The sequence below is a fragment of the Bos indicus genome, chromosome 5, assembly GCF_029378745.1.
Source record: "Bos indicus isolate NIAB-ARS_2022 breed Sahiwal x Tharparkar chromosome 5, NIAB-ARS_B.indTharparkar_mat_pri_1.0, whole genome shotgun sequence".
In the NCBI taxonomy this organism is placed as follows: domain Eukaryota; kingdom Metazoa; phylum Chordata; class Mammalia; order Artiodactyla; family Bovidae; genus Bos; species Bos indicus.
This window is the reverse complement of record NC_091764.1, coordinates 109,916,102-110,192,411: the sequence shown is the minus strand read 5'-3', so window position 1 is coordinate 110,192,411 and position 276,310 is coordinate 109,916,102. Positions and strand designations below refer to the sequence as shown.

The window sequence follows — 276,310 nt, the reverse complement described above, 5'->3', positions numbered from 1 at the left end:
AAAATATTAAAAAGAGGTGGCAAAAATACACAGAAGAACTGTACAAAAAAGATCTTCGTGACCCAGATAACCACGATGGTGTGATCACCCACCTAGAGCAAGACATCCTGGAATGCAAAGTCAACTGGGCCTTAGGAAGGATCACTAGGAACAAAGCTAGTGGAGGTGATGGAATTTCAGTTGAGCTATTTCAAATCCTAAAAGATGATGCTGTGAAAGTGCTGAACTCAATATGCCAGGAAATTTGGAAAACTCAGCAGTGGCCACAGGACTGGAAAAGGTCAATCTTCATTCCAATCCCAAAGAAAGGCAATGCAGAAGAATGCTCAAACTACCGCACAATTGCACTCATCTCACACACTAGAAAAGTAATGATCAAAATTTTCCAAGCCAGGCTTCAACAGTATGTGAACCATGAAGATGTCCAAGCTGGATTTAGAAAAGGCAGAGAAACCAGATATCAGATTGCCAACATCCACTGGATCATCGAAAAAGCAAGAGAATTTTAGAAAAACATCTACTTATCCTTTATTGACTACGCCAAAGCCTTTGACTGCATGGATCGCAACAAACTGTGGAAAATTCTGAAAGAGATGGGACTACCAGACCACCTTACCTGTCTCCTGAGAAATCAGTATGCAGTCAAGAAGCAACAGTTAGAACTGGACATGGAACAACAGACTGGTTCCAAATAGGAAAAGGAGTACATCAAGGCTGTATATTGTCACCTTGCTTATTTAACTTATATGCAAAGTACATCATGTGAAATGCCAGGCTGGATGAAGCACAAGCTGGAATCAAGATTGCCAGGAGAAATATCAATAACCTCACATATGCAGATGACACCACCCTTATGGCAGAAAGTGAAGAGGAACTCAAAAGCCTCTTGATGAAAGTGAAAGAGGAGAGTGAAAAAGTTGGCTTAAAGCTAAACATTCAGAATACAAAGATCATGGCCTCTAGTCCCATCACTTCATGGCAAATAGATGGGGAAACAATGGAAACATTGACAGACTTTTATTTTTTTGAGCTCCAAAATCACTGCAGATGGTGACTGCAGCCATGAAATTAAAAGACACTTGGAAGAAAAGCTATGACCAGCCTAGACAGCATATTAAAAAGCAGAGACATTACTTTGCCAACAAAGGTCCGTCTAGTTAAAGCTATGGTTTTTCCAGTAGTCATGTGTGGATATGAGTGTTGGACTATAAAGAAAGCTGAGCCCAGAAGAATTGATGCTTTCAAACCCTGGTGTTGGAGAAGACTCTTGAAGGTCCCTTGGACTTCAAGGAGGTCAAACCAGTCCATCCTAAAGGAAATCAGTCCTGAAAATTCATTGGCAGGACTGACGCTGAAGCTCCAATATTTTGGCCACCTGATGCGAAAAACTGACTCACTGGAAAAAATCAGGATGCTGGCAAAGACTGATGACAGGAGAACGGGACGACGGAGGATGAGACAGTTGGATGGCATCACGGACTCGAGGGACATGAGTTTGAGCAAGCTCCTGGAGCTGGTGATGGACAAGGAGGCCTAGCGTGCTGCAGTCCATGGGGTCGCAGAGTCGGACACGACTGAGAGGCTGAACTGAACTGCTAAGCCACTTCAGTCGTGTCTGACTCTGTGCGACCCCATAGACAGCAGCCCACGAGGCTCCGCGGTCCCTGGGATTCTCCAGGCAAGAATAGTGGAGTGGGTTGCCATTTCCTTCTCCAATGCAGCAAAGTGAAAAGTGAAAGTGAAGTCGCTCAGTCGTGTCCGACTCTTAGCGACCCCACGGACTGCAGCCCACCAGGCTCCTCTATCCATGGAATTTTCCAGGCAAGGGTACTGGAGTGGGGTGCCATTGCCTTCTCCGTGAACTGAACTGAAAAGACACAAAGACGAACAAGACACAGTCCCTGCTTTTGAGCGACTCATGTGCCTGTGAGAAAAGGGAGAATAAATAGGCAATGACAATACCTCGTTACGGCTGCAATACGGAAGAGCAAAGCACAAGAGACTATGGGAATCAGCGCGGTTTGACGGAACTGAGCCCAAATCATAAGAAATCAGAGTTCAGTTACAGAAACACAGAACCCTTTATCTCCAGCCTCGGACCCCGGGCTTGAAAAGGAGAGAACGAGGGGACCGGACACACGAGGTGGGCGGCCGAGACCCGGCTGATCTGGAGTCCAGAGCTGTGAGTGGCAGTAGCATGAGTACGCGCACGCGGCGAGGCCGGCGGGGCCTCCCAGAGACGCGCAGACACCATTTCCTCTTGGGGGTCAGTATCCCAAAAGCCCTGCCCCTGTGGCGGAGACCGGCACACGTCAAGGACAAGTTACCTCAGACTCGTAATCATCAGCGGGGTACGACATGGCTGCGGCGGCCGCGAGCCCAGCCTGGAGAGAGCAGAAAACTCAGGCTTCTCCTCTGTCTGGGCGCCGGAAGTCCAACCTCCCTGGAGGCCGCCGGGAAACCGGAAGCTTTTCTGGGGCCGCCGGCAAGCTGAGGTAGCCATGTTGGGAAGGGCGCAAGTAAACACCATTATCTTCCTTCTTCAAATAGAGGCTCTACAAGGAAGGCGATTCTACAGTACTTGCAAAATTTTATAAATAATAACGTTAAGTATCTCAGGGTAATAAAGAATGGGCAAAGTAAGAGAAACCAGAAGTAATCCCTCTCAAAGGATGGTTGACCACTCCCTCGGCCGTCCTCTCGCGAGATGGGTCACTTGGCTATGGGGGCCTGAATATGGATTTAGGTGCTAGAGGTTTGCCTGAGGCGAAAAAAAGGTCTTCAAATGTTCTGCTCTCCAAAGTCTAAACTTACCGAGTGTAAAAATGGAGGTTTAGTCCAATTCGGTGCGAAGGTATTGAGAAAAGCCCCCCGCCCCCCAACTTTGGACATTAATGTTGGAGCAGGCCAAGATGAAGCCAGCTGTGGGGGGAGGAAGAAGTCCTAGGACCCACCCTCGCCTACAGCACTGCACGCTGGGAGGGGTGCTCACAACCGGGCGTTTGAATGAGTTCGAGTCCTGATCAAACCCTAGAGTTAGGGACAGGGTTATAAAACAGACCAACACAAACCGGTGTGTGGGTGAAGAGCCTTAGTTTAGCCATTAAAACAGTAGTGCCTCGCCCCATCTCCTTGTGCGTTCTTGCTTTGCGTCGTCGGTTACCAAAAGGTGATACCATCATGGAACTAAGCTTAAGCTTAAAGGGCCCGTCGAGTCCCCGGAACTCTTCGTTGGCTTAAGGAGGGTACCCAGCACCGTGCTCACATAGTCATATGGTTTTGAAAATTTTTTAAGAGTAATGTTTTTATTGCAGTCGGTTAGAACTTCTTTCTATTCCGATCTATCCTCCCATCACATTTCCCCTTGTGTCTAGTGGCGTTTGGATTCAGCTAGAGGAAATCTTTTTGGGAACGTTTGAGCTTAATAGGATATGTTTATGTGATACTCTTCTGTGAATAGTTAGTGTTGACCCTCCGTGTGTAACGTACACCTACCACCCGCTGTGATGACTGCGGGTCCTCAATGAAATAAGTATTTAAGGGTAATCTGGTCATAGCAGTGCTGTGGTCCACAGCGTGTGTCCCCTTAGTCGGGTTTGTGCTTTGTCTTCATGTCTCATTAAATGGTGTTTTTCCCCCATAGCAGTAAGTTTGAATTAGTGTATCACTATGCAGTTACAAGGCTATGGTTTTTCCTGTGGTCATGTATGGATGCGAGAGTTGGACTGTGAAGAAGGCTGAGCGCCGAAGAATTGATGCTTTTGAACTGTGGTGTTGGAGAAGACTCTCGAGAGTCCCTTGGACTGCAAGGAGATCCAACCAGTCCATTCTGAAGGAGATGAGCCCTGGGATTTCTTTGGAAGGAATGATGCTAAAGCTGAAACTCCAGTACTTTGGCCACCTCATGTGAAGAGTTGACTCATTGGAAAAGACTCTGATGCTGGGAGGGATTGGGGGCAGGAGGAGAAGGGGATGACAGAGGATGAGATGGCTGGATGGCATCACTGACTCGATGGACATGAGTCTGAGTGCACTCCGGGAGTTGGTGATAGACAGGGAGGCCTGGCGTGCTGCGATTCATGGGATCACAAAGAGTCGGACACGACTGGGCGACTGATCTGATCTGATCTGATGCAGTTACAGGAGAAGGCAGTGGCAACCCACTCCAGTACTCTTGCCTGGAAAATCCCGTGGACAGAGGAGTCTGGTAGGCTGCAGTCCATGGGGTCGCACAGAGTCGGACACGACTGAAGTGACTTAGCAGCAGCAGCAGGGCAACTAGAAAGCTTCAAATTTCCCAAAACCTTAGTTAGTATATGACAAAAATTTGATACAGGTTGCCCTCAACTTTGATAACTCTCAAAATGTTCATGACATTCAGTTCAGTTCAGGTCAGTCGCTCAGTCGTGTCCGACTCTTTGCGACCCCATGAATTGCGGCATGCCAGGCCTCCCTGTCCAACACCAACTCCCGGAGTTCACTCAAACTCATGTCCATCGAGTCGGTGTTGCCATCCAGCCACCTCATCCTCTGTTGTCCCCTTCTCCTCCTGCCTCCAATCCCTCCCAGAATCAGGGTCTTTTCCAGTGAGTCAACTCTTCGCATGAGGTGGCCAAAGTATTGGAGTTTCAGCTTCAGCATCAGTCCTTCCAATGAACACCCAGGACTGATCTCCTTTAGGATGGACTGGTTGGATCTCCTTGCAGTCCAAGGGACTCTCAAGAGTCTTCTCCAACACCACAGCTCAAAAGCATCAATTCTTTGGCGCTCAGCCTTCTTCACAGTCCAAGTCTCACATCCGTACATGACGACTGGAAAAACCATAGCCTTGACTAGATGGACCTTTGTTGGCAAGGTAATATCTCTGCCTTTCAATATGCTATCTAAGTTGGTCATAACTTTCCTTCCAAGGAGTAAGTGTCTTTTAATTGCATGGCTGCAGTCACCATCTGCAGTGATTTTGGAGCCCAGAAAAATAAAGTCTGACACTGTTTCTACTGTTTCCCCATCTATTTGCCATGAAGTGATGGGACCGGATGCCATAATCTTAGTTTTCTGAATGTTGAGCTTTAAGCCAACCTTTCACTCTCCTCTTTCACTTTCATCAAGAGGCTTTTTAGTTCCTCTTCACTTTCTGCCATAAGGGTGGTTTCATCTGCATATCTGAGGTTATTGATACTTCTCCCGGCAATCTTGATTCCAGCTTATGCTTCTTCCAGCCCAGCATTTCTCATGATGTACTCTGCATATAAGTTAAATAAGCAGGGTGATAATATACAGCCTTGATGTACTCCTTTTCCTTTTTGGAACCAGTCTGTTTTTCCATGTTCAGTTCTAACTGTTGCTTCCTGACCTGCATACAGGTTTCTCAAGAGGCAGGTCAGGTGGTGTGGTATTCCCATCTCTTTCAGAATTTTCCACAGTTTATTGTGATCCACAGTCAAAGGCTTTGACGTAGTCAATAAAGCAGAAATAGATGTTTTTCTGGAACTCTCTTGCTTTTTCCATGATCCAGCAGATGTTGGCAATTTGATCTCTCCTTTTCTAAAACCATCTTGAACACCTGGAAGTTCATGGTTCATGTACTGCTGAAGCCTGGCTTGGAGAATTTTGAGCATTACTTTACTAGTGTGTGAGATGAGTGCAATTGTGCGGTAGTTTGAGCATTCTTTGGCATTACCTTTCTTTGGGATTGGAATGAAAACTGACCTTTTCTAGGTCAGTTCATGACATTACTAAAAAAGAACTGCGAGGTCTGAAGGAACTTTTCTAAATTAAAAAATTTTGCTTTGATATGCTGGAGGAAAAACTAAATTGTCTTTCCATTAAAATTGTGGAAAATGATACAAAATTGTTATATAAAGAAGAGATCAAAGTCAAGCCTTTCAAAAGAAAAAATAAAGGTGTTTAAGAAAATTAGGGCTTCATTTCTGGATTTCATAATGTTTGTGTTGTTAGCTTTTTAAAATTACAAATTGTAATTGCAAGATTTCTCCCACAATTTTCGTTGTGATCCTTCGTTCTAAATAAATAAATCTCTTTCCTCTCTCGTTTTTGGTTTGTTATTTTCTGTTGTTTATTCCTTGTGTAATTTGAATCTGCCTTGTAATGCAGGGAACATGGGTTCCATCCCTGATGGGAACTAAGATCCCACATGCCACAACTTATGGAGCCCAGGTGCCCCCTAAACTAGAATCCACGCACCCAAATGATGATCCCACATGCCACAATTAAGATCCAAGGAAGACAATTTTTTTAGAAAAGAAAGAAACCCAACTTTGACCTGAGAGTAGCTGGGCCCCCATTGTAGACTATGTAATGTCTGATCACGGAGTGTTTGATTTTGCAAGGCTCCCTTGTTAATGGAAAACCAGTACTTCAAAGGGAAAGAAACTGGGGGCAGAAAAAAGCTCCTGGAATAATTTTACCTGAGAGAGTTACTGAGAGAATTTAGCAGTTGAAAAGCTAGCCTGTTTCTCTTGATCTTTTGCTTGGGATTTGAAGCAAGAAATTCTGATGCAGAAAAGCCATTAGTTATATTTAATAGTCATCCTGGGCTCTTCAGCTCTGTTCATGTCAAGCCCCACTTCCCAAGAATCTTGAGTTTGTTTGTAGTTGATGTATTATCTTGTTTGTTTCACTCTCCTGAAATGATCTCAGAAGCCTCTGCTCACTGCCCTTTGGGGCAGTAGTATGTAGGCCTTGAGAGACAAGTAGCTGAGTCTTCATAAATCAGAAGCAGAAGTATCTTTAGGGATCATCTGGTACAGGAGTTCACTAGATTGGAAAAAAAAAAAAAAAACAAGTAGGAGGCTGTTTCCGAATGTATGTTAAATTGTAGCCTTCTTTGATAGAGACTATTGAAGACTGTTTTTCTTGCCTGCAAATAAATATTTACCTACTTTTCTGAAAAGGGCCTGTCCTTCTTTCTACAATCTAAAATAGCAATTCTCAAATTGTTACAAATATAATTGTCGTGCTCATATATATATTTCTGTGTCATGCTACATATCTTGATTGAGGTGATAGTCACCTGAGTGTATACATTTATCAGAAATCAGTGGCCTTGTGTTAAAACGTGGAAATTTCTTGTATATACTTTAAACCTCAGTTCAGTTCAGTCGCTCAGTCGTGTCCGAATCTTTGTGACCCCATGAATTGCGGCACGCCAGGCATCCCTGTCCATCACCAACTCTCGGAGTTCACTCAGACTCACGTCCATCGAGTCAGTGATGCCATCCAGCCATCTCATCGTCTGTTGTCCCCTTCTCCTCCTGCCCTCAATCCCTCCCAGCATCAGAGTCTTTTCCAATGAGTCAACTCTTCACATGAGTAAATTTCACTTAAAAATTATAAGTAAAATTAACAACAAATGACTAATGAAAAATCTTTGGAACTTCTACAGTAGGTAAAAGATTAATACCACTAAGAGATTAAAAACATAATTCTCATACCAATAAAGAGTGAGCTTAGTTATTCATTAATGAAGGAAACAGCAGTATGACAGACATGGCCTGAAAAGAATTTGAGAATAGTTGATGGGCAAAGAAAGTGTCAGACACAACCGGGCACACATGCACTAGAATGGGCAAAGAAATGCTGAAATATGATTGCTAGGGACTTACTTGGTGGTCCAGTGGTTAACAATCCACCTTCCAAAGCAGAGGACATGGGTTCAATCCCTGGTCAGGGAACTAAGATCCCACATCTGCAACTGGAGAAACTTGCATGCCACAACGAAGATCCTGTGCAGCCAAAAAATAGAAAGAAAGAAATATGACTGCTAAATTAGATCCAAATCTGTGTCTTACCCTCCAGAGTAACAAAACCATAACTCTGGTGTTACGTTCTTTACTGGATATACAAAAATCACTGTACCTTATCAGTTTCCTACAAGCTAACCTCTAACTTTACAGAGTTATAAAAAACATCTCTGAGTCCTTGTCAATTGTTAGTCAAAGTTAAATTTCCCCAGAAAGTCAGATGTCCCTTATGTAGGTTTATTAGAAATTCTCTAGAATGGCATAAAGAAGTCACACTATCACTGTACATCATGCTTTTACATACTAAATAATTTTCCTCCACGCTAGTTTTTATTATTCCACATTTGATGGAGACAAGTGATATTTTAATTTCCTCTTAGCTCCATTAAAAAAAAAATCACAGGTATGAGGACAAACGGTAACTGCCTTTAGGCCTCAAATGGAGGTAACAGAGAGTGGTGGGGACTGTGGCAAACCAGAATACCATGCCCCATCTAAAGGGGAAAGTTGCTATGCAGCTCCAGCCAACCATTGCCATGTGGGAGAGTTGGTCGTGTATTGCTATACTGTCTTATTTTTTAAAGAATCTGGAAATAAAAAGTTTTATGGGAAAGATCTAAATTTTTTAATGTTGGAAACCAGTTCAAATTGTGTAGGCCAACAGGATGAAGGAATGAATGAAGGGAAAGCCAAGCCATCCTGAGCCAGTGTCAATATCTGACCTAGAACAATACTTTTGATGTGAAGACTGAAGCCCAAAGAAAGGAAACACTCGTCCCCAAATTATGAAGTGAGTCTTGGCAGAGTAGGTCTTAGAACACAAGCCCTTGGATTCCCAACCAGAAGCTTTTCCCACTTGACAACATTAGAGGTACTTTCTTTGTCTCCCATTAAGTGCTCCATGTTCTATTTGCTAACTGACCAAACATAATGACTTGCATATGAATGCTTGCAGCACCCTTAGATCAAGTTCATGCCAGTGTGATATGCCCACAATTGCATAGGATTTGCACTGGCATCACCAACTCGATGGACACGAGTTTGAGCAGGCTCTGGAAGTTGGTGATGGACAGGGAGTCAGACACAACTGAGCAGCTGAACTGAACTGACCTGCATCCTAAACTTCTTTATAAGAACAACTATCATACTTTGAGCAATAACCATCACACTCTGTACTGCTGCTACTGCTGCTGCTAAGTCGCTTCAGTCGTGTCCGACTCTGTGCAACCCCATAGACGGCAGCCCACCAGGCTCCCCCGTCCCTGGGATTCTCCAGGCAAGGACACTGGAGTGGGTTGCCATTTCCTTCTCCAATGCGTGAAAGGAAAAGTGAAAGTGAAGTTGCTCAGTCATGTCCGACTCTGTGTGACCCCATGGACTGCAGCCTACCAGGCCCCTCCATCCATGGGATTTTCCAGGCAAGAGTACTGGAGTGAGTTGCCATTGCCTTCTCCACTAGGTTCTTTTATCTTTGGCTTTGATCACTGGTTTGGGAAGATCATTGAAACAGGAAATGGCAACCCACTCCAGTACTCTTGCCTGGAAAATTTCATGGGCCTCTAGAGCAGCCTGGTGGGCTACAGCACATGGGGTCCCAAAGAGTTGGACATGACTGAGTGAGCATGCACTAACATGATATAGGGACTACTCTTACTTTTGTGGCTAAGGAAATTGATGATACGAAAAGGAAAGTCACTTGCTCAGAGCCATAAAACTACATATTTATGGTCCAATGTTGATGGTCTTAACCACTGGGACATGCTATCTTTACTCATGCATTCATTCATTCAACCAGTAAGTTAGTCAAATAGTTACAGTATACTGGCTCCAGTTGCTGAGCCAGGCATTATGAGGGAATACAATTTCATAGTCCCAAGTTCCGCTCTAAAACTCATCTGGGTTAGGCTAACTGGGTCCACATCCAACCCACATCCCATTCTTCCAATCCCAAATAACAAGTGGATCTTGCAACACACAAAGGGTTGGGCTATGCACTTCAACAAAGCTGACTTAAAATTTAGAAGTAACAGCAACCTCTAAAGTTTAGGGATCCTGTTTAAATTAAAAGATTTCTGACAACGCAAACATCTTAGGAGACCAGATGGCTTGAAGACCAGATCCACTAGTAGGACATGAAGAGAATTGTGCTTTAGACAACAAGTAAACCTTGATTCTTCAAAGAGAGACTGGAGGGATGAAGATTATTTTGGAGGTTATTACATGGAAAAAGTTGAGGAATGAGTAATAAAGTTAATTCAGGGTACACTCGGCAGAATTGAGGTATAAACACCCAGAAGTCACTTACATTCTCTGGACGCAGGTTTCCAGTGGGCTCTTTATTAAAGAGAGCAGTGTGATGGAAAGAGAGGATTTTCTATGTTCATATCCCAGTTCTCCAACTTTCTAGTCTCATACCCCTGGTTGATTCATATGACATTTCAAGACTACAGTTTCCTATTCTGCTAAGTCAGTATAATAATATCTACCTGCTAAGGCTCTTGTGAAGGAGAACTAAATGGCATCATATATATTAAGCACTTGGTAAATAGTACCCATTCAATGTTTCTTTCTAGATACAAATGAACTTGGCATATGCCCTTCTCCTGCATGGGGCAGAGGAGAAGAATAACAATAATAAATATTTTTCTCCATATGTTACAATGATAAACTTTATAGCGGTGTTCTGAGAACACTGCAAAATCTGAAAGTGCTTTTCAACTGTCAGAAAAAGATTACATTTTCACTGCGCTGAATAACAAGGAACAACTTTTGCCAGGACAGTCTTCCTCTCAAGAGAGCTGGGCATCCGTGAACAAGTCCGTTATCTCTCTGGTTTCAGCCCCTCGTCTATGAAGTAGCGGTGATCCTCTTTGCTCACTTTACAGAAGTGCATGTGGGATTCAGGGTTGTGAAAATTCTTACAAAGCAGGGTACCTGGGAGAGGTTGCTAAGCTCACCGTTAGCGGTTTGCGGAACACTTCCTTGTTTCCGGCTCTGACTTCTCCCATCCGACGTGAGCCTCTCGGAGCGTAGTCTGATTCTGTGTCCAGGACTTAGCACAGAGAATTTGCTGGCTCAGTGATTGGCTCTCAGACTCAAATGTTGATCACTCTCGTGTAATGATGTTGAGTTACAGTGTTAGTAGCTCAGTCGTGTCCGACTCTTCGTGACCCTATGGACTGGACTCCCCGCCAGACTCCTCTGTCCATGGGGTTTTCCAGGCAAGAATATTGGAGTGGGTTGCCATTTCCTTCTCCAGGGGAGCTTCCCGATCCAGGGATCGAACCCGGGTCTCCTACATAGCAGGCATATTCTTTAACGTCTGAGCCTCAGGAAAGTCCTTGAATTACAGAATTCATTTTTTTGTAAATTAGTGATCAACGCCAGGGTTACGGAGAGAACGAACGGAATTTATCGCCTTTAAAAGCTATTACTACACAGTTCGTGTTGCTAGCCCCACATTTTAACGTATTCTCATTTCCTACTTAACACTGTGTATTTTTAGGAAGTTTTTTTTTTTTTTTTACGTTCATTGATTTAAACATTTTCTTCCTCTCCTTTCCCCGCCCCCCCTGGATTCTTCACTTTCCTTTGTGATTGGCTGCACATCATCTTAACGTGATTGGCTAGGGCATCTGCCCGTTATCTTTCCCTTGTTCCGATAGGAGAAATAAGAAAAAAAAAGTGTCTTAAACTCAGCTATTTTATTGGCTCCGGTAGGGAAGTAAGGCGAGGGGATTGAGCAGCTCAAATTTGCGATTGGTCCTTATACCCATCAGTCATACTGCCGGAAACGAGGTCTATTGCAGTTGGAAGGGTTTTCATTGGTCCGAAACGGCCCCGCTCCCCTCCCCGAGACCGCCCCCCGACCCGGTTGCCGTGGTTGCAGGCCCGGCCCGCCAGCTCGTCCGCTGACAGCGAGCCATTAGGGCGGAGGGAAGCGGGTCCGTTGGTCCTTCAGGCACGAGGCTCCTCAGGCGGCCAGGCCCGCGCGGAGCCGTTGCCATGGCAGCCGCCGCCGGGGGCGCGGACGACGAGTCGCGCTCTGGCCGCTCAAGCTCCGACGGCGAGTGCGCGGTGGCGCCAGAGCCGCTGACGGGTCCCGAGGGCCTCTTCTCCTTCGCCGACTTTGGGTCTGCGCTGGGCGGCGGCGCGGGCCTCCCGGGCCGGGGCGTCCGGCGGGGCCCAGTCCCCGCTGCGCTACCTGCATGTCCTGTGGCAGCAGGACGCGGAGCCCCGCGATGAGCTGCGCTGTAAGATCCCCGCGGGCAGGCTGCGGCGCGCCGCCAGGCCCCACCGCCGGCTCGGGCCCACTGGCAAGGAGGTGCACGGTGAGGAGCGCGGCGGGAGGCGGGGCTGGCCTCGGCTGATCTCCCCAGCCCGCTCAGGATGAGTCCTCCGACGTCTGCGCTACGGACCTGGAGTGACCCCTGAGTCCCCTTCCAGTAGGAATAGTAGTCGTATGACTGCTAAGGACCATGAGTGTAAAAAAAAAAAAAAAAAAGTAGTCTTCCTGCTCAGAAACAGTCCCGGAGGCTTTTCACATTGGGTAGTTCCTGAGTAGAAACGGATTCCTAGCCCCAGGTGTAGATAATACATGGGGTAGTGGAGAATATTTTCGTATCAGAGCCAAGTCGTACCAGCTTCTTTAAATGCACAGACCTGGGTTGGACTTTTCTAGCTCATGGTGGCCTTAGGCAAACTACAGACCCTTTCAGTTGTAGTTTTCTTATCTGTAAAATGGGAATGGTATGCTTTACAGGAATGTTGACAAGAGTTAGGTAAAGTAGGGAATGTATAGTCAATATTTGGCCATCAACGTGTGCCAGACAATGTTGGGTGATAATGTGGTCATTTTCTTTTCTTTTTAAGATTTATTTATTTTTGGCTCTGCTGGGCCGTCTTTGCTGAGCGCAGGCTTTCTGTAGTTATGGTGAGTGGGGGCTATTCCTTATTGCGGTGCGCAGGCTTCTCCTGGCGGTGGCTTCTCCTGTTGCAGAGCATGGGCTCTAGGTACACACTTCAGTAGCTGCAGCTTCTGGGCTCTAGAATTCAGGTTCAGTAGTTGTGGCGCATGAGCTTAGTTGCTCAGAGGCCTGTGGGATCTTCCTGGACCAGGAATCAAACCCGTGTCCCCTGTATTGGCAGGCAGATTCTTAACCATTAGACCACCAGGGAAGCCCTGTGACGGTTTTTGATCCTCATAATAACTCATCAAGATCCAGATACTGTTCCCACTTTACTGAAGATAAAACTGAGGCTTGGAGAAATAACTGTCTTGCTCTAAGTCACATTCCATCTTTGGAAGGAGTGATGCTAAAGCTGAAACTCCAGAACTTTGGCCACCTCATGCAAAGAGTTGACTCATTGGAAAAGACCCTGATGCTGGGAGGGATTGGGGGCAGAGGAGAAGGGGACGACAGAGGATGAGATGGCTGGATGGCATCACCGACTCGATGGATGTGAGTCTGAGTGAACTCCGGGAGTTGGTGATGGACAGGGAGGCCTGGCATGCCTCGATTCATGGGGTCGCAAAGATTTGGACACAACTGAGCGACTGAACTGAACTGACTGAAGTCACATCAGTAAAAGTTGGTTGTGCTGGTGTTAGAACTCCTGCTCTGATACTTCTTCCATATTTCTTTTACATTTTATGGATGCCATGGAAACCAACACCCTGAAAAATTTAAGAATGGGGACTTTTAGATTCCCTCTAGGACCTACTCGTATCTTAGTGGTGTTATGAGGATTAATTGAGAATTTGAAAATGCTGTATGAATGTAAGGAATCATTATATATCTGAATTGTAATTTTTGTCCATTTCTCTGATGATAAAAGTATTGCTTTCTATTAGCCTTTAATATAGAGGTAGTGTCATTGTGGAGAAAAAAAGTTTCTCTGTGGGAATTATCAAATTTAAATATGCCATTTGGGAGTGGCCTGTTTTGAAGGAGAATATAAGATTATATGTGTAACCAGCTCACAAAGAGTTTTGTGTAAATCATCTCATTTGATTTTTGCAACAACTTAGGACTGTCAGGACAGAGCTCAACCTTGTTTGTACTTGATAGATCTGAAGCCCAGGGGCTTAACTAACTTGTTCAAGGTCACAAAGTGGCAGAGCCAAGATCTGGCTGCAAAGGCCTTGGAGGATTTGCTACAAAATGTGGCTTTTGCACGAGCTGTGTCACATTTCAGGTTTCTCCTGGTTATATCCTGGCACCTCTCTTTCCTTTTAGATTTTTTTTTTTTTTCCATTTGGCAGTGCTGTGTGCGACACACACATGGGTCCTTAACCACTGGACTGCCAGGAAGTTCCCAGGAAGCCATCACTTTCTGCTTCATCATGGCCATTGCTGGGTTTTTTTGTTTGTTTTTTTAACTGGCACTCTTATTCTCTTCACAGCTCTGAAAAGGCTGAGGGACTCAGCCAATGCCAACGATGTGGAAACAGGTGAGTGTGCAGAGTGAGTCTGGCTCCGTGGTCTGGTCAGGGGAGGAAAAGTCCACATCACCAGTACCTGGGAAGACAGTGCTTGAATTCTGCCAGCTCAGCCCTGGGACCACTGTATCTGTTGTATAACTGCTGTCGTCTTACAGATGACAAGTCTGGTGCAGATGCTTACTCTTCCCACGCTTGCCTGCCACCCTGTCCTTACTGGTGTCAGAGTGTTTATTACCCTGTGAGCCCCCTCATGGCAGGAGCTTTTGTATCCCTGGCACCCAGCCACAGAGTGGGAGTTTTTGGGACCTTGTGGCTAAAAGGAATGAAAATCAATCAACTTGAACCGCCAGGAGAGCCACCATCTGCATAGAGCCCTTCCGCTGCTTCCTGAGGCTTGGTGGTAGTGGGGTTCTCAAACTTAAGTTGACAGAACATCTGAAAGGCAGGGGTGGGCTCCTAGCAGGACACGGCTGTTTTTTTTGTTGTTGTTGTTGTTGCTCTTCATCCTTTACTAGCTGATAGGGCAGTAGCAGCATCAAAGGTACAAGACAAGTTATAGGGAAAAAAAAGATTTAATTTTATCCACTGACTTAATTCATTCTGTGAATCAGGGAAAAGTGGTATATTGGTTTTCTGTAACTGCTGTAACAAATAACCACAGATATAGTTGTGTAAAACAGCACCAGTTTGTCATCATACAACTATGAAGGTTGGAAGTCCAGCTTAGGTCTCATCAGGCTGAACTCAGAGTGTCAGTGGGGCTGTATTTCTTGCCGAAGGCTCCAGGAAGAATTTGTTTCCCTGCCTTTCCCAGCTCCTGAGGCTGCCCACGTTCCTTGGCTCGTAGTCCTCTCCCTTCATCTTCAGAGTCAGCGATAGGAGACTGAGTCCGCACACTGGTTCTACCAATGGGAAAAGGTTCTCTGATGTTACTCATGTGTTAGATTGGGCCTGCAAAATCCAGGATAATCTAGCTGCTGCTGCTACGAAGTCGCTTCAGTCGTGTCTGACTCTGTGCGACCCCATAGACGGCAGCCCACCAGGCTCCCCCGTCCCTGGGATTCTCCAGGCAAGAACACTGGAGTGGGTTGCCATTTCCTTCTCCGATGCGTGAAAGTGAAAAGTGAAAGTGAAAAGTGAAAAGTGAAAGTGAAGTCACTCAGTCGTGTCCGACTCTTCTTGACCCCATGGACTGCAGCTGACCAGGCTCCTCCGTCCATGGGATTTTCCAGGCAAGAGTACCGGAGTGGGGTGCCATTGCCTTCTCCAGTAATCTAGCTAGAGGTTGCTAACCTTAATCCTGTCTGTGAGGTCCCTTTTGCTATGTAAGGTAGCCTATCCATAAATTCTGGCTATTTAGCCATAGGCATCTTTGGGTGTTGTGATTCTGCCGTATCTCACGTGGCCATCATTCTATTGTGAGAGTGCGATGCTGTGGTCAACAGATAAAATATAAGTGTGGATAAAGGGCCATGGATAGGAGAGCAGGCATGAAGAGGAGGTTGTTCCCCTCAGGGAGCTGGGCCTTGAGTGGGTCCCTTATCCCTGGCAGAGCATAGTGAGCAGGCCTAGAAACTGGAGGGCTTTTCAGCGCTCTCCAATTTCATCTCTTCCATGAACTTTAATATTGTGGAATATTTGGGTGGTAACCTATATGGCTTTTCAAGGAAAAATGATATATTCTCTTTTTAATACCTCTAGTGTATGGCCAGAGAATATTCTAATTATACTTCCCTTCCACAGAAAGTCTAGTTTACCTTTTTAAATTTTTTTTAATTTTATTTTATTTTTAGTTTACCTTTTTTAAATAGGTTTACTTTCTCTCTCTTTTAAATCGAAGCATAGTTGAAGTACAATATTATATAAGTTACAAGTGTACAGTATAGTGATTCACAATTTTTACAGGTTATACTTCATTTATAGTTGTTACAAAATATTGGCTATATTCCCCCTGTTGTATAATATATCCCTGTAGCTTGTTTTATACCTAATAGTTTGCCCCTAATAGTTACTTCCCCACCGCTATATTGCCTCCCCTCTTCCCAGTGGTAACCACTGGTTTGTTCTCTATGCCTGTGAGTTTATGTCTAGCTTATCTTTTCTTTTTCACAACAGTAAAAGATGTTTATCAGCTTTCACAATCATTAGCCAGTGTCTAGCTTATCTTGAATCAGGTGTCCACATGGTAGTTTCATTATTTTGGTGGAAATGCTGTAATTTTCCATTCAGAGTCTGTGACACACCCATCAGACTCTTGCAGGACTCTGATAGCAAAACTGGCTGTACTTGAGCTTTTTCACTCCTTTTTACTGTATGGTTAGCATTCTGTTTTCTTGCTTCATGTTTGTTGGGTCTTTGGTATAGGTTAGCAATTATAGTGGGTGTAAAATTTCTGCCCTCCTATGGTTAAATTATACGTACCTTTCTGTGAATTCATAATCATTTGAAAGATTTTTTTTTTTTGGCTGCACCAGGTCTTAGTTGCAGCATGGGGGCCCTTTAGCTGCAGGATCTTGTAGCTATGGCATGTTAACTCTTGGCTGCAGCATATGAAATCTAGTTCCCTGACCAGGGAGCGAACCTGGGCACCCTATGTTGGGAGCTCAGAGTCTTAGCCACTAAACTGCCAGGAAAGTCCCATTGAAAAGATTTTAAATGTGAAAATGATATATGCATTTAAAATCTTTTAAAAATTAGAAAAATATACAAGAAAAACATTTTAAATGTCAGCAAAGGAGCTAATCTTTGTTAATATTTTGGTGAATATCCTTCCTGTCCTTTTTCCTGTACAGAGGAATTTTCTTGATGAGCTTGTAGACTGTGCTGTATACACAATTTTACAGCATTTACACAATTTTACACATTTAAAGCATTTACTGCTTAATGCTTTATGTATCATAAACCTTTCCCATAGTCTTCATAACCATTTGTTCTTTTTCAAAACAGAAGTGCCATCTTTCCTATTTATAGAATAAATACATAGCTGTACAATTTGTGTAAAGCTTGTAAAAAGCAGAAATTACCTTGTAATTCCATTCCCCAGCTGAAACCACAGCTGACCAGCTACCTGGTAGATGAACTCATCGATGATGTCCCAGAGCCACTGGTTGGGGAGTTCAAGGGGAGCAGGACCATCAGCATCTGTGCAGAAGACCACAGAAAAGTCAGACTGAAGTCAATGACTACACCCATTCAGAAAGGTTGCAGAACACAATTTTTAATTTCTCTCTTAAAAGGACTATGAATCTCAAGACCTCCCCTCTTCCCACCTGCATGTTAAAATCCTGTTAAAAAGAGATGAAGACAAATATTAGGTTTCATCATAACCTCAGACTCACTAAGAATGTAGTTGAAGAGATTGCAGTAGTTGTAATACGATTCAAACCTCTGCTCCAAGGAGGGTCCTCCCTGTAAAGAAAGCAGAAGACAGGAGGACACATTTAACCTAACGGACTCTATTCACGGCCTGCCACTGAGAGCTGAAGACAAATACAGCTGACCTTTGTAAACATGCAGGTCAGGGGTGCCAACCCTCCGGTCAAAAATCTATGTATAACACAGAGTCGGCCCTCCATACACTTGGTTTTTCCATTATCTGCAGAGTCAACTCTGTAGTATATTTACTGAAAATATCTGCATGTAAGTGGACCCACACAGTTCCAACTTATGTTGTTCAAGGGTCAAACATACATGAGAACTGATGTCTGCTCCCCGCTTCTTAGCATGTAAAGAGCACTCCAGTGATAGGGAAGACAGTAAGTGCTACAGCAGTTCAAAGCGATCCTGAGTATCTGACCCTAAGGGCCAACTTTTATGCCAAAAACCTTAACTGACCTTTAGACACCAGGTACGCACATCTGGCAAGCAGAGGAGCAAGGGGAACGTGCTTCAGGAAAAACAGGACTAACAGAGGCAAAGAGATGTGTATGGTGCTTGAAGGCTGGGGAGTAAGGCAGACAATGCTACAGTGGGCTTCAATGGGCCAGAAGTGCAGAGGTCTTTTAGGGCCAAACAAGAATTAAGCCAGGGGTTCAGCAAATGCACCATCACCTGTTTTGGTAAATAAAAAGCTCACCTGGAACACAGCTATGTGTACTCACTGTCCATGGCTACTACAGAGGTGAACAGAGTGTGAAAGAGGCCCAGAATACTTACTAACTACCTCTGTACATAGAAGGCTGCTGACCCCGGAGCTAGACTGCATGCTGCTGGTAAATGAGAACCACTGAAGATGTCTGAGCTGGGGAACAACATGATGAACGGTGTATTTTTGATAGACTAGAAAGAACACTGCCTTGGAGTCTTAGTCCCACAGCTTACTAACCATGGGGTCTGACAAGGTATTTAATCTGTCTGAAAAATGAGATTATGAAGGTAAAGTGCCTAATACAGTAAATGCTCTTCCAGTGAAACTACCACCTGCCCAAGCCCAGTCAAGGAGAACTATTCGAGGTGGAGAAATTAAACTAGCAATTGTGTTTCAGGGTCAAAAATGGCACAGAGTTTAAAAACTGCCAGCAACATTTAGATACTCACACTGACTTTGGCATATATGTGCCTGTAGTATAATTCTTTGTATAAAATCAGGAAGACAGCATCTGAAAGAGATGGCAGAGGGGTGCTTTAGGAATCCACTGAACAACTAGTCAGTTTTAGCTCTTGGTGGGAAGTAACAGGGTAAATGTGATTTCAGAGATTAAACAACATCAAACATCTAACACTCACACTCCAAGAATACATGCAACGAGAAAATTCATTTCCCATTTTACTCTTTCAAATTCATCTTAACCTCATTCAGGCCCATATCCCTTCACCGTTTAGTTATTGCTGCCATCCAGTTGCTTAACCAGGACATAATAATAGCTCCTAGGAAGATAACGTGACATTTAACTATTGAAATTGCACGTGCAAGGGGATCTTTGACTTAGACATCCTATTTTAAGGAATTTATCCTATTGATACGATGCAACCACAAAAAAGAGAGATGTGCGGAAGCTCTTCAGATACTGATGCTGTGCAGAGTTCACATACAGGTCTGAGACTATTATCCTTAGGCCTGCTAGTAAAGCTGCTCCTTGACCAGCATCTGGGAACCCAGGTTTCAGAAGGGTTCCCACTAACCTGATAGGGTTGGTGTCCTTAAACTGTTTGTGCAAACAACATGTTTTATACTGAATACCTGCTTTCCTTCTGAGAGTCTGGAATTTCAGTACATGTTGAGTTTGTAATGAGCTGCTATGGTAGACAACTATGGTCACACATGGTATCACAACTCCTTGCTCAAGGAATGAAGTACAATCCATGTGACTCCACTGGAGAGGAATGTTAGAATCTCAAACTGAGGTTCTCTCAAACTGATACTCAGATACAACACAATCTCTAACAAAATCCAAGCTGATCCCAAAACTGACAAGCTGATCCTAAAATTAATATGGAAATTCAAGGGACACAGAAGACCCAAAGCAATTTTGAAAAACAACAAAGTTGGAGGACTTATACTTCCCAATTTCAAAACTGTCCAAAGCCACAATCATTAAGACAGTGTGGCTGGTACAGTCATAAAAGATCAATGGAATCAAGATGAGAGTCCAAAAATAAACCTTACATGATCACTAATTTCCAAAAAGGTTGTCAGGGCAATTTAACGGAAAAAAAGTCTTCCCAAAAACTGGTACTGGAACAACTGGGTATCCACATGCAAAAGAATGAGGTTGGCTCTTCCTACTTTCAGTTCAGTTCAGTTCGGTCGCTCAGTCGTGTTCAACTCTGCGACCCCATGAATTGCAGCACGCCAGGCCTCCTTGTCCATCACCAACTCCCGGAGTTCATGCAAACTCATGTCCATCGAGTCGGTGATGCCATCCAGCCATCTCATCCTCTGTCGTCCTCTTTTCCTCTGGCCCCCAATCCCTCCTGGCATCAGGGTCTTTTCCAACGAGTCAACTCTTCGAATGAGGTGGCCAAAGTACTGGAGTTTCAGCTTTAGCATCGGTCCTTCCAATGAACACCCAGGACCAATCTCCTTTAGAATGGACTGGTTGGATCTCCTTGCAGTCCAAGGGACTCTCAAGAGTCTTCTCCAACACCACAGTTCAAAAGCATCAATTCTTTGGCGCTCAGCTTTCTTCACAGTCCAACTCTCACATCCATACATGACTACTAGAAAAACCATAGCCTTGACTAGACGGACCTTTGTTGGCAAAATAATGTCTCTGCTTTTGAATATGCTATCTAGGTTGGTCATAACTTTCCTTACAAGGAGTAAGCGTCTTTTAATTTCATGGCTGCAATCACCATCTGCAGTGATTTTGGAGCCCCAAAAAATAAAGTCTGACACTGTTTCCACTGTTTCCCCATCTATTTCCCACGAAGTGATGGGACCAGATGCCATGATCTTAATACTTTACACCATATATAAAAGACTCCATCAGAAAGTGAAATGTGAGGAGGTCAGAAAGCCCACTCTGGAGCAACTGTAATGACCCCAAAAATTACACAGGGAAAAAGAAATCAGTAAGACAAAAATCTCACTTTCAGCATTCACCACATATGAAAAATCTGTCCTCTTTTCATTTATTCAGCTTTCATTCAACAAGTCACATCTACTATGCACCAAACTCTGGGGAAATAAAATGAAGAACAAAACAGATACAGACCATTCTGAACTTTCTAATGACTTCCAATCATAGGATCCCATCCAGCACCTAGGACACCTACCGTTGCCAACCTGCGGAGCAATGGTTTCAGCCTCAGGCCAAGGTGTATTCTTGAAGAATCTTTCAGTCAACTTGGTCCAGCTGAAAACCAAACAGAAATACTCTGTAAGTCCAAAACAGGAAGGGTCTGAACAGAAAGGATCTGTTTTAGAGATCTGTCACATTTTATAGATAAGTACCCAAGCTCAGTAAAGGGAAGAAGTCACAGAACCAGAGCCAGGGCCACAGCCTCCAACTCTGTAACTTTCCTCAACCCAACTCTGTACCCCAACCTTTCTTAATACAGTGAAACATTTCTTTTACATCAATTAGGCAACCACCAAGCTCTTCAAGATCATCTCCTGCTCTTGTATCATGAACTCTGGAGCTGTATTTCGCTGCTCACTGTTCCCTGACTTGAGAACTACCTTTCAGACACCCCCACACACCTCCCTCAGCTTCCCCTCTTTCCACTTCCAAGAGTGCTCTTCTTCAAACATGGCAGCAACAGTATTTGCTGCAGTTTGATGCCGCAACAGCCCTAGAGCATCCAACCCAAACACTGATGCCCAAGATGCTTCACAACCCTATTTCCTCCTGAAGTCTTTGCGGACTATTCAGCTCTGACTGACCTGTCTCACTTCTAAAGCCCTTTACACAAGGGCAGTGCCCTCAAAACTAGGATGCAATCAGGAATTCCCTGGTGGTCCAGTGGTTATGACTCGACACTTTCACTGCCATGGCCTGGGTTTGATCCCTGGTCAGGGAACTAAGATCCCACAAGTCACACGGCATGAACAAAGTGGGGAGAAGGATGACTAAGACAAAAAAACTGAGAAGCAACCACTCAAGAGCTCTGTTCATCCTATTATGCATTGAGAAGTTGTACAGCACAATTTAGAAATTAGGCTCTGGTGACAGACTGTGCAGGTTCAAAACTCAGAACATCCACTATGTGACTTGATCCTTCTGTGCTTTGTTTACTCAACTATAAAATGAGGAAAACAATGGTACCTACTTCACAAGGTTGCTGTGAAGAGTACATGAGTAAATACAAGAAAAGCACTCATGACACTGTCTAATTTATACTGATCATATATGTAATTACTATTATAATTAATACTGATGGTATTATTTTAGGCCTTGTACAAGTTCTGGATATAGAGTCCAATAAAATAATGTCTGTAACCCCCAAAGAATCACAGAAAACCCTAGCGCACTCTCTTTACAGAATCATGATTAAATATCACCCCCTTCTACAGACTGCATTACTCAGCCAGTCTCACCCAGTAGGAGATTATTTCAGCCAATGGCCCATACCTGTTCTCATAGATGTCCTGAATCTCATACACCTTCTGGTCAATGACATCGCTGGAGACACGACTGGCCTGTAGCTCATACACCTTCTGGTCAATTAAGTCTGAGACAGTTTTGTGGAAGTACTGGATGAAGTTTTTGATCACTTCAGGGATCACTTGATAGGTTTGCTGTTCATACTGACGTTCATAAGCCAGATCCTGCTTTGGATCTCCTAGAGATTGGATATGATAAACACTTCAAATTCGTATGCATGACATAACAAGAGGGCAAGGTCACTCGTGAAACTAAACTCATGTCTATAAAACTAGGTGTAATGCCTTTTTAAACACTCTCCATGTCACTCCCAATCCCCACTGGTCTCTTTCTTCACATTTTCCACTAGTCATTTTCTTATTAAAGTAATTTATTTGCTTACTGATTCCCCCACCAGAATCTAAAGTCTATGACAGCAAGAACCTTATTTGTCTTGTACCCAGGTCTACCCTCAGAACTTGGGATGGTTATCGGGAAGGGGGTGGAACTGTGGTTAAGAGGAAGTAAGCAGTAGGCACTTAGTATTTTTTAAATAAATAACCAACTGCCATTCTCTATCAATATGACAGTGCAAGCAACTAAACTTTAATTTTTCACAAGATTTTCTTCTTCAGGTAATAGCCTAACAAGGAAAACCACAGCCAGGACAACCATCCTTCCTTTGTAAGACTCTGAGGTGGACCATGAAAAAAGCCTGGTTTAATAGGCTCTGTACCACCCTTTGGCTGAGAGCTAATAACTGACTCCAAACCTGGATCATCAACACCTAGTTTTAAACAGGTGCCCGTCAAGGCAGCTGTGAGACATTCAAAAAGGTGCCAATCCTCAGAAGCACCCAGCTAGCCAAACCCGTAGACTCACCTGTGTGCATATCATAGTCGCCGGGATAAGCATAGGGATCATAAGCAGCCTATTAACAAAAGAGACACAAATAAACAGTCACCAGTCTGTGAATCCAACATGCTCGTTCTAGGTTCCTAAAGACACAAAGGCAAGTAAGACAGAAGCAGAAAATATTAAAAAGAGGTGGCAAAAATACACAGAAGAACTGTACAAAAAAGATCTTCGTGACCCAGATAACCACGATGGTGTGATCACCCACCTAGAGCAAGACATCCTGGAATGCAAAGTCAACTGGGCCTTAGGAAGGATCACTAGGAACAAAGCTAGTGGAGGTGATGGAATTTCAGTTGAGCTATTTCAAATCCTAAAAGATGATGCTGTGAAAGTGCTGAACTCAATATGCCAGGAAATTTGGAAAACTCAGCAGTGGCCACAGGACTGGAAAAGGTCAATCTTCATTCCAATCCCAAAGAAAGGCAATGCAGAAGAATGCTCAAACTACCGCACAATTGCACTCATCTCACACACTAGAAAAGTAATGATCAAAATTTTCCAAGCCAGGCTTCAACAGTATGTGAACCATGAAGATGTCCAAGCTGGATTTAGAAAAGGCAGAGAAACCAGATATCAGATTGCCAACATCCACTGGATCATCGAAAAAGCAAGAGAATTTTAGAAAAACATCTACTTATCCTTTATTGACTACGCCAAAGCCTTTGACTGCATGGATCGCAACAAACTGTGGAAAATTCTGAAAGAGATGGGACTACCAGACCACCTTACCTGTCTCCTGAGAAATCAGTATGCAGTCAAGAAGCAACAGTTAGAACTGGACATGGAACAACAGACTGGTTCCAAATAGGAAAAGGAGTACATCAAGGCTGTATATTGTCACCTTGCTTATTTAACTTATATGCAAAGTACATCATGTGAAATGCCAGGCTGGATGAAGCACAAGCTGGAATCAAGATTGCCAGGAGAAATATCAATAACCTCACATATGCAGATGACACCACCCTTATGGCAGAAAGTGAAGAGGAACTCAAAAGCCTCTTGATGAAAGTGAAAGAGGAGAGTGAAAAAGTTGGCTTAAAGCTAAACATTCAGAATACAAAGATCATGGCCTCTAGTCCCATCACTTCATGGCAAATAGATGGGGAAACAATGGAAACATTGACAGACTTTTATTTTTTTGAGCTCCAAAATCACTGCAGATGGTGACTGCAGCCATGAAATTAAAAGACACTTGGAAGAAAAGCTATGACCAGCCTAGACAGCATATTAAAAAGCAGAGACATTACTTTGCCAACAAAGGTCCGTCTAGTTAAAGCTATGGTTTTTCCAGTAGTCATGTGTGGATATGAGTGTTGGACTATAAAGAAAGCTGAGCCCAGAAGAATTGATGCTTTCAAACCCTGGTGTTGGAGAAGACTCTTGAAGGTCCCTTGGACTTCAAGGAGGTCAAACCAGTCCATCCTAAAGGAAATCAGTCCTGAAAATTCATTGGCAGGACTGACGCTGAAGCTCCAATATTTTGGCCACCTGATGCGAAAAACTGACTCACTGGAAAAAAATCAGGATGCTGGCAAAGACTGATGACAGGAGAACGGGACGACGGAGGATGAGACAGTTGGATGGCATCACGGACTCGAGGGACATGAGTTTGAGCAAGCTCCTGGAGCTGGTGATGGACAAGGAGGCCTAGCGTGCTGCAGTCCATGGGGTCGCAGAGTCGGACACGACTGAGAGGCTGAACTGAACTGCTAAGCCACTTCAGTCGTGTCTGACTCTGTGCGACCCCATAGACAGCAGCCCACGAGGCTCCGCGGTCCCTGGGATTCTCCAGGCAAGAATAGTGGAGTGGGTTGCCATTTCCTTCTCCAATGCAGCAAAGTGAAAAGTGAAAGTGAAGTCGCTCAGTCGTGTCCGACTCTTAGCGACCCCACGGACTGCAGCCCACCAGGCTCCTCTATCCATGGAATTTTCCAGGCAAGGGTACTGGAGTGGGGTGCCATTGCCTTCTCCGTGAACTGAACTGAAAAGACACAAAGACGAACAAGACACAGTCCCTGCTTTTGAGCGACTCATGTGCCTGTGAGAAAAGGGAGAATAAATAGGCAATGACAATACCTCGTTACGGCTGCAATACGGAAGAGCAAAGCACAAGAGACTATGGGAATCAGCGCGGTTTGACGGAACTGAGCCCAAATCATAAGAAATCAGAGTTCAGTTACAGAAACACAGAACCCTTTATCTCCAGCCTCGGACCCCGGGCTTGAAAAGGAGAGAACGAGGGGACCGGACACACGAGGTGGGCGGCCGAGACCCGGCTGATCTGGAGTCCAGAGCTGTGAGTGGCAGTAGCATGAGTACGCGCACGCGGCGAGGCCGGCGGGGCCTCCCAGAGACGCGCAGACACCATTTCCTCTTGGGGGTCAGTATCCCAAAAGCCCTGCCCCTGTGGCGGAGACCGGCACACGTCAAGGACAAGTTACCTCAGACTCGTAATCATCAGCGGGGTACGACATGGCTGCGGCGGCCGCGAGCCCAGCCTGGAGAGAGCAGAAAACTCAGGCTTCTCCTCTGTCTGGGCGCCGGAAGTCCAACCTCCCTGGAGGCCGCCGGGAAACCGGAAGCTTTTCTGGGGCCGCCGGCAAGCTGAGGTAGCCATGTTGGGAAGGGCGCAAGTAAACACCATTATCTTCCTTCTTCAAATAGAGGCTCTACAAGGAAGGCGATTCTACAGTACTTGCAAAATTTTATAAATAATAACGTTAAGTATCTCAGGGTAATAAAGAATGGGCAAAGTAAGAGAAACCAGAAGTAATCCCTCTCAAAGGATGGTTGACCACTCCCTCGGCCGTCCTCTCGCGAGATGGGTCACTTGGCTATGGGGGCCTGAATATGGATTTAGGTGCTAGAGGTTTGCCTGAGGCGAAAAAAAGGTCTTCAAATGTTCTGCTCTCCAAAGTCTAAACTTACCGAGTGTAAAAATGGAGGTTTAGTCCAATTCGGTGCGAAGGTATTGAGAAAAGCCCCCCGCCCCCCAACTTTGGACATTAATGTTGGAGCAGGCCAAGATGAAGCCAGCTGTGGGGGGAGGAAGAAGTCCTAGGACCCACCCTCGCCTACAGCACTGCACGCTGGGAGGGGTGCTCACAACCGGGCGTTTGAATGAGTTCGAGTCCTGATCAAACCCTAGAGTTAGGGACAGGGTTATAAAACAGACCAACACAAACCGGTGTGTGGGTGAAGAGCCTTAGTTTAGCCATTAAAACAGTAGTGCCTCGCCCCATCTCCTTGTGCGTTCTTGCTTTGCGTCGTCGGTTACCAAAAGGTGATACCATCATGGAACTAAGCTTAAGCTTAAAGGGCCCGTCGAGTCCCCGGAACTCTTCGTTGGCTTAAGGAGGGTACCCAGCACCGTGCTCACATAGTCATATGGTTTTGAAAATTTTTTAAGAGTAATGTTTTTATTGCAGTCGGTTAGAACTTCTTTCTATTCCGATCTATCCTCCCATCACATTTCCCCTTGTGTCTAGTGGCGTTTGGGATTCAGCTAGAGGAAATCTTTTTGGGAACGTTTGAGCTTAATAGGATATGTTTATGTGATACTCTTCTGTGAATAGTTAGTGTTGACCCTCCGTGTGTAACGTACACCTACCACCCGCTGTGATGACTGCGGGTCCTCAATGAAATAAGTATTTAAGGGTAATCTGGTCATAGCAGTGCTGTGGTCCACAGCGTGTGTCCCCTTAGTCGGGTTTGTGCTTTGTCTTCATGTCTCATTAAATGGTGTTTTTCCCCCCATAGCAGTAAGTTTGAATTAGTGTATCACTATGCAGTTACAAGGCTATGGTTTTTCCTGTGGTCATGTATGGATGCGAGAGTTGGACTGTGAAGAAGGCTGAGCGCCGAAGAATTGATGCTTTTGAACTGTGGTGTTGGAGAAGACTCTCGAGAGTCCCTTGGACTGCAAGGAGATCCAACCAGTCCATTCTGAAGGAGATGAGCCCTGGGATTTCTTTGGAAGGAATGATGCTAAAGCTGAAACTCCAGTACTTTGGCCACCTCATGTGAAGAGTTGACTCATTGGAAAAGACTCTGATGCTGGGAGGGATTGGGGGCAGGAGGAGAAGGGGATGACAGAGGATGAGATGGCTGGATGGCATCACTGACTCGATGGACATGAGTCTGAGTGCACTCCGGGAGTTGGTGATAGACAGGGAGGCCTGGCGTGCTGCGATTCATGGGATCACAAAGAGTCGGACACGACTGGGCGACTGATCTGATCTGATCTGATGCAGTTACAGGAGAAGGCAGTGGCAACCCACTCCAGTACTCTTGCCTGGAAAATCCCGTGGACAGAGGAGTCTGGTAGGCTGCAGTCCATGGGGTCGCACAGAGTCGGACACGACTGAAGTGACTTAGCAGCAGCAGCAGGGCAACTAGAAAGCTTCAAATTTCCCAAAACCTTAGTTAGTATATGACAAAAATTTGATACAGGTTGCCCTCAACTTTGATAACTCTCAAAATGTTCATGACATTCAGTTCAGTTCAGGTCAGTCGCTCAGTCGTGTCCGACTCTTTGCGACCCCATGAATTGCGGCATGCCAGGCCTCCCTGTCCAACACCAACTCCCGGAGTTCACTCAAACTCATGTCCATCGAGTCGGTGTTGCCATCCAGCCACCTCATCCTCTGTTGTCCCCTTCTCCTCCTGCCTCCAATCCCTCCCAGAATCAGGGTCTTTTCCAGTGAGTCAACTCTTCGCATGAGGTGGCCAAAGTATTGGAGTTTCAGCTTCAGCATCAGTCCTTCCAATGAACACCCAGGACTGATCTCCTTTAGGATGGACTGGTTGGATCTCCTTGCAGTCCAAGGGACTCTCAAGAGTCTTCTCCAACACCACAGCTCAAAAGCATCAATTCTTTGGCGCTCAGCCTTCTTCACAGTCCAAGTCTCACATCCGTACATGACGACTGGAAAAACCATAGCCTTGACTAGATGGACCTTTGTTGGCAAGGTAATATCTCTGCCTTTCAATATGCTATCTAAGTTGGTCATAACTTTCCTTCCAAGGAGTAAGTGTCTTTTAATTGCATGGCTGCAGTCACCATCTGCAGTGATTTTGGAGCCCAGAAAAATAAAGTCTGACACTGTTTCTACTGTTTCCCCATCTATTTGCCATGAAGTGATGGGACCGGATGCCATAATCTTAGTTTTCTGAATGTTGAGCTTTAAGCCAACCTTTCACTCTCCTCTTTCACTTTCATCAAGAGGCTTTTTAGTTCCTCTTCACTTTCTGCCATAAGGGTGGTTTCATCTGCATATCTGAGGTTATTGATACTTCTCCCGGCAATCTTGATTCCAGCTTATGCTTCTTCCAGCCCAGCATTTTCTCATGATGTACTCTGCATATAAGTTAAATAAGCAGGGTGATAATATACAGCCTTGATGTACTCCTTTTCCTTTTTGGAACCAGTCTGTTTTTCCATGTTCAGTTCTAACTGTTGCTTCCTGACCTGCATACAGGTTTCTCAAGAGGCAGGTCAGGTGGTGTGGTATTCCCATCTCTTTCAGAATTTTCCACAGTTTATTGTGATCCACAGTCAAAGGCTTTGACGTAGTCAATAAAGCAGAAATAGATGTTTTTCTGGAACTCTCTTGCTTTTTCCATGATCCAGCAGATGTTGGCAATTTGATCTCTCCTTTTCTAAAACCATCTTGAACACCTGGAAGTTCATGGTTCATGTACTGCTGAAGCCTGGCTTGGAGAATTTTGAGCATTACTTTACTAGTGTGTGAGATGAGTGCAATTGTGCGGTAGTTTGAGCATTCTTTGGCATTACCTTTCTTTGGGATTGGAATGAAAACTGACCTTTTCTAGGTCAGTTCATGACATTACTAAAAAAGAACTGCGAGGTCTGAAGGAACTTTTCTAAATTAAAAAATTTTGCTTTGATATGCTGGAGGAAAAACTAAATTGTCTTTCCATTAAAATTGTGGAAAATGATACAAAATTGTTATATAAAGAAGAGATCAAAGTCAAGCCTTTCAAAAGAAAAAATAAAGGTGTTTAAGAAAATTAGGGCTTCATTTCTGGATTTCATAATGTTTGTGTTGTTAGCTTTTTAAAATTACAAATTGTAATTGCAAGATTTCTCCCACAATTTTCGTTGTGATCCTTCGTTCTAAATAAATAAATCTCTTTCCTCTCTCGTTTTTGGTTTGTTATTTTCTGTTGTTTATTCCTTGTGTAATTTGAATCTGCCTTGTAATGCAGGGAACATGGGTTCCATCCCTGATGGGAACTAAGATCCCACATGCCACAACTTATGGAGCCCAGGTGCCCCCTAAACTAGAATCCACGCACCCAAATGATGATCCCACATGCCACAATTAAGATCCAAGGAAGACAATTTTTTTAGAAAAGAAAGAAACCCAACTTTGACCTGAGAGTAGCTGGGCCCCCATTGTAGACTATGTAATGTCTGATCACGGAGTGTTTGATTTTGCAAGGCTCCCTTGTTAATGGAAAACCAGTACTTCAAAGGGAAAGAAACTGGGGGCAGAAAAAAGCTCCTGGAATAATTTTACCTGAGAGAGTTACTGAGAGAATTTAGCAGTTGAAAAGCTAGCCTGTTTCTCTTGATCTTTTGCTTGGGATTTGAAGCAAGAAATTCTGATGCAGAAAAGCCATTAGTTATATTTAATAGTCATCCTGGGCTCTTCAGCTCTGTTCATGTCAAGCCCCACTTCCCAAGAATCTTGAGTTTGTTTGTAGTTGATGTATTATCTTGTTTGTTTCACTCTCCTGAAATGATCTCAGAAGCCTCTGCTCACTGCCCTTTGGGGCAGTAGTATGTAGGCCTTGAGAGACAAGTAGCTGAGTCTTCATAAATCAGAAGCAGAAGTATCTTTAGGGATCATCTGGTACAGGAGTTCACTAGATTGGAAAAAAAAAAAAAAAAACAAGTAGGAGGCTGTTTCCGAATGTATGTTAAATTGTAGCCTTCTTTGATAGAGACTATTGAAGACTGTTTTTCTTGCCTGCAAATAAATATTTACCTACTTTTCTGAAAAGGGCCTGTCCTTCTTTTCTACAATCTAAAATAGCAATTCTCAAATTGTTACAAATATAATTGTCGTGCTCATATATATATTTCTGTGTCATGCTACATATCTTGATTGAGGTGATAGTCACCTGAGTGTATACATTTATCAGAAATCAGTGGCCTTGTGTTAAAACGTGGAAATTTCTTGTATATACTTTAAACCTCAGTTCAGTTCAGTCGCTCAGTCGTGTCCGAATCTTTGTGACCCCATGAATTGCGGCACGCCAGGCATCCCTGTCCATCACCAACTCTCGGAGTTCACTCAGACTCACGTCCATCGAGTCAGTGATGCCATCCAGCCATCTCATCGTCTGTTGTCCCCTTCTCCTCCTGCCCTCAATCCCTCCCAGCATCAGAGTCTTTTCCAATGAGTCAACTCTTCACATGAGTAAATTTCACTTAAAAATTATAAGTAAAATTAACAACAAATGACTAATGAAAAATCTTTGGAACTTCTACAGTAGGTAAAAGATTAATACCACTAAGAGATTAAAAACATAATTCTCATACCAATAAAGAGTGAGCTTAGTTATTCATTAATGAAGGAAACAGCAGTATGACAGACATGGCCTGAAAAGAATTTGAGAATAGTTGATGGGCAAAGAAAGTGTCAGACACAACCGGGCACACATGCACTAGAATGGGCAAAGAAATGCTGAAATATGATTGCTAGGGACTTACTTGGTGGTCCAGTGGTTAACAATCCACCTTCCAAAGCAGAGGACATGGGTTCAATCCCTGGTCAGGGAACTAAGATCCCACATCTGCAACTGGAGAAACTTGCATGCCACAACGAAGATCCTGTGCAGCCAAAAAATAGAAAGAAAGAAATATGACTGCTAAATTAGATCCAAATCTGTGTCTTACCCTCCAGAGTAACAAAACCATAACTCTGGTGTTACGTTCTTTACTGGATATACAAAAATCACTGTACCTTATCAGTTTCCTACAAGCTAACCTCTAACTTTACAGAGTTATAAAAAAACATCTCTGAGTCCTTGTCAATTGTTAGTCAAAGTTAAATTTCCCCAGAAAGTCAGATGTCCCTTATGTAGGTTTATTAGAAATTCTCTAGAATGGCATAAAGAAGTCACACTATCACTGTACATCATGCTTTACATACTAAATAATTTTCCTCCACGCTAGTTTTTATTATTCCACATTTGATGGAGACAAGTGATATTTAAATTTCCTCTTAGCTCCATTAAAAAAAAAATCACAGGTATGAGGACAAACGGTAACTGCCTTTAGGCCTCAAATGGAGGTAACAGAGAGTGGTGGGGACTGTGGCAAACAGAATACCATGCCCCATCTAAAGGGGAAAGTTGCTATGCAGCTCCAGCCAACCATTGCCATGTGGGAGAGTTGGTCGTGTATTGCTATACTGTCTTATTTTTTAAAGAATCTGGAAATAAAAAGTTTTATGGGAAAGATCTAAATTTTTTAATGTTGGAAACCAGTTCAAATTGTGTAGGCCAACAGGATGAAGGAATGAATGAAGGGAAAGCCAAGCCATCCTGAGCCAGTGTCAATATCTGACCTAGAACAATACTTTTGATGTGAAGACTGAAGCCCAAAGAAAGGAAACACTCGTCCCCAAATTATGAAGTGAGTCTTGGCAGAGTAGGTCTTAGAACACAAGCCCTTGGATTCCCAACCAGAAGCTTTTCCCACTTGACAACATTAGAGGTACTTTCTTTGTCTCCCATTAAGTGCTCCATGTTCTATTTGCTAACTGACCAAACATAATGACTTGCATATGAATGCTTGCAGCACCCTTAGATCAAGTTCATGCCAGTGTGATATGCCCACAATTGCATAGGATTTGCACTGGCATCACCAACTCGATGGACACGAGTTTGAGCAGGCTCTGGAAGTTGGTGATGGACAGGGAGTCAGACACAACTGAGCAGCTGAACTGAACTGACCTGCATCCTAAACTTCTTTATAAGAACAACTATCATACTTTGAGCAATAACCATCACACTCTGTACTGCTGCTACTGCTGCTGCTAAGTCGCTTCAGTCGTGTCCGACTCTGTGCAACCCCATAGACGGCAGCCCACCAGGCTCCCCCGTCCCTGGGATTCTCCAGGCAAGGACACTGGAGTGGGTTGCCATTTCCTTCTCCAATGCGTGAAAGGAAAAGTGAAAGTGAAGTTGCTCAGTCATGTCCGACTCTGTGTGACCCCATGGACTGCAGCCTACCAGGCCCCTCCATCCATGGGATTTTCCAGGCAAGAGTACTGGAGTGAGTTGCCATTGCCTTCTCCACTAGGTTCTTTTATCTTTGGCTTTGATCACTGGTTTGGGAAGATCATTGAAACAGGAAATGGCAACCCACTCCAGTACTCTTGCCTGGAAAATTTCATGGGCCTCTAGAGCAGCCTGGTGGGCTACAGCACATGGGGTCCCAAAGAGTTGGACATGACTGAGTGAGCATGCACTAACATGATATAGGGACTACTCTTACTTTTGTGGCTAAGGAAATTGATGATACGAAAAGGAAAGTCACTTGCTCAGAGCCATAAAACTACATATTTATGGTCCAATGTTGATGGTCTTAACCACTGGGACATGCTATCTTTACTCATGCATTCATTCATTCAACCAGTAAGTTAGTCAAATAGTTACAGTATACTGGCTCCAGTTGCTGAGCCAGGCATTATGAGGGAATACAATTTCATAGTCCCAAGTTCCGCTCTAAAACTCATCTGGGTTAGGCTAACTGGGTCCACATCCAACCCACATCCCATTCTTCCAATCCCAAATAACAAGTGGATCTTGCAACACACAAAGGGTTGGGCTATGCACTTCAACAAAGCTGACTTAAAATTTAGAAGTAACAGCAACCTCTAAAGTTTAGGGATCCTGTTTAAATTAAAAGATTTCTGACAACGCAAACATCTTAGGAGACCAGATGGCTTGAAGACCAGATCCACTAGTAGGACATGAAGAGAATTGTGCTTTAGACAACAAGTAAACCTTGATTCTTCAAAGAGAGACTGGAGGGATGAAGATTATTTTGGAGGTTATTACATGGAAAAAGTTGAGGAATGAGTAATAAAGTTAATTCAGGGTACACTCGGCAGAATTGAGGTATAAACACCCAGAAGTCACTTACATTCTCTGGACGCAGGTTTCCAGTGGGCTCTTTATTAAAGAGAGCAGTGTGATGGAAAGAGAGGATTTTCTATGTTCATATCCCAGTTCTCCAACTTTCTAGTCTCATACCCTGGTTGATTCATATGACATTTCAAGACTACAGTTTCCTATTCTGCTAAGTCAGTATAATAATATCTACCTGCTAAGGCTCTTGTGAAGGAGAACTAAATGGCATCATATATATTAAGCACTTGGTAAATAGTACCCATTCAATGTTTCTTTCTAGATACAAATGAACTTGGCATATGCCCTTCTCCTGCATGGGGCAGAGGAGAAGAATAACAATAATAAATATTTTTCTCCATATGTTACAATGATAAACTTTATAGCGGTGTTCTGAGAACACTGCAAAATCTGAAAGTGCTTTTCAACTGTCAGAAAAAGATTACATTTTCACTGCGCTGAATAACAAGGAACAACTTTTGCCAGGACAGTCTTCCTCTCAAGAGAGCTGGGCATCCGTGAACAAGTCCGTTATCTCTCTGGTTTCAGCCCCTCGTCTATGAAGTAGCGGTGATCCTCTTTGCTCACTTTACAGAAGTGCATGTGGGATTCAGGGTTGTGAAAATTCTTACAAAGCAGGGTACCTGGGAGAGGTTGCTAAGCTCACCGTTAGCGGTTTGCGGAACACTTCCTTGTTTCCGGCTCTGACTTCTCCATCCGACGTGAGCCTCTCGGAGCGTAGTCTGATTCTGTGTCCAGGACTTAGCACAGAGAATTTGCTGGCTCAGTGATTGGCTCTCAGACTCAAATGTTGATCACTCTCGTGTAATGATGTTGAGTTACAGTGTTAGTAGCTCAGTCGTGTCCGACTCTTCGTGACCCTATGGACTGGACTCCCCGCCAGACTCCTCTGTCCATGGGGTTTTCCAGGCAAGAATATTGGAGTGGGTTGCCATTTCCTTCTCCAGGGGAGCTTCCCGATCCAGGGATCGAACCCGGGTCTCCTACATAGCAGGCATATTCTTTAACGTCTGAGCCTCAGGAAAGTCCTTGAATTACAGAATTCATTTTTTTGTAAATTAGTGATCAACGCCAGGGTTACGGAGAGAACGAACGGAATTTATCGCCTTTAAAAGCTATTACTACACAGTTCGTGTTGCTAGCCCCACATTTTAACGTATTCTCATTTCCTACTTAACACTGTGTATTTTTAGGAAGTTTTTTTTTTTTTTTTTTACGTTCATTGATTTAAACATTTTCTTCCTCTCCTTTCCCCGCCCCCCCTGGATTCTTCACTTTCCTTTGTGATTGGCTGCACATCATCTTAACGTGATTGGCTAGGGCATCTGCCCGTTATCTTTCCCTTGTTCCGATAGGAGAAATAAGAAAAAAAAGTGTCTTAAACTCAGCTATTTTATTGGCTCCGGTAGGGAAGTAAGGCGAGGGGATTGAGCAGCTCAAATTTGCGATTGGTCCTTATACCCATCAGTCATACTGCCGGAAACGAGGTCTATTGCAGTTGGAAGGGTTTTCATTGGTCCGAAACGGCCCCGCTCCCCTCCCCGAGACCGCCCCCCGACCCGGTTGCCGTGGTTGCAGGCCCGGCCCGCCAGCTCGTCCGCTGACAGCGAGCCATTAGGGCGGAGGGAAGCGGGTCCGTTGGTCCTTCAGGCACGAGGCTCCTCAGGCGGCCAGGCCCGCGCGGAGCCGTTGCCATGGCAGCCGCCGCCGGGGGCGCGGACGACGAGTCGCGCTCTGGCCGCTCAAGCTCCGACGGCGAGTGCGCGGTGGCGCCAGAGCCGCTGACGGGTCCCGAGGGCCTCTTCTCCTTCGCCGACTTTGGGTCTGCGCTGGGCGGCGGCGCGGGCCTCCCGGGCCGGGCGTCCGGCGGGGCCCAGTCCCCGCTGCGCTACCTGCATGTCCTGTGGCAGCAGGACGCGGAGCCCCGCGATGAGCTGCGCTGTAAGATCCCCGCGGGCAGGCTGCGGCGCGCCGCCAGGCCCCACCGCCGGCTCGGGCCCACTGGCAAGGAGGTGCACGGTGAGGAGCGCGGCGGGAGGCGGGGCTGGCCTCGGCTGATCTCCCCAGCCCGCTCAGGATGAGTCCTCCGACGTCTGCGCTACGGACCTGGAGTGACCCCTGAGTCCCCTTCCAGTAGGAATAGTAGTCGTATGACTGCTAAGGACCATGAGTGTAAAAAAAAAAAAAAAAAAGTAGTCTTCCTGCTCAGAAACAGTCCCGGAGGCTTTTCACATTGGGTAGTTCCTGAGTAGAAACGGATTCCTAGCCCCAGGTGTAGATAATACATGGGGTAGTGGAGAATATTTTCGTATCAGAGCCAAGTCGTACCAGCTTCTTTAAATGCACAGACCTGGGTTGGACTTTTCTAGCTCATGGTGGCCTTAGGCAAACTACAGACCCTTTCAGTTGTAGTTTTCTTATCTGTAAAATGGGAATGGTATGCTTTACAGGAATGTTGACAAGAGTTAGGTAAAGTAGGGAATGTATAGTCAATATTTGGCCATCAACGTGTGCCAGACAATGTTGGGTGATAATGTGGTCATTTTCTTTTCTTTTTAAGATTTATTTATTTTTGGCTCTGCTGGGCCGTCTTTGCTGAGCGCAGGCTTTCTGTAGTTATGGTGAGTGGGGGCTATTCCTTATTGCGGTGCGCAGGCTTCTCCTGGCGGTGGCTTCTCCTGTTGCAGAGCATGGGCTCTAGGTACACACTTCAGTAGCTGCAGCTTCTGGGCTCTAGAATTCAGGTTCAGTAGTTGTGGCGCATGAGCTTAGTTGCTCAGAGGCCTGTGGGATCTTCCTGGACCAGGAATCAAACCCGTGTCCCCTGTATTGGCAGGCAGATTCTTAACCATTAGACCACCAGGGAAGCCCTGTGACGGTTTTTGATCCTCATAATAACTCATCAAGATCCAGATACTGTTCCCACTTTACTGAAGATAAAACTGAGGCTTGGAGAAATAACTGTCTTGCTCTAAGTCACATTCCATCTTTGGAAGGAGTGATGCTAAAGCTGAAACTCCAGAACTTTGGCCACCTCATGCAAAGAGTTGACTCATTGGAAAAGACCCTGATGCTGGGAGGGATTGGGGGCAGAGGAGAAGGGGACGACAGAGGATGAGATGGCTGGATGGCATCACCGACTCGATGGATGTGAGTCTGAGTGAACTCCGGGAGTTGGTGATGGACAGGGAGGCCTGGCATGCCTCGATTCATGGGGTCGCAAAGATTTGGACACAACTGAGCGACTGAACTGAACTGACTGAAGTCACATCAGTAAAAGTTGGTTGTGCTGGTGTTAGAACTCCTGCTCTGATACTTCTTCCATATTTCTTTTACATTTTATGGATGCCATGGAAACCAACACCCTGAAAAATTTAAGAATGGGGACTTTTAGATTCCCTCTAGGACCTACTCGTATCTTAGTGGTGTTATGAGGATTAATTGAGAATTTGAAAATGCTGTATGAATGTAAGGAATCATTATATATCTGAATTGTAATTTTTGTCCATTTCTCTGATGATAAAAGTATTGCTTTCTATTAGCCTTTAATATAGAGGTAGTGTCATTGTGGAGAAAAAAGTTTCTCTGTGGGAATTATCAAATTTAAATATGCCATTTGGGAGTGGCCTGTTTTGAAGGAGAATATAAGATTATATGTGTAACCAGCTCACAAAGAGTTTTGTGTAAATCATCTCATTTGATTTTTGCAACAACTTAGGACTGTCAGGACAGAGCTCAACCTTGTTTGTACTTGATAGATCTGAAGCCCAGGGGCTTAACTAACTTGTTCAAGGTCACAAAGTGGCAGAGCCAAGATCTGGCTGCAAAGGCCTTGGAGGATTTGCTACAAAATGTGGCTTTTGCACGAGCTGTGTCACATTTCAGGTTTCTCCTGGTTATATCCTGGCACCTCTCTTTCCTTTTAGATTTTTTTTTTTTTTTCCATTTGGCAGTGCTGTGTGCGACACACACATGGGTCCTTAACCACTGGACTGCCAGGAAGTTCCCAGGAAGCCATCACTTTCTGCTTCATCATGGCCATTGCTGGGTTTTTTTGTTTGTTTTTTTAACTGGCACTCTTATTCTCTTCACAGCTCTGAAAAGGCTGAGGGACTCAGCCAATGCCAACGATGTGGAAACAGGTGAGTGTGCAGAGTGAGTCTGGCTCCGTGGTCTGGTCAGGGAAGGAAAAGTCCACATCACCAGTACCTGGGAAGACAGTGCTTGAATTCTGCCAGCTCAGCCCTGGGACCACTGTATCTGTTGTATAACTGCTGTCGTCTTACAGATGACAAGTCTGGTGCAGATGCTTACTCTTCCCACGCTTGCCTGCCACCCTGTCCTTACTGGTGTCAGAGTGTTTATTACCCTGTGAGCCCCCTCATGGCGGGAGCTTTTGTATCCCTGGCACCCAGCCGCAGAGTGGGAGTTTTTGGGACCTTGTGGCTAAAAGGAATGAAAATCAATCAACTTGAACCGCCAGGAGAGCCACCATCTGCATAGAGCCCTTCCGCTGCTCCCTGAGGCTTGGTGGTAGTGGGGTTCTCAAACTTAAGTTGACAGAACATCTGAAAGGCAGGGGTGGGCTCCTAGCAGGACACGGCTGTTTTTTTTGTTGTTGTTGTTGTTGCTCTTCATCCTTTACTAGCTGATAGGGCAGTAGCAGCATCAAAGGTACAAGACAAGTTATAGGGAAAAAAAAGATTTAATTTTATCCACTGACTTAATTCATTCTGTGAATCAGGGAAAAGTGGTATATTGGTTTTCTGTAACTGCTGTAACAAATAACCACAGATATAGTTGTGTAAAACAGCACCAGTTTGTCATCATACAACTATGAAGGTTGGAAGTCCAGCTTAGGTCTCATCAGGCTGAACTCAGAGTGTCAGTGGGGCTGTATTTCTTGCCGAAGGCTCCAGGAAGAATTTGTTTCCCTGCCTTTCCCAGCTCCTGAGGCTGCCCACGTTCCTTGGCTCGTAGTCCTCTCCCTTCATCTTCAGAGTCAGCGATAGGAGACTGAGTCCGCACACTGGTTCTACCAATGGGAAAAGGTTCTCTGATGTTACTCATGTGTTAGATTGGGCCTGCAAAATCCAGGATAATCTAGCTGCTGCTGCTACGAAGTCGCTTCAGTCGTGTCTGACTCTGTGCGACCCCATAGACGGCAGCCCACCAGGCTCCCCCGTCCCTGGGATTCTCCAGGCAAGAACACTGGAGTGGGTTGCCATTTCCTTCTCCGATGCGTGAAAGTGAAAAGTGAAAGTGAAAAGTGAAAAGTGAAAGTGAAGTCACTCAGTCGTGTCCGACTCTTCTTGACCCCATGGACTGCAGCTGACCAGGCTCCTCCGTCCATGGGATTTTCCAGGCAAGAGTACCGGAGTGGGGTGCCATTGCCTTCTCCAGTAATCTAGCTAGAGGTTGCTAACCTTAATCCTGTCTGTGAGGTCCCTTTTGCTATGTAAGGTAGCCTATCCATAAATTCTGGCTATTTAGCCATAGGCATCTTTGGGTGTTGTGATTCTGCCGTATCTCACGTGGCCATCATTCTATTGTGAGAGTGCGATGCTGTGGTCAACAGATAAAATGTAAGTGTGGATAAAGGGCCATGGATAGGAGAGCAGGCATGGAGAGGAGGTTGTTCCCCTCAGGGAGCTGGGCCTTGAGTGGGTCCCTTATCCCTGGCAGAGCATAGTGAGCAGGCCTAGAAACTGGAGGGCTTTTCAGCGCTCTCCAATTTCATCTCTTCCATGAACTTTAATATTGTGGAATATTTGGGTGGTAACCTATATGGCTTTTCAAGGAAAAATGATATATTCTCTTTTTAATACCTCTAGTGTATGGCCAGAGAATATTCTAATTATACTTCCCTTCCACAGAAAGTCTAGTTTACCTTTTTAAATTTTTTTAAATTTTATTTTATTTTTAGTTTACCTTTTTTAATAGGTTTACTTTCTCTCTCTTTTAAATCGAAGCATAGTTGAAGTACAATATTATATAAGTTACAAGTGTACAGTATAGTGATTCACAATTTTTACAGGTTATACTTCATTTATAGTTGTTACAAAATATTGGCTATATTCCCCCTGTTGTATAATATATCCCTGTAGCTTGTTTTATACCTAATAGTTTGCCCCTAATAGTTACTTCCCCACCGCTATATTGCCTCCCCTCTTCCCAGTGGTAACCACTGGTTTGTTCTCTATGCCTGTGAGTTTATGTCTAGCTTATCTTTTCCTTTTCACAACAGTAAAAGATGTTTATCAGCTTTCACAATCATTAGCCAGTGTCTAGCTTATCTTGAATCAGGTGTCCACATGGTAGTTTCATTATTTTGGTGGAAATGCTGTAATTTTCCATTCAGAGTCTGTGACACACCCATCAGACTCTTGCAGGACTCTGATAGCAAAACTGGCTGTACTTTAGCTTTTTCACTCCTTTTTACTGTATGGTTAGCATTCTGTTTTCTTGCTTCATGTTTGTTGGGTCTTTGGTATAGGTTAGCAATTATAGTGGATGTACAATTTCTGCCCTCCTATGGTTAAATTATACGTACCTTTCTGTGAATTCATAATCATTTGAAAGATTTTTTTTTTTTGGCTGCACCAGGTCTTAGTTGCAGCATGGGGGCCCTTTAGCTGCAGGATCTTGTAGCTATGGCATGTTAACTCTTGGCTGCAGCATATGAAATCTAGTTCCCTGACCAGGGAGCGAACCTGGGCACCCTATGTTGGGAGCTCAGAGTCTTAGCCACTAAACTGCCAGGAAAGTCCCATTGAAAAGATTTTAAATGTGAAAATGATATATGCATTTAAAATCTTTTAAAAATTAGAAAAATATACAAGAAAAACATTTTAAATGTCAGCAAAGGAGCTAATCTTTGTTAATATTTTGGTGAATATCCTTCCTGTCCTTTTTCCTGTACAGAGGAATTTTCTTGATGAGCTTGTAGACTGTGCTGTATACACAATTTTACAGCATTTACACAATTTTACACATTTAAAGCATTTACTGCTTAATGCTTTATGTATCATAAACCTTTCCCATAGTCTTCATAACCATTTGTTCTTTTTCAAAACAGAAGTGCCATCTTTCCTATTTATAGAATAAATACATAGCTGTACAATTTGTGTAAAGCTTGTAAAAAGCAGAAATTACCTTGTAATTCCATTCCCCAGCTGAAACCACAGTTTGTAATGGATGCACATGATGCCTTCAAAGGGACAAAGCAAGAGTTATTCAGTTAGTCATATATTTGCACACTGGTTTTTCACTATTAAGATAATTTCCTAGGAATGGGGTTTCTACATCAAAGGATACGTGTGTCTTGATGGCTTCTGATAGGTGTTGCTAAAGTGTTTTCCGAAAAGACTGTTAGCTGTACAGATCACAAAAATAGAACCATTTACTTTATCTCAGGGATGCTGGCTCTCTTGGTGACTGCACTGATGAACACCAAGGTGACCTGAAGCTCTTCCTTCTTTTCCACTCTTATAAACCTTTCCCATTCATTCATTCCCAAACCATTCATTCATTTATGCAGTCAGTCAGCAACATTTGTGAAACAGGTCAAGTCATATCTCCATCCAGGATATTAAGAAACAAAATAAAAACCTACAGTATAGCTGGAGAAGAAGAGTATAAAGTGACACCATTTCTAAAAACAAACAAAAAACCCAAAGAAAGGAAAGTCATGTGTTTAGTCAGAGAGGTAAAAGTTCTTGAGCAGGAGAAACCTGGGTTCCTATCCCAGCCCTCCTGTTGGCTTGGGTTGGAGTCTGTCTCCTCGTCTGTAGCATGGACATGGTACCATGTTGAGTGGTTGAGGGTCTTGGCAGTCAGGCAGCTGATGCCTGGCTGGTGCTTGGTGTACAGGCAGTTACTCTGAAAGAGCTCAGCATGTTAATGTGAGAGCAGCAGGATGACCAGGGCACCACAGAGATGTGGGGGTCAGAGGGGCTCATTCACCTTAAGGAGACGGGAGAGATTCATGGAGCAGGAGATTATCTGGGCTTTGCCTGGAAGGACTCGGGTCCTTGAGAGGTTCGCTGGGGGATTGCTAGGGCATTCCACTGCTTGCTCTAAAATGATGTTTGGCAGCAATTTCTACATTTCAGTTTGGACATGGGCATGCAATACATAATGCCTCCCATTTTACAGTGGCTCCAGACTTTTCAGAAAAGGACTTTCATATCCATTATTCTCATCATGGCAGCTCTAGAGGTTGACTGGGCAGAAACTACTCCCATTTGCTGGTGAATGGGGGCCCAAATCTCGGCCTTCCTGCTCCCAGCCCAGCTTTGCCCACTGCCGCATGCTGTTGGCAATGAACTCCTTTCCTTTTTGCTCAGCTCGGTCTGGGACTTGGTCTGCATGGCAGAGCCCAGGCTCTGTCCACTCTAAAGAGCTGCCTCTTGGGAGCTTAAGTGAGCGTCAGCCCACAGATGTGTCCCAGTTGGATGGATGTGTAGCCAGACTCCTGCCCCTGTAGAGGGGCAGGACCAAAACCAATACTGGGGATTTCCATGACTCCAGAATTCCTGACCCTGAGGGCCGAGATCCTTCTGTGATGCTCTGTCCCAAGACACGTACTTGAGCACCCAGCACCCCTGGTGCTCAGTTGTGCCCTCAGGAGAACAAGTCCCTTGTCACGGCAGTCCTCCAGGGGCCGCATCCTGGAGGGACTAGCTCTCCCACACATTATGGATGCCTTGCTGGAAGGGGCCCTGAGGACCCTTGCCCACCCCCCGGGGCTGCAGCTTGGCTGACGCCGCCACTCTCCCTGCTTGTTCCCTCTGTCTTGGCGGTGCCAGTGCAGCAGCTCCTGGAGGAAGGCGCGGACCCCTGTGCAGCTGACGACAAGGGCCGGACTGCCTTGCACTTTGCCTCCTGCAATGGCAACGACCAGATTGGTGAGTCCTTGGGAGGTGGGGGAGGGGGGCTGGGTGAGTATTCTGCCTCCAGAGACACTGGGGAACAGCACACGGCCGGTGGGGGGCTGCTGGAGGCGAGGAAGGCTGGACCCTCCCACGCCTCTGGCCTGTGGAACTGGCACTGCCAGGCTAAGGTGGGCTCACCTGGGGAAAGAACGAGATCGACCCCAAGGTCAGACCGGACCTTCCAGACATTCAGGCAACATTTACTCAGTGCTAAGGGCAGCAGTGGGACAGCCCGCCCCCAAACCCAATTTTTTTTTTCCCAGAAGTCTTTTTAGGATGTGGTATAACTTGCAAACAGTAAAGTCTCTATGTACATACACTGCTGTGTCCACCTCCTGGATCAAAATATAGAATCTTTTCAGTGCCCGGCATCCTGTCTCATGCCCCTTAAGAACCTTCACTAGCAGCCACAGCTGTTGGGAGAACTTTCTTTAACCCTAAAATCTCAGTCCCGTATACCTGCACAGGCTCAGGGACCCTCCCAGAAGCCTTAGTTCATGGTGCTCAGTGTCCTGCACACAGGCCTCACGAGTGAGCAAGGGAGTGAAACCGCACTGGGCAGTGTACTGGCTTTCAGTGTTCCGTGTAGGGATGGAGGCTAGGATGCTGCCAGTAGACACCCCCAGCGGCTCCTCTGGGGCTTTCCTTTTTCCAGTACAGCTGCTTCTGGACCACGGAGCCGACCCCAACCAGCGAGATGGGCTGGGGAACACGCCACTGCACCTGGGTGAGCGCCTGGAAGCTGCCAAGACAGGCTCCTTTGATGGAGAGCCCAGGGTCCTGCAGGCCCCCAGCAGGCTCTCCTGTCCCCTGGGGAGAGCCTGAGTCCCCAGGGCCGTACTCCCCTTGGGCTGTGTACATGGCTGACCCCATCCACTATTGGTTGGCTGTGCCCCAAGTAGAGCTGATTTCACAACCTGAACTGGCTCAGCAGCAGCTCTGCCGGGGGAGGTTCCCGCCCTGTGGCCAACTCTCATCATGGCTTGTGGCGAGGCGGGTCCCGCCTCCCAGCCTCAGTTTCCCCAGCTGTGTAGGGAGGAAGTTGGGTTTGATCGCTGAATCCCCCCAGTTGCTGCCTCAGTGATGCCTCTCGGGGTGTGATCTAGCACCTGAACCCTGAGAGACACAGCCCTGCTCCCTCCTGCGGGCACCCAGGGCCACGCCCCCCGCGGTCCTGAGCTCTCAGTCCCTGTTCTCCTTCCTCAGCGGCCTGCACCAACCACGCCCCTGTCATCACCACGCTGCTGCGAGGAGGTGAGTGCTCCCCTCCCCGTCCTCTCTCCTCCTCCCCCTGCTCAGCATGCTCACCGCTGTCTGTCCCCCCAGGGGCCCGGGTAGACGCCCTGGACCGAGCGGGCCGCACACCCCTGCACCTGGCTAAGTCCAAGCTCAACATCCTGCAGGAAGGCCACTCCCAGTGCCTGGAAGCCGTGCGGCTGGAGGTGAAGCAGGTGAGCGCTGAGCCTGCAGCACTGAGTGGGTGACTTAAGGGTTCACGTGGACCCCAGCCGACACCTGGTCCAGCATGCCCCTGGGCAGCAGCCTCAGGCTGCTCTGTGCCTGTGGGCACACCCTCAGCCTGCCCTCTGGTTTCAGATCATCCAGATGCTGAGGGAGTACCTGGAGCGCCTAGGGCGGCATGAGCAGCGGGAGCGGCTAGATGACCTCTGCACCCGCCTCCAGAAGACGAGCACCCGCGAGCAGGTGAGCGCAGCTGCAGTCCAGACCAGGGCCTGGCAGGAGCCTCAGAGTGAGCCGGTCCCCGCTCTGAGGCTGGAGAGAGAGGCATGGCTGCTGGTTGCCGTCCTCTGTGGGCCTCAGAGCCTCTGTCCACCTCCTTGGAAGCGGCCTGGGTCCTTCTCTCTGGGTCAGCGAGGATTCACCCTTGGACAGCTGCTCCATAGTCCAGGGTGAAGCCCTCACAGGCCCTGGGAGGAGAGACCGTGCCTGCCTCTGCGCCTGTGGTGCTGTGGGGGAGACCTGGGACACCCCATCACAGAGCCTTGGTTTCCTCCACAGGTGGACGAAGTGACCGACCTGCTGGCCAGCTTCACCTCCCTCAGCTTGCAGATGCAGAACATGGAGAAGAGGTAGCAAGAGTGCCGCCCTGCCCGCTGCCTCCCCCGCCCTGCCTGCTGCCCTCTCGCTACAAAGAAAAGGCCTGGCGCCTGGGACCCCGTCTGCCGAGGCCTCATCCCAGCTGCTGGGAGGCAGAGGCGTTCTCTCACTGACCTCAGCACTGCTCCCAGCTGCAGTCTCTGTCATGTCCGTGGGCCGAGACCACAGCCCCCAGCTTCTTCCTTTGGCTCCCGCAGCAGCACAGCCACGCCTCAGCCCTGGCTGACTTGACACGCACTCTCCTCACAGGCCTTGCTCATCCCACAGCCTCCCTGGTGCCCTCGGCAGGCCCCAGACCCTCCTCTGAGTCCCCTCCCAGCCGTGGGCTTGTTGCAGCCAGCCGAGTGGGCTTAGGGCAGGCACCCTCTGGCCTAGGGGGCTTCTTGGCTGGCCCTGCACCTCTCACCAGCACTTAGATCAGGCTTGTCACTGGACTTGCAAGGAGACATGGCAGCTAGTTTCTTTGGTTTGGAAGGGGTCAGGGGGTTGGTGAAGCCTAGACCTTAGAAATACAAGGTTAGGGAGGACCTAGCTGAACCCAAAGCAGAAATCCCCAGCCCTTTTTTGCCCAATCACAGAAACACCAGGAAGGTGTAGCCTTTCTGCAGCCTAGTTGTAGCAGGCGAGGAGAGGCCCTCAAGATGGCCACATTCTAATCCCAGGAACCAGTGAACACCACCTTATATGATGAAAGGGACTTTGCAGATGTCATTAAGCTAAGGTCTTTAGACAGGGTGATTATCCTGGATTATCCAGGCAAGCCTGATGTAATCACATGGATCCTTATTAGAAGGAAGCAGGAGCTCAGAGAGGAAGTAGGGGACAAGGTGACCAATCAAGAAACGAGTAACGCGAGGCAGGGGTCACAAGGCAAGGAATGAGGCAGCCTCCAGTAGCTGGGAAAGGCAAGGAGGGCTTCCCTGGTGGGCCAGTGGAATCCACCTGCCAATGCAAGGGACACAGGTTTGATCCCTGGTCTGGGAAAATCCCACATGCCTCCAGGCAACTAAGCCTGTGTGCCGCAACTACTGAAGCCCAAGCACAGCAGTGAAGACCCAGTGCAGCCAAAAAATAAATTAAAAAATAATAATAATAAGGCAAGGAAATGGATTCTTCCTTCATAACTTCCAGAAGGAACCAACCTGCTGACACCTTGATTTTAGCTCAGAGATACCGGTTTCAAATTCTGACTGCCAGAACTGTAAGAGAATAAATTTGTGTTGTTTTAAGCTACTAGATTTGTGGTAATTTGTTGCAGTAGTGAAGGGAAACTAATACTCTAGTGAAGGCTCAAAAACACACAACCCGGCAACTTCTACCCTGGCAGAAGCCGACATTCCCCTTGGGGCTCAGAGATGCAAAAGGAAGCGCCCCCTCCTGGCAGGGATCTGCCATAGCGGGGAAGCCTGAAGGGAAGGCTTGCGAGACCCAGCTGTCTCCCAGAAAACATTTGACTACGGAGTCAAGATAGACTTTTCCCAAATTGTCAGTCCTGGTTCTGCTCTTGCTCTGCCCCGCTTTCCCTCTCGCCAGACTCGAGTCCTGGCTGCTTTTCAGGAGGAGGGGAGTTTGTCTCCCAAATCCCAGCTTGATCAGATCTGAATTGAACTCATGGAACCTAGCAGTTCCCCAGACCCTAAAGAAGAAAGGACCTCTGGGGAGGCAGAATGTGATATTCAGGCCTGGGGCTGCCTCCTGGGCCCTGGGAGAGGGGAAACTGCAAGCCCCATCAGGTTGCCAGGGTTGGGGAAAGACTGGGGAGAGAGGAGGGCAGAGGACGCAGTAGCGATCCTGCATGCCACAACCGAATGAATAAGTAAACATTTTAAAAAAGAGGAGCAAACACGCACGTGGGCCCTGAGCGGGCTGGGCTGGGCAGGGCGAGATGGAGAACCTGACAGGTTGCCCACATAGGAGTCAGCTCTCTCCCTGGCTGCTCCAGGAATAACCGAGTTTGTGAGGGAAGCAGTGGGGAGGGTGGTGGTGGCAGGAAGAAAAAATCCACATTTGTTGATTTCACCTTCTGGGTAGGGTCCTCTTCTCTACACCTCCCATTTCATTCACGTTGGAAATACCTCTCAGGCACTTGCTTTACACTCACCAGGGCTCCAGGTGGGAACACAGCAGGGGAAGAAAACACAAAATCCCTGCCACGCAGATGGTGGTGATGCTGGGAGAAGGGTATTCACGGGTTCTCACAGCCATCCTGTGAGATAGCTGGCCTTCCTGCTGCTTCGAATGGGTAAGAAAAGGCAGGTTTGCCAGAGTGACCCAACGGGGCAGCTGGGGTGGAACCTGGACTCACCCCCAAAGCTCATGCTTCCACCATGCCTGAAGTCCGAGTCTTCTCAGAAGCGGTTTCCTAAAACTGAGGGCCACAACATTTGTTGAGCTCCTGCTACGTGCCAGCAGGCCTGTTATACAAGCCCTTTGATTTAGTGTTTGCAGTCAAAGATTAGCCAGCACCCTTGCTCACTATTTTATAGATGCACAAGATTGAGGCTCAGAGAGAGAGTAACTTGCTTGAGGTCAGATAGCAGCATGTGACCCAGCCGAGCCCAGGAATATCTGCCAAGATTCCCAAAGTGCCGATCTCCCCAGTGTTCGTAAGACACAGTAGACACCGTGGACCTTACTGAGTAAATCTCTCTCCCCACGTGGGGAGGGGCGGGCCCTTTCCTCGCTGAGCACGTGGTGCAGTGTGCCTGGTGTGCGAGGCCTGCACCTGGTCACCAAGGGAAGAGAGGACAGGGCAGAGTCATGGGACTGAGCTGGGTCTGGAGTGGTCTTTGCCCATCTTTGGTGGCTGCCCACACTATTATAGGCCTTCTGAGGTGGTCAGAGAGCTGGGAGCAGCATGAGCCAGGCCTGGTAGACGGACGGACACTAGCTAGCTGTGGGACCAGGAGATGGCGTGGGAAATGTGGGGCCCAGGAGTGTGAGGGGCTGGCCAGAGAGGGAGATGAGACCAGGCTGCAGAGATCCTGAGGTCAGAAGATTTGCCCTGGCGACAGAAAGCAGGTGAGGCAGGCTCACCTCCACCCTCAAGGTCATATGCGTCCTTACCCAGAGCAATCACCATGAGCTCCGGGGAAAAGACCCCCTCCCACCAGATCCCCAACTGCTTCAGAGGCTGAGCCCAAGCCAGGGTCAGGAGGACAGGACGCTGGACTGATACATACCTGGATAATCCAACAAAGTCCCCAGCTCCCCCAAGCTATAGGGAATGAGAGCCCAAAGGCCCTGATGCTGACTCTCCAGCGAACATTGAGGCCTCGGTACACGCAGGGAGATATGATCAGTTCACTTGACAGTTGAGGAAAAAAACTCAGGGAAGCAAAGGAGTCTTGCCCAAAGCCCCAGACCAGGACCCAGAGTAGTCCCTTGTCTCTATGACTGGCCCATGCCAGCCTAGTGACGTTCTCCCACTTTGGAAGCTGGGGAGGATGGCACGTTTATTAAATGCCCTTGGCCATCAGCATGCCCAGAGAGGGCAGAGGCAGATGAATTGAGCCTCCTCCACAATCGAGTTGGATTGTGAGGGTTCTTGGGGTTTTTTTTTTTTTTGGCCACACCATGCAGCTTGTGGGATCCTAGTTCCCCAACCAGGGATTGAACCTCGGCCCCCGCAGTGGAAACTCGGAATCCTAACCTCTGGACCACCAGAGAAGTCTCAGATTGTGAGGGTTTTTAGGGTTCTGATGGAGGCAAGGATGTGCCCGGGAGAGCCCTGGAAACCTCTCATATAGGTGGCAGCAGCCAGAAAGCAGCCCGGGGCGGTGTGCCTACCTTGCAGCCTGGCTCAGGCAGCTCAGTTCACAGTACTAAGAGGTCAGCTGTAAAGTGCAAGAGCCAGGATTCAAACCTGGTGATGTGGCTCACAGTCCGTGCCTTGACCCCTGCACTGTGCCTCCTCTCTGAGTTGACCTGGCAGGCCCACCAGATGCCCAGTCCAGCATCCTCCCCAGAACCACAGCCATCCAGAGCACCCCCAGGAACTCCCAGCTGGCACCCCTTAGCCCCTCAACCCCTCCTTACAGCCCTTCCCCCTGCTTCAGTCTCACCCCTACGCAGAGCCCAAGCTGCTAAAGCAAGGTGGCACCAAGCAGATGCCTCAATAAATCAGTCTTGTCCTCTTAAGCCAGAAACAATTCCACCCCCACAGCCGGTCCTTCTGGCCTCATGCCATCTTGGATCCAGCCGGCAACTTGCAAATGAGCCCTGCATCCAGGCTGAGGACTAATGTTCATTCATAGGGGAACTCGGGGTGGTTAATTGGTATTTATGTCCCCAGGTACACACCTTGAAGTTGATAGATGGTGCTGTTCCTGTCAGCCGGAGGCAGGGAGAGAGACTGGTTAACACGGTTGTGCCAAGGTCCTCACCTCACCCACCCTCCCCGGGGCTGAGTTTCACCTTGGCTACATTTGCTACCTGGGGTGGGCTGGCGGTGGGGGTCACCATTGCACATTCAAATTCCTCCCTCCCCTTAAAAAAAAAACAAACTTCTATCTGCCTCTTCTCTTCCCTAAAGACCATGAAACTGAAATCAGACCAACTTGAATTAGACCCCAGCACTGTCTGGGACTACCTCTGTGATCTTGGGCCAGTGACTTAATCTCTCTGAGCCTGTTTCTCCAAATCCAAACTCTAAAGCAGATGAGACACACCTTCCAGGGCCAAGTACAAGGTCTGAAGTACAGCAGGCGCCCAGTTCACCACCGCCCACAGACACCCTCACCATGTCCCCAGGCCCCTTGTCTCAGTGGGTTCCCACCGAGCTCAACATCCCCCCACTGCCACTCCCTGTAGCCTAAGCCAGAAGACTGGGCGTTATCTAGGACATCGCTTTCCCCCGCCCCGTAACATTTAATCACTATTTAGCCCCAACAATTGTACCTTGTATGTGGTTGTCCCATCTGTCCATGTCTCTCTACCCATTGCCATGTCTTGGACACCTTCATCTCTCTGGGTTCTCACACCAGCCTCTTAACTAGTCTGCCTACCCTCAGCTTCATTCTGCTCTCCCTCCCCAGGTACAGTCTACCTTGCAGCCAGAAAGAATTCCCTCGAGAGTGTATCTGATCCGGTCACTCTTTTGTTCAAAATCTTTCCATGGCTCCCCCTGCCCTCGGGACAAAGTTCAGTCTTGGTTACAGACAGGATTTAGAGAATCCTTTGCAGCTGCCTCCCCCAACTTCTCCCACCTCACCTCCTGCTGGGGCTCCCTTGTACCTTGTCCCAGACCCTGGGCGTGTCGTGCTATGCCTGCGTCAGGTGGAGGACTCCAGGTGGCCTGTGCACATGTTCTCCCGTCTCCCCCTTCCACATGTGCACTGACTCGCACTTCAGGGCTTGGCTTGGGCATTAGCTCCTCCCGGAAATCTTCTCTGCCTCTCCAAGCTGGGTAGGACCCTCCTCTGGGCTCCCACAGTCCCCCATGCTTCTATCTTGCTTTCCTGCAGAACTCTGTATTGAGTAGGTATTCAGACTTGAAGGCTGCAGGGTCAATCCTAACAGGTTGGTACAAACAGGAGGCTGAGAGAGTTACATAATTCAAATCTCCTTCCAAATAAGAGGAGCTCCATCCTGACCCCCAGGCTGGCCTGAGACCTCATAGGAGGCTCAGGTCAGGTGGATTCTCCTGGGCCCTAGGGGCAGTGGCTGGGGCTCATTCAGCTTCTGGACAGCCCGATTGCCTGCCTGTGGTCCTCCAGGACTCAACTCTCTCCACCAAAGTATTACAATCATCTGCTCTTCCACACATTTCATTAGCCTCCTGAAGCAGACCTGGGAGCTTCAGGGGCTGAGCCTAAGCCCAGCATCAGGCCATCAGTCTTCCTGCCAAATCCACGGCAAAAATACTGTCCCAGCCCCAGGCCAAGCCCTTGGTGGTAGCTTTCCTGGCCCACGGCTCACAGAACAGCCTCTGGGTTAGATCCTTGCTGCCAGTCTGGCACCTCCAACCCAGCCTCTACACAGCAACAGTGGGCCCCTCCCTTCCTGAAAACCTTCAGGAAGGTTTTGCCTGCCTGAAAGGATGGAGTTCTTGTCCCCCGCCAGCTGACCTAGGAGGCACACGTGACCTCACTGCACCCACCCTCCCAGCCTCCCCAGACCCTACCCCACCCTATCCAACCCTGCTTCAGCTACACAAACCCACATACTGCTCCTACCTGTACCTGCCCTGGCCTTTGCTCTGCCTGGCAGGCCCGTCCCACCTTTTCCCAGGAAAAATGCCTATTAAATGTCATCTCCTCTGGGTATCCTGCTTGGACTGGTCAAGGAAGGCAGGCATTTCCTCCTCTGGGCCCTGTGTACTTTTCTGTTATGGCCCCATGACACAGTGCTATCCTTTCTTCTTTTGGTTTTTGGCTCTCCAGCTAGCCTAAGTGCTCCCGCAAGGCAGGGGTCAGGCCAAATTCACGTCATCTCCGACTTCCTCTCGAGGGCTAGATTAAGGCAGGCATTCAAATGTTTGAGGGATAAAGGAAGAAAGGGTCACGCCTTGCCTTCCCTGGCACCTCTGTCCTCATGTATCATGTCAGCCGCCTACTCTAGGCCAGGCTGTATGGCCCTCCGTTAGTCGGGGTGTCTGGGCTTCTTTATCTAGCTCCAATGGGTCAGGGAGACCCATTCAGAAGCAGCAGTCAGAAGCAGGAGGCCTCGGGGTCCAGCCAGGGTCTGGGCTGTACGAGTGTCCCTCTGCCAGGCCACTATGCAGGGCTTTCACTGACGGACCCCTCCCCCAGGCCTGGAGTTTCATTCAAGTTCAGGCTCTGGCTCTGTCACTCCCTGGCTGGGCGCTTGTCCATTTTGTTTGCAGTCTGTCACCTGTCCGTGCCCACAGAGGTGACTGTGGAGGAGCACCAGCCCACCTGGGTGGCTGGACTAACCATGGCATGGCCACCCTGCAAGATTTTATTCTGCACTTTGACTTTGCAGGCTCTCACCATTGTCGTGTGTAGCAACCCTGTCAGATGCTCTTAGATGTTTTTCCAATACTTCCCAGGCTGCCCCGAGAGCCATTCCTCTCGCCCAGTTAGGATCCTGGCTCTTCCTCAATTTTGCCACTTAGCTATGATCAAGTACCTCATCTCGAGCCTCAGTTTTCACTTCCACAAATGGAGGTCATATCCCTTGCCTGTTGGTGCGAGGCACGGATGAGGCAGGGGAGGTGTGAGTGATGGCTGTGGGAGACAGAGGCCACTCTGGGGGCTGCAGAAGTGGCAGCATCACAGCCCCTGCCCTCCAGGAAACTTTCCCGCTGCTGCAGCCTGAGTCAGTCAGGGACATCTTGGCAGAGACCGGGGAGAAACAGCCCGGGACCAGGTGTCAGCCCTGGTGCTGGGCCCTGGCAGCACTGGCTCCCCAGCTGGCTCTCAGCCTCCCCCTGAGAAGGCTGACTGCCACTCTGATCCCTGGGTCTGTGGCAGGTGGCAGGCAGTGAGGAGGTCTCAGCAGCTGCCCAGTGTCAAGGAGGGCCTTTCCAGGGTGCCCAGCAGCTGGGGTATGTGTGCTGGGGAGACAGAGAATTGGAAGGTCTCAGCCAGAAGCTAATAAACAATATTGGCTTACGGTGAAGGAGGAAGTGGGCAGCTCCACAACCATCGAGACTGATCTATTGCTTAATTAGGAGGTTTCCACAGCCACAGACTATGCCAGCTGTGTGTATGGCCAGGTAGGGAGGGTGCCACAGGGTAATCAGGGCTGCTGGAAGGCCAGCTGGGGTCTGAGTGCAGCTCAATGTCTCCTCTGAGCCAGGAGCCTTAAGTGGCTGAAGGAATAATGCGAGAGGTTGGGGTCAGGCAATGGACCTAGGACTTGATGCCTGGGGCATGCCCATCAGGACCCGCTGTCCTGAGTACTGAAACAGAATTCTGCTATAGCAGGGGGCTAGGGGCCCTCTGCGGTTTCAGGGCAGCCAGTTGAGTATGGGGAGCTATAGGTTTGGGGAAGAGAGCTGATGCAGAATCAGGAAGAACCAAGAAAAACACTGGAAACCATGGGATCTGAGAACAGAGGTCCCAGAGGTGGAGAAGTCGGTTCTTCTAAGTAGAAAAAGGTAAACAGCAGTAGGTTTGAATCCAGACTCTCCCAAACACTAGTTACGTGGCAAATCACTAAACCCCTCTGATTCCTGATGTCTACATTTTTAAAGAGGAACGAATGATATCTGACCTTGCAAAACTGTAATTAGATTGAAGAATGTAATACCACAGTAGCTGTTCCCTTCTCCAGGGAATCTTCTCAACCAAGGAAAGGAACCCAGGTCTCCCACATTGCAGGATTCTTTACCAGCTGAGCCATCAGGGAAGCCCCATGGGATACATATGAAGTGCTTAATAAATATTTGCTATATTTATTTTGTATCTGTTAGTATTAAGTTACTCTGACTTCCCTGATGGCTCAGATGGTAAAGAAATTGCCTGCAATGCAGGAGACCCAGCTTCGATCCCTGGGTTGGGAAGATCCCCTGGAGAAGGGAAGGGCAATCCACTCCAGTATTCTTGTCTGGGAAATCCCAAAGGCAGAGAGGCCTGACGGACTACAGTCCTTGGGGTCGCAAAGATCGGACACGACTGAGCAACCAAGACTACCACTACACTATTAAGTTACTCAGGACAGCGCTTCGAAGGGAGAAGGAGCTTGGTAGAGGAAGCAGGGCTTCCAAGATGCTAACAGAGTTGGCAGAATGGGCAGAGGGGCTACCCTCCTTCCTGCCAGACTTGCTATGGACACAGTCTGGGGCCTGGGGGCCTGCGCTTGGCTGCGTGGAATCATTTTCACCGTCCAAGGGTGTCCACTCCATGAATTGAGTATCCACTGCTCCTCAGAGGGCTCCTGGCTTTGGCCCTATCCCCTAGTACGGTCCGGCCCTGGGGGAAGAGGAAGGACAGATGGACACCTGGCAGAGCGGAGGCAGACAAGGTTTATTCTGGTACTCTGACAGGTAGGGCCCTGCACGCCTCTCCACCACCTGCGGGCTCCGGACCCCGCTCCCCGCCCCAGTCGCCGCCCGCCGGCAGCCTCCCGCGAGGCCGGGCGTTCCCGGAGCAGCCAGCGGCGTCCCCGGGCCCCGGGCGGACGCGACGGAGGGCGCGGCGGGCACCACCCGGGGGGCAGCGGGCGCGGGGGCGGTGGCGGCCGCAGGGCCACAGGCGGCGGAGGCGCGCGCGGAAGTGGCGGGAGGCGAGCGCGTAAACGAGCGGGTTGAGGCAGGAGTTGGCGTAGGCGAGGCAGTGCGAGGCCAGGCGGCAGGCGTAGGTGGCCGGGCTGAAGGCGAAGCGGCCGTACCAGAAGCAGAGGATGAGCGCGTGGTGCGGGCCCCAGCAGAGGGCGTAGAGCGCCGCCACCGCCAGCATGACGCGCCCCGCGCGGCCCGTGGCTCTGCGCCGGGCCTCGGCCGCCGCCGCGCCCGCGGGGCCCACGGCGGCCCAGAGGAAGCGCAGCGTGCGCCCGTAGGCCAGGCTCACCACGGCCACGGGCAGCAGGTAGCCGGCGGCGAAGGTGGCCACGTCGAGGGCGCGGCGGCGCGCGTCCTCCCAGGCGGGCACACAGAGCTCAAGCGCGCCGTAGCGCACCGTTCCGTAGTAGCTGAGGTAGGGCGCCGAGAAGAGCGCCGCCAGCAGCCAGACCAGGCCCACGGCGGCGCGGGCGTTGCGCGGCGTGCGCAGGGCCCGCGAACGCAGCGGGTGCCGCACGGCCAGGTACCTGCGGGCGGGCGCGGAGTCAGCGCGGTGGCGAGCGGGCGGCCTGGATACCGCCCGGTATCCAGTGAGCGCGCGCCGGGCCTCGCTCGCAGGGAGGTTGTGAGGATGAAGGGAGTTAGCGCGCAAAGCGCTTGGAGCAGCGCCCCCGGCACCTAGCGAGGCTGGGTCGGAGCTCAGCGAGAAGTGACCAACCGGCTCAAGGTCATCAACGAGTCAACTAGAGAGTGAGCCTGGGCTTGACCCCAAGTTTCAACCCCTGAAAGCCGGTCTGACCACAACTCGGGCCAGATGTGGGCGGTAATAAAATAGCTGATGAATTTCATTCGTGTGTTCCTTTGGCCATTCATTTCATGCTTACAGAGCACGGACTAAGTGCCAGGCCCTGAGCTGACACTTGGAACACAGAGATGTTCTCTGGATTCTCCCAGTGAAGATGCAGTGAGGACAGGATGACCCCCTCAAGTATGCCCTGCAGGTGCCCGGAGACTGGTTGGTGGGGGCCAGACAGCTCTTCTTTTTCTCCCTCCCCCTCCCTTTTTGGTCCCCCATTTCCTCTTTCCCCTCCCCCAGACCCGGCCGCGTTCCCAGCCCAGCGCACCTGTCCACTGAGACAGCCGCCAGGGTGAAGCTGCTGGCGTACATGGTGAGGTAGATGAGCAGGTGCACAGCCTTACAAACCAGGGCCCCGAAGAGCCAGTCGTCCAGCGTGTAGATGGCGGCCTGGAAAGGCACGCAGCACAGGATGAAGCACAGGTCAGCCGCTGCCAGGTTGAGGATGAATAGATCCGTCGTGCTGCCCGGCTCCTGCCAGGCACTCGGGCCAGGCTGCAGCAGCACTGCCAGCACCAGCCCGTTGCCCACCGTGCCCAGCAGGAAGATGAGGGCAAAGACCACGGGCACTGCCACAGCCCCCATACTCCCTGGGCTGTCTAGCGAAACATTCTGGATATCAGCCATCTTCCCAACAGATGGGCACCTGAGGAAGAAAAGCTGGAGTCCTCAGCTCTGGTCACTCAATTCAGGGGTCTAGTTCCCCCACCATAGGCCTGGCCAATTCTCCTGGGGTGGAAGCTTGTGGGGGATAGGGGTGTTGGGCAGACAAAGACAAAAGTTATCCCTGGGACCCACTGTGCAAGCTCCTGGCAGTCTCATTGGTGTCTAAGGTGGGTTTCTCAGTTTCCTAGGAAACATCCCAGGGCCTGAAGGACTGATTAGGTAGTTGATAGACACCCTCAACCAATGATGCAGGTAAAGACACATGCAAAGCGGGTGCGGGGAGGGGCAGTTCCAACCCCAGGATCTGGTGTATTTTCCTCACTTGTCAATGGGGATCTGAAATACAGGGAAGACTTTTGGATATTAGTCAAATTCAGCCAAACATGGGTGACACCCCTGAGTCACTGGATAGTCCAGCTTAGTGACAGCACCACCTGGCATAGCTGGGAGCACCATATAGGTCACTGCCCCCTTTTCACATGAGGAAACTGAGGCTCAGAGAGGGGACTTGGGAAGCTAGTGTCACACTCTGAGTGGTAGACCTGAGGTTGTTGCCGCCGTGGTACCGACTCCCAGGCTGGAGCACTCATCTGAGAGCTGTAATAGGCGGTGCCCCTGACAACCCACATGTGTGCATGTGCGTGTGTGTTACATCTATGTAAGCTGTGATCACCTGACCCCTGTCGCACCCCATGGCCCACATCGGCTGCTACCTGTGGGTCTCCCTGCATGCTTGGACCTCTGGGGTGGCTGGATGAATGAAGGGCAAGGGGGCCAAGCAGGGAGGAGGAAAGAAAGGTGGTATCTTTGAGACACCCCCATCCCAACATGCAGGAGCCCCCACCCCCACCCCAGCAAGCCCAGATGGGTGACACAGACCTCAACCCTGATGGGCTCCTGCTCTCCCTGGGTGAACTGACCAGGCTGAAGCTGCCTCCTGGCTCAGTGGCTGCCTCTTGGTGCCTACCTGCAGGTACAGCTCTGCCTCCCACTGCTCCCTCTTCTCCTTTAAGTCCTCTCCTCTCCCTCCGAAGTAGCCGCCTCCTCCTCAGCCCCTGATTTTCCCCAGGTGGCATGCTCTTCTGCCTGGCTCTCCTCTCCTCCGCCTCTCGGCGTTGCTTCTGCCTTTCTGCAGCGAGTAACCCATTGATCTCGCTCTCTGAGATTCTCGCTTTGTGGTTAACCCCTCTGTGCCCAAGGCCCAGTCCATTCCTGGCCCTCTCACCTCCTGTGGTCCTGCCTACTCACTCTACTCCACATCCTCTCTGCTCCAAGAAGGGCTCCAACCCAAGTTCAGATAGGACTCCTAGTCTTTTTTTTTTTTTTTGCCACACGGCCTGTGGGATCTTAGTTCCCCAACTAGGGATCGAACCAGAGCCGTCTGCCTTGGAAGTGCGGAGTCTTGACCACTGAACTGTCAAGGAAGTCCCAGGACTTCTAATCTTGAATGGAGTGTCCAACGCTAGGAAACCAGATAAAAGTCCCTTTTTCTGCAGACTAGGATTCCTCCTGGCCCTGAGAATTTCAAGACCCATCAGCTTCCCTGAGCTGATTCCAGGGCTTCAGTCTGCCTGAAGACTGGAGGGCCTATGTGCGTGTCTGGAGTCTAACTTTTAGTCTTAGGGCAGTGGGGAACTACAGGAGATTCTAGGGCAGGGATGTGACCTGCTCATTTATTTTGTAATTAGCTTATTATGGCCTGGGGTTAAAAGAATGGCTAGAGGGGGAGTGATTTAATGAGAGACCCATTAAGAGCCTCTCCTCCAGGCAAAGAGGTTACCAGGTCTTGGTGAATGACTGGTGCTTCAGTCATGGGGTTCTGGTCTGGACCTCCTCTTGGAAGGACCACATGGCCACATCTTCCAGAGGGTTAGAGGCCAGTGGGACAAGATGCATTGGATTTAACAACAAGGTTGTTGTTGGTACTAGACAAGTGTAGTGGGGGCAGAAGGGAGACTGCAGTGAATGGGGAGGAGAGGCGGTAGGGGTTGTGTGGTCTTTCTAGAAGCTGGGAGGGTGGGATGAATGTCAAGAAGTCTGTGCAAGGGGAAAGAAAACAGTCTGAGAGGATACTGACGAAGCCAGGACTTACCAAGGTCCGAGGAGCTAGGAAGAGACTCTTCAGGACTGGCTTCCCGAGGCCCTGGGATGTTCACCAGTGCTCAGGCTCCTCTAAAGCCTGAGCTTTAAAGCCTCTAAAGCTCCTCCTGCCACCCATCCCAGATGTGGAACATCCCTGAACTTTTAGAAGCAGAAACTCATTGAATTGAAGATATTAGGGATCATCTCCAAATTCTGCAAACCCGAATTCAGAGCTATCAAAACTGCATTAAGGAGTTAGAATTGTAGAATCTTGTGATCTCTGAAGAGCAGAACTGTAGGATCTAGACTTAAGAGTGGTAGGATTTGAGAACTTGGGGGTCCACAACCATCTTGTATGGAAGGAATGCACTGTGAGACGCCCAGAAGCCTGGACTCACAAATGTGGCAGGCCTGGCCCCTGAAAGCCCCTGACACACTGCCCTCCCTCCCCTTGGGAACCCCAAGCCAGATATGCCCCTCCTTGTCAGAGTTTGGGCTCTGGATGGGTTGGAGCAGTTCTAGGGCAAAGAGCTCCCAGGAGCAGCAGTGCTGAGCTGTGATATGACAGCAGAGGAGAGGAAGATGGTGGCAACCAGAGTGGGACTACCGATGAGGCAGGCAGGACGGGCGCCTCGCCATGACCTGAGCCCCAGCGGGCCCCGGGCACCCACACCTCCCCTTGTTCCAACTGCTGCTTCTGGCAGCTGTGGCCTTGAACCCTGCACCCAATGCAGAGTACAGATGGTGCAGCCTGAGAGCAGTCCCTGGAGATCTGGGCCCTGCAAGATGTGAAATTGCAACTTTGTGGCTGGCCCTCAGCCCTATAGCCTGTCTTGGCCTCTGGCAATGACCAGTATGTGCTGAGCCCAAGCATATGTGCCCAGAGGTGCCCCTGTGCCTGCTGGCACCTCCTGTGACCCCTTGGGACAGTTGCGAAAGACCTGCGCCATGGGGCACCTGGGCCAGTACAGGTCACATGCTGAGCCACGAGCTGGCTGAAAACTTGGCGCCCTACTGCGACGAGCTGGCCCACAGTGTCACAGTGCTGGGCTGTCCCCAGGCACACAGTGTCAGCAGCTGGTGGTGCCTGGAAACTGTAGGAGGAAGAAGCATGCACTCTGTACCACTGGTGGGTGGACCTCACCTACGGCTGTCTTGTCTTGGCATCACCGATTGTGACCCGTCATCCCGTGGCTGCTCATGGCCACTTGCCATGACCTGCCAGCCTGAGCAGACCACACACATCAAGCTGCTGGCCTGGCCAGGGGCTGGGCACCAAGTGGTAGGTACTTGCTGCTGAAGTGGGCCTGGTGCTAGATGCCCCACCCCGTGTTTGTGCCCCTGACGTGGCCACAGCAGCCCCCTTCCCGGGGCCTGTATCCCCCAGTACCCCAAACTCCTAGCTTCAAGCTGCCCAGGATCACAGGCTAGGATTCTCAGAATCCCAGCGTTAAGACTCTGCTGGCTGGAGCCAGAGCTCACCCAGGTAGCTCTCTAGACATCCAGGCTGAAGGGAGGGCTGGGGGTGTGGGGCACCAGAGCCGTGGTCCCCACCTTTCATGAAAAAGGGCTTTTTCATCCTCCCTGCCCCCTCGCCAGCAGACTGTCAGCTCCCAAGGCCACACCATGCTGAGGCTGGTGACTCAGACCCATCCTTTACCCTATCAGGTGCCCATAAGGCTGAGTGGGGAGGGCTATGGAGAGAGAAGGGCTGCGACTGTGGGAAGGGGACTGTCATCTACAGCAGGGGAGCAGTAAGCCATTGTCGGGGGGCAAGGGAGGATGGGGTCTTGTCTGTGGGGCTGCAAAAACAGCCTGTCCAAGGCCTGAAGTCTAGAGGGGGCTGGAAAATAGCAGCCAGAACCCGAGCTCACTGCGCCCCCTGGCGGTTCCTCTGACCAGACCAGTGAGCCCTGGGAATATGGAGATGGAAGGGCCCCAGATACCAATGTAACAGCCAGTCTTGGTACAGCAGGGAAGACCGAGGCACACACGGGGGAAGGGGCTGCCTAAGGCCACAAATGCAGGGACAAAGAGGGGCTAGAATACAGGGCTCCAGACTCTTGGGGCCTCTCCAATAGTGACAGACATTCTTTCCTCTGGGATGCAATCTTCTGCTTCTCTCAAACATGGGCTTGGGTGCCCAGCCCCTTCTTATCTGGGCAGCTGTAGGCCATCCTTGGGGTGGGGAGCAGAGGACGAGGGGTTCACCAAGGCTAGACTCTGGAGGCTGCGGAGTAGGGGGGCGGGTGGCACGGGAAGGGGCCTGTAGGGCTGGTGCTCAGCTTCTCTCTACGTAAGGAAAGCATCCAACTGAGCCAAACGGTGGCCCCGGCCTCTGTCATCCCACCTGCCTGGGTCCCACCTTAATTTGGGAGAGGTGGTCAACTCTGAGAGCTATCACAGCCCTCAAAGCCCCAGATCTTGCCTGATCCTTCGACCAGCTGCAGGACTGGGGCTGCTCCGAGAGAATAAAGCAGACTAACACGTCACAGCCGATTTTCACACTGTTGCTTTAACCTCACACCCACAAGCACAGGCCTCATCCCAGCCTGGCGCCAGGACTGACAGAGCTGAGAGCTTCTAGCCTGGGCTGATCAAAGGCCCCCCTTTTCACTGTGTTGGGAGGGGGACCTCGGCCCTGCTTGTCACTACCCAGAACTCAAGGCAGCGCGCCGTGCAGTCGCCCCACCTCCACGAAGGCCTCCACACAGCGGTCAATGTCCTCCTCACTGTGCACTGCTGAGATCTGGACTCGGATCCGGGCCTTGCCTTTGGGGACCACAGGGTAGCTGAACCCAATGACAAAGATGCCTGTGAGGGTAGAGAGGGTTCAAGCTGGGGCTCACCGGAGCCAGGTAGGTTCTGGGGGCATGACAGATAGCTCCTACTTTTCTAGGGGCTACAGAGGGCAAGGGAGCTGCCAAAGGTCTCTCAAACCTGGGACTGCCTCATGGCCTAGGGTTTTCAAGCTTGGACAGACATCTGATCTAAGAAAGGTAGTAGGGCTGGGGGAAGAGGGAATATTCACAGTCTAAGGGTTCCCTCCTTTTCTTTTAGGACCCACAGCCACATCTCAAGCCCCACCCTCCTTACCTCTCTTAAGCATGTCATCCGCTATGTTTAAGGCCAGCCGAGCGTCACCCAGCATCACAGGGCAGATGGGGTGATTGGCTCCTGAGATGGTGAAGCCAGCAGCCTCCATCTGACTGCGGAATCTGTGGGCATGAGCTGGGTGTCACTGGTAGTTGGGGGACTGTGGAGCAATCACACCCACTCCTGATGGACATGGATGTGACCCAAGGCTTGTGGCCAAGTCTGCAGGAGGGACCAAAAAAGACAGAGATGCTGACCCAGAGAGGCAGATGGGGAAAGAGGCAGAGGAGCAGGAAGACCAATTAGGAAGGCAAAAAGACAGGACTGTACAAGAAGGGGGAATGCAGGATCATTTGCAAAGAAATGCACCGGGGAGACTTCCCTGGGAGTCCAATGATTAATACTCCATACTTCCAATGCAGGGAGTGTGGGTTCGATCCTTGGTTGGGGAACTAAGATCCCACAGGCAGTAGGGCCAAAAAATAAAAAAATAAAAATACATGAAATGCGCCAAGAAATGGAAGGAAAAGACAGACAGAGAGAAGAGGGCGGGGCAAGCAGGTAGCCCCTGATTAAGAGAGACAAGTCCCAGTGCAACCCACTGGGGACGTGGAGGTGGGCAGAGGCAGGACGCAAAGGCAGGGAGTTACAGGCCTGTGCAGGCACACAGGGCAGGCCCCCACCAGCTCCCTTGGCCCTGCTGGCCCCACCCTGCCCAGGACCGCACCGCAGGGTCTTGGCCGCCATAGACTGGACGATGGCGTTGCTCTCCATGAGCAGGTCCAGGGCCTTGGAGGCACAGCCGACAGCAGCAGGGGGCAGGCTGTTGGAGAAGAGGTAGGGCCGGGCACGCTGCCGTAGCAGGGATACCAGGGCCCCAGGCCCAGTCGTGTAGCCCCCTGAGAACAAGGGTGAGAACAAGGAGCCAGAGCTTACCCCATGGTCCTCCTGAGAGGACCGTCCATGCTGTCTTCTTCCCTGCAGCCCCAGGCCTCCCCTTCCTACCTCCCCCAAGTCCCCTCCAGGGCCGTGCATGCAGATAAAGGGAGCCCAGGGGCCCAAGCCTGCAGGCACCTGATGCTCCGCCCAGGGCCTTCCCCAGTGTGGAGTTGATGATGGTGACTTGGTCCATCACGCCCAGCAGCTCATCTGTGCCCCTGCAAGGGAAGCTGCCACTACCACCACGGCCACCTGAGCACCTAGGCTCATGGGTTGGGCGTAGGGGCTGGCCTTGTGGTTTCCCACCCACCCTGACGAGTCCAACCCAAGGCTTCAGGGGCCATGTGCTCCCACCGTCCTGTGGCCCCCAGGAAGCCAGTGGCGTGGCTTTCGTCCACAAAGACTAAGGCACCATATTGAGAGGCAAGGCGGCAGATCTCCTGCAGGGGTGCGATGTCACCATCCATGGAAAAGGCCCCATCAGTGGCCACCAGGCGCAGCCGATGCTTCTGCAGGGAAGATACAGAAGGCAGTGGCTGGTATCACGAGTTGGGCCAAGTCACTCCCTTTCTGTGCTGCTTGGCGCTCTTAAGGTTCACTCTGCCCAGTGCCCATAACAGAGGGAGCACACATGTACCCTCGTGCTGAGGCTGGCACATGCTCTCCCTCCTCTGGGCCTCTCTGGGCCTTCCCTATCTCTTCCAGGGCAGTCTGGAGACATACTTAGCCACTGGGCAGTGAGAATGCTCCCAGTCTCCTCTCCAGAGGGCAGAGTGGGGTGGGGTTAGTTCTGTCCATAAGCTCATCCCACTCTGATGCTGGGCAGGGGCCTGCCACACATAAGGTGCTTCCTCAAACTCAAAACAGCTTTGTGCCATGGGATAAAGTTTTGGGTCTGAGATTGTTGATGTTATTTAGTTGCTAAGTCATGTTGGGTCTGAGGATCTGGGTTCAGATCTTGGCTGTTTCGAACTTTCAGGCTATTTGCCTGTGAGTGAGGAGACGGCTTCTGCAAGCCTCTTTTCCTTCACCGGGGTAGGGGGCAGTTTCGGGGGAGGCTGAGGATAAGACCAGTCCTTGGCCCTGGAAGTGCGAGGCCCTGCCGCACCTGGGCCTCCTGCAGCTTGGCCTCCAGATCAGCCATATCCAGGTGGCGGTAGCGGTACTTGTGGGCCTTGCACAGACGGATGCCATCGATGATGGAGGCATGGTTCAGCTCATCCGACAGGACTGCGTCCTCCGAAGTCAGCAGTGCCTGGTGGAAGGCAGTCACAAGTAGAGCCATCACCCAACCACCATGGGGTTCTCCCTCCCTCATGACTCCCCCTGAATCAATATTTCACTGCCAACCAGGCATTCTTCTGGGCAGGGAGGCAAGGAGCCCTCTGTCTCTATCTTGATCCCCAGGCATCCCAGGACTGGGCTGAATCAGGGGCCCTGCTCTAGCAAAAGCAGGTGAGAACATGTTTGATGAATGCCTGGCCCCTAACACCCTCAGCCTTCCAGCTGATGTAGGTTACCTCCCATGGAAGCTGGCCTCCTTGTAAGCCCCAGGATTCCTCCTGGACACCTGCTGGCCCAACCTTGACCTCCAAAGAAATGGGCACTGGAGCCTCTTGACATGGCCCTGGTATCCTGCCAAGTTCTCCCAAGCCCTGCACAGCCTGGTAGGCCTCACCAACTCCCACCCGTGGCGTCACACACCTCAAAGAGGCCGGTGTTGGCATCAAAACAGCTGGGATAGAGGATGGCATCCTCCCTTTGGTGGAAGCGGGCTATCTTTGCTTCTAGGTCTTTGTGGATGCTCTGAAGTAAAGGGGTGAAGCACACAGTAACGCCTTTGGGGCCACGTGGGACAAGCCCCGGGGACAGAGGCTCAGAGCCACAAACACACCCTCCCCCTGCTTTTTGCACCACAAGGGTTCACCCAGAGCCAACACAGGAATCTGAAGCATTAGGGGCCCACTAGGTGCCCCTCTTCCTGGTTGGGTTTTCCTTTTACAGTGAGGGTCTGATGGTAGAATTATGAAGCTAATGGCAAAGGAAGATATTTTCTCTTTCAAACTGAGTACTCTTTTTTTTTCTATTTTTTCTTTATTTTCTTTTAATTAATTTATTTTTTCGCCACACCACACAGCATGCAGGATCTTAGTTCCCTGACCAGGGATCAAAGATCAAATCTGCGCCCCCTGCAGTGGAAGCACAGAGTCTTAACCAATGGATCATGACAGAAGTCCCTAAGCGCCTTTTTCTGTTGTTTAATGCCAAAAAGGGGGATTACATAAGTAACTCTAGGTTCATTTGGGCCTCCAATTGTTAGATTTTGAAGCTGTCCAGAATTACCTGCCCTGGTTGGAAGTCAAAAGTTCCATTCATTTCACCTTCACCTTTCTGAGAGGACAAATAATAATAATCACAAGGACTCAGAAGCACTGACTCTTGAGCGAGGCCATATAGGTTCAAGTTCCATCACAACAGGCTGGGTGCTCTGGGCAAGAAAATTAACTTCTCGGGGCCTCAGTGTCCTCATCTCTAGAACAGGGGCAAGAATAGCTCTTAGAACTTGGGATTATTATCTGCATTAAGGAGTAATTTGCAATGTTCTTAAAATAGCACATGTTACACAGTAAGCACTGTAAGTTTCATGTATAGAGTTCATTTTGTAACATTTACAAAATAAAATAATTAAGCAACAATTTATTGAGCACTGCTATGTGCCAGGCCTTGTTCTAAGCATTTTTACATGTATTGGGTTGGCCAGAAAGTTCATTCAGGGTTTTCTGTAAGAAGTTATGGAAAAACTTGAATGAACTTTTTTGCCAACCCACTATTAACTCTTTAATTTGGGATAATCTTATTAAGTATTATTATTCCCACTTTACCAATGAAGGCATTGATGCTCAGACAAGTTAAGACACTTGCCCATGGTAACAGAACCAATATATGGTGGTACTAGAAACCAAACTCAGGCAGAATAGCTCCAAAAACCTCTATCTCAATCCCTGCCTTCTATTCTTCCTTTCTTGAAGAGGAACAGGTAAGAAGCTCTGTTCTGTGGGTGGGGAAATGGATGCTCTGAGAGGTTAAATTTCTTGCCCAAGGCTTCACAACAAAACAGAAGCTTGAACCCAGTTTTCCCAGTGAACAGCACTGGGGCTAAGCACGGGCCTAGAGTTCTGGGATGAGCTGAATTGCCTAACCAGCCCTGCTGACTGCAGAAGCAGACACCTGAGGTCAGTGGCCAACACTGGGGACCACCCCGTCCTCCCCCGCCCCAGCCTGGGCCACACCCTCAGTGTACCTGGGTGCCACAGATGAAGCGGACTGAGCTAAGGCCGGCTCCAAACTCCTTTAGGGTCCGCAGACCTGCCTGAATGACCTCAGGGTGGCTGCTCAGGCCCAGGTAGTTGTTGGCACAGAAGTTAATAATTCCTGAGACAGAGGACAGGGGATGGACACAGGAGCTCAGGACAATCAGGGCCTGTAAAGGTGCCAGGCCCTGGGGACTCAGGAGAGGAAATGAACCTGAAGTTGCCCTTGATGAGGCAACAACCACACAGCACCATCTGCTCTGGGGCAGAGGCCAGGTTGGGGAGTGGGGAGCCCCTAGCAGGCACCAAATTCAACAGCTGCAGGAGAGGGAGGGGCAGAAATGGACTCCCAGAGCAGCACCTTGGAGAATGAGAAGGTTTGGATCACATTCACCCCCAGCCCTTCCTCTCTGGCTTCTCCTATCTCTGAAGAAAACCAGTAACCCCTCATCTGGCCCTTGGCTCTTTCCTGGGTAAAAGAAGAGGGCATCACAGAGCCCTGTGATGGTCTCCAAACTCCACACAGTTGACTTTGCTGCCTGGTACAGAACAGTATGCTCAGCAGGGTGGCCTCTCTTGAGACCTTGACCCTTGCATTTTAAAGCCCAAAGTGGACACAGCTGATCCAGGGAGGAAATTAAGGCTCCAAGAGGGCAAGGTTTATTCAGTTTGGGAGAGGCAAAACAGGATGGGAACCTGGGTCTCCTAATTTCCCACTGTTTGATCTGCTCCAAGGTTCCCTGGAGGAGGATAGAGACCTCTGTTTTACAAATAAGCACAACAGCACCAAATATTCCAGGCCTATTTCCTGGGCAGAAGGCAGGTTTGGAGGCCTATTGGTAACCAGCACCCACCTGGGTCCTGGCACAAACAAGATGAGCAATGACCACAGATGACAGAAACCAGGGCGGCCTGGTGGGCCAGTTCACAATCTGACTTGTGGGGCAGCCCTCAAGCCCCTTGCTCAAACAGTGATTTGGCCAGAAAGTTGGTCTCTATGGACAGTTATGTGACCTTCCAGCTCCAATATACCAGAAGACCTACACTAAAAGCCCAGCTCTTCCTGCAGCTAGCTGGAGGTTTATAGGCAAGACACTTCAAATCTATGAGCATCAGCGTCTCTTCGTTTGTAAATGGGACCAGTCATGCCCATGTTTTGAGATTTGCAGGAGTGCAGGCGCAGCAATTAGCAGAAATCTGAACAAAGCAGCAGCTCTAGAAATGTGGGATTTCTTGCTACTGCCTCCCTTTCTTGAATCACCCTTTCTTGAATCCGTATGGTGGGAGCCAACTGGCTGTCTCTCTTTCTTCCTTATGTTCTCACAGGCTGGATCTCGGATTGAGCCCTGGCCTCTAAATAAAAAAGGTGCTCAAAGGGCAAATTACCTTCTTCTGGGGGAACGGATCTAATCAGGTTAAAATTAACCGTGGGAAAAGGCAAGTCGGCCTGACAGATGGGAAACGGTCCAGCAGCGGCTACGTGTGCCTGTGCTCCGGCCCGCTCACTGCTTCCAGGACCTCCACTCCAGCGAAACCCTCAGGACGGCCCCCCGAAACCCGGCCAGGTCTGGCGATTCCCAGGAGGGGGTAGTTACCTCCCGGGGCGCCGTCCACGTGGATGTGCGGCCCCTGACGGGACGTGATGACCCGCTCGCTCTTCCAGGTGCCAGCTCCGCGGATGCTTTCCAGCTCCTCCTCCAGGATGCCACGCAGCTGAGCCAGCGCTGACTGCGCCCGGCTCTCGCGGGGGGCCCGGGAGAGCGCAGCATGCAGGACGCGGCCAGCCCACATTTTGCCCACCTCGCCGGAGCTAGACTGCCCGCTCAGGTCCTTGCGCACCTAGGCCGCGGCGTGATCACGTGCGGGGGCTGGGCCCCGGCAGCCAATCGGAGCGAGAAGGGCCCTGCTCTAGGGCAGGGAAGCGGACCTAGGAAGAGGAGGGCGGGACCTGGCGGGATCGGAAGAGGACGAAAGTGGAGTGACTTGTAAGTTGAGACTGGAGCTGTCCGTGTTGGGGGAGAGGAGGCGACGGGGGTTGGAAGGCACATCAGGGCCAGACCCACCAGACCCCCACCCCATTCCCATGCCCTGCCTACACACACATCTCCCGGAAGGTAGGGACGCCCTCTGGACGCGGGAGGCGGGCGCCTAAAAGCAGGCTGAGGGACGTTCCATATGCTCCGGCCCTAAGGTTTCTTGGGTTCTGTCGAGCTCTTGGAACTCTCCCCAGTGCTTAGGTGCAAAAGCCCCCAGGTTTCGACCACCATATTGCTCTGCATTCTCCTTCAGTTTTAGAAGTATGGAAAAACACACCGCTCAGATTTCTTTTTTAAATTTTATTTTAAAGTTTGAAAATTACAAAGACAGCAAGTTCTTCCAGGCACAAATAACACTTATTTAAAAATAAAAAGGGGCGAGGGGGGTGGGGAGAGCGCAAGCGCGCCTATTTAAAAAAAAAAAAAAAAGGAAAGACTGTACAGGGTTTTTTCTCCCAGCTCCCGGGTGTGAAACGTTAAGTACTAGCCCTAGATATGTATATATACACACACACATACATACATACACATATATATACATACACACATACACACACACACACACACACACACACCAGACCTAGCTCTGTAAACTACTTAGCAATTCAAAGTCGACTGCAGTATGTCTTACTGTCCACTCCCCGCCCTCCCCCCACCCCGCCCCCGGTCTACCACTACATATAAAAAAAGTAAAGAGGTCTGGAGGTTTTTAAGTGGTGGGTGGTAGGGCTGAAGCCCCACTGGACTGCCAAGCAAAGCCACCTCTTATACAAGAGGAACCAAAAATCAGGGGGGAAAGGAAAAAGGTCTTCCTAGGAAACAATTGTGTGGAAAAACCCAAGTTTCAACAGGGGCACACTGAGGCACTTGGCTGACTCCTCCCTCTTCCCCTAAAGTTTCTACTCCCATTTAACAGGAGACTTTCTGAATCCACAGAAACCCCCACAGTGGCTAGTTTCTAGCTGACTGAAAGAAGCTACAGTTTCTAGGACCAGCTGTCACTTTAACCCTCCCTCCGGTTCTCTAGGACAATCGAGAGGCCACAGGGACAGACTAACAGAAGTGAGAAGGAAACTGGGTTTGGACGTCCCACTCTCACCACGGGAAGGTGGCAGACAGCCAAGAGAGGGCTTCCCCCCACCCCCATCTACCTCTTTTGCCGGCCAGCTGCTGCCATCCCTCTCTCCTCCCCACCAAGGTTCTGAAACTCTCACAAGGAGTGCTCAACTTAAAGCCTGATAGTCTCTGAGGAACTCCTACAAATCTTACAGTTCCTGGGCTCCCTGTCACCTAGCCCCAACAAACTACCTTGCCCATTCCTCCACCCAACCCCACCGACTTTTACCTTCAGAGTGAACCAACCACCCAACTAAAGAAAACACACAAACCCACCCAAATTCCCAAACCCACAGGCAGATTAGTAACAAATAAAACTAAAGTACATTCTCATCATTACAGAGATATTTGTTGTTGCTGTCCTTGCATGGTTGGTTAAGGAAAAATGTATTATTCCCTAATTTCTGAGGAATACAAATTCTCTTTACAAAGTGAGAAGGGAAAGGGGCAAAGGATGGCAGATGAGACCAAGAGAGGAGGATAAAGTATTTACAGAAAATAGACAGGCAGGAGTGTCCACAAGAAAAGCCTCATTGTCACTTCTTCTTGCCTGTCCTCTTGGCACTGGACTTGGCTTTGGGCTTCACTGGCTTGGTCTTCTTAGGCTTGGATGCCTTGACTGGCTTGGCTTTGACAGTCTTAGGTTTTTTGGTTTTCTTGGGCGTGGCAGCCGGCTTCTTCTTGGCCTTCTTGACTGGGGTGGCTTTGGGCTTCTTGCTTGGGGCTTTGGAGGCAGCCTTCTTGGGCTTGGCTGCCTTCTTTGGCGTGGCCACCTTCTTGACTTCCTTCTTCGTCTTCTTGAAGGCCACGGACCTTTTGGGCTCGTCGCTCTTGGCCAGGCGGAAAGACCCCGAGGCACCCACCCCTTTGGTCTGTTTGAGGACTCCAGTGGTGACCAAGCGCTTGATGGACAACTTGATCTGGGAGTCCGCGTTCTCACCCACCTTGTAGTGGCTCTTGATGTACTTCTGGATGGACTGGCGCGAGGAACCAGCGCGGTTCTTCTCTGCTTGGATGGCGGCCACGATCATGTCTGAATACTTGGGGTGGTCTGTGGACTTCTTGGAGGCCTTGGCCCGCTTGGGCTTGGCCGCAGGGGTGGACGTGGAGTTCTCGGTCATGGTGGCCTGCCTGGTCCTGCTGTTGAAGGCACCTTCCAAAGGGCCAGCCCTCGTCGGAAACCGAGGAAAGCCTGATTCGGGATCTGCTCTGGAGCCTCTGGCTCCCAGGCCAGTCCAGAGGCCGGCGCTCGGGGGCCCGGCTCGGGTCGCGGGGAGGGCTCACTGGGCCGTGTCTGCGTGGCCCAGCCCCGCCGGTCTGTCGGTCGGTCTCGGCGCCCGGCTCTGCCTCCGCCTCCTCCTCTTCTGCCTCCCTTTTCCCAGCTCCGCGTCTGGCGCTCGGGCGGCGCATCCGGGTATTTAGCGGCGGCGGGCGGACCGCGGTGAGGACAGGGCTGCTGGCTGCTTGCTCCCGGCCCAGAATGGCGCCGCGCCGCCGCCATCTGTGTTTCTTCCGCCGAGCAAATCCGACCTTTCCCCCCAGCCCGGGCCTTCCTGCTCCCCGCCGCCGCTCCGGGCCGCTGCCTGGCTCTCTGAGCTCCTCCGCCAGGCGTCCAGCTGCCTCGGCCGCCGCCCCCCGCGCCCGCCACGCGCCCCAAACAGCGCTGAGGACCGCTGGCGCGCCGGCACATTTCCCCTTTGCGGGGGGCTGGCTCTGCGGGGCCTGGGAGTTCCGCTGCTTGAAAACCCCCGTAGGAAAGCTCCCCCCTGGGGCTACCGGAGACCCCACTCCTGGCCAGCGGCGGGATCCCCCAGCCCAGCAGAGCGGCCCGAAAGCGGCCCCAACTAACACACGCGGCCCCGAGACGGGCGACTCCCAGCCGGGCCGAGCTGGGACAGGGGGGAGGGGTCGCTCCCCCGGGGTCCGGTCACCTCTCGGGGGTCATCCTGCCACTGGGCCCCCCGCACCTCTACCATCTCTCAGGCCATGGGACCCCTAAGTAAACTTTCCCTGGAAGAGTTGGAAGGACACTTTCAAACTTTGTCCCTTCCCCCTCCTCTGTGTTCGCTCCCCCAGCGCGCCCCCGATATCTACATCAAGGATCTTTACTGAGGTCGAACCCCGAATGCTGCATGGGTCCCTGAGGGAATGAAGAGGGGTCTCCCAGGTCTCCTCCTCTCCTCAAAGACCCCCCCCCCACATCCTCCATGTATCCTAACTGGTAATTCATTTATAGTCCTTCCTCGCCTAGGAGTTTTGGGGTGTCAGAGACAGAGCTTGCTGCCCCCACTCCTAGGACCCAGCCTGGGGGTCTAGTCCCCCTCCCAGGGCTCCTAGAAGACAATGAGCGGGGAGGTCAACAATGAAGGCGCTGCTCAGAAGGCTCTAATCAAAGATTGTCCTGGGGACCCCTGGGATGAGGAGAAGCCCTAAGAGCTTTGGGAGTTTGGGAAAACGGGGCTCTGGCGGGGAGGTCGAAGAGAGGGTCCTATTGCTTGAGTCCTGAGTGATCTTCAGAAAGTGAGTTGTTCAGGGAGCCCCGGCCGGGACCACCTCCATTTTGCTGGAAGATGCGATGTCTTTGTTAAAATGTATGTATCTTTCCCCTTGCTGCTTGGCAGGTACAGATAAGGAAAACAAGGGGCACCACCGTCTGTGGGGAGCCTCGGGGGCTCAGAGGGGCTTTAGTGGTCAGAGGCTCAGCTCAGCGTTCCTGGGACCCCTCGTCTGCCATAGACGTCCTATATTCATTCCTATGCAGGGTCCCTCTTGGCAGGGGTCCTAGGTTGAGATTCTGTAATGCTCCCTCTCTGAGTCGCCTCCCGCAACAACCCGCTTTTATTCTCCAAGCAAATAAGCCGACACTCTTAGCTTAAACAATACCCTGGTGGTGGTAGCTAGTCAAAATGATGAAGGCATCTGGGTAGTAAGGTCCAGGAGCTGTTTGAGACACCAGCTGTAGACGGGGAAGGGTTGGAGGGTTTAGATGGGGGAAGAGGGGGAAACTGGTGGCAATTGGGAGGTGTGTATGTGTGGGGAAAGGCTCCTACTGGACTTGGGAGTCTCTGAGGACAAGGAAATTAATGGGTTCTCCGCCCCCCCCCCCCCCCCGCCCCCTCACACACACACCAAGGGTTGGATTAATCCAAATGATTGGGAACGGGGAGGGGGAGTCTTGAGACTCTATCGGTATGGGATACCTTCTCCGGGGCTTATCTTGGTGCCACAGATGAGGAAGAGAAACCAGGAAGGGCCAGGTTAGTTCAAAAGCTCAACCTTCTTATTTGAATATTGTCAATTACCCCCGAAGTCTCCTGGCTTGAAACACAACATTCTGATGGGTTTGCTTTGGTTATTGTCAAAGACAGTTCTTCCGGTTCCCACTAAGATCTGGATGGGAAAATACTTATCCACGTGACAGCCACAGGTCCAAGATATTGTTTCACCCAGAGATCCTATAGATAGGTCATCCCCTCATCCCAGGTCCCCGAGTGTCTAAAACTAAGGCCTGAATGAATTCAATGGCACCATGATGAAATAATTTTATTTGCACAGCGCTCTCCAGCCGTTTCTTGATCCTTCGCGCCTCCTGCCTGGGGAAGCAGGGAACGCGATCACTCCCCCCGCCCCCACCCATCACTCCCATTTTACGGTGAAGGTCCCGGGACTAGGAAGGATGGACGTGGAGGCGCTTTGTGAGGCTCAGCTCCCCACGCCCCCAGGCCTTCACTTCATTTTATAGTTCTCACGTCTCGAATCCCCGCCCATCCCAGCAACCGGTAATTTCTCTCCCGGTCCTGAAGCCAGAAATGGAGGGAGGTGTCACCTCGGGGTCTCGGGGGCTTTACCGCCGGCGGACAGCCTTTCTCCCTTTCTCCCTCTGGGCAGGGGCCGAGATTCTCTGCCCCTCCCCTTGTAAGGGAGAACTGGATAGGAAGGTGCGGCGGGGGGTGGGGGTGGGGGGGCGGAGGTTGGCAGGGGTTTCCCCGGAGTTGGACATAGAGTCCGAGACCGAGGTGGGCACGAAGAGAACAGGGTGCCTCCAGATTGGCTTGAGCTCACCTCGCCTCGCAGACACTGCAGAGTCTGGGGGGTCTTATAGACCGCGACCCGGCCCCACCCGCCTACCCTGGCACGGTACCAAGCTTCGAGTCGTTTACTGGCCGGCAGAAGGCGGAACTCCCTCCGCCTCATTTAACGCGAGCCCTTTAAAAACTCGGGAGCCGCAGGGCTGCGGGCAATTCCTCCTGGGAAATGTAGTCCCCGAGTGGCAGCCCCGCACTGCGACCCGCCGGGGACCTCCCGAGCCTCGGAACTGCGGAGCCACCCCAAGCATGGGGAAGGGGTCAGACCTCATCTGTCCTTTCATTTAGGGAGGGGCTCAGACCTCCCGGCAGTTTTTCGGTTGTCAAAAACGGCCCTTGGTGTTTTCATTTATCAAAAAGGGGCTCTACCTACCTCTGGGGTTGGTGTGAAGGTGAAATGAAATCCTGTATGGAAAAGGGTAAATCGAGCTAGAATGCGGGGATCTTGTTTTTACTAACATGCCTGGGTGAATGTGCCCGTAAATTTACTGAGTACATTCAAGTCATACATAACATCTCCATTTTTCAGAGAGGAGGTCTGTGATGGCTAAATGATTTGTCCAAGGTGGGTGACCCAGGAGGGTGGCGGGTGACAGACTCTCAAGCCAATGACTTTCCCGGTCCAGATGTGAACTCATTCTGGTCTTTGGAAAACTTAAGGCATTCATTTGCTATGTGCCAGGCCCTGGGATAGGGCTATGAACAAGAGATCTCTGCTCTTGTGGAACTACTTTCGAGTGGAGAAGCTAGGTAAGAAAAGAAGTCCGTTGTATGGTATGTCGGGAAGCCTTGGTTGCAAAGACAAAAATTAGAGCAGGGGGACTCCCCAGGTGGTCCAGTGGTTAACAATTCACCTTCCAATCAGGGGGAAACAAGTTCAGTCTCTCCCTGGTTGGGGTACTAAGGTCCCACATGCTGTGGGGCAGCGAAGCCCAGGTGCAGCAACTACTGAGCCCAGGGCCAGTAGAGCAGGTGCTTCACAAGGAGAGAAGCCCTTGCACTACGTGAGAAGACCATGTGCCACCACAAAGACCCAGTGCGGTAATTAAAAAATATATAGAGAGAGCAGGGTATGGGGGAGCTAAGAGTACTGAGAGAAGAATGTTTGCAATTTTGAATACGGTGGTCAGAGAAGGACTCATTAAGAAGCGGACATGTGAGCAGATTCAAAGGAGATGAGAAAGGGAGCCATTTTTATTCTTGGAGGAAGAATCTTTCAAGCAGAGGGAATACCCAGTGCAAAGGCTCTGTGGCAGGAATGTACAGGGTGGCTGAATTAAGAAGGACACTAAGGGGAGATGAGGGTTTTTTTTTTTTTTTTAATGTCTGGGAAACAAAGGAGGCACAGGTCACATAGTTTGGGATACCATTGTAGGGACCTTGGCTTTTACTCTGAGGGAGATGGGAGCCACTGGACAGTTTTGAGCAGAGGAGGGACATGATGGGACCCAGGCAGTAGCCAACCAGTCACCTGTTGCAGCTGTGTGGAGAAGCTGCAGAGGGCAAGGACAGAAGCAGGGTAGGGAGTCTGTTGCAGTAATCTAGGTGAGAGATCATGGCAATCTGGTCCATAGGGCAGCAGTGGAGGGGACAGAAAGTGGTCAGGTCCCAGTAGGGCACTGTGGATTTTGGCTTGAACAAGCAAAGAAGGAGTTGTCATTAAGTGAGGCAGGCAAGACTGAGGGGTTTCAATGTTCTGGCTGGGTTAGGTTTGAAATGCCTCCCAGATGTGTGAGTAGAAATGCTGAGAAGGCAGATAAATAGAAGAACCTGAGTCTGGAGTTCAGGGAGAGAGATCTTCTACCTTCCTTTTCTCCTATTGAAAGACCCTCTACTTTGGCCAGGAGGGAACAAAACAAACTTGGTTTGGTCATACTAGGCTCAGAGGCCACTGGGGAGACGGCACTGATATCATTGCAAATTGTGATTGTGTCAAGCGCAGATAAGGCTGAGAACCAGGACCTGGGAAGGAGTCACAGGTGGGCTTTTGTAGATCAAGCACCAGGGGAGGCCATGTGGTTAGGTGGGGGCAGGATGGGGAGTGTGATGGGAGATGTCCTCAGGCTGAAGAGCCGGCAGGAGCACATGAGGCTTTAAGCCATGGCAACAGGTGTAGATTTTACTTTGAGTGCAGTTAGAAGCTGCTGGAGAATTTTAAGCTTAAAATTTTGTTTCTTAAAATAATTAACCCAGTTATTTTAAAATAAAAAATTTAAATCATGACATACATCACCCATGCAAGAGAGTATGCAACGTATATTCAGTTCTAAAACCAATATGGAGACAACTGTTTCTTTTGCTCAAGTTAACATAAGAAACATCATCAGTCCATTGGAAACCCTGTTTATTGCTCTCCCTAATCACGTCTCTGTGACCTTTATCCTGAAATTATGTAAGCAATTCTCTTCTGTTTCTTTCTTTATGGTTTCCCCATATGTGTACTTAACCCCGTACACTACTGTATAACTTAGTTTTGCCTGTTTTTGGACCATAGACAAATGGAATCATATCATGAGTATTTTTTTCTGTGACTTGTTTCTTTTATTCAGTGTATTTTTGAGAGTCATCCCATTGGTGCAGACAGCTGTAGCTCAGTGGTCAGAGCACATACTAGTTGTGTAGGACCTGACATTTATACAATTTTTAGAGTCCTTTAAAAAAATACAAACTTGTAATAGAATATTGGGTAACAAGTGAATTTATATTTAGAGTGAGAAAAGAACTCACAACAAATCCTAGATTTTTTTAAAAAACCTGGTAAATGTCACAAAGATCATAAGATCCAGAAATACATTTTTTCTGATGCACTGTTTGACCCACATTGCTAGGATCCCTCTCACGGTTGTACAAGGGGCTTGCGCAAGGGAGAGAACTTTCACTGAAGCAGCTTCACAGTGAATCCATCCCAGAAAGTGGTATGTTCCACTGTAGGAAGAAGCTGCAGTTGGGCTTCATGCAACGTGTGATAAATGGCTCCCAGACCTGTCCACATCCTTCCCTGGAAGCCGTGCTTGTGTTCTGTCACATGGCAAGTTTGCAGATGGAGTAGTTTGCCAACCTTGAGATGGAAGATTACCCTGGATTATCCAGGGGGACTCCAGTGTAATCACAAAGGTCCTTAAGTGGAGGAAGAGGGAGGCTGAAGAGAACAACCAGAGAGATGGCATCATGAAAGAACTGACCACTGTGGGCTTTTAAGATGGAAAGAGCCCACAAGCCAAGAGGCGGGCTGCCTCTTGAAGGTGGAAAAGGCAGAATCCAAATCTTCCCCTACAGCCTCCAGAAAGAACACACACCTGCGGACAGCTTGATTTTAGCTTAGTGAGACCCTATTTGGACTTCTGATCTCTAAAACTGTAAGGTAATAAATTTGTGTTGTTTCAAGCCACCAAATTTGAGACAATTTGATTCAGCAGCCTTAGGAAATTAATATACTACTGTTTGGGTTGATATTTAGGTTGTTCCAGTTTCTTACTTTCCAGATAACGTTGCTGTTTGTGTAGCCTCAGCTTTACCAGGTCGAGGCAACTGCTTCTCATAGGCTACAGTTTGGCTGATTTGGGGAATGGCAGGGTGAAGGTGGTGAGACCATTAGGGGCCATCTCAGCGAGCTAGAGGTGAGAAGTGACAGTGGAGGTGGGAAAAAGGGTCAAATGTGAGAAATATTAAGGAGGACTAGTCCACAGGACTCCCTGAAGGGTTCCCTGTTGGAGGTGAGGGAGCAACCAGAAAGAGTCCTGAGTTCTGGAGCAGAAGCAAGGATGGTGGTGGAACCAGAGATGCTGATGGCTGGAAGTCTGATACCAGGACCCTTCCTCAAGGGCATCCCCATTTCCACCCTCACTGGCAGCTCTCCTGGTCCCTTCTCATCCTTTACAACCTCATGCCTTGGAAGCTGACCTCTCACCCACTTCTCCCAAGTTGGAAAATAATCGAAATCCCATGTGAATTCAGAGCCAAATGATGGACAGAAAGATAAACACACACTCCCAGGACAAAGGAATGAAAATGCAGGTGATAGCTTCACCATTAAACTTTAACTAATCTAGCTGAACTAAACTTTAACTAGTTTCCTAAGATTTAAAGCAGAAAAGACATCAGCAAGGCCAAGACTGAGGGTTTTGATTCTTAGAAACAGTTTAATCTCCTGCACTGGCACCATCCTTTGGGAACCCATGTGACTCTTCCACAGGAGAGGAGGCTGTATGTGCAGACTTGGGAGGTGTCTGTAGTACACCAATTCAGAAAAGCAGACTGAGAAAAATTTGTGTGGGGATCTAATTTTTATAAACTAGGGCACTTCATCCAGGTATGTAGTAACAGTTCACATCTATAGAGCTATTACTGTGTGCCCAGCATTGTGCTGAGGGCTCTCTGCTCTGTTGATAGGTAGTAATGTGACAGAGGGTGAGATGGTTGGATGGCATCACTGACTCAATGGACATGCGTTTGAAGAAACTCTGGGAGATAGTGAAGGACAGGGAAGCCTGGGCGTGCTGCAGTCCATGGGGTCACAAAGGGTCAGACAGGACTTAGCGACTGAACAACAACAATGCATTTGGACCTTTTTCTGTTATTGTCACTTCCTCTGACAGATGGGGAAGGAACCTGTCCAAAGGGGTCTGACTCCATGCTGTAACCAACTCTCAAAGCTTCCCCTCCCTTGGACTTCCCTGGTGGTCCAGGATCTTAGGTCCCCTTAGTTCCCTGACCAGGGATTGACCAGCTAAGATTCTGTGCTCCCAATGCAGGGGGCCCCAGGTTTGATCCCTGGTTGAGGAACTAGATCCCGCTGCAATAAGAGTTCGGGTGTCACAAGTAGAAGATCCTGCACGCTGCAACTAAAAAGATCCTGCATGCCACTGCTAGGGCCTGACACAGCCAAAGAAATGAATACGGAAAAACAAATGCGTATTAAACAAACAAACAAATAAACTTCCCCTCTCTTAATCTGGGGACCAGGAGGGCAAATTTGTGGCTGTCCCTGGGAGCCCTGGAGGAAAGAGCCCTGAGCACCAAGCCCTCTCTTATATGGGTCATTGAGATTAGCTGCCATCTGACCCATTGAAACAGTCCTGACTAAGGTCATCTGGCAAAGAAGACACTTGTGCCCCTGAAGAGGGAAGTCACTCTGTGGGAAGGCAGACACCACATGTGGCTTGGGTGGGAAGCCATGCTCTCCCCAAACCGCGCCCCCACCTTCTGGCATCATTCCCATTTCAGGGATCAAGAACTGAGCTCCTGCTATGAACCTTGGGGCCAGCAACAGCCAGGCTGGGAGCTATGGAAGTGGGATTGGCTTTAGAATCCAGTGAGCTCTGGGAATCTCAGGCTATTCTGGAAGAGACCTCAAGAGGGAGACGCCGGGCCTCTTTACCAATAAATGCATGCGGGTGCATGACAGATGATTTTAAAAAAAGCAACCACAGGACTTCCCTAGCAGTCCAGTGATTAAGACTTCACCTTCCAATGCAAGGAGTGTGGGTTTGATCCCTGGTCGGGGGGCTAAGATCCTAAATGCCTTGTGGCCAAAATGAACATAAAATAGAAGCAGTATTGTAACAAATGTAATAAAAACTTGAAAAAAATAAAACATGCTGAGCTGTGACCAGTAGGTCATTCTCCAGGCTGGACAAGTGGGTTATGGATATGTGTGTGTACATCCATGTTATTATTGCCAGTTTTATCTGAAGAGTAGAATTAGGTCATGGCAGGCTTTATTTTTTACTTTTATACTTCCATTTTAATTTTTGAAATAATAAGCATGCATTACTTTTGTAATAAAGAACCTTCATAATGTCAGAAACATACATATGAAGAAAAGGCAAAAAAATAATATTAAAAAACTGCTTCAGAGTAAATATGATGAACATTAAATGTCCAAAGCATATAGAATAATGTTACAAGTCCTTAGAAGAACAATGGTCACACCACAGTGGGAAATAGTACATAAACAGATAAATTATAGACAAATAATACAGATATCTCATTTGATCTCATATACAAGCTAAGATGTGCAGCATTAAACAGTAGCAATGTCAGATTTTCCACCTTTCAGGATTTTTTTTTTTGGTTGCACAGCTTGCAGGATCTTAGGTCCCCTTAGTTCCCTGACCAGGGATTGAACCCAGGGCCTTGGGAGTGAAAACCATGAAGGAATTCCCTAAGATTTTTACAAATGGTAACAGGACTGGGAGTGAGTCAGGCACACCTTTCCCCTGCTCGAGGGAGAGGACATTAGATCAACATGTTTGGATAACAATTTGCTGCTAGTACTCAAGGACCTTGAATGGTTCAAGGATCTAATCATGAGAAGAGAACCAGACAAACGCAAACCAAAGGACATTTGTAAGATGACTGGCCTGGATCCTCCAAAAACATTGAAGTCATGCAAAACTACAAAGTCAGAGACATGTCCCAGATTACAGAAGACAAGAGAGACCCAACTAAATGCCATACGTGCTTCTGGATGGACCTTGGATCTAAAAGAGAATAACTTCTAACAGACATTATGGAAACAGTTGGGGAAGTTTGAATGTGGGCTCTATAATAGATAACATTACACCTGTGTTCCATTTCCTAAATACAATCATTGGATTGTGCTCTTGTGAGTGAGTGTCTTTTTACTTAAGAGATGGATGCTGAAGGGCTGAGAGAGTGTTGTGATGTCTGCAACTCAGATCACTGAGCAAAATATATATATTTAGATAGAGATATAGGCTTATAGATTTGAATATATATAGACAGAGATGTCAACAGAGAACACAAGAGAGAAAGCAAGGGTGGCAGAATCTCAACTGTTGGTGAGTCTGGGCAAAGGATACATGGGAATTTAATTGGAGTATTTTTTTGGTAAAATTTTATTTATTTATTTTAGGCTGCACAGCATGGCATACGAGGATCTTAGTTTTTGTTTGTTTACTTTTTGGCCATGCCCCACGGCGTGTGGGATCTTAGTGTCCTGACCAGGGATCGAATTCATGTTCTCTGCATTGGAAGCACGACCACTGGACCACCTAGGGAAGTCCCAGCAAGGATTTTAGCTTTCATGTGGGGATCTTAGTTCCCTCACCGGGGATCAAACCCACATCCCCTGCACTGGAAAGCGAAGTCTTAACCACTGGATACCCCAGGAAAGTCTCCCTATTGAACTTTTCTTGCAGCTCATCTGTAGGTTTGAAAATGCACAGAATAAGTTGGAGGAGAAGTGTTTAAAGTCAAGTGAGTCCAGTGGCACAGCCCATTCTCAACTCAGCTTCTGAGTGACAGGCAGGATGTGCAACCTGGTGGGGCTGACCCTGGCACTGGTCCCAGCACCCCCCAGCTTGCTGTTCTCCTCTGTCCTTCGGGTCCCAGACCTCAGCACTTCCGGGCTGGAGACCCTTTGCAGACCTGTCTGGGGGCACAGTGCTGCTTCTGCGCCCTGGTTTCACTCCAGACCCCGAGCCAGTCCTTTCTCCTCAACCCCTCATCCCACGGCCAGGAGGAGGCCAAACTGGGACCTTAATCTCAGCTCTTCCTCTGCCTGTGATCTTTGGCCCTCATCTACCCCTGCGTGCTGCCCTGGGACCACTTCCTCACTGGACTTGCCTGTCCGTCCTCCCTAACACTGGGGGCTTGTGTCTTTTCTGGCAAGTGCTGTGTGGGCAGCCACAGCCTGGAAGATCGTGGAAGCCCCCAGAGGTGGGGGTCTCCTGGGAGAAGCTGGGAGCACCCTATCCCAATCTGAGGCCCTGCTTCTGCCACCCCAGTGCAGGCCCTGTGGAAGCCCAGGGGATGTGGAGGGTCTGTTTGATTTTATTTTTTCAAAAACCAGCAATACCCAACGTCAGCAGCAGTTGTTCTCCTTAACCTCAGGGCACATGCTCTGCTATTGAAGTGGTCAGCTGAGCTTGACCTTGGGGCCCTTCCAGTGAGTAAGAGCCCGCCTGGATGAGGAAATAAAGTGGGGTCCCTGGCTAGGGGCAGGGGAACCAGGGCGTCTTGCAAACAACACACAACACAAACAAAACCAGGGTTTCTGGGAAAAGATGGCAGAGTACACAGGCCGTGGCCCTTTCCCTCTGAGAGACCGAAACCAGCTGCCCGTCAACTCTTTGATGTTTTCCAGGCAGCCACTCCCTGACTGCCCAAAGGAGGGACCGTTGGCCTTCCTTGGCCCTAGCTTTTGGGAGTGAAGGTCAAAGATTCTAGAATCAAAGAATTCAGAGAAATTATGGAAGCCAAGAATTCGGTCCTCATATTAGAATTCTCACTTACGTTAGAATTCTTAAATATTAGATTCAGAATCTCTTATAGCTGGACTTCCCTGGCGGTTCAGTGGTTAAGCCTCTACACTTGCATTACAAGGGTTCGATCCCTGGTCGGAGAACTAAGATCCCAAGTGCCACATGGCAAACAAAAAACAAAACCAACCGCAAAAAACACCAACCTCTTATGGCTGTTAAGTGATTAGACAGATGGGCAAATACAGCTTTTTTACTCCATGCACCACACTCTCAGATACCCTAACTGGTACTCTGACCAGCACCAGCGGCTAAAGGAACCTGGAAGCGAGGCTGGGATGCCCAGGATGGCGAGGAGGCCTACATACTGGGTCTAGCTGCTCTCTGGCGAGAGCCATGCCAACTGGAGCCCACACATAGCTGGCATCACTCCCTGCAAGTGTTCAAAACATGCTTTGGTGCTGGCTGGGGTGGAGAGCAAAATGCTCTCCCAGGAAGGGTGGGCAAAAACTCCAGGTCTCTGCGAGCGACATCTCTGCAAAGGCTCAGGGCCTTTCCCCATGGGCACTGGAGGTGTTTAAACACACCTGAGGAGGCAACGTGGGTGGGAGAAACACCCGAATCTGCTATGTGACCTAAAATAGCTTGCTAACCCTCTCTGGGCTCGTGTGCTCTCTCCTATAAAATCAGCATTGGGAAGGCCTCACTGACCCACGACAAGTCCACAAAGTCTAGCCTGGTGATAAGGTCCAAGCACCATAGATTCATGTTGTCTGGGTTCAGGTCCCAGCTTTACCACTTACAGGTATGAGGTCAGGACAAGCTGACACTTCTGTGTGTCGATTTCCTCCCCCTGTATACTGGGACAACAGTGGCACATCCCTGATAGAGTTTTCACAAAGACTAAATGTGTATATGTGTGTATAGATAAATACGTGTATGTGCACTTCCTAGGTGGCTCAATGGTAAAGAATTCACCTGCCAATGTAGAAGACTCCAGTTCCATCCCTTGGTCGGGAAGATACCCTGGAGAAAGAAATGGCAAGCCACTCCAGTGTTCTTACCTGGAGAATCCCATGGACAGAGAAGCCTAGCGGACTATAGTCCATGATGTTGCAAAGAGTCAGACAAGACAGCGACTGAGCACGCACGCATATGTGCATATGTAATATGTTTATAGTAAATTATATATCATTTACCTGACATCTATAATATTATTATAATATGATATGATTATATCTACATCACTTAGAAGAGTGCCTGACACATACTCAGCACACTTGAAGCATTAGCTGTTATCATCATTATTGGTATTTCATCACCTGGACGGAAATGAGATGTTTACCCACAATAAGTTGGGAGAGACTCACAGATGTGTTAAGTGTCTTTACTTTTGGCTGAGATGTGTGTCAGTTCAGTGTGGAAACAGTGGGTTTGCTCCTGCTGATCCAAACTTCTGACTGGCAGTTCCATACGGCTTTCCTTAATTTTTTTTTTTAAATGTAGAGATCTATTTTTGAATGTAGGTTGTTTGAGAGACCAGGATTTTTAAAACGTGAAAGAGGGCCACTTAAAGGGATCCAACCTAATGAAATGACCCTTAAATTCACACAAATATTTCTGCATGAGGATGTTCACTGTAGCATTATTTTTAACCCTAGAAAAATGGAAAGCACTCCTGTGTGAAACAGAATAATAGTGAAGTAAATCTTGGTCTTATCTCACGCCAGTAAGAATAATGGTGGGGCTCTCCAGTTGTCATGAAAAGATGCTGATGTGTCAAGAGGTTAAGATTTCAACAGAGCATTTTTAGCATTTTTCGGTTTTCGAGTAGCCTATGTATAGTGTGATTCCATGAAAAGCATATACATTTTACATTAAAAGAAGTTTATAAATGTGCATGGTCATGTGTATACAGAGGGTTACAAAACAGTCTGACAGGATATTCAACAACAACATCAAGTTTTGCTTCTAAGTGGTAGGTTTACTGCTGATTCTTCTTTTAGCTCCTCTGCTTTTGCACGCTTTCAAAAATTAACTTACTTCACTTGTATAGTAAATGTTTTACACTTATAGGGGACAAATTAAAAGTGACCAAAAAGCTGGTTCCTGCTGTACCTGAAGAACTCCAGGTCCCTTGGTGGCGGAGCCCCAGTCCCATCCCAATTCCCCTAGATCTTTGCCAGTCAGGTGATAGCATTCCTCTCCTCTCAGGGCTGGTTTTCTGAGGATCTCCTCAGGGCACTGTGCTGAGCATGTTGTGTTCATGATACCATTGTATCTTCAAGATCTTCCTTTGAGGCAGGAATGATTTTTCCCATTTTATAGAGGAGGAAGCTGAGAGTCTCAGAAGTTAAGGAACGGGACCATGGTCACACAGCTGAAAGGCACTGGAGCCCAAACCAAACATGCTGGACTCTAAAGTGCTTGCCTGTAACCATCGAGTGGTCCTCTCTCCCTCCTCTGAACTCTGGCTGGAAGTCACTGCCAGCCCTTCTCTGCGCAGGCAGTACAGGCTGGGGTACACCTAGAGTCCTTTTTTTTTAGAGTCTTTTTTTTTTTTTTTAACTACAGTTTATGTGCTCCCAGCCTGGCAAAGAATTCCCAACATACTTTCTGAATTTTAGGGAGTTGAGTTGGTAAATACTGATGATGGTAGAGTCAATATCCATGTCCCCCTTGGAGCACAGTGACATAGTCCCTAATGTTTGGCTTGGGCATGTGACCACCCAAAGTGGAGGCTGCCTTTTCCACCCTCTTTTACAATTAAAAATGGCCATGTGACCAAGTTCTGGCCAAAGGAATATAAATAGAAGTGTTGTGCTAGGGCTTCCTTAAGAGAAAGCTGGCATAGGCCTTTTGCCCCTTCCTTTTCACTTCACTTCTCCTACCTCCTGGCAGGGATGCAGATGTGTTGACTGGAACTAGAGCAGCCATATTGGACAATGAGGTGCATTTGTGAATGGACCCACTGTTTAAGATGGGGTGTAGGTCCTGTTGCTGCTGCTGCTGCTAAGTCGCTTCAGTCGTGTCCGACTCTGTGCGACCCCATAGATAGCAGCCCACCAGGCTTCCCTGTCCCTGGGATTCTCCAGGCAAGAACACTGGAGTGGGTTGCCATTTCCTTCTCCGATGCGTGAAAGTGAAAAATGAAAGTGAAGTCACTCAGTCATGTCTGACTCTTAGTGATCCCATGGACTGAAGCCCACCAGGCTCCTCCATCCATGGGATTTTCCAGGCAAGAGTACTGGAGTGGGGTGCCATTGCCTTCTCCGGGTGTAGGTCCTAGATATAAGTATATAAGGAAGCTGGATCCCAGACACTGTGACTCAGCTCAGCTTGGGATCCTTCCTTCAGACTTTTCCAGATAAGGCAAACAAATATCTTTCTTGTTTAAATTACTGTTTGGTCACCCACAGCTGAATATGTTCTAACTAATTCACTCACTGATGACTCTCTTTACCAGAATTTGGACTGGGTTTTGGGAATAAAGACAAATCAGACGTGAGCTTTATCTTCTCGACACTCACAGTTTGGGGGGGAGATGAAGATGAAATAGATAATCCCAGGATGACTCTAGTCTCAGTCTCGTACCATAGGCAGCCGTTTGTTCATATAGTCAGCCCTCGCCAGGAGATGGGCCTTCTGCTCAACACCAGGCTCTGTACTGGGTGCAAGAACACAGATGCGGCCAACCCTTACGGGGGCCCAGGCTGAGAACACGCACCACGACCCTGGAGCCTTCTTTGCATTCAGAGTAGTAGCCTCTGACTCAGTGCCTCTGGAATGTGGTTCCTGGCCTCCTATCAGTCTGGATCTGCTATTGGTGAGTCTGAGAAGGCGGCTGGGCCCTAGGGAACTGGCTTGGTTCAGGCCGGGGCAGCCTTTCAGACCACCTGCCTCACTGCCCTGTGTGCATATTTTCCTTGGGAAGAGAAGGCGGAGGTGAAGTGGGCACCTTTAAAGGATGCTTGTGTGCAGACACGTGTGTGTTTGAGGGTGTGTGTATATATACATATGCACATGTTTATAGGCGTACATGAGATGTGTGTGCTAACAGGCTTTTGTGTATGTATACATAAAATACTTATTTAACATACGCAGAGTACATCATGAGAAACGCTGGGCTGGAAGAAGCACAAGCTGGAATCAAGATTGCTGGGAGAAATATCAATAACCTCAGATATGCAGATGACACCACCCTTATGCCAGAAAGTGAAGAGGAACTAAAAAGCCTCTTGATGAAAGTGAAAGAGGAGAGTGAAAAAGTTGGCTTAAAGCTCAACATTCAGAAAACTAAGATCATGGCATCTGGTCCCATCACTTCATGGGAAATAGGTGGGGAAACAGTGGAAACAGTGTCAGATTTTATTTTTTGGGGCCCCAAAATCACTGCAGATAGTGACTGCAGCCATGAAATTAAAAGATGCTTACTCCTTGGAAAGAAAGTTATGACCAACCTAGACAGTATATTGAAAAGTAGAGACATTACTTTGCCAACAAAGGTCCGTCTAGTCAAGGCTATGGTTTTTCCAGTGGTCACGTATGGATGTGAAAGTTGGACTGTGAAGAAAGCTGAGCGCCGAAGAATTGATGCTTTTGAACTGTGGTGTTGGAGAAGACTCTTGAGAGTCCCTTGGACTGCAAGGAGATCCAATCAGTCCATTCTAAAGGAGATCAGTCCTAGGTGTTCTTTGGAAGGACTGATGCTAAAGCTGAAACTCCATTACTTTAGCCACCTCATGTGAAGAGTTGATTCATTGGAAAAGACTCTGATGCTTGGAGGGATTGGGGGCAGGAGGAGAAGGGGATGATAGAGGATGAGATGGCTGGATGGCATCACTGACTCGATGGACCAATGTGCTATCTAGTTTGGGTGAACTCCGGGAGTTGGTGATGAACAGGGAGGCCTGGAGTGCTGCAATTCATGGGGTCGCAAAGAGTCGGACACGACTGAGCGACTGAACTGAACTGAACATAAAATACATGTTAATATAAATCCTCTAGGCATGCATTTAGTAAAACATTAATCAGATCAGATCAGAAGCTCAGTCGTGTCCGACTCTTTGCGACCCCATGAATCGCAGCACGCGAGGCCTCCCTGTCCATCACCAACTCTCGGAGTTCACCCAGACTCACGTCCATCGAGTCAGTGATGCCATCCAGCCATCTCATCCTCTGTCGTCCCCTTCTCCTCTTGCCCCCAATCTCTCCCAGCATCAGAGTCTTTTCCAATGAGTCAACTCTTCACATGAGGTGGCCAAAGTACTGGAGTTTCAGCTTTAGCATCATTCCTTCCAAAGAAATCCCAGGGCTGATCTCCTTCTGAATGGACTGATTGGATCTCCTTGCAGTCCAAGGGACTCTCAAGAGTCTTTTCCAACGCCACAGTTCAAAAGCATCCATTCTTCGGCACTCAGCTTTCTTCACAGTCCAACTCTCACATCCATACATGACCACAGGAAAAACCATAGCCTTGACTAGATGGACCTTTGTTGGCAAAGTAATGTCTCTGCTTTTGAATATGCTGTCTAGGTTGGTCATAACTTTCCTTCCAAGGAGTAAGCGTCTTTTAATTTCATGGCTGCAGTCACCATCTGCAATGATTTTGGAGCCCAGAAAAATAAAGTCTGACACTGTTTCCACTGTTCCCCCATCTAGAGTCTGAAATATGAACACATAATGTAATGATATTAATGTATCACTGAGTGTGTTAGAATTCTTATTAACATGCCTATTCGAAATCACAACAGTGAATATCTGTTGAACAGTGTTCTCAGTACTCTACAGGAACTACCTCATTTAATCCTTACCACATTCCTACAAGGTCAGTTACTGTTATTATCCCCAGGTGAGAGGTGAGGAAACAGGCCCAGAGAGGTTAAGTGATTTGCCTGTGGTCACAAGCAAATCTGCCCCCAAGCTGCCCACCTGCAAGGCCCTGGAGCGTATGCAGACTCCTGTGCGGGCTGGGTGTCTGAGCGGGGCAGCATGTGAGTGCAGGGGATGGGGTGGCCGTGGGCACAGGTGTTCTCGACAGCATGCGTCCACAGCTCTGTTTACATGGTGTGGCTCCAGGTGTCCCCGCCCACTCCCTCAGCCTGGAGTGCCCTTCTCTGCCTTGGTCTCCTGATGACGCCCAAGTCCCCAGAGACTCAGCGTGGGTGTCACCTCTCCCTACAGGCGACTCTGACTCCTCTGGCTGGGGCAGTTGCAACATCCACCCTCCCTGGTGTTGTCTTCATTGGGGGTGAGGGTGTGTCCTTCACATCTGTGTCACCGAGGTCCTGGGACAGGCCTGACCAGACATTAACAGCAATGATGACAGCTGCCACTTGGTGGGCACGGGCCCTGTGGCCAAGCATGCTCGGGGGTGGTGCCCCCATGACCTCACTGAATCCTGTTCATCAATCCATTCCAGATGAGAAGGAAGTAAGTACTTGGCTGGACCAGAAATTGAACCCCAGACTTGGCTTTAGCTCTGTGGTTCCCGTAGTGTACTCCTTTGGGGCTCTTTTATTTATTTTTTTTAATATACACCAGGTCTTAGTTGCGACACGTGGGATCTTTAGTTGTGGCATGTGGGATCTAGTTCCCTGACCAGGGATTGAACCCAGGCCCCCTGCTTTGGGAGTGCAGAGTCTTAGCCACTGGACCACCATGGAAGTCCCCTATTTTATTACTTAAGCTTTTATTTATTTGGGAATAGCTATCACTGCACCTGGGAAAACTCAGGAAAGCCTACAACTTCAAAATAAGAGTCCCTTCCCCCTGTCACCCACCCTTCCAGACCCCTCCCAAGGCAACCACTGCTCCAGGCTTTTGCACAGCCAGGGCCATATTCCCCCTGGGTTTTCCCTCTCCAGGTGCATGCACATGAGTGTGTCTCCTTCCAGAGAGGTTCTAAGCATCTCTAAGTACATACACCAATCATACCTGTTGTATTTTCTTTCTTTTACATAAACAATGGCACACCCCACACCTGGGTTTGCCTGTTGATTTCCTTACTTCACATCTTGGAGATCTCTCCACATCATCATGTAAGAACTTCCTCACGGCTTTTAAAAAATTAATTAATTAATTTGGGGACTTGCCTGATGGTCCAGGGGTTAAGACTTCATGCTCTAAATGCCAGAGGCCCGAGTTCAATCCCTGGTGGGGGAACTAAGATCCCACATGCTGCACAGTGCCACCAAATTAATAACAATTTTTAAATTAATTAATTAATTTGGCCGCATTGGATCTTGGCTGCTGCCCGGGCTTTCTCTAGTTGCAGCAAGTGGGGGCCACTCTCTAGTTGTGGAGCTTGGGCTTCTCACTGAGGTGGCCGCTCTTTTTGCAGAGCACAGGTTCTAGGGCACCTGGGCTTCAGTGGTTTTGGCTCGAGGCTTCCAAGCACGGGCTCAGTAGTTGTGGCTCATGGGCTCAGGTGACCCACAGCGTGTGGAATCTTCCCAGACCAGGGATTGAACCTGTGTCCCCTGCATTTCCAGGCTGATTCTTTACCACTGGATCACCAAGGAAGTCCCCTCACTGCTTTTTATAACTGCTTGACGCATGTGGTGGGGAATTTATTAACCACTTCCTCTTCCCAGTGTGGCAATGAACGTCCTTGTACAGGCACAGACTTTGACTTAATAAATGGATCAGCGAAGAGGTGAGAGGATGCCTGAGGTTGGGGCCTGGATTATGGGGGGACCCTGAGTGTGGAGTCAGAGGTACCTCCAAGCCTGTCTTCCTACGGAAATGGGAGAACATGAGAATCTCCTGGAGTCCTGAGGGTCCCCACTGGCTGGGTCCCAGGTGAAGGTCTCCCAGCAGGATCCCCTCGGCTCCTCCTCAACAATGCAGCAACGTCTCACTGCCGGTGAGGTGTGTCCACCATGAATCACCTTTCACGCCCGCTTGGCCAGCTGCCCCCATCTCTTGAAGCTAGAAATGCCTCACTGAGGTGGCAGGACCCATGGGTGGCCGTACCACATGAGCATCTTTGGGAAGCAGGCTCCACGCCTTGCCCTGATGGCGGAGATGGGGACACAGAGACGGCCATTGATCTCGGTGAACCATGATCTCAAGGAGATGCAAGGGCGCTTGGAGAGAGAGGCCAGCTGGGTCCAGTGTGCCCAGAGCCAGGAAGGGTCTGGTGTGGGGGTTCAGAATGGGGTTGGAGGTCCAGGCAGGGAGCCACACTGCAAGAGCTCAGGAGCTTTGAGAAAAATCGTGTTTGGCAGCCCCCCAACCCAGATCTCTTCCCTGGTGGCTCAGACGGTAAAGAATCTGCCTGCAAGGCAGGAGACTCAGGTTCAATCCCTGGGTTGAGAAGATGCCCTGGAGAAGGGAATGGCTACCCACTCCAGTATTCTTGCCTGAAGAATCCCATGGACAGAGGAGCCTGGCGGGCTACAGTCCATGGGGTTGCAAAGAGTCGGACACGACTGAGCAGCTAACCCTTTCATTTTCACTGCCATGGGGTGATGCTGGAGCTGTGGGATGGTGAAGGGACAACAATGCGGGCCCCTTCCTGCCCTTTCCAGGGGCCCTAGCCTTCCTAGCCCACTTGTGAGGAAGCTCTCTTGATCTGCATAACTGGGGAAACTGAGGCAGGAGTGTGGAGGTAGCTCATCAAGTTAGCCCAACAGAGGTGAACCCCTATCTCCCTGCAAACCTATGTCCCAAGCAAGAGACCCAAGGCATGTGGTCTGTGGGTGGTTTCCAGTAAGAAGACCTGGGTCAGCCTGGGAAGCCCCCTGTGCTATGAAACCCACTGACCTGGACTCGAGCTCTCTGATTCCTGCGCTGCTGGGTCCCTGCCCCTCACCTATAAAATGGAGGTAACAACAAAATGAAAACAGAAAAAAATTGTTTTAAAGAAAAAAACAAAAAAACCCAAAACAAACAAAAAATAAAATGGAGGTGACTATGCACCTCCCTCACTGGCTGTTCTGGGGATTAAAAGAGACGATGAATGCAAATGCTTATTCTAGAACCTGGCACACGGTTAGTGCTCCACAAAAGGTAGATATTTTTCTCTTCGGCAGGTAGCCTGAGTCAGAAGATTTGGGCTCTAGAACCAGACACGCTGTGAGGTGACCCACTAAGTTATTGACCTTGGTGAGTCCTGTCCCCTCTCTGAGCCTCAGCTTCCTGCTCTGCAAATGGGACAACACATCAAAGAGGTGTTGTCTGAAAATCCACTCACAGCAGATGCTCCCTCAGTGTGAGCTCCTCCTTCCCTGGGCCTCAGAGCCCAAGGGGCCCTCATAAAAGCCAGAAGGGGACGCTGGGATGACTGGCTGACTCACGGTTACAACCTGGGCCCTTTCATGTAAAGGAAACTGCCATTAGCTGCCAGCGCCTCCAGCTGGTTGCTGAGCTTCCCAGCTGGTTTATGGGGAGACCTCACCCTTTGCCATTTGGCGTGGGAGTGAGGCTGAGGCTGTGTCTGTGCCCTGTCTGGAGGGTGCCTGACTGGGTAGTCATTCATTTCCAGTCAGTCAGTCAGGGAGTCAATCAACAAACAAGAATCCAGCTGAGACTCCAGTGTTCTGTGCTGGGCGCTGGGGAAACGGAAGTAAGTGAGAGCTGGCCCCTGGCTTCAGGGGGCTCCCAGACGGAGTGAGCCATGTGGAGAGAACATGTCAGGTGGAAGGGCTGTGGAAGCCAGAGCAGGCATCTAGCTCCCTGTGAGGGAATCTGGGCGGGCTTCTTGGAGGTGGCGAGTGGTGACTAATCTGTGTCCTGACTCTGCCAGGGGCCTACCAAGGGAGGGGCAGGAAGTGGCAGGTGCAGATGGAGATGAAGGGTGAGGACAGACAGGTGCCTGGGTGGGCACACTTGAGAATTGCAGGTGCCTTTGTGGAGTGGAAACCCAGAGCCCAGCAGTCCTGAAGGGGCAGGGAGAGGAGGCCGGGGTAGGGGCTCATGTGCCAAGGCTCGATCCTAAGGACAGCAGGGGCTCGGGGCAGGGTTTCACAAAGGGAGATCTCTGTTTTAGAAAACCCACGCTGGTGTGGGTTGGATGGGAAGGGAAAAACCAGAGGCTGGGGACCAGGGAAGAGGGTGACTCAGGTCCCAGTTGTTGGGACAGGGGAGGACACAGAACGAATCATGGGCTTGGAGACAAAGATAAGCAGAAGGAGCAGGCAGTTCCCCACAGCCAGGTGGGCTCCTCCCAGACTGCCAGGTGCCCCTACTTGTTGGGATCAAGAGGGCACAGGGACGAGATGGTGAGAGCTCACTGCTGCTGCTGCTAAGTCGCTTCAGTCGTGTCCGACTCTGTGCGACCCCATAGACGGCAGCCCACCAGGCTCCCCTGTCCCTGGGATTCTCCAGGCAAGAACACTGGAGTGGGTTGCCATTTCCTTCTCCAATGCGTGAAAGTGAAGTCGCTCAGTCGTGTCCGACTCTTAGCGACCCCATGGACTGCAGCCTACCAGGCTCATCTGTTCATGGGATTCTCCAGGTGAGAGTACTGGAACTCACTAGCAGGACTCTTTTCCAGAGGATTTATCACAGAGCCCCTGAAGGGCGTGGCTGACATGGCAACAGATCCCTGCCACCACCCCCACCCCCCCGAAAGAGAAGTCTCAGGATGCCCTGACAAGTGATAAGTGGGAACCTGCCAGATGGGCTAAAGAGGCCTGGATTCTCGAAGGCCATGGAATTGGGGTTTGGACCAAGTTCAACCAGATCTCCTGGAAATGGCAAAGGGCAGGGGCAGTCGGCTAACCTCTGACTACAAATAAAAGATAATAGTTCCTGTTTTTGAAATACTGAATTGTGGGCCCCATGCCATGCATTGTACTTCCATCATTTCATTTAATCCTTATAACCATCCCATAACAATAACAATCACGGCAATAACATTTTTATTGGATTTTACTAGATCCCAGGAACTTTTCTCACCATGTTACATCTTTTGGCTCATTTTTGAGCTTCACAACATTCCTGAGAGGGATGTACTACTATTCCCATTTTACATATGAGGAAACTGAGGCACAGAAAATTTATATAACTTGCCCAAGTTTGCCTAGGAGCTAGGATACGGTTGAAGGACTCTCTGGGCCCCTTACTCCCCTGCCCCCACCGCCGACCTGAGCTCTTCCTTGCTCCTCATCCTGCCTCCCACAGGCATCAGAGGAGGCGGAAGGGAAGGGCTGCATCACCAGTGCCTTCTGAGGCGACATTGCCCCGCTCTTCCCAGAGGAGCTGTGGGTCCCTGGAGCTGAGGGGCAGAATCAAGTCTGACAAGGTGTAAAGAGTGAAGGTAGTAAGGAAATGACAAAACTTTGTCCTCTCCCCATAGCCCCCGTCCCACACACACTCCCCACTCTCTGTGGCCTGAGGAAATCCAACAGGCCCTTAATGGGCCTTTTCTCCCAGCCCGTCAGCCAGTCGCTTCTCAAAGCATTCACTCCCTGGGGCTGTTGGGAACCTACCTACTGCTCTTCCTTGGGGTCCTGTTCTCCTCTCCAACCCCCACTACATGCCACCCCTAAGGCCAACTCAGAGCCTTCACCAACCCCGTGTGCTGAAGGGGTTGTGCACACTCCCATCTTTGCCCAGATCCTCATCCTGAACGAGGGCAGTGCCCACTTAAAACTCCCCAATGGCTCCCCACTGGGTTAAGAATGCAGCTAGAGCTTGGACCCATGGTACCCACCCTCCTTGCAGTTTGAATTCCAGGTCTGGCTTGTTCCTCCAGCCTCATTTTGGATCCCTCTATATATGCCAACCTCAATCCACATACAGCTGCTCTGTCCCTGAATGGACTTTTCTTTCCATCTAGTATCTTTTTTTTTTGACCACGCCATGCAGCACACGGGATCTTAGTTTCCCAACCAGGGACTGAACCCATGTTCCCTGCACGGGAAGGCAGACTCTCAACTACGGGACCACCAGGGAAGACCTATCAAGTGCCTTTAAATTTTTATTTATTTTTATTGAAGTATAATTGATTTACAATGTTGTGCCAATCTCTGTTGTATAGCAAAGTGACCCATATATATATATAGATCTTCTTCTCCCATCTAGTGCCTTTGAACATGGTATTCATTTGACCTGGAATACGTTCTAGCTAGTTCTGGCTTAGCTCCAGGGCCACCTCCTCCAGGAAGCCTCCCTTGACCTCCCAGGCTGGATTTGCTGCATCCTCTGTGCTGACCGCACGTTCTTGTAATTAACTGAAGAGGAGTAGGTTGGAGGGAAGACAGGACTTTGATAGCAGCCCTGAGATTGAGGCTGCCCAGGCCTGGAGTTTCTGAGAAAGGTCTGGACTGGAGACAGACAAAAGCTGAGGACTATGGCAACCCACTCCAGTACTCTCGCCTGGAAAATCCCATGGACGGAGGAGCCTGGTAGGCTGCAGTCCATGGGGTCGCTAAGAGTCGGACACGACTGAGTGACTTCACTTTCACTTTTCACTTTCATGCATTGGAGAAGGAAATGGCAACCCACTCCAGTGTTCTTGCCTGGAGAATTCCAGGGACGGGGGAGCCTGGTGGGCTGCCATCTATGGGGTCGCACAGAGTCGGACACAACTGAAGTGACTTAGCAGTAGCAGCTAGTAGCAGAGATCAAAGACAGAGAGCAAGCTTGTCACAGGAGAACGTGTAGAAGATAGGAGAGCTGAGGTCAGACACTGGGGAACCCCAGCATTAGAGGGCTGATAGCAGAAGAGAATTCCACAAAGGAGACTGAGAAAGAGGAGCTGGAGAGTTAGGTAGAGAAGCAGGAACACAGAGGAAAAAGCTGGCTCCCCGTGAACCACCCCCCAGCACTCATGCCCTGGTGTTGTCCCCCTCCCTTGATCTGGGTTGGCCCTATGACTTGTTTTTGACAAATGTGATGGAAGCAGTGTCACAGCACTTCCAAGCCTAAGTCCTAAGAGGCATGTAGATGCTTCCAGCATCATTTGAAACTCTCTAGGGAAGTAAACCACCATGTAAGAAGTCAGACTACAGACTGCCTGGAGACTGCCGTGTCGTGAGGAAGCCCAAGCTAGCCATATGAAGTGACCACATAGAGAAAGAAAGAGAGATGTCCAATGGCCTCTGCTATCACCACCATCCCAGCTGAAGCCCAGATATGAGTGAAGAAGCCATCTACGATGGCCAACCCCAGTGACCATTCAGGAAACTCCAGCCCTGCCACTACTGACAGCCACTGCAGATCAGACAGCAAGAGAACTGCCCAGCTGAGCCCAGTCTACCCACAGGACCAAGTGTGGTAATAATAAAACTTTCTAAACCATTAAGTTTATAGATCATTGAAACAGTTGGTAATTCAATACCTGAATAACTCTGTGGCAGGCACTATCATCTCCACTTAAGAGGGTGGGGAAATAGGGACTTCCCTGGTGGTCCAGTGGTTAGGACTCCTCGCTTCCACTCCTGGGGGCACAGGTTCCATCCCTGTTCAAGGAACTAAGATCCCACAAGCTGAGAGACTCTGCCTAAGTAAATAAATAAAGACACTGTGCTTGCATGCCTAGGGCAGGGGTCCTTAAGTTTTTTGATAACAGGGATCAGTTTTGTAGGAAGACAATTTTTCCAAGGATGTGGGAGTTGATTCAAGTGCATTCCACTGACTGAGTTTGTTGAGCAGGAGGAGCTCAGGTGGTAATGCAAGTGATGGTGAGTGGCTGTAAACACAGATGGAAGCTTCGCTGGCTTTCCTGCCGCTCACCTCCTGGTGTGCAGCCACGTTCCTAAAGGGTCCATGGTGTAGGAGGTGGGGACCCCTGTTCTAAGGGGAAAAAGAGAGATGGGGAAATAAACCCAGAGAGGGATGTGACTTTGTGAGGTTCATGTAGTCTGCTGGAGGCAGCAATTGGGGTTTGAACCCAGACAGGTGTGTCTGATACCCTGCCCTGTGCTCTTTCCACAGCACTTGCTTGGCTGCCTGAGGAGACCAGACCTAGCAGCCAAACCATGTGGCTTTGGCCAAATTCCTGGTGTGACAGGTAATTGCGGTTTTACTAGGAGCTTCACCTGGGCACCTGCTAGAAACTTGGATTTCTTAAAAAACTAGACACGATTCAGGTAGTCAAATGCACAAATCATTGTGTGCAACGAGGTAGGTTTTTACATGTGACCTCCCTGGTCCAGATACGGAACATTTTTGGCACCCCAGAAATCTCCCTTGTGCCTACCACTAGTCCATGTACCACACCAGGAACCCAGAGGAACCCACTGTTCTGAAGACTGTCTCCATAGTGACGTTTTGCCTGTTCTTGAACTTCTATAAGTGGACTTGTACAACATGGACCTTCTTTGAAAAAAGGTATTTGACTGCGTCAAGTCTTAGAGCAGCATGCAGGATCTTCTGTCTTCATTGCAGCATGTGGGATCTATTTTTTTTTTTTTTTAGTTGCAATATGTGGGATCTAGTTCCCTCATCAGGGGTCAAACCTGGGCCCCCTGCTTGGGAGCTTGAAGTCTTAGCCCCTGGACCACTAGGCAAGTTCCAACGTGGGCCTTTTTGTGGCTGTCTTCTTTCACTTAACATCATGTCTGGAAGACTCATTGTGCGGTTGCATGTGGCAGTAATTCTCTCCTATTTCCCTGTTGTATTCTAATGTATGAATATGCCACCATTTATTCAATCTACTGTTGACAGGCATGAGTACTGTCTTCAGATTTGGGCTACTATGAGTAAGGTGGACATGAATATTATTGTACTAGTCATTTTGTAGACCTCAGCACTCATTTCTCTTGGGTGTACATGCAGGAGTGGAAATGCGAGGTCACAGGTAGGTGTGCGTTTAACTTTATAAGAAACTGCCAACAGTTCCTCATAGTGCTGGTACCTAGAGTACTCCCACCAGCCCTGTGTGAGAATTCGTTTTTCAGATCCTCAAGACACTTGGTATTGTTAGTTCTGTTGATTTGAGCTATTCTAGTGGGGTGGGGTGGGGAGGGATATCTCATTGTTTTTCAACAGCTGAGGTGGGGCACCTGTTCATAGGTTGGCCTGATTTTTTAGTTTGTCTGGGAAGCCCTGCCTGCGGAGAGGGTGGGGTGGGAGGGAGCTGGTGGGGAGGGTGTTGCCACAGCCCAGGTGCCACATGGGCAGCCCGAGTTGGACTGAGAGAGTCACGGAGGCAGGGGATGGGCTAGAATGATGTCCAGGAGGGGCTGGTCTGGGGCAACAGGGCCTGGTGAGGATGGGCAGGGCCCTGGACTCAACTATCTGGTTACTGGGGCTGCCCACGGCATGCTTCTTATCCCATGAGACGGGAAGTCCTGAATCAAGGCAGCACCAAGCCTGGGTGATTTGATGGCTCAGGGATTCTGGTTCTTCTTTCTTTCTGTTCCACCATCTTTAGCATATTAATGAGCTAAAATGGTGGCAACATGGGGACTTCACCCAGCACTGTCCAAAGGTCAGGAGAGGCCTCCCTTCCTTGTGCCCCTAAGAGTAAGGAAGACCTCTGAGGATGATCTGCTCCATCCCTCCACCCCAGTCAAGACTTTCCTGGGCCATCTCATTGGCTGGAACTATATCCCATGCCCATTCCTAAGCCCATCACTACAAGGGAATGGGGCACATTTCCCCCACACCCCACAAGCTTGCTCCCCCATGGGTTCCCTGAACACACTAGGGAGGTTCACAGGGCATTTGCTCATGCTTTCCCCTTGGAATTGGAAAACCTTCCTGATTTTTTCATCTTGTTGTTTTTCAGTCCCTCAGTCGAGTCTGACTCTTGTGACTCCATGGACCCATTTTTCCATCTAGAAAAGTCATATTCCAAAACCACCCCCAAAATCCTCTTCCACCTGTGGGCTGGGGGCCTCCCCTGGGTTCCCACAGCCTTCTAGAACCCAACCCTATGTGACCTGTTTTTGTGGCCTCAGTCGGGGGCAGGGCCAGTTCTTGTTCAACTCTACACACCCAGTGCTCAGCACAGAGGTCCCCCAAGGGTTGATGGGAATAGCCGCAGGGGGTGAGGCTGCCTTGTCTTCATCACCTTCGCCACAGCCCTGCAAATTGGACAGCCAGGCTGGACTGATGGCATCTCAGAAAGGGGGCCTCTTCCCAGCCCCAGGTGGGGCCATCCACGATCAACACAACAGCCAACAGAGATGAGGCCCCCAGCGTGGTGGCCTGGGGTGACTGCTTCTACTTCCCCGCCCCTAAGCCTGCCAGGCTGGACAAAACCTCTGGGCACAGCGTCAACATGGGACTGGGATTGAAAAATACTCATTTGATGGAGAAGCAAATTAAGGCTCTTAGAGAGGGGCATGGCTTGACCAAGGTCAGTCATGGGCAAAGCCTCAGGTCCCAGTCCTTCCTCCAAGGCTGGCCCAGTGCCCACTCAGGGCTTCTCAAAATGAGATGCCCCTGATCCCTGGGCGGGGCGTGGGGCGCATGTTAAAGTGCAGATTCTGACTCAGGAGGTCAGGGCGGAGCCTGGACTTGGGGTTTCTCACAAGCTCCCAGGTACCACAGCTGCTCCTGCTGGCCTGCAAACCCCACGTGGAGCTGCAAAGCCTGGTGGAGAAACCAGATTCTCAACCCCACCCTCAGAAGCCCACATGCTACTCCTTTAGGAAGGGTGGAGTGCTGGAGGGTATGGGTGGTGAAGCCACTTTAAGAAACCCTGACCATAGAGACAGTCTTCTGTATGATGCAGGGAACCCAAAGCTGGTGCTCTGGGACAACCTAGAGGGGTGGGATGGGGAGGAAGGTGGGAGGGGGGTTCAAGAGGGAGGGGACATATGGGATGCCTTTCTCTCTCTCTCTCTCTCTATATACCTACGTGGGCTTCCAAGGTAGTGCTAGTAGTAAAGAACCTGCCTGCCAATGCAGGAGATGTAAGAGACAAGGGTTCAATACCTGGATCAAGAAGATCCCCCGGAGGAGGGCATGGCAACCCACTCCAGTATTCTTGCCTACAGAATCCCATGGATGGAGGAGTCTGGCGGACTACATATATAGGATAGATATACCTATATACCCCCATGTACCTATGGCTGATTCATGATGATATATGGCAGAAACCATCACAATATTGTAAAGTACTTATCCTCTAATTAAAAAAAAAAAGAACCCCCAACCTCTGCCACCCACCCTGTGTAGGCCATCCAGGACACCAGAGCTGCCAGAACATTTTATTAAGTTAAGAAGGCTCATGGAGCAGGAGAGAAATGCCTGCACGGGGCGGCTCCCACAGATCCATGCCCAGCACCCCCTCACAGGAGGGGGCAGGGCTGTGGGGACAGCTGCCGGCTCCCTCTGTCCATCTGTCCCTCTGTCCAGAGTCCCAGGGAGTGGGTCCCCCCCAGGGCAGGAAGTAGTTAGTGGGAGGTAGGGTAGGAAGAGGGTGGCCGGCTCCCTGCCTCTCCCACCGAGTCCACCCTGCCACAGCTACTGCCAGGCCTCCGCTAGACCCCAGATGGGGAGACAGGCCCAGAAGCCCAAGCAGGTGGCTGGGGACAGAGTGGGGGCTGGTGCTGGAGGCATGTGCCACCAGGAATTGCTTTTTAAAACGTATAAAGTGTTTTTGGGGGAAAAAAAGGAAAAAAAAAATCTATATAAAAATCTCTTCACATATAAAATCCTGAAGAAGGTGCAAGGTAAGACCCAGTGCTAGGGGCGCGCTCAGATACGCAGAAAGTGTACATGTGTATGTGTGTGTGTTGCTATGTGTGTGTATGTGTGTGTGTGCATGTGTGTGGTGGGTGTGAGTGCACGTGGGTGTGAGCCCACAGAGGGTGGGAAGAAAGCTTGGCTTCTGACGTCCGTCCAGCAGAGAAGGAAGGCGATTGGTCCCCTTGGACTGGGGGGTCTGCAGTGGGCTGGACCACGAGGACCTAGAAGACAAGATTGGGGGAGTCTGCTAATTAGAAAAAAAACATGTACCCCAAAGTTCTCAGCAGCACTATTTACAATAGCCAAGACATGGAGGCAACCTAAGTGTCCATCGACAGATGAATGGATAAAGTATACATATATTAATACAATGGAATATTACTCAGCCATAAAAAAGAATAAAATAATGCCATTTGCAGCAACATGGATGTGCCTAGAGTTTATCATACTAAGTGGAATAAGTCAGATAGAGAAAGACAAATACCATATGATATCACTTGTATGTGGAATTTACAAAACAGAGACAGACTCACAGACACAGAAAACAAACTTATGGTTACCAAAGTGGGAAGTAGGGGTGGGGGAGGAATAAATTAGGAGTTTGGGATTAGCAGATATAAACTACCATATATAAAATAGATAAATAATAAAGTCCTACTGTATAGCACAGGAAACTATATTCAATATCTTATAATAAAATATAACAAAAAAATTCTGAGAAAGAACATATCTGTATTTCTATTGGGTTGGCCAAAAAGTTTGTTCCATAACACCTTACAGAAAAATGCAAACTTTTTGGCCAACCCAGTATATATAACTGCATCACTCTGCTATACACCAGAAACTATAGTAACATTGCAAACTGTAACACTGTAAATCAACTACATTTCAATTCAATAAACAGAGCAAGGGGATCTGGCTAAGGCCAGGGAAATGTGACCAGCAGGCCCTTCTAAAGCCTCTCAACCCCAAAGGCTGGGCCAGACCTGCTCCTCTGGGCTTCTCCCCATGCCTGGCCCACAGGGTGGCCTCTCCCGAGTGCCTTAGGAAGTCCCCAAGGACGTGTTACAAAGAGGAAGCTCCAGGTAGACAGGGCAGGAGGAAAAGCATCATAAAAATAGCTCAGAGGGATTTCCCAGGTGGTCCAGTGGCTAAGAGTCTGTGCTCCCAATGGAGGGAGCCTGGGTTCAATCCCTGGTCAGGGAACTAGATCCAACATGCTATAACTAAGACCCAGTGCAACCAAAAAAAAAAAAGTCTCAGACCCTGCTAAGTCAGGGACGACTGTGAAACTGAGTGGGACAGAACATGGCCTCCAGTGATGTCTGGGGTGTGAAGCTCAGAGGAAGGAACCTGTGGGCGATTAGCAGACACACCAGCGAGCTGTGCTGCTGGGTCTGATGAGGAGGTAGGCACACCCACACCGGATCTGCCACCCAAGCCAGGCTGATCAGTTAGGGCACTGCCAGCCCTGAGGAGGGGCGTGGACGGTGCAGGGCTGCAGCTGTGGCTCTGTGTTAAGAAGCTTCCACTGTCACATGGCGGGGACAGGGCCGATAATCACAGACTTGAACTGGCTGGCCCACCTCTGAAGGAAACGCGCTCCAGCTCACAGAGCAGCCTCTGGGAGAGTCGGATGGATCCCCGGGATGGCCCCGAGTTGCCAGCGTCACTGTCCCCCCATCCAGATAGGGAAATGGAGGCTGGGAGGAGGAAGTGCCCTGGCTCAGGGGGCAGCGCAGGCTTTCAGGTGCAGACGAGCCTTGAGGTCACACCTCCAGCCTGGCGCCTGTGACGGCCTCCCCCTGCGCGCCCCGCAGTGCCCACCCCGTGGGGCCCACCTCTACTCGGCCAGGCTGTTGCGCACAGCCTCCTTCTCCTGCAGGGCAGCCATGGCGAGGCGCAGGTGCTCTTTCAGCTGCTCAATCTCCCGCTCCGACCGCGTCTTGATGTGGTTCAGCTCCACGTACACGTCCTGGTACTTTCCCGAGGTGAAGCGCTTGTCCTGAGGGCCGGGGAGGCATTGTGAGGGCAGGGAGCCCTCCCTCCTGGCCCTGCCCACCTGCCGGCACAAACAGCCAGGCCCCTCCAAGGCCCCCGGTTGGTTTTCTCCCTCTAGGTGGCCTCCCCAGAAGGTTCCCCTGCTCCACCCAGTGACACAGGTTTCAGCATCATTTTCATCCCATTTAAGATGAGAGCCGAGGCTCAGGGTGGTGAAGCTTCTGTCCGAGGCCACACACGCAAGTGAGTGGCTGGGAGGGCAGGTCAGCCCGGCCCAGGGTTTGGGCCCCTTCCAGGAGTCTCCCAGAACCACCAACACACAGAGAGTTGTCAAAGACACATGGACACGGCACCAAGGGTGGGTCAGATTGGGCCCCAAATCTCAGTCCCCCAGCTCCCAGAAACAGGTTTCTGGGAACGCATACTCCACACTGGAATGCATACTCCACAAGGACAGGGATTTTGGTCTGGTCCACAGCAAGTCACCCAGTACCCAGTATAGTGCTGAGCACATAGTAGGTATTCAATAAATATTTTCTGATTAAATACTGGGTTGGCCAAAAAGTTCATTCAGGTCCCTTCCATAAGATGTTATGGGAAAACCCAAAAGAACTTTTGGGCCAACCCAATAAAAACAACGGTGGCCTGGAGCAAATCACTTACCCTTTCTTAGCCTCAGTTTCTTTGTCTGTAAATGGGAATACTGACCCCTACATGGGGGAGGCACAGGGAGGGCCTGATGAGGCCAGGAGTGGCCGACACAGAACAGGTGATCACAGGATGAGGGCACAGCTGGATCCAGGGGCTCCCCACCCCTCTGGCACCTCAGCTGGCCAGGACTCACCTTCTGCATCATCTGGAGCTCATCTCGGAGGCACTGCACCTCCTTCTTTAGATACTGCAGCTCGTTCTCCTTCACTCGCAGCAGCACCTGAGGTCACAGGTTCCAGGCTGATCTGGGGCCAGAGTCCAGAGCTACCCTGGCCCACCACACCCCAAAGCCTGACTTCTCTCTGCTTTGGGCCCCTAGAAGGCAGGTCCTAACCTGCACCAGGGTCCCTGGGGGAAGACTCGTCCAGGAAGCCCTCTCTGATTTCTCCTTGCTCTCTCAGCCCATCTGTACCATGTGAGTGGATATCTTATGGTCACCCCTGCTGTGGTCACAACACAGCACCAGGCCCTCAACTTGAGGGCAAAGATCATGGAAAGAAGCCACAGTATGGCCCTACTGTGAGCTAGAGAGGGCTGGGCTTCCTCATTAACACCTCCCCAAACCTTGATGAGCAGGTACTGCTATTTTGACCTGACCGAGAAGGAGACAGGTTCAGCAGGGTGAGGGAGACTTAAAAGCTTAAGGCTTTGGAGCCAGGCTGCCTGGTTCAAATCCCAGCTCCCACACTGACAAGCCATGTGACCCTGGGCAAGGTACTTGACCTTCCTGTGTCTCAGTTTCCTCAACTGTAAAATGGGGAGAGCAACAACATCTTTTTCATAAAACTGCTAGAAGCTTCAATGATTTAGCAGATACAAGGGCTTATAGAAATGCCAGGCAGAGAGTAAAGCTGTGTACAAATTTTTGTTAAATACAACCAAAGACAAGGGTGATCCTGGGATCACATATACATTTTCTCATTCTGGCTTCTCTCAGTAAGGGAGGGGCTAGCTCCATTTTACAAATGAGCCACTAGGACTAAGAAAGGTGAGGTGACTTGCCACGGTCACACAGCAGGTAGGTGATAGGACTCAGGTGGAGAGCTTTCACCCAGCTGACCCAGGAGTGCTGGGTGCACAGCAGGCCTCCTTCCGAGCTGCCCTGTCCTCTCCCCAGGACAGACCCAGCCTGTCCGGGTACCCTCCCCAGGCCCAGGCCCCACGCCCCAGCTAGGAGGCCTGGCACAGGGTGGGGGGATGTGGGCACACCTCCAGCTCACAGGAGCTCCGCTCACTGCTGCGACCACAGCCGTTGCCCGTCCCCTGAGAGGCGATGAAACTGCGCAGCCGGTCAATCTCCTCGGACAGGCGGGTGTGCAGCTCCTGGGAGGGGTGGGGGATGGTCAGTGTGGGGGGGCCAGGATGCCCACGCCCCACCCCCACCCCCGGGGGCCAAGGCCCACCTGGTTGTGGCGCAGCAGCTCCTGGCCCTCCTGTTGGCAGCGCCGCAGCGTGTGCTCACGCTCCTCGGCCTGCCGCGTCAGGGCCCCAATCTCCAGGCACTTCTGCGAGTACTGCTCTGATAGCACCTGCAGCTCCCGCTTCAGCGCCTCCACGTCTGACCTGCCAGGGTAGAGTCAGGGAGGATGGCCCGGGTTCTCCGGCCCTTGGCCAAGCCGGGTCAGGTCATGCAGACTTGAAGCCACTCAGGACTTCTGATTCTTGCCCTAGTTTTGCCTTCAGCCCACTGTGGGGCTGTGAACTGGTGTGTCAGCCTCTCCGGGTTGTAGATGCCTCCTCTGTGAGGGGGGTGGGTTGGAGAAGCCCATCTCTTAACGCCTCTATAGCCCCAGCATTCCAGAGCTGTGCTCTGACAGGGAAGGACACCTACCGGCTTCTATTGTAGCCCCACTCTGTGTGTGTGCATTAGTCACTCAGTCGTGTGCGACTCCTGGCGACCCCATAGACTGTAGCCTGCAGGGCTCCTCTGTCCATGGGATTCTCCAGGCAAGAATACTGGAATGGGCTGCCATGCCCTCCCCCAGGGGATCTCCCTGACCCAAGAACTGAACACGGGTCTCCAGCATTGCAAGCAGATTCTTTACTATCTGAGCCACTAGGGAAGACCCTAAGCCAAGCTCTAGGGGACACTAAAGAGGGGAAGAGAGAGTGGAGACTGAGACTGGATAGACAAGAAGGGGCCTGAGAACAGTTGTGTGCACTGGTGTGGGGGGTCCTACCGCTTCTGTTCCCTACGCCACATGACTGGAACAGGAATTTCTGCTGGGGGCAAACTAACATGGTCCCCTGCCCAGGGGTCTCAGCACAGGTCCCTCACTCATAACCAGCAGAGTGGACAGCTGGGCCCCCTGGCTCAGAGGGAGGCCCTGCCCCCAGGCTGCAGGGCCCCATCACCCTCTTACTGGTGCTGCTTCCGGAGGCCATCTGGACCTTGCTGGAGAGTCCGTGTCTTATTCAGCTCCCGGCTCAGCTCCTCCTGGTAGGCTTTCTTCATGGCTTCAATGGCTGGAAGCAGGGCAGAGAGGTAGAAGGGAGATTGGGGAGGGGTCAGGAGCAACAAGTTCCACTTCCTCTAGGACTCCGCGTGGAGACAGGAGCAGAGAGTGATAAGCAAAGAGTGCTGGGCTGGGCTGTGTCATGGACTGAGTGGCTCTGGGTAAGCTGCTCAACCTCTCTGAGCCTGTCTACCACAGGAGGATGACAGAACCTGTCTGAAGGACTCTGCTGGGGAGACACTTCAGTGTCTGACCACCAGTACCTCTTGTTATTCATGATTTCTGGATAGGACTACACACAGTCCTCCCTGCAGAGCCTGGAAGGTTCTTTAACAAGGTCCATCTGCCTGGCCCAGCCAAATAGTCTAGAACACTGGCTCTGTGGCCGGTACAAATTTGTGTGATTTTGTGCAAGGGACCTAACCCCTCTGTGCCTTGAATCCTTATCTATAAAACAAGGTTAACAAAAAACGCCTTTCCTCATGGGTTACTGGGAGATGTGCGTAGAGCATGCAGAATAGAACAATGCCTGGCACAGAGGCAGTACTCAGACACTGGCCCCCACTGGTTTATTTTCAGTCTGCAAGCCCCCAAGGACTGAGTCTCTTTCCACACTCACACAGTGCTGTTGTGAGGATTAAACAAGTCCTCATTCATAGTCTTATCCATAATTCCAAAATCCAAAAGCTCTGAACACTGCAAGTGTTTCATAATTCTTTTGGTGCAATCCCCAACCTGAACAGATTCAAGGCTATTTCTGGTCATTATTATCCCACTTAAGAGCAACACAGAAATTTCACTGCAAAATCTTAGTGCTAGATTTCAAGGTGAAACCCAGACCCTGCTGGGGGAGGATATCCTGGGTTATCTTCCTAAAATGCAAAACACACTGACCCCAGGGTTTGGGACGAGGGGCCCTCAGTTTGAGTTCTTGAACACTGGCAGGTGGCAAGTTCCAAATCACATGACCTCTTTCATCATTTCTATTATTCTGCAAACCCCATGGAAGTGTCTAGGATGTGCCAGACACACACAGCAGGTCTGCAGGGGACAGAGAGGGAAAGCTGGCCAGAATCTTGGGTATACCTGTTCCTGACTTGGAAGAGCAGAGGGAAGGGTTTAGAGCATGGCTTTGTAGTCAGAGTGCTCTGTGCTCCAGCTCCATCTTCTGATACCTCCAAGCTATGTCATCTGGGATAAGTTGCTAACTTCTGAGCCCCAGCTTCCTCATGTGTGAAATGGGTTCACTCCCTGGGGCACTGCAAGGACTAAGGTTGCTCGTGTGTGTAACAGGGTTTGGTTAAATGCCGACGACACCTTGCCTTGCTCTCCCCTGGGTCCAGCCTACTGGCCCCAGCCCACTGGCCCAGTGAGACGGCGCTCATAGAAGAGCAGGGTCTGCGGCTGACCAGTCTCTCCCCAGCACATGGCACGGATTTTTGGCTGTGGAAAACAAACACACACTGCAGCTCAGTGTGTGTGTGTATGTGGCTTGACGTGGGCCTCCCAGTAGCCACAGGCCCCTGAGGAGAAGACTCTAACCCTAACCCATGGTCTGTGTGTAGGGAGAAATCAATTATTGCCTTGGTTTCCCCTTTGCAAGTAGGGTTAGAGGCCATATCTAGGGGCTCCTGACCCCTCACCCCAAGTTTGGCACCAGACCTTCATCTCTTATTTAAAGACCTCCAGTCAAGAGGAGCCACAGCCTGGAGGCTCATGGGGCCGGGCCCTGCTGTGCCGTTCCTGCCCAGGGTCCTCACCCGAGGCTGTGGCCGCTGTCTCCTCAGCCAGGAGCCATTCCTTCTCCTGCTGCAGCCGCTGCAGCTCCCGTTCGTGGTGCCGCTGTAGCTCCTGCATCACCTGCTGGTGCGAAGACTCCATCTCTGCCAGGCTGCGCTCGCATGCCTCCTGCAGGTGGGAGGCCAGGACATCACGGGGCTGCCCCCATGGCCCAGGTAGTGCCCCTTTCCCAGCCTGAGGCAAGAAGCCTCGGGGGCAGGCCTGCCCTGGTCCAGGCTTCACCACCTCTCCCTCAAGACCCTGGCATCATCAGCCTGTATCTGCCCCTGCTCCCCGCCACCCACAACCCCCAGCCTGTCATTCTGCTTCAAACCCTTCTGGGCTTCCCATCCTGCAGAGCAAATCCCTGCTCCAGTGTCTGCCAACCCTGATGGTCTCAACCTAAGTCCTCCCCAACCAAGGAACATCATAGTTACTTAAAAAAGAAAAAAAACAAAACAGCTCATGGCATGTTCACACCTCTGAGCTTTAGCTCATGTTATTCCCACTGCCTGGAACTTTCTTTTACAACTTTCTCTTCCCGGGTAATCCACTTGGCCTGCAGCCTGGCTTAAATATCCTCCGAGCTCTGACTCTGGTCAGCCTCTCCCCTGTTTTTAAAGGCTCTGCTTCTGCCAGATTATAAATCCCCACCCCCCACACCCACCAAACAAAGAAGATCTGATACAGTTCAGAGTCCCTGGGGTCTAGGCCAGGCCTGACTTGTGGCAGATGCTGAGTAAGCAAACTGAAATTGATGACTTAGCACAAAATGGGGCTGTGCAGACAAGACCGGCAAGTTTTTAAATGACTGATAATACCCACTGCTGGGAGAGTCAGCTGCAACCGGGTGTGTGAAGGGCAGTTTGGTGGTGTCATCAAATTTTAATGACCCTTTAACCTGGCAGGTCCACTCCTAGGAATGACCCCACAGAAAGTCACGCATGTACAAAGACTCTTAGACAAGGGTATCGCCTGCGGCCAGGTTGGTAACAGGTGAAAAATGGAAACAAGGTAAGTACCTAACAGGAAAGCCCTTAAATAAGTTATGGGATTGCACTTTACAAAGGATCTGGGCAGCTGTTAAAAGACAGAGCTGCCCACGCAGACTGCTGTGGAAAGGTGTCTCGAAAGTTAGGTCATGAAAGCTGGTTTCTGATGATACACGTGGTGTGACCCCATTCACGGACCAAAAACACTTAAGAGCTGTAGGTCTGAGTACCTGTGCATAAGGCCACAGAAAAAGGTATAGAAGGCTACCCTGGAAAGTAGAGTGGATGACCCTCCGAAGATGTCCACGCCCTACTCCGAGAACCAGCGAATGTGTTACCTTACACGGCCCAGGAGACTAGTGATTGCTAATCAGCTGACCTTAAAATAGGGAGATTATCCTAGATTATCCTCTGGGCCGAAAGTAATCACAGGGTCCTTGGATGTGGAAGAGGAGGCAGGAGAGCAGGGAGAGGGAGAGGGGACTAAGGCAGGAGCCCAGTGGGAAGAGAGAAGGACCGGACTCTCCTGCACAAGTTCTGAAGATGATGGAAGGGACCATGAGCCAAGGAATGCAGGCGACTGCTGGACACTAGAAAAGGTGAGGAGATGGAGCCTCCCCAGAGCCTATGGAAAGGAACGAGATCCCATGGATGCCTGGATTTTATTAATAGCCTGGGGAGACCCACGTTAGACTTCTACTCTACAGAACTGTGAGATGATTAATTGTGTTACTTATGTTTCTGGCAATTCATCACAGCTGCAACAGAAAACTATACAGATATGCTTAGAAGGTAACCAAGGTAACCCCTGGGGCTGGAAGCAGGTAGGGGGAGGAGAGTTCACACATTTGTTTTTAACATTTTGATTTGTTTGAAATTATTTTTGAAAATGTAAGCAAATTTCTTACATGATTAATATATGTTTAAGATCATTCAAAAGGGAAGGGGAAGAGCCAAGGGAGAAACAGGAGGCACAGATAAGAGACCCGATGCAGATAAGAGGCTGAGTCCTCCCCCAAGGCACAGGGCACCTCACGGCTGGGGACGGAGGATGACCCCCACCACACCAGCAGCCACATCTGGGGGGCTGCATGGGCCAGTCTGGGGAAGGACAAGGGCCAGGTCTCCAGGATCCAGGTGTTCCGAGCTGTGGGTAGGGGACACCTGTCTCACTGAGCCTCTGTGTGTCCCCTCAGGTGGGGCAATGGAACATGGCCCTGGGAGTTCCACAGACTGGGTCCTAGTCCTGGCTGTACCACGGAGTGAACCCGAACAAGCCTGTTCCCCTCTTTCAGCCTCAATCTCCTCATCTGTAATACAGACCCCATAAGACCAACTCTCAAGGCTCCCTGAGCTAAGTCAGCGTTCACTGTAGAGATCACCCACCTGTAGAGACAGGAGCCTAAAGGAGATGGGATTGCTGTTCTTAAAGAGCCCCATCAGGCCGGCAGACCTGGCAGTCAATACGGCGTCCAGAGGCTGCTGTCAGGAGGTGGGCACTAGCCCATGAGGAGGGGCTCCTAGAAGGCCAGGCGCTGCTCCCTCTGACCTGCCTTTCTGAGGGCCCAAGTGTGATGGCTGCCACCACTGATGTGGATCAAAGTAGGTAAAGTGCCCGTGGCCGCTACTGCAGTAGGCACTGAAGCCCCAGGCCCCCTGGCTGCTGTCCTGCAGTAGCAAACCCCACAAGCTGGAAGGGGGGCACCCCCTTGGCCTGAGATATCAGGCTTGGGAATCCCTGCCCTGCTGTCACCTCACTAGGGTCCACTGACTCTCCAGCTGCCTCCCCTGGGGCCTGAGGGGACACAGACGGTTCAGCTCCTCTTTTTGGGTACCCTCCCCTACCCCGTCTTGGGCTGTTTCCCCATTATGCCCTTCTCACCCCCCATTCCACCTGCTACCCCTGCCCATCCCAATCTAACAGGATGAAACACTGACAGCCTTGGGGAGCCCAGCGGGCGCCTGGGGACCAGGAAGCCAGGACTGCAGACACAAGTCTGCTGCCAGCTTGGAGGACTCGCCTCCTCTCTGGGTCTCCGTTTCCCCATCTGTACCCTGAGAAGTCAGAGCAGTGCTTTTCCAGCTTTGTTTTAGTGACAGAAACCTTCCTGCAAGGGAAATTAATGCAGGTTCTAATAGTCAAAGACAGTGCTGCTCCAGGGCCAACAACTGTGGATGGACCCACCCAAAAAAGGCAGCCTCTGGGGTGTCCAAGGGGTCCACCAAGCTCAGTCTGAAGCCCTCTGGGGTGGGTAGGGGGCATCTCTGAGGTGCCTGGAGGCCTCAGGTGGTGGTGCTGGCCCCTCTATCTAGAGATGCCCCACCTTCCTCTGGCCTCGAGGGAGCCCTAACAATAACTGGGCCCTCCCTTTCCCCTTCCCCACATCAGGTGATCCCCAGGCTCACCCTCCACAATACACCCCCAACTCCCCTCAGCCCTGGTCTCCCTTCAGCTGAATGTTCCAGAACCACTCAGCCCCAGATGGCCCCTGGCCTTGCACGGTGGCCCCAGCTTCTGGCCAGCTCCCCTCTGCCTTCCTCGAGGCAGTGGGCCAGCCTGAAGCTCCCCTCCCCACCCCCACCCTCTTCCCTCCCCCCTCCTTCAGCAGCGTCCTAGCTCCTAGTGCTAGGACTCCCTGCATACTAACCCCACCTTCCTGATGTCGCGTCCCAGACCCCAAACCTCCTGAGGTGTGTGGGTCGCGATCCCAGCTTCTCACCTCGGCAGTGGGCGTCTCCTTGATGAATACCCAGCGGCAACGCCCTCCTGCCTCAGCCCCCGCTCCCACCCCCAGCTCCAGGAACACTTCCTGAGAGCCCCACGCTCCCTCGGAATCTCTAGAAGGCCTCCCTGCCCAGAGCCTGGGACCCCAGCCGTCTTTTTTTTTTTTTTGCTTCAGACAAGGGTGTGCTATCTGGGGAACAGCAATTGTCAAATTTTTAGGAATTCTGTGGTGCAGCTATTTAGCATAGCTGTTATCGGAAATTATAATTAGTTGCATTAAAAGCAAGGCTGAGGGACTTCCCTGGCAGTCCAGGGAATCTGCCTTCCAATGCAGGGAACACGGGTTTGGTCCCTGGTAGGGGAACTAAGATCCTACATGCTGAGGGACAGCTAAGCTGTGCGTTCCAACAAGAGAGAAGCCGGCACACAGCAGTGAAGAGGCTGAAAGCAGCAACTAACACCCAGTGCAGACAAAACCAAGTAAGTGTTAAAAAACAAAGCTGATACTCAAGATTCATTACCTCCTAATTATGTCACTGCATTTTATTATTAGCTATGCTCTGAGGTTATTTACATGTCCTGTATCTGCAGGGTGGAAATGCCACATGATGCTCGGTGCAGTTTCCCAACTCTGTTCAGGGACATCAGCCATAGCAGAAATATTTACACCATGGAAACTGGTAAACATTACAAATCAGAGCTTGATTTACTGTTTTGTTGATTGTCCAGACTTAACCAAATGATGAGAAAAAGCTATTAACGCTCACAGTACAGATTAAACTTCAAAATGTGCACTAGCTCAGACTGCTACATTGTACACAGAACAAAATCCCAAGAAATGTCCTCAAAAGAATACTTTCAAATAGTCTCAACAGTAAAGTATCTTTCAGTTCAGCAAAGAAGTTGCTCATGACATTGACCAAGTAAAGTTTAGGCATATATCTGGCTGTCATACTCATTCACACACAAAAAAATGCCAACCAACATTCATGTTAGAACGACACTCATTTGTCAGTTTGCTGTGGATACGAGCATTTGGAGAAATCAACAACAGTACTCTGAGAAAAATCAATTTGCAATATGGAATTCACAATAGAAGCATGACGTATTTTTTATTTGTAAGTTGCACACTAAACATGCTCTGTATCAGTAAAATTTACAATAAACATATATAAGTGTGTCAGTGTGTACACGCACACGTATTTTTTTCTGGAGAACTAGTTGTCCCGGACATGACAATCAAAAGTGTCTCTGGACACGGCCAAAATGTCCCCAGGGGAACAAAATCAACCCTTGTTGAGTCGCTGTCCTAGGCAGGCTGTGCGTCCCCCGAGGGCCACTGGAGGCACTCATGTCCTGTAGACCACCTTGCTCAGGGCCTCCGCCCGGCAGGATTTTCCAGTGTTTAGGGAGCGACTCCCAGGGGCCTAGCCTTCCCTGGTGGCTCAGTTGGTAAAGAATCCGCCTGCAATGTGGAAGACCTGGGTTCGATCCCTGGGTTGGGAAGATCCCCTGGAGAAGGGAATGGCTACCCACTAAAGTATTCTGGCCTAGAGAATTCCATGGACTGGATAGTCCATAGGGTTGCAAAGAGTCAGACACAACTGAGTGACTTTAACTTTCCCAGGAGCCTGCCCCCTGGGGGTCCCATGCTCCATCAGGCCCCTCTTCCCCAGAGCAGTACAGAGGAAGGGAGTCTAAGTACAAAAGGTCACGTGGGGGCTCACGCATGGGCTCTGCAGTCAGCTGGACCCAAGTTCAAATCCCACCTCTGACATCTGCAGGCCAGTTGACCTCAGGCAAGTCACATACCCTCTTATAGCTCAGTGGCCTTGTCTGCAAAATGGGCACAGTCCTCACGTCCACCCTCTGGGGAGATTAAGTGAGATGGTGCACATCAAAGGCCTCACCCGGGTTCCACTCTGGTATAGGAAGGGCTCCCAGAATATCAGCTGTTTTCTCAAAACACGGCAACCAGAAACCCATCCCCAACCCCCAACACAACAGCTCCATGGCCTTACCTGTGAGATGTAGCCAGGGGGTATGTGGCCGTCCTCCTGGGACTTGGGTGCACCCTGAGGAGCCTCCCCTTGGAGACGCCATGCCTCCAGTTGGGCACGAAGGGACTGGACCTACGGGGATGGGGGGAGGCAAGGTCAGTGAGGGTCTTAAAAGGGGAATGGAGCTGGCGGGATGAAGTGGCCCTGGTGTGGACACACGGGCAAGGGGGACGTTCCAGGTGCTTCCTGGATGGCCAGGTCAGGGACCCAGGAGAGCGCTGGCCTAGAGAAGAAGGCTTAACAGGGTTGGGAGCAAGATACCACAGTCACAGATATTTACCTATTATACAGGTGGGAGGAAACTTCTTGGAGCCTCAGTTTCCCATCAGAGAAACAGTGAGGCGGTCTACCCTATGGGACCATGAAACGGCCATGTGACCAGGTGAGGACTGCATGAGCCAATGTAAGTAAGGAGGGCCTAGTACAAGGCTTGGCATGCAGAAGGTGCTCAATAAACGGTCGCTCCCTTCTCTTCCCCCTTCCCTTCTCTGGGATTGCTGAGGACAGAACAAAGATGGGGAAAAACAAACAAAAACAAAAGATCCCCAAGGTCCAGGAAAGAAGTCCAGTTTACAAGGCATCTGGTGTCATGGCTCAGGGGTGAACTCCCCAGTCACCGTAGGTATGCAAGAACTAACGCTACAGCATGAGTGCAGGGACGTTAAGGGCGCTGGTGGGGTGAGGAGGCTCCCAGAGGCCAGCCGTGCCCGCCTACCTCCTTCTCCAGCGCCTCGTGGCTGTCGCTCGGGGCCCCCCGGCGCTCCCCGCGGCCTTGGTTGAGCAGGGCAGTAAGAGGCACCCGCTTGTTCTCCCGAAGGGGCAGCTTCTCCAGCTCCTGCCACTTCTTCTCAATCTCCTCGCTGAGCCGGCTCTGCTGGTCCTCGGTCAGGGGGGCGCCCAGGACCCGGCGTGGACCCTCACCTGCCGGTGTCTCCGTGGCCCGGCTGTCCGTGGCCTCGAACCACTTGCGTCGCTCCTCGGAGCGTTGGGCCAGGTCCCGCTCCAGCTCCTCCTGCTTGGCTGGGCGGTCGAGGGTGCGGGCTGGGGTGCGGGCCCGCTGTGGGGAGCCCTGAGTCAGCGGGGAGAGCTCCACGTAGTCCAGCAACTGCCGCTGCCCGTCTGCCTTCCGGGGGCCACCCCGGCTGATGACCTCAGAGCCCACCCGCTGCTCCCCTGCCTTCAGGGAGCCCTTTGGGGTGCCGTAGCTGTGCAGCGTGTTCTCCTTGTTGCAGTCCGAGAGCCTAGGGGGCCAGCAGAGCCACGTCAGGTGGGACCTGGCCTGCTTGGTCCCAAAACAAGCACTTCTGGAGTGTGACCCGCGCGTCGGGGCCTGGGGACAGACCCCAGTGGAGGAAGCAGGTTAGAACTACCGCTCCCTCATTAACAGATCCTGGGAACCATCCCAGCTCGGCCACTTCCAGGGAACCTGGCCGCCCTCTCTAAGCCTCAGTCATCTCACCTGTAATATGGGACAACAATGCCTCTTACAGGAGGGACGTGAGGACTAGATGAGTGAATGTGTGCAACGCCTTTGTGAATGGTGATGGCAGCATCAGCGTTAAGGGTGTGGTGGGAGACAAGGCCCTGGGTTCAAGAGGCTCAGTGGAATAGGGGAGATGCCCAGGGGCACTGCAGGTGAGGTGAACAGTGGCCTCTGGCTACACAGGCACAAACTGTGGAGACACATAACAACTTCTTCCATAACAACACTTTTTCCATAGCAACACTGGGTACGTGGTCACCTGGCCAGAAACTAAAGTGTCCCTTGCCGCTACAAGTGTCCATGTGACCACTCTGCCCAGTGCAAGTGAGAGGCGGCACCCTTCAAAGGACCAGGTGTGCCCTGGCCTGGCTCCTGGCTTGGACCTGTGAGAATGTGAGCAGTGTTCTGGCCCAGAGTCAAGGCTGGGGGCTAGGGGCTGCACAGCCGCCCCACCAGGTCTGGGCTGGAGTGAGAAATAAACCTCTCCCTTGCATGAACCTGTGTTTGGGGTTTCTTTGCTATAGCAGTGAAGCCTATACAGCAAACCATAGTCCAGCTGCACAGTGGGCAAGAGTTTATAAAGCGCCTCTGTGCATATCCTCACACGACACCTGGCGTGACAGGTGAGGAATCTGAATCTCAGTCCAGACAGCAACTGGCCTAAGGTTGCCAGCCAGGGTGTGGCTGGGCAGGCAGACACACACTCCGTGCCCCCTCAATACCAAGCTTCAGTTTCTGCTGCCCAACAGCCAGAGTTTTGACCCTCAGAGACATCTGGGCTTTTTGTTTGTTTGTTTAAAAAGATGCTTACTTAAATTTATTTTTATTTACTTTTTGGGTGTGCTGCGTGGCATGGGAGACTTTTAGCTCCCTCACCAGGGATAGAACCCATGCCCCCCTGCAGTGGAAGCACAGAGTCCTAACCACTGGACTGCCAGGCAAGTCCCACATCTGGGGTTTATACTGTGTGGGGGCTCTACCACCAGGTCACTCAACCCTCCCGCCCCTCTCCCCACAGCGACCTCCACAGGGAGTGAGTCCCCCACCCAGACTAAGTAGCCATCCCCTCTCCCTGACACAGGCTCAGACACAGCCCCCTAGGCACACAGACAAGCAGCCACCTCACAGGCCCTTTGACTCAGCGGCACTTCTCCAAAGAGCCGAGGCCTCTCCCCACCCTTTCAGGGTGGGATGAGTCAACCTCCAAAGCTCAAGGTATTTCTGGATGAGTGCCACAGATACCCACTGCCCCCTCCCCCACCTCCCTATTTTGTTGGCAGAGAAACTGAGGCCCAGGGCCCTCAGGCGAGCACTGGACACCCATTCAGGATGCAGGGCTGGGGGGATGGTAAGCGCCTCCCCGAAGTCCCCAGTCCAGCCCAGCACATACTTGGTGACATCTGGGGCTGAGGTGGGACGCACAGTCTTCCTCAGAGCCTCGATCCAGTTCCTCCGGATGCCCGAGGTCATGGCCGACAAGGTATAGACAGCGTCTTTGGTCTGCAAGTCCACCCCACAGGTAGGTTGCCACCTGGCCAGCTTCCTTGCTCCTTCCCCACTCTGGGCCCCGGGGAGGTGCCCTTCCCTCCTCTTGAGCCTGGAGGTGAGCAGAGGATGCATACCCTCTCCTCCTAGCCTTGGAAGAGCCCCATCCCCTCCACAGTCTCTCCAACATTCGAATCGGCTTGCCAGTGATTCCTGGGATTGCCCCAGACAAGCTCGGTGTTGGCAGCAGAGCTTCTCGCTGGCTCTGAGGACAAGGTCTCTGGGGAAATGAGTGATGGGAGCCAGTCTGGTGAGCCACACTCCACCCCCACGCCTCCTCTGGGGGCCCTCCAGGGATACCGCCCGCAGCAGCCCGCAGGCTCACATGGATCTGGAAGCCATAGTTGCGCTGCACCGCGTACTCGGTGACGTCCGTGCAGGAGCGCAGGTCGATCTCGCCGTCCAGCTCATCCGCCTGCAGCAGGAGGGCTCATGATGGTCCATGGACTCCAGGGATCCCTCCCTGAACCCCCTGACCCCCTACCAGGGGGCCCCTGGAACCTGATGGGGGAAGGAGCCCTCCCACTTCATTGTCTCACCTCCTCAGCGGTGGAATCCCGGTAGTACTTGAGGCTTGAGTCGGTCAACACAAACCAGTGCTTCTTCCACTGCGAAGGAGAGATGGCCGTGAGTAAGGGTCGGGGGCATGGAATGAGTGTGTGTTTGTGCATCATTCCACAGGCATCTTGGGTGCTTCCAGGTCAACTGTTCGGCTTGCAGCAGGTGCCTGGCACCCTCACCAGCTGGGCTGAGGGGTGGGGGTCAGGGGACAGTGCAGAGTCACAAAATCCACATTTGTAGTTAGCTCCTCCATTCCCTCTCTGAGCCTCGGGAGCAGCATCTGTGAAATGGGTTGGCTTCTCTTCACTAACTACACCCTCCCTTTCTTTCTGAGAGCCCTTCCCTGATTTGTTGACAATTCCATAGGCCTCTTGATCCTTTCCGCCAAGATCATCAAGGTTCCTATACGCAAATCCTGCCCAGTGCAGTCCAGGAAGGGATTGTGACCTGGGTAAGGGCATTTGCCTAGCAAGCCAGGGGCCAGGACTTCAAGAGTTTTCTTCCATATGCTACTCCTGGATCGATCACCCCAACAGCCAAGGACAAGTCTCCCAGAGAGGACCAGAAGGGGGCCCAGGGATAAGTGTCTGAGAGCTGGTCATATTCTGTTTCTTGATCTAGGTGCTGGTTACGTATATGTGCAGCTATGAGAATGCATTATCTGTACATTTATGATGTGGGCACCTTTCTGCAATGCTTCTCTCTGCTGCAGATGGGGTTAGGTTGGCAGGACATGTAGGAGAGGGGTGGGGGCATCAGAACAGCCTGATATGAAAGTGCCAAGCTCAGCTCACGTCTGGGCTTCTGGCCACTCACTGGAATGCCAGTCAAGATCCACCCACTGCCAGGGTCAGCCCATGTCCTCCACAGCTCCCCCGCATCGCCAAGCTCTGGTTGTTAATACTTCAAGTACTTGGTTTTCTTTCCTCAAGAAGATGGTTAAGTTTTCAAGGATATGCCAGGATGATACTTTCTACTTCTTTCCACACTGGCCTCCCATGAGAAATAGGACTTCAGCATCCAAGAGACCTGGGTGACAGCTATTTCATCCCTTGCTAGCTGTGTGTCTTTAGTCAAGTGTCTCAACCTCTCTGAGCTTCAGTTTTCTGACTTGTAAAGTAGGGCTAAGTAGTCCCTAAGCCTCCTGGTGAGGTCAGAGATTCCTAACCCTCCCCGGAATGTCTCTCATGGCACCTGGCGTGTGGTCAGGCACTAGGGTGTCGAGGATTGTTCTGAGAGACTTGCTCTGTTAGAACCACGCTGTTCTTCTGAGTGACCCGAGCTGCTACACACAGGACAACTGTTCCTCTGTCAAGTGGGGCAGGGGTTCAGGCCCAAAGATCTCTTAGGCCCTTCCAGGCTTCGTCTACGACTGCCTGGGATGGCAACTGGCCGGAACTCTGGGCCTCAGGCACCCCAGGTTCTAGGCCTGGGTTTGCCCAAGGTGCTGCTGGGCCTGGAAGAGATCAAAGCCCTTGCGGGCCTGTCTCCTGTCTGTGTACCACGGGGTCGGGCTGGCTGAACTCCCAGGGCCCTTCCAGCTCGGACATTCCAAAACCCTGTGAAAGAGAATGAGTAATGGCCAGTTCTGGGTGGGGCTCATAGTCTCTGCCCTCCAGAGACCCTGGGTGGGGAGGCTGGGAAGGGTCACTGGCGGGATGCCCGGCCTTGTGTGAGCCTGGAGCCCAGCCACCAGGGGGCTGGCAAGCAGGCAGCGGGTTCAGAAGGTTGTGGGCTAGAGGGAATAAAGCATGTGGGTAGGGAATACAATGAGATTCCCTTTGGCTTCAAGCCCTCCGTGGCATGCGGGCTGCATGCAGACCCAAGCTGCGGGCGCATGCAGGACCCGGGCAGGGAGACGTCCCCTCCCAGGCTGGGTGGGCAGGAGGCCAGCTCCACCTCCAGCCTGGCAGCCAGAAGGGTAGAATGGTGAAAAGCTACTGTCCCTTCTGGCTCTAAGGATGCACACAGTAGAGAAAGGGAAGGGTGATTAGCTGAGGCCCAAGCGGGCACTGAGGGCTCTGTGGAACATTTTATGTGCTTGACCTCTGTGACTGTTATCCAGCCTGGAAAGAATTCTCACTACCCAGCATGCCCATTTCACAGATGAGGCCACTGAGGCTGGAAGAAGCTGTGACTCACTGGGGCCCCAGGTTGGTGAGACTTCAAGAAATGTACTCTGAGCCCCCACCCCAGGGCTGGGGGGAGCTGCTGCATGGCTGAGCCTTTGGGAATCTGTATACATCTCAGGCTGGATGATCTCTGTGAACCCTTCCACTCCAGACCCTCAGATACCCAGCCAGGGTCATCAAGAGGTGGAAGGGCCTAGGGGCTCTTGGTGAGGAGAGAGAATGGGGTGCAGGGCGTGAAGGGCCAGGAGGCCACCATCCTGGTGACCTTTACATACTGCAGGCTGCTTCATGAAACTGAGATGACTAGCAGCCTCTGGCCTCCCACCCCGCAGCCCAAGGCCTTCTTTCCAGCAGGACAAGAAACGTCCCCCTCAGGGTTCCCACTCTGGCCCTCACCCTCTAACCCCTCCATCCAGAAGCCAGGGTCTCTAGATGGCTGGACAGGCCAGGGAAGCTGCTCAGCCACCTGGGCAGCCCCCAGGACCCTACAGGGCCCTGCAGCAACCCCACTGCCCACCCCCTACCCTTCACCCCACCCCACCACAGCCCTCCTACCTCTCCAGGCTCATCCAAGATAGACATCCATCCCTTCTTGAAGTTTAGCAGATCGGGCTATGGGGAGAGGGGGTGGCAGGTGAGTCAGGCCCAGCGAGAACCAAAGGGGCTCATCCTACCTGCTCTAAGTCCTATAAGAGTCCTGGGAAGCCAGGAAGGAGGGTTGAGGACCCAGATAACCCCCCAAATCCAGGCAGGCTCCCAGCCACTGAAGCAGCCTTGGTCCCCTTCCTGAACATCTGGCAACCTCTGAGAGGTGGGCTGGGTGACTGGCCATCCACCACAGACCTCCAAGCTCCCGCCCTGGCCAGCCTGCTTCCTCACCTGAGTGTGGAGGAGAGGGAGAGAGAGAGGGGAGAGAACTCTGCCTGGAACAAGGAACCCTTACAGAGGTCAGAGGACAGGCCAGATCAGCAGGGCTGAGTGAACTGTCCAGTTCCTCTCACTGAGGCCCAGGCAGATAATGCCCTAATGATCTTACCCACCCCCAACCCAATAACCCTCCCGTGATCCAACCAGCCCTGCCCTTCCTCGTCTCCTGGAGACCCTGAAAGATGGAGCCAGGCCCAGGGTGTGGTCTGAGACCCCCTGGGCGCCCCCAGCTCTTGGAAGGGCCGGGGAGAGGGTACCTCAGTTCTGGCAAGTCCTACCTGCCGAGTGCTGCCCAGGGGGGCACGGCCCCGGGGTCTGGGGGCTCCCAGCTGTAGCATGTTCCATAGGGACCTGGAGCTAGGTCCCCCCGGCCTAGCCCCTAGAGGACAAAACTGCTCATCTGCGCATTTTCTCTGGCCAGGCCAATCCTCAGACCCTCCTGGCCTGCTGGGGAGACCTCTCTCTCTTGTCTAAGTCCCGATCCCCCTGCTGTCTCAGCTCCTGCTCGCTGGTGGGCCAAGCTGGCCGGCAGGGAGGAGGCTGCCACCTGTTGCCATGGCTCTGAGCCCACCTATCAGCACCTGCATCACAGCTCCACCGGGCCAAGGTGTCTGGTTGCGTGGAGGGAGCGGGTGGCATGGCTCAGCGGGGTGGATGGTGACAACGGTTGGAAACCTGGAAACTGGAGCCACCTGACCTGGCCACCTGCCCTGACCCGCTTTCCTCTGAGGAAGCCCCATTTTCCTCTTCCTCCGGTGGAGGAAGAGGCCTGAGAGGGGCTTGGGCCAGCAGCCTGGACCTCCTGAGCCATCCTCAGCCATGGCCTTGGGACCAAGGCCCCTGGATCTCGGCAGGCTGGCGGCCCAACCCCTGCATCATGCCCTTCCCTGCAGACCTGTCTGACGGAAGGGACACGGGCTCTGCTCAGACCTGGGAAACCCCAGGCTGTGTACGCCCTGTCTGCTTTATCTTCTTCCCCGCCCTGTTCCCCACGTGGGCCAGAAGCTGCCCAGGGCGGTTCTAAGCTCAGACTGAAGACCAATAGCCATGCTCAGGGCCACCAAGTCATCTGGATCCATGTGCAGACAGGGGCCTCCCGTGGCCTCAGGGCCTGGCATGCTGTGACCCCAGGGGAAACCTGCTGATTAAATATCCACCCTCCTCTACCTCCCTGATCTAAATTCCTGTGCTTTGGGGGCTGTTCCCACCCCACCTCCTGGCAGCTGAGGAGCCAGGCTTTTTAGGATGGACCACAGAGCTGGCATCACTGTGTAGACCTGGGGAGAGCTCCCCAGGAAGGACCAGCTGACCACCCAGCCAATAAGACAGCCAAGCTGGGGCTGGGAGAGTCATGGGCTTCCAGAGGCTGAGGAAGGGCAGGAATGACAGGTTGGGACCCCGAGGGCTGCCTGGGAAGCAGAGTGACCTTCCTAAGTCACATCCCCTCCCTGAGCCCAGATGTTTGATGTGGCAAATGATGGGGGGGGGGGTCCTGCCCTCCCCCAAGTTCCATGAGAGAAACTACACACAGAAACACTGGTACCCACACACTATCAGGAATGAGATGGGATGGTGACCTTGGGGAGAGAAGGCCACCAGTGTGAGTTTTTAAACCTTCTGGCGGGCGAGGTCCTGCAGTTACCTGGGAAGCCCCCAAGGGTCAAAAGGTCAGAGAACCTAACTCCCTGCCCCCTGTAACTTCACACATGGCTCCTCAGCCCCAGATACCTTCCCTCCACCTGCAGGAAGCTCCCTTTCCCCCTTTTTTCCCCTCCGGAGCACTGATAGCACCTCACAGCAGCCCTCCCTCCTTTGACCACAGGTCAACTGTGCCTCAAGCCAGCCTGGACCATGGACGCCGCCCCCTGTGTGCGCGCTCTGGCAGGGGACCTGCTCCCAAAGGCCTAGTGTCACAGGCCTGCCTCAAAGCCTCAGGGACGGCTTCAGAACAAGGTCCGGCTGCCTCAGGACAGCACGAAAGCCTCAGCCTGGCCTCACCCCTGCTTAGGGGGCCCCATGGTTTACGTCATCACACTTCCTCTCTGATCCCCCACACACCAGGACTGGGGCCCTCCACACACACCTATGTCCTCTGCTTGAAACACAAGGCCTCCTCCACCTCCTTCACCCAGGCAGACCCCTTCTCATGCCTTGAGACCTGGCTTCACTGCCACCTCCGAGGCACCTTTCCCAGTACACACCACACCAGATGACTTCCCAGGGCCTCTGTGGCATTTGTGATCATCCTGAAGCCACTCACTTATCCCTCAAGGCTAGACCAGAAGCAACTCCATCAGGGACACGCGCTGTTCACCCCCCCCCCGACAAGATCTTAGGACTCGGGACATTCATACAAATTTCTTTCTTCCCTTCTTTCTTTTCATCTCTCTCTTATTTTTTTGAACCAGGCCCTGTTCTACACCAGGAAATCAGCGGTGAACAAGAGATGCAGCCCCTGCCTGGTGGAACTCTGGAGAGAGACAATAAACAAGTGAGCAGGTGTATAATTTGATGCCAGGCAGCGGCTGAGGATGAGGCTCCAGGGGGAAGGCTGCACCCAGCTAAGGCAAAAGAAGGTGGAGCAGAGCCTGACTCCAGGCCCAGCTTCCTGAAGCCTCTAAGCATTGACACGTTCATAGCACCTTTGCCACTTGCTCGTTCAGATTTCTGAGGTTGAAGTCAGGGAGATGGGGCCAGGAGAGAGGAAGAGGATGTGAAGAAGCAATGGGCAGGATACTAGCCTGGAGTGGGCTCAGGTCTGAGAGCAGCCAAGATGAATCCGGTAAACACTGTCAAAGGTCATTACGAGCCTCCTCTCTGCTCCATAACCTTTCATAACTCTCCAGTGCCCCTGAACAAGCCCAAGCTGCTCTTCCTGGCCTCTGAGGCCCTCCTTCCCAAGTCCTTTTTCTATGTTTTCACCATTTCATTCCCCAAATACGGCCACCAGCCTTGGTCCACACTGTACACCCCCCCCCACAATCCCTCTCCATTTGACAAAGTCCTATAGTCCCAGGAAGTCATTTCCCTCGGGAAGCCTCTTCCCACCAGCAGGGATGGGCCCCCACATGCTGCTTCTGGCAGCCTTACCTGAGTTCAGCATGTGCTTCCCCAGGAAAGGCAACTATGTACATTTATCCGATCCTGAGACAAAACTAGGACAGACCAAGTTACAAATTCTGGCTCAGCCAGGGCCGGGCCATGTCACCCAGGGCACATAAGTTCACTACCTACAGTGTGAACTCATCAGTGTCCTCACGGGTTAGACCGGGAGTTACCATCAACCTGCAGGGATCCAAGCTGGTAATGTGACAGCACCCAGTTTCAGGGCCTGGCAGGCACCCCATAGGCAATGCAACCACTCTCCACTAGCCTAAGGCGGGGATGGGGGGGTGGGGTGGAAGACACTGACTCAGCTCCTCCCCCCACATCCCTCTCTACTCCCTGACAGGGGAGGGGAGGCTGCTGACAACAGGAAGGGCCAGCAGAGAGGTGGCAGGATGTGCAGAGGCTGAGGAAGTCCAGGCAGTGAGCAGGTCATCGCACTTAGGAGGCAGGGGCCCTGCGCACACCCACGCTGCTCAACTGCCCCCAACTCTCCTCACCAGGCTGTCAGAGCCTCCCTAAGGCGCCTGCCAGAAACCAAAAGCACTCCTGCCCCTCCCTTCCAGAACATCACAGTGAAGGGGCCAGAGTGACCTGGAAAAGGGCTACTCCTTCCCTTACACTCAGGGTAACCTCTGGCAACTCACCGACGCCCCTCTCCAAGCCTCAGTTTATTACACTGTGGAACGGGGCTATCGGTGAACTCAGCTATGAGACGCAATATGATAATTAAGGTACAAGTACTGATAGAGGTTGGGTATGACTTATCCCCAAGAGAAAGACAAATCCCTGCCACCGTGTTCCTCACTCCCAATGGCTGGCCTGCCCCACCCAAGGTCCCAGAGCCACTGCGAAGTGGCAAGTCCGGGAAAGCACGGTATCCTGCTACTTCAGAAGTCCCAGGATGGGCTCCAGAGGCCTCTTTTCACCCAGCCAACCTGCGCCCAGCGCCCACACGGCCGGACAGACTTCCCAGACCCGCACCAGCGAGACCCATTCCAACCAAGGGAGCGCCTCTCTCCAGCCCCTGGCGAGACCCAGACCCGGGCTAGGCCCATCTCCGCTCCTCCCGCGACCCAGAACCCTGGGAGACCCTTAAGAATCTGGCGCAACTTGGGGGAATCAGACCAGGTTTTCACTAAAGGGAGCTGGAGAAGAGAAGGGGAAAGGGCCACCCCGAATCTGTCCATGATTGGACCTGCAAAAGTTAGGGGGTGGTGCCTGAGAGCTAGAGTTCCCATCTTCTAGGGGTAGGGGTTGACCGGGCTCCTGGCTCGGAAAAGTGAGGCCGGGGGCAGGTGAGGCAGGACAGCCGGCCCGTGCGGCCGGAGGGGGTTGCCCAGAGGGGAGCGGCGCGGCTCTGGCTCCGGCTGTCGCTCTCCTCCCGGCCTGGGGGTGCAGAAGGGCTGCACCCCTGGCGGGGGGGGCACTCACCGTCATGTCGGCACCCAGGGGCGGCAAGAGCAGGAGGCAGGAAGGTGGAAAGGACTCTCGGGCTGGGCTCAGCGGAGCGGGAATCCCGCCGCCGCCGCCGCCCCTCTCGGCCGCCAGCCGCCGCTCCTCCCGGCCCTTCCCTTCCCCGGCGCTGCCCCGGCCCCTTCCATCCGCCCATAAAACTTTTTTTTTTTTTTTCAAACTTCCTGGGAGGATCCGGAATGGCCAATGGGCGGCGGGGTAGCCGGGACAAACAGCGGCGGGGGCCGCAGGCGGGCCAATGGGAGAGCGGGAAAGGCCCGGAGGCGGGGCCTCTTGCGACGGGACGGGCGAGCAGGGGCGGTCCCCGGCATGGCGGATGGGGGCGGAGGGGGCGGAGGGAGCGGAGGGGGCGGAGGCAGCGGAGGGCGGGCCGGGCTCTGGCCCCGGGGGCGTGCTGGGAGGAAGGAAGGGCCCAGCGTGCAGGTGACTCCGTCCGGCCGCTGCGCGGGAGTGCGGGGTGGGGGCAGCGGGGTGTGGCACCCTCGTCGCCCAGCAACGGTTCCCCCGACCCAGTCGCCAGGCGCCAGACGGGAGCGATGGGTCCATTAGGGCTCTGCCCCTCGATTGGGTGACGACGCGGGCAAAGCACCCAATACTACCAACTCAGCGTGTCCCACTCGCCCAGCCTGGCTCATTACCTATGTAATGGACTTTCGTCCTTAACCACAGACCCGACAAGGGGGTGTCCTTGCCTCCATTTTACTAATGAGAAAATGAAGACTCAGAGAGGTGAGCCAGCTTGCTCAAGATCACACAGGAAGAAGAGGCGGGGGTTCTTAACAAGTAAGAGTGGGCGCTAGTGGTAAAGAACCCGCTTGCCAATGCAGGAGACACTAGAGACTCGGATTCCATCCCTGGGTTGGGACGATCCCCTGGAGGAGGGCATGGCAACCCACTCCAGTATTCTTGCCTGGAGAATTCCGTAGAGGAGCCTGAAAGGTTACAGTCCATAGCGTCACAAAGAGCCAAGCAACTTAGCACAATCTAAGCGCAAAGTGAGTTCTGGAATCATAGGGCCTTCCCATTTAAATGCCCCCTCCTCACAGGGAGTCTTTCTCTGTTTAAGAACCTCATTTTGTGTTCTTGGGTGTGGACTGTTTCTCTTTCCCAAAGCACTTGGTGGTTTTTAAGAGGTTCTTTGCCTGCAGGAGCTCCTCTAAGCCTACAGCTGAGGAGGGACTGTGATGGAATTTGTTGCTAAGTGCATGGAATGGCTTATGGAGCATTGTGACTCAAGCCCTGTGTTACCTTAAGCAAAGTATTTAACCTCTCTGTGCCTCAGCTTCACCTTCTGTAAAATGAGATGATGCTATCATCTCACAGGCTGCTGTAAGGATTAAGTGTTTATTTAAATAAAGCACCTAGAACACTCCCTTTATCCCTAGTTAGTTCTCCTTAGGTAAGACATAGGGTGATTGGAATAATTACCATCTCAGTGATTCTGCCATCTCACTTTGGGGTTCAGAAATTATTTCTGTCATGATTATAATTACTATCCCCATTTCACAAATTAAAGAAGTGGAGGCCCAGGGAGCTGAAGTTCTCCCAGCATTTCCCACTGGAATTCTCTCCACCCTGAGAAATGAGACCACGGATAAGTCCTCCTAGACACTGGCCTTCTGGCATTGCTGAGCAGTGGTCTCATCCTACCCCTATACCTCACTCAGGCATTTATTTGGTCCTTGGGAGAGTGAGTGAACGGACAGAAGACCTCAGCTACCACCCTTGCCCAGTGGCATGGGCACTGGGCACCTGACAGCACCAGCCTCCTTGCTGGTTTCCAGGCCCCCGGGACTCTCTTCCAGTACCCTCAACACAGTGATTAGAACACTCCCCTGCCCAGAGTTCTTCAACACTTCTCCACTGCTGAGAGGTACATTCTTGTGCCAGCAGTCAGTGCTCATTATCATATGGCCCCTGCCTGCTGTCCTTCATCATTAGACACACACACATTTCACGTGCTAGGGCTGCACAAGCACCAGGATGTCCCAGAATAAGCCAGGTCCCCTGTGCCTCCCTAATGGCACATGTTGTTCTGTGCTGTGTCTGGAACACTTCCCTTCCTGTCCTCTTATGCCCCAACACACACACACTCACTCTCTCCCTCCCCTCCCTCCAAATGTTTGTTTGCCTGGAAAATTCCTCCTCACCCTTCAAGTCTCAGTCTAAAGGAAGCCAGAGTGCCCCCAGCACAGACTGAGAATCTCCGTGTCCAGAGCTCCCTGCATCTGTATACTCTACAACTCAAGTGATGACCACACTGTGTCCTGACCAGTTCTATGTCAGTGTCCTTACAAACTGTGAGCTCCCTGTGGGCAGGAAGAGTGGTTTTCGTCTATATCATGTAAAGCCCAGGGCCTCAGCCCATATCAGGTTTTTCACAAATGTTGGTCCAGTGAGTGAATGCACAAGTGAACCAATGACTGCCTTACTGCAACTTGCCCTGGTAAGAGGGATGGTACAGCTTTAGGGACCCAGGAGTGACTTCTTAAACAGAGCTTTGGGGTTATCCAGTTTCAGACCATTCTTCTATTGAGGATAACAATATGAGGCTCAGAGAAGGGAGACAATGGCCTAAAGCCACACCAGTTAGGAGCAGAGACAGAACTCAAGCCTTAGGTTTCCTGGCTCTTGACCTTGGACTAATTTCACTATCCAGCCTGAGAGATGTTTAATGCTGCTCTGAGTAACTGTCTGGGTGGTTCCACTAGCAGTTCTGTCTCTCAGCTCCTGATTTTCCTCACCCCTGGATGAGAGAAGAGCTGCCAGTTCGTTGAGCCTCAATTGCTGTATCTGTCCAATGGGGAAAATCTGCGGAGCCTCTAGGGGCTGCAAGGACTCTGCAAGGAGACACAGATGCATGGAGGTGGTAGGGACAGGGTGGGCTCTGAGGTTGGCTAGAGCAGGCTTCAAATCCTAGCTCTCCCCTATGTGTGACCTAGAACGAGTGAGTTTCATTCCTTCATCTATGAAATGGACAATGTGAACCATACCTGTTACACCCAAGGGCGAGGATTCAATGCAATCAGGTGTACCACTCACTGAACACAGAGCCGAGCACATAGTAGGTGCACAATAAATGCTGGTTATCATCACCAGCAGCAGCATCCCAGAGTCCATTTCCACATTTCTCTTCCCCTGCTCTCCCACCAAGGACTTACCTGCTCCCTCCTGCTGGACTACTCTGTGTTAGTGACCTTTAGTTGGGCTGATAAGGTAATTCCCGCCCCTTAAAGATACCACCCTGCCTAGATAACCATGTTTGCTTGGTTATCCTTGTGCCTTAACCCCCATAGAGAAGCAGAGAGGAAATGAAGAAGTGGATGGGGGACTTCCCCAGTGGTCCAGTAGTTATGACTCCACGCTTCCCCTGCAGGGAGCAGAGGTTTGATCCCTGGTTGGGGAAATAAGATCCCACATGCCATGTGGCCAAAAAATAAACAAAAATAAATAAACTGAGCCAAGCTATATCTTTTTTAAATACTAAAAAGAAAAGAAGAAGCAGATGGGAAAGCTAGTGTTTGGACACTGCCCCCCACCCCACCCCCTCACACCTCTGTACATCCTGATGTCTCTGAGCCAGTCCTCCCCACAGCCCTGATCATCGGCATATATATATTATTTTCCCATTAGACAGATGTGGCAACTGAGGCTTGGTGAGTTTGGCTGCAGCCATGCTCTCATCAAGAAATGAGGAAAATCAGCAAGCGGCTGGTTCCTCTAAACCCTAGCCATGCACCCTTGGGCAAGTCCACCTCACCTCCCTGAGTTTACACTGTGTCTAATTACAGCATCTAGTGTGCCCAGCTTCGGAGAAGGCAATGGCACCCCACTCCAGCACTCCTGCCTGGAAAATCCCATGGACGGAGGAGCCTGGTAGGCTGCAGTCCATGGGGTCGCTAAGTCGGACACGACTGAGCAACTTCACTTTCACTTTTCACTTTCATGCATTGGAGAAGGAAATGGCAACCCACTCCAGTGTTCTTGCCTGGAGAATCCCAGGGACGGGGGAGCCTGGTGGGCTGCCGTCTATGGGGTCGCACAGAGTCAGACATGACTGAAGCGACTTAGCAGCAGCAGCAGCAATGTGCCCAGCTTAGAGCTAGACCCCCAGCTTATCAGAGTACAAGAACCAGCCTGTCACTGAGAGAAGAGAGCCCACAAGCCAGCCTGTGGCCCCTGGAGGTGGCCAGGCCTGCTCCCTCCACCGTGATGCAGGGGCCAGAGAGAGCAAATCTCAGCTGCCTCCCCTCCCCTCTCCTCGCTCTTGAGGAAACCCCAAACCAGAGGCCTGAGTGTTTACAGCCCTCTCTGGGTAGAGGATGGGTTACGTAATGCCAGATGTTTGTGCAACTGGCTCAGGCCCAGGTCTGAGACACACTTTGCAATCCCAGAGCCCCTCGCAGGCCCTCTCTCCCTCTCCCCCTCCCCCACTCCCAGCCTGGCTGCCCTTGGCCTATATGCTGATTGGGAGCTTCAGCTGTGTGGATTATTCCATCACCCTTCACCCTGCAAGCTGAAAGCGGCCCCAGCCCAGTCCTGCAGGTGGGACAGGCCCCTCACCGCAGAGACCAAGGGAGCTCAGGGCTCTGCTTCCAGCTCTCCTTTCTCAAGTGCGGGTCCCACATCTCTCCCTCTCAGCCCCTACTGGTTTTCCTCTGCCTAACACCAGCCTCCTCCCTCCCCTCCCCCTCTCTCTCCCACCCTCACCCCTCCCACCGCACTGGAGCCAGCCTACCCTTTGCCACCTGAGGACCCCCAGAGACAGCAGGAACGGATTGAACAGCGTGGGACGGTCCCCGGGCATCCGCCATGAGGTCACCAGTCGGCCCTTGAGTGGGCTCCCAGCCTTGCCCTCTGCTGGCCTCTTGTCTGCCTGTCAAACAGGGTCCAGTGTTGGCCCCCAGGTCCCTTTGGTGGGATGGGGGAGTCCCTGATGACAGCCTCCCCTGCCCATGCTGCCACGCCCACCTCACAGGCCCAGAGTTGCCATCTTCCTCCATCCCAGAACTGCCGAGAAAAGAGCTTGTGAACTCGTTCACCCGTGAGGTATTGGTTGGCAGGGCTCTGGGGGCTCAGCACCCTTGGGAATGTGCACTTCTCCACCCTCAAATTGGACCCCAGGGAGCCAGCAGGAGAGGAATGCAGACCACAGATGTGTGTTCAGCCCGCATAGGGTTTTCAGATTATTTTGCATTAGGTTCCAGTGTTAATCAAGAGGTTAACACATAACTACATATTTCCAGCTTCTCTTGAAATATCTAAAGATGGAGAAACTCTGGGTCCCTCTTCCCCATGGCAACAGTCCTCTGGAGCCAAGGAGTCACCCAAGTGTCCCCTAACCCCGAGTCCCCCATCTGCCTACTCTCCTCACCTTTGTGAAAGGAACGAGTCCCAGACATCTACAGTCATACCCAGCAGAGCCCCCAAGTGCACCCGCTTTGGAGTCATCTTTGTTTGGGGATTCCCTAGTGGCTCAGCTGGTAAAGAATCCACCGGCAATGCAGGAGACCTGGGTTCAATCGCTGGGTTGGGAAGATCCCCTGGAGAAGGGAATGGCTACCCACTCCAATATTCTGGCCTGGAGAATTCAGTGGACTGTATAGTCCATGGGGGTCTCAAAGAGTTGGGCACGACTGAGCGACTTTCACCTTCACTTGTTGGGGAAACTGAGGCCCCTGTGAAGCAGAGGCATTTGCCCAAAGTCACAGAGGAGGTTACTGGCACAGGCAGGACAGAACCCAGGTGTCCCAAGTCCCCAGTATCCAGAGATTCTCTGGATGTGGGACATGAAGCATCAAAGCACATGTCCAGAGGACACTGTGGGGGAGGACAGCCCCGACCCTGCACCACATCCCCATCACAGCCCTGACCACTAGACCGTAGGCTCCATGATGGCACTCCAGTTCACCTCTGGCGCACACACAGGCATATAGAAGGTGCTCACTAAGTATGCAAGCGAATGAATGAATGAATGAGGCAGTTGTCATTCTGTCCAGTCTACGCTTCCTGGGGGTGGACTGAGAGGTTTTCTGGGTTGCTGGGGCAGGCCCATTTCATGGAGCCTAAAGGGAGACCACTATATTTCTATTTCCTCTTTGTTCACAAAACTCTGGTCCCAGGAAGTGTGAAGAAATAACACAGAAAGAGGAGGAGCAAAGCTGCCGGAGTCCCTGGGAGAACTGGAAGCACCTTTAGTGACCAGTCCCCATCACCTCCCATTTCACAGATGGCCCACTCAGCAGTGAGCATGCTGCTTCTACTCTGCGAGGCCACAAAGGCAATCAGGGCAGAGCTGGGAAGCGGTGTTGCGGGGGGAGCAGGGAGAGGCCTGGGTAGGGGGTTCTGAGTCCCAGGTCCTAATCTGAGCTCCGCCACCGGTGGGCTATATGATCCAGGATGACTGCCCTGCCCCTCGTTTCCTCCTCTGCCCAACAGTCAGGGGTCGGGCAGAATCCCCCCAGCTCAGACTAGGAGCAAGGCCAGACAGACACCCCCTCACCCCGTCACACCCGGCTTTTCAGGAGCCAGCATGAGAAACAGCAGAACAACAGGATTAGAGAAGCGCTGGCCCCAAGCAGCCTGGTCTTCCTCTCCCGCCTCCCGCTGCCCCAGGCCCTCGGCTCTGACCTCACCTCTCTGGAGGCTGAGGGTGATGAAAACAGTCTGTTTGGCAGGTCCTGGGGAGGGGCGGGGCAGAGCATGTGCTCCAGCTGCAGCCAGGCTTCCCAGCAGCCTTGGCGGGTCCCACCACTTGCATACATCTCTCCCGCCCGGGACCCTGGAGATCCTCCAGGCCCAGCTGACTTCTGTACCTCCCTAGCCCTCTTCAGTGCCTCTCTGGCTCCAGCTCCTGGAAACCTACCCTTTCTCCCAGGGTGGCCAGCCCTCCAGACCCAGGAGGACCTTGCCTTCCGAGACTATCAGAGTCAAACTGCCATTTGCCCAGGGAAGGGCAGTGACCTTTTCAGGGCATCCTAGCAAGTCGAAAGTGGAGCCCTGGGCTTCTGACCCCAGGACCATCCAACCACCCAGGTCTCCAAGCCAGAAGGTAGCCCTGCTGCCCAGCTCCTCTAGAGCCCCTCTTCTCAGTGACCCCATGACAGAGCCAGCCTTGGTCTGGATGACTCCAGAACTCATCTCAGGACCTCAGCCCACCTCCTACCTGATTTCCCTTCCCTTCCCCTCCCTATGACCCACACCCATGACCCAGTGACCCAACTACCGAATCGGCCTGCTTCTGATCAGTCAGTGAGTCTTGTCCTCTGCTTCGTTCTGATTCCTCAGGCTCCTTTGATTGGAACTGGAGATAAGAAGGAACATAGCTTCGATTAGGGTATTTCCCTTCCCAGGTTCTATCCATCTATCCAACTTCTTATCCATCCATTCATCATCCATCCATCTAACGTCCATCTAGAATCCAACATCAATTGGTCCATATATCCATCCACCATCTAAAATCTACCCTACATCATCTACCTACTCATCTATCCAACATCTATTATCCCAATATATCCATCCTCAATTAACTCATCATCTATTCATCCATCCTATATCCATGTATCCTTCCTTAATCCATCCAACATCCATCTACCCATCCTGCCAACATTCATTCACCATCCATCATGCATATTCTACAACATTTACCCATCCATGCTATATCTATCCAGCACCCATCATCTGTTCCATTTATCACCCATCCATCCATCCACCCACCCATCTGTCATCCATCTGACATCTCTTTCTCATTTGTCCAGCACATATCATTTATCCATTACCCTTTCACACATCTGTCATCTATCATTCATTCATCATCTACCCACTGACCTACCCACCCCCAATCTGTTTCTTGTAGGCCCTCAAGCATCCATATATTCATGGTCAACCAGCCACTGAGCTGAGCTCCTCCTTTGTGTCAGGCCCTGGGCTAGGGGCTGGGGGTATGGAGATAAAGTAGGTGCAGCTCCTGCCCCCAAGGAGCTCATGTTTTTTAAGGAAAAATGGCAACAACTGAGCATGACCCGATGAAGAGTAGCAGAACTACCAAGCCCAGAAAGGAAACATCACCAGCCCAGGGGTGGGGTGAGTATTCAGGAAAAGCATCTCGGACAGAGCACCTATCTGAGACTTGAACAAGGAACATACACGTACATACACACAATGGAATATTACTCGGCCATTAAAAAAGAATGAAATAACGCCACTTACAGCAACGTGGATAGAGCTAGTCATTATCATGCTAGGCAAAGTAGGTCAGAAAGAGAAAGACAGATAATACATGATATCGTTTATATGTGGAATCTAAAGTATGACACAAGTGAACATATCTGCAAAACAAACAGACTCACAGGCATGATTTGTGGTTGCCAAGGGGAGAGGGAGGTGGGGAGGGAAGGATTGGGAGTTTGGAATTAGCAGATGCAAGTTATTATATATAGAATAAACAACAAAGTCCTACTGTATAACACAAAAAAACTGTATTGAATATCTTTTCATAAGCCAGAATGGAAAAGAATATGAATATATATATATATAGGGAGGGCTTCCCTGGTGGCTCAATGGTAAAGAATCTGCTGCCAACACAGGAGACATGGATTCGATCCCTGATCTAGGAAGATCCCACATGCTGCAGACCAACTAAGCCCGTGCACCACAACTGCTGGGCTTGTGCTCTAGAGCCCAGGAGCCACAACTTCTGAGCCCACACGCTGAAACTACTGAAGCCCACACGTCCTGGAGCCCGTGTTCCACAAGAGACGCCACCGCGATGAGAAGCCTGCACCCTGCAACTAGGGACTAGCCCCCACTCGCTGCAACTAGAGGCAAGTCCGTGCAGCAGCGAAGCCTCAGCACAGCCAAAAAAAATGAAAGAAAAATGATTTTTTAAGTGAGTTGTTTTTTAAAAAGAGTATAACTATGTCACTTTGTTGTACAGTAGAAATTAACACAACACTGTAAAACAGCTATAAAAAACCAAACAAGCAACCTTGGGCTTTGGAGTCAATACTTTGGTCCCATTTCTCTCGCCTTATACATGAGCTTCCCTGGTGGTTCAGACAATGAAGAATCCACCTGCAGTGCGGGAGACCTGGGTTCAATCCCTGGGTCGGGAAGATCCCCTGGAGGAGGGCATGGCAACCCACTCCGGTATTCTTGCCTGGAGAATCCACATGGACAGGGGAGTCTGGCAGGCTACAGTCCATGGAGTCACAAAGAGTCGAACACAACTGAGCAACTAAGCACATATATGTGTGACCCACGGCAAATGCTGAATGCGTCTGGGCACTGTATCTATCTGAGGCACGCATGGCAAAGTGTGTAAAGCCCCCAGCCCAGGTCCTGACACACCGTGAACCCTCCCCTGTCGTCCATGGAGGAGGCAGCATGGGGCTGCACATCATGGAGATGAGGAGAGTTTGGATAAAGGAGCAGGAACCTCCACATTGCCCCAGTGGTGCCTGTCGGGGGAGCAGTTGGTCCCACACTACTGAAGACCAGGACCAAGAGAAGCTGGGTGTTAAAATATGCTGCATCCCTGGTGAGCTGAGGCCAGGTTGCAGGGTTCTGGTCTCTAGGACCCTTCCCATCTTCAAATAAACGCTCGGGGCAGCACTGACTCTGTGACCCTGCCCCTGGGCCAAAGAGATAAGGCAGGGACTTGGTGGGCATCTACTATGTGCCAGGCACTGGGCCTGCTTTCCATACAGGCCCCCATTGAAGCAGCTGTCTCAGCAGTGAGCTCAGACCAATAAGCATTTATACAACTCCTTCCCTGTGCCTGAGAGGCGCTGCAGGGGCCAGAGAGGGGTAAGTGAAGCCGTCCTGGATTTTAAGGAACTTGGAATACTGCCGTGGGGAGGGGACGTGACCACATTGGGTGCAGTCCCAGACAGGGCCAGGTAGAGGCCACCAGAAAGCAACACAAACCAAGTATCGTAGGGCCAGAAGGGGAGAAGGCCCTGGTCAGTGCATCTTGTGGGAGGCCTCAGGGTGATCTGCACAGAGCAGACCTGCGGTCCACCCCCACCCTAAGCCCTACTAGCTGTGTGATCTAAGCCACTCAGTGGCTTAACCTCTCTGTGTCTCAGACTCCCTATCTGTAAATATTGCCTTTCTCATCAGACTGCCGCGGAGAGTAAATGAGGAAAATACCATAAAACATTCAGATCAAGATTTAGCACCTAGTAAATGCTCAAAGAAAGGGCTGGGTATTATCACTGCAGTTTGGTGGTAGGGACAGGTTTTGGTCAGGAGGGAGACGGTGTGCAGGAGCTGAGGGGTGACCGTTCGGGAGACTTGTGTCAGGTGGGGCTGACTTTCAGGCTGTCCCTTGGAAATGAGACTGACTTACCTCCCGCTGTGGCAAGCTGGGGTCCTCTGCAGGGCTCCTGCTCCCCAACTGGCTCGTCTCCTCCAGACCAGTCGTAGCTGAGGACTCTGGTCCGCTTGTCACTTTGGTCTTTGGCCACTGGGTGGAGATGCTGGTGGGGCTGGACGGCTGAGCGGAGCTCTGGGGCCACTGCCCGGGGTCATATCCATTGACTAGGGCAGCCCCTGCTCCTCCTTCAGGCTGGCTGTGTTGGTCTTGCTCCAGCTCCTGGGTACCCTTAGTGCCTGGGGAAGCCTGGCCAGGGCCAACCCAGTGTCCCGCTGGGTCCTTGTGGAGCAACTGGGCCTGCAGGAGCTCCAGGAGGCCCTCCCAGTCCAGCCGTGGAAGATGGGAGGTGAGAGTCGGCTCCTCCGAGCGACTCCACGTCCCCTCCCTGGGTACCCCGAGAAGGCTCACCAGGTCCCTCCAGTCAAACTCAGGTCGCCTCTCGGAGCCGTGCAAGTGTGGGCAGGCTCCCTCGGTGCCCCTGCCCATGGCTGGTAATGTCTCAGGCCTCTGGGATTTCGAGAACTCCCCTGGGCCTGCCCTGGAGTTCTCCGGGGGGGTCACAGGCTGGTGAGGACTGGACAGCTCCTGTAGGCTGCCCCAGCCCCTGTCCAGGGGCTCCTCCCAGGTCTCTGACTGCCACCTGTGGCCAGAGAGGCCACCCAGCAGGCTCCAGCTCTCAGACTCCCTGGGAAGGCCCCTCCACATTGCCTCTGGGGCTCTGGCAGCCCCCCGGCTGGACTCCCCGAGTCCTTGCCAGCCTCCCAGGCCTGGGCCCTCCTCCTGGCTGCGCCAGCCTCTCTCCAGGCATCTGTGCGGGCCCTGGGATCCTGGTGGCTCCTCCTGACTCCGCCACCCTCCCAGGGGCTGTCTTGGGCCCACCCGGCCACGTTCCAGGGGTCTCTGTGTCCGCTGTTCCCTCTCAGGAGTTCTGGCTGACATCCTCAGGGGAGGCGAGGACCCCTGGAGCCACCGGTCCCCCTCAGGCCGCCTCTCGGGGCTCCTGGGATGAGGGGCTTCTGTGCGGCTACGTCGGGCTGGTTCTGCCTGCTTCGCAGGGGACTTGGTTACCTGAGGATGAGGTGAAGGGGTGGGTGAGGCTCCAGGCCCCTGGCTGGGTGGGGTCTGTCTAGGAGGACAGGCAGCTGGGGTCCCAGCCAGGCCTCAGGGGAGTTGCAAGCTCTCTCTTCACAGCAGGCTGGATTAAAGCAGGTCAGAGAGTACCTAGGGCCCCTGAAATCCCTTCCTGAGGGTGTCAGCCCTTCCCTCTCACCCACCTTCCTCACTTCCAAAAAGAAGAGCTGCTCACTTTCCAGTTTCCCCCACCACCCCTCCACACAAGATACTGATTCCAACCTGGGCTCTCCAGGGCCAGAATCTGCACCACCAACACCCCATCCCCTGGGTGGGCCTTGCCACCTAAGAGCTACTTTAAACACGCAAATCCCCACCCTGGAAGAGACAGCCTGTAGAGCTGGACTGACCCATGGGAAGTTTCCCTGAAAACTTCCCAACTTGGTAGATGCCTAATGAAGGAAGAGGGCAGAGGCCATCTTCAAGATGGATGAACTGGGGTCTGCCTCATTTTTGCTGACTCTTTGGGAGAGAGAGGAGCTGGACACCCATGATTGGGGCTTTGACCCTTTCATAAAGAACCTCCCTCCCAGGACCCCCGCCCAGCATCTGGGGGAGAGGAGAAGCAATGGCCCACCCCTTGGGGGTAGAGGGGCCTCCCAGCAGGCTGGCCGTGCTCACCTCCCTGCTGAGGCCAGGGCTGGACTGTCTTCGGAGAAGTTGGCTCTGACCTTGGCTGGGCCACTGCGACCGCCCCTCGTCCTGGGCCTGGAAGGCCCCCGGTGCCTCGGACTTCCTATGAGCAAACGCAGCCGCCCCTCTGAGGGCCCTTGGGGCTGTCCCACTCCCGGTACCCCAGCTCCTCTACTCCCGCCCCCAGTGGCAGATTCAGGGACCCACTGCAAGCTAGATGAAGGGCCTGGAGTGAGGAAGGAGCCTCTCAGGGCCTCAGTTTCCCCTTCTGCAAAATGGGGATAGTAGTCCACCTGCCTCACGGGGCTGTTGTGAAGATGAAGTGAGAAAAGGGGTGAGCAAAAGTAGGGGGCTCCACCTTGGCCTAGACCACCTCCTGTCTCACTCAGTGCTTCCTTTCTGGCCACTACCCCATGAGTGGCCCACAGCTCACCCACATAGTCTCAACTGGTCCTTGTGGGAATTAAGATTTATTCAGCACCTACTGTGCCAAGCACTGCGCACACATGATCTTAATGGCAAACATTTATGGAGCACTTCCTGGGTGCCAGGCACTTGTGCTATCTGACCTCATCTCCCGCAAGCCATGAGGTGGCGATCAGAGATGCATAATGTCATATGCCGCCATATCCTATTCTTTTTGCCTTCTTCCTGCCCATATGGTAAATTTTGGACTTCTGAGGCCCACCTGTTTTCCCCCTACCACTAACAGGTTTGCAGCCATCCTAGCTGTCAGTAAAAGTGCTCTTAGCAAAATCAGAAGAATGAAATATCCCCTCTGCTCCACAACTCCAGAAAGGCCAACATAAAACCATTCATGCAAATGTCATTTCTAAGACACCCAGACTCTAGGCACTGTCGCCACATCCAACAAAGATAACCCCTAAGTCCCTGGTTTCAGCTAGTTGTCGTGCTTAATAATTGGTAGCCATGGCTATTAACATTTAACGTGACGTCTCTGTTGGAGTGTAGGAACACTGAACAGAATCTGGGCGCATCTCTCCCCTCCCATATATAAGACCTAACCACTCCACTTGACATTTAGGATATTTATTGCAAGAGGGTTTGAGAGTCAGACTTCATTTAAATTGACAAATGAAACTGTCTCTGGTGGCTAAACCACACCAGGAAGAGCCTGGGAAAGATGACCAGGTGCTGACCTTGACCAAGCCAGCAAAACAGGAAGAGGAATCTCTGCTCAGGTCTGAGCAAGGACCTGTGCTCTGCAGTCTGCCTCTAGCTTGGAGACTAGGCTGAAACTAGAGGTTTGGAGAATAAAACAATTATGGGTTTGGGCTTTGTTCTTGTGTTATGGCTTTTGTCAATGTCATTAGAATCAGATCCATAAACTAATTTGCTGTTTTAGCACTTCTTGGCATGTGACTCACAGGGAACTGAAGTTCCCCACTCTGGAGTATTTCTGAGTTTGAAGGCTGCCTAATCAGGTTTGATTTTTAATCCAATTTGAAGCGAGAGAGTTTCCTTGCTCTGTGAGATCTGAACCTTAGAGTGAGTTTCTCTTAGAACCAGGAGCCTCTGTGGAGTAAAAACCCCAACGCTGAGTAGGTGGGGAGAATGGCAGCAAAGACCCTGTGCGGCTGGTGAGGAAAATGTGTGTTCTGTCCCGAGTGAGGGCATTTTCCATATAAACTTCAGTGTGTTAAATGAGTATTCCTTCTGAGATGTTCCCCCTATGCGGGATGGAGAGACCAAGAAGATTCTGAGCCTTCAACCGAGACCCAGCCTTTCTGATGCTGAAGCAACAGTGTCTCCTTGGGCTACCTGTTCCTGAGGGTTGGTGTGGCTGCACCCAAGGCGACAAAGGAAATACATTTCCTTTGAAAGCTTGGATGGGCTCTTCCACTTGCAGAGTGTATTAAAGGACAACAGCTGTCAAGTCTAGCAAATTCTGTGAAGGCTCTGTTTTGAATTTAAGAGACTAGGAAATGCTTATATGATTCTAAGACAAGAGATTCCACATTGGAAAGCAACTATACTTCAATTAAAAAAAAAAAAAAGATTCCAAAGGCATTAAGAGGGTAGAAAATGAAGATGTCAAGCCAAAATTCCTAATGCTTTAATGTCATAACCCTTTAAGGAAAAATTTCCAGGCTCAATGAGAATGATGCTTAGAGTAGATGCTGGATAAATATGTTGAATGAATAAATGGGAGAAAAGAAAAGTATCGCTTTATAGCCACCCATTCATGAATTTCAGCCTGCCATTTACGGATACTTAAATAGGTTTTCAAATTTTATCTTCAGAGGACAAATGGTTTCCTACTTGGAAAAAATACCATACAAGAGGGAAAATGTTAATTACTCAGTAGAGTTGTAAAACCTTGGTTAAAAGGTAAATAATCTACTTTACCAAAACATATATGTTAAATATACAACTTTTATATATCAATCACACCTCAATAAAGCTTTTAAAAAAGATAATCTACTTCAAAGGGAGCAAAATAAAATGAAGAATCTGTGTAAAAACAATTAAATGGTTAATCAAACTATAAACATATTCCAGACTTCTGCAACAAATCTTTTATCTCTCTAAAAGTTATCACAGTAGGAAAAAAAGAAAATTCAATTTTGGTTTAAAGACCCTGCTGAGTTACCAGATAAAGTCAAACGTATGCAAATTGACATTAGACCAAAAAGAATTACGGAACCTCCCTGGTGGTCCAGTGGTTAGGACTCTACCCTTCCAATGCAGGGGACTGGGTTTGATCCCTGGTGGGGGAACTAAGATCCCATATGCCATAAGGCATGGCCAAATGATTAAAAAAATAAATAATCTTTTTTAAAAGAGAGTCATAATAAAAGGTCAAAGACAGAGGGGGTTTGCAAGGCAGTGAGACTACTCTGTAATATTCTGATGGTAGACACATATCATTAAACATTTGTCTAAACTCAGAATGTGCATCATCAGAGTAAACCCTGCTGTGAACTATGGACTCTGGGTGATAATGCGTCAGTGTAAGCCTATGGCTCGTAACCAATGGACCACCCCGGTGGGGGATGTTGATAGTAGAGGCAGCTGTGCACCTGTGGGAACGGTGTCTACACAGGAGATCTCTGTACTTTCCACTCAATTTTGTTGTGACCCTTAAAACTTCTCTAGAAAAAAAAAAAACTAACTAAGAAAAAGTGTATTGTACACTGAGGCCGGAGCCCACAAAGGTTGTCACCTGGGTAGTAAATGGATAAAACTTTATGGGAAAGGAAATCTGAAGAAGAGATAAGATTTTTCATGCAGATTCAAATCTAAGAGAAAATGTTGTCTAAGGGACAACAAAGAGAGGAATTGTGGATGCAAAATATTACCGGCTCCTTACAGTGATAGAAATGTTCTATAATTAGGTTGTGCTGATGGTTGTACAACTTTGTCTCGGTAAATACGCTGTAATTTATTGACTTCTACACTGAAAGTTTCGAGACTTTCAGACCTATATGTTTTTGGTTCTCTTGACCCTAACTGGGGTTGGGTCCCTAACTAATTAATTCCAGACCCTGACCCTTAAAGACTATGAGGCTGGAACTGCTGATGAAAATCTCAGCCGGATCTGGAGGAAATGTTTCTCCTCCCTGAGGTTGTGGAAAAGCAGATGCTCTGCTGGGTCTTAAACGCCCGTGTAAATGAAGCCAATGACCAAGGAGATTCGTGTGATGCCTGGACTTCAGGTGCTGTCACCGTGTCCCAGAAAAGGAACATTGAACTTCCAAAAAGTCTGCCATCCTGTGGGTTCTCTTATTTAAGATATATGGCTCTGGCTATATTTTTTTAATAAATTTATTTTTATGTATTTATTTGGCTGTACCAAGTCGTGGCTGCGGCATGAGAACTCTTAGTTGCAGCATGTGGAATTGATTCCCTGACCAGGGATCAAACCCAGGCCCCCTGCATTGGGAGCACAGAGTCTTAGCCACTGGACCACCAGGGAAGTCTCCTGGCCATACTTTTAAATTGACATCTCTGTTTTCTGAAATGTATGGGACCCATGAGTTTTGTTTGTCAAGGCAGGAAAAAAAAAAAAAAAACATGGACTCTTTTCTTCCCCCCTCACACAAGGTGGGAAAAAAAATAAAATAAACCTGTGACTCTCCAACGAAGAGTTTGACCTCATTTAAATTAATGTATTAAAGTCCCAGTTTTACAGATGAGGAAACTGAGGCTCAAGTAGGTTAAATCACTTTGCTGCATCACATAGGTTGGGGAATGGCTGTGACCCAGGATTTGAACCCAGCCTGCCTGACCCTGGTCTTTGCTCTTAACTACTAGGCTATGCGTATTATCATTTAATTGTCAAAAACAACTCTAGCACGTGGAAACAGAGAGGTGGAGTGCCTTGCCCAAGGTCACACAGCCAGTAAGTGGCAGGCAGGGGATCTAAACCCTTTCCTCATCTGGAACCTAAGCCTGCGGACTTTCCACCTGGCCTGTTGCCAAGCCTCCTCCCCAGCCCACCTGGCCGCCCCCGCCCTGGGCTCACCTGCGCTCTTGCCCGAAGAGGCGCTCCACCTCTGCGCGGCCAGGGCTGCGGGTGCGGCCCCCGTTGCTGCCCTGGGGCCCCGGCTCCCTCTGCGCCAGCCTCCTGGCGGGGGGCAGATCAGCCAGCACGGTGTACTCCTCCCTCTCCAAGTTGTGCCTGATCTCCCCTGGGGGTGCCGAGCCCCAGGAGCCCCCCGAGCTGCCTGGAGGAGGTGAGGGTGCCAGGAATGCTAGGTCACTGGGCGGGTGGCGGGGTGGGGAGGAGGCGCGAGGGGCATCCCGGTGCCCGATGCACACCTGAGGGGGCAGCACTGGGGAGCCACGCAGAGAGTCGGTGGAAGGGGCCAGGCTCTCCATACTCGTCCCAGGAGGGTCCTGGAAGAAGAGGGAGGGCTCGGGGGGCTGGCGTGGTGGAGATGAGAAGGAGGGTGCGTCGCGGTGCCCAATGCATACCGGTGCAGGGATGGCAGGAGGCTCATGCAAAGAGTCCATGGAGGGGACCAGGCTCTCTGTGCTGGCTCTGGGGAGATCCGGGAACAAGAGGGAGGGCTCGGGGGCTTGGCGGGGCGGGGAGGAGGCCCGGGGTGCATCACGGTACCCGATACACACAGGTGGGGGGAACTGAGGAGGGTTGTGCTGCGGGGACTGGTTCTCAGCATCCGATGTGTCTGGGAGGAAGGGGAAGGGGTCAAACTGGGTGTGGCGGGGGGGTGAGGAAGCCCGGGGGGCATCCCGGTGTCCAATGCATACGGCTGGGGGCATATAGGGGGGATCATGGTGGGGTGATTCACTCTCAGATGCGTGGGGGTCTGGGAAGAAGGGGAAGGGGTCATGCTGTAAATAGCGAGGAGGTGAGGAGGCCCTAGGGGCGTCCCGGTGCCCAATGCACACAGCACACGGAGGCTGGGGGGGCTCGGAAGAGGTCTGGGGTGCACCACGGGGAGTGGGATGCAGAGGCGAGGAGGTCCTGGAGGCCCCATGGTGGCCTGGGTTATGGGAGGTGGCAGTGGCCCGGAATGGTGAGTTGTGCTGGGTGGGTCCAGAGGAAGACTGGGGTGAGTCCCGCTGAGCTGATCTAGCAGGAGATGAGGTCTGAGGCCGGTCGCTCTGCGTTGGCCGGAGGGCAATGGATGCCCAGGGAACCTCACTTTGCTTGGAGCGAGATGGGGAAGAGGATCGGGGGCCATCGCTCTGCGTTGGCCGGAGGGGAAAGGAGGCCCATGGGATGTCTTTGTTAGTACGGTGGGGAGAGGCGTTCCGGGGGTTGTTCCGCTGAGAGGAGCGATGGGGAGAAGATGCTCTGGGATGGTCTTGTTGGGTGCAGCCCTGACAGGAGGTGCTTCCGGGGTTTCCCCGCCGTGAGGAAGAGAATTTGGGATTGTCCTGTTGGGTACAAGAGGTTTTAGGGTTGTCCCTTTGGGCAGAAGAGCTTCTAGGTGTGTTCTGTGGAACACAAGAAGGTCTGGGGTTGCCCTGCTGGGGAGTACAAGTCGGAACAGGAGCTTGAGGGTTGTCTTGTTGGGTGTAAGAGGCTCTGGAGGTGTCTTGTTGGGTGGCTCTGGGGGGAGAGGAAACCCAAGGATTATTTCGTTGGGTGGATGAGGTTCTGGGGCTGTCTCGTGGGACAACTCTTGAAGGAGAGGTTGCTCTGGGGGTGTTCCGCTGTGTGGAAGAGGTCTTGGGGGTGTCCTGTTGGGTGGATGAGGTTCTGAGGTTGTCTCGTGGGACAACTCTTGAAGGAGAGGTTGCTCTGGGGGTGTTCCGCTGTGTGGAAGAGGTCTTGGGGGTGTCCTGTTGGGTGGATGAGGTTCTGAGGTTGTCTCGTGGGACAACTCTTGAAGGAGAGGTTGCTCTGGGGGTGTCCCGCTGTGTGGAAGAGGTCTTGGGGGCGTCCTGTTGGGTGGATGAGGTTCTGAGGTTGTCTCGTGGGGCAGCTCTTGAAGGAGAGGTTGCTCTGGGGGTGTCCCGCTGTGTGGAAGAGGTCTTGGGGGCATCCTGTTGGGCGGACAAAGTTCTGAGGTTGTCTCGTGGGGCAGCTCTTGAAGGAGAGGTTGCTCTGGGGGTGTCCCGCTGTGTGGAAGAGGTCTTGGGGGCATCCTGTTGGGCGGACAAAGTTCTGAGGTTGTCTCGTGGGGCAGCTCTTGAAGGAGAGGTTGCTCTGGGGGTGTCCCGCTGTGTGGAAGAGGTCTTGGGGGTGTCCTGTTGGGAAGACAAGGTTCTGGGGTTGTCTTGTGGGGCAACTCTTGAAGGAGAGATTGCTCTGGGGGTGTTCCGCTGTGTGGAAGAGGTCTTGGGGGCATCCTGTTGAGTAGATGAGGTTCCGGCATTGTCCCGTTGGATGATTCGGTGGGGAGAGGAGGCTCGGGAGGCCCCGTGTTGTGGGGAAGCAGCCTGGACAGCATTCCTTGGGGCAGAGCGATGGAGAGAGGAAGCCTGGGAGGTGGCACTTCGAGGACCACTCTGTGGCGTCGCGGGGGAGGCCGGGGTCGGCACCGACCGGGACCGCTCCAAGGAGAAGTACCCGCTTTCTCCCCGGAGCTTGGCCCAGTGCTGTCCGGCACTTCGGTTCCCACCTCCAGAGCCTAGAGAGAGGAGGCAGGTTCAAGGCAAGCGGAGAGGTCCAGGCGGCTCCCACAGCCTACTTTTCCTGGTCCCCTAAGATGGATGACTGGGGCAGACCCCACACCATCTTCTTGGAGGTCCTCACACACCTCTGCCCCTAGGAGCAAGCAGACTGCAGGAGGGCTTAGGTGCCCCTCTCAGGCTGAAGTCAGGAATTTGAAATTGAAAACCAGGCGGACTTGGTCAAAGTGGGGTGGGTGGTAGAGCCAAAGGTCACATAGTGACCTTCAGAAAAGAAGCAAACTCTTCAAGAGCAGTTTTGAAAACCGCCTCTGTGAGCCCAGAGAGGAAGAGCTGAATCTCATAGCAGCTACCAACAATTTTCCATTTCTGTTCTACTTCCTGCAATTGGATTCCCAGAACTCCCTCCCTCCCTTCCAGTGAGACTCCTGTGTGATAGCTCCAGAAATTTCCTTTTGTGAACAGGCAGCAATGGCCTCACCTGAGGGGCTTGCTAGAAATGCAGACTCTCAGCACCACTACCCGCACTGGGCACATTGCATCAGAATCCACATTTTAATAAGATTCCTAGGCTATCTGCACGCACGCCACAGTTGAAGAAGCTTTGATCTAAGGGATTCGTGTAACTTCCCTATTCAGGGAGGGACACCCTCACAACCCCCATCCCCATGAAGGGCAGCATGACAGTGGTGTCACCTCCACCCCCTCAGTCCCTTGGTCCCCAAGCATATGGTAGCCACCAGCCCTGTGCACGTACGTCCCTGGGTTGGTGCTTCAGAAGAGAAGTAAAGGCTATTGTGGCCTCATCTTGACGGGGCCACGACTGCCTTCATTAAAGGCCATGCTTCAGAGTCCCTCTTTTCTGGGAAGTTCCCTGGTGGCCCAGTGGCTGGAATTTACTGCCTTGGCCCAGGGTTCAGTCTCTGGTGGGGGAACTGAGATCCCACAAGCTGCATGGCTTGGCCAAAGAACAAAAAAGGAATCCCTCTTCTACTTTGAAACTTCTGCCTCCTCCAAGCTCTCTGAGCTGGTATCACTGAACCCTGAGTCTCTAGTACCCTTCAGGGGACTGGAACCACACACAGAATGACAAAGTTTTCATCGTTGGGAATTCCCTGGTGGCCCAGTGGTTGGGACTTGGCATTTTCACTGCCAGGGCCCGGGTTCCGCCCTTGGTCGCGGAACTAGGATCCTGGAAGCCGGCATAGCACTGCCCCCGAGGAGAAAATTTTTTTGCCTATTGTTGCCTGATGGACTGATGTCCCGTGACATTCCAAATCTGCCAGCTTCTCTCATCTACCTCTTCCCACCTCCCCGCTCTCAGCCTCCCTCGTTTTTCACAATAGCCCTCTAACACGTACACTCTGGGCACAAGGTCATCATCTACCCAGGGAGATCCTTTCGAAAAGCAAACCTAGCTAGACCACCCCGGCTTACAAGGAGACTGAGAGCTATCTCAGAGGGGAGAAAGTTCACAAGACATGATGATTAAATGCAACGTGGGATTCTGGATCGGGTCCTGCAACAGAAAAGAGACATTTGTGGAGGAAAACGTGAATCCAAAGAAAGTCTGTAGTGGGAATTCCCTGCCGGTCCAGTGGCTAAGACTCCACACTCCCAATTCAGAGGGCCCAGGTTCAATCCCTGGTCAGGGAACTAGATCCCACGTGCTGTAGCTAAGAGTTCACACGCCTCAACTAAAAGACTCCATGTGCGGCAACTAAGACCCGGCACAACCAAATAAACACATAAACATTAAAAACAACAAAAACAGTGTAGTTTAGTTAACAGTATTGTTATCGGTGTTAATTTCTTAATTTTGATAATCGGGCTATAATTATGTAAGATGTCAACACCGGAGGAACCCGAGTGAAGACTGTAATCGAAATTCTCTGTACCATTTTTGCAACTATTCTAAAAGATTTAAAAACAAGCACACAAACCACTTTCGGGGCTCCCAACTGCACTTGGAATAAAACCCAGGCATTTCCCATGGCCAGCAAGGCTCTGCCCACCTCCGCTGGCCTCCGAGGTCCCTGTGGGCAGGGGCCTCACCTTCTCACTTACAGCTGTGTCTCCTGTGCCTAGCACACCATAAGTGAGCAGTAATGTTGCCCCACCACCTTCCAGCTCTGAGCTCTGCCTCGTCCTGGAGTCTTCCCTCCCGGTGAGCCTGGGTGCTGGCTGAGATGGAATTTCCCGCCCCTCCCAGAGGCTCACAGCTGGGTCAGCACCCCAGGCCCAGTTCCTTCCCTTTCCCCTCACCAGTGCATCCTTTGAGCCTGGCCCAACCAGGATCTGACTTCATTCCTGCAGCCCCTTTATTGAGCACACGGGGCAGACTAGGCAGATGTTCAGGGCATCTGTGTTTTGTCCCTCAGCCAGCCAGGGCTCGGCACACCCTGCTCCATCCAGTGTGTCTGCAAACTGGGAGGAGCCCTAGAGGGATGTCAAAGTGTTCCCAGCATCTCGCACCTGGCTGATTCCTCCCAGGCCGTGGCCTCCTGCTGCAATTTGGGAGCTTGCCACCAGGTAGACAGCGGTGACTGCCTTTGATCAAGCAGGTCACATAGTGAGGGTTCCCCCCCCCACCCCCCTACCCTGTGTTTAAGAGCAAGAAAGCAGATGTCTAGTACAAAATCCCACCAGGATCAGGCCATTCACACTGGGGAGGCACTTCTTTCCACACGCCCTCTCCCCAGGGCCTGAGAGGGCAGGGCAGTGGGGGTGAGGTGCTGACAAGATCTGATGAATGTTTTTAAAGATGGCTCAGCTGCTGGAGGGAGAATGGACTGAAGTGGCCTGGCAAAGCCGGAGACTGAAGGAGGCTCCAGCAATAACCCCTAGTTTGATCAGGGAGCAGTGGCAGAGACGGCAAAAAGGAGACATATTTTGGAATGTGTTTTGGAGGTGCTGACCAGAACTGCTGCTGATTGCACATAAAGCGTAAGGAGGGACTTCTGTGCTGGTCCAGTGGCTAAGACTCTGAGCTCCCAATGCAGGGGGCCCGGGTTCAATCCCTGGTCAGGGAACTAGATCCCACATGCCACAACTGAAGGATCCTGCGTGCTGCAGTGAAGACTGAAGATCCTCTGTGCTGCAAGACCCACGTAGCCAAATAAATAAATAAGTTTTTAAAAAAGACCTCATGACAATTCACCTCTAAGCCATCCATGAAAAGTGTTAGTCACTCAGTCACATCCAATTCTTTGCGACCCCATGGACTTTAGCCCACCAGGCTCCTCTGTCCACGGAATTCTCCAGGCAAGAAGACTAGAGTGGGTAGCCATTCCCTTCTCCAGGGGATCTTCCCGACCCAGGGATCAAACCTGGGTCTCCTGCACTGCAAGCAGATTCTTTACTGTCTGAGCCACCAAAGAGCCCCTCCATGTGCACCTCCTGAGTGAGGACGGTCTGCTTCTGTCCTCACGCTCAGGAAGCACAGCATGGATGCAATACATACAGTCCACATTCAAACTTCCCCATATCTCAGTCATGTCTTTCATAGCTCTTTATTTTCCTATCCCGGACCCAAGCCCGGATACACATGGCGTTTCACTTCCCTGACTCTTTTATTCAAGAATAGCTCCTCAGTCCTTTTTGGTCTTTCATGAAGAATCCTGTCAGTTAGTTTGCAGAATATCCCTGTTTGGGTTTGTCTGATGTTCTGTTGGGATTAGAGGCAGGAGATAGATTCTTTTTTTTTTAGCAGCCAAACTGGGAAAAGATGCTGTGCCCTCCCCTGTGCGTCACGCAGGGGCACCCAGCCAATTTGCCCCATGCTAGGATGCCAAGCGACCACTTGGTTAAGCTGGTGTCTGCCAGATCTCCCATCCTAAGGATGCCTATTCCCTTCATAACCAATGTGTAATCTGAGGGGTGATACTTTGAGGCCATGTGAATATCCTGTTCCCCAACAACCCTTCATGCAGGAATTTAGCATCTGCTGGTGATTTGTGCCTGAACCAGTTATGACTACAGTGGCTGCGATACTCTCTTTAACTGGTTTCTCATCCTGCAGCCTCACCCTGAATCCTTTGCATCCTTGCCCTAGTGAAACTCTTTTAAGGCTCAGGACATCACTCCCCTTCTCAAAAACCTTCCATGGCTCCCTACTACTTAAAGGAGAAAGTCCAGGGACTTTTCTGGTGATCCAATGGTTAAGAATCTGCCTTTCAATGCAGGGGATGGGGGATCAATCCCTGCTCAGGCAACTGATATCCCACATGCCTTGGAGTAACTAAGCTTGCATGCCGCAACTCCTGAAGCTGCTTGCCACAACTAGAGTCCATGTGCCACAATGAAAGATCCTGCATGACAATGCAATGAAGAACCCACGTACTGCAACTAAGACCCGACACCGTCAGATAAATAAAAAAGAAAGAAAAAATAAAGAAGGACATAGAGACACTTTAAAAAAAGAGAGAAGAAGAAAGTCCAAACCCCTTGGCTGGATTCGAGGCCTGCATGGTTTGGCCCAACTATACACCCCGCTGTTTGCTGAAGCTGTGCATACCAGGATACTCCCGCGTCACACTCCTAGACTGTACTCAGCAGTTTCCTCAACTAGAGCGCCACGTCCAGAAGGCGTTCCTCTGAGTCCTTCCCCGGCTGGAATGAAGCTCTTTCTGCTCTGCCTCTGTTTCTGCAGCTGTTTCTGCTCTTCCTGTGTCCAGGGCTTCTGATCTCCTGTCTGTTTGCTTTACTGAATGATGAGCTTTCTGGGACAGAGACCATGCCTATCTCCCCCTGAACACCCAAGGTGTCTAGCATAAGGTCTTACACACAGTTAGTGCTCATGTGTTTGATGTCTGAATGCTACAGGGGCCGTGGGAAGCCCAGACTGCCCCGTGGGGTTAGGACATGGGTGCCCCATCTCACATTTCCAAATCCTCGTGATGCTGAAGACACAGGCCCGGAAGCAACACAGTGCAGTAGTGATGGAGGGCCCAGCATCCTGGGCTGACCAGTGTCACAGGCATCAGTGGGCTTGGCCTGACCAGCGTCTTTTGTTTTTCTCTGGAAACATCACCTTAATTTCCTCCAGGCCATCTCCTCTCCCTGACTCTCAGACCATGAGGTTTGCACAGGGGGCCGATCCCATCCCTGGTCACCAGTTTGGGCACAAGAACCATGCTGGGTCCAGGGAGAACCCTTCCTGGGACCACAGCTACATCAGTAGGGAAGACTGTACCCTTTTACTGTGGGAGTTGGAAATTAGGTAGGATATAGCCTGCCACTGCTGCAGCTCAGCTTGTCATCATCAGGGGAGGATCTGGCTGAGAATGAAGCCCACACAGAAGTAAGCAGAGCAGAGACCAGATTTCTGATGCTGTCTGAACACCTGGATCCAGCCAAACCTGAAGTCATTCCCCTAGACGTTCACTCAGTCAGTTTCTGTCACTTACAACCTGAAGACCCTGACCCACCAGTTGTGAGATGATGTATTTAAAGCAAGTTGCATGGCACATTATGTCTGCTCCATAATTATATGGGAACTGTTACTGTTATTGATCTAAGCTGTCAAAATAAGATGTACCCAGGGGCCCATGTGACCAGAAACCTGGCTATCTGGCTCCAAGTTCCCGGGCCATCACCACACCTGTGGTCCTAAGGACCAACCTGGCCTGGCAAAAGGTACTTACCCTCCTTTTTCTGGCCTGCAGTGTCTCCTCCTCCCACAGGGGACTGGGTGAGGAGAGGAGGAGCCTTGCGGGCACCGTCAGCCCTTGGCACCTCCTGAAACTTCCGTGGGATCATCACGGTGAAGTTGTCCCCACTGGGGGCCTCCTCCCGTCTCTCAACAGTGTCCCAGTCCTGCCAGAGAAGGGGAGGAGAAAGTCTGTTTGGAATGCAAAAAGAGAGAGCCCAGGGCCTGCACTCCCCGCGTGAGATGGGTAGAAGGAAGGGAGAGGAACTGACATTGAAAGAGCACCTGCTGTATACTCAAGACTGTGCTGGGATCTTCAATTGACCCTGTGCAGTAGGTACGTTCACTGGCGCTAAGACTTTGCCCAAAGTCACTCAGCTGAGAAATGGTTTATATGGGAGGAGACTCGTACCCAGGGCAGTCAGACTCCATGTAACAGCAGGGCCTTGGTATAGGGGCCCCACCCCAGAGACATTCCAGAGTGCCCATAGAAGTAGGTGTTCAAAATCTAGCCCCACTGCTTCCCAGATGCATGGCCTCAAGTAATACGATTCTCTTCTCTGAGACTCAGATTTCCTGCCCCAAGTCAGGGCCATAAAAGTCTCTACCTCAGAGAGGGGTGGTAAGACTTTCCAAGACATTGCCCACAGGCTGGGATGTTTTATTCTGAATCTTCTCACTTTCCCTTATGTTCTCATGGATAGTTTGCCTCTTCTGGCCCAGGACAGACCTTTGAGGGTTGAATGTCCCAGGAAGTTCCCCTGAGTCTCCTCTTTTCCCGGCTAAATGGCCGCCCCCCCTGCCCCGCCCTCGCTGCCCTTGCCAGGCCCCCCAGCCTGCTCTCTTTCCTCTGATCCTTGGAGATTTATGCCAGGGCTGGTTATGGGGCTGAGCAGTGTGACCAGGGCAGGGCCCAGGGCCAGTCTCACTCTTGCTCTGGGCACCACACCCAACATCCCAGCCTCTGTGAACTGAGAGATTTTGGCAGCCGGAGCCCGTTGGTGATTCACCGGGAGCTGAAATGCCTGCTTCCATCTTGTCATAGCCAGATCTTCAGCCCCCCTGGGCCGGCCCTGCAGAGTCCCCGCCCCTCCATGGGCAGCCCAATATGCTGGCTAAGTCTGCAGAGGACCTGGGCTCCCTTCCCTGGTGTGAGAGGCTCAGCCCTGTCTGGAGGCTTGGGTGGGATCCCAGGGCTGGCCCAGGGCTGACACCTGCTCTTGCCCTAGCCTCCCACCCCCATCTCACCACCAATGATGAGTCGCTGGTATCATCAGGGGCTTCACTGGTGCCAGAGTCAGGGCTCTCGTTGAAGCTGCCACACGGGGAGGAGGCCAGGCCCTCCAGGTAGGGAGCTGCCTCAGGTTCCCGGCTCCTGGAGGCAGCTGTGAAGCCCTCTGCCAGGAGCCCTGCTGGCGGGCCCCTGGGAGAGGAGACAGACTCATGACTTTATCCCTCAAAGTAATAGGAGTTAAGGAGTAACACCCCACCACCGCTCAGGTACACACACAGCCCATGTTTGGGCGGAGGAGAAAGCTAACACCAAGGGCTGTCTGTGCTCTGCCCTTCACAGGGCCTATCTCGTTTAGCTCCAAAAGCCTCTCTTTTAAGTGAGTGTAATGATTCCCATTTTACAGATGAAGAAACTGAGGCTCACAGAAGTCAAGGGACTGGCCAAGGTCACAGAGCTAGGAAAAGGCAGAAAAGCATTGTGACTCAGGGCTGTGGCCCCAGCCCTAACCATGTCCCTGGAGCAGAAGAGAGAATCCCAAGCTCGGTAAGACTAAGAAGACAGAATAGTGCTGGGCTAATGGGGGGCTTTGAGAGGTAGCAGGGCTCCAGGGGAAGTGACAGGGCCACCAGTCTGGATATCAGGGAGGGGGCTGTAAAGAAAGCCCTGCTTTAAAGAAGCCAGTAGGTTAGAGCTAGCTTTATCCCCAAAGAGTGACCCACAGATCAGCCTGTGAGATAGAAAAGGGTGATGACCCTTAAAAGAGGCCTGTGATCAAAGAAGTTTGAAATATATTACATACTTCTTCCTTCCCCACCCAAAAGCACAATGCATGCTAGCAAACTAAAACCTCTGACAAGTCCTGCAAAAAAAGATATTCAAATTTGTTTATCCCAGACTTTCTGAAACATTTGAATTCAGCACTGTTTTGTTTTTAAATAGGAACACACAGTCCCAAAACAATGCTGATGTGATTCAATAACTCTTTAAAAAACAAAACAAAACAGGGAAACTGAGGTATAAAAAGAGGCCAAAACTTGCTTTTAAGTTCCCACAGCCCATCGGGGAGGGAGCTGAAGCTAGAACTCAGGTTTCAAGGCTCTCGGCCGTGCCCTCCAAGGCACCATGGCCCCAAAGAGGGACTTCAGTCCAACGGAGGCCCCGGAATGGAGACAGCCTGGAGCGGTGTATGGTCAGGTAGGTGCGTGATAAAAAGTGCCCCTGGGTGTGAGACTGTCTAATCTTTTAAAGCAAAAGGAACCAGGAAATGTGAGCAGGCTCTGGGCCATGCCCACGCAGGGTGGGTACACGGCTGCTCCATCCCTGAAAGGAACATGCCCACTGCTCCTATGCCCAGGCCAAGTGGATGCACCATGTGACCCACGCCAGCAGCCATCACAGGCTGCCATCATGAAGGGGTGTGGGGAGGGATGGGTGAGGGCATCCTACCCCGGGAACCCCTCCTCAGGCCCCAGGGTCCTACCCACCTCTCAGGCTCTGGCCCACGGCCTGGACCCACCACAGACTGGCAGCTGGAGGTCGGGGTGCCAAGCGAGTCCTCAGGGGCAGGCCGGCGGCGGGGCAGGTCGCAGTAGGGCACCTCAGCACTCTCAGGCCTCCCAGGCTCCTAAGACAGAGTTGGAGAGGAGGCAGCTCACGGCCCACGTGGGGGCTCCCCTCCCCCTGCGCCGCCCCTCCCCCCACCAGCTGGTGTGGAAGTCTCCAGACAGCTCCTCCTCGGGGATCTCTGCTTCTCAAAGAGAGCTGTCTGTCAGACTCGAAGCGCCCCTGGGGACCCAAGCTGGGGACTGGCAGAGGTACAGGGTGTGTGCATGTGCACACGTATGTAGGTATGTGTTCGTGTAAATTCCTGCAGTGTGTGCAAGGATTTGCGTGTGCACGTACGTGTGCATGGCCAGTGGGTACGTTGGTGCGTCTGTTTGCAGAGTGCATAAACGTTTGTTTATATAAACACATGCATCAACATACCCACTTGATTTGTGTACACAAGCAAGCCTGTGTGTGTTGGCACACATGTGTGAGTGTGTGCCTGAGGATGTGAAGCGCACAAAAGGATCCCAAAGGGTCTTCTGTCACCAAGAGACATGGATGAGGACCGAGGGGGAGGATCAAGTTGACCGGAGAATGTAGGAAAATGTCTAAGGGAGGAAGAGATGGGAAAGGAGACCTTGGAGAAAAGGAGAGATACACCCTCCAAAAGGAGAGTCTGGGGCTCCAGGGCTGGAAGGTCAGGGTCCCAGGAGTGGGGACGGGGCCCCTGAGCCGACTGCCGGCTCCTCGCTGCCTGCAGCCTTGAGCAGGGCCACACCTGCGAAGGCAGGTGCTGGGTTCATCCGGGGGGAACGGCTGCTCACCTCTGGGACGGCCCCCCCATTTTTCCCCATCTCCTGGGGTGGCAGGGCCCTCCCTCAGTAGGGGGGACAGCGGCCGTGGCACTCTGCACCCCGCCTCCTCTCGGGTTACCTGGGCGGCGGGCTCCGGCGGTGGTGGCTGTCGGCTGTCAGCACCTTTGTCCCCGGGGGGCTCCGGCTCAGGCCCCCGCGCTGCCGCCCTCCCAGGCCCTGACTCTGGGCCGTGGCGGCGGCGGCAGAGGCAGCGGAAACCTTAGAGGGCCCAGCTGCGGGAGCAGGGGCCCCTCATTACTGTTTCATAAGCAGGGGCCCAGCCAAGAACAATGCAGGACATGAAACCGCAGGAACCCGATCCTCACGGCTCACCTGAGAGCAGGGGCAGGCGGGGGGGCCTGGGCACGGGCTCCCTGGGGACCCTGGAGCCCAGAACCAGGGCGGAGGCCACAGCCCCAGGGTGGGCACAGAGTCTCCAGCTTCCAGGGAGGCCACCCCTCGGGGACCTGGGCAGTGCCAAGGAGTGGGCTGGAGTGTCTGCTGAGCCAAGCTGAGCCAGAGAACGCCCGGCTGGGTTCAGTTTCACCCCCTGCCCCGGAGCCAGATTCTGATCAGCGCCCGGTGGCGGGAGGTGTCAGAACTGCAGCCCAGCCTGGCGCCTTGGCTGCCCTGGGGACCTTGCCACGTGAATGAAGAGGGAGCGGCTCTCGGGGAATCGTCAAGGGGTCCCAGCCCAGCTGGGGCCACCAGGACCCCCAGTTTGTCATGGTACCTGCTCCCTGCTTTTACCTCCAGCCCCATCACTACCCCTCACCCACACGAGTAGGCCCAGCAGCTAGTCCCCAGCTCTGATTTCCTGTCTGGCGGGTCGGCACGGGCTCTGGCCTCAGACCGACATCAGGCCCAATCCTGGCGCCTCCACTTCCCAGCTGAGTGACCTCGGCCTAGTGACTTCCCTCTCTGAGCCTGGTTTGCTCATCTATAAAGTGGAGGTAATTAATGGACCCTCCTAGGGGTGTTACAAGAATTACATCAGTTAATATGAGTAAAAGGCTTATAACACTGCCTGGTCTGTACATATTAAATATCATAAACAATGTAAAAACATTCAGTGGAATTTTATTAGCGTTGAATCAAGGATATGTTAAATACACTTAAGAAGAGATGCATTGAAAAGGAATGTGTGGAGTCTGACGTACAGCAAGACCCTCCCACTCAGCCCCTCACCCCTCCATCCAGAACCTGGCCATGACCTGGTCAAGACTGTGTGATTCCCAGGGATAAGCCCTCCTGCACCTCCCACCCAGGGAGACTCAGCTGAGAGCAGAGCAGAGATGCATCCAGAGCCTAGGAGCCTAGGGGAGCTGAAGTAAGCTTCTGGGAAAGGGTTGCTCTGGGGCCTGGGGCCATTTCTGCATTTCCTTTAAAAAAAAAAAAAAAACTCAATTTTTTTTTAATGTATCTATTTTTGGCCATGCCCCATGGCATATGGGATCTTTAGTTCCCCACCAGGGATCAGACCCCATGCCTCCTGCCTTGGAAGCTTGGTGTCTTAACGACTGGACTTTCAGGGGAGTCCCTGCATTTTCTAACATAGGTGAAGACATCAGAACTGGCTCTAACCCCAAGTGATACATGTATCAGGCCCCTCAGGAATGAGTTTGCTCCGCAGTGTAATTAAGGATCCCGCTGGGAAATGCACAGCTCCATCCATGCCGGGGGTGCTTTTTTAACCACAGATTTCGTGACTCCACATGTTTGAACCTGTTCATCTGTGAGCAGGGCTTTCATCAGTGCTAGATCCTGATGACTCGAAAGCCTCTATCTTCCTCTGAGTCTGGTTCCTGAGCTCGTTATAGTAAGTAAACCCCCCTCATCCTCACTGTGTCCCCCAGGCACCTCTCACTCACCACCCCAAACAACTCCAAACAAACCTCTTATCCCAGGAACCCTGCCCCAGGAAAAAAACTTAGCAGTCAGCCATGCTCTGGCCCCTCACGTTACTCAGTGACCAAATCCTTTACATGCTCCTATTCAGTTAGTTTTGAAATGTGTCCATTTGTCTCCATCCTCAAATCTCTGTCATCTCTGATACGAGTAATCGCACTTTTCCTCTTTGGTCACCTGGGTCACTCACACTCTCTGCTGTCCTGCAGTCATAGTGACTTTTGAAAATGCAAATCTGATCACATCGCTCCCGTGTTTAAAATCTTTAGTGGTTCCCCATGCCTCTCAGGGAAAAGTCTAACGTCCCCACAAGGCTGGTGAGACCAGCTCCGCACTCCATTCTCCATCCTTGGCTTCTCTCCCTTCTCAAGTGTGCCTCCTACTTTTTGCCTCAGGGCCTTTGCACACACTGTTTCCCTCCTCTTCCCCCAACTTTGCTGGCCATGCCCTCATAGTCCTCAGCAGGCGGCTAAAATATGATTCACTTGGAGTAACACTCCCCAGTACCCCACCATTTATCCTCATGCCACTTGCTCTTCCTTTACAACATTTATCTCAACCATAATGAACTATTTGCCTGATTACTTTGTCTCCATTTCTCTTGCTTGACTACAAACCTCATGAACCAGAAACTCTGTCTGTTCTATTTAGCACTGTTTCCCCAAATCTAGCATAATGCCTGACACATTTTCAGCACCTCTGCAGGACTTCCCTGGCAGTACAGTGGTTAAGACTCCATGCTTTCACTGCAGGAGGCAAGGGTTTGATTCCTGGTCAGGGAACTAAGATCCCACATACCATGTGGTACATCCATAAAATTAAAAAAGAAAAAGAAGGAAAAAAGCACCTCTTCAATACATGTGAACACACAAGGTGGCCCATGGTTTCATCTGGGAAGGAGTGGGACTGAGACTAGCGCTTGACATGTCTGAACCCAGGTTCCTTCTGTTCCAAGTTTGCCATCCCCCCACCCACTGGGAGAAGGTCATCTGCAGGGGAGATGGACTCAGAGGGCTTTCAAGCATCTGCTTCCTGAACTTGGGGCTGAGGGCTGGGGAGCTATTTTTGGCAGTATCAGGACAGGTAGAAAAGAATCTCCCAGGTTTATTTTTCTGGTTGGGAAGATGGAAGAAAGGAAGCTAGTGTGTACTGAATTAGCCACACGTGACTCGGGCTACGAGGGCTGGATGCCCTGAGGGAAAGCATTTGTTGCCCCACCTTACCCATCAGGAGAGTGAAACCAGAGAGGTCAGTGACTCATGGTGACACAAATGGCAAACCAGGACTGGGACTCTGGTCTGCCTGGCTCCAAAGCTGAACAGCAATTCCCTTATAATGACCACTTCTCAGAGCCTAACGCTTGCATGGAGACGGCCACCAGGCTCAAGAGGGGCACTGGGAATGGCAGAGTCATTAGGAGGTCAGCGTCAAGCACTCTTGAAGAGTCACGGTCCCATGCTTCTTTTAGCCCCAGGTTTACACAGACCAGGGCTGAACCTAAAACTTCATCCATCACAAAGTGAGAAAATGCCTCCCCTTTCACTCCTCCAGTACCTTCAAGGAGAAAGCCCTCAGTGGGTATGGGATATCTATAATGCCTAACACCTACCAGTCTCCCTTTTAATAGACAGACAGCAGGACCCAGGCTCAGAACTCCTTTTTTAAAAAAAATTTTGGTCACCCTACTTGGCATGTGGGATCTTAGTTCCCCGACCAGAGATCAAACCAGCACCCTCTGCAGTGGAAGCACAGAGTCTTAACCACAAGACTGCTGGGGAAGTCCCAAGCTCAGAGCCTTTAGCCTATAACAATACTTCCTGGTAAGAATTTAATGACATTTCTGACTTTCTTTTTCCTTTTCTTTTCTTTCCTTTTAACCTTCTATATGAAGGACATGATCCTAGTTTTCTATTTGTGGTGGTGATGTAAACTTTTGTTTTAGTATAAGTTTAAAAAAGGGCATGGATTTAAAGAATAATACAGCAAGTAATGGGCTTCCCGGGTAGCGTTAGTGGTAAAGAACACGCCTGCCAACGCAGGAGACATAAAAGACGCAGACTTGATTCCTGGGTCAGGAAGATCCCCTACAGGAGAGCATGGCAACCCACTCCAGTATTCTTGCCTGGAAAATCCCCATGCACAGAAGAGCCTGGCGAACTATAGTCCACAGTTGCAAAGAGTCAGACACAACTGAAGCGACAACACAGCAAGAAATAGGTTATATGAGGCTTGGCAAAAAATGGTAAGAGCAGAAGGAGAATTACTGGCATTTGGGAAACATGAACGTGGTTCTACTGCCTCATTGTACAGACTGGGGAAACTGAGGTTCTGACCACAAGGAAGGTCAGTGTCTGGGCTCAGCTGCAAGTTAGTGGCCCGGCCAAGCACCCACATCATAGACTCCCTTGTCCCAAACCACCCCAACCACTCCAGGAAGCCTACCCACCTGGTGCCTTGCTCTGTGGGCCTCCTCAGGGTGGCAGCAGTCCTGACAGCAGCTCTGGGCCAGCACATCAGCTTCAAAGTGTTCACAGGGGGCATTTCCAGCCACCCCCTCCATATCAGTTGAGTCAGGCCAAGGCAGCTCCTTCAGTTCGATGGTGGGGCCTGGGAAGAATGGCAGGGGGAGGCAAAGACCAGCTGACCTGAACTCCAGCCCCGGTTTAATCCCAGACAGCCAAGGACCAAGGAAATGAGGTTATCCATCAATTCTTTCATCTGTTCTTTTATTCATTCAACAAACACTCATTAAGCACCTCCTAAGCACCAGGCACTCTGCCAAGCATTTGACATGTGATTTCTACTCATTACTGCAGTGTTGCTTGAAGTGTATTTTGAGGACCCTGCGTTAGACTCAGCTGAGCTGCTTATAAAATGCATATTCCCAGTTCCTTCCATCTCTGGAGATAAGACACTTACACAAGGCATTTATACAATGCATTTTATACAAGTCTCCTAGGTGATTCCAATGCACTCCAAAGTTTCAGTGCCCTTGACTTACAGTTAACATGCATTGTAGATAAAATGAATGCCAATTTCAGATGAGGCAGCTAAGTCTCACAGAGATTCCATAACTCACTTAAAGTCCCAGTGGCTGAACTGGATTCAAACCCAGGCTGTGTGTCTTCCTGCACTCTCAGAGGTGGGCATGAGGGACACTGGATCACACTGTCCACTCACACAGATCCCCTGGGAAACCCTGGGAAGAGAGGCAAGTGGCCAGCCAGGTATTTTCAGAGTTGAGGACAAAATCATGGATGAAAGTAGACAACAAAAGGTCACACAGCAAGTCTGGCAGAGCTCAGCCAAACAGAAACCCTGGAGTTGTGAGGAGCACCGGGCTTTCCCCGTTGGGCTCCACTGAGGGCTCCAACCCCATGCCGTGGGGGTGGGGGGGGGGGTGGGCAGGGGAGCCCCACTAGAAGAGTGTGACTTGAAGATGCTCTTCTCACCCCCATCAAGGCGAGTGGAGTGAGAGTAATCCATATCCCCAAGCACACATGCACTTTACCTGCCCCTGGTCAGCAGCTCATACCTGTCAAGTTTCCTCCAAAGTGTCCCAGGGGATCTGGCCTTAGTTGCCAATCTCAGCGGAGACCTGGAGGATTTCACATCCTCCCCTGGGGCAACCAGGGAGAAGATTCCTGGCTCCTTGACCATCAGACCTGGGGAAGTAGATGGGTACTGAGGGGGCTAGGGAGCACCCACTGGCCCTTCGGTAGCCCTGGGGTCTCTAATCCACCCAGGGCCGTTATCTCTCCTTGTCCTTCCCTGCTCCCAGTGGTGGGGGGTGGGGGGAACGCATCGGTCTTGCCCAGTCTGGGCGGTTCCTTCCTGATCCCGCCACATAAAGGAGCCTCAGACGAGAACGCTGCTTATTTCCCTGCGGGCGAGTGTGGGGTGCTCAACTACACGTGCCCTTCACCGATCCTGCTTCCTCCTCCCACCCCCAACCAATTAAGAACCCTTCTCTAAAATGCACTTTAGGTGTGGATACAATGAGAAACCTTCAGCGGACATGCATGCCCCACCCGGAGAATGGATCCCTGGACCTCTCTCCATCCAGCTAGTCAGACAGTCCCTCCCCGTGTCCCTCACTCCTCTACCTTTCCTCACTAGCCTCCCCTCCCTTCTCACCTTTCCGCTCGCGGTACTGACCTCGGCTCGGGTTTCCACACACAGTGGGTGCTGGGGTGGGGTGCCAAGGGTCACAGCCTCTCTATTTTAACAATGAATCAGAACGTTGCCCGGGAGGTGGGCGAAGACCACGCCTCTGCCGCTCTCGCATAGGTTCTCCCTAGGTGCTTCATTTACATGAAGAGTGTGGGATTGGACAACCCGAGGGCAAGGGGCGGGGAGAAGGCGGGGCGGAGGCGGGCGGCGCCCAGAAGTCTCCGAGTGCGGGACCCGCCGCACGTTTAGCCTGAACATCCGCGTCAAGGTTCCCAGGAGGCTCTAGGGGCGGCTGGCACTGGCAGGTCTGGATCTTTCTAATCTCTTTCCCTTCGGTTCATTCCCGCCGCAGTTCCCTAGTCTGGCTTTAGCCCATACCTTGGGCTAGAGACTTAATCTCTCTGTGCCTCAATTTTCTAATCTATAAAATGGAAATAGTAACTGTTGAGGACAAAATGAAAAGCCCAGGAATTTTCAACTATTTGCACATTCATTTGCACACTTCCATTGATGTGGCGCTCACTCATAAAATGCCCAGCTCCTCCTTTTTAAAAAATATGCCTTCTTTTTCAAGCTGACACCCTGAACTGTGTGCCAGCTCCTGTTCCAAAATCTTTACATCTGTGAGGATGTAGTAACCTGAAGGATTCAGTGCCAAGGTCCTCATTTCACAGCAACTAGGATCAGAGAAATTAACTATCTCATCAGCGTCACCCAGCTAGTAAGTGGCAGAGCCAAGACTAAAATCCTGGTGTGTCTGGACTCTGCTGGTCACTACAGAGCACCTTCAGTCATTAATTCTTTCAGACACTTACAGGTACCTGGTACATGCCAGGCCTGTGCTGGGCACCAGGGAAATGGTAATGTGAACAAAGGGTGGCTCCTTCTGAAAGGGCACACCCACTGTCTATTGGGAGAGACGGACCTCTGAACAGGTCATCCTGGCTCAGGATGGAGTAAGTGGAAAGCACATCTCATAACAAGGATAATGATCTTTCTCCTCAGCCCCAATTACTGTAAGCAAAACAGGGAGTAGTCGGCCTTTAGCACTTCTTGGCTGTGTGACCTTGAGACAGTTACTTGATCTCTCTGAGCTGGGGGTGAGGTGGGTGCTTGGTTTGAGTTTGAAGCTCAGGTATGGCCCTCTACCCACCATCAAGCAGTAAAATCAGGAGCCAACTCAGGGTGGCACTACTGACACTTCAATTCGTTCAATACTTACGGAGCCCCTGCGTTGTCAGTTGTATATGCTGAGGACTCATCAGTGCACAAAAGAGCAAATCTCCTGTTTTCAGGGCACTTACATTCTAGTGGAGACAAACAGATCTCAAACAAGATAAATAAGCAATACATGGAGTGTATTGGCTGGTGGTAGTGCTAAGGAGAAAAATGAAGCTGGGTGGGGGTGGGGGTGGAAGTGGCTGGTGTGGGGAGGGAGTCACTTCTTTTTTGGGGGAAGGACTTTTATTTTTATCCTTTTTTTTTTTTTAACTGGAGGATAATTGCTTTATAGTGTTGTATTGGTTTCTGCCATACATCAGGAATCAGCCATAGATATACACATCTCCTCCCTCTTGAACTTCCCTCCCACCCAGGGCATCACTTCTTAGATAAGGTGGTCGTGGAAGGCCGCTCTGAGATGGTGACCTTTTAGCTAAGACCTGGAGAAGACAAGGCAGAGTGAGCCTGCAGGTCCCAGGGAAGAGTATTTCAGGCTGCGGGGACAGAAGCAGCAAGGCTGGAGTGGAAAGAATAAGGGGGTGAGGGGGAGAATCAGGGGGCAGGGCTGGTGGGCTGTTCTGAGGGGCTCTCTGCATCTCTGGAGCCTGCCTGGTTGTACTTCTCCAAGGCAGGGGAAACCGTGGGGGGTCGGGCAGCAGTCAGGGTCCTGAAGGAGGCAGGAGGAGGGGCTGGGGAGCCAAGGGTGTGTCGGGAGGAGTGAAGGGGGCTGTTTGAGGAAGCCCCCTCCTGAAGGGGACAGTGGTAGTTTCAGCCCTGATATGGGAAGGCCAGCTACAGCCCCATTATATAGACGGGAAACTCCGACTCAGCTCCTCGATGACAGTGCCTGGTCTAAAAACACTCTGAGTTCTGTGGGGTGGCTCAGGGCATGATGGTGTCTCAGCCAGACAGCATCACCTCTTGTCACCATTTCGTCCCAGTCTCCCATTCCTCTTTCAGATCCCTAAAGTGTCTGTGCCTGCTCGCCTCCACCCCTCTGTTCACACCATTCCCCTGGGCCAAGATAACCTCTTCAGAGATCTGGGGAAGTAGAACAGTAAGTGGCAGTTCTAATCCCTTCTATCCCTCTGAGCCTCAGTTTCCTCACTATTCAAGCAGGAATGGTCATCCCAGGCCTCCTGGCTCATCAGCCTGTTGGAGAATCACGTGGTCTCAGCAGGCAAGATAGAGATGAAGGGGGCTGTGACCCAACTGAGCATGGGCAGGAAGGCATGAATCTCTGAAGGGGTCATCAGGGCAGGCTCCAGCCTAAGGCTACCCTGTGAAGTAAGTGGTGATTCAAAGCCACCAGGCTTGTTTTTACTGGAGAAGCTGAAAATCTGAACACTTAGATGAAACCTCAAATTTTTAAAATATGGCTAAGTCAAATTGCTTTTAAACACTGTGTGAGTAACCAAATGAATCCTCAGGACTTCTCTTTCATGCAGTGTCTCTGGAATGGTAAATCACAGATTGTCATCCATGGACAGAGCAGCCTAGTAGGCTGCAGACCATGGGGTCGTGAAGAGTCAGACACGACTGAGCGACTTCACTTTCACTTTTCACTTTCATGCATTGGAGAAGGAAATGGCAACCCACTCCAGTGTTCTTGCCTAGAGAATCCCAGGGACGGCGAAGCCTGGTGGGCTGCCGTCTATGGGGTCGCACAGAGTCAGACACGACTGAAGTGACTTAGCAGCAGCAGCAGCAATGACTCAGGACTTCCCTGACGTCTCAGCAGTAAAGATCCCCTGAACAGGTGATCCTGGCTCAGGATGGAGTGGGCAATGCAGGAGACATGGGTTCAATTCCTGGGTTGGGAAGATCCCCTGGAGAAAGAAATGGCAACCCACTCCAATTTTCTTGCCTGGGAAATCTCATGGACAGAGGAGCCTGGTGGGTTACAGTCCATGGGGTCTCAAACGAGTCGGACACGACCTAACGACTAAACAACAACAAGAAGTGATGATTTAAATGCCACCCCCTGCAGGACGCCCTCCCTGGTCATCCTATACTTGAGGGAGGGCTCCCTCTGTCAGGATCTTGGGCATGACTCCCGTTGTTCCTAGGATGTCTTTCACATTGTCGACCTCGTGAGTGGCGCCCCCTGGAGGTAAGATCCTGGATCTCCACTTTCCATTTCTCAGGCCTTCTTCAGCCAGTCTGGCAGTGTTAGTGTATGTAAGTAGAGTATCACCTATGTGAGGAATGACCCACGACTTGGGCATACTTATGTTCTGGGTCTTTCCCTGGAGATGTACATGTGCCCAGCCAGAGACCACCTACAGCTTAAATCCCAGCTCAGACAGAGAGACAGTGAATAGTTAGAATTCAGCTAAAGGCATGTCCTGGCACACATCAGGGTGGGGTGAGGGTCACCTAAATCTGCCTCACCTGCAAAATGGGCTCAGTGGAATTGCCTACCCTGTGGGGTTACCATGAGAACTCAGTGAGTTAAACCAGGTAAAGAGGGACTGGTAAACAGTGAGTACCTCAATAAATGTTATTATCTCTCTTCAAGTCTCCTCGTCTCCATCCCCATAGATACAGTTCAGGGAATGTAAGTCCCTGGAGGGCAGGGACCACCCTGTTTTGCTCAGTGCTAAGCATGTAAGAAATGCTGGGCTGGAAGAAGCACAAGCTGGAATCAAGATTGCTGGGAGAAATATCAATAACCTCAGATTATGCAGATGACACCACCCTTATGGCAGAAAGTGAAGAGGAACTAAAGAGCCTCTTGATGAGAGTAAAAAGTTGGCTTAAAGCTCAACATTCAGAAAACTAAGATTATGGCATCTGGTCCCATCACTTCATGGGAAATAGATGGGGAAACAGTGGAAACAATGTCAGACTTTATTTTTGGGGGCTCCAAAATCACTGCAGATGGTGACTGCAGCCATGAAATTAAAAGATGCTTACTCCTTGGAAGAAAAGTTATGACCAACCTAGATAGCATATTCAAAAGCAGAGACATTACTTTGCCAACAAAGGTCCATCTAGTCAAGGCTATGGTTTTTCCAGTGGTCGTGTATGGATGTGAGAGTTGGACTGTGAAGAAAGCTGAGCACCGAAGAATTGATGCTTTTGAACTATGGTGTTGGAGAAGACTCTTGAGAGTCCCTTGGACTGCAAAGGAGATCCAACCACTCCATTCTGAAGGAGATCAGCCCTGGGATTTCTTTGGAAGGAATGATGCTAAAGCTGAAACTCCAGTACTTTGGCCACCTCATGTGAAGAGTTGACTCATTGGAAAAGACTCTGATGCTGGGAGGGATTGGGGGCAGGAGGAGAAGGGGACAACAGAGGATGAGATGGCTGGATGGCATCACTGACTCGATAGACGTGAGTCTGAGTGAACTCCGGGAGATGGTGATGGACAGGGAGGCCTGGCGTGCTGCAATTCCTGGGGTCGCAGAGTTGGACGCGACTGAGCGAGTGAACTGAACTGAAGCATGTAATACTTTACTAAGCACTTCCTTAATGGTGCTCAGTAAATACTTGGTTCCAGTCTTTCTCACACCCTCAGTGTTCCCTGACCATGCCATCAGGGAGATTGCTCTCAAATGAATCCCTGACTTTGACTCTCCTCAGGCTAAACCCCTGCCCCCCCAACTCAGGGACTCCTGCTGGCCACCGGATAAGGGTCCAGATCCTTAGCTCAACACCTGAGACCCTTAAGGTTCTGGTCCCTTCAGGCCTCTGCGATTTCTCCTCTCCTCTGACCACCCCTCCCCAACCTCTGCTTCCCAAGGGCTCTCTGCCTGCCTGCCCATCCCCTCTCCCACCCACCTGGCCAAACCATCTTTCAAGACTCATGTCAACGTCACCTCTTCACTGTTCTGTGCCCCACCCCCAGGCCTATACATCAAACCCTGACCTCCAGGGTGAACTCCATGTGTCTGTCTCTCCCATGAGATGTGAGGGTCATGTCTTATTAGTTCTAACAGTAACTTTTGATGTACTTAATCTGAGACTCAGTCTTCTCATCTGTCAAATGGAGCTAGTACCCACGACACAATACTGTTGTGAGTTGATAATGTCACTAGCACATTGGAGGCGCTTGATAAATTTGTTTCCTATCCTCCTTCAGCTGATTATTTGCCAGTCATGGTGACTAAGAGGGAAGGGAGAGAGCAAAGTTCACTGGACAGGGAAGGTTTCAGCAAAGGCCTGAGGGAGATGATTGTGGTGAGGTGCAAAAACTAGATTTAGAAACTTGCAGACAGGCAAACATGGCACTAGGGCCAAGAGCATTTTCAGAAAGATTATTTCAAGGATTATATGAGAACACTGGTGGGGAGGGGGACTGACTTCAGTGTAATCTAGCCAGAACTGGCTGAAAACCTAGGGGCTCCAGTCCTGTGTGGGGGTAGACACACAGAAATGACCGACACAAACTTCCCACTCTGCTCAGGGCCTGGCCGGGGGAGAGAGGGAACCCAGTGAGAACATGATCAGTGTTTAAAAGGAAGAAACACAAAGTGTACCTGGAGCCCAGATGAAGAAATGACTGATTCCCAGGGGTCGGGAAGGCTTCCCAGAGGAGGCAACTGAGAGCCAAGGAGAGCAGGGCAGGCTGAGGGCAGCCTGTGAGCACCTAAAGGGAGGGCTTCTATAGCGTCTGAAGGAGGCAAATGCTTGTTCAGAACAGGACTTTGCTAAGATGGACCTGCTCACGAGCGCAGGGAGTGAGCTCCCCACACTAGGATGAATTGGGAACCTCTCCCCAGAACCATCCACATAGCCAAAGGGAGGGCAACAGCTCAAGTCTAGGGAACATCAAGGTCAAGGGGATTTTTTTTTTCATATTTATTTAGTTGGCTGCACGGGGTTTTGGTTGCAGCATGCAGAATCTCGTTCCCTGACCAGGGATTGAAACTGGGCCCCTTGAATTCGGGTCACAGAGCCTTAGCCACTGGACCTCCAGAGAAGTCCCAGGATCCAGAGGATTTTGGAACAGGAAGCTAAGGCTTGCCTGACATCCAGTCCCTCTCCTCCTCAGTTCCAGACCCACAGGGCGGCTCCACCTGGCCTCCTCACCCTAAGCTCCCAGGGAGAATCAGGCTACCCCAAAACCAGAGCCTACTACTGAGCTGAGGCCTGGCTCCCAGTAACTATGGCCATGGCTTTGTTTTACTAGCACAGGCCTGACCCATCAGGAAACTTGTGTAGTAACAGCAACGGATAAGCCTCTGCTATGGCTTTAGTTCCACAGTTGGATCCCCTCCAGACAGCCCTTTAACATTTCTGGCTCCTGTGGGACAATCTGCTGCTTGCACCCCAATACCAATTCCCTCGTCAGCAACACACTCCCCAATTCCTAGATGGGTACATGGTTCTCCAGAACAAGCCACGCTCCTCAGCCTTCCTGACAGGTAGAAGTTCCTTCTTCCTCCTGCCCTAAAGCCTTTGCTGCCTGCGTAATAGCACCAGCATCATGTGTTTCTAAAAGGAGGGACCTGACTTTCATCCCTTCTTCCTTTCTGTAACTGAGAGGCAGATATGATGGCTGAGGCTCAGGCAGCCATCTTGGACCACGAGGTAGAACCTGTGTTTAAAACGACACAAAACCAAAAGCTAAAAGCCTGCCCTCTCAGCTTCAGGCTCGCTGCCTTCCATTTCTGTTAACCTGAAAACTCTAGCTTTATATAAGCCAGTTATTTTAAAATCTTGTTTCACATTATATGTAGCTAAATCTAATCTTTCCTGATTAAGCTCCTAAAGGCCCCAAACCGCAGGGCCTGACGGATGGACAGTGACAGGAAGAATTCAGGTAGAACATGGAAAGTTCTCCAGAGGGTTCTCACTCCAGCACTTTTGATCTTAGGATTGACAAAGATTACCATGATTCAACTTTCTTGGTCTGCTGGATGAAAAAAGGGCACAGGTGGGAGAGAGACAGATGAGAATTTAATACAGATCAACATTACAAATATAGATTGTAAGTTGTGAAAAGACCCTATGGCACTGGGGACAGAGAGCAGGGTCAGGCGTGTGAGAAGCAGCTGCGCACACAGAAGGTGCACCCAAAACGTCAGGAGCCGTGGGAAGTGGTTCATGCACGTGGCCTCACTTCAGCCTCCGGGCAGGCCTGCGAGGTAGGTGTCTTATGACACTTTACATGTGGGGTAACAGTTCCAGGAGGTCAGCAGCAGTGGGCTCACACAGTGGGCCAGCAGTAGAACTACGACTCAAATCCCAGCCCGGCCACGTGTGCAGACCCCGGGCTCATCTCTGCTCCTGCTCATGAGGGCGTCAGGAGACTCACTGCCCTGGGTCAAGTACCAGAACCATCTAGATGGCCCAGTAACAGACCCTGCCATCTGCCATGGATGGAGGCAGCCAAGTGAGGCGAGTGGCCCCACCCTAAGCCACATGGGGAGGACAACAGGAAGGCAGCAGGGAGATCAGGTGGAAGGAGCCAGAGAAGCCAGGTCATAGGGCCTCCCAGCCATAAACCCTGAGCTTCACATTCCCACGGCCAGGTGTGGCCTTCAGATATGCACAGCCAGCACCAGATGGGGTGGGTTTTTTTGGCTCTACCGGGTCTTCACTGCTGTGCAGGCTTTTTAGTTGCAGCACGCAGGCTCTAGAGCAGGGGCTCAGCAGTTGTGGCACACAGGCCTAGTTGCTCTGTGGCATGTGTGATCTTCCCAGACCAGGAATCGAACTTATGTCCCCAGCACTGGCAGGTGGATTCTTTACCCCTGAGCCACCAGGGAAGCCCCAGATGGTGGGTTTTGATGGTGATGGGAGAGCGCCTGCCCAATGCAGGGCCAGGACTGTGTCCAGCAGGCCCTCCATGGTGAATGAAGGGGAAGGCCTGCCCTGCAGACCCCAGATCCCTGCCCCCTTGGCTCCAGGAGCCCCTGAGTGCAGGGGCGGAACCTGCATTCCCTTCACACACACTCAATAGCCCACCAGCTTCACAGGGGCTGAGAGCTCACCCTTCACCCCTCTGCAGTCCTGGTGTCAGGACTGGGCACGGCTCCCCGAATCAGGGCAGCACCCGAAATTCCTGGGCCCTGGTCCACAGCCACAGGAACCAGTCAGCGCAAGCAGGGTCTGAATCTCCAGAACAGGTGCTCCGGCTGCCCACCCTCGCACCACATCCACCTGCGGCAGGCGGACCTACACCCTGCCACCAGCCCAGCTCCGTCATTAGAGCGGGGAGTGTGAGTGACACAGGTCATTCACCTGCTGCAACAAGGCTGGTTTCCATCGGCTCTGAAGCCGCACCTGGAAGAAGTGTAAAGAATCGGCAGCCCTCACCAAGCACCCGCCAGCCACGCTTTCAGTGAGGAGAGAGAGATTTTCTTTACAAACGACTAATCACTCTTTTTTTGTTGGGCTGTCTGGGAGCTGCTGGAAGCCTACAGAAGCTGCCCACGTTTGGGGGTGAGAATACTCCCGGACCCCCCATCTCCACTCCTTCGATGTCAGCTGAGGAGACCAGCACGGCCAAGGGGAGGCACAAGCCCAACTCCCAGCTGGGAAAAGGCAGAGGCTATCCCTGCTCACCCACGGGCCGGCGTCCCAGGGCTGCAGGCAGACTCTGTGTCTGCCAGGGGTGGCGCCGGGCTTCAGCCCATCAGGGGGCCCAGGCCTAGCACCACTTTTACATACCCAGAGGGAGAACTGCTGGACAGCGAGGGTGACCCACGTCCCCAGACGCCTGCCCTTGGTGTGCGGCATCAGGGTCAGGGACAAACCAACCACACGTGTGCTTAGTTTCACAAATCTGATGAAGGTCCAGGGAGGTTCACATTTGGCCAGACGCCCCACACTTGGCCCCCGGAGGCTCCTCCTGGGGGAGGCCAGCTCTCAGCTGCCCGCACCTTCTGGAGTCCAAACCCCAGGCTGGAGGGGTGCTGGCCTCCCAAGCTTGGGCTGTAGTCATTGCCTGGGTGCAGGCTGGGTTATGAGACAGCCCAGCTGAGACGGGACAGGTCCTTGCTGACAAGGCTGGTGCTTGGCCGGGGTCTCCGAGCTCACTCCCCGCTGTGCCGGGCTTTGCCTGTCAGCCGGCGGCGCCGTGTTTTGCTGGTACGAGTGGCGCTCGGGGGCTTCTTGGTGGTGTCCTGGGCCCGGCGAAGACGTTTCTTCTTGACCTTCTTGCGACTGTGTGCATGCAGTGAGGCCGTGAGAGAGGATATCCTATGGGAGGAATGCTGGTGAGGCCTGGGCCTCAGTTTACCCTGGGGAATAAGGTATGGGTGGAAGGGTGGGTAGGGGGGTGCCTGACAGCCCAGCTCATGGAGGGGAAGTCAGGACAGGCCCCAAATGCCATTCTACAGGCAGCATGCTCTGTCCCAGAGGGCCTGCCAGCTCCTCAGCTCACAGCGACAAAGGTCCTTTACCCCAGGCACTCTGCCCTACACCACCCACCATGGGCCAGCGGGAGGTGACTGTCACAACACCAGCCACAGGAACAGGCTCACAGGGGAGGACAGGCCAGGGCTCACCGCTGGGACAGCAGAGGGTCCCTGGACTTCCTGGGTAAGGCTCTGGTCGGCTTCTCCATGGATGACACCTCCTCCTCAGGCCCAGACCCGGCCCCTTGCTAAAGAAGCACAGAACAGGAGTGGCGGATCAACAGGCCTGAGCCTCCTGAACAGTCACCACTCTGCTGCCTCCCACGCCTGCTCGGGGCTCAGAAGGCGGCTCTAGGTGGCGAAAGGCCACATGTGCCCTGAAGCAGGAATGACATGGGGCAGAGCTGGGTTCTGAAGTCCTCCACCGCCACGGCCCACAGTGGGCACACTCCAACACTCGCAAATGGAAGAATTCTAAAATGGAGACAAGACTGGTCTTTGCATCAGACCAGACAGAAGAAAGGGCTTCCCGGTGGCTCAGATGGTAAAGAATCTGCCTGCAATGCGGGAGACCTGGGTTCAATTCCTGGGTTGGGAAGATCCCCTGGAGAAGGGAATGGCTACCCACTCCAGTATTCTTGCCTAGAGAATCTCATGGACAGAGGAGCCTGGCAGGCTATAGTCCATGGGGTCTCAAAGAGTCAGACACGACTGAGCAACTTTCACAACAGAAGAATAAGCATCAAACACAAAGCGAGTGTGAGCTCAGAAAGGATATAATAAAGCAGTGGCTCTAGAACTTAAAGACACTATAACCCACTCGAGGGGATGTGGTTTACCTGGTAACTAACTATACACGTGTGTGTGTTAGTCACTCAGTCATGTTCGACTCTCTGCGACTCCATGGGGTGTAGCCCGCCAGGCTCCTCCATCCATGTGATTTTCCAGGCAAGAATACTGGAGTGGGTTGCCATTTCCTTCTCCAAACTATACACATACATGTGCGTAAATCCCTACACAACCCAGACACAAGCTTAACTGAAACATAGGTTTCATAAGACAACACCTGCTGGGATGCTTTCTGATACTTTTGATATTGTTTCTTTTTTTTTTTTTTTTTAATGCTGGTTGGAACTTGCTATGACTCACACCTCACAGGTCAGAGCAGAGAGACATGTCTTGCAGGGGTAGCAAGCACAACCAGCCGCTCTCGAGGGCTTCTAGTGGACAGACCACCCTTATCCTCACAGCGACCCAGCAAGGCAGCTGCTATCATCAGTGACCCCCAGTGTACTGGTGAAAGGAAGAAGCAGGCGAGGCAGAGAAACCTGCCCAAGCTCCCACAGCTGCTCATGGTAGAGCTGACCTCTGAAGCCCCAGGGTTCAGGGCTTTGGTCCAGGCCCTGGAGGGTTACCCAGAGCAAAGAGCCCCTTGTACTGGAATCCTTGACATGGACCAGCGCTTACTGACCCGCTTGATAAGCCAGGCTGACCCTGTGTCCCTTCTTCCCCCAGGCTGGGAGGGAGCCCCACCTCAGGCGTGGGCAGGCCGAGCAGCCGTGCCCCTGAGAGGTCCAGGTCGCTGATGGTGGTCACGGTGACTGTGTGGTTGGGGTGGTCGTACTGCACCGACTCTGTCTTTGCTGTCACCAGCCGGTCTAGCTCGTCAGCCTCCTCTGTGCAGGGTGGGTACAGGACCAGGCCTCAGCCCAGGACACAAGCAAGCAGGCTCCAGCACACACCCCACCCCTGACTCCAGCCCTGGAATGTAATGGCCCCCTCTACTCTATAGAGTGGCACCCAGGAAGTCACTGGCTCCAGAGCCTGGCCTGCAGACAAATGCTGGAAATGACCCAACTCCTCCCTTCATGCTCCAGGGACACCCCAGACCACCTGGTCCCCACCAGGATCCCAGGAGCTGCTGCCACCCCCAGTCCCTCCAGGCCTCAGAAACTGGGCTTTCTGCTCAGGATCCATTTGCCAAGAGGTCTGGGTCTCCTCCTGGTCTCTGATCCACTGACATTTAGAGGTACCTGAGGACACCCCTGGCTCCTAGGGCACCACCAAGATCCCTAAAGCTAGGGATGTCAGCTTCTCTGCAGTCCTTGTACCCCTTCCCTTCCACCCACCAAGGGATAAACAAACTCAACCGACTGGCTATTCTCCAGGTCAGGTCAAGGACTGGACTTACCCAGAGCCTCCTCTCTCTCTGCCAGCATCTTCAAGTATTCCTGGTGGCGCTGAAACCGAAGGGAAGGCAACATGGTGAGTATGGCCTCTCAGCCCAGACACTGCTCCCCTCCAGGATGAGTAAGACCATGGCTTGGAGGGAAAGATCAAGAGATCTTACCCTGAACCTTCCCCACACCTGGACCACGGCATCTCTATCTGCATAAACTGCACGCCAGGCCTGCCTGCCCCCTCCCCTCAGCCCTGCAGGTGCCCCTATTCGGGCCAGGGAGGCTGCAGAGTCCCTGGGAGTCAGAGACACTCTGCTGCCCTCTCCCTCTGCACCTCTTCCCGGAGCTTCTTCTGCTCCTCCTTCAGCCGCTGCTTGATCTCCTCAATGGCTGCCTTCTTCCGCTCTACCTTCCTCTTGTGGAAGCCTGTCAGGTACTCCCTACAGCAAAGAGGCAAGAGAAACAAGACACAAGGGAAGAAGGGCTCACTCCAGGAAAAGGTGGGGAAAAAAGCTAATACTGCACTCACCATGTGCTAAGCACCATTCCAAAAATGTAAACATATTAACTCATGTAATCTTAACAGCATGCATATTGGGTAGTTATTGTTGTTCAGTTGCTCAGTCACGCCTGACTCTTTGTGACCCCATGGACTGCAGCATGACCTGTCCTTCACTATCTCCTGGACTTTGCTCAAACTCAGATCCATTGAGTCAATGATGTCATCTAACCGTCTCATCCTCTGTCACCCCCTTTTCCCCTGTCCTCAATCAGGTACCCATTCCCAATTTACAGATGGGAGACACTGAGGCAGAGAAAGGTAAGATGACTTGCCCAAGGGGGTCAGAGAGTGTAAGGTTAGGGAAAGAGAGGGAGATGCTGCCTCTTTCCCCACTCACTACCCTCCTGGGCTCTTAGTTGCCAGCAACAGGGCCAGGTGGTGGACATAGGCTGAGAGCCTTTGAACCTAGAGCCGGTGAGGGTCCCTTCTTCACTGGCAAACTCTATTCCTCAGTGAATTAGGCCGCTTCAAGAGGGGTTTTCAAGGCCACCCTCACCCAGACCTCCACAAACTGTCCATTGGACCAACACCCATTTCCCCAGGACTCTGCCCCTCGACTCGTCTGTAGGTCTTGTTGATGCCTCCCTGAGTTTGCTGACGATGCCCCAGCACTTCCTTCCCCACGCTCCATCTTATCTCAGTCCCTCTCATCTTCCTAGATCTGGCCGCACCATTGCTATCTGTTCTGGAGCCCAACACCAGGCTTTTCGCTGACCCACTACCATAGGTCCCGGTGGCACTCTGAGTGGTGCTAGACCACTAATTCATTCACTAATGATTTTCACTAATGATTCATTCACTAATCATTTTCATCCAAAACAGCTGAGTCTACTGTGAGTCCATGGGATCGCAGAGAGTCCGACAGGACTGATAGTCTGAACAACACAACTGCGAGTGAGACCGCCAGGCTGGGGAGGGTGAAGCCCGCTCTCGGGCCGCCCACACAGCATCACAAGGCGGCTTGGGGAGCAAAGAAGCGACGCGAGGGCGGGGCGGGCGATTCCATCCCTCCGGGCTGGGGGGGCCCAGAGCCGCGGCTTCCACCAGCCAGGGCTCCGCACCACGCCGAGAAGGCGGGACCGGAAGGGCCCTCCGCGTGAGCGTGTGCGGACATACCCGGCCTCGGCCTTGCCCGGCGGCCCGAACGAGATCCGCTCAGCCTTGGCACTCACCGCCGCTTCTCCTCGTCGAAGCTCAGGATGAGCCGCTGCCGCCGGTCGTCACCATCTCGCTTCTTCTTCTTGTTGCGGCCCATAGCACGAACTCTCCGGCGGCGCGTATTCCGCGCACCAAAGACACTTCCGGCTGTAGAACCGACAGCCTCCCGGAAGTGCTCCGCAGCGACGCTCTGCCGTTCCGCTCGCCGGACCCCGCCTTTTAAAGGGGCCGCCCTGCGTTCCTCCCGTCCCTCTCTATTTCGTGTATAACAGGCGGGATCTCTGCCCCCGCCCCTACGCTCCCCACTCCCCGCAGCTGAACAAGGTGATGAACAACTGTCTCTCTGGCCCTGCACCGCCACTAGTGGCCAAGCCGCTTGCCATCCTTGGCACCCGACTGGGTAGAAGCATTGCCTTGGCTGCAGTGTTCCGCCCCGCCTTACCCCCAGCAAGATGCCCGGCGAGCGGCCTTCCGTGGAGGCTCAGGGGAAGTAACTTAAAGTCAGCTCGTTCTTAAGTGGTGTGCAGCGTCACCCCCGATTGCTGCCCTGTGTGTGGAGTGGTTCTGCCCTCCTGGAACGTACGGTCAGGTGCAGAGTAAGAAGACAGCTGCTCTGTGGGGAATCTCTGTGCAGTCGGCCCTCGCAGCCCACCCAGTTGGAGCTGCCAGCCCCCGAGGGGCTCAAAGAGGCCACATCTGCGAAAGTTCCCAGCGCAGAGTGAATCACGCCACCCCGGGCAGGTGCCGTTGTTCCAAACTCTTCCCTGGGAGTTCCAGGTCCCCTTTACTCCAGGGAAATAGATGTGGGACTGGCAACCCCACCCAGACTCCAAAAGCTTGAGAGCCCTTTGCTGCAGTTAGCTCACAGTCTTAACACACTTCCCTTTAGGATCACTTTCTCCTTGAAATTATTTTTATGTTCATTGAGCATATTTTTATGTTCAGGCACAGCAAGAGATGGCACATTTTCTTAATAGAAATGATGATGAAGGTAATAAGCCAAAGAATTAACAGCAGCTGCCATTTAGTTCTTTGCACGATTATCTTTTTTTTTTTTTTGGCTGTGCCATGTAGCATGTGGGATCTTTAGTCCTCCAACCCAAGATGTCCCCTAGAGTGAAAGTGTGGACCACTGGATCGCCATGGTCCCTAAATGATTATCTTTTTTGAGATATGAGTCCCATTTTAATGAGGCTGAGAGAGGTGTGGTCACTTACCCAAGGTCACACAGACAAGAAGAGCAGGTGCTGAGGGCAGAGCCCTGTCATCTAAAGACAGAACTCTACTTATTGTTTCTCTGGACCCAGTTTCATAGGCTCTTGGGACACACGGGGTCTGAAAAGAGGTGAAGGGAACCAATGTTTACAGAGCCCCTACTATGTGCTAGGCACAATGCAGTTTTCCACATTATCTCAGCTAATCCTTGCAACAGTCACACAAGGTGGATTCTAGTATTAATGCAATTTGATAGGTGAGGAAACGGGTTCAGAGGAGTTATGTAACTGGTCCACGGGCACACAGTTATGGAACTGGGGTTTGAACACAGGTCTATCTGACTCCAAGCCGAGTTTCTTTCCTCCACAGTCAGTGATCTCTCTCCTAATCTGCCCCAGGAGCTTTCCTCTGCCTGGTTGTAGTCCCAGTCCTGGTATATTGTGTGTTCAGCCAGTGTAGGGAGAGTAAGTAGGGCGAGAAAAAGGCAGTCAAGAAGACACTTTCTCCAATGTCCAGCAGAGGGCGCCCCACCCACAGCCAGACTTCCAAAGCTGTCTCTCTCTGGGTGGCCACTTGGGTGCCCCAAGAGAGCCTGGAGATTGGGTGTGGCTCAAGGCAGCTCCCAGCCTGTGTTCTCCATCCTCCGAGGCCCACATAGAGATGTATCCTGCAGCGGACCCACTGAGATGGGAGTGATCCACCCAAAGGGGCCAGTTGAAAATAACAGCCCGCATTTTACAGGTGAGAAAACTAAGGCTGGGGGAAAGAGACCTATCCAGTGTTTCACAGCTGATGCTAGCTGTTCTGGAGACTGAAATTAGCCAAGCTCCCACCCCACACACACCTCAGGAGGCTTCCCTGGGGTTTGGGGGTTGCCTGCTGAGGTTCTGATTCTAAGCCTTTTGGGAACACTGGCTCAGTTCCCAGGGGCTGTTTCCCAGGGAGGTAGGAGCCCTACAGGAGGGAGCAGAAAGGAAAGGGGGCAGAGGCGTGGTCAGTGTGCAGGGTTGCCCAGCAGTCAGCTCATGTCCCATCTCTTGTGACAAATGAGCATGATGGAGCTGGGTGAAGCCTTGCCCTCCAGAGTAACACAGCCTGGCTGGCCTTGGAAAGCACATCCTCTGGAAACCAGCAGAGGGGCTCGTGGAGAGCTGTGTGAGTCCCCTGCAATCCTCTGCTCTGCAGGGAAGAAGAGGCTGTGTGCAGCAGGAGGCCCACCTGCCTCTATTTCTAGGCTCTCTGCAGGGGCTAGCATCCCCTCTCCCCCATTCCTCCTATCAGAAATGGGCCAGCAGGTGGTGCCAGGGCCATCGCCCAAGCCCATCTTCCCATTGTTGGGTTAAGGGTCCTGAGTTTCCAGACTGGCACCCTGGTTGCCCTTACACTCCAGCATTCAGGGGTGTGGCCAGGCACCACAAAGCTGGGGTGATTGGGGAGCCCCAGAAGGCTCAGCTGGGCCTGGTACAGACCAGGGAGTCACCACCCAGAGCCTGTTTCCTCCCCTTCAGATTCAGGGGATAAGATCTCACGCGATAGTAGGGCAGGGACGGATATTCTACCCACTGCGTGGTTGTCATGTGCCAGCCCTATGCTTGTCCTCCTTCACATACCTCACCTCACCTCATCCTCACAGCAATCCCATGAGAGGCTCCGTGCTATCCTCCCCGTTATATGCATGAATTAAACAGGCTCAGTGAGGTCAATTAAGGCCCAGAAGGGCACACAGCTTTTCCCTGTCTGAAATCGGACGGCTTCCTAGCTCATGAAAACAAATGAGGGGCCCCAGGTATTCTTCCCTCTACCTCCCTCTGTGCTGCTCCAGATACCATGGCATGAATCAGCCTGTTCTTGACTCTCCCTGTTTTCATTTATTCAATACCTTTTGAGCATCTACTGCGTGCTGGGGTCCACTGAGTTGGCAACTGTTTGAGGGTAGTGACTGGGGCTTATTTAGTATTGAGCTCCCTACTGGGTACCGAGCTTTCTGTTCAGCCCAGGGGACCCAGGGGAAGAAGATGTCAGTGGCACGTAAGAGGTATGCCTGCACTTCAGTTGTGTTTGACTCTTTGCGACCCTATGGACTGTAGTCTGCCAGGTTCCTGTCCACGGGATTTTCCAGGCAAGAATAATGGAGTGGGTTGGAAGCCCACTTAAGAGGTATAACATCAAGGGAGTTCCCTGTCGGGTCCAATGGTTAGATGCTTTCACTGCCATGGGCCTGGGTTCCATCCCTGGTCAGGGAACTCAGATTCCACGAGCCACATAGCGCAGCCCCACCCCCCAAAAAGGTATGCATCAAGGTAGTGAATGAAAGTGAAGGAAAGGGCAGAGACAGGGCTTGGGGCAGTTGGTGGAACCCTCCTCTTCCACACCCACACACACAGGAGGCTAGATTGGGGGAGCACAGGCAGCTGCCTTTATTGGGGGCCATGGGCTGGCTGGCCCATATGTCACTCAAAGGCCACACACTTGATCTTGAAGTCACCACCTGCAGACAGGTAGTTGATGGCCTCCAGGTTGAGGCGGTTGGGGAACTTGAATTCGTATCCATCAGGCAGCTTGATGGTTAGGTCCGTCTGGTTGAAGGAGATGCATACCTAGGGGTGCAGAAAGGCAGTGAGCATGTGGACCCCACAGAGACCCTTGACTCCACGGCCACAGCTGCAGCATGCAGGTCCTAGGCCCTCGCAGAGCCCTTTCCTCACTCGGCCCTGACAACAGCCCTGCTTCATGGGTGAGGCCCTGAGGTTGGGAGAAGGGAATATTGCTCACCGAGGATCACACAACTGGTGAGGGAAGGGCAGAGAGATGGGAAGGTAGAGGAAGGGGGAGCGAGGTTGGAGGGTTGGGCCCTAGATTTCTAGCCACTCAACCCAGCTCTGCCGCAGCCCACCCAGTGCCCTGATCCCTCGCCGCCCCCAGACCCCAGCCCACCTCCACGACACTTCCAGGCTGGAAGGGGAAGGCAGATTCCCTTTGCTCAGCCCCCCAGGCCCCAGCATCCTTGCTGTTACACACGATGGTGTTGACGTCCCCATGCGCGTTGAAACGAGGGTTGAAGTGGAGGCACAGGTTGTTGTCGTCTTTGCCCAGGTTCAGCAAGAAGCTAGAGGGTAACAGGTGGGCTTGAGGCCACCCCCACCGGCCACAGCCCCCTCAGGCCCTCTAGTCTGTGCCACCCAGTCCGTGTGAATGCACCTCGCTGGGGGAACTCACTGCAAGAAGCAGGAAACCTGGATTCCAGCTGTGTCCCTGCCTCCTCCTTGCTGTGCGCCCCTGAGCAAGTCCCTGCCCCTCTCTGGATCTCAGTATCCATATCTACACAGCGGAGGCTGCACCAAGAGGATCTCTTAAGGGTCTTGCTGTGCTGACAGCCAGGACTCTTGCAGACATGAATTTGTGTCCCAGCCCCTTTGATCAAGGTCAGAGACTCCCTCCAGATGGCGTCCTCTGGGAAGGCAACTGTCCTGGCCGTCTTGTCTATCTGTAGCCCTGGTGCCCAGCACGATGCGTGACACACAGCAGGTAGGTGCTCAATAACTGCGGGGCTCATGAACGAATAACAATAATACATTTGCTGAGTGGAGCTAACAGCAACGCCTATCTCTGAGGGTTTGGAAAGAATGGCACAAGTGGTACGCGTGAAACCTGCGGCTCTTTTAATACGGTCAGCTGGTCATCATCGTCACCGAGAGATCCAGCATTGCACTTTCACACAGCAACTTCCCCCTCCACGAACTGATTAACAAATAAGGCTCAAGGCGGGGGGTTGACTGACCCAAGGTCACAAGACTCCGGAGAAACTAGGCCAGCTGGCCGAATGAATGATGAGTTCAGGAAGGAGTGAAAGAAAAAAAAAAACGGATCTCGAAGGCGGGCAGCAAGGCTGACGCCCTTTCATCCCTTCTCTCCGCCCCCTCAGGCCCCGCCCACAGCAAGGGGCGAGAGGAAGGCCAGCCGAGGTAGATGACGAGGCCGCAGCTGGTTCAGTTTAAGGGTGCGACAATGGTAGGGGCGTCCAGACCCCGCGGAAGAAGTGACTCATCCAGAAGACACTGCCTCAGCGGCCGCGGACCTGAAACCTGCCCCCGCGGGAGGGAGGGGCCGGGCCCAGCCAGCCACGCCCCTGGCCGGGCCCGGCTCCTCCCTCAAGCTGAGCCCCCGCCCCTGCCGCCCGCCTCCCCTGCCGCCAGCCACCCCTGCCGCCCGCCGCCCAAGCCCTCATCCCCCTCACCTCTTGGCGTCTGCGGCCACCTCGCCCCGCACTCTGAGGCACTCCCCAGGTTTGAGATTCAGGTTGCTGGCGACCAGACCCTGCCAGACGAGACCCCGCCCAGAAGGGTTAGAGGACGCAATGGCGGGGTCGGGATGGGGCGTCTAGAGGTGTGGGTGGGGATGAAGGGGTGGGGTCGTCCCCTTTTTAGGGTGCTCTGACCAGGCCGACCTGAAGCCTGAGGAACCCGGCTGCAAGTTCTAGGCTCTCCTTCTTTGTGTGGTTCTGGGCAAGTCCCTACTCCCAGCTGAGTCAATTTCTTGTCTGTAACATGACTGAGATTCTAAGAAGACAGGATCTAGAAGTTTCTGCCATTTAGCCTGGGGATTTTAGATGCAATGTCTAGCCTGGGAGGTGGAGTGCTGTCTGCTCCATTGCCTGCCTCGCTGAATAGATGGAGAGAGCCCGCCTCCACATGGGTCTCTGCGAGTTGGGGGGCAAAGGAGGGTAAGTGAGGCTGTCTGTACATCTGCTGGAGAGGAAGAGGCCTGGAGCTGGGCGGTGTCCACCATCCCCTTCAAGCCCCTCTGTGCAGAGAGGGACAGGGGCTGGAGGGGAGTCCCCTAAGGAGCACAGTTAGACCCCTCTAAGAAGGGAGAATGGGCCCCGGGGTAGGAGCCTGCATTCTGGCTGGTTCAGGGTTAACAATTCAAGTGCAAAGCTTAACTGGTGTGAGTGGTTCCTCCTGCCAGAAACTTGAATCCTGTCCCTCGGGGCCTGCAGAATATTCTAGCTTGCTCCTTGATATCCCTTATCACACATACACACCCCTCCTAGCCTGGAGGAAAGGGTTGTAGAGCACTCTCCCCCAACCTTCATCTGACCACCTTGGACAGAATCACTCACTGCAGCGGGCTAACCTATGCAGGCTACCCCCAGGCAGCGTGGCTCAGATCCTGGCGACTTTTCAGAGCTCTCTGGAGCACAGGGTGACTCTGCCCTGGCCCAGGGACTGCGGACAGCTGCAGGGGGGGAAGGGAGAGGAGTTTCTATGAGGTGGAGGAGGGGGAAGGGACAGTGTCCTGGGCACTAAGAAAATGCTCCTCCCGCCCCCATGTCCAGTCGACCACACCCTTTCCACTCCCACTTCTCAAGAGAGCTGCAGAAAAGTCAGACCTTGGCGGAAATAATTGTGCTATCAGACTCTGGGGGAATCCAGAAATTTCTTAAGCCAGAGAAGGCCTTGGGGGACTGTGGCCCTACCCTCATTTTACAGACACGGCCACTGAGGCCCAGAAAAGACACTTGTTCAAGGCCGCACCACGGGAATTAGAACCCAGATCCTGATCTACCCTCGCTCTCCCCAGCTGAGCCCCCAGACCATCTCTGGGCCTTAGGGTTGGCGGGGGGGGGTCCCCATACTCACACAAGCCATGATTGAAGAGAGGAGGATGTTCCTGAAACTTCGGCACCAGCTGTCTGAAGACTCTGCAGGAGAAATGAGCTTTGGGCCGCTCCCACCCTTTTAAGTGGACCAGACCCCGGTGAGTCCCGCCCCCTGGATGCTGAGCCAATTGTAACTCAGGAAGGGGATGGGGGCCACAGGAGGCGGAGTGAATGGAATTTTGAAGCCCGTTGTGGAGCAGAGATGACCAATCGGAGTGGAGATGCCCCCCCCCATTCCTTCTTAGCCACTCCCACAAGGTCCAGGCTCCACCTCCCAATTCTCCTACCCCTTCCCAAAATTGTGCTGTGGCAAGGATTGGGGGAAGCCAGTGGAAAATAGTTTGAGGATGAATTAGGTCCAAGAGTTAGCTGGAAGAGGGCCAGGGCTAGCTGGCTGAGCTGGGGGGATACCCAGAGAAGGCAGCTGAAGGGGTGCAGGGTCCCTCGAGAATAAGATCTGAGATTCGAGAGGCTCTGTTCCTTGGCAGGGGCCAGGGCGTGGCCCGCTCTGGGCGCCTCTGCAGAGGGCGCAGGACCCATTAACCACAAAGCCCTGCCTCCCTCGGAAACAGGGATTGCGGCTGCTGCTCTGCTCTTCACTAGCGCTAAAGAAAGGCTGGGCTGGTGTCAGGGTTGAGGCTGCCGCCCAGGCTCGGGACTCAGGCCGCAGGCTTTGGCCCTCCCGAGGGCCCTGCTGCAGATCCTCCAGGAGCCCCTGCCTAACAGCTTCTAGCCTGTCTAAGAGGGTCAGGCCTGGAAGGAGGCCCAGGGTGAGCCAGGCCATAGAAGGCTGGGGTCCCCGGTCTGTGCACCCGCCTCCATTCTTTCTCCCTCTGACGCCAGGCACAACTTCTTTTCCGCATCCGTTTAGCAGGTATTTTACTGAGCACCTATTATGTGCCTGGCCCTGAGCTGGCCTCAGAGGATTCAGAGATGAAGCCCTCAGTACCTGCTCTCAAGTAGCTCTCTGTTGGGGGCAGAATTTGACTGTGAACCTAATTAAGAAGTAGCACGATGCTGGCTCTGAGAGAAGTCATGAGCAAGCACTGTGGTGGGGTGGTCCAGAATGGGAAGAATGTGGGTCTTTTCTTTTTTTGGCCACCCCACATGGCATGCGGGATCTTAGTTCCCTGACCAAGGATTGAACGTGTGCCAACTGCAGTGGAAGGGCAGAGTCTTAACCACTGGACTGCCTGGAAAGTCCTAGAAGGTCGATCTTCAAGGATGGGTGAAGAAACAGGGACTGGCATTCCAGCATGGGCACAGAAATGAGACAGCACACGTCTGGGGAACCGTGAGCATCTGGGCAACTGTGAGCATCTGGGCGTGGCTGGAGTTTAGGGGGGTGCTGGGGAAAGATGGGGTTATGAGGCTGGGAGGCCAATGGTACTGGATCATGAAGGGCCTCACGGAGGGGTGTGGGCATTGTTTGATCTGAGGGTGCTGGGGAGGCCACAGAAAGTTACATGAAGATTGAGTAGTGAGGCCAGATTTAGACTGCAGGAAAAATCACTGTAGCAACAGACTTGAGGGTGGGTTCAAGGGGTGCTCACCTCACATTCAGAAACCAAGTGGGGAGAGGAGCATGGGGAGCCCTGGGTGGGTGGGGTTGGGGGCTTGCTAAGAGAGGTATCAACAGGACCTCCTTCACATCAGTGTCCCCCTTCTGAAATCACCAGCACTGAAGAGCTAAGAAGATGTGGACCACGGGTGACTCACATCTAGAGGCCCTGCCCCGAGCTCGCTGCCTCCCCATCCCCCATCTTCCTCCAGAGACTGAGGCCCACATTGGCACAGGAGGAGGGGTGAGGGCACGGGGCTGAAAGGCAGGCCCAGAGAGGTTGGGTGGCACCCCCTGTGAGCCCCTCACCCCTCCTCCTAGACCAAGCCAGCTGCCTCAGAAACCAACCAGCAAAAGTGCTTCCCTTTTTCCTCCAGGGCCTCCCTCCAAACCTCCGCATTAGGGAGGGGTGGGTGGTGCCCAGTTCCACTGCCTCTCCTCTGCGCTTGCCCTCTGAGGCCCACAGACATCCTCTCTGCCTGGACAAGGAATGAGGCTATTTCAGGAGGAGCCCTGGACCAAAGCCAGAGATGCTTCAGATGCAGTCCCTGCTGTGACGGCCATCAGGTGGGCCTGGCTGGCTACTCCCCAGTGGTGGGGCTCTTAGAGCCTCAGGAGCTGCTCCTTCATTTCCCCCACATCCTGGAAGATGGAGTTTGGCACCAGGAAGTGTATGTTGTTGGATGAGGGCTGCTTTACTCCTCTGTGGCATTTGGCCTGCCTGATTGCCTCGGTTGGCCTGTCTGTGAATTGGGCATGAGCAGGCCTGCTCTCTTGCACAAGCTTAGCGCAAGGTAGAGTTCAGGTCTGTTGTATATCCTTAATAGATGATTCTTTTGTTCATAGAGTCTCAGAAGGTTTTTGCTGTCTTCTTTTATCTTCTTCCAGACTGAGTGCACCTTCCTGGGTCAACACTTCTGGGAGGCCACCCTCTCACCCCCACGTCATCCCTAGGTAGTCCCCCCATCCCCAGGCTCTGGTGGGGAGTCTCTACAGAGTCCAGTGTCCCCTATAAATAAGAAGGACCGTGTTTTTCTGGAGGTGGAGGGCAAGGACAAGCTGCATTAAACCCCCCCCACACACAGTCTCAGGGCCTTCTGCTGGTGGCGGCACTTACCTGTCAGGCCCTGTGCCCAGCGCCTCGCTTTCATCCATTATCTCATTTCATCTTCACCTCCCTCCTGAAGCAGCCACCTGGGTCGAACTTCTGCACAGGGAAGCTGCTCTGGGGCCCTGAAGCCAAGCTGACATCAGAATCGGAGAGGAGGGGCAAGTCCTGATTTGGGGGCTACCGGGCTGTAACTCCAGCCAAGATCCTTGTCCTCCCTGAACCTGTATCCAGGCCTGGAAAGTGGGGATGTTACCCATCTGCCTGGAGGGTTATAGGAGTGAGGTGAGAGGGGCTGAAAGTCAGCTTTCTCTCCTGCACTCCTCAAAGCCAAGCCCCTCCCCACCCAGAGACTCTCCTGTGCCTCACTGCAGTGGAGGCAGCCAGCTGTCTGGAATTCCTCCATCCTGCAGGCTGGCCCTACGGGCTGGACCTTGGCTGCTGCTGTGAGAAATGAGTTGAGCTTGTCCAGACATGAGATCCAGGCCAGCATGGCTCTTCCCAGGCTGCCGGCTCCCACCCAGCCCCCAGGAAGGCTGTGGTTCCTCCAGCTGGCCGTGGTGGGGAGGGCTACCAGACCCCCTGAGGTACCCTCTGCACCCCCAGAAGGTGGGCGTGGCCAGAGCCAGCTCCAGAGCTCCTTCATTTAATAATGTGGAGACCACCCAGGGAGGGTGGCCATTTGGCCAGGGTCACACGGGGAGCTTGGGCTGCAGTGCTTTCATCTGCTGAGCCAAGGGAAGAACAGTGTGATGCTGGGATTCTTGGACCTCAGAAGTGATCTTTTCCCCCTGTTCCATGAAGGGTCGGAAAGGACTAGTGGGAGGATGCCCCCAACTTCAGATACTTTCCCAAGCAGATTGTGCTGGAGCCCACCTCCTCATTTACCTGCTCATCCTTTCTCACCTCCCTGCCTTTGCTTGCGCTGCTGCATGTGCTCAGCCAGCCGTCTCCCCAAACACAGGGGCCTCTGTCACTTTGCCTTCCCACCTAGTGTTTGTCCCTCTCTGAACACAGGCCCCAGCTTGCCTTTGGAGAATCACCACTCCTCTCATGAGGTCTAGGTGAGGTCCAGACCCTGTCCTTCATTATCCTCCAGGGCTCAGGCATGAGTCTTTATTTTTTTTTAATGGTTCTCTGGTATGTGTGTGTACGTGGGGAGGGGGGTGACATAATTATAGACTCAGAGGAAGCTAAGAGCTTTTTAAGAGCTTAGAAAATATTTGAGACTTGAAGGAAAAAAAATGTGTTGGCCCCCAAATACTAAGACTGCAGAACTGAAGTTAATAAATGTTTACTTTGGTCAAACCTAACCCTTGCTAGTCATAAAAACTATTGCCTTTGAAAGCAATTTTGTGGGTGGAATTTTCTTCTTCAAAAGCATGTCCAAGCCTTCCTAGAGATTGGTCACTCTTACATTAGATCCCCATAGCTAAATAATGTCTAAAATGAAAGTATAAAAATCCTTGGAGATATGTATAGTACCCCCCCATAAATATATTTAATGGGGGCTGTGGATGCATTTTAATGTTTTCTATAATGTGCTTGGGACCTGTGTATCAGGAGAGTTTGGGGCTGCAAGTAACAGAAAACTCAAGAAAAACTGCTTTAAAATTAAGAAAAATTCACATACCAAGCAGTCTGGAGCTAGGAGGTTTCCATAGCAGATTGATTCAGTGGCTCAATGAAATCATAAAAGATCTGGGTTCCTGTATGATCATGGATTATGGCCAGATAGACAGTCCTCACTCTTCTGCACAACCACAATCCACGGTTAGCCCCTGCTTTTAGGACAGACAGTGTAAACGATTTGAGATGAACTGTCTTCATACCTGGAGAAGGCAATGGCACCCCACTCCAGTATTCTTGCCTGGAAAATCCCATGGACAGAGGAGCCTGGTAGGCTGCAGTCCATGGGGTCGCTAAGAGTCGGACACGACTGAGCGACTTCACTTTCACTTTTCACTTTCATGCATTGGAGAAGGAAATGGCAACCCACGCCAATGTTCTTGCCTGGAGAATCTCAGGGACGGGGGAGCCTGGTGGGCTGCCATCTATGGGGTCACACAGAGTCGGACACGACTGAAGCGACTTAGCAGCAGCAGCAGCAGCAGTCTTCATACCTGTAACATACTCTCAAACAAGCCAGTTTAAAAATGTCAGTATACATACAGAGCAACTAAGCAAATTGGACAAATAGAAAACAACTGGGAATGTAGATGAAGGGCATGAGTGTTCATTGTGCCATTCTTACACCTTTTCTAGGAGAAGCAATGGCACCCCACTCCAGTACTCTCGCCTGGAAAATCCCATGGACGGAGGAGCCTGGTAGGCTGCAGTCCATGGGGTCTCGAAGAGCCGGACACGACTGAGTGACTTCACTTTCACTTACACCTTTTCTGTTGGTTTGAAACTTTTATAAATTAGGGACTTTCCTGGTGGTCCAGTGGCTAAGACTCTGCACTCCCAATGCCGGGAGCCTGGGTTCTATCCCTGGTCAGGGAACTAGATCCCACGTGCCACAACTAAGAGTTCACATGCTGAACTTAAGATCCTGCATGCCGCAAGTAAGAGCTGGTGCAGTCAAAACATAAAAAATAAATAACTGAGGGAGTGTGACATAGTAAGAAATGTGTATCTGGTTTATGACCCTGGTTCCTGACATAGAGCTTCTAAATCCTGTGGAATTTCCTGAGTGATAGGAGCATTTTTTGTTCTGATGAGGTAACTCTTGGTGGGCACTTGGATGGCTTCAAGGTGGGGGCTGGTCACCAGAAAGATCAAGCAGTGATCAGAAGCTTGGAACTTTCGGCTCTGCCACCCATCTTCCAAGAAGGGGAGAGGAGCTAGAGACTAATGATCTATCATGCCAACGTGATAAACCCCCTCCACTGGAATCCCCAAGCTACACAGTTTGGAGATCACCCAGGTTGGTGAACACGCCCACATGTTGGCAGGGTGGCACAGCCTAAGCCCACTGGGACAGCAACTCTTCTCTTAGTACCCTCCAGGGCCTCGCCCTGTGTATGTCTTCATCTTGCTGTTCACCGGTATGCTTTGTCGTATCCTTTGTTGTAGAATAAACCCATAATCATAGTTTCCCTGAGTTTTGTGAACCGTTGTAACAAATGATCAAACCTGAGAAGGGGGTTGTGGGAACCTCTGATTTATAGCCAGTGGATCAGAGTACAGGTAACGACCTGGCATTTGGGCCTGGCACTGAAGTAGGGGAAAGTCTAGGGGGGCTGAGCCCTTAACCTGTGGGGTCTGCACTGACTCCAGGTAGTGTCAAAATTGAATTAGGTTGTAGGACACCCAGGTGGTATTCGCAGAAAACTGGAGAATTGCTTGATGTAGAAACCTCGCACATTTTGGTGTCAGAAGTACTGTATCCTGTGGGTAAACAGTTTCCCCTTTCAGTGTGTGTCAGAGAAGTGGGATTTGCTACAAAGGCCCTGGCTCATAGAAATGTGTGGGTTGAAAAGAGAAAGTATGAAAGGGCAGGGGTGAGGAACCTTTGAGTCCTAGGTGGTCACGTGGTCACCCATGGTCGAGCAGCAGTGCTGCATTGCCTCTAAAGGTAGACCTAGGAGAATTCTCTGGTGCTGCAGTGGTTAGGACGCACAATTTCATGGCCCAGGGCCTGGGTTCAGTCCCTGACTGAGTAACTAAGGTCCTGCCAGCCACGCAGCTTGGCAAAAAGCAAAAAAATTATGTGCATTCTGAAAAAAAATTTAATTAAATAAAGGTAAATGTTACCAGTGGAATTTAGACATGGCTCCAAGTCCTGGGGAGTTGGCTAAATGGATGCATAAGGAATTGCGAAAAAAGTAAAATTTACAGACCTGTAGTTATGATTATCTGTAATAGATAAAATGAAATCAAAAGGGAGTGCTCTGTGGGACTCTGATGCTAGACTAAGCTCAGATTTATTTCAGCAAGTCTAAGCTTTGGCCCCTAACTCAAAGCCACTCCCAGAGGGAAAAATTATGGCAGGAACAACAGAAAGTACCTCTCAGGTTTCTGTTCACCAAGAAAGTAGTCAACAGGCAGGGGTGGGGGTGGGGTGAGGCAAAACTAGGAACCTATTGAAATCAGGAGGTATAATGTGAAGGAGTTGTTTCGTCAATTGGTGTCATCGGTTGCCTGAAATATTAGCTAGAAATCTAGTGAAGACCATATGGTATTCATTGTGCTGTTCTTAGACTTTTTCTGATGGTTTGCAACTTTTAGAGGTCTAGGGAAAATACCCCCAAGTGCTTCCCATTTTTCTGAAGCAGAGTCACAGAGCAGAGAAATATACCAGGCCATGCCTTGTGATCACATAATGGCTGCAACCACTTCCACATCCAAAGCCCATAAGAGTGACAGGATGAGAGAGATGCACCTGGAGGGTGTTGGACCACTTCATGGGGCAGCCAATAAACTCCTTTATGCCTTAACCAAAAGTCACCAGAAAAGCACATTTGCTCCTACCTCCTGATGCAGCCAGACTCAGTCAAGCACTCCATCTTCCCAAGAACCACACTGAAGAGAATTTTCCAGACCTTGGAGTCCCATCCCTCACTTTACAGATGAGGAAACAGGCTGAGCAGGCAGGGGCTTGTGCAAGCTCAAGTGACAAGTGCATCAGTGAGTCAGGCCTGCCCATCAACCAGCTTCCAGCTGGGCACCTGCTCTGCAGGAGGCCCTGGGGAAGCTCGAGGCCAGCAGGGCAGTCACAGCAGCAGCCCAGGTGTGAAGGATGCCTGAAATCCAGTGGAGGGGTGGGCACTGTATCTCTCCTGAGCTCCTAGAGGAGGGCGAGGACCTGTCTCCCCCTTCAGTCTCTACAAAGCGGGGCTGCAGCCTCCCAGAGTCAACACAAGTTTCGGCCCCACTCAGGGGGTCACACTTTCTAGGTGTGTGCCCTTGTGTAAGCTAACATCACCTTTTTGATCCTCGTTCCGCAAGGAGTAAAGGGGAATGAGTAATGCAAGCTTGCTGGATTTCCTGAAGGACTGAAACATATTATTATATAAAGACTCAGTGAGGAGGACCCTCCCTGGTGGTCCAGTGGTTAAGACTCTGCACTTCCAGTGCAGGGGGCGGAAGTTCAACCCCTGGTTGGGGAACTAGATTCCACATGCTATGTGGCATGGCCAAAAATGTTTTTAAAAAAAGACTCGGTGAGGCATAAAGTGCTATTAAGCTAAGGTACCACTCTACACAGAGAACACGCTGGAACTGGGGTGGATCATTTCACAGAGGGAATGGGCCAGTTTTGGGGAGAACAGGCTCAGGCAGGGGCTCTTGCCCCCACCCCACCCTGGACACAGACTTGAACCCACACAGACACTCCTACTCGCACTTTATTAAGTACGGGAGGACCAGTTACAACAGGGGTGGAGGTGGCGGGGGAAGGCTCAGCCCCCACCCCCACCATCAGTGGCACACGATAATAAATAACTGGGGTGGGCACGGGAGAGGTGGCACAGCAAACACTGATAGCAAGGCGGGGGCACAAAAGCCCCACTCCCAAGCTGTGGCCACCATCAGCACTGGTCTGATACCATGATCAGGGAGGGGTGGGGCCCTCACTACAGAAGCCTCCAGAGTCACTAAGGGCCCCCTTTGTGGAGGAGCGGTGTCTTCAGCACTTGGACCCTTATTTATGAACAGAAATCTGGACCCCTGGCTGGTCCAGTCAGACCCAGATAGTCGAGAGGCCACTGTCTCCCAGACTTCTAGATTGTTCTATTTAGGATCCAAGAGACTAATGGCTCATTACTAGCTGGGGTCCTGATTGGTCTACCCAGGACCTAGGAACTGAGAAGGTCACTGTCACTTAGGCTCCCAACTGGTCCACTCAGGACCCAACAGCAATGCATCACTATCACTTAGCCTTCTGATTGGTCCATTCAGGGCTCAGGGCAATAATGATTCCTGGTTACCTAGACCTCTGATTGGTCAACAGGCACCCCACGCCAGGACCCAGGAAAAGCTCTAGCGGCCCCAGGGTGGAAGTGCTCAGGGTTGGGGAGATCACAAGGCAGCAGGGCCCAGACTGAAACAAGGGGAGGTCACAGGGCAGGATATAAGGCTACCTGGCTGGGTCAGGCCGGGGTGAACCAGTAAGAGGGGAGGGGGCAGCTTCTGGGATAGCAAAGAGTGCCCAGCCACTGCTAGGAGTGGGTGTGGGGACCTTGACTCCTTCCCTGGGTTCCAGTCCCACCCGGGTAGAAACTGGGGTGCGGGAGCCAGTAGCCCTTAATGCAGCTCTTGGCCCATCACCTCCACCTACGGGAACAGGCTAAGGGAGGGTTGTGGCTGCGCTTGCATCAGTGGGTCAGTCCTCCAACCCCTCCATCAAGTCTGCGATGCTCTCCACGTAGTAATGGGGCACGAGGTCGTGCTGGCCGGCCGCCAGGTAGGCCTGGGCCTCCTCCAGGCGGGAGACGCCCGTGAGCGTGAGCACGGTGGTCATACCACAGCGGTGGCCGAAGAGGATGTCAGTCTCCAGGCGGTCGCCCACCATCAGCGTGCGGCCGGGGTCCACGCTGAAGTGCTCTGTGATGCACTCGAACATGTAGGGGCTGGGCTTGCCCACCACCAGGGCCTGGCGGCCCGAGGCTGTCTCCACAGCAGCAGCCAAGCTCCCGGTGCCTGCAGGGACATGGACACTTGGTCAGTGCGGGAGGCAGCGGGGAAGGCATCCATCCAGGCCTGGGAACTGGAATCCTCAGAGGCAGCTTGGCACGGGGGTTAAATCAGGCTGAAGTGAGTGAAAAGGCCGCCTGCTTCCCAGTCTTAGTGTGGGCCTTAAGGGCATAGATTCTGCAACCAGCTGCCTGCATTCACATTCCGTCTCCACTTTTCTTGGGCAAGCTATTAACCTCCCTGTGCCTCGGTTTTCCCATCTCGAATATGGAGCCACTGCACATGACCAGGCCTGGCTCAGTCAGTCCTGCCTGTGGTTCACCATTTCACCCTGGCAGCCGTACATCTCTGGGCAAGCCAATCTCTCTGAGTTTCCTTGGACTCACTGGAAAGGGGGGTCCAAGTGATGCCTGCCTTCAAAGAGGCGCTGTGGGCACCACAGGGGCAAGTGCTTTGGAAATGGAAAAGCACTTAACCAACAGCAGTTGTGGTTATTGCGACAAGAATGTGTTCTGTCGGAAACTGGCACCAGCTCTTTTGGAACACAGCAGGGCACAGAAATGTTTGCACCTCTGACCCAGTCTGCCTCCGCTGGGAGTGATCACAAGGCGAGAATTCAAACTGGAGACAAAAGCTACATGCTTGAAGATGTCCGTGGCTGCAGTAACTATAATAAGCAGAATTGTGGAATGCACCCAAGTATTGAACAATAGGAGGGCTGTTGAGAAAAGGACGGTTCTGATTCTCAGCCCAGTACCATCCTGCCCCATACAATGAGTCCACTGTGCCCGTCCCATCGGTATGTCTTTGTGCCAGAATGTTCTACCTTCACACTAATGTCCTTGAACAGATGATGATGATAATCACAATTTACTAAGCACATTCTAAAGTGCCAGGGGTTGTGCGGGAGCTCGTGAATACCCATTTTACAGACGATGTTCAGTGTTGTTAAGTAACTTGTCCAGGGTTGCACAGCTTAGGAAGTGGCAGATAAAGGATATGCATTCAAGTAAGTCTGACTCAGACACACGAGGGCCGGTCTGTACTGGCTCCAGAGTGCTGAATGTTTCCTTTTCAGGAATTCTGTGAGCTGGTAGTTAAACAAAGCCACTGTTTAAAGTCAACTCATATGAACTTAAATAAAATGTTTAAAACAAAGGTAATAAATTCTCAAAACTCATCGCTGCCTAATTATTTTACCATTATCTATGCTCTTGAGGTTATTTATATCTGCAATGATGGAAATATTACAGAATGGTGTGTACTTACTTTCCTTCCCAAGCCCACGATGGGAAGTGACCTCATGTTGGTAGGCTGAAATCGGCCACCAGGGAGAGTACTACCACCACAGAAACTGGCAAAAGTGTAAATCAAGGCTCTTCCGGTTCTTAAAGATGTATCAGTATACCACTGGTCTGACTCCAAACACTCCGGGCCTCCTGTCTCCCTTCTCACAATGAATGACATTCAACATGATTAAGCCAAAGGCACAGAAGGTGCACAAACAGCAAGTGTCTTCAGCCTTGCAGCCCCGAGATGAGGAGGAGGAACTTCCCTGGGATCAAGGCAGAGCCGGCCCAGAGTGACCCAGTGGGGCAGGTCTCCCTGACTTCTGACCTAGAACTTGCCCACTCGGTTTCCTAAGAACTGAGTCAGAAGGAAAAGCCATTTACCCTTTGTTTAGGAATTCCTTCCAGAATGGAAAGGGCTCAACTGAGTCATCCCAAAGGGATTGTCTCGGCTCTAGGACCATCGCTCTGTCAGCGTCTTCCTTTCCTACCAGGTCTGAGCCTATCACTCTTGGCCCCTCGTGTCCCACCTCACTCAGCCAGTATTACTGAGGCCCAACTATGTGCCAGGCACCAGGGATAGAGCAGTGAAGGAAACTGAGATCGTATTCTGGGGGAGCAAACATCCCAGCAGGGGAGTCTGAACGCAACTCTGCCCTCAGACCTTCATATCCCAGTTTTCTCCACATCCTGTAATCCAAGAGTCCTGAATATTCTGCTGGTGACGTATTCCTAAGACAGCAGGCCTTTCTATTTGCCGACTCAAGTGACTGCCACGTGGTAACAAGATAAACACACAATTAAGCAGACCCATAGGGATGGGAGGGGAACTGGGGTGAAATTCACATTATTTCAGATTTTATGCATACTGGGGTCTTTACTTAAAATGTTATTCCTCTTACAAAGCTGCACGATTCAAACAGGACAGCAGTGGTGTATTTGCTGAGCTCTGTCTCCCCCTCTTGGCTGTGGGAATGACCAGCAGAGCTGGTGGGCAAAGCCAAGTGGGTGCTGAGATTCAAGGGGCACACCTGGGCAGGGCCTGGTCTCTCCCCAGCAGCTCCACTCCATCTCTCCTGAGCCCTTGGGCGAGCTTCGGAACCCACAGCCTTCACCTGAGCTGTGAGGCTTCTGGAGAAACTCACTTTTCACAGCACGGCCTCAGGCAGGCAGGAGCCACTGGCAGCTGGGAGCCCTGAGCAGCGCTTTCCCCTTGGATTTATGGGGACACTGAAGTGGTCATGCAGCAAGTAGGTCTGCGGCAAAGCCAAGATAGGCCTAGAACTATTAAGATTCCCAGCTTGGAACTGATTCTCCCATGGCCCAAGCCCTGTTCCATTCCTGAGAGCCCTGTCCTGCAAGATGCCTCCTCCAGGAAGCCTTCCCAGGTCTCCTCAGCTCTAGGCCCTCCCTGTCACCCATCATAATACTCTGTCTACTCCATCAGTTTCACCCTGCCCTCCTAGGATCTGGAATCAATACAGTCAGTGGCCAGCAGGGAGAAAGTGATGGAGATCTGTCCCTCCCTCAGCCGACTGACGGGTTGTCCCTGCTGTCGGTTAGCCTTTGCTACCCTCTGCTCTTGTCTAATGCGAACCCTCCAAGATATAGGAGCCTCCTTTGCTCCTGCCTCCTCTGCAGATGTGAAATTCCTAAATGACAGCAGCAAAGAGTGCCCTGGATGGCAGGGGTGGGGTTTAGAGGCTGGGGATAAGGTGGTCTCAAGTGCCAAGTTCAGGTCTTCTTGCTTTTGGGTAGCTCATGTCCCTTCTCTTAGCCTCAGTTGCTTTAACTTGGAAATGGAACAATAACTTCCATCTCCAGAATAATTCTGAAACTAAATAACACACCAAGGTGCTTCATAAAGCTCTGTAACAGGAGAGGGCTCAGATACAATTTACATCATCTGAGCACCTATTACAGAGCAAGCACTTGCCCTGATCACTCTCTCCTCAGCGAAACTTAAACTGACATGGTTAGTATTCCCATTTTACCCCCAGGGAGGAGATGCTCCACGGTTATGTAATTTAACAAGATTACAGAGCCCTGCAGCTGGAACTCAGGTCAAACTCCATCCACCGCCCGTTCTCTCCGCACACCTGCCTTCAATCTGCCGCCAGAAACGCCTGTTCCAACCCTCGGGGCAGGGGAGCAGGCTTTGTCCCCAACTCTCCCACCTCACTCCGATGGCGGGTGGGGAAAATGACAGGAGTCATGCAGGCTGGTTCAGGAAGGCTAGGGTTGGGAGTCAGGGCCCTGGATTGCACCTGTGACTCCCCGAGCCACAGTGTCCTCATCTGTCCAACCGGACCCTACTTCTGCCCCTCACAGGGTGGCAGCTGCAAGAAAGCTGCAAGAAATACCAGATGTCGCCATGAAGACATGCTGGGCTGTTGCTGGGTGGGAACCGCCCGTACATCCCTCCAGTACCCCTCCTATCGCCTGGAGACGCCCCTTCCCCAGCCTTCACCCCCAGGCATGGAGCTGAAAGCGCAGGCCGCCCCCCCCCCTCCCGCCAGCTGTTTCCCCGCGCTCACCGGGGGTCCGGCTGCCGTCGCTGAGAGGGTGCCACGGGTCGCGGTCGGTGGCTACCAGCAGGCAGTCGGGGTCGCGCAAGTGCGCGCAGGCCTCGCTCAGCTTGGCGAAGGAGAAGTGCTCGTCGTAGCCCACAAGCACGGCGCGCACGCGCGGGGCCGCGCCCGGGTCCTCGCTGGGGTCCCCCGCCAGGCGCAGCCCGGCGGCGCGCAGCTCGGCCCGCAGCCCTTCACCGCCCAGCACGAACACCGCGCCCTGAGTGTCCGGAGGTCCGAGCAGGCGCTGGCGCAGCAAGCGCGCGGCGCACAGCGCGGAGCTGAAGAGCTGCTCGGAGCGCAGCCCCCCGAAGCCAAGACGCGCGAAGCGGAGGGCCAGCTCGGGCCGCGCGCGCCGGCTGTTGTTGCTCACGAAGAGCGTCGCCTTGCCAGCCTGAGCCAGTCTCTCCAGGAGCTCGGGGGCGCCCGGCACTGCGCGCTCGCCGTTCCACAGCACCCCGTCGCAGTCGAACAGGACCCCCTGCGCCCGGCCCACCACGTCGCGCAGGGCCGCGCCGCGCAGCCGCTCGCAGCGCGCCATGCAGCCGGCTGGCTGCCCGCACACCGGAGCCGCGCCGCTCTCTTCCCGCGGGCACAGCGCGCTCGCCCGCAGAAGGCCTGTCGCGGGCAGCGACCAATCGGCGCGCCTGAAGGGCTAGGGGGCGGGGCCACGGCCTGACCTGCAGCCAATGGGAGGGAGAGTCTCGGAGAGGAGCGGCGGCGGGGCTGGGAGCTACAGGAGCCTGGCGAAAAGGGTAGAATCTCGAGCTCCACCAAGGGAAGGGGGACCAATGAAGACCTAGCCTGGTCCTTTGTCCCGCCTCTCAGCTCCTCTGGACCAGTAGCCGCAGAGCTTCAGCGGCCTGCCGGGAGAGGGACTGACCTTTTTGACCAATAAGGAGTTACGAATGGAACAACAAGGCCCGTTCCTCGTTCCCCAGCCAATCACAAGCTTAAGACAGATGGTTGCTAGGAGGAAAACAAATATTAAAGGAGATGTTATCTTTGGGTCAAATCTCACTGCCTTCCTAACCCTAGACACTCCAGTTTCGAGCGGAGTCCTGGGAAGAAGTTCTGGGATGCAGTGTGGTTGTGACTGGGGAGAGAGGCACAGGGTGTCCCCTGAGACGCTGGAGCCCTTGGCCTGGACCAGTGGTTTTCCACCCTGTCTGCGCAGTAGAGTTCCCAAGGAGACAGATTTTTAAAATTATATAATTTATATACAGTAAGATGTGTGGATCTTAAGTGTATACTTCGATAAACGTTTTTTAAAACGTGTGATAGGACCCCAGAAATTCTGATTTTAATTCCTTTGGGTGAGTCCTGACTTTTTTGATTTGTTTTTTAATCACCCAGGGATTCTACTGTGAGGCCAGAATGTAGAGACACTGGGCTAGAGGCAGCTTGGTGCCTACTTGGTGAGGCATGTGTCCCAAATCTAAGGTTGTCTGCCAACCTCTGAGAAGACTCTGAAGACTGGTCTGACCCCCAGGAGCAACTGGAGCTTCAGAGACCTGAGAAAAGGCACACCCTCGGCCTCTGGGGCTTATATTTTCTGCTTCTCATTGCCCTGGGCTTTTGCTCCTGACCTTTTTTTTTCCCCCCGTCACACAGCTTGCAGGATCTTAGTTCCCCGACCAGGGATTGAACCTGCACCCTTGGCAGTGAAATAGGAGTCCTAACCACTGGACCAGGAAACTCCCATGATACATGATTCTGTCAGTTCTCCTGCCCTTCCCCAGGAGCTCCCTGGGCCTAGGGCTGAGTGGGGACCTCGCTCAGAGTCTGGTACAGAGTATGGTCAGAGAATGTTTGAAGACAGTTCATCCTTGCTCCCCGGGGAGCCTTCCCTGGGAACAGAGACCACAGGTGGGGGAACACAGCAACAGCAGCCATCACTCACACTGCCCTTGCACACTTACTTCTGTGTGCAAGGGCAGTGCTTTGGTCTTTACAAGTGTCTCATTTCATCCTCACAACAACATTTCCGTGGTGAAAGCTGTTAAAGTGATTTCACATTTGAAGAAAAGGAAACTCCAATTGCTCAGGATGTGAGGGACAGACTCTGGAATCAAGCAGATGTGGGCCAGGTCCATGTCTCACTCGCCATGTGACCTTGGTCACTTTCTGAGTTTCAGTCTCCTCACCTGTAAGAGGTAATGGGATTTACTTCCCTGAAAGAGGATTAAATGGAACTCATGCATAGAAAAGTACAACGTGTAGCAAAGAGTAAGCGCTAAAAATGTTGGCTGTTACTATTTCAGATAAGACAAAAAAAAAAAAAGGCAAAGAATAAGTAATTTTTTCCCCTTTTATCAAAGTGGCTTCTTTATTTCAAGGATAGAAAAGAAAACTATCATTTGGGTAGCTGCTCCAGTTTTGTCCAAAATAATTTATTTGCTAGCCTTACAAAAAAAAAAAAATGTTGGCAAGAGAAAAAAAAAAAAGTCCTGTGGGAGCAGGCAAGCCTCTGCTTCCTTCTGGCAGCTCCCCTGGGATCCTGCCAGAGAGCAGAGAGGTGGCTGAGGGGCCCCTGAGGCCCAGGGTGATCCAAGAGGAAAAGGTCTGGAAGTGGAGGACTGTCCTGAGTCCTTCTTGCCGTGGGGGCCGACCCAGCGGGCACCAAGGCACTTTAGGCAAAGGCTGGAGGCTCCCGCCCCCTTGGGAGGGGTGAGGGCTGTGTCCTGGGAGGACGAGGCGGGAGGGAAGGGGTGCTGAGGGGTGTCGGGGAGGAGCTATGGGCTCAGTTGGTCTCTGAGGCGAGGCTCCTGGGCCGGGCCTGAGGGGGGATGACTGGGGCAGTGGGGGCCCTGCCTGCAGCCTCAGGGCCCTCTCCCTCCTCAGTGGCCGCCCCCAGGTCCACATGTGTAGGTGAGCTCAGAGTGACTGGGCTGAGAGAGGCCAGACCTGGGGAGGCCGGGCTGGGGGAAGCTGGTGAGTGGCGGCTCTGACGCCGGGCAGGCTGGGGGGCAGTGGGAGGCAACGGGGGTGGCACCGTGGGGGCCCGGAGGCTGCTGCCAACCAGACGGCGGGGCAGAGCCCGAGGGGTCACAGGGCTGCCAGAGCCAGGGGGCGGCAGTGGTGCTGGAGGGGAGCTGCGGGTGCCGGAGACCTGGGGGGGCGGCATGGTGGGCCTGGCGGGTGCTGGGCGCTTGGCTGTGGAGGAAGGAAAGGGGTGGTTAGGTGTCTGTACTGCCTGGGGCAAACCCCCAAGCTTGATGCCACCGCAAGAACTTTTATCTGCTGTCCCTTCTGCCGGGAACAGGGTCCACACGGGCTGCTCACCATTTAGGCCTCTGTCCACATTTGTCCTCAGCTCGAGGGCCCCTCCCTGACCCGGCCCCAGTTACTGTCATATCTTCCAGTCATATTTTCTTCATGGGGGACTTCATGTTCTCTGAAGTGATCTTGTCAGTTTCAATTTTGCTCCCTTACTTCTTGTCTCCCTGACTAGAACGCAAACTAAGTGAGGCCATTTTCCGTCCAGCTGGCTGGCATAGCACATGGGTGGCACAGAGTAGGCACTCAATACATATTTCTTGAATAAAGAAATGCCACCTGTCCCACCGGCCAGCTGGGTCCTTCTCACCCCCCGCTCAGAAGCCCACTAGGGCTGCTCCACCTCGGAGTCGTCTGCACAGTCCAGCCTCACAAGGCAGCCGAGGGCCTGGGTGGGGCCAGGACAGCTGGGCTCTGCTCCAAGCTCTGCCTCCACCCACTGGGGGACTTGGCCCCTGGAGCCTCAGTTGCTTCATCGCTGAGATGGGGCGACAGCTTTGACTTCCCAGGGCTGCCGTGAGGATGAGCCCAGGTGACAGTCCTTTATCTTGTCCTCTGGTGAGCTAACATCCCATCTGTCCCCACCCCTTCCAGGAGAAGTAGCTAGACGCCCCCTCCTGTAAGAAGGTCCCTGTGCGACCTGCCAGCTCTGGCCGGTCCAGAGCTTCCTGCTCCATCCACTGCCATCCAGGTGGAAAACTCTAGCGCCTCCTGGGCTGGGCCTTTCAAGTGTCCTAGTCATCCTGGCAGATTCTCCACTTGAACCCTTGACCTTCTCACCTGCCTGACTTTAGGCCACTTCAACGTGTAATTGTACCAAAGAGGCACAGAAGGAGACCACCTAACCACCACCACTGCCACCCCTTCATTCACTGTGCTTTGAAGACCCCACCTCCCTCTCTACTTCGTGATTCCGGGGCTTCCTGAGGGACTGGACTCCACTGCCCTCAACACTCACAGTCACTGACTTTTATGGAGCATTTACTGGGTGCTGAGTATGGGCCAGGCAGCCCTATTTAATTATCTAAATAGCTTCATGGTGGGTGCGGTTATTGTCCCATTACACAGAGGAAGAAGCTGAGGCACAGACAGGGGAAGTCGCCTGTCCAAGGTCACAGAGCTGGAATCTGATCCCAGAGTGTCAGGCAGCAAACCCAGGCCCTTAGCCCCCTGGATTCCATGCCTCCCCTGGGTGTCTGAAAACATGGGGCAGTATGGGATTATTGATCCCTCTCCCTGCCCACCCTCTGCCCCTTCTCCTCCCACAGCCAACTCACTCCTCCGAGCCGTCTCCTCTGCTGGGGCGGCTGCCTCCGGGGGGCTCCGACTGACCCTGGGGGAGGTTGGTCTGTGGGGTGCCTCGGACTCTGCCCTGCAAGGGAAGGAGAGGGTCAGGGTCAGCCATGGCATCTCCCAGAGGTCTCCAGGCATCTGGGGAGACTCGCAGCCAACAGGCTGAGTCTGGGTCCTCCTGGAGCTGTTCCCCACCACCTTGTGGCCGGGCCTGGGGTCTGACAAGACCCTCTAGCATTGGCCAGAGTTTGCATCCACTGAGCCCTGGCTGCTGTGTGCTACTGTGAGTGTCCATGGTCCCCCACGTGGCCAGGATGGGGGCAGAAAGTCTCAGCTCTCAGCCTCCATGCGACCTGCTTTTAAAGTAATTAATTTGGCTGGGTCGGATCTTAGTTGTGGCACTCGGGGTCTTTCGTGGTGGTGCACAGACTCTCGAGTTGTGGCTCACAGGCTCAGTCTGTGGCATGTGGGATCTTAGTTCCCTGACCAGGGATTGAACCCATGTCCCATGCATTTCAAGGTGGATTCTTAACCACTGGACTACTAGGGAAGTCCCAGCCTCCATGTGATCTTTATGGGATGTTTCGACCACTAGAAGCCACAGAGCGGATGAGAAGCAGAGGAGGAAGCCATGGCTCATTCCTGGCTCTGCTTTATTGGCTACTCCTTGGGTAGGCCCTTCCTGACCCCCACTTTCTTGATCCCTGTTCCCTACTCGACCACCCAGCCCTGTTCTGTTCTTCATAGCACACATAACTGGCTGACATTATACTGGTGTTCCGGTTGATTCTGTCTCCCACCCTGTGGAATGTAAGCCCTAAGGGCAGCATGTGTCTGTCTTCTTCATCTAAGGAAATTCATGTTCTGGGCCCCAGCAGTCTATGATAACTGAACAACACCCACTAGCTAAGGAGACGGTATGGTACCACGCAGCCCTTCTTTCAGTTTAAAGGATCAAAGAGAAGGCTGGAAAGTACAGTATTTACAAATTCCAAAATGCTCAGTTCCCTAAATCTCCAGGGCCTGAATCAGTGCCTGGCACAGAGTAGGTGCTCAGTAAAGAGCTATAGAACACAGCAGGGAACATATCAAAAGCTGAGAAGAATATGCCTGAGTCCCACCCACTCCCAACTGGGAAATCTGGTATTTGGAGGAAAATATAATAAATTTCCTAAAATGCTCTTGGATGCCCTGAGAGATAGTGCCTCTGGCTGGGCATCTTGGGGCCAGGGAGGGGCCCTTCATACCTATCAGTCCTTACCTTTCCTTGGTAGCCACTGAGGCCGGGGCAGGGGCCAGACCGAGAGCCGGGACAGTGGCCGGGGTAGGTGTGGGAATCGATGGAAGCTCCTCAGAAGCCGGCCTGTCGCTGACCTTGTCCTGGGGGGCAGGTGCTGAGAACAGGCCCGACACGTTGAAGTTGATATCTGCAGACAGAGGGCGCAGGTATGAACTTTCAGAGCTTCCACCGGCCTCCCCGCCTCACCAGGCGTCAGGACCACTTTCCCTTTCTCCTGACGTTATCTAGGCTGTGTTTCACCTTCCCACTCCCAGGTGGGCCTCACGGCAATCCCACAAAGCAGGCACAATCATCCCCGTTTAACAGATGAGAAACTGAGGCTAGCGGGGAGAAGCCATTTCCTCCAGGCCTCCTGGTGAGTTTGCGGGGCTACCAGGGACTGAAACTGAGTCTGGAGGGCACCAAGTTGGGTGGATCGTTCATAAAGACAGGAGTTTTACCTCCAGGAAAGAGGGTGTCAGTGTTCTGTATCAGAGCCTCGACCACGCCTACCACCTGGATGGATGAGACCGAGGCTGCGTCCAGCTGGGCCAGGTCCCTGGGACAAAAAGAGCCAAAGTGAGTCATCATTTAGCAAAGTCTAGTGACCCCAGCTCCCTGGGCCTCTGCTGGGTGCTGGGGACACAAGGATCAATCCTTCTGTCATCCGTGGCCAGGTGAATTACAACCCCTCACATATCATCTCATTTTACAGTTTATAACACATTTCTCTATTTATTAGCTCATCAAATGCCCAAAGCAAAATTCTCAATGTCTGTCTAGTTTCTCTCCAACTTACAAATAAAGAAATGAAGGTCCAGAGTGACTTTATAAGGTTCATCCCTGGAAGGTTGGAGGGGTGAGGCTGGAACCAGATTTCTGGCTCCTGCAACAGGCCACCAAGCATCCCATTAAAGCCGTTACCCAGAATGTCTATCTTTGAAGCCCTGTGGGGTCCATGATCCCATGATCCTCATAGCAGCCTCGACAATAGAAGCTGCTCAACCCATTCCAAGGATGGAGAAACTGGGGCCCAGGGGGAAAATAAGCAGATGTTGAAATGGGGGGCAAGACTGCCACCTTCCCCTAACCCACAGACCCTCACCCGTCTTTCTCAGGGGGCCACAGCAGGTTGGGACCCAGGACAATGGCAATGTTGCTGGGTGTCATCTTGTTCACCTCCTGCTCCTCGGCCAGCTGCGCTAGGAACTTCATCAGATACCTGGGGGGTGGGAAGGAGGTTTGGACCAGCGGCCGGATATCTTAGGCCATGAATACCCATGGATGCCCCCAAGACCTGAGACCTTCCCAGCCCAGGGTTTCCAAAGAGCACCAAAAACACCACATGGGACATTTAAACATTTTTTTCACTAGTTACATTAGCTGACCTACTGAACGCCACCTCCATGGCGGGCACTAAGTTGCGAACCCCCCAGCTGCCCTACAGGACTGGGACTGTTATGTTCCATGTCTTCCACGTGAGGGCGCCAAGGCACAGAGAGTTAAATTGCTAGCTGGGGACCACAGAGTGGCAGAGGAGCGATCTAAAGCCACTGGGTGGAATGGCTTCAGGGTTCAAGCTATATATTCAATTTAACGTCTAGTATTAGAAACACATGGCTAATACATCAAAGAGGTATTTTCAGAAATACTGCCTAGTACAAGGTGGGAGGACTCCAGCCCAGGGCCCTGAAGGGCCAGCTGGGCTTTGGCTGGGGAGGCCAGGGCAGAGGGGGTGGTGGGGGTGGTGGGGTGGGGGGTGGGCTGGGTGCTTACCTGAGGTTGCTGAGGTTCTCGTGGGGCAGACGGCTGCACACCTCCTGGAGGGCCTCCAGTCGGGCTCCCGGCTCCTTCAGGCTGGGGAGGAGGAAAGACCGGGTGAGCTGTCCTGGGCGGCCTATCTGCAGCCTAGTCCTCCCCAGCACAGGCCCCTCATCCTCACCTGGCTGCCCTCATCCAATCGTCATAGAGGTCAAAGGTCATCAGGGGCTCTGGCAGCTCCCGCAGGTAGGACTTAAGGGCACCTGGAATGTTGGCAGGGAATTAGACTCAGCCACCAGGGCCGCCACCTTTACCCCCAGTGCCTGGCTCTCTCCATGTTACGAACCTGTAGCTCTTGTTCATATTAACATGTCTAGGTGTCCAATACTTTGGCCACCTGATGCAGAGAACTGACTCATTTGAAAAGACCCTGATGCTGGGAAAGACTGAAGGCAGGAGAAGGGGACAACAGAGGATGAGATGGTTGGATGGCATCACCGACTCAATGGACATGAGTTTGAGTAAACTCCGGGAGTTGGCAATGGATAGGGAGGCCTGGCGTGCTGCAGTCTATGGGGTCACAGGAATCGGACATGACTGAGCGACTGAACTGAACTGAACTGAATCGTTTCTTTGGGTCACAAGCTGTTGAGAAAACGATGAAGACTAGTGATCTTGTCCCCAGAAAAACGTACATGTTTGGGGGGGCTGACAATGGACCCCATGTTCAGGACCCCTATGCCTCCTCAAGTGTCTTCTTGGCAGAGTATCAGGCCTTAAGCTAAACTACTGTGGGACCATTTCAGGCAGCTTCAGGCTAGGGCCCTGGGGGAAGGCCCTCCACCCAGGGCTCCTCGGTGCAGGTACCTGCCACAGCGTGGGGGTCAGAGCAGAACTCCTGCAGGCTGCGGGGGTCTGAGGCCATGGTCTGCTTGAGGCGCTTCAGCACTGACGCTCCGGCGGCCAAACGGAAGAGGCCCTGAGGGGCAAGAGGGGGCGAGTGGGGGTCACGGAGGGGTCAGGGTGGGGGCCATGGAGGGGTCGGGGTGGGGGAAGGACCCCCTGCCTGGGAGGCCCTGGCCCACTCATGAGCCCAGGGGAAGGGAGGCTTCGGGGCTGGTGGGCAGAGTGAATACCACCGTGTCCATGGCTCCTCTCGACTCTCAAGGTCTAGGATTCTGAGCAAAACGAGAAGCCTGGGAGGAGCTGGGAAAAGTCATGAGGAGACTGGAGTCTGGACAGGAGTGGAGGAGAGACAAGAGGCCCCGCAGGACTGTCCCGAAGCCTAGGTCTGTCTTTGAAGTGTGATCCACCTCCTAAAGGCCTGTCCTCAGGAAAGCAGCCGATGTGCTAGCAGGACCGAGGTGCACAGGATGGATGAGGGCAGCGTGGGCCGTGCCTCACGTGGCTTCCACAGCTTCTCCACCAACCTTCTCACCTGCCACTGGGCACACCTACCCACTGGCCTCTGTCTACCTCTTGCAAAATGGAGCCGATTTTGCAAGAGGTGAGGCTTGCAAAAATGGAGGGCTCCCTGCAAGGTTTCCTGGGGTAATGCAACGGAGCAAGGAGTACAAAGGGTTGATAGCACAGGGCCTGGTCCACGTGAGCATCACTAAGGGGGAGGTGGCATCAGTTCAACCGCAGGAGGCCACGCCTTCTCTTGGCACCTGGGCACTAATGGTGGGATTACACCCCAGCACAGGCATGGGTGGGAGGGGTGGGACCGGATGAGAGGCCCGTGCTCCTGCCCCACCTGCCCCAGCGAGCCCCACCTCTTCCTTCATGCCCTCAGAGAGCAGCATCATGACGCACGCCTCGATGGGCAGGGCGATGTCCCGGCCCAGCTCTCGCAGGTGGATTCCCAGAGGCACCCCATACACCCTGGAGAAGGGGGCGGCCGTCATCGAGGGGGAGGGGTCTGCAGGGATGAGACAGATCAGCGGCCCGGGGTCCTCCCACCTCTGAGCAGCCAGGTCAGGGGGCTTCCACCTCCCTCCTGACCACCCACAGGACACATCCTGAAACCATCCCACACATGTCTCCAATCCGCCCACCTCCACTGCCTCCACCCCAGCCCGGGCCTCCGTCACTTCCCTTCTGCCTCCTAACAGGTCTCTATCCTGCCCCTTAATTCTATCCTGCCTGCAGCTGCCAGAGCACTCTCTCCATCACAAATCTCATTGAGCCCTCCCCTGGACAGAACTCGTCCCGGGCTCCCCAGTGCCTTTCGGGATGGAGTGCAAGCTTCTTAACAGGCCCTGAGCAGGGTGGGGGACAGGGGTGGGGGTCAGGTCCCCACCTGTTTGGCTGTGGTTCTCCCTTAGCTCAGCCAGGGCTGTGTCCAGCGAGCTCAGAGACTTGCGATGGTAATCGGCCTGAATCTCCATGAGCTGTGGGGACAAGGGAGCACCCCCCGGGGGGCGGAAAGTGAGGGCAGTTGAGTCTCCCCCAGGGCCACACGCAGACCCTTCCCTCCCACCACCTTGCAGGGGACCTCAGTGGCCCCCGAGCTCCGGGTGGCGGAGCCCGCTCCTGGACTCACGTGGATGAAGTAGTTGGCATAGGTGTCCTCCTTAGTGGCAAAGTGGTACAGGTCGGCCAAGTACTCGTCCTTGGGGACAAACAGAGCAGGGCTTGCACCAGGGAGGCTGCGGCCTGCTGGGAGGCTTGGAGCGGGGAGAGGTCTGCCCAAGTGGTATGGGAGGGCCGGAGTCCACTCTGCTCTCACTCTGCCAGGGTTTGCTCCTGGGCCAGCCCACGGGAACCCCTCCAAGCTCTTGAGGGGCTCTTCTGTTCCTCTCCTCTGTGTCCACATATCCTCAACCCAGTGCTCTGTATCACTCACCACTCTTTCATTCACTCACCCTTCATTCATTCACTCAGCCGACACACCAAGATTCTCCCCTCCCGCCCTCCTCCCGGTCCCCTCCTGCCCAGGTGTTACGGGTATGATACAGACAGAAGCAGCTACCAGGTAACGGCTGAGTACACAGACCCCGGAGCCTGGCAGCCCGGATTCAAATCCTGGCTCGGCTGCTTCCTAGCCACGTGGCCTGTGCAGTGGGGACGGCGCCCACCCCCGCCACCCCTGCCCCCAGGAAGCCGCCAGTGCCCCTCACCTTGCACTGCTCCACCTTCCTCTTCAGCTCCTCCTCCTCCTCCTTCAGCGTCTCCACCTTGTTGGCTGTGGCGGTGTGGCTGCCCGGGCCGCCGCCCAGGCCCTGACCGCTGCCGGAGTTCTTAGCTGCCTGACTGAGCCTGAGGATCGTCCCAAGGTGGGGTGGTCACTGTCCCCATGGCGTGTCCAGAGCCAACTGCCCCTCCATCGGCCTGACCCCATAGGATTCTGGGGGTTGATAGACATAAATCCCAGGGCAGCACAGGTCTGGGGTCTCGGCTTGGCGGGGGCAGTGCTTTGGGGCGCCCCCCTGGTGGCGGGCTCGGTGATCCTAGCCATCCACCTCCAGAGTGGAGGGTGGGGGCCCTCCAGGGTTCTTGGAGGGTTGTTGATGGCTCTCCCAGGTTTTGGGGTTACCTCCAGCTGGCACAAGCATGTGCACAGAGGCCCCGTCGTATGCACCATTACCATAGGTCTTCCTAAGCCCCAGGTGTGTGCACAAGCACACACACTATACCCCTAAGAACCCTGCAGCATCCTCCTAGTGGGGCAGGGGTCTCGAAGCTCTGTGGCCACATCCATGGGCTGACCTAGGTGTGAACCACCCCCCTAGAGGCTGTGGCTCCCACCTGCTCTTGAGCGTGTTCCAGTCAGACACCAGCTTCTGCAGGCTTTTCTTGTGCTTGAGGATGGCTGGCAGCTCCTCCTGGGGGTAGGCGTGGGTAGGAGGTGGGGGTGGGGGTCAGCGGGCTGCAGAGGTGGGGGCTGGGGGAGCTGGGGGCAGAAGGTGGGGGGGGGTCACCTCGCTCAGCCGGTTGAGCGGTTGCAGTACATCCCTCTCCAGAGTCATCTCAAACTCGGCCAGGATGCGGGCCAGCTGGTTCTGAATGGCACAGCTCATCTCCAGGGCCTTCCTGTGGACACAGCACCCAGTGGGCCCGGGCTCCCACAGCCCCTCACCCCCTCTCTGGAGAGACTGAGGGCCTCCTCCCTCCCTATCACCTCCTGTCTCTTCTTTTTTCCAAAGTTCTTTTGACTATGTGCATGACAGGATCTTAGTTCTCAGACCAGGGATCGAACCCGCATCTCCTGCATGGGCAGTATGGAGTCTTAACTACTGGACTATCAGGGAAGTCCCGACCTCCTGTCTGTTCTGTCTCTCCTTCATCTTCACCGAGCCCAATGCCCTCCCAGGCCTGGCTGCCCTCACTGACCTCTGGACACTGTTCCCAGCCCAGGCCTTCTTCCCAGCCTGGTCATCCTTCCACAGTGGGTGCCCTCTCTGATCGGGACCCTCTCCCAGCCCAGATCCCTCCTCGGCATCTCCAGGTGAGGGCTGAGGGCCCTGTCCATGCTCACCCCATGCTGGAATCGGGGTCCAACTCCTTAAAACTCTCGGCCATCGTGGTGGACAGAGCCATGAGGGGAAGCTTCTTCTGCAGGGAGGGGCAGGGGTGGCCATGAGCATGGGTGTGCACATCTGCCTGCTGGGTTTCCCTCAACCCTTCCCCACCCCACTGGTCTGAGCACATGGCCAGTCTCTTGGTGGCAGAACCCCAACAAGGCCTTGGGCTTGGACACGAGTGGCAGGAACCCAGGAGGGCCACGGTCACAGGTGAGAGTAGAAGCGAGATAAGACAAGGCACAGTGGAGGTGACATCTCGGCGTGACCATGCACAGAGCCCCGACCCATCCGAGGCTCCCTTGCCCTCTCCCAGAAGCCACTTGAATGGGCAGAAAGGAAAGACCATCACTGAATGGAACACTAAAAACAGGGTGCATGGAGCTTGCCTGAGGTCCGTGCACAGTTAGAGGGAGAGTGGGGAGCCAGGAAGACAGCCTTGGAGTAGACCCTTACCCCTGCCGCAGGGCCTCTGTAGCTGACCTAGCTTCTGAAGAATTCAAAACCCCCTGTGGCTCCCTATTGCTCTGGCCGTCCTGAACGGTTGTCTGATTATAAAACATGCCTCCCACGTCCCTAGCTAGTGCTGTGGAGAGCACCAGTTTAGGTCAGGGAGACCAGAATTCAAATTTCGGTTTTGCCACATACTAGCTGTGTGACCTTGAACGAGTCACTCTACCTCTCCATCTCCATTTCCTGCTGCAGACAGTGCTAATAAAGGCAGCCTCCTCCCACGGCTGTTGTCAGCATTCACTGAGGCAAGGCATAGACATATCTTAGCAACAGACTAGCCGTAATCAGTCCATAAATACTGGCTGCAGATTAATACTAGTGAGTAACACAAAATCCAGTTCAAATGCCGCTTCCTTCAGGAAGCCCTCACAGGCTGCCGAGTTGAAAGCACCTGCTCTGGGTGCTGACTGGACAGAGATGTTCAGGTGGTCAGGGGCCTGGCTTTGGTGCAGAGGATTGGTGCTGAGGGGGCGGGGTCAAGAAGGGGAGGGGAAGAAATAGGACCTCATGAATGAGGGTCCGGAAGGGCCTTGGGACGGAGCAACCTCCACCCCCTTGGTGCCAGAGACTCAGACTAGCAGGGAGACCCCAGCCCCGACCTCACTGTCCCACTGGACCGAGATGTCCTGCCCAGGCCCCTCCTCCCTGGGATCCCCACTTACCACCCGTTTGTCCATGTCTGCCCCGCTCTGGCCCTGCAGACAGGCCTGCAGCCGTTTGTGGACATTGTGGGCTGCTCGCTTAGCTGGCTCCAGCCGCTGCTCCACCTGGGAGGGGGTCCAGGGGTTATAACCTATAACCTATCTATAGATCTATAATCTGTAGATCATGGGGGGTTGTCATCCCCCATGCCCCACTGCCCTCTTCTCCCCCAGAGCAGAAACTATCTTTCTCTCGCTACTCCTGGGGACCCCATGGCCAACAGCGTGGGAATGACTCAACTCAGGGCCCCCACTGGCATCCCCGCCCGGGCCTCCACGGACAGCCTGTACGGACCTGCCCTGCCACCCGCTGCCGGCCCAGGCACGTACCTGCTGCAGGTCCTCACCCAGGAACTCTGCAGTCTCCGGGGTGCTGTGGGGGGGAGAGAGCTTCTGCTGAGCAGGACCAAGTTAGGAAACCCCCTGCCTCCTCCTGCTGCCCCTCCCCAATCAGGGCACCTGAACCCCAGTTCCTCCCAATGCCCCTCCCAGTCAGGCCGCCCTGGGTGGCCCGCCTGCTCAATCCCAGTCGGAACACATTCCGTGGGGGCGGGAATGGGATACTGGGCCTTTTCCTCCTCCACCCAGGGCTGTGTCCTGAGACAGGGCGGACGAAACTGAAGTGGTGACTTCAGGAGTCTCTGTCTTCTGCTGACCCAGGGAAAGGAGGGTTGGGCTGGCCCCAAGAACGGGAAGTGTGCAAGCTCAGACTCCCAAGCTGCTGGTCACACAGGATTCTGGACTGTGGTGGCCGGCAGGGGCCCAGGACATGGGTGGACACTGAGGCTCAGAGAAAGGTGGTCTAGCTGCCCACGCTTGCATAGGTGGGGGTCTGTGGACACCTAGACCCCTTCCCTGGGCCCAGCGCAGGGGTAAGAGGAGAGAAGGCAGGCTCCGGGAGCTCCCTATATTTCCGGCCTCCACCCCACCAGCCCAGAGGTTTGTGGACTTGGGGATGTTTCCACCTGAGGCTACGAAAAGCAGAAGCAAGACAGAGAAGCAGGAGGCCTTGGGGCTGGCGGTGGCAGGAAGAGGTGAGGGGCACGACAAGGGCAAGCCCCTCCTTCCATCGCTGCCTGGACCCCGTGTCTTCTGCTCCCCCGAGGTCTGGGTCCCTAAGCGACCATCACCTCCCCCAGGCAACCAGGGATGGTTAACACCCCCATTGTACAGAGGGGACAAGTGAGGTGGGGGAGGACCATCCACTCGGGGGCTCCTAGAGACAGAGAAGGCCCAATATCCTTGATCCTCCACCCACCCTCCAATGAGAGCTGGGGGTTCCCCTGCCCCAAAGGCCAGGGCCTGCTCCTCCTGCTTTGGAGGTGGGGGTGGCTTTCCGGGGAAGGAGGAGAGGTGGCCAGTCTTAAGGTGGCTGTCCAGCTGTCCTTGGCCTCCCCAGGGTCCTGCCAGGGTGAGGATGGGGCTGGGAGGAAGGAGTTGACACTCACCGTCCCAGGCTGCCCGTGTGGGCCAGCTGCCGCATGCGATGCAGCTGCCTCTTCATCATCTTGGGGGCAGGCTGGAGGCCGCGGGGTCACGGTGGGGGTCGAGGGCCGGGCAGCCCCCGGCCCAGCCTGCCTCGGCCCGCGGCGCCTCTCTCGCCCCGGATGGGTGGGCGGCGCTCCTCGCTTCCTGGGCCAGCCGCGCTCTCGCTGCGGCTCGCTCTCTCCTCCCCCGCTGGCGACTCCGCCCCCGGCCCCCAGGTCACTCCTCTCTCCCAAGTTTGTTTTCTCGCTCTTTTCGCGTCTTCCGGGCCCCTGCAGCCCCCGCCTCGCCCTGCGCCGGTGCCGGCGAGTGTGGGTCCGCCGGCCGTCCGGCGATTCACAGGTTGTGTGCGCGGCCCCTCCTCCCCGCTCCGCCCCGCCCAGCCCCGGTGGCGGGAAGCAGGTAAGCCCGTTCCAGCCACAGCGCCTGCCCGGCTTGGCTTCCTGGGTTCCTGCCCCACCCACTGGCCTGCGGGCCAAGGTATAAATAACCTCAGCACCCTCTTAAAGGAGACACAGGCTTCCATACTTAGGAGTCAGAGGCCAAGAACAGGTCCATCCGGGCTTCCCAGAAGGATGCTGTCCTGCCCCTCATTTCCCAAAGGACCCCCTGGCCACCTGGAGCCAAAGGTCAGCCTCCTCGGCCCTGCTGGAAGATGATTGGCTGGCTGCTTTGGCGTCCTGGGCCACCTGGCTGCCAGTGTGCCTTGGGACAAGTCCCTGGAACTCTGGCCTCACTGCCTCTAAAGGCCTGTGGGTCAGCTGTCCCGACCCTGCCCACCTGGAAGAGTGGACGAGATACCCCTGCCTGCTCCTGTAGCACTTGTTTCTGCTCGCATCACCCCTTTCATGGGGGTACTCACCTTCCTTCAGCCATGGCAGACCTTCCCAGAGCAGCTCCCTACCACCCTGCTCTCTTCCGGCCTCACATGGAGTTTTCTCCATCTATGAAGTCCCTTCACTGGGAGGACTTCCTCAGTCCCTGCCCTAACTTCTTGTGAGGCAGTGATGTGGCTGATGCTCTGACCTCCCCAAACTCAGTAGTAGTTATTTCTTTGAGCCTCCACCCAAAACAGACTTGGACATATAGTAGATGCTCCATGCGTGCGTGCTCAGTCACTTTTCAGTCGTGTCCAACTGTTTGCGACCCAATGGACTGTAGCCCACCAGGCTCCTCTGTCCATGAGATTCTCCAGGCAAGAATACTGGAGTGGGTTGCCGTGTCCTTCTCCAGCGAGATGCTCCATAACTGCTAGTAAACTCAAGATGAGAGTCTTTGGGAAACAGTAGGCTCTCCTTCGGAGAAGGCAATGGCAACCCACTCCAGTACTCTTGCCTGGAAAATCCCATGAACAGAGGAGCCTGGTAGGCTACAGTCCATGGGGTCGCTAAGAGTCGGACATGACTGAGCGACTTCACTTTCACTTTTCACTTTCATGCATTGGAGGAGGAAATGGCAACCCACTCCAATGTTCTTGCCTGGATAATCCCAGGGACGGGGGAGCCTGATGGGCTGCTGTCTATGGGGTCGCACAGGGTCAGACACGACTGAAGCGACTTAGCAGCAGTAGCAGCAGGCTCTCCTTACTCTGAACCTCTGCACCCCTTGGGCATCAGGAGCTCCGAGGGTGGGGGGCGGGGGGGCCTGAGATAGAGTCCTGGTTCACTCACTGCTCTTTGCCTCGTTAGAGCTCCAGTTCACTTCGAGGGTTACTCGAGCACCCACTGCTGTGTATGAGTCGGCAGACAGGGGACTTCTAGAGTAGAGCCTCCGATTTGGACATCTTAACACATTCCCAGTGCCCAGCATGGGCCCTGGCACACAGTGGGCGTGCGCTGGACACTGGCTGCCCCTCCACTCTTCGAAGGGAGAGCAGGCAGGCCCTAGCGGGGTGTGGAGGGGCTGCAAAGGGAAGCTGAATGTGGAATCCTGGCCAGAAGTTGGGAGGTTGTTGGATCAAAGGCTCAGGCCAGGATGACGGGATCAATCCCAGGCTAGGTTTCCTTGCCCACTTCCCTTCTCCCAGCTGGAAGGCCCCCAGGAGGGGATTCTTGAGGAAGGCGGGGCTTGATGAATGCCTTGATGGAAAGAGACATCAGGGTCCAATGTAGACTTGGCTTCTTAAGATGTGGGGCTGCTTTTTGCAATGTCTGGGTTCTAGTTCTAGCCTCTCCACCTTCGCCACTGGACTTCATGGTGACTCAGTTTCCCCTGTCTCTGCAGTTGTCGCAACCAGCTGTGTGCAGAATTAGGAAACAGAAGACTCCTGAGGCAGCACCGTGACACCAGGTGCCACTGTCCTGGCATCTGGGAAATTTCCAGGCTACGTGGGGTCCCCACCCTGCTCCAGCCTTGCCTTTGGCCCAGACCATACTGGCCTGGACTTGATCACTTCCCCAGCTGTTCTGAAGGGCCTTGAGGGCAAGTCCTGGCTTGTACCTCTGTCCTTCCTAGTTTTGCCTGAGCCTGAGCCCCCAGCTCCAGCTTAAGGAGGGTTCAGTCCATGTGGACTGTAGCAGCAGCTGCTGTGGAGACAACTGAGCCACATAATCAGGCCACCTGAACTCTGGGCCGCCCCTCTGGGCTTCAGACTTCCCTCCAACCAAACCCAAGAGCCTTTGCAGGAAGGGCACCTGGGTCCTCTGTGTCCAGCCTGGGTGGCACTGCCATACCTTTTAGCTGGGTAAGGGGTATATTTTAGGATATAATTAAGCCTGAGCACACTCAGATCATCAACACTCATATAAAGGTTTGAAGCCCTTGTAGTTGGAGCATAAGCTGTTCCTTTGAAGGATGTTGTCATCAGAGACTTTCAGACACAGAGATCTCAATCAGTGAATGTTGAGATCATAGTTTTAGAACTGCATATGTGGGACCAAAGAGGTCACCAGCCAATGACTTGCTGAGTGTCCTCCCGATGGGGGCCTGCGTCTTGTCTGGGTCACGCTGAATTCAGGGGCTGAACAATGTGCCACAGTCACAGGAGCTCAACAAACAGTTAACGTGAATGGCAAGTGAAGACATTGCATCAATGGACATTTATTTCCAGCCCGAAGAGACAGCAGGAACAGAGCTTACTGGTGTAGACAGAGCTGGCTAGCTGGGCTCAGCCTCTCACTAGCAGGGTGACCTGAGCTGAGGCAGTTCACTTGCTCACTTGAGGATAACAATAGCATCTACCTGATAGGGTGTTGTGTTAAATAAATTGATATGTAAAATGCTTAAGACAGTGCCTGACCCTGTTTATTATTCAGCCTGCAAAGTCAGGAACGGAAAGATCCTTTAACCCCCATTCCTGCCTCAGCTGCCCCTTGCCCTCTGTGTCCTGCTACATGGGGACAATGGCACTTATTGTCAGATACTCTAGCACCTTCTCCAGTGAGGTTGGGATCGTGGGGTTTTATAGGTGAGTAGACCCAGGCTCCTGGCCCACGTCTCTGGCCGGCTAAATGGTAGAAGCCAAGTTAGGAAGCAAATCTGACAGGCTCCAAAACAGCCACGTGCTCTCCTGCTGCGCCAGATGGCACTGCCTGGACTCCAGAAATGCTGGGCCCTGCCCGCCCCCGCCTCCCGCCTTAATCCCCGTGGCTGCTTCAGGAGGCCCAGCAGCTTCAGTGCAGATTGTCTGCAAAAACCTGCAACGGCCTGGGAAGCGCCCACTGCTGAAGCTCCAGCAGGATGTGGGCAGGGAGGCCAGCGGCTGGCGTCGAGGTGGTGGTAGCAGGGGTCAGTGGTGGGGCCGCAGAACCGAGCAAAAACATCCCCTTTTAGACACTTGACAAAGTGTTTGTGGCCGGATTGGTGCTGCCCTTCATGTGGAGGCTTCTGCCCGAAGCAGCTAGGCGGGTGGCAGTCTTTCTGTGGCTCCAAAAACGCCCTCAAGCCAAAAGGACTTACCAGGAAATCCTGGGTGGAGCTGGGGCAGGGACACACCACAGTCCTGACAGCCCTGGAGAGCGTGTGCCCTCAACCCTGGCCCTGGGGGACAGCACCTGCCGGGGGGTGAGGAGGGTGGTAATGTGCAGTCAGGGTGGTCACTTCCCAGGACTGCTGGTCACACTTGGGCCCTAACATGTGCCCTCAGGCACTGGATAAGCTCCCCGAGCCTCAAGTTTCTTATTTTCACGGTGCTGGAGGGAGGGACTGCTTGCTCCAGGCCTCAGGCAGCACCAGGTTAGGCCAGCTCCCCTCTTATCTACCTTGCTGGCCTGGAACCCTGCCAGGAGGCCTGTGGAGGATGGGGGCAGGGGCATCAGGAACAGCAGAAACACGCTCTCTGGGCGAGTGGCGGCCTCTGTCTCTCTTGGCTGCTATGAAGGGATGAGCAGTGTCCTGTGCTTGCTCTTAGGAAAGCAGCTGCCTCCAGCGGCACAAACAGAAATGGAAGTGTGGCTTCGAGGCCTGGGAAGTCCCACTGCTCCTGGGGTGGAGGTGGGGGTCATCCTTGAGGAGACAAAGAACACTTTCTTGTGTCCCTCTCTCCCAGCCCGAAGGCTCCAGAGGCTCTGGATCTGTCTAGATTGACACCCTGTATTTGAGGATGATGCAACAGGTGGTGGAGGCAAAGGGTCCTCTCCTCTGATTAGAGCACCCCTGCTGGCCCCTCAGACAGATGCAAGCTCGTGGAGCACCTCCCATCCACCTCCAGCTTCTGGTGGCCATGCTCCTGGCTCAGGGGTCTGAGGACAGGGCTGTTCAGGAGGCACTTGGCGGGATGGACAGACGGACAGCTGGATGGGTAGACTGGATCAGGGAAGGGTGGTCTAAAAGACTGAACAGATCTTGTCCCTGTGGTCACTGCAAGTCGACAGCCGGGGGGCCCTTTGGCCCAAGGATTCTTCAGAGGGGACTTACAGCTCACTGGGTCCCTCCCACCTTTTCAAACAAGGAACCTAAAGGCCAGAGAGGGAAGCACCTTCTTCAAAGTCACACAGCCAGCCAGAGCTCCCAGGCTCCCAGCTGGCAGTCACGCTGGCGCCCAGGCCCACAACAACCCTTCCACGGCCTGGGGAACACATGCTCCTAGAGTGAGTTTCTGGGACCCTAGGGGCATGCTACAGGGAGCAGGGTTTTGTCTCATGTAAAAGAATAACATTCTTCTTATAAGAACATTCCAAGGAGAGATTATCTTTCCGAGGCATCATTTAAGTGTTTAGGCAGACTCCTGCCCAGAGTGTAGGGAGGCGAACGGGAAGGAAGCCAGGAGCCTGAGATCAGGGTGTCTGCAGGCCCAGAGGTGGGATGGTGGTCACATCGAGCAGATCTGACAGGAGGCTCCTGATTGTGAGGAGCTGGAGATGCGGACTCAGAGGCCTTGCTCCCTCTCCTGTGCCGACAGCACGCCCTCCCCGTGGAGAAACCCTTGCCCTGCGCGATTAGTGTTGGCTGGCGCAGAGAAGAGCCCTCATTCGCTGGATGGAAAAGAGCACACAGGCTGGACTGGCCTCCAGCCCTTCCCAGCAGTATCCACAGGACGGTGTTCAGCGCCCAAATTCAGACTTGGGAAACACTGGGTTACACAAAAGTGAAAACTCGAGTCTTCAAAGCAGAACTCCTACCATCTTCTAGGAAAGAGAAGTGGCGAGCAGGCTGCCCCAGATGTCTGCGAGCAGAGCGCGGAGGGCTCCCTACCACGGGGTGCCTTGCAATGGCTCCGCTGCACGTTGGTTGGCTCCCTCAGCTGCCAGTCTCTAAGCCACGCCCCAGGCCGGGACCCCAGCTTCCCAGTGAAGAGAAACACCCCGAAAACACAGGGGGAGTGTGCTATCCCGGGCAATGGCAGGAGGCCCCTGCAGGGAAGAGGCTGCGGTTGGTGGCGCCTGCGCCCTGGGAGCAGCCTCTGGCGAGAGGGAGAAGCTGAGGCAGGGGCCTCGGGTGGTGCTGCACTGCAGCTGTGCTTTCAGGGCTGAACGCACCAAGAGGAAGTCGTGAGTGGCCAGGGGCCTCCCCTTCAGTGTCTGCAGCAGCTGGGGCTCCTAGCAGGCCCAGGCAGCCACTCGCTTCCAGCTGGGATGGCTCTGGGCCCCCCACAGCCCCCCGGGTTCTCTCTGGTGACTCAGCAGTGGCCACAGGCCCCCGAGCAGGGCCTCTTCCGGTGCCGGGATCCGGAGCGGAGAGGAGGGGAACCGTGGCCTTATTTCCCAGGAGAGGCAGAGGAGTCTGCGGGGCAGCCCCCGGGGACCTTGCATGCCTGGATCCTTCCTGACTCCCTCTCTCTCAGAAGGGCCAGAAGAGCAGCTGGTCCAGGAAAATGGACGTTTTATTTCCATAAATACTCCTGCTCTCACTCACGCACCGACCCCACTTCTGCCCATGGATAGGTGGGTGAACAAAGCCCAGTGAATGAAAGAGACACGCAAGAACTCCAGTGTAGGACCTCCCTTGGCCAGGAGCCCGGGAGCCCCCAGCTGTGGGCACCGCCTGGGGCATTACCTTTGGGCCAGCCGTCACATGACCCCCATAGTCCCCCCACCCAGAGGCCTGACAGCAAAGGGGCCAGGCGGGTAGAGTGAGATCCCCAGGAGTGGGGGACAGGTGGGGGGCTCCCCGCACTGGGCCCCCTGAGATGGTGACCACAGGGCCACTCAGAGAGAAAAGCTAAGAGAATCAAACCACAAACCCGAGAGTGCAAAGGGCTGGGGGTGCAGGCGTCACCCCCACAGTCACCCGGTTCCTATGGAGGAGGCCTGAGCTGGTCCCGGCTCCAGCCCGGCCCCAAGTTATGGCTGGGCCTTCCCATAAGGCATAAGAGACAGGCAGGGAGGACCCCTCCCCAGGCTGGGGTCCGGGCTAGGCCTGAGGCCCTGGCCCTTGCCCGACAGCCATGCTTCTCCCCCACGACCCCAAGTCCTTCTGGGGCCGTGTAGGCCCTCCCTGCTCCAGGCTCCCACCTGTGATGACAGTCCCCACCAGTGCAAACCCAGGCCCAGCCTCCTGCTGGGTTTGGCTCCGTAGGGGAGGGGGCAAGGATGGTGGGGGCTGCAGGGGTGAGGGGAGAAGCACCAGACCCAGGGGAATATAGCCGTGGGAACACACCCAGGCGGCCACGGCCTCCACCTAGGCTCGGCAGCAGCCAGTCCAGTGGCCCCTCCTCTCCCCAGCCTTCTCGGTTCTAGAGGCTCCCCCAGGTCTCTGGTGGGGGGAACTGGTCCACGTCCCCCATCTCGTTGTAGGTCTGGTCGCCCATGGTGAAGAGGAGCTTGTAGCGGAGGCGAACCTTCTCCTGAAGCAGAGATGGCGAAGGCAGAGGGTCAGAGCGGGAGAAGAGGCTGCCCCCACCCCATGGCCACACCCTGTCACAGCCGGGCCCCTCATCACCTTCTGGGGGTTGGCAAGGAGCAGGACCTGCGTGATGGCTGAGGGGTGAACGATAGGGTTAAACGCTGGCAGCTCCGTGCCTGAGGGTGGCTGAAGCTTCACCTTCATGACCTGTGGAGGGTCGGAGGGCAGATTGGGGACAGCCAGCCCTGGCTTCTTGTCCCCAGTCCCTCAGGAACAAAGCCAACCTCCTGTGAGCTCCACCCTGAGGGCCCCAGGGCCCTGCCCTTGGGTTCCCTTCTACCCCCTGCTCTGGAGAGCTGACTCCACATCCAACCCCACATCACCCTGCTTTGAGGATAGGCACATCCATGTCACCTTGGGGACAGCTGACTGGAAAACGATGTTGCGGATGGGCTGGGGGGCGGTGCTCAGCATGGAAACCACCACCACCAGCACGTCGGAGCGCCCAGGCAGCGGGTCTCGTGCAAAGTGGAAGAGGACCCGGAAGCCATGCTGGTCATACACGGTCACTGGCAAGATGCTGCCTGGCAGGGGAGACGGGGAGAGATTGATGGGGGCAGGGGGCGGAGGCGGGGTGCCAAGCCTGAGCCCAAGCACATCCGATCAGCCCCTCACACCCAGCTGACCTCAGGTGCTCACTGCTCTGCTGGAAATGAATGAAAAGACCCAGACCCAGCGTGCTGCCTTGACCCTGGGCAGCAGTGCAGTCAGGGGTATAGTCTGGGGCCAAGATGGGCAGGTGGACTTCTAGCACGATGGTGGAGGCAGGACGCCCACCCTGGAACTGAGTCCTAGTCGGGCTCACGCAGTGCCGCGTGGCTGCTCCTGGCATGCTGGAGTAGAAGGGCTATGCAGGAGCTGAGGGCACGTTCTCGCTGTGTAGCCCAGGCACAGTCACTCTGTGTCTCTGAGTTCAGGGTCCTCCAGGCTGCTAAGACGCTGGCACCACTAACCAGCTCCCAAGGCCTGCCCTTGTCATCGTGAGCTTACAAGATGGACAGCGCTGAGAAGCCTGGCCGGTCTTCCTGTCTGGTCATAGTCTGGTGCTGTAAGTGGCCCCTCTTTTGCTCGTGGGCAGAAGCACAGGCTTGGACCTGAGTCTTTATCCCTATGGTCTTGGGGAAACCCCCCCCAGACCTCGCTGTGTCCTGGCCCTGCCCTTCCTGGGAAGCGATGCAGGGGCCACCCATGAGAAGTCCCCTGGAGTTTATTTATTCTTTTGGCCATACTGCATGGCTGGTGGGATCTTAGATCAAACCTGGGCCCTTGGCAGTCAAAGTCCAGTAACCACTGGACTGCCAAGGAATTCCCCATCCTGGAGTTTGGAATGCAGTTCTGTGACACTCCAGGACTGATGAGGAAACTGAGTCCTAGGAAGGCGAAGCGTCTTACCCAGAGCCCCCCACCGAGTTGGGCAGGGCTGGGAGGGGAGCCCATCTTCCCACCTGCTGCCCCCGATCTATCTTCCAACAGCACAAGGTGGGGGGAGGAGTGGGGCGCAGGCAGGAAGCCACGCCACTGCCCTACTCACTGGGTTTGATGGACTCCAGAGGCACAGTGATGTTGGCCAGCGAGACCTCGGTGGGCGTGGGCTGCTGCGGAGGCCCGGGGGGCTCAGGGGACACGGTGTGGAGCAGGCCGGTGGCACTGGAGCTGGGCAAGCTGCAGCTGCTTTTATTCTGCAGGTCCCGGAGTGTGAGCCGGGGGGCTGGCTGCTGCTTCTCCCTTATTGGGGGGATGGTACATTGAGAGGTGAATCTTCAGGGCCCAGAAGATGAGGGGCACAGGAACGGCTGGGGTCCTCGTGGTCCCTGACGGCTGGCTCAGATACCCTGTCTCTCTGGCCTTGGTCTCCTTGCCTTGGAGAAGGCAACTCAAGCTCCCCCACCCACCTGGGTTCAGAGCCCTCCTTCCTGGCAGCCCTCTGGGTCTTTCTCAGGGGCCGGCAGGCCTGGGGGAGGGTGTGTGAATGGGGCATGGACCCCGCTCTCATATGTTCCACGCCTGCCCTGGTCACTTCTGTGTCCCCGAGCCCCGGGCAGCACTTGGCGTGCGGTGGTGCTCTGGCCATGCCGTTCACTGACCAAACCGGCACTGGGCCTCTTTTTGCTGGGCCCGGGGTAGGGGAGGGTCTGGGTAGGGCGGACCCTCACCACCGCACTTGCTGGGACTCCGGGGGCAGTGACTGCTGCAGGAGGGTCTTCCCCAGGAGGTCGAGGTCATCCAGGCCACTGCTCGCGGGCGGGGGTGTCTGCGCTGGGGGCCGAATGTCCACACTGGGGGCCGGAGTCGGGGCTGGGGCTTCCGTGCTATCGGACGACTGTTGGGTGTACAAAGGATGCAGGGCGGTGAGGCTGCGCTGAAAAGGTGTCGGGTCACCTGGCGCTGCCCTGAGGCCCCCTTCCCTCCTGGCAGGTGACATCTGGGGAAGCAGCAGCAGAGGAACAGACAACATCCCCACAGGCCTGAGCCCCTGACTCCAGGGCCACTGGTGGCCAAGTCTGATCTGGGGTTCTACTCAAGAAAACATCCCATTTCAAGGACCTCAGAGTCACAAGAAAGGAACGGGAAGCCTCTAGCTCAACCCAAGGGAACCCAAGGCTGAGACCTCAGGGAAAAGCGATGAAAGTTGAGGAGGGGCCCACCCACCTCCCTCCATCCGGAGATGGCTGCCCCCTACCCCCACCGCCCCTGCCCTGGGCCCTCCTGCCCACCTCTCCCGTCCCTGCCCCCTCAGGATGCCTGTCCCAGCTGCCCTGCCCAACCCCTCCTACCTGGAAGCTGTTCCACCCAGCACCATCCAAGCCAGAGAGGGGTGTGGGGTCGCTGAGGCCTACAAAGAAGTGAGAGAGAGGTAAAGGAGCTGGATTTGTGAGCAGAGGCAAGAGGGCTGGGGGGACTCTGTGTCAGGTCAGGGTTTCCTGGCTTCCACCTTCCCCCTGCGCCCTCTCTTCCAAGAGGTTCAGCTCAAAGGGGACAACCCCCTCCCTGTCTCAGCAGAGAGAAGCAGAAACTGAAGATCCCAAGGGCCCATTCTCTGGCCCAAACACACTTCCTCTCTTGCTGCTCAGAGGCCGACTCAACCGCTAAGGTCAGGGTTGAGGTTGCCTTTGTTTGACAGTGGGCAGGTGGGAGCTGGCGTGGGGGGTGGGAGACACTATGTGAGGTCCGTTTTCTCACAGATCCAGGTGGCAGGAGTCAGCATCCTGTGCCCGTCCAATGACTGACTTGATGGATAGATACCCTCTGAGCATCAGAAGGGCGCTGGGCCCAAGCCTGACCGACTCTGAGCAACCCTGGGCTGGGCCGCAGGGGCCCTGGGCACAGCATGCAGATGATGGCCAGGGCAGACATAAAAGGCCTTGTCTGCCCTGGCATGTGCCAAAAGGTTGGCTGATGGGGGCAAAGAAGGCAGTGGTCCCTCTGGAAAGGCCTGCTCATTGCCTGCTGGTCAGTAGAGGGGAGTAGGTCACCAGGCAGTCTGACCTCTGTCTTGTTTGTAGCAAAGCGTGAATAAGACAGTGAGGCTTGGTGTGCTGCAGTCCAAGGGCAGTCACAGAGTTGGACATGACTCAAGTGATGGAACAACGGGCTGATGCGCTACCTGATGGGCAGAAGTAAGGGAGGCCGCAACTGCTGGGCCTCCTCGTCTGGACACGCCTGAGACCAAGGCCAACAGTGGAGACTATCAGCTCCCACACCCTTGAGGCAGGCACTGCAGACATGGGCCTCAATCCTCAGGCGACCTTAAAAGGTGGGTGTAGGCTTCTCACGCCTCCCTTAGGGATGAGGAAGCAGGTGCTCAGAGGGGTTAAGCAACCTGCCCACGGTCACACCACTGGAAAGCCCAGAGTGTGGATGTGACCAGAGCAAGGCCTGAAGACTGGCGTTCAGACAGAGCTCTGCCACTCAGCTGTGACCCCGGGCTGGTGACAACCTTCCTGCGCCTCAGGAGACAACAGCAGCATCTGCCTCTGAGGACTGCTGTCGCTAACGAATCGGACAATTCAGATGCAAAGGAGCTGGGACACCCTCCCTGGCAGACGGGAAGCCTGTGCTGCCTGCCCCACCCCCACCCCGCACCCTTCCTGCCACAGAAAACCGTTCAGGACGAGCCCCCTTTGTGGTCCCAGGCTTCCTCCACTGCCCCGAGCAGGGGGGAGCTGGGCGGCTGCTGCCCTGCCACGTCGGGTTCTGGTTCCCACATTTTCTTCACTTTGAGCAGCAAGCAGAGGAAGCTGGAGGCTCAGGGCTCTGCCGTGACAGCGGGGACAGGAAGTGCCGAGCACACACACAGCCTCTCACCCGGAGGTGGCTTCCCCAAAGCCGCTGGCTAGGGGTGGGGTGGGGGCTGGGCTCACACACCCACCACCAGGTCAGGTAGCTGCCGCCCAGTGCTGCTCAGTTCTCTCAGAGTCTCCCCCAGCTCCGAAGGCAAAGGGGGCGGGTGGTGGGATTCTGATGCAGGCCTCAGGACGCCCTGTGGTCAGAGCCTCCCAGGGAAGGGGTGCTGGCTGACCGGCCCGCAGAGGAGACTTCGACCTGGTCTGCTGTCCCCCTCCGCACTCTAAGTCCTCGCTTCCCTGTCCTGGCTGATGGCCGAGCCAGAGCAGCAGAGAGGCTCCCGGGGAGGCTTCAGAATCGGAGGGTCTCACCCAAAGCCCGTGGCCCTTTGGACAAGAGGCTCAGCTTTGGGAGCCTGGCTCTGGCATCTGTAAACCAGGGGTGCTGGCCTCACTGTGTCCTGGGCTGAGGGGAGCGGGGCTAAGACAGCAGCGTGGTGTGTCAGGGGTGCCCCCACTGGGACCCCGGCCCTCCATCGCTTCTTGGAGTCCGTCAGGTGTGGGTTTTACCTCAGAACCAATTCAGGAGAACTCAGTCTGACTCGGCTTCCAAGTCACTTTCCTAACATATCCTCTGAGACCCCTGTGACAGGGTAAGGTCTCCTGTGACAGAGCCCGACCACCTACCTCTATTTTGTCACAACATCAGGGCCACTGTGAGGAGATGGCTACTAGGCTCTCGTGCTTCAGTGCTCTCAGATGGGGCGGCTGCCCCTGAAAGTTGGGAACTTGAAAACTGTGTGCCCGGCTGGGTGCCCCTGCTCTGCCCCAGGGTTGAGCCCGTTTCCCCGCCAGGCTCAGGAGCCCCAACCCCTCCTGTAGTGACTGCAGGCCTGGTCTGGGACCAGTGGGGGTCACAGAGCTCAGCTTTCCTGGAGCTTCTAGTGCTCAGAGCCTAGAGCTCCCCTCCTCTTCCTCTCAGGGGTGAAGAGATTGCTGATTTTTGCCTGGGTAGCTCCCAATTCTAGGCTCTAACCTGCTGTAGGGAAGTCCCTTTGTTTTCCCTTAGGCTGCCAGAGCCTAGGTGTGGCTGGCTTATCAGAGGTGGGGCCAGCCTCACCCCAGACAGTAGGACCTGGCGGGATCTCCTTCCTTTCTCTGAGCCTCAGCCTCCTCAGCTGTGAAATGGGCCTGATGCCCCTCCCCCATTCTCCAGAGGACTCAGGAGGAGGAGGAACAGGCTGACCTGACCACACTCTGAAAGCTGCCTTATGTGCCGGGGTATCACCCCCGACCTGCAGCTGAGCCTGCCCTACTCCGGGCCCGGCCCCAGCCCCTTCCTCACCCAGAGACATGAGCTCATCATCAAGCAGGGACACTGAGGTGCTGGGCTGCTCCGGGCTGGCCTGGTCGCCAGGGCGGGTGGGCACAGCTGGGTAGGTGGCGCCTGTCGGAGGGAGATCCAGGCCTGAGAGGTCCAGAAGGGCCGAGGTGCTCCCTGGGGTGGGGAAGGAGAGTCAGGCCAGCCCCGGGTGGAGGACATGCAGAGTCCCTGGGGTCGGGGAGCAGCAAGCTCCCCTCCTGGCCACATTACCCTTGCCTGGGATCTGCTTGCCAGGCCCCTTCTTTGGCACGTGGTGTCCCTTCTGCACAGAACGTACTTCCTGCTTCCCTCATAGTTGGCGGATTGCCTCTCGTCCTTTAAAGCCCTTCTTAGACTCCACTGTTTCTGGGCAGTGCCCCCCAGCCTCTCCCAGCAGGGCCCGTTCTAGCCTCCCCTGGCTGTCGCTTTACCCGGAGTGGAGCTGAGCTGCAATGCTTATGTGTCAAGCCCTCCCTGTGCACTTCTGATAATCAAACTAAGCCTTGGGATGTCATCCAGGCCCATACAAGAGGCGTCAGATTTGTCAAATGAAAGGGAGGCCCTCTTTCCCCAGCCTGTCCTTGCCAGACCCTCAGCCCCCTCCCCTCTGCCCCGCATCCAGACTTCCTCCCCTGCAGCTGCAGGCTTGGCACAGACTCCTCCCCCAGCTCTCCCAGTGGGGGCCTCCCTCATCTTAAGGGGCCACTGAGCTCTGGGACCAGTGCCCCACCCTGGATTCTGGCCGGTGGGCCCTCCCAGCTCTCCCGCCACCTCCTCACCGGGGATAGAGGCAGCGGTGGCTTCGCCGTTGACCTCCTCGCCCCGCACCAGCTGCTTGTACAGGTTGATGACCTGGGTAAGGTTGTCGTTGGCTTGCAGGATCTCCGCTGGAACAGGCAGAAGGGGAGGGGCTGGGCTGAAGGACTGTGGGGGCCTCTGGGGGAGGTGGGGAGGATGCCCCACATGCATCCCAAGCCTAGTGGGAGGGGCGTGGGGCTTGGGGACAGCCCATCCTGACTCCTCTGCCTCAGGCACCCCGTGACTCTCATCCAGCCTCCGGGCTGCCCCCTGCCAGCCCCTCAACACAGACGCAGGCCCTGGTCTCCAGGCCCCCACACTGGCCCTGCTGTCTGGAAACCCCTGGATCTCCACACGGCTTCACCCTTTCCTGCTTTCCAGTCTTTACCCACGTCACCTCAGGGAGGCCCTCCCTCACCCCCGGCCCCACACCCCAGTTCCTTCCCTGCTCTTCTCCATGCCCCTTACCACCGCCCAACAAACTGCCGGGCTCACACCCTCAGGCTCCTGTGTCATGGGATAAGAGCTCCTGGGGGATTTGGCTGTTTACTTGGGTCACTGCCATAGCCCCGGGCCTAGAACCGCGTCTGCCGCAAGCCGGGTCCTCCGGGGCAGGGCTGAGGGGGGCTGAGGGCCGAGCCTCCTGGCTGCACCAGGGACTTGGCATGCGGGGGGCGCTCAGGGGAGGCTATGAATGGGGCTGAGATGGTAGCAGACCACTGCCGGGAGGCACGGCTCGTGTGGGGGCACAGAACAAGGATGAGACCCTTACATGTGGCCACGGGGCCCAGCCATGGAGGCGCTCAGGGAAGGCCATGAATGGGGCTGAGATGGTAGCAGACCACTGCCGGGAGGCACGGCTCGTGTGGGGGCACAGAACAAGGATGAGACCCTTACGTGTGGCCGCGGGGCCCAGCTGTGGAGGTGCTCAGGCCTGAGGGACTTGCTCTTGGTTTCAAGCTCACCCTTACCAGGAGGCAGCGTCTGGAGGGAGAGCCTCCAGTCCTCCCTGGCTCTGCCACCACTCTGATGATCTGGACAGGCCACTTCCCTCCCTGAACCCCAGCTGTGAAAAAGGAACAATTCCCCCTCCTGTGCAGCTTACAGGCAGTAAACGAGATGTCTGCCAAGGGGGGGCTTGGCCCATAGTTTCTCAGGGTCAGCCCCTCAGCTTCGCTTCCTTCTTCCTCAAAGTGGAGAAACCCAAGATCACTGCTGGAGAAGGGAGGGGGGGCCCCCTAGTGGTAGCTCCTTCTAACTGCAGCTCACCTAAGGCCTCGTCGTTGTCCTCCGTGTCACTGGCCAGTCGGAAAAGGGTGGGCCGCATGCGCTCACAGCGCTGGTACAATTCCTGGGGGCAGCAGGGCGAGCAGGTCAGGCCGGCGGGGGCACTGGGGCGGGGGGGGGGGGCGGGGGGGGGGGCGGCGCACCTTCATGAGGTCCTCGCTGCTCCGGGCCGCCGCGCCACCCTGGCTGTGGTTCATCACCATCTCGGTCAGCAGCTTCACGTTGTTGTTCACCTCCTCGATGGCGCTCGCCCGCTTCGAGATCTTCTCCATTCGCTTCTGGTCCTGGGGAGGCATTGGCAAACAGCCCCGGAGAGCCCGGGTCAGGCCCGGACCTGAGCCAGGATGCTGCCCCCCACCACCCTGGAGGCGCCCGATGGGTGTGGGATCAGCCCCTGCAAAGAGCCCCTTGGGCCCTGGACAGGGCACTCTGGTCCAAGAAGCCCTTGGCCCACCCTGTGTTCACTTTTCCTCTCCTCTCGCCAAGGCTCTAGACGCACAAGCTCATCAGAATCTCCAGGGGTGGCCCAGGGATCTTTGAGTCCAACACATTTGCCAGGTGATGCTGGAGGCCTGGGGTCTAGATCCACACCTGTGGTTCTACAAGACCCTCCCGCTCCGTCTGTCCCTTGAAAGGAGGTGCCTGTACTTGAGAGGGAAAGGGAACCTGAGTGGTCACCAACAGAGAAACTAGTGCCAGGACCCCGTGAGGTGTCTGTCGGTGTGTGGCAAGTGGGGGGAGCTCATGGCCTTGAAAGGCTGCTGCAGAAGGGACCCTGCTATCCTGCACCCACTCTGCTCACCCCACACGCTTCTTCCTTGTGGAATGAAAGGTGGGCTTGTGCTGTGCTGTCTGATACGGTCGCCCTCCTTGAAAGGGGCTGCCCTGACTTTCTCTGGGTTGTCAGAGCACATAGCTTACCCTAAGATAGCCCAGAATGTCTGCCTCTGTGTGTCTGGACTGCATTCTTTTGATGACTTACTCTTATCAATAAAAAAGATTTCAGCATGCACCCCCAACACAGGTACACGTCCTTATGAAATACATGTATATTCTTCCTTCTCTGTTTACATACTCTATCTTAAGTACAGTAAGAGCTAATTTCCTTCTAACTTTTATAGAAGAGGTAGTCAGTCTCACAGAAGCCAGCGCAGGTCAGCTCGGCTGCTGGGAAATGCTTTCTTCTGCACTTACTGACCCTGGCTCTGCCCACAGGGTCCCCTGACTCAGTCAGCCCTTTCTGTGCTGTCACGGCCCTTTAGCTGGGTCACTGCAGAGTTCCACACATATACACAGCTCCCCTCGGTGGCCCAGCTCAACATCCCCTCCCGCCACCTCCTTGAGCCCTGGGCTCGGCTATTACCTCCTGCACCATCTCCTTGATGAGTTTGTTGGCTGCTCGGAGGTCCTCGGGGTGGGAGCTCTTCAGCAGGCGGGCCAGCATCTGCGGAGAGAGAGGGACCCGCTGTGACGGCACTCTCTGGGCCTGGGGTCCTGTGCTGGCTCCTTTTCCTGGAGGTGGGACGTGAGTAAGTCACTAAGCTCTCGATGGGGTGGCAAGGACCTACTGACAGTGGGGACTTCCCTGGCCGTCCAGGGGTTAAGACTCCACTCTCCTGCTGCATGGGGTGTGGGTTCGATCCCTGGTCAGGGAGCTAAGATGCCACATGCTGTAGAGGCCGATGAAATAAAATAAATGAATCCTATGTTGTTTTTTTTAAAGAATCTACTAACATCTTAATCTTACGTGGTGGCCGTGGGACAAGTGCCACACTGCATGTAAGTGCTTTCCACAGTGCCCAGCAGAAATAAGTTCTCCACAAATGCTGTGAAAAATTACATTAATGTTGCTAGAGAATTCTTCTGGAAGGAAGTACAGGAAACTCAACAGCAGGTACCCTCTGGGACTAGACTGGGTAGAGAGGAGCTTTTTTTTATCTTACCTCTGGGCTGTTTTAAGTTCTTGCCCATGAGCACATGCTTCTTTAACAAAAAGCTAGCAAAATTACTGCTGAGAGTCACAGACATAAAGACAGGCAACCTGCTGATCAGCCTGTGAAATGCCCTCAGACCAACCCCCGGCCGCCAGGCTCAGGCCTGTGTGTACTAAGCGCAGGGCACCGCGCGGGCAGCATCACCACGCGTAAGGGCTTAACACCTGGCGCCTGCACCCGCCACACAGCCGTGCTTAGTGCAAGCCTCTGATCCAAGGACAGTGCCACCATGGGCTGGGATCCGCTGACCCTCAAGGGGCCTGGGGTCCTCCTCTGGCCCTCCCTGAAGCCTCACCTTGGATTTCTCCTCATCTTCAAAGATCACATTCTTCGGCCGTGGTGGAGGAACGGGAAAGGTGGCATCATCTGGCAGCTTGGGGTCGGCCTTCACAATCCCTGCAGTGGGGAGACTGTCTGTCTCGGGGCTAGGGCGGGGCGGGGTATGGGGGGCAGGCAAGGGTAGGAGGGAGCGTGGAGGCAGGCTTTCTCCAGCACGCTGGTGCTGCCTTTCCGGGTCAAGGCCTGCTCCTGAACTACCACGCCAAGCAGCAGCCGGCACAGGGTGTACTTAGGAGCCTCTATTTTGAGACCATTCCATGGGGGGCCACTCTCTGAGGGGAAGGCTGACTCAAACCCATCTTCTCTGCAGCCCATCTGGCCTCAGTCAGAGCCATAATGAGGCCCCACTGACTCTGTGGTCTTGAGCAGTTAAAAGGCACACCCATGATCTTGCTGACAGGGCCCTGAAGCTGCTGGAGCCCCAGGGCAGAGCAGAGACGGTGGTCACCCCCACCTCTGGGGCCTCACCCTGCTTCTTCAGCATCTGGTAGGCTTCTGCAATCTTCACCTCCTCGGGGAGGCCAACCGTCCAGCTGTAGAGAAGCTCCAGGATCTTGTTCTTCACCTTCTCTGATGTCCGAGAACCTAGGTACTTCAGGGACCGGGGGGAGAGGAAGCTTTGCATTGGCTGGCCTCACTCACTGCAGCCCCAACCCCAGCCCAAACCTGGCTGCCTTCCCAGGACTCCCTCCAAAACCTCAGCCTACAGGACCCTCATGTCCCACCTGACCAGCCCGGCAGAGCTCCAGGCCCTGCCGCTCCCAAGCTGAGATGGCCCTGGGCGTCCCAGTCCCCTACCTGTTCAGTAAGGTGACAGCAGAGAGACAGCACTGGGGACGCAGAGCTGAAAGGCCCAGAGCCCAGCATCTACTCACGGTTGGCTCATGGAACCCCTAACATTGTGACCTCAGGGAGGAGGAGCTACCAGGCTTCTGGCTGACCAGGGAAGGAGCAGGTGTGGGACCGTTTGGCCCCAGGCCCCATTCAGTTTCCCAGCAGTACACTCGGCTGAGGGAACTAGCTTTCACACTGATCAACTCCTGAGAACAGCTACTGGGTCATTCAGCTGCTCGGGCCAAGGGACGGGCCTGGGTGAGGACGGGCGAAAGGGGTGGGCTCTCACACACCCAAGAAGAGGCACCAAACCTGTTCGTGCCCTACGGGAGGACTCTGGGGCCTCAGATCTGAGGCTTCAGGAGGCCACTTTTGTAAGTGGGGACAGGGACACCCTCCACTAGACACCTAGTGGGGGCACCAGGGCACCCCACCCTGGTGCCCAGACCTGCCACGGCTAGGTCTGCAGGGAGAGAGCTCAGACCTGAGCAGCCCACACTGGGGAAGCTGTTCTTTCATTGCAGTCATTTCTCCCTATGTGCCGAGCTGCTCCAGAGTCAGCCAGCCACCGGGCAGCCTGGAACATTCTTCCTAGAAGCCCAGCTGTCCTGGATTCAGCTGTGTGAAGGAGACCTTGAGAAAGGGTCTGTGTGTGCTGGGTCAGGAGGAGGGCAGTCACCCTCCTCTCTCGATCTGGGATCCTCGCTGTTCAACCCCCCATGACAGCACAGGTCTGAGCATATGATAGAGGCACCCACCTTGGGAGACACGACCTTGATAAGCTCGTTGAGGAAGCGGAACTTGCCCACCTCGTCGTGGAACCTTTTGCCGCAGCTCTTCATGCATGTTTCCAGCACCTGGGGGGGAAGGTGTGAGGTACGGGGGCCCCTGGGTGGGTCAGAGGAGGCAGCCTCTCTCCCACACCTCAGCCAGGGCCCAAAAGTCCAGAGACCAGCAGTGAGAAGGGAGAAAATGACTTGAGAAAAAAAAGGATTCTGAGGTTCAGAGACCCCTGAGATTGATCACCACCCCTGGAACACAGGGCCGGGCCACTCTGAGAGCCTGGTGACACCCAACTCACATCACTAACTTAGTCCCTCCATGGCCTGGCCACATCTGAGTACCACTTGTAAATTACTTTCTCACTATTTTCCTTTGATGGTTTTTTGGAAATGTAAATAGGCACCATCAACCTCAGCCTCATCCTAAGCCATACATATGTGAGAACTAACACGTGAGGAGAGGAAAAAAAAACACCGAAACCCTAACATGTTAAAACAAACACCGGACTATTAAAAGGGTGCCTGGGGTCCTGTGTCTGGAGGCCATCAACAGGCTGGCCTTGTCGGGCTCCGCAATGATCCGGGAGCTCTATAAACACGGAGACTCCTGGATGCATGTACTACAGGTGTTCTGTCAGCAGGGCTGGAGTGGGGCCCGGATTCAGCCTCCAGAAGATCTGAGGGACAGCCGGAGCTGGGAATCCCCGGACCAGGTGACCGAGGGCTTCCTCCCTGCAAGAGGCCTAACTGTGCAGGGTCTGGGGTGGGAGGCCAGCCCATTGGTTCACTGGTTGCCATAGGGCGCTCAAAGGCTGGCACACACCCTTATTTAGGCCATCTTGGCTCAATTCCCTTGGGCTCTAAAGAGGAGCCTGATGGGACCCCAAAAACCTCAGTCTCCCCCCCCACCCCACCCCTGGTGCCATCCACATGGTCAGGAGACAGATGGCACTGTGTTTCTCCTTCTCCTCACCGTCAGGGCCTGGACTGCCTCCCACTCCTGCGGGGACTGGATCTTGTGGGCCAACAGCCGGGTGGCAAGTGGAGGCCTGCGGGAAAGGAAGAGCAAAGAGCCAGACTAGTCACAGAGCCCCAGGCACCCTGAGAGTGCTGCCACTCTTCCCCCTGGCCCTGGAGTCTGCAGAGGCTCCTGCAGGGCATGCGAAAAGGCCCAGCTCCCTCTTCGGACTGACTAGGGCCAGAGACTCTGGCACAACAGAGCAGGGCCAGGCAGGGCGCGCAGGGCGGCAACCTTTGAAAGGGACGAGCTCAGCTCCTTGGCTGGCTTTACTGAGAACTATGACCTGCATATCCTTGGGTGGCTGTACAGACAAGTACTGAGGCAGGGGCCCAGCCAGGGAGCAGAACACAACAATGTGCCCAGAACATTCTGCCGGGAGAATGTGACATCACCTACCCGATCCTAACACAGACATGCCCACGGTCTACAGGGGCCCAGCCAGGGAGCAGGACGCGACAATGTGCCCAGAACATTCTGCTGGGAGAATGTGACATCACCTACCAGATCCTAACTGTCACCAGTGACAGCAACAGCTAACACGTACTGAGTGGTTAATGTGCAAGGCGACTCACCTCCATTTTCCTGCCTAAGCCCCTAAGAGCCCCCTGAAGCAGGCAGCACTATCACCCCCACTTTACAGTCGCAGAGATGGAGGCTCAGAGGCATCCAGTACTCACCCAGGCAACCCCCTAACTGAAGGGATGGGACTCGGGCCCGAGCAGCTGGTGTGGGGACCACGCACGTCAGGGTCCACATGGCATCCTGAGTGGAGCGCCTGCACTTGTGGGGGTGCAGCGGAGGTGAAGCACGCTGGGCTGTGCTCCCAACTTCAGCACTGCCTGGGAACCCGCTAACAACGTCCCCCCTCAAGGTCCCTGCTGAGTGGTCTAGTCCAAGCCTGGACGCACCACCAACGGACAGTTCTGACAAGCACACCATGTGGGTTTCATGCGGGCAGTTCAGGCTCTGCCTTGAGCAAAGGGTACCCCAACTGGGGAGCATGCAGTTCTCCGGCAGTTTCTCCCCAAACAAGCCTGGGCACGAGTCAGGCAGCCTGGAGCCTCGTCAGGTCTGTGAGATCTTAGGGCAACTGCTGAGTTCCCTGAGCCTCAGTTTCTTCACCTGTAAAATGGGTCCAGTAAAATGGGTCCAGGCACAGAGTGCCTGATGCCATCATTAATCTGGGAGCTCATTAAGAATGCAAACCGAGTCTCAAGCCACCCTCATGTCTGCCCAAGGCTGGGTCTGGAGGGTGCATGGCAGGTGCTGAGCACGTGAGCAAAGGACAGGGAAGTCACCTACCCCTCAAAGTCCTCGTTGAGCTGCTCACAGAAGCCGTTGATGCTGGCCCAGTTCAGCTCCTTGTTCAGGGGGTTTGTGGCTCTGTCTGGAGAACAGAGGGCTAGTGTGACCTGGTGAAAGGATACCCCTGCCTCTTTCAGCTCCTGCCCTGGGGTACGACTGAGCACACGGAAAGGCCTCTCCTTGACTCCCTGCCCCAACAGCCCCAAGACCCCAGCACTGACGTCCATCAGGTCAGAGCACAGAGGGCCTGCTGGCCGCTGGCTTCCCCTCACAGCCTCTCCCCAAAGGGCCCCATGTCGAGAGAGTGCTCAGGGGCTGCTCCCTTACTGTCACTTCTGCTGTAAGCCTCTCCGCCTGTCTAACCACACCTCCTCTGATTCTGCTCCTAAAATGTCCCCATAATTCTCACGGAATTCACTCTCAGAGGAGATCTAGAGGTATGGGAAAAACAGCCGTAGTTCCAAACGCAAGGAGCTTCGCAGCTGGGAAGTGGGCCAAGGGCAGCTAGGTTCTCAGTACAAGGCGACAGAGGGAGGCAAAAGGGTCATGGGAACTGGGAACCAGGGGAGGGGACTCAGGGGAGGCTGCCCGGAGGGGCAGCACAAGAGGGAGTACCAGGCTGGGGAGGACATGACTTGGAACAGCTCAAGGGCTGCATGTGAGAAGAGCCGTGGATAATAGCCCAGGGCAAGGCATGAGGGGCGTGATAAGGAGCACAGCTCAGGTATGCCTCCTCCCAATCTAAGGTCACACCTGCCCGGGGGGCAGCACTGGCAAGGCAGTGTGCGCCTGTGTCCCCCCAGACCTGACCCTCATCGCGAGCCCAAGTCTGCTACTGCATCGCATCGCAGCCGTTTATGTACACGTCGGTCTCCCCCCAGTAAATGAGTGAATGAACATGGGCTTGGCGGCAGGCTGGCAGGGAGAGGTTCTGGGGGAATTCAAATCCAGAGTGGGTAGTGGCTAGGAGAGGGCAAACAGGAAGGGGTGGTAAACAAGGCCAGACAGAACCGCCTGACCCCCCCCAGTGTCGGTCAAACAACAATTAAAGATAAACAAGATCCTATTGTAGAACACAGGAAACCACATTCAACATCCTGGGATAAACCATAATGAAAAGGAATATAAAAAAGAATGTATATATGTGTAGAACTGAGTCACTGTGCCATACAGCAGAAATGAACACAACGCTGTGTATCAACTATACTGCAATAAAATGAAAAAAAAAACAACCAAAAAAACCACACAAAAAAACTATTAAGTAAGTCACATAACTTTCCCGAACCTCCATTTCCCCATTTGTAAAGTTGCGGCGAAATAAGGAATGATTTGGGATGACAACATACTCCACCCAGGGGGAGCGGCGGGGGCAGCCAGAGCTGGATCTCTGTCACCTCCCAGCCTGTCCAGGTCAGTTCTGCCCCAGCCTGAGGACTGAGTGGGGGCTGTGGAGGGAACAGCCCAGGAGGTGGGACACAGGAGCTGTGGCCAGGGACAGGCTGGGGACTCGGAGTGTGGCGCCTGCCTATTTGGGGTCCTGTGCTGTGGCGGGAGGCCTGGTGCCCTAGGGTCTCAGAGCCTGGCAACCAATCATTCAATTCATATTTATTCAATAAATATTTTGAGTGTGGGACTGTGGCAGTGAACACAACCCCCATCCTCCTGGAACTCAACAGCTCAGCATAGGAAACACTGACTGCTCAGACAAGCCACCAAACAGGGTGCTGTACACTGCTGCAGAGTGCTGTTAGGAAAAACAGATCATCAAAAAAAAAAAAATGGAAAAGAAACTCAGAGCAGAGAGACGGTATAGACAGCGTGTGTGTATTAGTGGGGGTTGCTGCTCTCTGGGATGGCCCTCAGAGGTCCAGCTGAGCAGAGACCTCAATGAAGCATTTTCCCTGTGCACACGTCTGTTCTTGGAGCCCTGCAGAGCCCTCCACTCCCTGGGAGAAACGAAGCCCCTGCTGACCACTCAGGAATGCCAGAAATAGCTGCCTCCCCGCTCCCATCAACTCTGCCTCCCAGTCCTGCAACAGGGACGGAGCCTGGGTAACATCAGTCTGCAGTTAGAAAGATAGCATGGGGCTGGATATTGCCTACTTAGTGACACCCAGCTGGAGGAACCTAAAACAGGAAGTCTCTTAAAGTGCCAAGAGACACGTGAGTCTGAGTGAGTTCCAGAGTCTGCTCCTAAGTCAGAAGCCAGGGAGGACGAAGCAGTGGCATCATGGGACATCTCTGCATCTGGTTCAGAGCAAGGGCCTCTGGGTCCAAGGAGATCTGATCAACCTCTCTGGGCCTGGCCCTCAACTCCCAGCCCTCCTAGCTCTACCTGGGGGGAGCACTTCCCCCAGCAGGCCTCAGGGCAGAACACCCAGGGAAGGAGATGTTTCACAACAGGGTGTGACTCCACTCTGTCACTCTACAGTGTTGACAATGTCATATTTTACCCAACAAAGACTACTCTCACCCCCAATCACTGCAAGAAAAGAGCTTACAATTTCGCCATGGCACCAACAGGAAGAAACAGAGAAAACACCCTCAGCTCCAGTCTCTCAGAGTCCAGCCTACTGCTCAGATCAAACCCCTTGGCCTCTCAGTAATCGTCCACTGTTGCTAAACCTGATACCATTCTGTATCACCCACAGCTCAAGGCCTGTGTCTGGTCAGATCTGTCTGTCAGGGCCCTGCTCATCCCCCACCCCCAAGTGATTGTGGAGACCTAGACCCTTGTGGCATTCCAGAACCGTCTCGATGGCCGCTGAGTGCTTCCTTTCCATGCCTGCCCCCTCCACTGGCCAGACTGACTGTGAAACATCACTGGAGACGGTGTGGTTCTGAGACCAACCTCCAGATTCAACGCTGCACAAGACTGGCTTAAAAGGGGATGTCCATAATTCCAAATCACCCTGTGCGGCTCCCTGGTGTGCCTGGGACCGAAGGGCTGAGCTGAGGGTTGACCCAGAGGCTTCCCTGCAGCCCTGGTGCAGAGGTGAGTGGAAAGGAAGAGAGCTGTCACTAGTCCAGGGAGAAGCAAGCCGTGCTCTGAGGAGCACAGTCCAGAGTGGGTTACGAGAGGCGAGGACCTTCTGCAGTGTGAGATGGGGAGGTCAGGTGGACCATGTAGGGGGCCAGCACTCAGAAGCCGAAGGAGTGGGGAGCTGGGTCTGAGGAGACACAGGGAGGGATGCACGGGCCTTTGGAGCAAACTCGGTGAGAGGCAGGAAAGGAGTTTGTGGTGGCGGTGCAGAAATCTGAGGGATTGGACGAAGGGTAGTGATACAGAGCTTGAAATTTCTTCTGGAGTTTGAGACGGGGACCCTCCCAAGCCTGTGGAGTTCAGGGGTTTCTATGTGGCCAGAACTTGGGGTTCCATGGGTTAGTGGGTCCTACCTTCCTGGGTGGGGAAACAACCAAATCTGAGTTGCAAGCTCAAGGAACAGATAGGAGGGAGTTCCATCACGCACCGCCAGAAAGTGGAGGATTCGGGGCTTTAAGGGGAACAGGGGTCCCTCCCTCCTGGGTGTATGGTGAAGCCCTCGGGGACGCTCGCCTGCTCCCTCCCGGGGTCCAGGGAATGACTTGGGTGTCCGCTCCGCGGATAAGTCTGGGCCCGAGGAGGTTATAGGCTGCGGTCTCCATCCCGGGAGTTCTGGGCGCCGAGCTGGGGGCAGCTCACTCGGCCCCGGGGGTCGAGGCCCAGGAATCGGAAGGATGGGTGGCACTTGATCCCACTGCGGGTCCATGCAGCTGGTGGGGGTCTCCCTTCTTCACCCCAGGATCTAAGGTATGGGTTTTGGGACACCGCCCCTCACCGGGCCGGGGGCGGAGCGTGAGGAGGGGGCGCCCTGTACCCCGCCCCCGTCGGGAAGGGGACCGCCTAATGCCCCCGGTTCCGGTTCCGGTCCGGCCCGCGCCCCTCCCGGACACTCACTGATTCGCGCCTCCAGAGTCTCCGGCTCCATCGCGGGCTCCATCGGCCACAGGCCCCCAGCCTCGGCACCGCCCCCCGCCCCCCGCCGCTCTCGCGGGACCTCCTTGGCACCGCCCTCCGCCGATTAAAGGGGCAACGTCCGTCCCGACGAGCCGGAGCGGCGCGCCAGAGCATTCGGCACCATAGACATGAAGACGGGCTTGCCTAGAGCGTCATCTGTTCTTCCAACCCCTCCAAGCGGCGTTAATGTCGCGAGAGCGACTCGCCTCCTGCCTTGTTCAGAGCGCTCGGAAACAAGAGAAAGCCGAGGGACTCGGGACTGTGGGCTGCACCATGGAAACCCTGCGGGACGCTCTAAATCGCCGTGCGTCACGGAGATGCCTATGACCGCTTCCGGAAGAACGTTCTGGGGCCATGTTTCTGAGGGGCTCTGAAGTCACTTCCGGATCCCTGAGCGGATATTCCGTTTAGCTGCAGAAGTGGGGAGGGGGCCCTTAAAAGGGCAACGGCACCTTGGCTGCTGTGAAAATGACGTTTGAGTGCTTATAGTGTTCCAAGCACTGTTTTTAAGTATTGTTTAATGATTTGCTATTTTTCACAACGTGAACCAGATAGTTTGTCTGAGATCACACAAGTGGCAGAGCCTGAACCCTGTACTATCTCCTGCATCCATTCTGCAATCAGTTCATGCACTGTTTATTCGTCTTGTTCTGGGACAGGCGCCGAAACAGAAAGAGAAGGCCAGATATTACACGTGATGGGGGAAGCCCAGGGATAATGGCAACATAGGAGGGACCCCTACCCTAAACTGGGGCGGGGATAGGGGATTGCGGGACGTGTGTGTGTGTGTGGGGGGGGGGCTGTTTTGTCAGGAGGTTTCACAGAGAAGGTGATATTTAGCTGGAAGACAGAATTCTCCCAGTAAACCTGGTGTGGAAAGGTACTCCAGGTGAGGGGAACCAAACATTTCAGGATTCACAGGATAGAAAGAGGATGATGAGGTCAAATAATTCAAAATAGTTTAATGCGGCTCCAGAGGTTGTTGGCCTGGAAATAGGCCGGGGCAAGATCACGCAGTTCCTGCGTTTAGCTTTTTTTCTTGTTAACTATGCTGGGGGTGTCGTTAAAGACTTTAAACGAGTGGTGATGACAAAGTCAGGCTTTTGTTTTAGAAAGGTCCAGGCGCAACAGTGAGCGAAAGACAGTGACGGGTGCTGGGCTGAAATCAAGGAGGGCGGAATGAACAGACTTCTAGGCTCGGTGACTTTTCTGCCGTTTCTCCATCACAGACCCTCTTCATCTGTTTTTTCCCACCCGCGGCCGGAGGGAGCCGGGTCTCCAGGGTCACCCGGGTCCGTCGCCCCCTGGCGGCCCGTCGGGGAACTGATCCATCGTATCCACTCAAGCCTTCCGGTCTTCCGGAGGGTTAAAGCGGAGACCGAAACGGGATCTAGCGATTCCGGTTCTGCTTGGCCGTCGCCCTGACAAGCGACCTCGATTCACCTTGCAGAACCACGGTGACCTCATCAGGGAGTTGCGAGGCATGTGCTGGGTCAGTTTTTCCCCTAAACTCAACTATTCAGCAGACTGGGATGTTTTTTAAGATTCTCCCCCACAGGCCATTAAAATTGTACAGGAAAATGATACGTATGTTTATTGCATTCCTCAATAAAAGCTGTAACATAAAATGTGCTTAGAGCTCTTTTCCTTTGTTTCTTTTATTACTGAAATGGATTATTACAGAAATAAAATGTAACCGCACTTACCACATTGATTTAAGGGTATATACACTCAAGAAGCTGAAGTTGAACGGTTCTATGAAGACCTACAAGACCTTTTAGAACTAACACCCATGAAACGAGTCGCCAGTCCAGGTTCGATGCACGGTACTGGATGCTTGGGGCTGGTGCACTGGGAGGACCCAGAGGGAGAGGAGGGGAGGGAGGAGGGTGGAGGGTTCAGGATGGGGAACGCGGGTATACCTGTGGCGGATTCATTTCGATATTTGGCAAAACTAATACAATATTGTAAAGTTTAAAAATAAAATAAAATTTAAAATAAAATTAAAAAAAAATAGAACTAACACCCAAAAAAGATGTCCTTTTCATTATAGGGGACTAGAATGCAAAAGTAGGAAGTCAAGAAACACCTGGAGTAACAGGCAAATTTGGCCTTGGAATATGGAATGAAGCAGGGCAAAGACTAATAGAGTTTTGCCAAGAAAATGCATTGGTCATAACAAACACCCTCTTCCAACAACACAAGAGAAGACTCTACACATGGACATCACCAGATGGTCAACACCGAAATCAGATTGATTATATTCTTTGCAGCCAAAGATGGAGAAGCTCTATACAGTCAGCAAAAACAAGACCAGGAGCTGACTGTGGCTCAGATCATGAACTCCTTATTGCCAAATTCAGACTTAAAGAAAGTAGGGAAAACCACTAGACCATTCAGGTATGATCTTAATCAAATCCCTTATGATTATACAGTGGAAGTGAGAAATAGATTTAAGGGCCTAGATCTGATAGATAGAGTGCCTGATGAACTATTGAATGAGGTTTGTGACATTGTACAGGAGACAGGGATCAAGACCATCCCCATGGACAAGAAATGCAAAAAAGCAAAATGGCTGTCTGGGGAGGCCTTACAAATCGCTATGAAAAGAAGAGAGGCGAAAAGCAAAGGAGAAAAGGAAAGATATAAGCATCTGAATGCAGAGTTCCAAAGAATAGCAAGAAGAGATAAAGCCTTCCTCAGCGATCAATGCAAAGAAATAGAGGAAAACAACAGAATGGGAAAGACCACAGATCTCTTCAAGAAAATTAGAGATACCAAGGGAACATTTCATGCAAAGATGGGCTCGATAAAAGACAGAAATGGTATGGACCTAACAGAAGCAGAAGATATTAAGAAGAGGTGGCAAGAATACACAGAAGAACTGTACAAAAAAGATCTTCATGACCCAGATAATCACGATGGTGTGATTACTTATCTAGAGCCAGACATCCTGGAATGTGAAGTCAAGTGGGCCTTAGAAAGCATCACTATGAACAAAGCTAGTGGAGGTGATGGAATTCCAGTTGAGCTATTCCAAATCCTGAAAGATGATGCTGTGAAAGTGCTGCACTCAATATGCCAGCAAATTTGGAAAACTCAGCAGTGGCCACAGGACTGGAAAAGGTCAGTTTTCATTCCAATCCCAAAGAAAGGCAATGCCAAAGAATGCTCAAACTACCACACAATTGCACTCATCTCACACGCTAGTAAAGTAATGCTCAAAATTCTCCAAGCCAGGTTTCAGCAATATGTGAACCGTGAACTTCCTGATGATCAAGCTGGTTTTAGAAAAGGCAGAGGAACCAGAGATCAAATTGCCAACATCTGCTGGATCATGGAAAAAGCAAGAGAGTTCCAGAAAAACATCTATTTCTGCTTTATTGACTATGCCAAAGCCGTTGACTGTGTGGATCACAACAAACTGTGGAAAATTCTGAAAGAGATAGGAATACCAGATCACCTGACCTGCCTCTTGAGAAATCTGTATGCAGGTCAGGAAGCAACAGTTAGAACTGGACATGGAACAACAGACTGGTTCCAAATAGGAAAAGGAGTACGTCAAGGCTGTCTATTGTCACCCTGCTTATTTAACTTATATGCAGAGTACATTATGAGAAATGCTGGACTGGAAGAAGCACAGCTGGAATCAAGATTGCTGGGAGAAATCTCAATAACCTCAGATATGCAGATGACACCACCCTTATGGCAGAAAGTGAAGAGGAACTCAAAAGCCTCTTGATGAAAGTGAAAGTGGAGAGTGAAAAAGTTGGCTTAAAGCTCAACATTCAGAAAACTAAGATCATGGCATCTGGTCCCATCAGTTCATGGGAAATAGATGGGGAAACAGTGGAAGACTTTATTTTTGGGGGCTCCAAAATCACTGCAGATGGTGACTGCAGCCATGAAATTAAAAGACACTTACTCCTTGGAAGGAAAGTTATAACCAACCTAGATAGCATATTGAAAAGCAGAGACATTACTTTGCCAACAAAAGTTCATCTAGTCAAGGCTATGGTTTTTCCTGTTGTCATGTAGGGATGTGAGAGTTGGACTGTGAAGAGGGCTGAGCGCTGAAGAATTGATGCTTTTGAACTGTGGTGTTGGAGAAGACTCTTGAGAGTCCCTTGGACTGCAAGGAGATTCAACCAGTCCATTCTGAAGGAGATCAGCCCTGGGATTTCTTTGGAGGGAATGATGCTGAAGCTGAAACTCCAGTACTTTGGCCACCTCATGCGAAGAGTTGACTCATTGGAAAAGACCCTGATGCTGGGAGGGATTGGGGGCAGGAGGAGAAGGGGATAACAGAGGATGAGATGGCTGAATGGCATCACTGACTCAATGGACGTGAGTCTGAGTGAACTCTGGGAGTTGGTGATGGACAGGAAGGCCTGGTGTGCTGCGATTCATGGGGTCGCAAAGAGTCGGACATGACTGAGCAACTGAACTGAACTGAGCACACTGTCAAGACTCACTTTTTAAAGATGGCATAGATCTGACCAAGGTTCAGATTCTGACTTGATTGCTTTCTAAACCTAGGACAAGTCACATAGACTCCCTAGATCTCAGGCTTCTCATCTGAAACTTGGTTGTGAGAATTCAATGGATGGGTGTCTGCAAAGTGAGTCCCCAGTACATGCTCTCCATCCACTTTCTCTGCTGAACTTTTCTCCTTAGCACTTATTTCCACCGTCTATCTCCTTTTTCTCGTTGTGTTTTCTGTCTTTCTTCCCCACTGGAATGTCAGCTCTGTGAGGATGAGGAATCTCAGCTATGTGGTTCACCCATGTATCCTCAAGGCTTGAAAGAGTAGCTGACACATACGTGTTCAATCAACACCCATTGAATAAGTGAATGAGTTGAAACTATTATTCATAAGCTTTATGGATGGAAGGGTGCAGGAATGTGCTCTACATTGCCCAGGGAGGGTGTGTTGTGTTGTGTATGTGTGTGTGTGTGTGTGTGTGAGGGGAGCCAGATCCTACTTTTAATGAAGGCTCTAGGCTTGCCTCACTAAGTCCTGGAGAGCAAGAATTGGCGAGGGAGACAGGAAGTGACTGTGAAGGAAAAGCCTGGGCCCAGACTCGGGGGTGGGGTGGGGATCAGGATAGGTGTGGAAGGAAGGATCTGAGGATGGTGAAAGGAAGGAGGACCAACACAGGAGACAGGAAATGCAGCAATGGGGCCTTTGGCAGCTGTTCTCATCTTCGCCGTTTGCAAATGTGTTCCTCTAAGTGACTTGGGGAATCCCTAAGAGTGGATGGGCAAGTAGACATGAGTTGTCCATGAAGCAGCTATAACCAACTAACCCAACTGTGGTTTTCCCTGAGGTGACTGCCTGTGTCAAAATCCCCCGAGGAGCTAATGTAGCATTCAGGCTCCTGGGCAGTTTAAGTAGGACTCTGGGTGTGTGGCCCAGGAATCTGCACTCCAAAGTTAGTCTTATCGTATGCTCAGTTCACCCCCTGTTCCCTGAACCCCCTTTGCCTGCTCTGGTTCCTCAAGGACCTTAGATCTAAGATGTGCCCGTCTAGGGTAACACAGACCCATCCCGATGGTCTGACTTTGCAGTGTGGACAATCAGCTGCAACTTAGTGAGACTCTGGTCCCCTACAGCCCCCCGCCCCAGTTCTTGGTAACATCAGCCTCTCCCAGCTCAGAGCTCAGATATACCAGGTAGGGTCACACTTGCTGTGTGACTGAGTTGTGTGCCAACAAGTTTGGAGAATAAGGGACTGGGGACTGAAAGTTCTGAGCAACCCCATCCCCGCTCCCATCCCTCTAAACCCATACCCTTTACTAGCGGGTAGGAAGAACTGGTTTTTACAGGAGGGTGTGGAATGGGTTTTTAAGGAGGGTGTGGAATGGGTGAATTTAACTCAAATGACCATTATATTTACTACTGTGGGCAAGAATCCCTTAGAAGAAATGGTGTAGCCATCATAGTCAACAAAAGAGTCTGAAATGCAGTAGTTGGATGCAATCTCAAAATGGGAAAGTCTAGAGATCTCTTCAAGAAACTTAGAGATAACTTGGGAAAATTTCATGCAAAGATGGGCACAATAAAGGACAGAAATGATATAGACCTAACAGAAGCAGAAGATATTAAGAACAAGTGGCAAAGATACACAGAAGAACTATACAAAAAAGATCTTCACAACCCAGATAATCACAATGGTGTGATCATCAGCCTAGAGCCAGACATCCTGGAGTATGAAGTCAAGTGGGCCTGAAGAAGCATCGCTACAAACAAAGCTAGTGGAGGTGATGGAATTCCAGTTGAGCTATTTCAAATCCTAAAAGATGATGCTATGAAAGTGCTGCACTCAATATGCCAGAAAATTTGGAAAACTCAACAGTGGCCACAGGACTGGAAAAAAGTCAGTTTTCACTCCAATCCCAAAGAAAGGCAATGCCAAAAAAATGTTCAAATTACTGCACAATTGCACTCATCTCACATGCTAGTAAAGTAATGCTCAAAATTCTCCAAGCCAGGCTTCAACAGTATGTGAACCATGAACTTCCAGATGTCCAAGCTGGATTTAGAAAAGGCAGAGGAACCAGAGATCAAATTGCCAACATCTGCTGGATCATGGAAAAAGCAAGAGAGTTCCAGAAAAACATCTACTTCTGCTTTATTGACTATGCCAAAGCCTTTGACTGTGTGGACCACAACAATCTGTGGAAAATTTTGAAAGAGATGGGAATACCAGACTACCTGACCTGCTTCTTGAGAAATCTGTATGCAGGTCAGGAAGCAACAGTTAGAACTGGACATAGAACAAAAGACTGTTTCCAAATAGGAAAAGGAGTACGTCAAGGCTGTATGTATATTATCACCCTGCTTATTTAACTTATATGCAGAGTACATCATGAGAAACGCTGGGCTGGATGAAGCACAAACTGAAATCAAGATTTCCGGGAGAAATCTCAATAACCTCAGATATGCAGATGACACCACCCTTATGGCAGAAAGAGAAGAACTAAGGAGCCTCTTGACGAAAGTGAAAGAGCAGAGCAAAAAGTTGGCTTAAAGCTCAACATTCAGAAAAGTAAGATCATATCATCTGGTCCCATCACTTCATGGCAAATAGATGGGGAAACAATGGAAACAGTGGCAGACTTTATTTTTGGGGGCTCCAAAACCACTGCAGATGTTGATTGCAGCCATGAAATTAAAAGAGGCTTACTCCTTGGAAGAAAAGTTATGACCAACCTAGACAGCATATTAAAAAGCAGAAACATTACTTTGCCAACAAAGTTCTGTCTAGTCAAAGCTATGGTTTTTCCAGTAGTCATGTATGGATGAGAGTTGGACTTATAAAGAAAGCTGAGGACCGAAGAATTGATGCTTTTGAACTGTGGTGTTGGAGAAGACTCTTGAGAGTCCCTTGGACTGCAAGGAGATCCAATCAGCCCATCCTAAAGGAAATCAGTACTGAATATTCATTGGAAGGACTGATGCTGAAGCTGAAACGCCAATACTTTGGCCACCTGATGGGAAGAACTGACTGATTTGAAAAGCCCCTGATGCTGGGAAAGATTGAAGGCGGGAGGAGAAGGGGACAACAGAGGATGAGATGGCTGGATGGCATCACCGACTCAATGGACATGAATTTGAGTAAACTCCGGGAGTTGGCGATGGACAGGGAAGCCTGGTGTGCTGCAGTCTATGGGGTCGCAACTGAACTGTGGCCACAGAGGCCGATATTATGACCCTCCCTCCACTGGCTGGAAGGAAACTAGGGACCGTGGATTTCACCAATAGGGAGGCAATATGCAAATATTGCCCTACGTTAATTGGTTGATGGACAGATACGTACCATTCATTCTTGAGTTCTGAGGTGCGGCTTGGAGCGCAGCTTTGAGGTAGAGGTTACACATGGAAGCAATTATTGAGCTCCCACCTTGTTGTGCCAAGTCCTGAGTCAGGGAATAGCGAGGCGAATAACAGGGGCAGGCACCGCCCTTGTGGCACTTACATTCTAGTAAACTGATGTGTGTTAATCGCTCAGTCCTGTCTGACTCTGACCGCATGGACGGTAACCCATCAGGCTCCTCTGTCCATGGAATTCTCCAGGCAAGAATACTGGAGTGGGTTGCCATTTCCTCCTCCAGAGGATCTTCCCGATCCCGGGATGGAACCTGCGTCTCTTATGTAGGAGAACCCGCATTGGCAGGTGGGTTCTTTACAGCTATTGCCACCTGGGAAGACTACATAGTATGTATGTGCACTCAGTAAATGTTGAAGAAAGTTCCGAGTGGTGACCATAATTGTCATATTGGGAGAGTCCCTCAATTCTGTTCCCTAGATTTAGAATTTTGGTCCTACACCTCTCTCTTCCCTTTTCCCCAAAGCTTATAGCTTCAGACTTTCTGTCTTCCCTTCTCTCTCCCTTGGAGCTTTGCCCACTGGCATTTTGACTCCCTGCCTCAGGGGACAAGGACTCCAAGTACAGCAGGAAAGACTTGGATAAACTCCAAGAAAGGACTTCTTGTCTTTCTGTCAGAGTTGCAGCTGCTGGGGGGAGGGAACTGGATACACTTCCTACTGATATAGAAAATTCCAGAGCTGGAAGAAAGCTTCGAGATAACATCAAGTCCAGAGCTTTTCAACCTTTTTTATTTGGGGAGAGGGGACAGAAATACAATGTGAGAAATGTGCTTTACACCAGGACCAGGTGAACTCAAGTTTTGCGGAGGCTGCAGTTTGTAAAATTGGGGGACTTCTTAAAAATATATGTGTAAAATTTTGTAGGCAAAATCAGGTATTTATTTAGTGTTAGAAAATGAATTCCTATAAATTACAAACTTCAAAATCCAACAAATACCATAATCATAAAGTCAGGACAACAAGAAATTTTTACTTAACTACCTGACATGTCACTTTAATACCTTTATTTGTAATTTTTTAGGTAATTTTAGGCTGCATGATTTTCATACAGCAGTGACTTTCTTCTATTCTTTTCTATAAGGAGAAAGAAAAGTCAGCCTTCTAGCAGGTTTGATCAAAAGTCTTTTTTATTTTGTTATTTTAGAAAAATTTTTCTCAGCTTCACAATCTGTTATTGGTGATGTCATGTAAACCTGAAATGTTTAATTTTTTTTTTTTGAAATGTTTAATTTTGTCAGATCTGAGAAAGACAAATTTTCTATATTGTTTCGCCAGGAATGGCAGATTTCGTCAGAAAAAAGCATGTTGCACGTGAGATAGAACTCCATGTGTCATGACATATGAAACGTTCAAAGTCATACACAGCTGTTCTTGCTACTTCAGTACTGTTAGGAGTTGGTGTCCTGCAACAGAGGTGTCCTGATCAGTTCTACTGCATGTGATCCCCAACATCCACCAAAAACAGAAAATAGCATATGGAGTATTTATAGTTAAGTATGCTATGTTATTAATTGTATCCCCAATGGCATGGACATCTGCTGTAACTAGATCAGTGGGGATTAAATCTTCCACGTGTAATTTTACACGTCTGAGGATTGGGAGAATCTTCCATAGACGAGCTGCTGGCTCTGTACAATGCAGATCTTGGTTCTCCTCCACTGCCCACATCTTCCCATGTCTGGTGCCTAGGACCTATGTCATGGTGACATAGTGATTGACCTGTGTCCCTCCACCTTTAGGTCAGGGCACCAAGTAAATCGGCATGGTGAGTGAGTGTGGGTAATTGGAGTGTTTCTGGGAACCATTCCCTACACTAGGATACTAGCAATCATCTAAATATTCTAGAAGTTGACTGTGAACCTTAGAACCGTAACCCAGTAAGCTCAAACTAAATGTATGCCCAGCTCAGTTTCCCATTAGTTGCATCTCATACTAGTCAGACACAGCCTTCGGAAAGACAAAAATGTCTTACTGATGTGAACAATCTCCCAGAAACATTAAGGGAATAAAACCAAGCTACAGGACGGTGAGCATAGCACACTTGTACCTGTGCGATGCGTAGGGTATCTCTGGAAGGAAGCAGGAGAAGGTTATTCGCCTCTGAGCTGCTGTGGAGACTGGAGTGGATGAGGAGCTTGCTTTTCCAAGTAAAACCCTTTTGAGCTTTATGAAGTGTTTTTTAAATCACATACGTGTCAATTTTTCTTTTCTTTCTTTTCTGAGATAAATGTTTATAGCAGTTGACAAGCTATTTTTCTTCCTAATTTAGACTGTTCTCCTCGTGGCCAGCAGGAGGAGGCAAATGCTTTCTCTCTCTTGGGGAGAGTTTTCCTCTTCTACAATCTTCAGAAAATACCGTGTCCAAAACCATCACAATATTGCAAAGTTAATTATCCTCCAAAATTTAATTATCCTCCAAAATTTAATCATCCTCCAATTAAAATTAAAAAATAAAATAAAAAAGGAAACACTGTGGCTGTGCCCTGTGGCTGGAACCCAGACTCCAAGTGGAGTCTTAAAAGGAAAATAAGTGAAAATAAGTTGTCATTATGGACTCTAAGACCTTATGGAATCTTTGATTTTAAAATAGCTTTACTGGGACAGAATTAACATGCTGATCAGGAGCTGGGAGCCGGTGGGAATTCTCAGCTGGGGATTGTAATACAGGTGTTGATTCCGTGCCCCATGCATCTCCCTTATCAGCTGTGACCAGGCCATTAAGGCATCTGAGACCCCACTGTCCACAGGAAGATTGGGGTGTCCTGGACCCGAGAGGACCAACCAGGCTCAGGGCTGGGGTCTCCTTTCCCCCAGAAGGGTACTTGAGGACCATCCAAGTAACAGAAACAGCTTACTGTATTGTTTCATTTCTAGAGAGATGTTCTCTATGGGAAAATGTTCCTTTTGCCACTTATAAGAGGTAGGACATCATGGTCTCTTATGTCATCATGGTCTCTTATATCATCATTATAGGACATCATGGTCTCTTAGGTAAATACACCCAGTACCAACATGTGCGTAGGTGGGTGTGCCCCTGAGTCTCCCCAGTCCAAAGGGCTGGGGTAACATCCTGGGAGGGGCAGAGGGAAGAGGAAGTGAAGAGGCAATGCATCTCTGGATTGAAGCCCCTGAAAATATCCCCTTCTGAGCTCTGTGATGAGTGGTTCCAGCTGTTGCTCCATCATACAACCACCCATCCATCCATACATCCCTTCCCTACCCGGCCAACCACCTACTCACCTTGTCATCCTTCCGTTCACTGAGCCATCCATCCATCCATCTTTCTTTCCACCTTTTGAATTAAGGCCAACCTGAAAAGGTCCAGCCAAGAGCTGAGGAGGAGTTCTAGGTGGAGGGAAGAGCAAGGACATAGGGTTGAGGCTGGAATGAGCTTGGTGAATCTACAGGTCAGCCTGGCCAGGGAGCAGCTGGGATGAGATGAGGCTGCAAGGTGGATGGGACCAGATCAGGTGGACTTGGTCAGCCAACGGGGGATTTTGGATTTGTTTCAAGTGTGAGAAGTCACTGGAGGGTTTTGAGCAGGACAGTGGGGTGTTGTTATTTCCATTTCACCAAGACTGCAGTGAGTGGTGAAAGGATTGTGGGGGCAGGAGCAGACAACGGGGGTAGCTAAGAGACAGCGACCCATCCCGTCCTCCCTCAAGGACCCTCCCTAATTCCAGGTGAGGTGAGGATGACCCAAGAGCTCCAGCGGATCTAGGCGGCCCTGGAACGATGCCCACTGAGAGTGCTGCCCGGTGTAGCCGGCAGCTGGGGCTCAGGGTGAGGCCACAGAACCTGGCAATCAGGTTAGACAAGGAAGATCCCTGGACCAGACAAGGTAAGAGCTCTGTGGATGTCCCTCGAAGAACAGGTAGTCAGCTGGTCAGAGATGGAGAAGCATGGTGGGACAGCCAAGCAGGCCTGATAATATTTCATAACAGCAAACATTTATTTATTCAGCACTGAACAGAGGTCAGCACTGTACTTAACACTGCACATATTCTCCCTTAAAGTTCGCATCTACCCTATAAGCTGTGACAGTTACAGTTCCCATTTTGCCAATGGGCCAGCGGAAGCTCAGAGAGGTTACGTGACTCACCCAGTGTCACACAGCTATAGACAGACCTCCCTGTGCCTGAGACTAACCCACCTGGAAAAAAAAAAAAACAACTGTGGGAATAAGAGGGATTTTTCTCTGGGAAGAGACTGGAAATCACAAATCATGGGTTTCCAGATATGTTCAGTAGCAATAGGGCCCCTAACTTGCTGATGTGATAATTTGGCTCCTTGAGATGGTTCATCTGCCTGTCTCAGCATCTTCCTCACTCACCGGGCTCTGGTCTCAGGCTCCCTGGACTCTGGGAAGATGGACACTGCCTTCCTAAGGAGCCCTGTCCTCCAGGGCACAGAAGGATGTGCTCACCAGCCCGGGTCCAAGCTGTTGGATGCTGCTCCTGAGACACAACTGAGCAACTTCACTTCACTTCTGCTGTCTCCACTGCTCTGGATACTTGGCTTCATTGTCTCAGGTGAAACCTCTGCCCATTTAGGATCCTCCCTCAAAGCAAGAAAGGAAGGCATTTGCTTATTTATTTAATTCTTTAGCATCTAATATGCACGCCACATGCTATAGCGGTTCATTTCTTTAATTTAAAAAGATCTTTTAAAATTCTCACAATTGGGAATTCCCCTACGCTTCCACTGCAGAAGGCATGGGTTTGATCCCTACTCAGGGAACTAAGATCCCCCATGCTGTGTGGTTCAGCCAAAACAAACAAACAAGCAAAACAACTTATAATCAGCTTGTGAAGAAGATATTATTAGCTCCCTTTCACAGATGAAGAAATTGAGGCTTGAAGTGGCTGGACGTGGCTCCCAGCTTGTAGGCGACAGAACTAGGATGCATCATTGTCCCATTTGATGCCCCAATCTCAGTGCTTCCCATATGTCCACACTTCGTGCACCTTTCCCTATCTGGGAAAGAGTGTGCTGGGGAGGAGACGAGCAAGGAGTGGGGTGCAGAGAGATATCAGGGATGAGTTGATTTGTTTGTTCTCTGGGAGGAGAAGGACAGGAGAGGAGATGAGCAGAGATACCACAGACCTCAGGACCAAAGTCCCCCAACAGCAGGAGGCTGATGGCTGATACTTACTGGAAGCCACCAGCCAAACTCTCCCTTAGGCGCAGCAGACACAGAGGCTCAGGCCCAGACACTCTAGGGGCCCACCAAAATGTTTTACTATCATGTAAAATCAGAAGAAAAAAGTGAATTTTTAGGTAGATGAAAATATTTCAATATATAACATTGATCCATTTCTTCAGTGCAGCCATGAAATTATATCTATGTGTAGCATTTATGCCTGTGCATAGATAATACAAATACTACAGATAGATATAATTCTATTCCATAGCTGCATTGAATAAATGGGTCAATGTTATGTGTTAAAACATGAATTAGAATTATATCTATGTGTAGTATTTATGTCTGTGTATATATAATATGGGGCTTCCTTGGTAGCTCAGTTGGTAAAGAATCTGCCTGCAGTGCAGGAGACCCAGATTCAATCCCTGGGTGGGGAAGATCCCCTGGAGAAGGAAATGGCAACCCACTCCAGTATTCTTGTCTGGAAAATCCCAGGGACAGAGGAGTCTGGCAGGTGGCCACAGTCTGTGGGGTCACAAAGAGTTGGACATGACTTAGCGACTAAACCACCACCATATATAATATATGGACTTCCCCGATGGCTCAGGAGGTAAAGAGTCTGGCAGACATAGGAGGCTTGGGTTTGATCCCTGAATTGGGAAGATTCCCTGAAGAGGGAAATGGCAACCATTCCAGTATTCTTGCCTGGGAAATCCTATGGACAGAGGAGTATGTCAGGCTACAGTCTGTGGGGTTGCAAAGAGTTGGACGTGTCTTAGCAACTACACCACCACCATATATAAATACATGGGCTTCCCCGATGGCTCAGCGTACGCAGGCAGACATAGGAGACTTGGGTTCGATCCCTGAGTTGGGAAGATCCCCTGAAGAAGGGAATGGCGACCCACTTCAGTATTCTTGCCTGGGAAATTCCACAGACAAGGAAACCTGGCAGGCTACAGCCAAAGGGCTGCAAAGAGTTGGATGCTACTGAGCAACTAGCACCTACATCATCCATGTTTTCTAATGGAGGAAGGGGCCCGTGAGGGCAGCAGTACCTCAGGCTCACAAAAGTCACGATGGGGCCCTGGGAATTTGCAAGGAGAACTTTCTCACAAGCCTGGGGCTCAGACTCGGCCACCAGATGGGGGTGAGTGGCCTTTTTCCAGCTGACACGGGTGGGGCACCGGGCTCCTGATAAAAATAACAAATATTGTCTGTTAACTATTAACGAAGTGCCAGGCTTTATCTCCCTAATTCTTACCACATTATTGCTCTCATTTTACAGGGGAGGAGACAGAACTCAGGTTAGAACTCGGATTCTAGTGCTGTACTGGCTTCAAAATGACATTCGAGAACCCTCCCTGGCCCCAGGAATCTGGGACTTTCTGAAGCTTTCCACTGGGGTGTCATTAATTCTTTGCAGTCATTTCCTGTGCCCTAGCTTGTCTCTCTACGAGACTTGGCCTCATTTAAGGCCTGGCTTTATTTCGTCCCTTTTCCTACGGAGGCCCTCGCTCCTATGCACTTGAATCAAGTCCTCTGTGCTTGTGTTCCTAGGGGAGACCCTGTGTGGCCAGCCAAGCCTGTCCTCCTGGGGGCCTTGCTCCTCACTGCAGCCCCTCAGTGCAGCCTGGCGGCTGCTGTACAAGTCAGAGCAAGCAGGTCAGTGAGGGCCCATCACAAAGTCCTGGGAACTCGCTTCTGTAGCTGCTTTATTCACTTCACATTGTACCACGAGCAGGGAACCACAGCCATTAAGGGTCTCCCAAAAATGTGATTTTTTTTTCAAAAAATGTGATTTTTGATGACTACATAATAGTTCATTTATATTTTTGTAGCACCATAAACTTAGCCAATCCCATAGTATTGATGTTTCACTTTCTAATTCTTCCCTAATGGTGATGATGACTTTTGCTATTCAGTCAGTCAATAAATACTTGTTGTTAAGGATGTACTAAGCGCTGAGAACAATTTTCTGATCATCTGGCTTGATTTAAGGGCAACATTTGGAGTACTGAGCGGAATTTTTGAAAACCTATGAGAATTGGTCAAAGTAGTAGGCAGAGGAAAATTTATAGCCTTAAATATATTTATTAATGAGAAGTATGTATGTTCAGTCATGTAAAATTCTTTGCAACTCCATGGACTGTAGCCTACCAAGCTCCTCTGTCCTTTGAATTTTCCGGGCAAGGACACTGGAGTGGGTTGCCATTTCCTACTCCAGGGGATCTTCCGGATACAGGGGTGGAGCCCATGTCTCTTGTGTCATCTGCATTGGCAAGTGGCTTCTTTATCACTGTGCCACCTCAGAAGCCCCAGTTAATAAGAAGAAAAGACGAAAAGTCAATGAGCTAAGCATTTAACTCAGGAAGTTAGAAAAAGAGCAATAAAAGAAAAAGTAAATGTTAATTAGCATAAAAGCAGAAAATAATAAAGCAAACAAAACGAGAGCTGATTCTTTGAAAAGACCAAGGTAGTAGAAGGTCTAGGGACATATGTGCAAACTGCAGATTCTTTAGTCAGGAGGCTTTCATGAATATTATTTCTCCCACCAAACTTCTGATAACAGTAGCTTGGCAAAGTGTATTAGCTATCTATTGTGGTATAACAAATTTACCAAAATCTAGGGACCTAAAGTAAGAAACACATTTCTTACAGCTCATGGGGCCAGGAAACCAGATAGGATATAGCTGGGTGCCTTTTGGCTCAGGGTCTCTTACAAGGCTTCAGTCAAGGTATTGGCAACACGAGCCATCCCAAGGCGCAAAGGGGAGAAGACCCACTGCCAAGTTCACTCACATGGGTATTGGCGGGGCTCAGGTCTTCATCGCTGGTTGGCTGGAGACATCAATTCCCTAGCACATGGGCTTCTCCAGAGGGCTGCTGATTGTATGGCTCACTTCTCCCAGAGCTGTCGGGGAAAGAGAGAGAGAGTGAGAGAGCACAATCTTTTTGTAACCTTTCTTTTTGTAAGTAGGCTTTTTGTAACCTAATCTACTAGTATTCTCTTCTAGAATTCTGTATGCTATTAGTTAGAATTGAGTCACTGGGTCCAGCCACAGTCAAGGGTAGCCAATTATACACGAGTATGAATACCAGGAGTAGGGATCACTGGGGCCATCAAAGAAGCTGCCACCACACAAAGGTTTTAAGATCATATGCCTCCTGGAAGTCAAATATTCTTTTTGCTAAGTGACTGCCTTGGCAGTCATCTGAGCAATGGGTTAGTAGAAAAGGCAAGTTCGGCTACATATTGGTTGTGTGAGGCCTGGGAACCTTTGTTCTCATCTGAAAAATGGGGTCATAATAAAGATCACCTTCAGAATTTATTGAGTTTATTGTGATGAGGGGTGGGTATAAAATATCCTTCAGAAGTTAGGCATTATTAAGAGAACAGTGTTGAAGATTCAAGTGTCTGTGATTTTTTTTTCTCCTTCTTATTCAGTTCAGTTCAGTCACTCAGTCATGTCCGACTCTTTGCGACCCCATGAATTGCAGGACGCCAGGCCTCCCTGTCCATCACCAACTCCCGGAGTTCACCCAGACTCATGTCCATTGAGTCAGTGATGCCATCCAGCCATCTCATCCTCTGTCATCCCCTTCTCCTCCTGCCTCCAATCCCTCCCAGCATCAGAGTCTTTTCCAATGAGTCAACTCTTCGCATGAGGTGGCCAAAGTACTGGAGTTTCAGCTTTAGCATCAGTCCTTCCAAAGAAATCCCAGGGCTGATCTCCTTCAGAATGGACTGGTTGGATCTCCTTGCAGTCCAAGGGACTCTCAAGAGTCTTCTCCAACACCACAGTTCAAAAGCATCAATTCTTCAGCGCTCAGCCTTCTTCACAGTCTGACTCTCGCATCCATACATGACCACAGGAAAAACCATAGCCTTGACTAGACGGACCTTTGTTGGCAAAGTAATGTCTCTGGTTTTGAATATGCTATCTAGGTTGGTCATAACTTTTCTTCCAAGGAGTAAGCATCTGTTAATTTCATGGCTGCAGTCATCATCTGCAGTGATTTTGGAGCCCCCAAAAATAAAGTCTGACACTGTTTCCACTGTTTCCCCTCCTTCTTATTAGTATTTTAAAAATCTTTCATTGATGTAAAACATACCCACAGAAAAAATTCTCCAGGCCAGAATACTGGAGTGGGTAGCCTTTCCCTTCTCCAGGGGATCTTCCCAACCCAGGGATTGAACCCAGGTCTCCCACATTGCAGGCAGGTTTTTTACCAGCTGAGCACCAAGGGGAAGCCCAAGAATATTGGAGTGGGTAGCTGATTATCCCTTCTCCAGTGGATCTTCCTGACCCAGAAATCGAACCTGGGTCTCCTGTATTGCAGGAGGATTCTTTACCAACTGAGCTATCAGGGAAGCCCACAGAAAAGTGCACAATTCATAAATGTGGTCATGATCACCTGTGTTTAAGCGTTCTTCTAAACCAAGTGAGCTTTTAAGTTCTTTTTACTTTGTGCACTTTCCAAAACCTTCCACAGTGAGCTAGAATTACTACTATCGTCATAAGAATGTCACCTCTGCAAGGTGTAGCTTCTGTTGATTAGAGAGTTTCCGTGTATAAAGCACTTGCCAAATCCTTATCTTGTTTGAGTTTTATAATGGCCACGGGAAAAAGATCAAGAAAGGATCAAGGATCAATTTCCTTGTGGGTAAAATGAGGAAATCACTCTCCTCTCGGGGTGGGGATGGGGGAGGGAAGGGAACTGAAGGCAGTGTTTTCTGTGAGTGCTGGGCAGTGAGCCACCTGTCTGCTCCTGGCACGGAAAAGCCTTCAGGAGGCTGGTCCCCCAGCACCCCACCCAGAGTGGCCACTGTCAGCTCTAATGGAAAACCCTTCAGCTAGCCAAACCAAGGCTCTAGAAAAATTCTACTTCTGGGAATCCGCCTTAAATAAGTTCTCATGATGCTGCCAAACTTTATGTGCAAATAATTGAATGCAGCAGCATTTTTAATAACAGACACTTAGAATTAATGTAAGTGTTCAGCAGAAGGAAATTAGTTGAATAAATTTAGTCATTGAAAGGCAGACTATTTCACTGCCATACACCACCCTTATGGCAGAAAGTGAAGAGGAACTAAAAAGCCTCTTGATGAAAGTGAAAGAGGAGAGTGAAAAAGTTGGCTTAAAGCTCAACATTCAGAAAACGAAGATCATGGCATCTGGTCCCACCACTTCATGGGAAATAGATGGGGAAACAATGGAAACAGTGTCAGACTTTATTTTTTGGGGCTCCAAAATCACTGCAGATGGTGACTGCAGCCATGAAATTAAAAGACGCTTACTCCTTGGAAGAAAAGTTATGACCAACCTAGATAGCATATTCAAAACCAGAGACATTACTTTGCCAACAAAGGTCCGTCTAGTCAAGGCTATGGTTTTTCCTGTGGTCGTGTATGGATGCAAGAGTCAGACTGTGAAGAAGGCTGAGCGCTGAAGAATTGATGCTTTTGAACTGTGGTGTTGGAGAAGACTCTTGAGAGTCCCTTGGACTGCAAGGAGATCCAACCAGTCCATTCTGAAGGAGATCAGCCCTGGGATTTCTTTGGAAGGACTGATGCTAAAGCTGAAACTCCAGTACTTTGGCCACCTCATGCGAAGAGTTGACTCATTGGAAAAGACTCTGATGCTGGGAGGGATTGGAGGCAGGAGGAGAAGGGGATGACAGAGGATGAGATGGCTGGATGGCATCACTGACTCGATGGATGTGAGTCTGGGTGAACTCTGGGCGTTGGTGATGGACAGGGAGGCCTGGCGTGCTGCGATTCATGGGGTCGCAAAGAGTCAGACACGACTGAGCGACTGAACTGAACTAAACTGAAGGTATCATTCTGAAATATAGATTCATGGGCTTTGGAGTTTACAGGCTGAAGCAGAATCAGCACTTGAGTAAGACAGAGGGGCGTCTGTGATATAAATTCATTGAAAACCACATGGAAGGAAATGTGTCAATAAAGTAAGCAGATTCTGTCCTGGAGCTGGGATTATGGGTGATTCTTTTCTTTTTTTTTTTAACAGACATTTTAGGTGGTATATTTGCAATATAACTTTTTAATTCATTCATTAATTTTTTTGCGGGGTGGGGGGAACTGTTGTGCTGGGTCTTCATTGCTGCACAGGCTTTTCTCTACTTGTGGCGAGCAGGGGCTACTTCCAAGTTGCAGTGCGTGGGTTTCTCATCGTCGTGGCTTCTCTCGTTGTGGAGCACTCGCTCTAGGGAGCAGGGGCTTCCGTAGTTGTGGCACATGGGCTCCAGAGCACAGGCTCAATAGTTGTGGTGCACGGGCTTAGCTGCTCTGGGACATACGGGATCGTCCCATATCAGGGATCGAAACTGTGTCTCCTGCGTTGGCAGGTAGATTCTTTACCACTGAGCCACCAGGGAAGCCCTGTTTTTGTTTCTTTCTAAATTAATTAATTACTTATTTAATTTTTTGACTGTGCTAGATCTTCTCTGCTGCACCGGCTTTTCTCCAGTTGCAGCGAGCAGGGGCTATTCTCCAGTTGCTGTGCTCTGGCTTTTCATTGTAGTGGCTTCTCTTGCTGTGGAACACAGGCTCTAGGTGCATGGGCTTCAGTATTTGTGGCATGAGGGCTCAGTAGTTGCGGTTCCTGGGTTTTAGAGCACAGGCTTAACAGTTGTGGCCCACGGGCTTAGTTGCTCAGTAGCCTATGGGATCTTCCTGGACCAGGGACCAAACCTGCATCTCCTGCTTTGGCAGCAGGATTCTTTACCGCTGATCCACCAAGGAAGCCCCCTGCTTTTCTTTTTATTTAATAGCTCCCATTGCATATGGTAAGCATGTCAATTATATAAGTAGTAGAAGTAAAGAGCAAAGCACTGAAATTCCATTACCCACCACACACCCCCAGCCCCTCTACTCCCTTCTTTACTTAGTTTGTTGTAGATATTTCTAGATGTTTTCTTTAAATCCACCATGGATTGCTTTTATTTATTTATTTATTTTTTTTGGATTGCTTTTAAAACTTAGATGTACAAAAAAAATTTTTTAACCCCCCCCCAAAACCTTACTTGTACAATCAGAAAAAGCATGGGGTGAGGAGAGAAAGCAAAAGATTCTCAAAGTGAATCTGGACATCATAGAAGCATAGAGGTTTTTACAAGGTGAGTCTCTCTGTTTGAGGACGAGAAAGTGGGGCTCAGGGTTGGTGGGTGGCCTGCCACGCTCACACGGTTTGTGCCAGCTCCTGGCGCCCAGTGCAGCGTTGCTTCCAGGGTCACATCCCCTAGGGCTCAGGAAGGAGGCGGGAGGCTGAGCTGGAGAGATGTCAGGAAGATGCTCTGGGCTGGGCAGGCTGGGCTGGGGCGATGAGCCTTCTGCCTGTTTGTTCTGGGTACCGGGAGGTGTGGGTGGAGAGACACCCTGGCAGGATGGACCAAAGTCCCCATTTATGGCCTGGGGGGAGTTAATGTGTAATATTCCAGGATATAAGCTGGACTGCAAGGTGAGACCCTGAGCCCAGACCTCCAGGAGCAACCCAGAGCTGCTGTCCGGAGCTGCTACCATGTCGGTGAGAACGCCGGCTCCGAACCTTTACCTGAGTTGGGGTGGGGTGGATGCTGGAGAAAAAGCATCGCTGCCCCTCCAGCTTCAGTTTCCTTATCTGTGTAGGGAGGAAGTTGGACAGATCACTCCGCTGGCCTTTAGCATCAAGGCTCTCTGTTCCCCCCACCACCATTCTGAGTCTGTCTCTTTCCCCCTCCAGCCTGGTTTTCTCATCGGTAATTTATTTGTTTATTTTTTGCCTATCTCTTTCGGCTTACAGGATCTTATTTCCCCAACCAGGGATCAAACATGGGCTAACTTCAGTGGAAGCACTGGAGTCCTAACCTCTGGACAGCCAGGGAATTTCCTCTCAATAACATTAATCGCGGCAACAATGATAACCACTAACACCTCCTGAGCTTTAAAAGATGACGAAATTGAGACTGGAAGGTTAACTTGCCCCAGAGCAAAATCTATAAATTGCAGGGGGTCAAGTGGATCTTCTTCAAGGTCTCTCCCCGATTCTCTGATTCCAAACTCTGCCCTGCCGTAGTCCGCTGTGTGGCCTTGGAGAAATCACTGCTCCTCTCTGAGCCTGTCTCCTGTATTTGGAGAACTGGGTTACAGATGGCATCTTCTGAGGCTGGTGTGTTGCTTTCCTGCGGCTGGCGTAACAAATTTAGTCTCTCACAGTTTTGGAGGCTTGAGGTCTGAAATCCAGGTGTTGGTGGGAACTTTCTCTCTCCGAAGGCTCTAGGGGAGGGTTCTTTCTTGCCTTTTCCAGCTTCTATTTGTTGCCGGCAATCTGTGGTATTCCTGGGCTTGCAGCTGTCTCCCTCCAACCCCTGCCTCTGTCTTCACAGAGCTTCTCTGCGTGTCTGGGTTTCTGGGTCCAAATTTCCTCTTCTTCTAAGGATGTCAGTCATATGGAGTTTGAGGTCCACCCTAAACCACTACGACCTCATCTCAACTTGGTCCTATTTCCAAATAGGCCTCATTCACAGGCTCCAGGGGGACATAGTTTTCTGGGAGAGTCAGCACAGGTGGGATGTGGGCGTGGATGTGACTAGAGGGTCCAACGTGCATGGCATGGTGCCCTCCCCACCCTCTGCCTCTCAGGGAGGACCTTTGTGCCCGACTTCTCCTTCCCCCGATCTCCTCACCCTCCCCTTTCTCTCCTCCTTCTTAAGAGACTTCCTAGTCCAAATCTCTTACACTAAAGAGAGGGTAGCGGGACGTCCCTGGTGGACCAGGCGTGAAGACTCTGCTCTGCCAATGCAGGGGGCACATGTTCAAACCCTGGTCGGGGGACTAAGATCCTACATGCCATGAGGTGAGGCCAAAATATTAAAAGAAAAAAAGGATGGGGGAACCAAGGTCCATAAAGGGGCACCGTTGGCCCCTAGTCACTTGGTTAGTCACCTGACCACTGACACCTGCCTCCACCCAGCTTTGCATCCCCGTCTCTCTCTGTGCTCCAGACCTTACGGAGGGGGCACAGGTTACTAGGCCTGCCCCCTCCCACGGGGATCCCTGTTTGCCCAGATGGACCCCCAAGCCCGGCCTTCCTCTCGCCCCTACCCTGCAGCAGCTCTAGGGGCCCAGATTTTTCTGTCTGAGCCAGGCAGCCTCCAGGAGCTATGGGGGCGGCAAGGGTGCTTCTCCCCACCTCAGTCTCACCCTGACCATCCAGGGAGGAGACCAGAGACTCCTCATGATGCCTGGTGGGGACTGTGCATGCTGCAGGGCCCACACCGTGAAGGGCTGCTCGTTGGCAGGTCACCCATGCTCCTCTGGGAGGGACGGGATAACCTCTCCTAGGGGACTGCTCTCTGTCCTTCTAAGAGAGGCTGAAGGAGGATTTTAATCCATTTTGGCTGGTGATCCACGTGTTACATTAAGCACCCATCTGAGGGGTTAGGCCTCTGAGCGCCACTTTCTCAGAGGCAGTGAAATGCCCCCTATCCTGGGGACATCTGGGCTTCCCTGGTGGCTCAGATGGTAAAGAATCCACCTGATAGGACCTGGGTGCGATCCCTGGGTTGGGAAGATCCCCTGGAGGAGGTAATGGCAACCCACTCCAGTATCCTTGCCTGGAGAATCCCATGGACAGAGGAGCCTGGTGGGCTACAGTCCATGGGGTCGCAAAGAGTCAGACAGGAGTGAGTGACTAACATACAGGGGACATCTGGAGGCATTTTTGGTTGTCACTACTTGGGGGGAGGGTGCTACTGGCATCCGGTGGTTAGAGACCCGGCCTGAGGCTCTACTTCCTACACACACATGACAACCCCACAGCAGAGAATGATTCAGTTGGAAAGTCCAGGGCGCTGAGCCTGGAAAACCCTGCTCTGAAGCATCGTAGGGTCCAACGTGCCATGATGCTCCACCCTCCTGGGCTTGGCATGGCCTCTTTCATGCCTTCCTTTTATTTACTTTATTTTTGGCCATGGCCTGTGGCAGGCAGAATCTTAGTTCCCCGACCAGGAATGGACACTGTGCCCCTGCATGGACGCACAGAGTCTTAACTACTGGACCACCAAGGATGTCCCCAGGCCTCCTTTTAAAATGTACTGACTCCAAGAGAGGGCTTCTCTGGTGGCTCAGTCAGTAAAGAATCCACCTGTAATGCAGGAGATGCAAGAGACCCGGGTTTGATCACTGGGTCAGGAAGATCCCCTGGAGAAGGAAATGGCAACCCACTCCATTATTCTTGCCTGGAGAATCCCATGGACAGAGGAGCCTGGCAGACTACAGTCCATGGGGTCACCAGAGTCAGACACGACTGAGCGACTGAACCACCACCACCAAGAAAACTGGGCAACCCTACACCCATGTAGGAACCCGAGGACTGCCTTTTCCCTTGGTGGAAAGGAGGCAGCTGCCAGCAGGGGAGTCCTAATCTACCCCCTACGGACACTGCCCTTGACTTCAGCAAAGCACTCCAGTCCTGGAAGTTGTTTCAAGGCTTCCCAAGTGAGCTCCCTCCAGAAAAAAAAAAAGACATCAGTGAACAGAAATCCTATAATATAAATGTGTTCTCCTATTAAGTGTTCTAAGTCTTTTGTGGCTGCTGAATCCTGTCTGGCCCAGCCTCACACCCTCCAATCATGGATAACTGGACATTTTCTCAGGCTTGGATCATGAGGTTTGAAAACCCAGCTTCGAGAACCTCCCTTCTAACTATACAAATTCAGGCGCTGCCCAGGTCCTGTGGGAAAATAGGAGCAGAAGGATGCCACAGTAGCAGTAAGTAAGCCTAATGACCACAGCCCCTCGATTTGCTTTTAGTCTGTGCCAAGTCCTATTTGAGGGGCTTCACAAATGGAAGGTCTCATCCTCCAAATCAGGGTGAAGAAGGTGCTGTTAACCTCAGGGCATCCGACAGCATCTGTCACAAGGGTGCTTGGGAACTGGGCTTGAATGAATAAATCAGATCAGCCCATTTTACAGATGAGGAGTGTGCGGTTTACAGAGGGACTTTGATGGACATGTTCAGACATGTGACTGATGGAGTTTTATAGGTTCTCTGTTTGGGATGGGCCTAGACTTGCCTGTCATACAGTTATTTAAAAAAAAATAAAAAAAGATTTGTCTACAATGTGTCTTAATGGCGGTACATGGGATCTTTCTTAGTTTCAGCACGTGGGATCTTTTAGCTGGGGCTTTCGAACTCTTAGTTGCAGCATGTGGCATCTAGTTCCCTGACCAGGGATAGAACCTGGGCCCCCTGCATTGGGAATGTGGAGTCTTAGCCACTGGACCACTAGGGAAGTCCTAATACAGTCATTTTCTATCCATAAAATGACTCCCAAGTTCGTGCAGGAAATAAACGTACCCTTGTTCGTGGGATTTTGCCGAGGGCATTGTGCCTCATCACTTGAACGCATTTAGGAACAGTGAGGTTGGCAGGGGTCACTCTACCCATTTTATAGATGGGCAAACTGAGGTTCCCTCAGCTGGGCCCTATGTCTCCAGATCCAGCTATTCTTCAGGCTGGGGTGGATGAGAGTGAAGCAAAATGGGCAAGAGGGGGCTCCAGGAATCTTTTATCTGAGCTCTCCGGCTTTTTCCCTTCCTGGCTCCAAGGCCTCACATGGGGAGAAGGAGAGGGGGGCCTGGGGCCTGGTTGGGATGGGAGGATGCTGGCGAGTGGGCTTTACCAGCAGAAGAGTGTGATTGATTTGTGTGGGATGTTTCTCTGTTGGCGCAGGGGAAATTTGAGATTGTGAACATGGACATGAAGATGGGGTCAAGCCTGAAGATCAAGGGCAAGATCGCTGACGGCGCTAACGGGTAAGCCCAGGGGAGGGCAGGTGGGGCAGGACAGGGACGGGGCCGGCCACAGAGCTGGCATTGGCTGGGAAGGTGGGGGCAGGCAAGGCAGCCTTGTGAGATGTTGGGACAGTGAGAGTGACCTCTGGCCAGGGCCGTTTGTACATTCTGCTCCTCTCGCACCCCTCCCTCACCCTTGCTGGCTCCATTTGGGCTGCTTTCACATCTGAGGCCAGGTTCGGGGACCTGCAGAATTCACATTGGACGCCATGGCTCAATTCCTTGGCCCCAACGACACGGAAGGGGCAAGTGAGAAATCCCTGAGTCTTTGGCCAGGCCTCTGCGAGTCAGATGCCTCTACTGAAAGCCCCAACCCCCGGGGACACTACCCTCTTGATACTGCTGAAGGACCAGGGACTGGCCTTTCACATGCATTAAACCAGGGATAGCTCAGTTGGTAAAGAATCCACCTGCGATGCAGGAGACCAGGGTTCAATCCCTGGGTCGGGAAGATCTCCTGAAGAAGGAAATGGCAACCCACTCCAGAATTCTTGACCAGGGAGCCTAGCCGCCTAGCCGTGCAGTCCATGATGTCACAAAAGTCAGACTCAGCGACTACAACCAGCACCAAACCAGGGGCACCCACCAGGGGGCGCCTAGTGGTCTCGTTTGCATCCTCTCCATTGGAATCTGAGACCTTTCTCACCTCAGGGGCTACAGGTCAGCGTTAGGCTGTCCCGGGTGCAGGACAAGGGTCAGCATTTCTTGAGACTGATCTCAATCAGTTTTTGATTGGGGAGGGGCAGGCAGAAGCATCGGGTAGGAGCCAAGAGAAAAATCACCTCTTTCTCCTACTTGGGTCCCTCAAGGTTGCAGAAATGTGGGATACCTCTGGCCTGAGTCCTCCCAGTGGAGACACCCTGTGACTCAGAATGTCCCACTCTCAGGAACCGTGAAGGTCTAACCAAGACCCCTTTCTAAAAGATCACACAACTCCTGAGGGCATACCTCCAATGACAGGGAGCTCACCACCTTAGGCATACAACAAATAGTTAAGAACGGCAGTTTTCCCCAAGGATAGACACCTTCATTTCCTGAAATGTCACTATTAGTTAACTTGTCAGGAGCCTTAGTCTGTGCTCTAAATGGAATGTGATACTCCAGTGCCAAGTCCAATCAAATTGTCACCTCCCTTGTTTTAAGGCACAAACCTCAATTAACACAACCTTTGATGATTCTACCAATTTTATGGTCAAGACGCTGCCACCCAAGCTGTTATACCCAGGGCTGGCCCCTTATTCTCACTTCTTACTCCTTCTCTGGCAGCTTTGTGATTAATTTGGGCCAGGGGACAGATAAACTGAACCTGCATTTCAACCCACGCTTTGCTGAATCCACCATCGTCTGCAACTCACGAGATGGCAACAGCTGGGGGGCGGAGCAACGGGACAATCACATGTGCTTCAGCCCAGGGTCAGAAGTCAAGGTGAGGTCAAAGGGGAAAGGGGCCTGAAAACAGATCTCAAGGGGGGAGAACAGATGGTGGGGGCACCCTGGCCTAGACACGTGCTGGGACTGTTTGAGTCACCAGGCATGGCCCCGGCCCATTTCCAGGGCGCCTCCTGCCTCCCTGATGCCCTCCCTCCCACTGCAGCTCATCGTGACCTTCGAGAACAATGAATTCAAGGTGAAGCTGCCAGATGGCCACCAGTTGACCTTTCCCAACAGGCTGGGCCACAGCCACCTGAGCTACCTGGGTGTGCAGAACTTCCTCGTCTCCTCCTTCAAGCTAGAGTGAGGCAGCACCTCACCAGAGAGCAAGACCCGTCCCTGCAAGCAGATTCCTGACCCAGAGCTGTCCTTTCATGTGGGATCAGTGACCCTTGCGATGCACCTACTGTTCCTAATCCTCCGCCCTCATCCCCTGAGGCTCAGAACCAACAAAAGAATCCACCTTTATAGTCTTTCCAACTGTGGTGTTTTCCACTATCTTGATGCTCCTAGCGTCCTCCTGATACAGACAAGGAAACTGAGGCTGCCCAGTGGGGGATGAGCTCCAAACACCCCTGAGCCACTAGTCCTGCCTGCGAGTCCCCTTTTGTCACCAGGACAAGTGCCAAGTTGCTCTGTGGGATTACAGTTCCAGGCACCTGGGCCAGGGGCTGTTCCCGGAACTGCAGATAAGGGCTCCCACCTGGGCTTCTTATCTCAGGGCTATTCATTCCAGTCTGGTTACTCATTACCCCCTGCCTCGGTCCCTCCCCTCACTGGGGGCCCTGGTTGGGTGGTGGGGGGAGTCCTTGGCTTTCCAAACCCAGTGCTGAATGTACTCGAGCAGGTGGCGCAGACACGGTCATCCCAGGTCCTCAAGCATCTCACTGGACACGTTTTATCAAAAAAACCTTTTTAATCAGGACCCAGAGGCAGGTCTGGGGTGCACGGGAAGGTGGGACCCTCCCCCCTCCCAGTGAGGTCACACCTGACGTTTCTGAGGCTTCTGGGACATGGGGCTGGCGATGGGAATGTTGGGGAGGCAGCCGTGGGGGCTCTCAGAAAGGCAGGAGGGACCCTGCTGGGGGCAACTCCAGGATGAGCTGGGGCCGAGGGTCTCTTCAGGAGAGGAGACAAAGGCTCTATGTGGTAGGCTCCCCACCCCCACCCAGCAAGGGCATTTTTCCCAACACAAAGGCTGCACTGTGAGGCTGGGCCCTCCAGCGGGTTGGGGGCCTGGGGTGGAGGGTGGGCCCAGGGAATGGCTACTGGGTCTGGAGGTCCAGAGTGGCAGTGGAGGGAGGCGGGGTGGCTGAGCAGGGTCCAGGGGAACACCTGGGTTCCAGAACAAGCCTGGTCTTCCCTGGCCTCCCTCCCATGTCTGTCCAGCAGAGGTGTGGACAGGTCTGGGGACAACTTGGGTTCTCCCGTCTGTCGTTGGCAAGACCCAGCCGCCAGGGGCTGGGGCTGCATCTGGGCTCCTTGCAGGTGGTGCCCGGAGGCTGACCAGGGTTCTCAGCCTGTGCCCAGCCAATCACACCTTCACCTCGTCATCCTCCTCAGCATCAGCAAACTCGAAGGTGTTGGCCTGCACTGTGCTGGGCACGGGGGTCCTGCTGCCTGCCTGGGATGCCCCCCACTCTTCATCCAGGCTCCCCCAGGAGGCCCGAGCCTGGGACAGCGCCCCCAACCCCTCGGCCCGAGCATCCACCTCAGTGTAGTGGCGGCGGCTTTGGCTGCCACCCGAGACAGCACCCCAGTGCTTGCCGGGGCCCTCATCAGCAGGCGCACGGGGGCCCTCTCCCACCACGCTGGCCCTCGCCTCGGCCACTGGGCCCAACCTGGTGGTTACCCCATTGGGGCAGCGTCCACGAAGTGAGGGGCTTGAGGCAGGGGCCGGGGGGTTTGCAACAGAGGCTGGGGGACTTGCAGCAGGAGCCGGGGCTGGGGTCTCAGCTGCAGAGCCTTCTGAGAGGCTCATGGCCCCCAGGAGCTCAGTGAGGAGAGAGGGCCCAAGGTCGAGGTCCAGGCGGAAGGACAGGAGGGAGTCAGAGCGGCGGAGCTCAGGCTCAGCGGGGAAGGAGCTATCACGGTCTCGGTCACGAGGCTTTTCTGGGCGAGGCAGGCGGGAGATGGTGCAGAACCCGGAGTCCAGGCCTAGAAGAGAAATAGGGACCAGGGTCAGAGCTGGGGGCCCTAACCAGGAATTGGGGAAGGCAGAGCCAGGACCAACACCTGCTTGCGATGTGGCCTTTAACAAACCACCCCCCAATCTGACTGCAGCTTCCTCCATCTTTCCAATACAGTGAACCCCACAGTCTCTTGAGTAATCTTCCTGTCAACCCTGGAAATTGACATAATCCTCATTCCCATTTTGCAGATGAAGAAAGTGAGGCTCAGTTTGGGACGAGGGGAAAGGCTCGCCCAGGGCCACAAAGTCTGATGGGCTGGAGCTGAGCCCGGAGCTCAAACCTCCTGACTCTCAAGCCCAACACTGAACTTGAATGACCCCTGGTCCCCTTCTGTGAACCCAAGCACATGTACTGGTTTGTGGGCACAGGATAGAACCAGCAGCCGGTGTGACAACATAGAAATCAAGACCCAAAGGACAGGCAAATGCCTTCTAAATGCCCTCTGTCTCAGACCCTGGTTCCAGGACTACCAGGCCTGGGACATAGTAGTGGGACCGCAGACCAGTCCTCAGTGGGATTCTGAGCATCACCCCTGGACAGGGAGCACCACAGGAAGCCTCTGGTGGCGGGCAAAGCTGCAGGGCAGGGAACGGTCACCAGGTGGCAGCAGGGGCCCCAGTTCTCAAGTGAGCTGTCCAGGAGGAGCCCAGGTGACACCCACCCCACCCCATGCTGGCAGGAAGGGCTTCTGAGGGGTTTTCCAAATCTGTCAAATTACAGGAACCTCTGTTCAAATAACAACAGAGCAACAGCTCCCGTGTCCTGAGCACCTACTGTGTGTGAGATTATAGGCCACAATCGAATATGTGTTATCATTTCACTGAATCTTAGCAGTGACCCTATGTGCCCATTATATAGGCCAGGACTTGACTTCACAGAGGTCAATGTGCTCACTGAGAATCAGGCAGAACCAGGATTTGAATCCAGGGCCCTGGCTCTCCACCTCTCCACTGTATTGTTCTGACACAAGGGAGCTGCTTCCATTGAAGCAGGCAAGGGATAGGGGAAGGAGGGTGGTGGGCTGGCTTAGCCGAGGGCCCAGAGAAGGGGAGGCAGCTTAGGGGCAGGCAGAACTCAACCCCCACCTCATCACCTCTCAACCTCAGTGTTTTGGGGAGTGAACTGGTTCCCGCCCTGTGACCCACCCTTGCCATTCACGATCTCAGGTTTGGGTCTGACTTCCATGGAGACCAAACTACTGTGGGGAAGAGCTCACTTGGGAGGGTTGGCTGAACCTTCAAACCCGCTGCACCTCAGCCCCTGAAAAATGGGCAGACAGCGCAGGGCCTCACCGTAAGCAGAGTGGCCGTCCGTGGAGCTGGCAGGGCTGCGGTCAAAACTGAGCTTGCCCACCACGAGGCTGTCGTAGGCCGCCTGGTTGAGCTGAGGCAGGGAGATGGCGTTCTTGATGATGGGGGAGATGGCCGGTGGAGCAGGCGAGGGTGCGGGCGGAGAAGCCATCCTCCGGGGCGGGGCCCCCACCCTCCGCACCAGCTGCAGCTTCTTGGCCAGGAAGCCCCGGGGCGAGCGGTGGGTGCTCCCTGAGCCGCCACCATGGTTGCTGAGGAAGGAGGTGTCACCGAAGACATCCCCGCCGCGGCCCACGTGCATGGTGTGGCGGAAATCCCCAAGCGGGGGGCTGATCATGTCCGCGGTCAGCCGCTTCTTCCCCTGCGAGCTGGACACCCAGCCCACGGGTGAGAGCTTGCCCAGGTTCATGGCCGGGGCTCCTCCGGCCCCCTGGGGGCCCGGCATCGGCTCTGGCTGTTCACAGCTGCTGGTCCATGCTCACCGGGGCCTGGGGAGAGTGCTAGGCTAGGTGAAGGGTCCACTTCTCAGCTCCCTCCTTCTTGGTGGGAGGGGGTGGACAGAGGCTGCCCCTCTGTGCTAAGGTGCTGCCCCTACATGCTGAGGCTGTGGGGGGTCCATGGCTTGTCTGCCCCGAGGCCTGGCTCCCAGTCCCGTGGAAAGAGCTGCAGATGTTCTGGCCAAGGACATAGATGGCACCAAACGTGCCTCAGACGTAGACAGTCCTTCTTCTGCCCAGGAGTGGAGACCTAAGAGAAAGAAGGTAGTGGAGGGCCTGGGGGCATCTTGGTCCAAATAATAACAGCTAAAGAGAATAAATGAGGATCATGGAGAAAATGCTGAACAGACCCGCAGAGGAGGCCATGTGTCATGATTCCTCATCCAGGAAATTTAAGAGCAGGTGAAACAGTCCCATGACAGAAGAGCCTGGCGGGCTACAGTCCATGGGGTCGGGCAGGGCTTAGCAACCAACAACAACAAAACAAAACAACAGTGATAGAAATCGGAATTGTGATTGCCTTTGAACAGATATAGACTGGGAGGGGGCACAAAAAATTCACGGAGCTGTGCTCTTCTTCAACTGTATACTGGTTAAAACCTATGAATGGTCATTATATGGTCCCCATTGATGAAGCACCTACTGAGTGCCAATGACTTACGTTCATCACTCATTTAACCTCGAGGGAGGCACTATAGGCTTCAGAGGAGACACGGAAGCCCAAAGAAATGAAGGGATTTGCCTGAGGCTACACAGTAGGCAATGGTGAAGCAGAGCCTCCAACCCCAGAGCCCTTGAGCCCCAAGCTACACTGCCTCCTGCTGGCGGGTGGAGTTAAGTCACCTTCCTTCTTGGGTTAAACTGTCTTCCCCTCACAGAGGCTAGGAGGTGACGGCCAAAGGCTTTATGAACTGCTGTGTAACCAGCAGAACCCTTCACTTTCTGATGCTTCCTGGAAAAAGGATCCTGTGGTCAAAAGTGGTTTTTCCAGCTGCTTATTACATGTCTGAGCACACTCAAGGCTCTGAGAAGGCCCGCAGGAAGAACATTATATTTTTTTCGAACTGATGTCAAGGCCTTGTTACCAGGGAACAAGTTTTGGAAAAAGCTCAGCTGGTGCCAAAAGCTGTTCTTTGCCTACTCCCTTCTGTCCTGATCTCTTCCTCACCCTCCTCCCCCATCCCAATCTTCTCTAAGCTTCCCTTGGTTTGACATCACCCCTTCTAGTACCCTAAGAGTATACACTGGAGGACACCTATGAACCTATGCTCCCATATTTGGTTTTCCTGTGGCCCGGAGAGGCCAAGCTTCTTCAAGGTCACGTCAAGAGAACCAGTAGGGATGTCATTTCAGAGCCTCTGACTCACGTGGCTTTTAGTGGCTCGTGGAGCCCTGTCTTGTCTCTCCAGATCGCAACACACTCTAAGGGTGGGGCCTGGATTTTCCTGCCTCCCTCCCTCCAGCGCTCAGCTTGGGCTCTGCACACGGCCAAGTGCCCAATCAGTACCAGGAATTCTCTGTGATACCTTCATGCCAAAGGCTCACCCTTGCCACCGTCCGAGTGAGGGCAGGTAGAGGATTTAGTGGCCTCACAGTGTGACCTTGGGCAAGTCATTTACCTGCCCAGACCTGGGACCTGAGCTGATAAAAGTTGATAATGATTCTTAACACCTAGATCTGAGCGTCAACTTAAAAAAAAAAAATTGCTGCCACCTCCAAGCATAAAAATCTCAATACTGCCCTTCAAATGTTATTTGAAATTCAAAATAGGTTAAATAACAAGATAAAAACAAAGGAGGCAAGAAGACAAAGCTTGCTTTGTTTTCTGACTGCATTCTCTTTCCTTCCCACCATGGGATCCTCCCCCAACCCTGACTCCTCCCCCACAGCGGGGGGCGGGGGGTATCTGAATCATTCCTTTCCCTGGCACCCCCGGCACCAAGATGTCCTCATGGAATGTTTGCCGAAGTAATGAAGTGCTCTGCAGTTGGCCAACCACTGCATGATGTCATCTGATTCTCCAACAGCCCCGAAGCTGGAGGGTTAGCCCATTTTACAGGAAGAGCCAAGGCTTGGAGAGAAGGAACTTGGCCAGGGTCATGTGGCAGGTACCTCGCATGGGCCATTTCCTTGCTCTGCTGAGGACTGAATCTGGGGACAGAGGGGAGGGAACTGGTGGGGGGGGGGCGGAGTGTCATTCTGAAATGTCACGAGGAGAGGTCACTATGTCCATCATGTGGCCACACCTACTTCTCCCCAGCCCCTCCTTTCTCAGCAAAAGGGGTCCTGGTCCCCACCCCACCACTGTGGCCACTTGGACTTGAGACATCAGCTTCTGCCCGAGTCTTATGATAAGCCCATGTCTCAAATGCCTCTGGGCACCTCCAGAAGGTCTCCACCCTGCCCACTGTTGTAGGGACACCCGCGGCACTGTGCAGCCGAGGACAGGACACTGCTACTGGGGACCTGTTTTCCCATGTGCAAAACAAGGCTGGTCCTCTCCCAGGAGAGTTTTAAGAGTGGAAAGCGCTATAATTAAACCCTTGGATCCTGAAGCAGGGCTGGGTTCAAAGCCAACATTCTTACACTAATCATGTCTCTCATTCTGGAGAGACAGAAGGAGAGGCTCCAACCTTGATGTAGCCTATTTGGCCCTTGAAGCTGATCATCAGGTATCACTGGTGATTAGGTGTGCCCCACCTGGCCCTGGAGTAAGCAGGGCTCTGGCTGTCCAGGTATGTGGCCTCTCTTTGCTCCCCAACCCAGGAATACTACCTGCTAATGCTCACAAACACCCATTTTACAGACGGAAAAAACGAGACATGAAAAGGAAACTGACTTGTCCCAGGTTGGAGAGCAAAACGAGGCGTAGCCAGGAATCTCCTCAGGATTCTACTGTTGTTAGTTGCTCAGCCTTGTCTGATTCTTTGTGGCCCCATGGACTGTAGCCCACCAGACTCCTTGGTCCCTGGGATTTTCCAGGGAAGAAAAATGGAATGAGTTGTCATTTCCTCCTCCAGGGGCTCTTCCCGACCTAGGGATCAAACCTGCATCTCCTGGGTCTCCTGCATTGCAGGTGCATTCTTTACCTGTTGAGCCATTGGGGAAGTCAGGAGTCTACCAACCTCAACAGTAAATGCCAGGAGAGTGGGTGAAGGCTCCAGGAGTGCTGAGCAGATGCCCAGCCGCTGAGCACAGAAGGGCAGGCCAGGGAGGCAGGAGACGCAGCCCTGCAGATTCAGTTTACCCTACAGATAGTCAGGCCTGGGTACTTGGTAGGAGCTTACTCAATAGCAGTGGTGACCACAAGGACAAGGTTTGGGGCCGGAACTAGGGACCTCGCGGTTAGGAGAGGCCAACAGGGGCCGCTGTGGAAGTGCATGTGGTTGGAGGAGGCCAAGGGCCGTCTGATGGCTGTGGGGGAGGGGGCAGAGGCAGGGGTGAGACGCGGGTGGGGGTGGCGGAACCCTAGGGCTCACCTGGGAGTCACCCGCAGGCCCCTAGGGGGCACCACCTCTCATCCTGGAAGCCACTCCCTGCTCACAGCACCCCGCCCGCAGTGTCCAGCTGGGTAGTAACACCATCCTTACCGCTGGACGGAGGGACCCTGTCTCCGTTAGGGCTGTTCTAGCCTCCCCGAATAAGGGGTTAACTTTCTGGGGGCTGCCTTTTCATGCTCCTCAAAGTCCAGCCATTTCAAGAGGCAGAAACGGAGCCGAGAAAAAGGACAGCACGTTGTCCACAGTGGCAGCGGAGACCCTGTTCTCAGGCCGTCAAGGGGGACAGTAGGAAGGAGCAACATGGACCCCAAGTTAGAGCCGAATCAGCCTTTGACGCCGAGGCTGATTGGCCTAAAGGCAGGGTCTCCCCAAGTCCTCGGCTCCAGACCCTGCGCCGCGTTTTGCCCAGCTGTGGCCTCCGCGGGCCAGCCCTTTGGCCACTCTGAGCCTCAGTTTCCCGATCCAGAAAAGGGGCTTCAAACTTCGTGAGTCTCGGTTGGCTTGGCGAGAACAGAACAGTCTCGAGGGCAGTGGGGATGGGAAGTCCCGGAAAGATTTTGGCCAGAAAACATTCCCTTTGGGAGGAACGAGGTTAGAATGTTGGAGGGTCGTCGCTCCGCGGGGAAGAGGGCAGCTGGCTGCCTTGGCCCGAGGGGAACCGGACGGGATGACCTCACCCGCCGCTGGGGCCTGGAATGCGGCGGTTGGGGAGGGGGCAGGGTGCCTGGACCATCTCCCCGGCGGTCCCCCCCACTTCCCGCTCTCCCCGCCAGCCTCGCCAAGGGGCCCGACATTCCGACACATGCCCCACTCCCCGTTCCTTCCCTTCTTTTCCCAGGGCAGGAAGGAGCGTAGACGGCCTTCTGCTCGCCCCCTCCTCCCGCAACCCGCTTTACCTTCCAATTCTCTGCCGCTCTCTACTCGCCGGGACCAGCGCGAAACAACCCGAAAACTTGGAGCGTCCCCGTGCCGCTCCCGCGGCCGGCGCTCCCGGCCTGTCCCTTGGCACTCGGGGCGATCTTTGGCAGGCTGGCCCCCTCCCCCGCCCCGGTCCCAAGAACCTAGGGGGTGCCAAGACCTTTCGGCGCCGCGATCCCCCTGCCCGCGTCCACGCCCACCCTGGGCTGGACGACCAGCGGGCCAGCTCGCGGTTACCTTCTCTCCGCGCGCCCCGGGAGCCGGGGGTGAAGGGCGGACGCGGCGGCGGCGGCAGCGTGTCCCCGCGCGCAGCCCTGGCGAGTGGCTGGGCCGGTCTGCGCCGCCCTGGCCGCGGGCTCCGCGGGCTGGCTCCGGGGGCGGGGGCGGGGTGTGGGCGCGCTCCCTCCTCCCGCCTCTCTGCTCCAGGCCGCGGGCGGGGCGGGGCCCCCAGTCCCGGGCACCGATCGGGCCGCCCCGAGCGGCGACTGCGAAAGCTGGAGGGGGCGCCAGGTCAGGCTCTTTTAGGCCAGGGGGAACCAGGAACGTGCGGGTTGCCCGGGCGAGGTGACTCGGGTCCCCAGCTCCCAAACCCTCTCCCACCGTCTCCTCGCAGGGCCTTGGGGTGACTGACGTGACAACTTCGCTTGCTGGGCTCTCCAGCCGCTCCCTGTGGGAGTCTGGGGAACCTGGAAGCCAGATCTGCGAGGCCCTGTACTCCCGACTCCTGCTTAAACCTTAAGTTCTATAAGCTGGGATACCCACTCCCTTTCTCCTAACCCCCCTTTCCTTTTTACTCCAGTACAGCTCCCCCACCCCCACCCCCACCCCGCGGTTACCAGAACACAGACATGAGCCACACTGGGGCCAGGCCACTGGTCGAGTGGTGTGGTGTTGTGGTCAAGGCTGTGGAGGCTGGAACCCAACAGCCTGGTTTCCTATCCTGTGCTGCTCTCTGCTTAGCCTTTCGGTGCCTTGGTTTTCCCATCTGTAAAATGGGATAATAACAGCAGGCATAAGATGTTATGTGGCTCAGTGTTCTCTGCTGTGTCAGCACCTAGCAGACTTGCTGAACAATTAATTACATGAGGTCACATCTCCGATGGGTGGGTTCCCGAAGCTTCATTGAGCACTCCTCAACTCCACCCATGAGGGTCAGGGAATCAGCCAGGCACAGGACTCTGTGCTGTCCTCAAGGAGGGGAGATGGATCTCTCTCTGATCCCCAGCTTATGCTGTTTCAATGTTCCCTAAGAGTTGGACACAACTTAGAGACTAAACAGCAGGAACAATATTCCTCTTGGACCGTGAGCCTCCTAAGGACAAGCGGGAAGATCTGGGGGCTGTTCTTGCACACAGCCCCATAACATAGTCCACAAGAGAGGGGCGGGGCTCAGCAAGGTGTCCTGGAAGAGGTGATACCTGAGTTAAGCTGTAAAGGACACACAGGCAGAGGGAAGGGCAGTGGGAATGTGCACACACCTGGCAAGAGACAGAACAAGCAAAGGCTTAGAACTAAGGATCCGCTTGCAGGAGGCAGGTGTGGCTGGAGGAGGAGGGGCCGTATTTACACACACATGGAAAGAGGAGCTTTTTTGGCTGCACCTCCTTCATGTGTGTGCTCAGTCGCTTCAGTTGTGTCTGACTCTTTGCGACCCCATGACTGTAGTCCACCAGGCTCCTCTGTCCATGGGATTCTCCAGGCAAGAATACCGGAGTAGGTTGCCACTTCCTCCAGGGATCTTTCCAACCCCGGGATGGAGTCTCTTATGCCTCCTGTCTTGGTGAAAGTGAAGTGAAAGTGAAAGTCACTCAGTCCTGTCTGACTCTTTGCAACCCCATGGACTATACAGTCCATGGAATTCTCCAGGCCATAATACTGGGGATCGAACCCAGATCTCCCACATTGCAGTCAGATTCTTTACCAGCTGAGCCACAAGGGAAGCCCCCTACCTTGGTAGGTAGATTCTTTACCACTAGTGCCACTTGGGCTCCCAGAATGCACATGCTAGCCACCAAGGGAGGAGGTTATTTCCCCAGCAGGACAGATGGGGAAACTGAGGTTTAGATAATTCCAGCACTTACTGAGGTAACAGCAGGACTGAGAGTTGGACATGACTTAGCAACTAAACAACATCAGAACAATAACCAGGCCCTATCGCCCCTCACCTGCTCATCATTGAATCCATATGAGATCCCTGTAGGGACAATACTGCCATCATGTCCATTTTGCAGAGAAGCAAAATGACTTTCCCAAAGCCTCCAGCTGTGGCAAGTTGTCCTTATGTCCTGGTTTGCCCAGGAGAGTCCCACATGATGCCCAATATCCCAGCATAATTATTAATAAGACTTCCTTTCACTCTCAAAGATGACCTGGTTGGACAATAAATTATACATCACTTTAGTCAGAAGATTGTCCAGAGCATCTGGCAAAGGAAGCAGTTTGGTGTGATGTCAGAGGCCCTCAATGAATTAAAAAAACTAAGATCATGGCATCAGGTCCCATCACTTCATGGCAAATAGAAGGGACAAAGTGGAAGCAGTGACAGATTTTGTTTTCTTGGACTCCGAAATCACTGCTTATGGTGAATGCAGCCTTGAAATTAAAAGACACTTGCTCCTTGGAAGAAAAGCTATGACAAACCTAGACAGCGTATTAAAAAGCAGAGACATCATTTCACCGACAAAGGTCTGTATAGTAAAGGTTTGGCTTTTCCAGACGTTATGTATGGATATGGGAGTTGGACCATAAAGAAGGTTGAACGCCGAAAAATGGACACTTTTGAATTGTGGTGCTGGAGAAGACTCTTGAGAGTCCCTTGGACTGCAAGGAGATCAAACCAGTCAATCCTAAAGGAAATTGACCCTGAATATTCACTGGAAGTACTGATGCTGAAGCTGAACCTCCAATACTTTGACCACCTGATGTGAAGAGCCGACTCATTAGAAAAGCCCCTGATGCTGGGGAAGACTGAAGGCAAAAGGAGAAGAGGGTGGCAGAGGATGAGATGGTTAGATAGCGTCACCAACTCAATGCACATGAATCTGAGCAAACTGGGAGACAGTGAAAGACAGGGAAGCCTGGCGTGCTGCCGTCCATGGGGTCACAAAGAGTTGGACACGACTTAGCGAACTTCCTACTTTGTGCCAGTCACTTTGTCTCTGCTAGCTCATTGTAAGGCACTCTGTGAGTCAGAAATTCTGCACCTCATTTTACAGATAGGTAAACTGAGGCCAGAGGCACTTCCCCTCTTTCTAAGCCTCCCTCCAGATAGAAGTACTTCTCTATGTAGGCTGCATTCCTGTTCCTGGCTCCACTCCTGATTGAAGGATCCAACTCAGTTTTTTTTTTCTGGAAATGGGAGAAAGGGAGGAGTCTGGGCATCCTCGTGAAAGATGCAGGGATGGACAGTCCTCATTTCCCGTGGTTTTCTCCTCTCCCAATTTCCTGTGGTCCTCTTCTTTACCTTGTCAAGGGACTGTGCCCAGGAGTGCAGGGGTTAACCCTGGCAGAGCTATAATCACCGTGCAGAATGCAGAACAAATGCCTCCCAGCTGGGGACTGAGAGCTGCTAGGTGGGACTGGCTGCCTGGAGTTTAGAAGGCCCCCTCCTCCCCTGTCCTGAGGAACCAGGCCCCTTGGACTGTAATCACAGAGCTCAGCTGCTCCCTCAGTTCACCCTGCAGGCTGGGTGGGCTGAGGCACGGGGCTTATGGGAAGGAGGCGGTCTCTGGGCAGGGAGTCCTCTCTGGCGCTCAAGTGGAGGAGGCAGGGCACAGCTAACGGGGTTGCCTCCCCTTTGGGGACCCAGGAATACCAGTGGCTGCCCACCAGGCTCCAGTGAGGTTTGGCGGGGGAGCCTTGAGCTGAGGGAGTTGGCCACATATTTCAGCCTGCATCCCAGCCACTCCCTAGAGGGTGCATCCTTTCCATCCCGAAGTCTGGCTTGGCTTTTGGTCAGCTTATGCACATGCTCATTGACCGATTCGATTGGTCTTCTCAGTCTTCTGTCTTTTTTTTTTTTTTTTTTGGAGATGCCATGCAGTATGTGGGATCTTAGTTCTGCAGCCAGATAGGGTTCTAACCTGTGCCCCCTGCAGTGGAAGCTCAGAGTCCTAACCACTGGACTGCCAGGGAATTCCCAGTGAGGACTGCCTTTTGAGTGTCCACTCATCTATCCACCACCCACACTCCTATCCATCCATCTACTTATCCTTCTACCCATCTGTTTAACCACCAATTTACCCATCCATCTGTTAACCTACCACTCACACCCATCCAGTCACCTAACTACTTACTAATCTTCAGTTGACCCACTGCCTACACCCTTACTCATTATCTATCTACCCCCACCGATCCATCCATCTACCCGCCCACCCCTCTTCCCACCCCTATCCATTTACCCACCCATATATCTTCCCCCACCTTTCCATCCAGTATCCTTGTTCTACTGCCAACAACCCCCACTGTCTACCCCTTGCTTGTCCCTCCATGGTCTCATGCACTCGTTTGCCTGTCCATCCTATGATAACCTTATATCAACTCACACCTGGCCTCTGCTGACCAGCATGAGTTTCTGAGCATGTCCTTATTTTTCTCACAGGCACACACCTCCCTCACCTTCATCAATGGGTCACCCTTAGGCAAAACATCCTTGAAAACTGCTTTGCAATATCATCTCCCCATGGCCAGCATAAGAAGCAGGTCCTTGTCACCCCAACTTGTCTGCACCGTCACGAGGGCAGGTACACCCCTCCTTGGACCTCTCCAGGAACACTCTCTATGGGCTGGACTCCTGGCAGGGGCTCAGACAGACCTGGGCATTGCAGGGAAGTGGGCGGCATTGCAGGGAAGTGGGCGGCATTGCGTTCTCCAAGTGATCTATGCTGTGGGTTAGTTCCCCAGCCTGGGGAGACTGGCAGTGGGGCCAAGGGTGCCATCCCCATGTTTCTCAATTCTAGCATCCAGCATGCATTTCCAAATCAGACCAACCCAAGTTCAAATCCTGGCTTTGCCTCTCACTAGCACAGGGGTCCCCAACCTCTGGGATCTAATGCCTGATTATCTGAGGTGGAGCTGATATAATAATAATAGAAATAAAGTGCACAATAAATATAATGCACTTAAATCATTCTGAAACCACTCCCCACCCCAATTCCAGGGGAAAATTGTCTTCCATGAAACTGGTCCCTGTTGCCAAAAGGTTGGGGACCTCTGCCCTAGCAGAGTGACCTTGGATGAGCCACTTCCTTACCTGGGCTTCATTTGTGATGAGCTGTCAAGTTCACGACCTGACTTGTAGCTGATGGTCAAGGAAGGGTAGCTATAGTTATTACTATTGTTAGAATTTTCTTTCCCCAGGAGACAGTTTCACTTAACACACATTAAGTAAGTGCCTGCTGTGGGCCAGGCCACATGCACTCCTTGTTATCAGCGATCTGTCTGGTCTGGTGGGAAAGATCAAGGCCAGGAATTGGTGGGGGCTGAAGGGCCAAAACAGCAGTAGAAGGGGCCAGGCAGGCAGAGGACTGATTGAGGAGGTCCAGGGAAACTTCCTGGAGGAGGTGGCATTTGATCTGGACCTTGTGTTTTGGGATAAGAGTGCCCACAGGTGAGCTTGGGAGAGAGTTGGTCTCACGAAGGGAGCAGATGAGCTGGGGATGGTCTGCTGTGGAGGATGGGAGAGAGGCCTTGAATACTGCGCTTGGCCCTCTGCGTGTGGGCTGGGCTGGGCTTCTGCCCTTTCCCCAGCAGTGGCTGCCCTCGGGTGTCACAGACCCTGGGGTGTCTTGGGATCCTTCCTGGGCTTTCTCATTAGCAGAGGTCTGCAGCAAGCTGGCCCCATGTTTTGTTTTTTTTTTTTTCCTGGCTGACCTTGAGGATAGGAATGTGCTCTGAGGGAAGTCAGGGGACGGAGACCCTCCTGGAAGGAAGCTTAAGCCCTTCCGTTCTAGTTCCTTCCTCCTACTCAGACCCCCAAGAGTCAACACTTGGTGGGAAGTTTCGGGGCCTCAGTGGGCTTCTGAGGACACTGAAGCCCAGAGACTTGCCAGGGCTGCACAGCGAGTCAGCAATGGGACTGGAGTCCCCGGCCACCACAGACCCCACGGCTGCCTTCAGCGTGAGGGAGCATCTGCTGAGTTCCTACTGTGTGCCCGCGCCCAGCCTAATAGGACAAAGCAGACAGGGTCACAGAGAGCAAGGCTCAGACAGAGCACACACTTGGCAGGGCTCCAGGAAGGCTGCCTGGAGGAGGTGGGACGCGGCTCTACGCAGATGTGTGAAGCTGTGCAAACCAGAAGGTGTGAGAGGCGGGGTGGGTACACCGAGTGTGTGTGTCTGGCATGGGTGTGTGTGCTATGAGGGTGTCAACTGGAGTGATGACTGAGTTGCTGGGGTGCCAGGGACCGGCCTGGGGGCTGGGTGATGACAGATGAGTCCCTGGCTGTCCCTGCTGGGTTGCTTCTTGAGGTGATGCCTGGGTGGCAGTGGCTTCTTGGGAGCAGCAGGGTCAGGATGGGAGTTAATCCCAAGGGTATTTTAGAGGGCGGGACTGTGAGGCCTACAGGGAGAGCATGGCTCCCAGAGGCAGGCAGCTGTCAGGGCCGGAAACGCCTCTGGAATTCCAGGCTCTGGAAAAAGCACTGGCCGCATGGAAGACTTTTCTCAGCCGGAGCTTTCCAGGCCAACTCAGCTCTGGTTCCTTATTCACTGCTCCACAGGGAAATGGGGGAGGGGAAGCCCCTTCCCCCCACAGGCTCCCTTTCTCCTGGAGAACAGGACAAGAAGTTGGAGGAGGGGGGGAGCTAAGGAAGGATGTGGGGTCAGTTCCTCCAGCCCCACCCCTGAGGAAGACAGTCAGATGGATGGATGGAAGGGGGCGTGGGCATCTGAGGTGCCTGGAGCTGCAGGGGGTGGCGAGGGATAGCAGAGGGGCCCAGGCCGGGTGCCCCTGTCATCTCAGGGGTGATGGGGTGGCTTCTTCAAAGCTGGACCAGGTGGCTGGAGACCTGGTTGGAAGGGCAGTGTTGGGGTGGGGGTGGGGTCCTCCAGGAGACCTTTGTTCTCAACATGAGGAGGGGTGGGTATGGAGAAAGGAGAGGCGGGTGGGGAGACAGGAAAAGTATTTGAGGAGCAGAAACAATGGCCTATTCTCTGCTGCCCCGCCTGGCCTGAGAGATAGGCCGGTGGGCTGGAGGCCAGCCCTGCCTTGTCCTGACCATCTCCAGCATGGCCTCCTCCAGCCCAGCCCCGCCCTTGGGGCTCCTTCCTCACCCCCACAACTACGGACTCATTCCTGGATCCATGGGTCCATCTATTTTATTCTAACAGAAGCCGGCCCACTTTGGTGGATGCGGGGCTTGTACAAACATGATCTCCTTTGTGTGATGGATGCAGAAATGGAGGAGGAAAGCCCTTCCCACTGGCCTGTGGCCCCTGCCTGTTGTCTGTAGAGCTGGAGTCGAACCCGGTACCCTGGGCACTGAATCCTGGGTTCATCCCATGATCCCCTTCCCACAGTGCTTCTTAGCTCCTGGTTTCCTCCTCTCTTTCCTGCACGGATGATAAGAGAAGGATGATCTGAAGGGAGAGGAGGGCTTCCCGAAGGTGGCTCAGTGGTAAAGAATCTGCTTGCCAATGCAGGAGACACGAGCTCGATCTGGGAAGATCCCACATGCCACGGAGCAACTAAGCCCGTGTGCCACAGCTATTGCGCTTGTGCTCTAGAGCCCGGGAACCCTAACTACTGAGCTCACGTGCTGCAACAACTGAAGCCCGCAGGCCCTAGAGCCTGGGCTCCAAAAACGAAGCCACCACAGTGAGAAGCCGGTGCACCACAGCTAGAGAGTAGGCCCTGCTGGCTGCAACAAGGGCAAAGCCTGCACAGCAACAAAGAACCAGCACAGCCAAAAATAAATAGAATTATTAAAAAAAAAAAAAAACACAGAATTGAAGGGAGTGGTAATGAAGCCCCCCGCTTAGTGCCAGATGCGAGCTTGAACTCGGCTTGGTGCTTTACTGGCATTGGCCTTAATCCTCACAACACCATTATACAGATAAGGAAACTGACGCCAACGATGTAACGTTACCTCTTCAACCTCTCATGGCTCGGAAGCAGCCCCACTGGATATGAGCCTCGGTCTGCGGCGTCCATAGTTCCCTGCTGCCCATCAAGGGGGGCTGTCCTCCCAGTGTGAGGACCTGGGGAGGAACCCTGCATGTCGCACGCACATCCTCCTGGCGCTGGGTTGTTCGGAAGCCTCCCTGACTGATGGATGTTGCCTCCACTTATCTCTCTTTGGTGACTGGGAGGTCCCTCCTAAAGTGAAGCAGAAATCAGCTCCCCATAAGCTCTGCACACTGCTCGTCCCTCACCTCCTGGGGCTGCACCCAGATGCCCCCAAAGTTCCCCTTTCCAAATGTCTGCCGGGAATCAGGAGACCCGGCTCCAACCAGTCCCAGCTGTGGATCTTCGGTACGTTCTTTGGCCTCGCTGTGCCTCAGTGTTCTCACCTGTAACATGGGAATAATAACCCCTGAGATCAAAGAAGATGGCTAGGAAAGAAGCTCTACAAACAGGTTGGGGGTGTGTCATAATGATTGCAGATGTTTAGGCTGTTCGTATTGTTCTGGGATGTTTCATGAACTGAACTGTCATGTCATGGCAAGCACTCTTTAAGTAACTCCTCAGCACCTGGCAATAGGGCACAGCCATTGCCTCTGGACTGAGGACTTTGCACCCCAGCTTGCAGAGGGGGGATGCAATGGCTTGTATAGTTTTATGTGCAGAGTGCGTGAGTGTGTGCTCAGTCGCTTCACTCATGTCTGACTCTTTGCAACCCCATTGACTCTAGCCCTCCAGGCTCCTCTGTCTGTGGGATTCTCCAGGCAAGAATACTGGAGTGGGTTACCATTTCCTCCTCCAGGGGATCTTCCCAATCCAGGGGTCTCTTGCATCTCCTGCACTGGCAGGCGGGTTCTTTACCACTAGTGCCACCTGGGAAGCCCTATGTGCAAAGTTCAGTTCAGTTCAGTCGCTCAATCGTGTCTGACTCTTTGTGACTCCATGGACTGCAGCACACCAGGCTTCCCTGTCCATCACCAACTCCTAGAGCTTGCTCAAACTCATGTCCATCGTGTCAGTGATGCCATTCAACCATCTCATCCTCTGTTGTCCCCTTCTCTTCCTGCCTTCAATCCTTCCCAGCAGCAGGGTCTTGTGCAGAGTAATTTATTAATTCATAAAGACTCTGACACCATCCTCATGGGTAAGTAAAGGATCTCACAGGTGAGGAAATTGGCCCAGAGAGGTGAAGTGACCTACTTGAGGTCCCACAGCAGCTTTCTGCAGGGTAATTGATCAATTGATTCTCAACAGGCCATTTCCCCTGCCAGGCCTGCAGGGGTTAACAGGGCTGGAGCACAGCAGGAGGGAGGGTCTCCCGGACAGTGAGGGGTGGGAGTGGGCCGCCCCCTCCAGGACCCTGACTCCACCTCGGTGGGCAGCTTGAGCCCCTGCCAGCCTCTTGTTGACTCAGCCGGCCTCTCTCCTGCCAAGGCCTACTGACCAGAGCTCCCACGGGGAGGGTCAGGCTGCATTCTTCTTGGGCTAGAGCCTGGGTAGGGGGGTGGCTGGCACCTCCTGGTGGAGGCTGTGTGCTGGTCTGTGGGTGCTGGGCCAGATGCTGGGGTGAGGCCGGAGTATGGACCAGCCCGAGAACCAGCTCCTTGAGCGTGTGTGCGGTTTAGCGTCACCGTGCCTGAGCGGGGTGACCTCAGCAAGCCACTGCCACCATCCCGTGTGCATCCCTGCCCCAGTTTCCCTGTCCACCGAATGGACGCAACGACGATAAGCCTGGCCAGCCTACCACACGGCTACTGGGAGGGTCAAAGAAACAAACGAGTCTGGCCGGAGTGAACACCCTTTGCGGCCCAAGGACTTGGGCATGTTGGCTGGCCAGCTGGCCGGGCATTCTTGAGGTGGAGTGCATGAACAGGAAGCGATGCAGGGCAGCTCTCAGCTGGGGCATGTCTGCCTGACATCCCTGTCTCCTCCCCAGCCCTGACATAATGACAGTCACAGGAGTGACCCCTCCTCCCAAGCGCACAGCCCTTCAGAGTGTACCAAGTTCTTCCATCCCTTCCCTCAGGTCCCCACCCTCCCGCCTCAGGGCCTTTGCACTGCTGTGCCTTCTGCCCGGAACACTCTTCCCAGATGAGTGAAAGGCTGCCTCCCTCTCAGCTGCAATGTCACCTCTGCAGGAGTCAATCAAACACTCATTTAAATTAACTTCTCCCTGACCCACTTGGGCTTCCCAGGTGGAGCTAGTGATAAAGAATTCGCCTGCCAAAGCAGGAGACATGGGTTCCATCCCTGGGTCGGGAAGATGCCCTGGGGAAGGAAGTGGCAACCCACTCCAGTATTCTTGCGTGGAAAATCCCATGGACAGAGGAGCCTGGCGGGCTACTATCCACAGGGTCACAAAGAGTCAGCCACGACGGAGGTGACTTAGCCCACACCAGCCCCTCGCCCCACCAGCACCCGCCCTTCCCCTCTGTGTCTTTCACAGCCACCATGACCTTGTTCACATGGGGGTCATCTTCCCCTAGAACATTTGGCTGCATGAGGGCAGGGGCAGTGAGCAGCCTTGTTCACCACAGTGTCAGGAGACAGACCACAGCCTTCCGTGGTGGCTGTTATTGTCCATTCTTACAGGGGAGACCCCTGAGCCTCAGAGATGTCAAATGGTGTGTCTCAGGTCACACAGCCTGGAAGAAGTGGAGCTGGTCAGGGCGCTCTTTCCAGAACTGGCCCCACAACTGCACTGCCTGTCTCCTCCGAGTCGGTCACTCCCATGAGGTCGACCCCAGCCTCCCTCCTTATGCACGGTGGGTGCTGCGCACTTATTTGTTCGGTGAGATGTGGGGAAAGATTCTAAAGAGTCTGTAAAATTGAAGCTTTTGATTCTCTTTACGGAGACTAAGCCACTGGGTTGTTTTTGTCGTTTAGTTGCCAAGTCGTGTCTGATTCTTCCACCCCCTGGGCTGTAGCCCACCGGGCTCCTCTGTCCGTGGAATTACCCAGGCAAGAGTACTGGAGTGGGTTGCCATTTCCTCCTCCAGGGTATCTTCCCAACCCAGGGATCGAACTCGCTTGGCAGGCGGGTTCTTTACCACTGAGCCCCCTGGGAAGCCCAGGCCACTGGATGCAGCGTATACCTCCGGCTGCTCCTCCAGCAGGCCCCTGGCCTAACACCTAACACCTTTGGGCCAGTGTCCGGGGCATGCCGGGGCCTCCTTACCCGGAGTGGCTGGCTGGCCGGCCGGCCTGGCCTCGTAGCCCCCCCAGAATTGCAGCGGCAGCTTGGCCGGCCAGCCTGGCCTCGTAGCCCTCCCAGAATTGCAGCGGCAGCTGTGGGGTGGCCGGAAGCCCCACCCCCGGCGCCTCCGGGCCCCAAGCCCAGGCCGCAGGCGGATCTGTGGCTGGCACTGCTCCTTCGGGCTGGGGTGGGAACACCGCAGGGATTTTAAAAATAAAGGGCCTTGAGACAGTGGTCTGGCCCAGCCGGCCATGGGGCGGGGTGGGGGCCAGACAGGGACAATGGGATGCCGATTCTCGGGGGCTGTCCGCCCACAGAGAGCAACCGGGCCAGGGGCGCCCGCCGTTCCCTGCCCCCCTCAACGTGCTGCCCTCCCGAGGACACTTCCTCCACGCCTATCCTAAACATCGACCCAGATGTTTACTGAGCGCCCACTATGTGCCAGGCCTCAGGGACCGTGGGCTGAGAAGCCCCAGCCTCTCTTTCTCCCAGCCGTGCCGCTCTCCCTGGCGCTACTCTCTCCT

At 52.5% G+C, this 276,310-nt stretch overlaps 14 protein-coding genes and 4 long non-coding RNA genes across 34 annotated transcripts in view; 4 read left to right on the top strand and 14 right to left on the bottom strand.

Moving 5' to 3' along the window:
* Positions 1 to 2,472, bottom strand: part of LOC109559800 (eukaryotic translation initiation factor 3 subunit L) — a 20,760-nt gene extending 18,288 nt beyond the window's left edge. Inside the window, exon 1 of the mRNA XM_070790384.1 lies at positions 2,328 to 2,472. Coding sequence (XP_070646485.1) covers positions 2,328 to 2,360 — 33 coding nt within the window. The 5' untranslated portion in view covers positions 2,361 to 2,472. The remainder of the gene's footprint in view (positions 1 to 2,327) is intronic.
* Positions 2,473 to 6,526: 4,054 nt separating this feature from the next.
* On the bottom strand, positions 6,527 to 11,321 carry LOC139183241 (uncharacterized). Its single transcript, XR_011566831.1, has 3 exons — positions 10,721 to 11,321; positions 7,626 to 7,745; positions 6,527 to 6,777 (listed from the first exon to the last, which is right to left on the bottom strand). It is a non-coding gene; the product is annotated as an uncharacterized lncRNA (long non-coding RNA).
* Positions 11,322 to 14,941: 3,620 nt separating this feature from the next.
* Positions 14,942 to 25,740, bottom strand: LOC139183049 (eukaryotic translation initiation factor 3 subunit L-like). The gene is made up of 8 exons (XM_070788791.1): positions 25,595 to 25,740; positions 23,118 to 23,166; positions 22,224 to 22,434; positions 20,926 to 21,005; positions 18,745 to 18,806; positions 17,547 to 17,616; positions 17,232 to 17,349; positions 14,942 to 15,110 (listed from the first exon to the last, which is right to left on the bottom strand). The coding sequence occupies exons 1-8, from the start codon at positions 25,625 to 25,627 to the stop codon at positions 14,942 to 14,944; spliced, it is 792 nt and encodes a 263-aa protein (XP_070644892.1). The 5' UTR covers positions 25,628 to 25,740.
* Positions 25,741 to 29,796: 4,056 nt separating this feature from the next.
* LOC139183240 (uncharacterized) lies at positions 29,797 to 34,569 on the bottom strand. The gene is made up of 3 exons (XR_011566830.1): positions 33,991 to 34,569; positions 30,898 to 31,017; positions 29,797 to 30,047 (listed from the first exon to the last, which is right to left on the bottom strand). It is a non-coding gene; the product is annotated as an uncharacterized lncRNA (long non-coding RNA).
* A 343-nt stretch (positions 34,570 to 34,912) lies between these two features.
* ANKRD54 (ankyrin repeat domain 54) lies at positions 34,913 to 45,631 on the top strand. 2 transcript variants are annotated; one of them, XM_019959971.2, is made up of 8 exons: positions 34,913 to 35,363; positions 37,439 to 37,486; positions 42,155 to 42,253; positions 42,936 to 43,007; positions 43,487 to 43,534; positions 43,607 to 43,731; positions 43,877 to 43,984; positions 44,300 to 45,631. In XM_019959971.2, exons 1-8 carry the CDS (start codon positions 35,039 to 35,041, stop codon positions 44,372 to 44,374), a joined length of 900 nt encoding a protein of 299 aa, XP_019815530.2. In that variant the 5' UTR covers positions 34,913 to 35,038; the 3' UTR covers positions 44,375 to 45,631. The 2 variants fall into 2 exon arrangements, with proteins under 2 accessions (XP_019815530.2, XP_070646484.1); XM_070790383.1 differs by having other exon boundaries at positions 35,183 to 35,363; positions 42,160 to 42,253.
* Positions 45,632 to 53,312: 7,681 nt separating this feature from the next.
* GALR3 (galanin receptor 3) lies at positions 53,313 to 59,552 on the bottom strand. The gene is made up of 2 exons (XM_019959970.2): positions 54,710 to 59,552; positions 53,313 to 54,112 (listed from the first exon to the last, which is right to left on the bottom strand). The coding sequence occupies exons 1-2, from the start codon at positions 55,066 to 55,068 to the stop codon at positions 53,332 to 53,334; spliced, it is 1,140 nt and encodes a 379-aa protein (XP_019815529.2). The 5' UTR covers positions 55,069 to 59,552; the 3' UTR covers positions 53,313 to 53,331.
* A 131-nt stretch (positions 59,553 to 59,683) lies between these two features.
* On the bottom strand, positions 59,684 to 66,393 carry GCAT (glycine C-acetyltransferase). 3 transcript variants are annotated; one of them, XM_019961775.2, is made up of 9 exons: positions 66,131 to 66,389; positions 64,526 to 64,656; positions 62,929 to 63,030; positions 62,333 to 62,479; positions 61,579 to 61,733; positions 61,360 to 61,442; positions 61,013 to 61,184; positions 60,286 to 60,407; positions 59,684 to 60,003 (listed from the first exon to the last, which is right to left on the bottom strand). In XM_019961775.2, exons 1-9 carry the CDS (start codon positions 66,324 to 66,326, stop codon positions 59,852 to 59,854), a joined length of 1,260 nt encoding a protein of 419 aa, XP_019817334.1. In that variant the 5' UTR covers positions 66,327 to 66,389; the 3' UTR covers positions 59,684 to 59,851. The 3 variants fall into 3 exon arrangements, with proteins under 3 accessions (XP_019817334.1, XP_019817335.1, XP_070646483.1); XM_070790382.1 differs by having other exon boundaries at positions 59,855 to 60,003; positions 60,286 to 60,507; positions 66,131 to 66,393; XM_019961776.2 differs by lacking the exon at positions 62,929 to 63,030 and having other exon boundaries at positions 66,131 to 66,391.
* A 463-nt stretch (positions 66,394 to 66,856) lies between these two features.
* Positions 66,857 to 69,104, bottom strand: H1-0 (H1.0 linker histone). Its single transcript, XM_019961778.2, has one exon. It carries the CDS (start codon positions 68,806 to 68,808, stop codon positions 68,224 to 68,226), a length of 585 nt encoding a protein of 194 aa, XP_019817337.1. The 5' UTR covers positions 68,809 to 69,104; the 3' UTR covers positions 66,857 to 68,223.
* A 27,995-nt stretch (positions 69,105 to 97,099) lies between these two features.
* TRIOBP (TRIO and F-actin binding protein) lies at positions 97,100 to 154,559 on the bottom strand. Its single transcript, XM_070790381.1, has 22 exons — positions 154,399 to 154,559; positions 149,127 to 149,266; positions 147,657 to 147,831; positions 146,404 to 146,575; positions 138,177 to 140,757; positions 133,676 to 133,790; positions 131,897 to 132,991; positions 128,771 to 128,848; positions 126,284 to 126,421; positions 116,592 to 116,649; positions 113,884 to 113,990; positions 113,670 to 113,759; positions 113,190 to 113,299; positions 111,032 to 111,557; positions 110,278 to 110,388; positions 104,521 to 104,668; positions 102,668 to 102,770; positions 101,708 to 101,867; positions 101,514 to 101,627; positions 100,438 to 100,524; positions 99,434 to 99,597; positions 97,100 to 97,813 (listed from the first exon to the last, which is right to left on the bottom strand). Exons 1-21 carry the CDS (start codon positions 154,510 to 154,512, stop codon positions 99,436 to 99,438), a joined length of 6,384 nt encoding a protein of 2,127 aa, XP_070646482.1. The 5' UTR covers positions 154,513 to 154,559; the 3' UTR covers positions 97,100 to 97,813; positions 99,434 to 99,435.
* Positions 154,560 to 165,073: 10,514 nt separating this feature from the next.
* Positions 165,074 to 169,749, bottom strand: NOL12 (nucleolar protein 12). Its single transcript, XM_019961771.2, has 6 exons — positions 169,576 to 169,749; positions 168,176 to 168,281; positions 167,853 to 167,901; positions 167,195 to 167,337; positions 165,812 to 165,909; positions 165,074 to 165,503 (listed from the first exon to the last, which is right to left on the bottom strand). Exons 1-6 carry the CDS (start codon positions 169,656 to 169,658, stop codon positions 165,338 to 165,340), a joined length of 645 nt encoding a protein of 214 aa, XP_019817330.2. The 5' UTR covers positions 169,659 to 169,749; the 3' UTR covers positions 165,074 to 165,337.
* An 858-nt stretch (positions 169,750 to 170,607) lies between these two features.
* LOC139183238 (uncharacterized) lies at positions 170,608 to 186,923 on the top strand. Of its 7 annotated transcripts, XR_011566822.1 has the most exons (5): positions 173,894 to 174,301; positions 174,699 to 177,747; positions 178,115 to 178,240; positions 178,374 to 178,563; positions 181,370 to 182,203. It is a non-coding gene; the product is annotated as an uncharacterized lncRNA (long non-coding RNA). The 7 variants fall into 7 exon arrangements; XR_011566824.1 differs by lacking the exons at positions 178,115 to 178,240; positions 178,374 to 178,563 and adding an exon at positions 170,608 to 171,517 and having other exon boundaries at positions 174,185 to 174,301; XR_011566823.1 differs by lacking the exons at positions 178,115 to 178,240; positions 178,374 to 178,563 and adding an exon at positions 183,561 to 186,923 and having other exon boundaries at positions 181,370 to 182,166.
* LGALS1 (galectin 1) lies at positions 173,172 to 176,574 on the bottom strand. Its single transcript, XM_070790380.1, has 4 exons — positions 176,416 to 176,574; positions 175,011 to 175,090; positions 173,711 to 173,882; positions 173,172 to 173,373 (listed from the first exon to the last, which is right to left on the bottom strand). Exons 1-4 carry the CDS (start codon positions 176,422 to 176,424, stop codon positions 173,227 to 173,229), a joined length of 408 nt encoding a protein of 135 aa, XP_070646481.1. The 5' UTR covers positions 176,425 to 176,574; the 3' UTR covers positions 173,172 to 173,226.
* PDXP (pyridoxal phosphatase) lies at positions 184,438 to 190,208 on the bottom strand. Its single transcript, XM_019959969.2, has 2 exons — positions 189,570 to 190,208; positions 184,438 to 185,749 (listed from the first exon to the last, which is right to left on the bottom strand). The coding sequence occupies exons 1-2, from the start codon at positions 190,141 to 190,143 to the stop codon at positions 185,433 to 185,435; spliced, it is 891 nt and encodes a 296-aa protein (XP_019815528.2). The 5' UTR covers positions 190,144 to 190,208; the 3' UTR covers positions 184,438 to 185,432.
* Positions 190,209 to 191,899: 1,691 nt separating this feature from the next.
* SH3BP1 (SH3 domain binding protein 1) lies at positions 191,900 to 204,645 on the bottom strand. Of its 4 annotated transcripts, none has more exons than XM_070790378.1 (18): positions 204,400 to 204,645; positions 203,282 to 203,324; positions 202,913 to 203,017; positions 201,695 to 201,771; positions 201,138 to 201,249; positions 200,965 to 201,041; positions 200,337 to 200,475; positions 199,760 to 199,828; positions 199,517 to 199,607; positions 198,990 to 199,135; positions 198,082 to 198,193; positions 197,396 to 197,477; positions 197,230 to 197,310; positions 196,559 to 196,675; positions 195,915 to 196,012; positions 195,436 to 195,601; positions 194,148 to 194,253; positions 191,900 to 192,102 (listed from the first exon to the last, which is right to left on the bottom strand). In XM_070790378.1, exons 1-18 carry the CDS (start codon positions 204,456 to 204,458, stop codon positions 191,959 to 191,961), a joined length of 1,824 nt encoding a protein of 607 aa, XP_070646479.1. In that variant the 5' UTR covers positions 204,459 to 204,645; the 3' UTR covers positions 191,900 to 191,958. The 4 variants fall into 4 exon arrangements, with proteins under 4 accessions (XP_070646479.1, XP_070646480.1, XP_019817323.1 ...); XM_070790379.1 differs by having other exon boundaries at positions 194,159 to 194,253; XM_019961764.2 differs by lacking the exon at positions 191,900 to 192,102 and adding an exon at positions 192,121 to 192,758 and having other exon boundaries at positions 194,159 to 194,253.
* Positions 204,646 to 204,680: 35 nt separating this feature from the next.
* On the top strand, positions 204,681 to 207,661 carry LOC139183239 (uncharacterized). Its single transcript, XR_011566827.1, has 2 exons — positions 204,681 to 204,838; positions 206,660 to 207,661. It is a non-coding gene; the product is annotated as an uncharacterized lncRNA (long non-coding RNA).
* A 3,016-nt stretch (positions 207,662 to 210,677) lies between these two features.
* Positions 210,678 to 230,058, bottom strand: GGA1 (golgi associated, gamma adaptin ear containing, ARF binding protein 1). 2 transcript variants are annotated; one of them, XM_019961768.2, is made up of 17 exons: positions 229,661 to 230,058; positions 225,721 to 225,805; positions 224,371 to 224,446; positions 223,374 to 223,472; positions 222,250 to 222,373; positions 221,738 to 221,838; positions 220,812 to 220,892; positions 219,592 to 219,732; positions 219,431 to 219,512; positions 218,143 to 218,250; positions 217,346 to 217,498; positions 214,492 to 214,550; positions 213,871 to 214,037; positions 213,249 to 213,442; positions 212,072 to 212,241; positions 211,754 to 211,864; positions 210,678 to 211,658 (listed from the first exon to the last, which is right to left on the bottom strand). In XM_019961768.2, exons 1-17 carry the CDS (start codon positions 229,701 to 229,703, stop codon positions 211,548 to 211,550), a joined length of 1,905 nt encoding a protein of 634 aa, XP_019817327.2. In that variant the 5' UTR covers positions 229,704 to 230,058; the 3' UTR covers positions 210,678 to 211,547. The 2 variants fall into 2 exon arrangements, with proteins under 2 accessions (XP_019817327.2, XP_019817328.2); XM_019961769.2 differs by having other exon boundaries at positions 217,346 to 217,447.
* Positions 230,059 to 250,201: 20,143 nt separating this feature from the next.
* On the top strand, positions 250,202 to 256,531 carry LGALS2 (galectin 2). 2 transcript variants are annotated; one of them, XM_070790376.1, is made up of 4 exons: positions 250,202 to 250,310; positions 254,499 to 254,581; positions 255,887 to 256,046; positions 256,175 to 256,258. In XM_070790376.1, exons 1-4 carry the CDS (start codon positions 250,305 to 250,307, stop codon positions 256,238 to 256,240), a joined length of 315 nt encoding a protein of 104 aa, XP_070646477.1. In that variant the 5' UTR covers positions 250,202 to 250,304; the 3' UTR covers positions 256,241 to 256,258. The 2 variants fall into 2 exon arrangements, with proteins under 2 accessions (XP_070646477.1, XP_019815719.1); XM_019960160.2 differs by having other exon boundaries at positions 250,203 to 250,310; positions 256,215 to 256,531.
* Positions 256,532 to 256,947: 416 nt separating this feature from the next.
* Positions 256,948 to 264,838, bottom strand: CDC42EP1 (CDC42 effector protein 1). 3 transcript variants are annotated; one of them, XM_019961762.2, is made up of 3 exons: positions 264,706 to 264,838; positions 259,536 to 260,300; positions 256,948 to 258,208 (listed from the first exon to the last, which is right to left on the bottom strand). In XM_019961762.2, the coding sequence occupies exons 2-3, from the start codon at positions 259,996 to 259,998 to the stop codon at positions 257,586 to 257,588; spliced, it is 1,086 nt and encodes a 361-aa protein (XP_019817321.2). In that variant the 5' UTR covers positions 259,999 to 260,300; positions 264,706 to 264,838; the 3' UTR covers positions 256,948 to 257,585. The 3 variants fall into 3 exon arrangements, with proteins under 3 accessions (XP_019817321.2, XP_070646476.1, XP_019817322.2); XM_070790375.1 differs by lacking the exon at positions 264,706 to 264,838 and adding an exon at positions 264,447 to 264,654; XM_019961763.2 differs by lacking the exon at positions 264,706 to 264,838 and having other exon boundaries at positions 259,536 to 262,883.
* Positions 264,839 to 276,310: the final 11,472 nt, after the last annotated feature.

Coding starts and splice junctions, on each gene's coding strand:
- LOC139183049 (XM_070788791.1), bottom strand. CDS start 25,627: ATGTCGTACCCCGCTGATGATTACGAGTCTGAG. Junction 23,167..25,594: donor CTGATGATTACGAGTCTGAG/GTAACTTGTCCT, acceptor TTTTGTTAATAG/GCTGCTTATGATCCCTATGC. Junction 22,435..23,117: donor CGACTATGATATGCACACAG/GTGAGTCTACGG, acceptor TCCAATCTCTAG/GAGATCCAAAGCAGGATCTG.
- ANKRD54 (XM_019959971.2), top strand. CDS start 35,039: ATGGCAGCCGCCGCCGGGGGCGCGGACGACGAGTCGCGCTCTGGCCGC. Junction 43,535..43,606: donor CACCACGCTGCTGCGAGGAG/GTGAGTGCTCCC, acceptor CTGTCCCCCCAG/GGGCCCGGGTAGACGCCCTG. Junction 43,985..44,299: donor AGACGAGCACCCGCGAGCAG/GTGAGCGCAGCT, acceptor TTTCCTCCACAG/GTGGACGAAGTGACCGACCT.
- GALR3 (XM_019959970.2), bottom strand. CDS start 55,068: ATGGCTGATATCCAGAATGTTTCGCTAGACAGCCCAGGGAGTATGGGG. Junction 54,113..54,709: donor GCGGCTGTCTCAGTGGACAG/GTGCGCTGGGCT, acceptor GCCCGCCCGCAG/GTACCTGGCCGTGCGGCACC.
- GCAT (XM_019961775.2), bottom strand. CDS start 66,326: ATGTGGGCTGGCCGCGTCCTGCATGCTGCGCTCTCCCGGGCCCCCCGC. Junction 61,443..61,578: donor TTCCTGGGGGCCACAGGACG/GTGGGAGCACAT, acceptor CTTCCCTTGCAG/GGGCACAGATGAGCTGCTGG. Junction 60,004..60,285: donor GGATGACATGCTTAAGAGAG/GTAAGGAGGGTG, acceptor CTACCCTCACAG/GCATCTTTGTCATTGGGTTC.
- H1-0 (XM_019961778.2), bottom strand. CDS start 68,808: ATGACCGAGAACTCCACGTCCACCCCTGCGGCCAAGCCCAAGCGGGCC.
- TRIOBP (XM_070790381.1), bottom strand. CDS start 154,512: ATGGAGGGGGTGGCTGGAAATGCCCCCTGTGAACACTTTGAAGCTGAT. Junction 133,791..138,176: donor CTCTTCGGGCAAGAGCGCAG/GTGAGCCCAGGG, acceptor GTTTGCTCATAG/GAAGTCCGAGGCACCGGGGG. Junction 128,849..131,896: donor CCAGCTTGCCACAGCGGGAG/GTAAGTCAGTCT, acceptor TCTTATCTCCAG/TTCCAATCAAAGGAGCCTGA.
- NOL12 (XM_019961771.2), bottom strand. CDS start 169,658: ATGGGCCGCAACAAGAAGAAGAAGCGAGATGGTGACGACCGGCGGCAG. Junction 167,902..168,175: donor AGAAGAAGCTCCGGGAAGAG/GTGCAGAGGGAG, acceptor CTTCGGTTTCAG/CGCCACCAGGAATACTTGAA. Junction 167,338..167,852: donor AGAGAGAGAGGAGGCTCTGG/GTAAGTCCAGTC, acceptor CACCCTGCACAG/AGGAGGCTGACGAGCTAGAC.
- LGALS1 (XM_070790380.1), bottom strand. Junction 173,883..175,010: donor GTGGCCGCAGACGCCAAGAG/GTGAGGGGGATG, acceptor GTTACCCTCTAG/CTTCTTGCTGAACCTGGGCA. Junction 173,374..173,710: donor AGCCTGGAAGTGTCGTGGAG/GTGGGCTGGGGT, acceptor CTGCACCCCTAG/GTATGCATCTCCTTCAACCA.
- PDXP (XM_019959969.2), bottom strand. CDS start 190,143: ATGGCGCGCTGCGAGCGGCTGCGCGGCGCGGCCCTGCGCGACGTGGTG. Junction 185,750..189,569: donor CGACGGCAGCCGGACCCCCG/GTGAGCGCGGGG, acceptor ATGTCCCTGCAG/GCACCGGGAGCTTGGCTGCT.
- SH3BP1 (XM_019961764.2), bottom strand. CDS start 204,458: ATGATGAAGAGGCAGCTGCATCGCATGCGGCAGCTGGCCCACACGGGC. Junction 198,194..198,989: donor CTGAGGGCATGAAGGAAGAG/GTGGGGCTCGCT, acceptor CTTGCCCCTCAG/GGCCTCTTCCGTTTGGCCGC. Junction 196,013..196,558: donor TGGCCCCCTGAGAAAGACGG/GTGAGGGTCTGT, acceptor TTTTTGTCCCAG/GGACCTGGCCCAGCTGGACG.
- GGA1 (XM_019961768.2), bottom strand. CDS start 229,703: ATGGAGCCCGCGATGGAGCCGGAGACTCTGGAGGCGCGAATCA. Junction 224,447..225,720: donor CTCAACGAGGACTTTGAGGG/GTAGGTGACTTC, acceptor CCTTTCCCGCAG/GCCTCCACTTGCCACCCGGC. Junction 217,499..218,142: donor CACCGCTGCCTCTATCCCCG/GTGAGGAGGTGG, acceptor TCCCCACCCCAG/GGAGCACCTCGGCCCTTCTG.
- LGALS2 (XM_019960160.2), top strand. Junction 254,582..255,886: donor ATCGCTGACGGCGCTAACGG/GTAAGCCCAGGG, acceptor CTTCTCTGGCAG/CTTTGTGATTAATTTGGGCC. Junction 256,047..256,214: donor GCCCAGGGTCAGAAGTCAAG/GTGAGGTCAAAG, acceptor CTCCCACTGCAG/CTCATCGTGACCTTCGAGAA.
- CDC42EP1 (XM_019961762.2), bottom strand. CDS start 259,998: ATGCCGGGCCCCCAGGGGGCCGGAGGAGCCCCGGCCATGAACCTGGGC. Junction 258,209..259,535: donor GGACGGCCACTCTGCTTACG/GTGAGGCCCTGC, acceptor TTTCTCTTCTAG/GCCTGGACTCCGGGTTCTGC.